A 237,334-nucleotide genomic window follows, 5' to 3' on the forward strand; every position below is an offset into this window, starting at 1 on the left:
ACGTAGGAGACGAACGATCACCTCAGCAGAATTGCTCATGTTGATGAGTACAAGCCTTAAAGTAGTAGGTGAGTAAAGACCGATTTCTATAAGCCTTCAATTTTATTTTTTCTTTTTCTTATACCACTGCCTATCATTGTGATATATATAGGTATCCAAGGAATACCACCGAAGGGTCACCACGCATCATACCAAAAGGTATGATGTATGGGAAGAAACACATACAATGGGACACATTGTTTTCCAAACATTCTGTCACTTGACCCGAGTATGTGAAAGTTCATGTGGATAACTCTTAAGTCTACTTTATCAGTCCAAAATTGTTGTTATGCTAAACTCTTAAACTTTATGAGCAAACTTGATGTATAACCAACAAAAGAAAAGAAAAAAATGATCATATCTTTATTACAAAAAATGTGATCACATAAAAGTCAGTGTACTTGATTACAGGGTTTCAAACAAGCCCATCCTCTTAACATGTTCGGCATATAATCTCGGGGTCAAACCTTTAGTAAGATGATCAGTTACCACTTCCTTAGTCCCTATGTTATCAATATACACCAAAAGATTATTTGTCATCTCCTTTACAACAAAATACTTTAACTTCATATGCTTACAAGATGTAGTACTTTTGTTGTTATTAAAAAATGATACAACGGCTTCATTATCACATAATACTTTTAGTGGTCTCTCAATAGAATCAACCACCTGAAGTCTTGAGATGAAGTTCCACAACCAAATGGCATGTGAAGTTGTCTCGAATAGAGCTATGAACTCAGCATCCATGTTGTGGGCAGCAGTAGTGGACTGCTTCCCACTCTTTCAAGAAATTGCACCATCGGCTAGCAGAAATACGTATTTTGTGGTAGACTTTCTACTGTCAGGACAACCTTCTAGATCTTCATATGAATAGCCGATAACCTCAAGGCAGTCCACCTTTCTATAGGTTAACATATAGTTCTTTGTCCCTTGTAGATAACGCATGACTTTTTTAGCAGCCTTCCAGTGAGCTAGACCAGGATTCGACTGAAATTTGTCAAGAACCTTGATTGCAAATAATATGTCAGGGCGAGTGCATGTATGAGCATACTGCAAGTTGTCGACCACTGATACATATGGTATCATGGTCATCTGTCATTTTTCTTCTTCAGTCTGTGGGCAATCCTTAAAGCGTGATCTATCCCCTTTTAATATGGGTGTCGTAGTAGTAGCACAATGCTCCATCCCATATCTCTTGAGAACTTTATTAATATAAGCTTTCTGAGAGAGACCTAGTACACAGTCTCTCCTAGGTCTTTCATTTCAAAATAGAAGGATAAAAAATGGTTGGTTTGTGTCAGCATATCCTTATCGTTTATTGCAAGTAAGATGTCATCCACATAAAGTACTAGAATTATGAACTTACTCCCACTTGTCTTGAGGTATACACATCGATCAACGATGTTTTCAGTGAATCCAAAGATCAAAATGACTTTGGTGAACTTCATATATCATTGACGGAAGACTTGTTTAAGTTCATATATTGACTTTTTCAACTTGCAAACCAAACGGTCTGACTTACCTTTATAGAGAAACCTAGAGGTTGATCCATGTATACCTCTTTACTTAATTTACCATTTAAGAAAGTTGTTTTTATATTCATTTGGTGTAACTCTAGATCGAAATGAGTTACTGGGGCAAAAATAATCCTCATTGACTCCTTAATTAAGGCAGAAAAAAATGTCTCATTGTAGTCAATACTCTCAATTTGAGTGAAACCTTTAGCAACCAGCTTTACCTTATATTTTTTTATATTGTCTTTAGAGTCTTCTTTGGTCTTGAAGACCCACTTGCACCCTACTGTCTTGACTCCTCTAGGCAATTCGACAATGTCTCATATTTGGTTTTTTTCCATAGAGTCTAACTCTTCTTACATGGCCTATATCCAAGATGAAAATTGTTCATACTCAACATCTTTCTTAAAACAAGATGAATCCTCAATATCTATGAAATCATTGGGCGCCTATAAATACACCACATAATCTGGATGGATAGCTAATCTTTTAATTCTTGTGGATCTCCTAACACATGAACTAACTTGATCAACTTATGGATGCTCTTCAGCATGATCCACAAATGTTTCTTCTTGAGTTGGTTCATCACTAACTGGATCAACTTCTATTTCATCATTCAAATGAATAATGAAAAGATGTTTTAAATTTTCAGATGGAGTAACTTTATCTTGAATTTTCTCAAAATAGAGGTTTTACAATGCATTTATACCAATATAACCAACTTCTAAAAATATAGCTTTATCTGTTTGTACTATTTATGGTGTATGAGATGGTCAATAAAATCTAAATCCTTTTGACCTTTCTAGATAACCAATGAAGAAACTACTGATTGTCTTGGGGTTAAAAGCCTTAATGTGGAGATTATATAATTTTGTTTATGCAAGACAACCTCATATATGCATGTAACTTAGACATGGTTTCTTACGTGTCTACAACTCATAAGGTGTTGTTGAGACAACGTTAGTAGGGACTTTGTTTAAGACATGTACGGTTGTTCGCAAAGCTTCACCCCACTGGGTGATGGAAAGGGTTGAGTAGTTCAACATTGCGCGTATCATTCTTTAAGCGTACAATTTCTTCTTCCAGCTACATCATTCTGGTATGCACTTTTCGGTATGGTGTACTAAGGGACTATTCCTTATTCCATAAGAAATCTTGCTAACGGTTCTTCTCATTGTCCCATCTTAGTGAAATGCCTATGGTACTTGCCACCTTAATTTGATCTGACTATTTTTATTATGTCTTATGTTTGTTTCTCGACTTCTTTCTTGAAGTCTTTGAAAACACTATAGACTTTAAATTTTTCAAATAACAAGTAAAGATACATATACCGGGAGTAATCATCAATGAAAGTGACGAAGTATCTTTCTTCTGTATGGCAAAGTGATAAGGGTCCACATAGATCCGTATGAACAATTTCCAACTTATGGTTGCTTCTTTTGGCATATTTCTTGTATGTGTTGGTTTGCTTGGCCTTTATGCAATCCAAACATAGATCCTTAATTGTGAAATCAATGGATTTGAGAATCTCTTTCACAAGTTGTTGGATCTTATCTTTAGAGATATAACCGAGACGATGATGCCAGAGCATATATGATTGTCCATCTAATAAGCTATATTTATTGTCAATCAACACATTTTCTGAAGAAAGAGTTTCACAGTTTTAGACATTAGTTTCCAGACGATATAATCCATCACCTACATTCTCAGAACCAACAAAAATTAAATTTTTATAGATAGTCATTTTTTAATTTTCAAATTTAAAACAATATCCAATGGAATCCAGTTTTGATACAAAGGTGAGGTTCCTGTTATATGTTGGTACATAAAATGTATCAAATAAGTCCAAAATAAACCTATTTTCCAAAACCACTCTGCAGGTTCCAACGACCTTAATATGTGAGCGCATATTGTTTCTTGAGAAGATGCTTCTTTCATGATCTGTTAGTTCCCTTTCGTTCAAAAAGACCTGCAAGGTGTTGACAATATGAACAGTGACACCCAAATCAATCCACCAGCTATTAGTTGGAATGTTGATCAAATTATATTCATGAGAAATGAATGACAAATTACATTTCTTTGCCATCCAGTTTTTATGCTTCATGCAGTTTGCCTTTAAATGTTCTTTCTTCTTGCAAAAGAAACACTTGATAGAAGATTCTTTATGGGGCTTGGTGTCTAACCCCTTGGACACAGATGTATTTCCTCTTTGCCTTTTTCTTAATGGCATTTTTCTTTGGTTCATGCTTTTTATGACCTTTATGAGAAGATACATGAGCATTATGTATCTTCTCTTCTTTTAATCTCTCTTCTTCCTCGATACACTTGGACATCAAGTCATTGAATGTTCATTTGTCATTATGTGTGTTGTAAGAGATATTGAAGGGTCCATATTCACTAGGCAGAAAAGTCATTATTAAGTGGACCAGAAAGGAATCAGATATGTTGATGTTCATGTCATTCAATTGTGTTACCATATTTCTCATTTCTACAATGTGTTATCGAATGTTTTTCCCATCGGTATATTTCATATATATTAACCTTGTCATCAAGGTGCTAGCCCTTGCTTTATGTGAATTGACAAATTGTGCCTCTATAACTTCCATTTTTTTTTTTATTGTTTTACATGTGGGTATGGTGCTCCTAATATTCTTAGCCACATGAAACTACAAAAGCAATAGGCTAAGTCTATTCGAGCACTCCTACTTATCAAAATCAATTTTCTGTTCAACTGTACTATTGTTAATTAACGACATAGGCTCAGGCTTGCGCATGGCTAAATTTAGATTCATATAACCTAATGTGAATTGTAATGTTTCCTTTCAATCACTAAAATTCGATCTATCTAGAGAAGGGATATGACTTAGACCATCATGAACAACAGAATTGGACACTATAATGACAAAAGGACATTCATAAATGTTCATGCACATTTAAGATTTGAAAAGGTAAATGCAATAATATGACATCTTTATCATTTACACTTTTCTAGGCAAGTACTAGGGGTCATTATGGTCTCACTTTGGTCAGTACCCATAACACGCAAATGCACTTCACCTCCCACTATGTGATAATACTAAAAAGACATGTCACTAGAGGCAAGTCGACATGGAACCTTTGGGTACTATATGTTTCATATGCTGGAATACATTATTTTCATTTTATCCTGCTAGACTTTGAACATGACATAACTGCCTTTGGGCAGTCCATCATTTTATTAAGCCTAGCACAATTTCAATATTGACTCATTCCATTATTGGTACATAATAACTTAATTAAACATACATTTGACCAATTTGGTGATTACAAATGCATCTTAATCAAAATTCAAATACCATACTTTATGTCAATATTGTTCATATGATGTACAAAAATACATATTTCTAAAACATAAATGAAATATCATGCATCATAACATATGTGTGAAATAAACTAAGTGTTGTACATGAAATGTGCTTAAAACTCTTAAATTGATTATAAAGCTGAATAAATCAATCACAATGATACTAAAAAATGATCCAAGAAAGCCCCAAAACCATTGAATCGACACCAAACTATTCAAATCGGTCATTTTATTTATAAAAGGTATTAAAAAACATGATGAACTAGTCGGGTCGGGTTCAATGAGAAACAATACTCGGGATCCAAAACTGTAAATGGATCATGGTACCGGGTCTAAAAACAGATATTATTCAGGCCCCATGATCCGATACTTGATGGATCTGAGTAACAGATCCAAATCCAAAAAAAATATAAGGACCTGGGATCCGAAAGCAAAATAGATCTGGGTCTTGGAATTGGATCTTGAAGCGCTCCACCGACACAGGATCTATAAACTTAATGGATTCAGGTTGTTATGTCGGGTCGATAACAATGGCAAACCCGAATTCAAAAAACTTAATGGATCTAGGTTGCGGGTCTGGTTCTTAATACCTAAAGTAGACCTGTATTAAAAAACAAAAACAGATCCAGGTTACAGGTCCAAGACCCGGACCCACCACGGGTCGGGTCAGGTTCCCTGGATTGGGTCCGCAAACTCCAAACCCAATTTAGAGTGTTAAATAAAAACTCGTCAGGGTTTTCTTTCTCCTTCTCGAAACTTCTAAGAGAGAGAGAGAAAAGGAAAATCAACTGACTGAAAGCAGTGGGCGGCGAGCAATGGGAGGACCATCGACGACCAACGTCTCTGGCAAGGGGGTGCAGAACAATGTCGAGAAAAGGTTTTTTTGGCGTCGCTCCTCGACTCTAGCCAGAAATACAGATTCTCAACGGCGGTCCCGTCTTGCCTATAACGACCCAACTTACAACCAACGTCAATGGGAAAATCGTATGAGGAACCTGCCTCTGATACCATAATGTGGGGTATCATGCAGAAGTATACACATTGACATACATGCATAACACATAACATTATACACATATAAGAAGGGATAGAGTCACATACGTGTCTCTACTATTGCATTGATGTGAGAGACGAATGAGTCGAACTGCTATTGTTGATGAGTACATGCCTTCAAGCAGTGGGTGATAAGAGACCGATCTCTGTAAGTCTTCAATTCCACTTTTTTTTTTCTTATACCACTGCCCAAACATTATGATATATATAATTTAAAAGATACCTTCGAAGAGTCACCATGCATCATACCAAAATGTATGATGCATGGGAAGAGACACATACAAAGGGACACACTGTTTTCCAACACCACCGAGTTTGAAGCTCAATTCTTGAAAGGGTTAGCATAGGAGAGTTAAAGGTGAGAGTGAAATGTGAGAAGATTGACTATAGAGCATTGTGGATTGTTAGAATCCTAATGGTTTAAAGACTTGATGGTTGCATCTCAAGTGATTTGGAATGGAATCAAATGTGATTTCAAAATCACATATCCACCATGTCATTTGGAATCACATGAGAGTCACTTCAAATGCGATTTCAAATTACAATCAGTTTTTTATTTGCATGACATTTCAAATCACATGTTTGGTTAGCTAGATTCATTTTTTGGTTTGCACAAGTTTCCAAATCACATTGGAATGCAACCAAACATGCCCTACATGGAAGCAGATGAGGGCATGCTGAACATGAGCATTTTTGTGCATGCAGACATCGTGGCCATCCGTTTTATTTTAAAAAGTCAACAAAACAGTTATATGCTACGTGACATTCATCTAAAATGCAAACATACGGCCATGATGTCGGCATGAGTAAAAATGGTCATGTTCAGCATGACCTGATCTGCTTCCGCCCTACATATCTTAATCATTTGCTGAGATACCCAACAAAGAGGCACATTGAGTTTGGGCTTGGGTAGAGTGGCTCATGCGGCAGTTTGAAGTTGAAACATGGGTCAGGCACCACTCTTTGCCCTTGCTAGCTGCCACATGAACAGATCTGGGTTGCCCGAGTGGCAGTGGTTTTGAGGGTGCCGAGTTGAAGACACAAGATTAAACCCTGATGGCGCACGGGTGTGTCCATAGCTTTTAGAGGCGGGTGGCATGAGGCAGTGTGGTCGTGGGCCCCACCGTGGTTAGGGAGGGTTCCTCGTCGTAAAAAAAGAAAAGAAAATATATTTTCTTGATTTTTATATCAAAACGTTTGATATTTGTTGAAGTAAAGATGCAAACCCGTTGGACTCGAGTTGGATCTAGGCAATACTGAGTCTGACCTATTTGGATTCGGAGTTGGATAAGATCAGCTAACACCGGATCGAAAAGGAGGGATTTTGATCGCCATCTTCCCGCCCATCTCTCTCTCTCTCTCTCTCTCTCTCTCTCTGTGACTGAATTAGGGAGAGCGCCTCCCATAGTCCAGCCATTCTTGATTCTTTACGCCTTCGTCTTTTTAAGGGAGGGGAGGAAGAAGGATGCCGGAGATCCCCCGGCGATCGGAGAATTGGGTCGCGGGAGAGGAAGCAGACCCCGATGTACTGTTTTTTTTTTTTATTTCGTTCTGTTCGATTAGTTTTTCATCCCCTCCCCCATTTTTTTTTCACCGTCTCTGTTTGATTGGCCGTGTTTGGGGTGGAGGAGGTCTTGATCTGCAGATCAGGTTGGGGTTTGGGGTGATTTCGGTGTTTTGGAGTGCGGTTGGAGACGATCTCGGGATTTTTGCCTCATTTTTGGGGTTCTGATCACTTGAAAAAAAAAACAAAAACAAAATTCCACATCCAATTATTTTTGTTTATCTTCGCCGCAAAATTGGTTTAGTGCTTGCATTTTCTAAAGAGTTTAATTCTAAATGTGCATGATTCTATTGAGTTTACACTTCGCCCTTATTTAGTTAGTGTGATGTTTATGATTTTTCCGTCTTTATGGTTTGTATGTGCATGTTTTTTTCTTCCTTATGATGCCGAAAAATCGTTTTTGCCGTTATCTTACCTCTCTTCTGCACTGAAGAATGCCATCTGAGGACATTTTGTTCCATGTGTAGGGATCTCCTGTGTTCAACTACATTTCTAATCTGTGTCCTATTGTGCCGGTTAACACTGTTCGTGTTTCGCCTCCATGCGTCTTTGCGTTACCAAGGATCGATTCCGTGAACCAGCCTAGATCTCTAAGAAGGTGATTATGATTTTAGTTTTTTTCCTATCCGAATCATTTCGTTTATAAAAGCCAGGTATTCTAATCCATCTTTTCTCTTCAGGTATCAGTCTGCTGGTTCATCTGATGTTAAGTTCTCCCCAAATGTTGAAGAAAGCCAAACAGAAACAAGGGCTCAAAATGTTGTTGAGCGTTCTTGCTCGACTGGGGCTGCTGCTGAAGTGAATTGTTATAATGTCGATTTTACAACCACGCGGGAAAGTAGTGAAGCTAGGAGTGCCATGTCATGCTCCACTGATAGTGCTCCCAGAGATGCTGGTGATTGCGTTACAAATGGTGCCGCCAACCTAGCCATCAGGCAGTCGAATCTTGTTATGGAATCATATCAAATCTTACAGCATGTTGATAATGTTTGCAAGGGTAGCACGACGCCTTCCTGTAATGTAAAGGCGGAACCTGGGAGTGAAATGCCTGGTATTCTGTCATCACCCGAGATTGAAATGCCCAGTATCTCGCCATCGCTCATGCAGTTCATAAATGTTTTCAATACTTGTGATGGTCAATTGGAAACACATTGTGTATCGGAAATGCAGATGTGTACAGCTAATGTTGGTGATAGTGTAGGTCTTCTCAATCAAGATTGTGATCAAGGGCCAGGGTGCAACTGGGCAGACATGGTTGCTGATGATCTGGATGAGTTTTTTATTTTTAGTCCATCCAGAGGAGTAGATGCACATCTGGGGAAGTCACGACAATCTGCCAATCCGAAGGCTAGTTTAGGTTCGTCTTTTGTGTCAAAACACTCTCAGATTGGCGCTAGTGACTGGCAAGGGGCACAAACTTGTGGTTCTTTGCATTCTTCACATAGCATCAGTGGAAAAGATACTGCTAATGATCACAAGGAGGCTGGTGAGCAGGGTTGCATGGATCTCACTCCTCAATTGCCCTCTACTACTACTACACATTGTACAATGACAGATGGTGACACAGTTGAGAAAACAGATGATAGGTCCATATGTCCTGATGGGCATTGGATTCCACTTGGTTCCAAGGTACCATTTAGGTTTTAAAGTTTTGCAGTTTAATGCCACTCATATGATTGAATATCTTCTTTTTTTTCTTGCAATATAATCAAAACTTCATAGTTTGTGTTTATTTTCTTGTGAAAACACATAGGAATTCTTGCCTTTCAACTTGACCATGTTACTTTGTTCATGATCCACAATTGAGAGAAGCCACTAAAGAAAGCGACAAAAAAGTGAGCAGAATTATTCTGGCTCTCTTATAACCAATTAAGGAAGATCTATCAAAACTCTTTGTGGACATCATGCTTTCTTTTTTTCTCCTTGATCCACGATACTGTAGCAAAGCTGTTACTGTTTGTACATGGTTTAAATAATTGCAAATATCTAGACATTTGTTCAGCCTAATTTATCTGCTAGGGAGGCTCTAGTGGTTTTGAGGAAACTGACATCTCAATCAGGTTGCAACTACAAAAAACATGATGTTATAAACTAGACAAGTCTGATATATCTTGTGAAATGATTACACTCAAAATACTTTTTGCTGATGCTTTGCACAAAGGATGAAATTTCTTTCAGTTTTCTGAAAGGTTATTCCGAAAGTTTAAGGGCAATATGTTAATAAAGCTATGATTGAACTATATTTATTCAATCATTATGTGACCAGACCTTTAGGGACAGCATAATTTTTTGAGCAGGGATTTTGGAAGGATATTTCCTATGTTGCACACTTCGATTGGAGCATGCCCCGCCACAAAGTTTTGTCTAGGGTTATCTTTTATAGAAGGGAGAAAGGAAAAGATAAGTCGTCATTCTATTTCTGAACATTTACAATTGATGAAATCTTTGGTATTCTTGGCACAGAAATTTAATTCCTGTGATATGGATGGGAGTCCTAACAATAAGAGAATTTGAAAATTGCTAATTGATTTCTTGAATGATTAACTCAGCACCAATTAAAGCTCTAACTGGGTCATTTTTCTAGAAGAAGATTGAATTGTTATTATTTGTGTATAGATTGAAAACCAGCAGCAGAGTGGTGTCAGAAGACGCTGTTTAGTGTTTGAGGCAATTGAAGGACATATAAGGAATATGGGAGGCAATTCTGAGCTCATTGCTTCTGTACCATCTCATTCTGACAGAAATCTCTCCCCAGAAGACAAGCAGTTGGTTTTTTGCGATGCTAAAATTGGTTCAGGGAGGATTTTGTCAGGCATTGGTTTACATTTGAATAGTCTTGCAAGTCCCTCTATAGGTGGCAGAATTATCAAACAGGAGGCTGTAATTTCTGGAAGCCAAGTAATGAGCACAACTATATCTGTTAGCCAAAAAGCTATTGATAATTCTGTGGATTTGAAGCCTACTGATCGAGATTCTGATATTTCTGGAGACAAAGTTTCTGCCCTGCATGATACTCCCAATGTACCTGCACTTGAATTTGGTGAAGAAATTGTTCAGCAAAGCCCCAAAAACAAGAGGTATGCACCTTTTGATTTATCTTGTTGAGAATACACAAACACATGCACAACATATGTGTGTCATAATTTTTTCTCAGGTTCGTAGGTTTTTGCTTTATGCAGATGTAGGGAAGCTCAAGCTGGAGAAACTGATGGTTGCAAAAGGTGCCACTGCAAGAAGTCAAAATGTTTAAAACTGTGAGTATCATCACACTCTTCTGAAAATGTTTTTGCTAAATTTGTGCCAATGAACTTATTTATGTTTTGAGGGTCCTTGTATTTTAAAAATAAGCAATTTTAAATGTCACAGGTCTGCTAGAACTTGCTTAACTTGTATTGTACAAGTTTATTTTATATTTGAGATTTTATGAGGTTATTGACCATTGTTTCATCACAAAAGGTGCATGCATGAAATGGTTGAAACTGGTAGCAATCTACTGCTCTTTAAGGTTAATGTTTTGTTGTTTTTCTTTTTATTTACTTTAAATAGGTTTACATGTCTTTTCTTCTTGTAATTTTGTTTTTGGATAACTTTGACTTTTTCACTAGATTTTGATTCAGATGTTATTTTAAGTTTCTAATCTTCAGATGGTCACTAATTAAATATCGGGCTATTGCGAATTACAAATGTTATGCTTATGCTCTCAAGTGGACCAATGGATCAATTTAGGATGATATCACAGAGAAAATGACTCTGAGAAGTTGTCAATCATCTTGGTCTTTGTTTGGTTTGAGCCAAGCAGGTTGAAGGAATGATTGCACATTATATATAAGCTTAAATTGTATGTGTGCATGCCTGATATATATATATATATATATATATATATATATATATATATATATATATATATATATATCGAGGCAAAAGTTTTCTAAAAGCTGATTGAACTACTGAAGTAATTCTTTTCCCATTGGATGGCTGTGAAACTGTCATTGTTATTCAGATTCTGCATCTGACCAATAGATTCTCAATAATCATGTTGGCTAGAATGCTTCATGGAAGTGTGAATTGGGTACTCACAGATCTTGGCAATATTTAAAAAAATATCATGATATTATTACTGTAAAATCAACAAACGATATTAAAGGTAAAATATCATGGTATTCTGAAAATATAAAAAAATTAAATATATCGTGATATTCTTGTGATAATATCATGATATTATCAGTTATTTTTACTTATTTTGTCTGCATCTTAAATATGTTTTTCTTCTTTTTTTTACATTTTTAGTTATTTATTTTATTATATGTGTATTTTATTGTCTAACTCTACACATTATTTTCTTACTTATTTTTGTTGATCTTTATATATTTTTAAAATTTTCTAAGTCCTTTGTTTTTCCTTAGATTTGTCAACCTAACCTATATTATTGCGGGAAATTGCCTTACCGAGATATAGCAGAGACTGATATTTGTGACAATAGGTACTCTTTTGTTCTCCATTGGGGGTTAGTATCATTTTCTTTGCGTGGTGGCATCAACAGAATGGTCTGGCATTGAAATTGGACTGATCAATTACCATGTAACCTATGTAACCACCAAAAGGGTTGTTGTACTAGTGTCGACAAGCGTCGACACGGGTGCGGGTATCGGGCGTAGTGTGGGTACGCCACTGGTCGGGTCCTGCACTATGCCGCGGTTTCGGGACCAGCTCAGACCTGAAATCCTAATATGATCCAAGGGGGCGCCCCACCCCGATACTTAACACCACCCTGACCTTCCTCCCTCTCTCACAAAACCCGCACTCTCTCTGTGCTCTCCCCAAAACCCCCTTATCTCTCCCTCTGTCTCTCGATTCCCCTCCTCCCCCTCAGTCTCCCTCCCTTTCTCTCGTCTACGTTCACAGACCTCCGCCTTCCCACCCTCGACAGCAGCAGCAGCAGCAGAAGAAGAAGAAGAAGAAGAAAGAGAACTCTTGAGTGTACCCGTTGATGGATTTATGCAGTGTTGCCGAAATTGGAAAGGCTAGACGCGATCAACATGAAGAAACCCTTCTACTCTTTTGGCACCATCCCGATTGGGAAACCCTAGAATCTAGATCGACGATCGAGAGAGATACCTATCTCCTCCATCTTCTTCTTCCTCCTTGTTCTCCTTCTTCATACTCCAAGAGAGAGTTAAAGAGAGAGGCAGTGAGGTGGGAGGAGACCCTTTCCTCTTATGTATTTCATCTTTTAAAATTTCTGAACACCCCCTCCCTTTATTCATTTTTTTCTTACACCTTGTTTATTCAAAATATCATTTCAGAACCTACACCCCCTCTTTTATTCAAAATATCATCCCATAACTCCCTCTTTTACTAAAACCTGTATCTCTTTTACTAAAATCTACTAAAACTGCTGCATTGGACCCACACCATATATATATATATATATACATACATACATACCGTGTTCCCATATCCTCATTTTTTGAAATTGCCCTGTTGTACCCTCCGTACCCGTACCCAAGTGACAGCATGTAACTGGATTCTGTAAGGCCTTCCTGACCAGTTAACTAAATGATTCATATTTGGTTTTGGATTTTCTCATCTGCCACACCCCTTCCCGCACTGCCTGCACCCCTCAACCCAGAAAAAAAAAAGAATTTGAATATCATCAACAATCCAGATTCATGTCATACTGCATCTGATATGGGCAAATAGCTCAGCTGGGTCTACGTTTGGTAAAGGCTTTACTAATCCATGTCAGCATCTTCCTTGAAATCTGTTTAGGCTGCATTAAATATGTAGGATTTAATAATGCCTACATTCAACCTGAATCTGACCTGTTTCACAACTTACTTTACCTATTGTATTTTACCGTCTCAGAGTTTGTTGTTTCTGGACTGTAGAGCCTATTATTATGATCCCAGAAATATATGATTGTGTTCACATAGAGTTGTTAACAATCATGCTTTTACAAGAATTTATTGCTGTGATTACCTTAAATGCAGTTTTTATATCTGTGATTACCTATCTCTATCCCTGTCTCTTTGCATGTATGTGTGTGTGCGCATGCATGCATGACAGTATAAACTGGTATGCATTTTCTGTCTAGTTACTGTGAATGCTTTGCTGCTGGAGTCTATTGCATCCAACTGTGTTCATGTCAAGGATGTCTGAACAAGCCTGAGCATGAAGATACTGTCCTTGAAACCCGTGAAAGGATAGAATCTCGTAATCCAATTGCCTTTGTTCCTAAAGTTGTGAAGCCTCCTGAGCCTGTGATAGGAAATAAGGTACATGACAATCTAAAGTTAAAGCTGGTTTGTGTACATGTACGTTTAAACCACATTTAATTATCTGGTCAAAAATAAACTTCATAGGCAGAAGGCAAGAAGATTTTAGTTTTGGCCCGGCATAAGACTGGGTGCAACTGCAAGAAGTCAAAATGCCTTAAAAAATACTGTGAATGCTTCCAGGTACTTCTCTTTTCCTGATTGATGTGCCATTTGTGCTATATTTATTTGGCTTAAGCATGTTGCTTTCTTTCAAAGGGAGGTGTTGGATGCTCCAGTGGCTGCAGATGTCAAGGATGCAGGAACCTCTTTGGGAAGAAAGAAGGTAAGTGGAATGCTAAACAAGTTCTATTCAAAAGCTTTCTTACTTACAATCTATGGATGATCTCAGCCAAGCTTTCATTTTCTGATCTCAGAGGATCTGGATGATACTGGACCCAGATAGTTGTGGTTCAGATGCTTCCAACCTGGAACTTGATCTGGCCTTTTCTGACCCATGTTACATGCAGTTAATTGTAGGATAAAAGGAAAATATATTTATTTTATTAGGTTAAACACAGGTCATACCCACGCCAGTTTGCATCTTCCTAGACTGTATTGAAGACACTGTTGTGAGCTGAAGTCTAAACTATTCTAATATCTTGCACTACATACCCCTGAATCTAATCAGTTCATGGCTTTTTCTTTTGGGTTGAAAATCCAACTACTTTTCATATGAGCCCCTTGAAAATATTAGCAAGAGTAAGTTTTGATAAATAACCTGCTTGTTGCTGGTTGGAAACTTGGAACCTTTTTTTTGCTTTTCCATCAAGGTTTCTTGGTTAAATTTGGTTGCTAAAATTAGATTCCTATGGTGAGTTAGCCATTTTAGTAAAACGAATCAAGTTCTCTTTCAGGTCATCACTAGTTTCCTTATCAATATGTCAGCTTGATTATGGCATTATTTCACAAGTATCAATTGTTTTAATTACAAAATTTTTGTGCATGTAACCTTTGGAGGTATGATTTATTTTTTCTATTTGTTATGTCTTTCATGCTGCCTGAAATTGTTTGCAGGAACTAGAGAAGCAGAAGTCAAAGATGTCGAAACTTGTACCGTGGCTGAGCCAAATGAAAATCCGAAATTCCAGGAAGTCCGGAAGGGTGACAAACAATCTTCTCAAGATTCTCCTTTGACAGCATACGAGATTTGCAGGTTCAAAGATAAACTTGATATTTGAGGTTTTGCATTATTTTTTAGTTATGCTTTGTAGATTTATCTTATTGCAAATTGCTTTTAGGTCGGCCACATTACCATCCTTTTTGCCCTCTGGCAAGGCTCCTCAATATCATATAGGTGGCTGCAGTACTGCAACAAATAGTAGTTTTTTAGTACGTCGGCCCGAAACAGAGAAACATCTACTGAGAACAATTATGGAAGATGATGACACCCCTGAGTTTCTTTTGGCAAACCAGTCTCCAAATCATAGACTGATGGTCACCTCCCCAAACCGAAAGCGGGTCTCACCTCCACATATTGAGGCTGGTGCCCATTCTGGTTTGAGGACTAGCCTGAAGTTGGTGCTACATCCAATATTTTCATTGCAGGCAGTTGCAGTTGCTCACTGCAGCAATGATCTCCCATCAAAATTTTGTTAAGTGATTCTCCTTCCTTGACTGCCAAGGGGAGGTAAGACGTTCTGAGTGTAATAGTAGATCACTAATTATTTTTTTTGCTTGTATATTTAAAATTGTCCTACTGCCACACCACGATGCCCACAGAGCATTGTAATAAATAATGTGGAAGCATCAAGTCTTCAAGTTTTCACTGATCTTGTTTCTTCCCTTTCTGTATTATTAGCATTTGTTGTACTATTCAACTGTGTTTCTCTGCATTCTTATGAAGTTCTAAGCTTCCAGTATTGTTTGGATCCATTATTCTGTGAACTGAAATGATGGTTTGCCACCACATGAATATATGTTAATATCTGACGTACCTCGGGTAACTTGAAAATCATTCAATATTGTGAAGATTTGACTTCATTGGCAAATCAGAATAAACATAAACTAAATGTTCAGCTTGTTGCATTAGTTATGAAAAGGACATGCTTACTGTTCACATCAAAGCATAGTGACAAAAGTTAAAAACTGCAAAATATCGGCAGTCAAAAACTCATGAGAATTTGATTTTTTTTTAAATCTGCCTTATTTTTTGGCAATTTTTTTGCAATAAAAAATAAATTTTAAATATGAAAATAATTTTTATGAGAAAATATAAATACAAAAATATTTAAAAATAAAAAACACACGGTTTTTCATGATAAATAACCGTTAAATAATGTAAATATTGCATTTTAAATGCAATATTTAAGTTTTGATGAAAAAATTTCAACATTTTGAAAATATCATGAGAAATTGATGTTTTTAACTTTCAGGTAATTTCTTGTGATATTATTGCAAAAATTTTAAAAATCTTGAGATGTTCGTCACTATGCATCAAAGTACTTTTTGAATAACAACTTGGCCTGCTGGCATCTTAGTTGTTCTTTATACATGCCATGACTGAGGGCTATTTGTTGATTTTTGAAAAATAGCCAAGCTGGGGTATTGATCCTAGGATGCAATCTGAGACTCCATGGTTATGGTTGTGATTCTGCTTATCCTGCTATCTCATTCCAACCTGAGGGCCACTAGCTGTTTGGCTTTGCAGGAATTGAGGCTTTTCATGGTTTAATGTAAGGAGAACAATCAGTTGGGTTTGTTGAGTAGAATCTCACCCCTACGTATGGCATGGAGGGTTTGTTATATCTTTTGAGTCATAAGTGAAGCCGTCAAATGGTATCCATGACATGAAAGAAAGCATATAGATGATCTTTTTATTATTATTATTAATATTAATAATAATAACAGGTGATCTTCATGTGCCGAATCTGTGAAGGCACTATGCATTGAAGAAAGATCGGGTGCAATGTGATTGCTCATTTCTGGTGTGCTGTTGCACCTGATCATCCTCCATCAGCTGTTGGGCCTCACAACTGACATACTCTATCCCAAACAAGAAGCACACTAAAAGTGTGCAATCACATTGCATCTGATCTTTCCTTCTATGCATTAGCTTGGTAACTTACATTTTTGCTGGTGTTCAATCACAGTCCTGTCGGGCATTATCAATAGTTGATACCATATGCAAGTTTACTTCAGTGGACCATATATGTACTGTTCAGTAGCTCTTATTATCAGTTTGAACATGAAATCAGATATCAAGTGCCAACAGGGGACTCCGCTCGTCTGGTAGGAGCAGTTTGTGCACGTCAGTATGTGATGGGACATTGCAAGTTCAAAACCCACTGGTATATAGTTGGTTGAATAATTGTTGTAAAATGTAGGTCATTGCAAGTCTAAAACCCACTAGTATAGAGGTGGTTCAACTCCTCTAGCTCTGTTATGGAAACAGGAGAAAAACATATATCAAGTGAATTAACATTACTGATGGTTGGAGTCGTGGACTTGGCATATCTTCAAGATGATTAGTGGTTATCCAAGAGGGTCAAATGCCAATGGAGAGACAATATTGCTTGCGAGAGTAGTCTCACATGTAAACCAACAGACTCCTAATAGCTGCACCCGAGGTGATGCCCACAGGAGGATTTTAACCATAATTGTGATTTAAAATACTTTTTAAGGCACTAGTGAATTTCAGCTACTTATGTTGGCGACCTCCACATCGAGAAGAAATTTCTTGTTGTTCGAAAGTATCAGTATCCTTGATTTGCTGTCTTTCTTGTCCCAAAAACTCTCAAATTGAGTAATGTCATTTTTTTCTACTGGGAGAAATCGCCCCAGGCGCATAGACCTAGCCACACTGTCTCAGCCTGCCGTACGGTCTCTGTCCATGTCAACATAAAACTCTGAGGGCTTACCCAGGGAGTCAATGCTTCGGCTTACGCAAGGGGTGATGCCCATGGGATATGAACCTAGACTGCCCGTCAAACGGTTTAGGCCCCATCCCACCACGCCAAACCCTTGGGTCTGAGTAATGTCATTTTTTGTAAGTCAAGGGCTTCTTATGTTTCATATGGTACAGGAATCTGGATTTGGCCTACTTAATTTGATGGCATGGAGTTTGAAATTGGATCCATACTTGGGTATGCTTGGATAGTGAAGCCATAAAAACTAATTAAGTACTGAAAACTGATCCCAAGCTAGTGGTGGTGTTTTTCTGGCTTGACCGGCCGAGTTGGTCGCATGGGCTATTGCTTAACTTAGAGAGTTTTCGAATCCCCAGCCTACTCCCAACTTGTATTGTTTTGTTGAACTCGTGTCCTGTTTGAAATTAAGAATCTGCTGACACTGATGAGTTATTCATGTTAAAAGGAATTGGTACATAATGTCATGGCTAGTGGTGTTTTTGGACTCCTGGTAGTGTGAGCCTCTCCTACTGGAATGAACAATGGTCCTTCATGCTTCATATTCAGGTAAGGAGTAAGAACACTCTCCTAGTAAGAACAGCTGGGAAAGTTCATGACTGACTCAATTCCATGCATTCTTAGTTTTCTCTGTCCCTGTTTTTTTGATAACGGGGAGAAGCCATCACTTTGGTTTGGATGTTCCCATACGGGCCAAGATTTTTTGAGATATGGATCCTTTAAGTAAGATCCAACGTACATTCGGATTACATTTGGATATGTTCAAGCAGATTACTTTAGGATTTGGGCCTGATTTGGATTAGTATTTGAAGTCCAATCTTATCCTATTCAATATCCAAACGGTTTACATTTTTTTACATGTAAATAGCTTGTTTTTGTTCTATTTTTCTGGATCCAGTATTACTGCAAGTATTTTGGGTTCGGATTCAACCTTACCTCCTCGAATTTGTTTCAGATATGGACTTGGATTTGAATCTATTGTTTACATTTAAGAATCGGATTCGAATCTGCAAAGATTCGGCTCGAGTCCGTCCGGTTTGCACCCCTACCAAGAGGTGCCACCTTGACCATGGTCCTGTTTTATAATCCAGTGTAAAACTCAAGCACTTCTCTCTGCCTATCAGTTTCAGCCCTACTAAAAGGGATGTGCACTCTGGGTATCCAACCCTCGATGTCTTTCAACTTTACCATGGCTATGTCCCTTTTGATACGGTCAAGGTCTTTTGGAATGTTTGTTGAATTTGATATAGTTGTCTTGAATTTTGGATCTATTCCTTCCATGACCCGATTTGAAAATTTTTTGGTGATTGTACAATGAAAATTTTCAATGAGGCATGTGTTGGTAGTGGAGGGATTGGGTCGTTAGGCCTGGTAGGGGAGCCTACCACAAACCTCTCCAAGGGTGTGGAAGCCGTGCCCTTGCGGTATGAACCTATCTAGTTTTGTAAATTTGGTGATTTTTTTTTATATTTACATGGAAAAACCACCCTCAAGTTCAGAGACCTAGCCATGCTGGCTTTGCCTGCCTTACTTACGATCGCTGTCCCATCCCACTAGGCCAAACCCCTTTGAGGCAACAATTTGGCTTTGCAAATTGGACATCAGTAATGGTCGTAAGATGCATCTTTAAAAAGGAAACAATGCTTCAAGAAGATCCCCTTCAAAGCTGGAAGCACACAGAACCATAGTGACAAATATAGCAAGATTTATGAAAATCTTGCGATAATATTAGGAGAAATTGCCTAAAAGTTTAGAACGGCAATTTCTCGTGAGATTTTCAAAATATCGCGAGATTTATGAAAAAAACATAAATACCATGATTTAAACACAATATTTACTTTTTAAACCGCTATTTATCATGAAAAAAACTGTGTATTTTTATTTTTAAATAATTTTTATTAATATTTTCTTATAAAAAATAAATTATATATTTTTTAATTACATTTTTTATTGCTGATATTTTGCCAAAAAATGCGAGATTTATGAAAAAATTTCAAATTCTTGCAAGTTTTTGAAAAAGGAGATTTTGTTTGTCACTATGCAGACAACAAAAAGAAAAAAAGATAACATTGGAGTCCAAAAGAACCATAATAGATAAGTATCAAACACTAAGAATTCATATGAAATAGGGTTTGCCAAGTGCTAAATGAGCAAGATACCCATGGTGCGTTTGAATCTCCTCTGATCTACTATCCAAGGCATTGGACTAGGAGTGGAGCCCAGGCCAAATCGAAGCGATCCAAACATTGAAACCCTGATCTCTATTTTTTGAGGATGTAAGATTTTTTTTTCTTTTCAAGTGTCCATTTAGGGAGGGCAGAGGTGATCTGTCTGATTTGACATCTTCACCGTCCATTGCTTCACCCCACAAGGACCTCATGGTCCTTATGTACATTGTGGACGGTGAGGATGCAAAATCACTTGATCTGCTCTCCTATTCAGGCATTCACGAATGTCAAAACCCAAGGCATTTAAACATACTCCAATGTTTTGAGGTAATGGGCCGAGTCCGAGCCTAAACCGAATCAAGCTGAATCGGCCAAATTTTAACCAGCAGACGAAATGTGTCAAGAAAAATATTAAAATTATTAAATATTTTTAAAACTATTTTTATAATTTATTTAAAAAAGTCGAATCGGCACAGTTTGTGTCGATTTTTGGCCGATACAGTAAGAATTGGCCGATTCTCAATGAAATTGACAACACTAACGCACCCTTAGAAGCTCCCTTATCATCAGTAATCTCATGCAATCAGTTCACCAAACTTCAGGTAACCTTGATGGCTTCCATAAATGAAAGAGCCATTATTTGTGTTCAGGCGTCCAAGAGCATAACGTTTGGGTTTTCAGAAAATTTGTAAAATGTGGTGATATTTTAGATAGGTTTTCAGGGCTACTATGGGCATTAAGTTGCCTACAGCATCAAAGAAGCCCGGTTACTGTAGATGTGACAATACCATTGTGGGGCTTCTTTTGTTTCCATCATCATCAACCTAACCATGTTCCCTTCAATAATTTACATAGTTTGTTTTGCCGAGGAAGAGAAGTTCTTTTTGTTTTTGTGCTGGGGACTTATTGATTGGTATAACCCTTCCCTGCACCCACCGAGAAAGTACACTTAGGTAGGTTTGGTTGTGCCTTTGAAAATTAAAAATACTTTCAAAATCTCACGAGATCTCACTCAGGAGAAAAACCTTTTAAATCATATTTTTGAGCTATGTGCCTATGAGATTTTTTTTTTAGTTGTGTTAAATTTTTTTTATGTTTAAGTGTTTTAGAGGCATTGTTTAAATGAGATTTACTTTCTAAATCTCATATGATTCCAAATCACGTGAGATGCAACCAAACATAGCCTTACTTTCAACTTCGTGAGAAGGGACACCCCTCATGGGTTTCAAGCCATGATAGTCTCATATAGGGATGGCAGTGGACCGGGGGAAAGCGGGGCCCCGCCCCACCTCGCCCCGTTTGGACCGGGGATGGAGGCGGGGATGAAGGTTAAAATCCATCCCCGTTCAGGGATGGAGGCGGGGATGGACATACACTTTTCCCCGCCACTATCCCCACCTCATCCTTGTTCCCCGCCACTTTTCCCCGCCCTGCCTCATCCCCATCTGAATCGGGTGATAGAGGACATGAAACGGGGATGAAGGCAGGGGTGGAGGTTAAAATCCATCCTCGCTGGGGATGGAGGCGGGGATGGAGGTTCTAATCTTGAGGCGGGGGTGGAGACCTTGTCCCCCGCCCCGCTGCCATCCCTAGTCTCATATCAGTGTCTGACCATGAACACCCTTAGTTAGGAAAGGTGAAGCCCTTGTGATAGAGCGTAACAGTTACATGGCATATGAGTCATATAATTTTCTATATAGAATAAGCTTAAGGGCACGTTTGGAAGCAAAAAAGATGTAGAAAAAGTGATGCAAAATAGAAAAATTCTTACAATTTTTTTGACCCTTCTAAACGAGAGAGACTTTTTTGCTGAGATTTTCTAAAAAGCATACTTTTTTATATGAGATTTTCTAAAAAGCATACTTTTTTATATGAAACATTCTTCCATGAAAAGTGAAGGAATGTTTTCTACCAAAGAGATTTTTTTTTTACACTCTCCACCGCCCATCTCGCCACATCTCACCACCACCCACCATCTCACCATCACCACCACCCTCCTCCTCTCTTATTTTTTCACATTTTTCCACTTCATTTTTATCATGCTACATAAACAAGCGAAAAACTTTCTTTTGAAAAACTTCTCATATAAAAAAATCTCATAGGCAAAACTTTCATTTCCTGAGAGTTTCCCTCTTCCAAACGTGTCTTAAGGGCTCATTTGCATGTCACGAAAAAGGGGTGTTTTCCACAGAATGGTGAGAAACCCCCACACCTTTTCCATGAGAACCACAAGCTCATACAAACAAGGCACCCGCTTTACACGGGAAAAGCCGGGGCCAAAATCTATGCAACCTCCCCCTAAAGGCGAACAAGATTATTCAGAGAAAGTATATGGTGCCTCAGTGGAGTGTTTAAAGCATTTGCTTTGGGGATTTACACCCTTGGGGTAATGAAAAAAGCAATGTAGGAATATAGGGCATAGATGGATGGACAATTCCCAGGCCCATGATAGTGCATGATAGTGCTATATGCCAAAATACTTATAGAGGAGATCTTATGGTGGGACCATGATATCCTGCCCCATATGCATTTGCCTCTGCCACTTTTCCTTCCTTCAAGATAGAAATGAAGCTTCTGGTAGTACTTATCTCCATCTAGTTCTTCTTTTCCGGGGCATTCCAAGACATGTTACTGTCTTTTTGCTTTTTCCAAATTGTGAGTAGTGCTTTTACAGTGCATTTGTAAGACTGGGATTTCAGATCCCTGGATCTCAAATCTGACCACACCCACCCCACTTCCCCCTTGTCAAAAATGAAAAAAGGCTATAGATTTTCATGGTTTCAAGAATCTCACATTTGCATTGCCGTGTGAAAGATTTTCTCTTTTTTTTTTCAAAGAATAATAACAATCCCATTCTAAGAATTGAGAGTACAACGGATGGGGTCAGGTGATCGAGAGATCACCCAAGCCCCAAAAGGACCCGTGAGAACAACCAAAGAAAGTACCCCAGAAAGGAGTATAGGGTCTTGTGAAAGATTTTCTCAAGATCCCGTGATCTTAATTCACAATCATAATCCCTTCTCAAAGTTTAGTGAAACATGAGAAAGTACAAGATTGTGATTTGTGATTCTCACTTGAGAGTGCTCCTTCCTTGGAACTTGAAAAAGTCAGCCACAAGACCCACTCTGTGACAATCACAGCTTGAACTTTCTCAAGTGTGATGGATCATCCCACCTGTGAAAAAAGCAAAAGTTTTAAGATTTTGAAGATCTGTGATCCTCCGTTTGAGGGCAGCTTGGATTTGACACGGGCTCCACGTGTCCATAGATCTTTGTGCGAGATCCATGGCATTCAAACACACCCACACTTGCTTGCATCTTATGTGATTCAAAATCATATGGTTCCAAATCGCAGAGTAGACAGTGAGATTTCGATCACATGTGAGATCTGAGTAAAATGGCCCCAAATGTGATTTCGAATCTGGGTGCCCCATTTTCTCATGTTTGCTTGCATGTGAGAAATGAGGCCAATTGGAATCGTTCTCTCACATTTGGGTTGAGTATAGCAATCAATATCTACTGAAAATATGAGGCAGAATATAAGCGGATAATAAGGCCTATATTATGGTGGATTTTGAGATCAATGTGATGACCCACATACCACAAACCAACATGTAGGTAGGAAACATTTTAGGAGCTGCCGTATAATGAAGTCATTCCCTATGTAACCTCTTGGATGATTCTAGAATTGTATCTTGGCAAAAGCAGGAAGGAAACTGTACAATAAGTTGTGATGGAGTAAGTTTTTGTTGTGTAGATTCACCATCATATGATTATCTCAAAAAAAGATTCACCATCATATGAATAGTGCTAGAATGATAATTGAAAATTGACACTTGGTGTTGTCCAATTCATCAACCTCGAGGGAAAGACAAAGCAAACATGTGATATAGATCATGATCTTGTTGAATTATTTCACAATCTGCTTGTTATATTTTGTCGTCTCTAGTAAGTTCCAAAAGAGTTAGCAGAATGTCAAGTCTCGTCAATCTATTGTACATGAATTATCTGTAAAATTCTTGTGAGTGGACACCGTCGATGTAACATTGCCGTTAAGGAGTCCCCTTCTAGCTGCTATAAAAAACTGAGTTTTTTTTTAAAACGTTTTTTTAGGGAAAGAAAACACCTTATTAATCATCCAAAAACAGCCACAGGTCATAGAGAAATTGACCTACACAGACTTTAACAAAGAAGGACAAGAAGTAAACATAGGCCTCTGCCATTCCCTGAAAACCAAATTTCTGACCAACCACACAATAATGCTATGTAAGATGACAGTTAGAGAAGTCTCGTTAAAAGTTGAGCAATTAGGTTCTTTCCACAGCAATCACCACGCAGTAAATAGCCAACACTGCACTGCCATACATGACGCCACTACTGTTTAATAGGAAAGAGAGTTTTGGCAGCCAATAATAATTCACAAACCTTCACACACCCAAGATGCCTCAGAGATGATTGATATGAGGGAGCGACCATACAGATGCATAGATGAAATGAAGCGGGGATACACCAAGAGCAGTAAGAGGGCAGTAACAAGATGCTACAAAGAAAATCCCACCCTTGGTGCAAGTCCAAGAGACGCCATTGACAGAGGATGGTTGAGGCAAGATGTGATCCAAGAAAAGAGGCATAATTTACATTAACATACTGGGTCATTGAGAAACATCATCACTCACCACAATCTCTGTCAAAAAATAAGAATAGGTTGTAATGCATGAATTTTAATTCTCAACTGAGATGGAGTTTAGACCTGATTTCTTTTGTAAATTATGTTAGATATATTCATTATAGTAAAATTTATAGAATTTAATTCATTCTGTAAATTCGTTGGCTGATGCTTCTTCTATAAAGCCAAATCGGGCGAGTCTGGTTTGTGAACAAAAAAATAGTTTTAGTAAAATATTTACTTTTTTCTAATCCAAAATGATATTAGACCAAGATTTTTGGTTGTAGATAACTAACACACTTGTGTATCTACTGTAAATTTTTTAGATTTTTATTCATTGTATCCTAAGCATGGAATAATTTACATTGATTGATAAATTATGTTTATGTAGTTTTGAATTGAAAGTCTTGTTTGTATTTATGTCATAGTTCATAAAATGAACCAGTTTGACAAGTATGGGTCCTAGGGCTGAACCAAATTGACACATATATCATTAGTGTATTGTATGTAGGCCTAGAAAGGCTATACGATTGTGTTTAGACTTGAAATCATGTATTGACTCATATGCTTTAAATTTTTGTATAAGGTTAAAATGAATTGCATGCATGATATGATACTGTAACTACATGACTCATAATGAATGATTTTTGTATCATGCATTAGTAATCATGTGATATGTTCATGCATGACATTGGAATATGATTATGCATGATATTGTGCTATGTTTGTGCATGATAGCTTGACATGTAAATTCATAATGTATGGATTCATGCATGTTTATGCCCAATTGAGGGCAGATAACCTTGTGATTGGTTAATTGAATTGATACATGCGTGTGCTTAAATTAGAAGCAAATAACCTTGTAAATGGTTAATTAAAATTGATACATGCTTGTGCCCAAATTAAAGGCTATTAACATTGAAAATGATTAATTGTGTTTATGCATGTTTGAAAAGAGAATTAATCAAATAAATAGTGACATGCACATTAATTTTCTTTGGCTTACAATGAGAGGGTAAGTGGTACTTTTGGCTCTGAGAGAAGTTTATCTCAAGTACGAAAGATTGTTTCTCCTCAATCACAAAGGTAAGAGCATTGACTATCACTGCAACCGCAGGGTGATATGTATATACTTCAACTAAAGAAAGTTTGATATTAAGGTTAGAGGTGTTGGGAGCTCTCTCTCGATAAAGTCCATCTCTCACCCAACACTGATGATGGGTGCAAGGTCAGGTTAATAAGCCACAAAGTGATTGAACATACTTCTGAACCATTGCCCCTGATCCAGGATTGGTCTATGTTAGTACCCACATATATTGAATATCAAAACAATTTTGTATTATGCATATAATTTAAGCATTGCATGCATCATTTAAGTAAAAAAATCTAAATAAAACAATTAAAGCCACCCATGCATGAAGGAAATGTTCTATTCACACTGATAAGTATATGCATTAATTAAATGTTCATGCATAAATATGATACATGTGTATGAGTTAAATTGTGGCATGTTACTTGTGTTTGATGGCATGTTCACAATGAGATAGTTGTTTATTTATTGCATATATATGAAGTAAATGCATGTTTCTATGTATATCTGGTTTTATATGTGTACACTGTGTTATTGTGTTTTTTCACTGAGACTCGATGAGTCTGACCTCAATTATTAAACATGTATATATTAATTGAGAAGCTGAAGTGATGGTAGAATGCTGCAAGTGGTGTCAAGAGCCAATTATTTTCATTTCATGGGATTGTATTTTGAAAAGCATATAAATTTATTTGGACTTGAACTACTATGATGATTTTGTTATTTATTGATGACTGAATTAATTTAAATGGTGAATGCTATTATTGTTTGATTTAGTCTTGTGTTAATTGAATGATCTGCAACTCGCCTAATGTTTTAACAAAAAAAATGATATTTTTGATGTTTATTAAAGAAATTGCATCATTACATATTATAATCAATAATTTTTTTTTTGAATTTTAAGTTAAAATTTTGAGGTATTACACATATACATATTTGCACCAATATATATGGGACATAGACAAATGTACCTGTATCGTATCATAGATAAAATTGTCACTCCATGATGGATTAAGTCAAAGTAAAGTGAGTCCATGTAAAACTAAAAGCAAAAGACGTTTTTCAAAAATTTAAAAATTTGAACTTGTCTTTTAAAGTGATCTAGTGACCTATGTTGCTTCCTGTTGAAAATTGAGAAAGCCATTTTATGTAAAATTGTTTATATCATAGACTTTCTGGGCTTATTTTAACTGGTAGGAGTGACTGCAAGGTGGCTTTTCTCTAGTTATCGAAAAACTAATGCTTATATAATCTATTAAAGTGAGGCCCGTGCATAGGGCTGCACACAAGTCAAGCCTAGCTAGAGATTAGGATTGACATTCTCGACTTGTCTAAACTGTTAAAAAGCCTGAGCTTAGATCGAGCTCAAGGCATGTTCTGATATTGTTCAAAGGGAAACTTCCTAACCATTAGGGTAAGGCTTATTTTATTTATTCAAACTGAATCTTTTTTATACATATGCTCGAGCTTAATCAAAGATAGTTGCTTAATAAACCTTGGAGAACTCCATTTCATCTTATCCTATTTTTCAAACACTTTGCAACAAACTCATAATTTCCGGGTCAAGTTATTAAGAAAATATTTTTGCATAACAACAAATTACACTTCCGTCTTAGACATCTTCGGCACCACATCATTGATAAGAGGGACATGCTCAAGTATTTGAAAGAGCAAAATATCCTAAAATATTAATAGAAAAATAACCACAAAAGATATTGAGAAAAGATAACCAAATTAATATCGATGACATAACAATAACAATAATAAGACTTGATCTAATCTTAAATCAACTAAACATTTCATTCCATGTTGATAAACACACACACACACACACACACTATATATATATATATATATATATATATATATATATATATATATATATATATATATATATATATATATATATATATATATATATATATGGGTTGGTCCTAAACTGCCCGCTAAATAGGCTTTTTCATTTTATTTTTAACTGACCGTACAAATGTGATCTATGTATTTAATTTTATAGGGATCAACTCTTGAAGTGTCTGATTCCAAACCATGGGTGGGTGTTTATAAAGTTCAAAAAATCAATGAACCAAAATCTTTGTAAAATTTTGAGGCTCCAAACATCATTTTTTTCATCAAAAACACATGATCTTAGTAAATCGACCATGCCCAACACATTTATAGGTCCGGAACCATATAAAAAGTACTTGAGAAGCTGAAAACCCCATTTAGCATGTGGTTTAGCCCCAAATGGGTTTAGAACCGACCCATTACTCTATATATACGAAAAGTGGTAGCTGCCTGACCAAAATGGACGCATGCAGCAAATAAAAACCTGCTGAAACACCTTTAGCAATAATAAATTACGTCGCCGATAAAGGTACCAAACTTTTAGCAATGACTTTTGTTGCCACTAAAAGTCTCAGCTAAACTTTTTAGCAATGATAAAAAAAAATTGCCGAAAGGTGCCCGACCTTTAGAGGCGGTTTTTTTGACGCTAAAGTTGCTTCAACGAGATTTTTTCGCTGAGGGATGAATGCTCAACGCTCGTCAGTTTTGGTATATATATATATATTCAAAGCATATTGAATGTCCTAGTTTCTTCATTGCTTTCTTTTGCCTTATCATGAAATATTCTGTCACCGTGTATAGGTCGAGATCAGATCCAGTATTCAGTACAAGTACTCGGCCCAATGGACCGATACCGCTTTTGCCCCGTCTCCTCCCTCACCAATGAATGGGATGCATGCGTATCAGTCTAATCAATGGGTCTCCTCTCCGATAGTAATTCACAGCTGAAGCAGTTGCCAAGTCATCGCAGCTTTTATTTAATGCCACCCGTTGGAGTCTTTCTCGCAATGTTTATCGCGAATTCACACGTACCTTTCATTTTTTCACAACTGGCATCATTATGATAGAATTGAGTGCTGGGTTTGTATTATGGATCACTCCATCATTAGTCGTTCATGGTGTTCTGCAATCACATGGAGCTGTCTAATCAAGCTCAGATACTTAGAATCCAATGGACTATATCTTGCTAACTAATATATATATATATATATATATATATATATATATATAGAGAGAGAGAGAGAGAGAGAGAGAGAGATGTGTAGCAGCACAGTAAAACTCATTCGGCCACACAAAAAAGCAAAAAAAGAGAGCAAAATTACATATTTTCTGCTTATTTTACAATTAGCACGGTCAGAAGTCTGTCATTAAAGGCCCTAGCAAAAACTGAGGCCTTTAATAACAGATTTTTGACCGTTACTAAAGGTTTCAGTTTTCGCTGAGACCTTTAGTGAAAAACTGTTGCTAAAAGAAAAAAATACACAAAAACAATATTTTTGCACGTTTTTTGCCCATTTTTTGGCAGGTCGTTCATCAAAACCACCATGGATGGCCCTGTTGTTTGAGCTGGTAGCTGCGCACCACGACTATATATATAGATAGTAGGGTGTATCATCAAACAGGTAAGTCGTTCTACACAAATAGAATGCTTTGCATTTAACAGTTTTTAGCAGCAGTTTTGACCGCTGCTAAAAATGCATTTTTTGAATTTTTTTTAATGCTCGGCAGCGCGTCCAAGCTCTTTCGACAGAGGCATTTGACGAGGCAAGTATTAGTATATATATATATGCCATAAATCATGACTTTGCTTTCTAATGTCTAGTAAATTTATGATATATACATATCATGGACACATGAGAGAGAGAGAAGACTGGGATTCTGAGAAGATTGTCACCAACACATGCACAACAATAATGAGACTCCTTTTGATGCAACTTGACTTCCTGGCCTTTAATTTCAGTCATTGTTCATTTAACGCAGGTCATCTTTTTTCACCACCTAACATGCCACACTTTTAGGTCCCCCCCTCCCCACTGTGGCCTTTCACACCGAAGCAGGTCATATGTTCTGCCCCTCGAACAGGGCATCTCATGATCGGGGTCCCAAAAAGCACCACGTATATAAGCATGTGTGTCTCGTATCCCCATGTTTGTCAGCATCACTTAGTGTTGAGTTTGATGCGATTGCAAAGACTTAAGTACCCTTTCCTCCACTAGTGCAAAAAAAAATGATGATTCTAGAAAAGAGTGGTTGTAAAGACTTAAGTACCTCGAAGATGATTATTTAAGATCCAGTCCATGCACTGCAGGATTATCCGAGAAAGGAATTCCCCTTGGAGAAGGCTATGAACATCAACCCTCTCACTCTCTCTCCCTTCTCTTTCTGCTTCTGTGCACATCCAGCAGACGATCCTATATGGCTCCATCAAACACGGACTGACCTTCACACTGACTGTAACATTGTCCAATTTGATGAGCTGTGAAGCCTGATTCAGAGTTTTTGCCCTTAGAGAAGGGGGTTTTGGGGCCTCCTCCCAGCGTGGGTAGCATAGTTTTTGCCCTTACAGGAGGGGGGTTTGGGGGCTCTTCCCAGCGTGGGTAGCATAATTTTTTCCCTTACAGGAGGAAGGTTTGGAGGCTTTTCCCAGCGTGGGTAGCATCATTCAACTTGATGAGTTGTTGAGCATGATTCAGAGTTTTTGCCCTTACAGGAGGGGGGTCTGGGGGCAGCGCCCCCCGAACCAAATTTTTTTGGAGCCTTTATATGATCTCTTTTATAAATCGCTACTCTCTGATATGATTTTCACTATAAATCACTACTCTCTGATCTGAATTCTGCTGTAAATCGCTACTCTCTGATCTGATTTCTACTGCAAATTGCTACTCTCTTATCTGATTTTCACTATAAATCGCTACTCTCTAATCTGATTTTCACTATAAATCGCTACTCTCTTATCTGATTTTCACTGTAAATCGCTACTCTCTGATCTGATTTTTACTGTAAATCGTTCTCTGGTCCAATTTCTACTGTAAATTGCTACTCTCTTATCTAATTTTCACTGTAAATTGCTACTCTCTGATCTGATTTTCACTGTAAATCGCTACTCTCTGATCTGATTTCTACTATAAATCGCTACTCTCTGGTCTAATTTTTACTGTAAATCGCTATTCATTGATCTGATTTCTATTGTAAATAGATACTCTCAAATTTTTTGGGGCCTTGTATAAATTTTTTCTTTTCTTTCTCTTTTTGTAAATATCGAAAAAAAGCAATAAAGTGTTTTGTTTAATCGTGGTGCTCATGTTTTCTTCGATTGTTTCTTGCTTGAGGTTTTCGTAATACCCTTTCCCATGATTTTTTTATTTTTTTTCGCTTTGCGATTTTCGTCATGATGAGGAAGCCGAAGGCTGTACTTCGTTGTAGGTGTACTGGAGGAAGATTCTGTTGTAGGTGTCCCTCGAAGGCGGAGGATGAGCCACCATAGTCGGTTGCCCGCTGGACGAGAGCAACATTCCGGCCATTGCTAGTAGAAAGAGGATGACGATCACCATCGGATTGCTAGCTCTTTGCCTCCCTTGATTTCTTTTCTAGAGAGAGAGAGAGAGAGAGAGAGAGAGAGAGAGGGTTTTACAGTGTTTTACGGAGAAGGAAGAAGAAGAAGATGATGATGAAAAGTTCAAACAGATATTTTTGATGGCTCAGGTTCGTTTTACCGGATCACCATCGGATCGCCGGCTCACCATCGGATCGCCGGCTCACCATCGTTTCGCTGGATCACCATCGGATCGTCGGCTAAGGTTCGTTTCGCTGTGTAGACTTTAAAGAGTCAACATCATCCTCGACTTTCTGGATGGAGGACATGGTTATCCTTTTTTTGAACCGTTTGTTTTCCTTTTTTGAATGAACATTTTTGCCATTTTCTCAAACCGTCGCTTTATGTCAAGAATAACAAGAAAGGGTACTTAAGTCTTTGCAACCGCACCAGACTCCAATGCTAAGTGATGTCAACATACACGAAAATACGAGCCCCATGTGCTTATATATGTGGTGCTCATTCAGACCCCCAAACACAGACATGGGATTCAGTGAATCATCGTGGGAGAGCATACACCACCCTCCCATGGACACACCCGTGCGCCATCAGGGTTTAATCTCGTGTCTTCATCTCAGCACCCTCATAACCACGGCCCCGCGGGCAACCCAGATTTGTTCACGTGGCAGTGAGCAAGGGCAAAGAGTGGTGCCTGACCCATGTTTCAACTTCAAACTGCCGCATGAGCCACTTTGCCCATGTTTCAACTTCAAACTGTCGTTTGAGGTTTTCGTAACACCCTTTCCCACGATTTTTTTGTTTTTTTTCGCTTTGTGATTTTTGTCATGATCAGGAAGCCAGAGGCTGTACTCCGTTGTAGGTGTACTGGAGGAAGATTCTGTTGTAGGTGTCCCTCGAAGGCGGAGGAGGAGCCACCATAGTCGGTTGCCGGCTGGACGAGAGCAGCATTTTGGCCACTGCTAGTAGAAAGAGGATGATGATCACCATCGGATTGCCGACTCTTTGCCTCCCTTGATTTCTTATCTATAGAGAGAGAGAGGGTTTTAGAGTGTTTTATGAAGAAGAAAGAAAAAGAAGATGATGATGAAAAGTTCAAACAGACATTTTTGATGGCTCAGGTTCATTTTGCCAGATCACCATCGGATCGCCGACTCACCATCGTTTCGCCGGATCACCATCGAATCGTCGACTAAGGTTCGTTTCGCTGTGTAGACTTTGAAGAGTCAACATCATCCTCGACTTTTTGAATAGAGGACATGTTTGTCCTTTTTTTGAACCGTCTGTTTTCCTTTTTTGAATGAAGGACATTTTTGTCATTTTCGCAAACCGTCGTTTTATAACAAAAATAGCAAGAATGGGTACTTAAGTCTTTGCAACCGGACCAGACTCCAATGCTAAGTGATGTCAACATACATGAGAATACGAGCCCCATGTGCTTATATACGTGGTGCACATTCAGACCCCCGAACACAGACCTGGGATTCAGTGAATCATCGAGGGAGAGCATACACCACCCTCATCCCCCAAGTCACACCCAAACTCTTTGTAGTTTTAGAAAGGAAGCAAATTGACAAGAAAAAGTATCGTATCCTTACTCAAGACAAATGACACTTCAAGACCATGAAAAAGTTTACTTCCTTTTTGGCTCGACTTCCTCGAGATGCTGATCTTGAAGTAAAACATTTAACCAACTAACATGCCCTCCAGACTCTTATCCATGTGGACCATTTATTTAAGGAACAGGTGGCCATAGGTCACATGGATACGGATATGGACGCGGATTCGATGTGATACGAAACATGAACACACAAATTTCTCAAAAAAAAAATTGCATGAGGACAAAGATTTTTTTATTTTTCACTTGACAACAAAATGTACTTTTGATGTTTTAATATGCATAAATATGCTTACGATTGAAAATATTATTAAAATTATTAAAAGTTTTAAAGTAATATTTCAATATTTTCCTTAATGTCACACAGTGTGTCCATGTATCATATCGTGTCTCCTAGACACGGGCCCTATGCATGGTACGTGTCCTTGTGATACTGCTCACATCTTCTTTTGCTTTGTTTGGGACCTAAAATTTCACAAATGATCCAACCATGTGCAGGTTCAACATGCCAATTAACATGAGAAGACCCTATCATGGTAGCACCTCCACCTTCTTGGTTCTTGACAGGGGCGTAGCTAGGATTCATGTGAGGGGGGGGCAAACAGGGGTGTAGCAAAAAAAAAATTATTTGTGTGATAGTCGGGGGTTCGGGGGCAGCGCCCCCGAAAAATTTTTTTTTGAGATAAAATAAAAAATGGCTACAATTATTAATAAAAATCCATTTCATATGGACAAATCAAACTATTTGCTGCAGTCTGGGCTGGGCTGGGCTAAAAAATGGATAAAAATCTATTTCATATGGAATCAGGGCAGGGCTAGGACTGGGTTTTTAAAAAAAAAATTAACTGTTTGGGGAGGCAGGACTGGGCTACAGCCCAGTCCTGCCCCCCCCTAGCTACGCCCCTGGTTCTTGAAGTGATTGGGTATTGGCCACAAGAACTTAGACACAGAGCAATTATTGGCCAAAAAGAAACTATGCCAGCCTTAATTTGTATTTATAGAAGGCTACATAATTCTCATTTATTTGGATCTTGGACTTTTTTGTACATGCTCATGTAAGAAGATTTTTGTCTAGTTCTTAACTTTAATGAAAAAATAATTGCAGATAAATGGGTAGTAGGAATAAAATAAAAATTTCTATTAAAGTTGGTATGGGTTAGAGACATGGAAAAAAAAAAGCAATAGATATTCTAAACCTATGCAGCCATGTAAATATGTAATGGTTCAATCTCCTCAACCTTTTAACGGCATGCTCAGAATTGACTGTTCTGTTAGCCTCTACCATGGTATCAGCAGCATTGATCTCAATTGGTTCAATTATGTAAAGGAGGTTGAATTTGTGGTGGATGTGGGCATTATTGTATCTTACACAAATTGGCTAGATCTCTACTTGCTCTAATTATATAGAAGGGAAATTTACATGTAGCGAATTATGATATGAAGATTTTACATTTAAAATGAATAACTGCCTAACTTATACAGATGCCTGAGTTTGCTTATTTTGATTTAATCTTTGATTAACAGTTGACTGTTATTACATAACTAAAGAAAATGATAGTTTCATCCCTTCTAATAGGAAATTAAAAACTATACCCTCTCTCTCTCATGATTAATTGACATAAATAAACCCAAGCATCTATTTGAATAATTTTTAAGTTGGGCTTTTATTTCTAGTTTTGAGAGTATCAGGAGTTAAAGGTAAAAAGATCATCACAACTTAGGAGAGTATATATAGAATCTACCTGTAGTTATCATAGTAATTAAATGTGGATGTGCATACCCCAAGATAAATCTTTTCAAGGTTGGTTACTAAATTCAGGTTCACAGGCGACTTTGTAGCTCACAGGCATTAAAAGTATTTCTTGACATCTCTCCACCTTAGAAAAAAAAAAGGAAAGGGACACCCAGTGGAAGGAAAACATGCAGGAGAACAAGGATTTTTTTTTATATTAACTTGATAACAAAATGTACTTTTGATGTTTTAATATGCAGAAATATACTTGCGTATCAAAATATTATTAAAATTACTAAAAGTTCTAAAGTAATATTTCAATATTTTCATTAATGTAGAACAACGTGTCCATGTGTCATCTCATGTCTCCTAAACACGGGCCCTACACAGGGTACGTGTCCTTGTGACACTGCTCACATCTGCCTTTGCTTTGTTTGGGACTTAAAATTTCACAAATCATTGAACCATGTGCAGGTTCAACATGCCAACATGAGAAAACGCTTTCATGGTAGCACCACCACCTGTTTTTTTTTTTTTATTTACACGGAGAAACCGCCCCCATGATCGGAGACCTAGCCGCGCTGCCTCTGCCTGCCGTACTTACGATCACCGTCCTGGCTGCGTAAAATTCTGTGGGCTTACTTACCCCTTCCCAAGGGAGCAGCCACGCTTAGGCTTGCACAAGGGGTGACGCCCATGCTTGGTTCTTGAAGTGATTGGGTTGGCCACAACAACTATAGACCCCAGACCAATTATTGGCCAAATAGAAACTATGTCCGGCTTTGTATTTATAGAAGGCTACGTACATAATTCGAACTTATTTGGATCTTGGACTTTTTGTACGTGCTCATGTAAGAAGAATCTTGTACCAAGTTCTTAACTTATTGGAAAAATAATTGCAGATAAATGGGTAGTAGGAATAAAATAATTTTTTTTTATTAAAGTTGGTATGGGTTAGAGACATGAAAAAAAGCAATAGATATTCTAAACCTATGCAGCTATGTAATGGTTCAATCTCCTCCACGCATGCTCATAGTTAACTTTTTAAGATTGTTGCATCACCAGGCAACCCAATTGGCTCAATGATGTAAAGGGGGTTGAATTTGTGTGGTGGATGTGGTCATTACTGTATTTTTGCACAGATTGGCTAGTTCTCTACTTGCTCTAATTACGTAGAAGAGAAATTTACATGTAGCGACTTAAGGTATGAAAATTTTACATTTAACAGTTTGTACTATAAAAAATTATGAATAACTGCCTAAGTTATCTAGAAATTGCTCAAATGGATGCCTGAGTCATAGTGGCAAACATTAAAAACAGCAAAATCTCGTTTTTGAAAAACTCGTGAGAAATTGATTTTTTTTCATAAATCTCACATTTTTTGGCAAAATCTCGGCAATAAAAAAATTAATTAAAAAATATAAATTTGTTTTTATCAGAAAATATTAAGAAAAATTATTTAAAAATAAAAATACATTGTTTTTTCATGATAAATAACCGTTTAAAACATACATATCACGTTTAAATCTCGGTATTTAATTATGTTTTTTCATAAATCTCATGATATTAATCTCACTATAAATTGCCATTTTAAACTTTCTGGCAATTTCTCACAATATTATAGCGAGATTTTCGCGATATTTGTCACTATGGCCTGAATTTTCTTATATTGATTTAGTCTTTGAATAACAGATGACTATTCCTATATAACTAAAGAAAATGACAGTTTCAACCCTTCTCCTAATAGGAAAAAACTATACCCTCTCTATCTCTCATGATTAATTGACATAAATAAACTCAAGCATCTATTTGAATAATTTTTAAGTTAGGCTTTTATTTCTAGTTTTGAAAGTATCAAGAGTTAAAGGTAAAAGAATCATCATACCTTAGGAGAGTAAATATAAATATAGAATTTACCTGTAGTTATCCCCTTTTTTTTTTAAAGGCAAGCTGGGGTTAGGCAGACCCCTACCAGATATCTCTTAAGCCCCCATGTGGGAGAGGGATTAGAATCTGGGCCTTCAGCTTGGCACAGGCCCCCGTTTACCACATGGGATACCACCTCTGTGTTATTTACCTGTAGTTATCATAGTAATTAAATGTGGACATGTATACCTCAAGATAAAATCTCTTCAAGGTTGGTTACTAAATTCAGCTAAAGCATGTAGTCTAGGTTCAAATCCCATGAGCATCACCCCTTGTGCAAGCCGAAGCGTGGTGACTCCCTAGGGGCAAGAGGTAAGCCCATGATGTTTTACGCTGTCAGAACAGCAGAGCCAAGGTGACTAGGTCTTTGATCATGGGGATGGGTTCTCTTTGTAAATATAAAAAAAAGGTGACATTGACCTCTCGCCATCTTAGGAAAAAAATGGAAAAGGATACCCAGTGGTAGGAAAACATGCCAACACTGTATAAATGATTTCTTTTCAAAATACATTGAGTTACATTATTGGTCACTTTGTGCTTATGTGGTAAATAGTAAAAAGCTTTAAGGATTTACCCTTGTTTTATATGCCATTATGGGACTTGAATGTGATAGGTGGATTGATAAAAGTTGCACTATCTGAGCTGACAAGCACCTGATTTGAACCCAACAGGAAGCTATATCTTTGTCTATCTCCCATCTTATGCACCACAGGAGAGGAAGAGGTTAATCACCAATTCATTAAAACAGGTCTACAAATTTACTCTATCACAGGAGAAGACAACAGGTTTAGTTTTAGACAGTGCGATCTATCTAGAATTAGATGATTGGTTGAATCAATGGCAGATCCATATCAAACTGGTGGTGGGTTTAATGCTATAAATATTTTGACCTGTGGTAAAATTTGCTTTTGTTTGATTTTTTATTTGAAGCCTACATCATTACACTAAGAAAGCACCCTCATCACAAGAGAAACATGCAAGTGTGGACTAATTTATCTGCTAACCATTCTACTTTCAATTAACAATGGCACTTTTTAAAACCATAATATTAGTTTTAGCCCAAATTTAACATAAAAAAACTATGACAGACAGCGTGTCCATAGGGATATCTATGTCTACCTTAGCTGAGCTCATAGATCAAGATCCAACGGTCTTAATTTATCCACCTTTGTGGGTGATGTTTCCTGATGTAATATGGGTAACCACTACACCTCAAAATAATAAGGCTCAAACCTGATGGTGTAGATGATGAGCTCATCAAAGCTACCAGAACATGATGCCTGTGCCATCATGCATTAGTAATCTAGTGCATGCGCGCTAATCACCTTTTAAAAAAAAAAGTTACAGGGACATGCTATTTTGGATCTAATGTCTTCCGCACACAGCATGACAAGTGGACACATCATATGACATGATAAAATACACACACACACACACACACACACATATATATATATATATATATATATATATATATATATATATATATATATATATATAGAGAGAGAGAGAGAGAGAGAGAGAGAGAGAGAGAGAGAGAGACTAGAATATGAGAATTCATGTGTGAACTACGATTTTTATGGTTTTTTTTCTCTCTTGAATATAACCATACGGATGTGATCTATATGCTTGGTTTTATAAGAACCCGCTCTTGAATAATTTGATTTTGATGCCTAAATGAGATTTTTTAAGGTTTTATAAGAACCCGCTCTTAAATAATCTGATTTTGATGCCTAAATGAGATTTTTTAAGGTTTTAAAATCAATGACTCATAATCTTCATAAATATTCAAGCATTCAAAAATCATATTTTTTAATAAAAAATAAATGATTGGATTTGCAAAAAAAGTACTGAAAATTCACCATGCCAAGCACATCCACTTGGTTAGATTTGCAAAAAAAGTGCTGAAAATGTTTCTAGTTCTCATATTATAGTTACTCTCTCTCTCTCTCTCTCTCTATATATATATATATATATATATATATATATATATATATATATATATATATATATATATATATATATATATATATATATATATATATATATATAATCACTAGAATATGAGAACTGAAAATATGAGGGCTAATGTATGAACCACAATTTTCATGATTTTTTTGTTCTTTTCTCTTGAATCGAACCGTACAGATTTTGATGCATAAATGAAATTTTTTTAAGGCTTTAAAATTAATGACTCATAATCTTCATAAATATTCAAGCATTCAAAAATTATATTTTTTCATCGAAAATACATAATCCAATGGTTGATTCCTAGCAAATTCACCATGCCAAGCACATCTACATGGTTGGATTTGCAAAAAAGGTGTTGGAAATGCTCATATATTTCCTTCTCATATTCTAGGGACTATATATTTATAGGTAACTTGAGAAAAACCGTCTTGCTCGCTGAGTTCAATGCTGTAAAACCTTGGCCCCTTCGCTACTAAGGAGTACAGCCAACTTTGACCTCAATGCAAAGGATGTGCACTTGTGAGTTTCAATATTATTTACATTTTAAATAATTTTAATTATGTTTCCAATAATAAAAATATTTATTAATCAATTAAAAATTAAAAACTGCGCATGCCCTCATGTCCTATGTTTTTTCAAAAAAATGTGAATTTTCATCACGTACTAGTAACTAGCATGTCCATGCTTTTGTGACGGAGACAGAAAACGGATATGGATGCCGAATTTTTGGGTTCTTTCCAAATTCCAAGACAATTATACGGTCCCATACTCCCATTTGATGATCGGACTCGAGCAGATGGAACCCTGCTCTTCTGACTCCGGGTTGGGTCCAATTTCTTAAAGCAATAATGCGGCCCTGTTTGTTTCATCTGAAGGTTAAGTACAAATGGTGAGTGCCTTGTTCCTACAAAAAGCAGAAAAATAATATGGGAAAGCACAAAAGGCATTTTGGACCGTTGGATTTGAATGCTAGCATTTTGTGTACCAATAATTGTTGCATGCAATAGATATTGAGCATGCATTGATTATGACCACTACTCCACGCATTCATTGTAGGCTTATAGCCGTTGATCTTTGAAATTGCATTGATTGTAGCCATGGATTGATGGGGTTGCACTAAATTGCTGCGATTCAGACCAACCATTCTTACTACATAACTACTGCATTGGATTAACTAGTCTACTAGATTGTCTTTCTTGAGATGTTGGGTCTTTCTCTGTTTTTTATTGGGCGACCTCAGAAAATTGATAAAATTAAAAAATGCAAATAAAAATTTGCAATAAAATAAAATAAATTGGCTTTTTGAGATTTTTCTTAATATTGCGATAAAACTGTGGTACATACATTTAAATGATAATGTCGTGATATTTACCAACCGGGGCTCCGTTTTTCAGGCAGGTGCGGTTAGTGCACATCACCTTGTGTTGAGTGGTTGCAAGTTCGAACCCCAAATGGTATGGTTTTATAACTGGTAGGGGTCTACCTAACTCCAGCTTTCCCTGTAAAAAAAAAAGATAATGTTGTGATATTTTCAAAATATATATCTCTATATATTAGACAATTTAAAAAAGGTGGCCAAATATCACATTTTATCAAAATATTAAAAAATATCTAGATATTTGTCACTATAGTTTGGCTTAGCGAGTTCAAACTTCAAACACTGGCCTTTGGTTATCTGGTCTGAGTTGGACCAGGCTGTTTGATAAAAGCTTATGAGGAGCATTCTTAACCTACACCTGGCTAGACCGGTGTGATTCTTAAATTCATCTTCCCAACAACTCTTTGAATGGTAGCTGTGAAAAAAGTGACCAAGTTCCTGATCTCCACTGTCTATCAATTAATGAAGAGAATCCTGATCATAACTTTTCAGTGAAAATTGACTTATTAAAGTCAAAGATTTTTTTTTCTTTTTTCTTTTTAGTATAGTTCCATTTAGGGGCTATATTTCGCCCCTAATTTAAAAAACCGGCCTCATATTTCTTAATTTCTTGATATGGGCCTCTGGTTTTCCAAAAAATTTTGTGGCCAATCTTAAGAATTTCAACAAAGTGAAACCCTTTTTTTGCAGTTAAAGACAAAAGATTGGCCCCTACGTGAAATTATTTCCTTTTGTTCGACTCTAGCGAAAGGCAGGATGTTAAATCCTCATGCGAGTGACCGCTCCTTTTATTTTGGAAAATAAAGGATATATATGTACTTTTGAAAAAGAAAATGGTACTAGAGTAATTTCATTTTCCATCTCCACCGTCCAAGCATTGCCCAAGAATCTATCTTTGCCGAAAGCAGTTGCCAAAAGAGTTGATGGATCGTGTGAGGGTTATTTTAGTCATTAAATAATTCAGGCACATTTTTGGAAAAACGAATTTCCATAAGCAGTAGGATTCCAATTCGCTTGCAGTTCACGTGCTTGGCCGCTTGCTTAATTTTGCGCACATGTTTTACAGTTTACTTTTAGGTGTTGGTCAAAGAGAAAAAATAGGAAAAAAAAAATTTAGTCAATTGAAAGACCAAAATATGTTTTTACTTTTGTTAATTATCCGAGGCCCCTATTGATCAAAACCGAAGAAAACTCAAATTCATTAAGGGCGCGTTTGAAAGATAGAAAAACTTTCATAAGAAAAGAAAGTTTAGTTTTTTATATTAGAAGTTATCCAAACGAAATTTTTTGGCTTGTTTGTGCAACACCAGAAAAACAGAGTGGAAAAAATGAGAGAGAGGAGGAGGAGGGTGGTGGTGAGATGGGTGGTAGGGAGTGTAAAAATAAATTTTTTTTTTATTGAAAACATTCCTCTACTCCTCCAAGAAATGTTTTCTACAAAAATGTGTACTTTTTAAAAAAAAACTCTCTTAACAAAAAAGTCTCTCCTTCGAAGGGGTTAAAAAATCCCTACTGATTTTTCATTTTGCATCACTTTTCCTACATCTTTATCGCTTCCAAGCGTGCCTTAAAGCTCTGTTTGGGAGAGGGAAACAGGAGGAGATGATATTTAATGAAGTTGGTTACAAAAACTGTTATAGAAACACCCGAGTTCATGAACTTGGTCAGTTTTCAATTCCAAACACAATCCATGCAACGGTAGCATTATTGGGTTTAAGGAAAGATCCATACCCAATTGAAAAATTGGATCAAAACCCACTTGATTCTAGGTGGGATAAGGATCAAACATTGGTGAGTAGGATCTGATTTCAATTTGTTCCCATCTCCTAAATTAAAGAGATTTCATTTGTTTCCATCTACTGTGCAAATGGATCCGGTTCGGCTTGGCCTCCTATCTGAATCCTACACCTCATTAGCGGCTATGGATCTTAGATCTAATCATGTCCAGCTTACTTGCACTGTTTACATGTAAAAAAACTTATATAGGACCCTTTGTATCCCCAATTACCATACAAAGTTGAGATTTGAAATAAATTTTACTTCCTTGGGTCTCTGTTTTGGATCCAGGTCCAGATTCAGACATATTGTTCTAACTTCATATTTTGACCCATATCCGATCCCTTTGGACACCAAGGGGTACGTTTGCTTGCATCACATGTGATTAATTATTCCATCTCATGAATCGCAGGGTGAACAATGCATTTTGAAATCACATGAAAAGTGAGCAACATGACCCTGTCCCTTTTTCTCACGTTTGCTTGATTAATGCTTGCACATGAAAAAAGAGGCAAATAAGAATCATTCTCTCACAAGTGTGAGGGGTGGGATTCTCATTTGCAGCTGAGAAAATGTGCTACATGAAATTTGGTTTCCCCAAGTTAGAAGGGGAAATAATCTGGACCCAGCTTATTAGACCCAATGGCACCTGGGTAGTGTGTAGGGGCATGCTATATCCACATCAACCAACCTGGCTGGGTCCACCAGGCCAACACAATGACCGCACTGTACAAGACAGGGTTCAGATCTCACAAACTTGGCTCAGACCCAGCCTCGTGCACAAGGCCCCAAGCATCATTGCAGCGTCAGGTTGACTCTGGATCCACTTGGCCCAGTGGGCTCAGCCCGATCCAATTCACGAGAACCACCATCCAAAAGTTTGGGGTACGGGGACATCTTTATCATTAATTAAAAATCACGAGTGCATTCTAGTGATTTAAGTTTAAAAGAAATGAATAGAGCATTCTTTGTAGCCTTCTTCCGAAACCTGACGTCGGCGGCACCGCCCAACTTTGAATAAGCGAAAATTGACCACTAGCTTCAATTACATAGTTCAATTACTAAAATACTCCTGTCTAATAAAAGAATACCGGTACTGTACCTAAGGGGTTATTTTCATCTATATTTCTCTAAGAGTAAATTACCTTACTACCCTTAAGTTTGCATTACTTCCTTATCTTTCTTGAAAGTCGAAAATGTCCTCTCCAATCTCAATTGCCTTAATACCCTAAATAGTTTTTATACATAATTCAAATTGTAAATAGATACAAAAATATCTTCCCTTTCCTAGTAGTTAGAAACGTCCTCAACAGGCGTCAACTTTTTTCATCCTTGGGCCTTTCTTGTGATGTGTGAAAAGATCATGATTGCACAAATATTTGTGCATTAAGCACTTGTTCACCCTTCATCTTAGGGACAGGGCCTGTCAGTCGTGGGGCTCAAGGTTTGATGGAGGGCAATCAGGTGCTTAATGTACAAATCTTGTGCCATGGGATTGCACCCGATCCGGGTTCTGTGGATGCTTTGTTTGATTTTTTGAAGTTGCATTCTGATGCAAATCTGTTTCGGGATTTGTAAAAAAATCTATGATCTACTGACTACTACACTATTTTATGAAAAAACTGAAGATCTAATAAAAAATATGCAGAAATTTAAAAAATACTCAAACTCATTCGTCTCTGAATACAAAACCTTCTTAATAACATATTTATACTAGAAAGAGAAACTGTAATCTGATATGGATCCAAACCTTAGCTATCATCCAAAAATAAAAAAGTATCTGAAAAACCAAAATAAACCCACAAATGAATCCTGGACCCGAGTACATCCTGCTCTAGTCCTACATCACATTCTCATGCTTCGAAATCTCGTTGAAAAGGTTAAAAAACGAGAGAAAACGGATTGTTCATCTGAAATCAATAAGAAATTCATTTCAAGAAATATGAGGTTTAAGTCATAAAACTAAAGAGATCTACTCGCTGATAAGAACATAGAAAAACGTGAATGGTTGGATTGATGATCAAATAGTGTTCTGGTTCACAAACAGTGATTTGATTGTTCACGAAAAAAGGGAGCTTTAGATGGATTTTCCACCTTAACAACTTGTAGCTTTTACTTATTTTTAATTTTTACACAAATTTTTTTTTTTGATATTTTTCATTAGAACATCTTAGGTTTCTCTAAAAAAAAAAAACAATGACATCTTAGGTTATAACTAGTGCACAGTTCCATTTTGCCAATTTGAAAAGGGTCATTCTTGTCAATTCAAAAGATTCACAATTCATGTGTATTCCTCAAGACGAATGGCAACGTTGTGTAATTCGTGAAGAAAGAGTGGGAAGAAAGCAAGGGTAGTGGGAGGGGGACATTTTGAAAATGTGAACCCCTTGAAGAATCTTTGTGGCCTTTGCCCTTCACTTAAGGCATACTAGGTGTCCGCTCTCTCTCTCTCATGGTGACTCTAGTGAGACAAAAGACCGCAAATAAACTGAAAACTTATTGAAAGCAATTGCATCCCCAAGACAAAACTAGAGCGTTAGTTAGCCTTTGCATGAGTCACAAATTTGCAGCACCCCAGTTTAATTATTTATTTATGTATTAAATTACCTTTAAAAATGTTTTATTGCTTCACCTCTCTCTCTCAGTCTGACTCTGCTCATAGTGTTGAAACAGGAACAACTCATTCCAGGTAACCTTTTTTTGCCTCTCTTCTTTCTGAAGATTCGACCTTTGTGGCTTTCTTGTGTTTGTTGGCGTTTCATTTTTTTGGGTTTTTTATCGGCTTTACTTTTGGAAATTTTTGTGGGTATCTTTTTGTTGGAATGAGAGTGAAAGAGTGGTTCTTTTCTTGATTCACTTGCTGGGTGTTTCCATTTTTTTTTGTTTTTTTTTCTTTCCAGCTTCCTAAAAAGATTCTGAATTGATATCGTTGAGTTGGGATTTTATTGTATCAAAGATTGGGTTTGTCTGGAGATCTATAGCAGTACTTCCAATATTGTTGGTGGGGGTGAGAGCAGCCATGTTGCATGCTGATCCAAGCCGTTCGTATTCATGGTGGTGGGATAGCCATATCAGCCCTAAGAATTCTAGATGGCTTCAGGAAAATCTCACAGGTAAAGAATCTTAAAATAAAAAAAATGTCAATTGTTATAGTCTAAGGCCATGTCTTTTGATAGAATTTGTATGCAAAACTCTTGAATTGGTCATACTAGATTGAGGATGATGGTCTTGTTATAGTTAATTAATCATGATTTTTTTGGTAGTTTAGGCATCTTTTTTTGGTATGAAGGGATGGGTGTCTCCTAATTTTATTTTTTGGTGTGTGATGAAACAACTTAAGCGTTTATAGGGAGTATTGTAGGAAGTAGAAGCTGATACAAGTGAAAAATTTTATGTGTCTTGAGTGCTGCTTATTGTTGTTTTCTTTTGATTTCTAAAACGGTTCCGTGGGATCTCTTCGCTTTAGTCCCAGGTTAAGTTGCTTACTGGTTTCCCAACTGCAGATAAATTTCCTTCTTGTATAAAGATGTTCTGGTGTGAAGTACTGAATTGGTGCTTCATTTTGTGTGTAATTTGGGTTTCTTAGAGCACTGTTGTCTGTTATCTGAGTTCTGTATCAGCAGATTCAGCACCATACATAGAACCGACCTTTTTCTTGAGAATTGGCCCAATCTGCAGAGTTTTTTTTTTTAGGGAACATGGACATTTGTATCACTTGTATGGAAGGCTTTGATATTTTGTCTGCAGGCTATAGTTGTACACTTGTACTTCTACAACTAGTTTGGTCTATGATACCCCAGTTGATTTTGTTGGGTTTTGTCAGACCAGCTTATTTTAGTCGACAATAAGACAGACTTCTAATTAAGCATGCATAAGTCACCGACACAAAACCTGAAAATGGATATGACCCCCTATAAGCAAGCAAGCAAGCAAGACGGACTTCTAATTAAACATCTAACTCAGCCTTATATAAGCAAGCAAGTTAAAGACTTCATCCATTTGGTTATCTCAAATATAAAAATGGATATACCCCGCTATAAGGTTCCTCCTTAGAATGCAATTCAATAGGGTCCATAGAGACTGTGTTTGCGTCCATAGGATTCCAATTGCTTGGATCAATCAAAAGTTCAATTTCTATCTGGAATACTGATTTTCAAGTGGAATCCACTACAGAGTGGGAGGAGGTGGTGGAAACTATTTCTACAATATTTCACATTAACGCTTGTCCACAATCCAACATGCACTGCCAACTAGTTGTGACTAATCACTCAACTCTACATTATATGCTTTATCCCATCAACATGACACTGCTTATGGTATACATTAGGAACTTAGAAGAAAAGTGTTATACATTAGGAACTTGTAAGAACAGTGGCAAAACCCACTTTTCATTGGAAGAAGTAAAGCCAAGTTTGCCAGTAATATGTGATGCCTCTGGTTGACAGTCTTCTATTTTGTACACGAATAAAATAAAACAAAGTAACTTGCATTTGAACAGATGGTCCTTCTGTCTTCATATTCTCCCACATTTTTCAAACTTTTGCTTATAAGAATTGACATCTGATCCATTAAGAATGCTGCAAATAGTTGTCATCATCTAGCATCACGGCAGGACTAACAAGTCCATAGGCTTCTTGTATCTTTGATCATATTCTTATATGAAGTATGTAGTTTCCATTGAGTCTGTAGTATTTACAGTTAAAATGCATTACATATGAATTCTGTACCTTCTCTTGGTTCTCCAAATTTTGTTCATGCTTGCATTATATTCTTTTCTTTTACATACAAATTATTTGCTACACCCTTCTTTTAATCATGTAACTGAGTGAACGTGTCACTAACAGATATGGATGCAAAAGTCAAACAAATGATAAAGCTTATAGAAGAAGATGCAGATTCCTTTGCAAGAAGAGCAGAGATGTATTACAAAAAAAGGCCAGAGCTTATGAAACTGGTTGAGGAGTTCTACAGAGCATACCGTGCATTGGCAGAGAGATATGACCACGCTACTGGTGCGCTTCGGCAGGCTCATCGGACAATGGCGGAGGCATTTCCAAATCAAATCCCAACTTTGTCTGAAGATTCTCCTACAGGGTCCTCTGTTATAGATGTTGAACCTAATACACCTGAAGTAACACATCCAAGAAGACCTTTATTTGATCCAGATGATTCACGAAAAGATTCTTCAGGAGCATCATCTCTCTTTCCAGTTGTCAAAAGGAATGGAATTTTTTCAGAAGAAAATGATGCTGTAACAAGCAAAAAAGGGTTGAAACAGCTCAATGAGATGTTTCTATCCAATTTAACTTCAGATAGAAAGACCCCAGAATCTGGAGGAAGTATAGGAAATGCAAGATTTGCAGACGGGAAGTTGAGAAGGGGTCCGACTTTTCAAGAAGGTGAAGAAAAGGGTTCTGAACTGAAAGTGCAGAATGGGACGAATTCTCACCAAAAGAATAAGGTAGAGGTACAAGATAGAGGGATTCAGTATGAAACTTCACATCTGGAGACAGAAGTTGAGAATAACTTAAATAAAAGGGAAGCAGTTCTTGATCTGCAAATGGCACTTGCTAAATTGCAAGAGGAAAAGCAAGCTGCCATGGTTCTGAGTCAACAGTCTCTGGAACAGTATCAGAACTCCTTGCAGAGAATATCTGATTTGGAGACTCAAGTTTCTCTTGTACATGAAGAAATCCGAAGGCTTAATGAGGAGATATTTAAGGGGATTGTGAAATTTAAGAATGCTGAAGAGCGTGCTATTTTGTTAGAGAGAACAAATCAAACTCTGCAGTCAGAGATGGATAATCTTGTACCAAAGTTTATACTGAAACAAGAAGAGCTTAAAAGAGAGCATAATGAGCTGGAGCAAATGAGGATCTGCATACAAGAAGAGCACTTGCAATCAATGAGCCGTGAAACAGATCTTCAATCTCTGAGACAACTACACTCTCAATTGCAGGAACAGCATGGATTTCTAATGTTGGAAATGCAGCATAGAATGCATCTCTTTAGGGATATGGAGCACAGGAATCAAGTTTTGGAGGATGAAATTGTTAGGCTGAAAGAAGAAAACAACACCCTGAATACTCAAAACATGTCCTCTGCAATGTCAATAAAGAATCTACAAGATGAGCTCTGCAGCTTGAAGGAGATCAAGAGGAAACTACAAGAAGAAGTTGAACTTCGTATTGACCAGAGGAATGCTCTACAGCAAGAACTTTACTGCCTGAAAGAGGAGAGAAATGACTTGGACAGGGGATATATGGCTATAATACGGCAAATAGAATCAGTGGGGTGGGATTCAGAATGTCTTCAGTCATCTATTAAAGACTTGCAAGATGAAAACATTCTTCTGAAGGAGAGTTGCAACAAGAAAGATGAAGAAAAAGCGGTTACGTGTCAGAGTCTGAAAAATATGGAGAAAGTCTTAGAAATGAACATTTTATTGGAAAAATCACTGTCAGACAAAAACAATGATCTGGAAGATCTGAGAGAAAAATTGAAGAATTTGGAAGAGTCCTATCATTCTCTCATGGAAGATAAATTAGTCCTTGCAAAAGAGAAGCACAATCTGGCTGCCAAGGTTGATACTATGTTGCAAACTGAGCAAATATTGGAGGCACATAATGCAGTGGCTGAAAGAAAATGTTTGGGCCTGGTAAAGGACAAAGAATTGATATGTAATCAGTTTGAGGAGCTCCAAACATGCTTGAACTTAGAAAGAGAAGAACGTGAGAGTATCATTCAGTCTAGCAGTACCCAACTGAATAATTTGGAAAACAGGATAAATTTTCTGCTAGAGGAAAGTGAATGCAGAAAGGCCAAACTACAAGAAGAAGAAGATCATATCATTGGAGCTCAAATTGAAACCAGTGTGGCATATTGTGTTGTTCTTGATATGTGCAGAATGAATAGAAATCTGTCCATCGAATGCCAGACATATCATGAGATCTCATCAAATGCTAACAGACTAGTCTCTGAATTGAAACAGAGGAGTCTGGAACAGCAGATGCAATTAGAATCCATTCTGGACAGGAATTCTTTGACTGTAGAACAAAATCTAAAGCTTAGATCAGGTGTAGAGAAGTTGGTAGGGTTACTTAATATAGATCTTGATCATGGCTACCCTGAAAAAGTTGGTACCGAAGTAATTTTTCACAACATTCGGACCAGAGTTGAGGCCATGACTGCACTACTAATGACTTCCCAAAATGAAAATGAACAGATGCTTCTTGAGAGCGTAGTACTTGCTACTTTACTAGAGCAGCTGGGACTGGAACTGTCTGGTTTATTTTTGAAAAAGAAGGCACTTGAAATGGAGATTATGGCACAAGCAGAGGAATTAATGGCTTTGCGAAGTGAAAAGCATGAGATTGAAGAACTTAATGAGCTATTGAGACAGAAGGTGCTTTCATTGGAACACAGGGAAAAAGTACTTGAGACAGAAATGGGCACTGCTCATAGACAATTGTCCGATTCTCAAGGGTTGAATAGGTCATTGGAAAATGAAAATCGGAAGTTGTATGAAGAGAACAGGTCTTTTGCAAAAGATCTCATTAATTTGAAAGGACAGAAGCATTCATTAGAAGAGGAAAACAACACTATTCTGAGTGAGGCCTTGTCACTGGGTAATCTTGCTTTGATCTTTGAGAGATTTAGCACTGAAAAGACCATGGAGATAAGAAGGCTTAGTGGAGCTTTAAATTACATCAGTGGGATTAATTACACAGTCGAGGAGGAGGCGAGAGTGATGATTGAAAAGCTTAAAACATTAGAGATGGAAAATTCACATTTCAAATCATCATTGGAAGAGTACAAAAGCTGTTCAATGTCTTTGAAGAATGAGGTTGATACATTCAGGAATGGATGTCGGCAGTTGAATCAGCAGATTGAACTTGGACAGGAGTTGCTGAAAAAGAAAGAATTCAAGCTGTTTGAAGCAGAGCAGAAACTAGGGAAAATGCAAAGTGAGCAAGAAGTGATTACAAGAGAACTTGATCATGTCAAGAAGGAATCTTGTGTGGTTGTGGCAATGAAAGAGGCATTGGAGAAAGATATGATGGAATTAACCATTGACAGTGCCAATAAATCCAAGAAAATTGACCGCATGCATGAAGAGGAGGAGATGTTAAAGTTGGAGTTGGATAGATTATATAAGAAAATTGATGATCTCAAATTTCAAGAGGGTCATCTGAAGATTGAGCTGAAAGAAAACATGGATGAGATTGAGCTCTTGCATAGTGGCTGTGCAGCATTATATTATGACCTTCAAGCCTCTGTCGTCCATGTTGTGGTACTCGAGCAAAAAGTTTATGAATTGATTGGTGCATGCAAAAGTCTCAAAGAACACATACAATCGCAGGAAAAGAAGTTTCTAGATGAAAATGCTTCCAAGAATGCAGAGATTTATGAATTGAAGAGGAAAAATGCCTTGCTGGAAAAAGAAAATGAAAACATGAAACTCGAATCTATTGGATATTTGTCCCTCATATCATCTCTAAAGGAAAGCATAATGGCTCTTGAAGATCGCTGCTTAGTTCTGATGAAGATTCAGCCAAGCACTCCAGAGGTATTCTTCATTCTGTGCATCCATTAAGATTCTTCATCTGAGCCTGGCTAGGTCCTCAATCAGTTGTCTTCACCCAATTGGTGTTTAGCTATAACTTGGTTGATATGTGCTCATTCAAGACCAAAAAAGTATAAATTTGTGCATTGACCTGGGTTTGTTGAACTTGAATTGCCTTTGACCATATTTTTCAAATTTTTTTATTTCCTTAGCTTAAATCTTGCAGGCTCACTAAGCTGACTGGATCTTGAGATTTCTCGGTCTAATTTTTGCTTAACTTTCTTTTTGGATAGTTAAGAACTGTAATCTTGAACCTGACAATAGCTAGCTGATTTGTTCGTAGGATTGCTAACAGTTGGTAGGTGCAAGGCAATGCATTGATAGTGGACCTATGGACCTAAATTATACAAGCAAAGTCACTATAATTATACAAGTCACTATAATTATACAAGTGATATGTCACTATAATTATACCTATGAACATTTGATTTTTTTTAAAATCCTTTTCAGGATGCTGGATCAAGTCACTATAATTATACAAGCAAAGTTCGTGAACCAAGTGAGGACAAAGGTGGTGATGAGACAGATGGGCTACGAGAGCTGCACAAATTGCAGGCTAAAATTCAAGTGATTGATATGTCTGTTAGAGTATTTGAAGACATAAAAGAGGAATATCATGGAATTAAGCTGATAAAAGAGGCATTGGAGAAGGAACTGAGTATTTTCGTGGAGGAGGTAGTCAACAAAGGCAAGGAGATGAATAGTATTAATCAAGAGAAGGAGAATTTAGAACTGGAATCTGATGAACTGCTGAAAGAGATTAGTGAATGCCAATTCCGAGAAGAGTATCTGAAGTCTGAACTAAGATCAAGCATAGAGGAGATTGAGCTGTGTCAGACAAGCTTGGAAACATTGTATCATGAACTTCAGAGTTGTGCCATCCATGAAACAGTAATTGAGATAAAGTGGCATGAGCTGGTTGGAGCATGTGAGAGTCTTGAAATAAAGTCTCAACATCAAACCAAAAAGTTTCTTGATGACATTACTTCCCAAAATGTAGAACTTGATGAATTGAAGAGGAAAATCACAAAGCTAGAAGGATTAAATGAAGAAATGAGTGCCCGATCCAATGAAAATTTATCCATTGTATCATCTATGAAAGAAAAAATGTGTTCTCTTGAAGATCAATGTTTAGCGGCATTGGGGACTCACGCAACTGGAGTTCATAAACCAAGTGTATGTTTTTCTCCTTTAATATTATATCAACAAAGAATTGAAATTATGCCAATTTTTTTAGTATTTCTTAATGAATTTGCTAATTATTAAGGTCCATGGTCATACTCATTGGTGAGTAAACCATATGGATATCCAGAACAATTTTATGATATATTGGGAGAAGGAGAAAAGAAAGAGTTGTAGCATTACCATCTCTAAACCCAATCATGTAACTCTTTAATATTCTGATTTTAGTTGGAACCAAGGCAAAAAGAATTGAAAATGAATATTAAAGTTAGACACTAAAATGGTAACTATGATTTGATGCTTTTGACAAAAATTATGCATGACTTTTCAGGATGCTGGCTCATCTGATCAGTCAAGTATCGAAAACATGGATCCTGAATCTGCTTTGGAGCATGCTGGAACAGAGAAAGAGGTTCTAGAGCTGCAAGAACTGCTGATTAAATTTAAGACAGTTGAAAAATTGGTGATAGAACTAAGTCAGTTTGGGCAGCTAATTAAAGAAAAGAATGAACTCAGCAACCGTTTGGAGCAACAGAAAAATGGAGTGGGGATCCATAAAGCCAAGAATGTTCTAATAACCAAAGACATTCAACTGGACCATGTTTCTGATTCATCTTCATTCTATGGAAGTGTTGCTGGTTCATTTGGAAAGGAAAGCAGAGAAAACACTGAACCAGTTGAGCAGATGCTGGAATTGTGGGAAGCTGCTGAAAGGCACTGCAGTCGTGAACCCGAGATCCTTGCACCAATGAAATCTCAATCGCCAGATGCTGATGCCAGCCACAAATTTCCTGCAAAGAAAGTGAATAAGAACAATGATAATGGGTTTTCTGAATTGCAGGTTGAGAGAGAGGTTGCAGTTGACAAGATAGAGGTGTCTTCTGGAATTGAGAAGAAAAAGAGGGTCAGAGAAGTGCTCACATCCGAATCTGATCGCTTAATGGATCTGCAAAACAATGTACAAGGGTTAAATAAAAGGTTTGACACACTGAGGAAGAATGGCCATCCAAATGTACTTGAAATTAACAATGAGAAAGAGCGGTTGGGAAAAGCAGAGTCAGTGATCCTGCAGTTGGTTGAAGCCAATCATGAAATGCTGAAAAATAGTAGGGACAGTCATATTGAATCCTCTGGAAGAGAAATAGGGGAATCAGAAGGATTCACTGGGAGAAGCTTCGAAGATGTGCCCGATGTTCATAGACCATATATGCAGGAGGCAGCTAGAAGGTTGGGAAAGATTGAGCAGTTAGAGTTGGAGTTACAAAAAATTGAGTTCATGTTGAGGAAGTTTGAGGATGTAGAAATTAGAAAAACCCGTGCAGCGGTTGAAAAACGGGCAAGAGTTCTTCTGAGGGACTATCTTTACGGTGGAATAGGAAACCAACGGCAAAAGAAGACTCCATTTTGTGGTTGTGTGAGAGCTTCAACAAAGGCTGACTGAGATTCAACCTTTTTTGCCAAAGATCCTGCTGTTGGTTGTTGTTGGGACAGGTAATAGATTATCAAGATAAAGAAAGTCCCGATTCTCATGAATGCAATATTTTGACATTTTTATAGTATTATTGCATTTACGAAGAGCGTTTTCTTTGCCCCTTGGTTGATGAGGATAATTCCAGGGTCTCTTAGTTCAGTTTAGCACGATTTCATTTCTTTAGATTAAATCTGTATAGGTCATGCTGGAACCAAGCTATATGAAGCTGCTTGCATCAGCATGCTTATTTTATATATTTGGTGAATTGATAAGGATGAGCAAGCAATGTGTTGCATGTGATTTTACAGTTAAATAAGTTACTAGGCTTCTGAACTTTAGGTTTTTAATCCAACTTACATGTATTGTCAAAATCTTGGTCATGGGGAATAATGTTTCTTGGACTCCTAAGTTTTGAAGGAGTGCTGTAATGGTAGCCCTTGTCTGCCTCTTCTGTTCATCTGAGACTGCCTCTTCTCTCTCTCTCTCTCTCTCTCTCTCTCTCTCAACCATGTGTTGACATGTGCGTCCGACTTGTTTTCTTGAAAGTGTCGGTTTTATTCCCTTCTTTAAGATTCACGTTTCTGTTTGGTCATGTAGCCAAGGTACTCACCCTATACGCGTTGTTTGGTTTAGGCTCTTTATCAGGTTACCTTCAAACAAGCACCTAAAACATCACTTTTGATGGTTTTCCTGAATTCTTTCATTGCATTTGTTGCCGAGAGCTTCGAAAGACAACAGCCAACGATGGAAAGTCGATACAGTTTTTTCCAGTAGTTTTGTGGCCATCACCATACTATTCTAAGTGTGAAAATGTGAAGTTTTCATCTCTCTCTCTCTCTCTCTCTACATGTGTGTATATATATAGGGCGGACACACACAGTGGCTTGGGATTTTTCCACTGACCTGCTAACTAGGGTCTCGACTTAGTTGACTTGTGTTTATTCTTTCTTTTTTAGCTATAATCTCTGCAAGCGTGGTGACCAAATCAACATCTCTTAAGTGTATAAACTCAAGGCGTTAGTAGATAATTGTTGTTTTGATTTGTTACTTTTCATATTTTTGTGCATCAGAAGACATCCACACGTATGATGTCCTTGTAATCTTGTTTGTAGGACTAGTTCGAGTTAGATGAGACATCCAAAAAGTGTGATAGTGAATGCAGATGACTACTGGAACACATGGTATTAGTTATTACTTGGTGATAGACTATAGTTAAACCTTTTATGGCCTTTAAAAGAGCACAAATTGGATGATATTCTGAATTTTATTTTTCAGTATTTTATTTGCATTTACATGCTTGTGTGATAAATGTTGAGCACATCAAACGCGCCCTAAGGATGTCTAAAAGGAGAAATTTGCATTGAGGTTGAAATTCAATTATAATATTTTACAGATATACTACTCTGTCCATTAGGGTGCGTTTGAATTGTGGGTTTGAATTGTGGACGCACGTGAAGAGGTCATGCCAGAACGTCCATGCATGTCCATGAACAGGACAGAACAGAACACAGTCTTTCCCTGTCCAAGCGCCCCCAAAAAATGATTTTTTTTGTTTTTTTTTATCCGAGAGTGTCCGTTTTCCGCTGTTCCAACATCAAATAACCATCCACAGAACGCACCTATATTGTTGTGTTTGTGCATCCCGCACTTGGTGTGTCCAGCGGACTGACGCAGATGGCGTTCAAACGTGCCTTTCCGCCTCTTGAATTGTTAGATAACATTTTTTAAATAACGAGAAGCCACTGGTTCGGACATCGCTTTATGGTTAAAGAGGTGCTATGTTCTGTGGCTTGTTTAGGGGTCCGTGGCTTGAAATCCCACTACTACTCTCCCCTTGCCCATGTAGATAGTTTTTCATTGTCTTTGATACCACTCGGATATTGACTCGCGATGCCCTTAAACTTGAACACCTTAAGCCAACCCACCTAACCAGGCCTGTGGGGCCCTCATGCAAGAAATGTTAGAACTTGAATTATGAGTCGGTAATAGCTAAACATAAAAATAACATTAATGAAGCTTGCTAATTTTACCTTTCAATGAAGACACTTTAGCTTTTGGAATAAGTCAAACAAAAACAATTTAGGGCCTTGATGGCCATTGATGTTCTGGAAGGACAACAGAGGTGATGTTAAACGGGTCAGTTAAGAGATGCAGCCCAATTTATTCATATAATTGGATGTTAATATTGCAATGTTAACCATGCAATCTTATATGAGCAGATTGGATGGGACCAGATTTTCAAGCGCACATTGTGGGGCGACCTTAATCTACAGTTGGTCATTTTGGAATCAAAGGCCAGATATCACAAACCAGTGCCGTGTTTCTGGACGCTTGTGGTCACTAAGATGGTGATATGCTTAGCTGATTTTGATTAGAGAAAATTTAGGATCCAGGTTGGTGCATTCCAAAGCCAAACTTACCATAAGATTATTTTCATTTCCATCAAACAGGTGATCAATTGGCCAGTGATTCGCATGACTCCAAAAATTATGCCTCATGTCAATTTTCAGTCATATAGCTAAAACAAGAAATACTTAATGCGTTCAGTATTTTGTTTAAAACTACTGACCTACAAACGACTGTAAAGGTTAAGCTTTTTTTTTTGTGGAAAACCGATTTACTAAGATTTAGACATTTACTTGGGTGAAAAACTTCCAGTATAGCAGCAACACATCTTTAGGTCATTTCTTTCTTGATGTCGAAGAATCAGACGACCCTACAAGACACTTCTTTATAATCAAAATAGCTTCACCAATTAAAGCCAGTGGGCTAATTAGATTGGGAGAGAACCGAGGGTTTAGTAAGATCCAACACCTGGTTTGAGCGTTTCAAAGACAAATAAACCATTTGGTTTGAAAACAAACGCCTTTCAAAAGAAAAAGATGCCTGTGCCGGCCAGGTCAACCCTGTATCCCAACCGTCGAGATGGAAACATCCCTAAACCAAGCTAAGATAGATGAGATTCTCTCTCAAGATGAGAATTCCGCAAACAGCATCCACCTAAGTAATAATCCGGTCTCAGACCACACACTAGATCCAAATAAACTTAGCTCCTTGATGCTTTGAATCTACAGACTACCCAAATTAGCCATTTATCTAATCAAATCTTAAAAGGGACTTTCCACCAAAGAGGTCAATAGCCATTTATCTATTCAAATCACCAAAGAGGTCCATAGGATATCAAACACAAATTAAAATTCCTTGCGGAAGCAATGAAAAATGCAAAAGGTATTTTAGGCTCTGTTTGGAAACTGGCATATGGGATGGGAGTTTATGTATTTGGTAGATACATGGTCAAATGGGTGATTCAATGGTGGTACCCTGCCACCATAACTTATGGTGGTACACACGTGATTCACATAGATCTACGCTCCAAATGCAAAATTTAACCTCTGAATCATGTTTTACATGTTCTATTTACTATTTTCATGTGACAAAGTTAGACTGAAATATGATGTTTTATACCATTTCTAGACAACTCTAATTTTCATGAATTGTGAGCCATTGATTTTCAGTCTAAAAAACTAGGATGTTTACATGATAAAACCTTCTAACATAGTAAATAAACTGTGCTACACACATCTGTACAGTTAGATCTACCATTCGGTGGCTAGATCCATATGGTATCATGATACAGAACCACCTTATATTTTCCCTGATCAAATTACCTTGGTAGTTAGTGTTTGTAAAATGGTAGATGGAATGGGAATTTATGCATTTGGGAGAGAAAGTGACTGTCTCCCCTTTATATTTGCATTAAAGAATACACTTGATAGCTTACTAAATCCAAAGATTTGACAGATGCCAAACAGAGCCTTAGTGATCATTAATCCTATTACATGGACAAGATATTATTAACAGATCAATCACAAAGTTATATCCCAAGAAATCAGTCTAGTTTCATGTAATTAACTGTCATCAACATGAACATTATTAATAATTTTATAAACAATAGATAACACGTCCATTAACTGCAAATGACATGAGCTAGACTTTTAAAGTGCACAGTCTTCCAGCCAAGTTTTCCTCATAAAATTATTAAAACGCCCATAATGGTGACAATTAATGGATGAAACCATATCATTTTTTAATTAGCCTGAGGTATAATATTGTCAACCAACCAGTGGCACTCACGTTCTATGATGGGAACAAAAAAAAAGGTTGAACCGTTTGCCCTTGGCAACCCTACAACCCGAACACTTAAACAGATACCTGTGAAAATGTCTATAGAAAAATGTGCAAAAAAGCACAATATTCTTGATATGAGAAGTGTGCTCAAAGGCACAAGAACACTCACCAAGTGCACAAAGGCACGGATACACATGCACAAAAGCATAAAAATATACTTCTTTATTGAATCACCAAAGAAAGCTTTACACAAAGCTTATTTTCTCTAAAGGGGGATGACCGCTATTTATACAGTGAAGGAGTCATGAGGGGAGCTCCAACGTATATGTTGTGGGTCTCCTCATGACCAATATGAAAAAAATAAAAAAAGACAAATTACAAACATATTCTCAAAAAAGAATGTGTAAAAAGACTGTTATACTCGAGTGTGTATATATATATATATATATATATAGAGAGAGAGAGAGAGAGAAAAGGGGCAATTGGTTTGCCAAGAAGAAAGTTGAATCTAGGACAACGGAGCACCTTGGTGAAGAAGTCAGTTGATATTATGATGTTACATAAGGAAGATCTATAACTTTTCTTAGATATTCTTCACGAACATAGTGACAATCCATCTCAATATGCTTCATGAACTCATGAAATGTGTGGTTTTTGACAATGTAGATTGCACTTTTATTATCACAACATAGTTTTGTGGGTCCTTGAACACGTATATGCATATATTCCAGCAATCTTTGAATCCAAACAATTTTCATGGTAGTGGTTGTCATGGCTCTATATTCAGCTTCGATGGATGAAAGATATACTTTCTGTTGTTTCTTGCATCTCCAAAAAACTAAGAATTTTCATAAAAATGCAAAAACCAGTGGTGGAGTGACAGTTATTTGGGTCATCTCCCCAATCAGAGTCAGTATAAGCAATTAAATTTAATTCAGAACAAGAAGATAAAAATACCCCTTGTTTATAGTTCCCTTTATGTATCTAACAATTCAAAGAATGATGCTCATATGTACTGTAGTTGGGGAATGTTGAAACTGACTAGCAACATGCACTGCATGAGAGATATCAGGTCTAGTAATGCTGAGATATGTTAGTGATCCAACCAGTTGCCTCTAAAGAGTGGTATCTTTCAGATGAATCCCATCATCAATCTTCATTTTTTATCCTACTATTTCAAGAGTTTCATAGACCTTGTCATCTGTAATTCCTGATCTGTCAATAATCTCACAAGCAAGTTTAGTTTAAGATAAAAAATAACCTCTGTATGAATAGGCAACCTCAATACCCAAAAAAATATGTCAGAAAAACTGACATTTCAAATTTTGTGGTTAATGTAGATTTAATGTTCTTAATTCCTTTGACATCATCACCTATTATTAACATATCATCACCTATTATTAACATGTCATTAACATATAATAATAATAATAATAATATTACAATTCCTGCATTAGATTTCTTAACAAACAAAGCAATGTCAGTATAACATGATAAAAATCAATTTCCTAACATTACATTGTCAAATATGTCGTACCAAGCCTTGGGAGTTTGCTTTAGACCATAAAGAGCTTTTCGTAACCTAAAAACTTTTTCTTTAAAAAATTTCATACCTGGTGGAGCAACCATATAGACTTCTTCGTTAAGATCTCCATTTAAAAAGGCATTTTTGACATCTATTTGAAAAACATTACATTTCTTAATTGAGGCGATGGTGATGAAACATCTAACAATAACCATGCATGCTACCGGAGCAAATGTTTCATTATAATCAATTCCATATTCTTGACTATACCCTTTTGCTACTAAGCGAACTTTATATTTTTTAAGAAATCCATCACTCTTGGTTTTGACTTTAATCACCCATCTGCATCTTATGGTTTTCTTTCCGTTAGGGAGATTTTAAAATTCCCATGTGCTGGCTTTCCTAAGAGCTCTAAGTTCGTTTTTCATATCTCTTTTCCATTCGACATATTTTTTGGTTTCCTCAAAGTTTTTAGGTTCGAAATATGAGTGAACGACACTAAGACAAGCTCTATATTTAGGTGAGAATGAATCGAAGGTTACGAATCTAGAGGGAACTTTCCTAAACCACCTGTGTATAACTGTTTAGTTATACACTGCCGGTCCCAAGCCCAGATAAAGGAGGAGGGTTGCGGTAGGCCAGTGACAGCCAACATAAAAACTTAGTCATACCCTATGAATATAAACCAATATGAGAATTTCGTTGGGGTGTTCCCTACTGAGCAACGCGTTGTACTCTATAGGCCCGGACGCAGTGATAAATAAGCAAGGGTTGCTAGGCTGTCGCCCAGAAGCGACGCGTCACACCGGCGCCCGAGTGTGGTGTCAAATAGGCAAGGGTTCCCTTACTTTGTAGGACGGGTGGGGGTAAAGAAGATAGTTCAAGACCATAAAATTAGGTTAGCCACTTGGAACATATGGTCTTTAACTGGTAAGTTGGTAGAGTTAGTAGATGTTATGTGTAGGAGAAAGATTGATATTTTATGTCTAGAAGAGACCAAATGGATAGGTGAGAAAACAAAAGTAATAGAACCTTGAAGATATAAGATTTGGTATACAGGAATACATAGGAATAGAAATGGAATAGGGATTGTTATTAGTCGTGAGTTTATAGATAATGTAGTTGAGGTCCGTAGGAAGGGTGATAGGATTTTACTTATAAAATTAATTTTAGGTACAAATATTATTAATATTATTAGTGTTTATGCACCTCAAGTAGGTTTAGATGATGCCATTAAGCGTCAATTTTGGAAAGATTTAGATGGCGTAGTATAAGGGATATCTTATAAAGAAAAGCTTTTCATCGGCGGTGACCTTAATAGACATATAGGCATTAGTAGGGATGGATATGAGTGTATGAATGGAGGCTATGGTATATGAGAAAGAAACGAAAGTGGAGAAAGGATTTTAGATTTTGGTTTGTCCTATGATATGATCTTAGCAAACACTTAGCTTAGGAAGAGAGAGTCTCACCTAGTAACATTTAAAAGTGGGGTTAATACGAGTCAGATAGATTTTTTCCTACTCAGAAAGAGAGATACGGGTTGTTGCATCGATTGCAAGGTTATACCGGGAGAAAGTGTAGCTACACAACATAGAGTCTTAATTTTAGATCTTAGAATTAAAAAATACCGCAATAGGGGAGATAGGAAAGATCATAGAATTAAGTGGTGGGCACTGAAAGGAGCTAAACAATGAATGTTTGTAGAGCAAGTAGTTAAGAAAGATGATTGGTGTCTCGAGGAGGATTCAGAATAAGATAGCGGGTGGCATGAGAAAGGTGGCTAAGGAGGTATTGAGTGAGTCTAAAGGCAGTGCACCGCTAGGTAAGGATAGATCATGGTGAAACGAGGATGTCAAATTAGCTATTAAGGTTAAAAGAGAGTTATAAAAATCTAAATAAGAGTCATGATAATGAGAATTTGGAGAAGTATACGATAACAAAGAAGGAAGCTAAAAAAGTTCGAAACGCGAGTGATAAGGTATATAAGGAGGTTTATGACAAGCTGGATACCAAAGAGGGCAAGAAGGATATTTATAGGCTTTCAAAGATGAGAGATAGAAAATCGAGGGATCTAGGTATGGTTAGATGTAACAAAGATGAAACGCAAAGAGTTTTAGTCAAAGATGAGAAGATTAAAGAGATGTAAAGATTATTTTGATAAGCTATTTAATGAAAGTCATGCTCAAGATCTTGGAGACCTCTTCAATCCTTTTCATGAGATGAATCCTGACTTCATGCGCAAGATTCAAAAGAAAGAAATTGCATAGGCTTTAAAGAAAATGAAATCAAGAAGGGCAGTTGGCCCGAATGTTATACCTATCGAGGTTTGGAAATGCTTGGGAGAGAAAGGTTTAGAATGGTTGACAAATCTTTTTAACAAGATTTGGCGGACAAATAAGATGCCTAATGAGTGAAGAAAAAGTACTTTGGTGCATCTATATAAGAATAAGGGTGATATACAAGATTGCACAAACTATTGTAGTATAAAACTCATGAGTCATACTATGAAATTTTGGAAAAGGGTGATTGAGTATAGGTTGAGGAAGGTTGTCATGATATCAAAGAATCAATTTGGTTTTATGCCTGGAAGATCAACTATGGAGGCTAATACATCTTCTTAGACAACTTATTGAGAGATACAAAGAGAGGAACAGATATTTGCATATGGTTTTTATTGATTTGGAGAAGGCATACGATAGAGTACCTAGGGATGTTCTCTGGTGGACAATGACGAAGAAAGGTGTTTCTCTCAAGTACATTAGTATAATTAAAGATATGTACGAAGGAGTAGTAACCAATGTTTGCACTTGTGGAGGGGCGACAACCAATTTTCCTATAACGGTTGGGTTACATCAAGGATCTGCTTTAATCCCTTTCCTATTTGCTATAGTGATGGATGAGCTTACGCGATCAATTCAAGAAAATGTGTCGTGGTGTATGTTGTTTGCTGATGATATTGTTTTGATTGATGAGTCTAGAGCTAGGGTTAATGCTAAGTTAGAATTATGGAGACAGACATTGGAAGCACGAGGTTTTAAGTTGAGTAAGAGTAAGACAAAATATATGGAATGTCGGTTTAGTAAGCAACGAAGTAGTGATGAGAGTGTAGTGAAGCTTGGTGAACAAGAAATACCGGTGGATGATTGTTTCAAATATTTGGGATCTATCATTCAAAAGTAGGGAGAAATTGATGGAGATGTAAATCATAGGATAAAGGTTGGGCGGATGAAATGGAAAAGTGCAACTGAAGTGTTGTGAGATCATAGAATGCCATTGCGGTTGAAGGAAAAGTTTTATAGAACGACTATCAGGCCCGCTTTACTATATGGTACGGAATGTTGGGCTGCCAAGAGACATCATATTAAAAAAATGAGTGTAGTTGAGATGCGTATGCTTAGATGGATGTGTGGAAATACAATAAAAGATAAGATTCGAAACAAGGAGATACGTAAGAAGGTAGGCGTTTGCATCCATTAAAAATAAGATGAGAGAGAATCGTTTACGGTGGTTTGGACATTCGACGAAGGCTTAATGATGCTCCAGTTAGAAGGATGGAGAAATGGAAAAATCTATTAGTTAAAAGAGGTCAGGGTAGGCCTAGGAAGACTTGGATGGAGATGATAGGAAAGGATATGAATGCTTTGAACCTCACCGATGACATGGCATTGGATAGAAATGATTGGAAGAGAAGGATTCATGTGGAAGACCTAGAATGATTTTCTTTTTTGGTTCATATCGTCGACCCCAATTGTTTTGGGATGAAGGCGTAGTTGTTGTTTGTTGTTAGGATTTGTATCAAAAGACAAGGTAGATTCCCCACGTTCACTATATTGCTCAATTGCATTTCTAAAAGTGTCTTTATCTCTATGTGTACAAGTGATAGGATTATTAAATGCCCCTCTTTCTTGATGATGGTTGATAGATGGATTGGAATCATTGTTGTTTTCATCCATTTCATGATCACTAGTATCATTACATGATAATTCATCATCACAAATATCATCATTTCTAGATAATAGGTCAAATAAAAAAAGAATAGTCGACATTATTTTCATGTGATTCACATTTTTCAAAACCACTATTATTTTACAAAAAGGTCACATTCACTGAGACATATAGTTTGTCATTTGAAACATCATAACATCAAAACCCTTTTTGTGTTTCAGAATATCCAAGAAATGCACCCAGAATGGCTTTTGGTGAGAGTTTATCATTTTTGCCCGTAAGTACGAAACATTTGCATCCAAAAATTCTTAACCTATTATAGTCAGGTTTTTTTTATATAATATTTCAAAAGGAGAAATTTTGTTTAGATTTTTGAATGGAAGACGATTAATAAGATAAACGGATGTAAGAGCCGCCTCAGCCCAAAATCTTTTTGGAATATTTTGAGATATGAGTAAGGTTCTAGTGGTGTCAATGATATGCCTAGGTTTTTTTTCTGCCAACCCATTTTGTTTAGAGGTTTTAAGACATGATTTTTGGTGAAAAATATCGTAGTTTTCAAGGAAACTCTTAAATTCATTGGAGAGATATTCACCTCCAGAGGCGGTCCTAAATATTTTTAGGTTCCCACTAAATTGATTCTTAATCATCATATGATATGATTTAGAACACAAAAATACTTCATATTTGTGTTTAAGGAAGTATATCCAATAATATCTAGAGTAATCATCCACAAAGATTACATAATATGTAAAACCTCCACTTGATATAACGAGTGTTGGTCCCCAAACATCCGAATGAATAATTTCAAAAGGTTTAGTGGTAAACATAGATCTTTATTCAAAAGGCATGCTTCTCATTTTTTTAAGAATACACTCGTTACAAGAGAACATACTTTTACAAAGATTTTTGACAAAATGTAAATAGAATAACTTGGTGATGTTTGGGTGACCAAGTCTTTTGTGACAAACATTTATATCTTTATGTTGAGCAACATTACAAAATATAGTTTTTGGTATTCGAAGAGAGTCCACATAGTATAAATCTCTCTACATAGAGCTTTCCCCAATCAACCTCCTGGACTGACGATCCTGTATTAAGCATGTATCAGATGGGAATTTTATATCACATCCATAGTCCGAAAGTTGTGAGACAGAAAGTAAATTTAAATTCAATTTTGGTATTGTTGAAGACAGGTGGTTTTAAGTGACGTTATTTTATATTTAATGCTATTTGTAATTTTACCTTCATTATGGACTTGGCTGTAATTTTTTCTTTAAGCCTCTCTCTATTTAACATAAAGAGAGACCCTAATAAGATTATAGAGTCCTCTCTTCTTGTGCAGCTCTCTCTCTCTCTCTCTTCTCTCTCACTATCTAGGGTTCGGTGCTTTTCTCTACATGGTATCAAAGCGTAGCCGATCGTGGGAGCATGATCGAGTGTGATCAAAGCACAGTCGATCGTGGAAGTTTTCTTGATCGTGATCAAACTTCTATCTAATGAAAATATTTCTCCAATCAGGTCAGCGATTAAAATTTTTTTCTGGGTGTGCTGCTGGTCGTGGATGCTTGTTGTGGGTTTGGTTGGTAGCTTCTACATTTTTTTCGTGACTACCTGTTGCCGTGGTTCTTTGTTGTCGAGTTTCTTCTTCGCTGTAGCGATTAAAAAATTTTTTTGGGTGTGCTGCTGGTCGTGGATGCTTGCTATGGGTTTGGTAGCTTCTTCTACATTTTTTTTTTGTGACTACCTGTTGCCGTGGTTCTTTGTTGCCAAGTTTCTTCTTCGCTGTGAGTGTCTGCCGTGGTTCTTTGTTGCCGAGTCTTATTTCATTCCAGGTTGACTCTGCTGTTGGTAAGAATTGACGAATGTTGGTTAGTGGTGATTCTGCTGTTGGTTATTTCATTCCCTGGTGAGTCTGCGGTTGCTGTTGGTGATTCTATGTTTGGGCCATGGGTACAGGTTGCACTGAACCACGTTAGCTCCTGTGTGTTAATCTATTTGCTATCCTGATATCTATCCTGATATTTCAGTCGTGGATGTGTTAATCTATCAGTTTGTTTTCAGCCATGATACCCTGATATTTGGGCCCTGAGTTTTTTTTTATCGTGAGTTCATGTTGCGACTTCCTGTTTTTTTAAGAAACAACAATCAAACAAGTAGTGGTGTTGCTTGTGATTGAAAAATGACTGATTGACGAGCTGTATATGTCCGACGAGCAGCCCCTGTTATGAACCAGATTCTGCGTATGCAGAGTTATGTTGGTCGTGATTCACTGATGTGCTGAAAAGAATTTTTTTTTATGGTTGTGGGCTGCTGTCCCTTACTGTAGTGAGTTTTTTTGTGAACAGTTGCTGATTGTCATATCGTTTGGTGTGTGGGTGGTACACACGTGTTTCCTTGAGTTGATTGGAGTTTGTCTAGCTTTTTCTGTTTACTAAACCAGAAGTATGGCTGAAACTTCGAAATGTGATTCAAAATTGGAAAATATTGGAGAATATAAGGCTTTTGCCAATCCATTTTCGTACGGCTCGTCTGTAAGGTTGAATGAAACTAACTATGCTAGGTGGTCCACAACATTCATGATGTCGGTATCTAGACATCGTAGAAAACATGTCTTGTTGGAAGACGAACCCACTGAAAAGGTGGGAAAATATGTTACCTGAAATGAAGATAATGACATAGTTATGTCATGGATTATGAATAGTGTCGAACCTCATATTGCAGATGATTTAATTTACTATAATACAGCCAGACAGATGTGGGACAATCTTCGAGATACGTACTCACAAGAGACTAATGTGAGTCGTATCCTGCAAGTTGAACAGGAAATATATAATTTACAGCAGGGAGATCAAACCTTGGCCCAGTACTATGTCTCCGTAAAAGCTGCTTTTGAAAGACTTAATGCTCACAGACCTCTTTGTTGTTCGAAACAAAAGGATCATCAAGAACAAACTATGGTTGCTCGGTTTCTTACAGGTTTATCTTCAGAATTCTCTGTTGCAAAAGTCCATAATGAAGGTAAAATTACAAATAGCTTTAAATATAAAATAACGTCACTTAAAACCACCTGTATTCTCCAATCTTTAATTCTTGAAATAAAAACTCAGTTTGAATCTACTGTCAAGATTGTTCGCACTGATAATGCTCTCGAGTTTAAATCAAAAGGTCTGTTACAATTTTACCAAGATAATGGCATCCAACCCCAAACTTCCTGTGCCTATTCATCTCAACAAAATGAGGTGGCTGAGCGAAAACATCGTCACCTGCTTGATGTTGCCAGGACCATTATGATTCAATCCAATGTTCCTGCATTATACTGGGGTGATGCGATTACAACTGCTTGCTATCTAATCAACCACATGCCTTCATCTTCTGTGGATGATCAAATTCCAATTCATATCCTAAAACCCAATACCCCCCTCTTCTCCCTCTCGCCCAAAGTATTTGGATGTGTTTGTTTTGTACACAAACTTGGCCCTGACCGTGATAAATTAGCTGCTCAAGCTACAAAATGCATATTTATAGGTTATCCCAAAAATCAAAAGGGATATTGATGTTATGATCCTACTTCTCGCCGAGAGTATGTCAGTGCGGATGTCTCTTTCTTGGAATCCACTCCATATTACTCTAGTACCGGTTCCCCGCTGCAGGTTGATCCAGTTGAGTCTTGTCCATTACCTATACCTCGTTTTCCTTTGGAATCCGTACCCTCCTTCCCGAACCAACCTTCATCCTCTTCCAGATTTCATAATCCTCCATTGGTATATGTGCGTAGAGATCCACCTCTGCAAGAGCCTTCATCTTCTTCTTCCCCTGAGGTAAGTTCTCCTGACAATCGTGATCTTCATGATGATGATAACAGGCCTATTTCTCTACGAAAGGAGACACTACAATGTACCTTATATCCCATATCTCATTTTGTCTCTAATGCCAGAATTGAAAATCAGATGAAATCTTTTATTTCAGCCTTATCTGCTGAAACTATACCTCTGCACTATCAGCAGGCAGCGCTTGATACTCGCTGGAAGCTGGCTATGCAAGAAGAAATGGATGCTTTAATATCTCAGCATACATGGGATCTAGTTGATTCCCCAGTAGATGCCGACATTGTTGGATGTAAATGGGTATATACCATAAAGTACAAATCGGATGGTTCTATTGAAAGGTACAAGGCCAGATTAGTTGCAAAAGGGTATACTCAGACATATGGTATTGATTTCTTTGAAACTTTTTCTCCTGTTGCACGGATGGGTACCATTCGTCTTGTTCTCTCAGTAGCTGTTCAGCATGGTTGGAACTTATACAAATTAGATGTGAAAAATGCATTTCTCTATGGGGATTTATCTGAGACCGTTTACATGCAACAACCTCCAGGATTCGCGGTTGAGGGGGAGTGTCAAAAGGTGTGTAGATTGAAAAAGGCGATTTATGGCTTGAAACAAAGTCCTCGTGCATGATTTCAAAAGTTGTTTGAAGTGATGTCACGCTTTGGCTTTAATAGGTCAGCAACAGATCATACACTATTTATAAAGAAAACTAGCTCTGGCATAGTTGTTATGGTGGTATATGTGGATGACATATGTGAAAGCTATTGAAGCCACAAAGGCTCATCTTCAAAAACACTTTGTTACAAAAGACCTTGGTTTACTCAGGTATTTTCTGGGTATAGAAGTTGCCAGGAGTCGTGAAGGGATGGTTTCGTCTCAACGGAAGTATGCTCTTGACTTATTAAAGGAAACGGGAATGTTGGGAGCTAAACCAGCAAATATTCCCATGGACCATAAAGCTCAGTTGTTTGAAGAAGGGTCAAAACTGGTTGATAGCAAAAGCTATCGCTTCCTAGTAGGGAAGCTACTGTATGTAACTGTGACCAGGCCGGATATTGCTTTAGCAGTAAGCAAAGTTAACCAGTTTATGGACAAGCCAACTAAGGTACACTGGAATGCAGCTATTATGATTCTCAGATATCTAAAATCTTCACATGGAAAGGGGTTATTGTTCAGGAAAGGTGGAACTCTGAAGATAGTGGCCTATTCTGATGCTGACTATGCAGGATCTGTAGTGGATAGAAAATCTACCACAGGATTCTATGTGTTTCTGGGAGACAACTTGATCTCTTGGAGGAGTAAGAAACAAAATGTCGTTTCTAGGTCGAGTGCAGAATCATAATATCGGGCTATGGCCCAAACAACTGCTGAATTGATGTGGGTTCGTATTGTTCTTCATGATCTTCAGGTGAAGGTTTCTTCTCCCATGACCATGATGTGCGATAACAAAGCTGCAACATATATAGCGAACAATCCTATATTTCATGAGAAAACAAAGCACATTGAGGTTGATTGCCACTATGTAAGGGATATGGTTCAAGCTGGTCATATCACTACCAGATATCTAAAGTCGGAAGACCAAGTTGAAGATATGTTTACAAAACCTCTTGCTAGACCAAATTTCTCAAAATGTTGTGACAAGCTGAGCATGATTGATATCTATGCTCCAGCTTGAGGGGGAGTGTTGAAGACAGGCGGTTTTAAGTGACGTTATTTTATATTTAATGCTATTTGTAATTTTACCTTCATTATGGACTTGGCTGTAATTTTTTCTTTAAGCCTCTCTCTATTTAACATAGAGAGAGACCCTAATAAGATTATCGAGTCCTCTCTTCCTGTGCAGCCGTCTCTCTCTCTCTCTCTCTCTCTCTCTCTCTCTCTCTCTTCTCTCTCTCTATCTAGGGTTAGATGCTTTTCTCTACAGGTATAAATCTAATTTTGGGGATAAAAAAATTGTCTTTCAAAGTTTTTAATGCCTTTAATTTCAAGAGAAGTGCCATCCGCGGTTGAAACAAAAGATGGTGATGTATTTTTTGAATATTCGAAAAGAGATAAAACATTTTGGAAACATGTGAAATGATGCACCCGAGTCTAAGAGCCAAGAGGTTTTACCTGAAGGAGAAAATATAGACACGACGGCTCCGAAAATGGCTCCCTGTAAAAGAGGTTAAAGTGCCTCCATAATTTGATTTAGAGAGAGCTCCATTTGTGGAAGTAGATGAACTTTCTTCTTTTTGTGGTTGGGATGTGGTGGCCATGGTCAACAATTTCTTCCATTTGGGACATATCAATTTGATGTGCCCCGATTCTTTGCAAAAAATGACATAGAATTTTGCTATAATCTCTTCTTCCGCCTTGTCCATTATTAACTACTTGATTTTGATTTTTAAAATGAGGAGGTTTGTAGGTTCTCAAATTATTTCCCGACCTAGAAATGACATTTACTTCATTTTCTTCTTGATTTAAAGGTGTTGCAAGAACACTAGGATTGTGCTTGCTTATGCCCATACGAGTTTCTTCCTCACTCAATTTTGTAATAACATCTTCAAGAGAGGAAGAAGTGAAGGAAGACAGAAAAGAAGACCTAATTTGCTCAAATTCAGGCCTTAGCCCATTAAAAAATTAAAGAACTGATCTTCCTCTAATTGCTTATAACAAAGTTCTATGGCTTCTTCGCTCCATTTTGGTTCTAACATGGCAAACTTATCCCAAATAGAGGAGAGTTCGACAAAATAGTCTTTAATGGTCCATTTCGCCTTGAAGAAGAGTCAAAGCCCTTTTTTTGAAGGTAATATTTATATGACAAGTCCCTTAAGGTATACATTTTCTCCAGGTATTCTCATGCTTGAGATGTTTTCTTGAACTTTATAATGTTCACGTTCATTCTAGTTTCAACGGATGAAAAAAATCCATGAAAGGATCTTAAAAAATTTCATTTTCCACTCCTCATGTCTCTTGCTATATTCTTCAAGAGCTTTAGTTCTCTGTTCTCCTTCAAGAATCTTAATCTCTCCTCTTTTTGCCAAGGTGATTTTTGGATCCAGTTTCGGAATTGAGCCTTGAACATAACCCCAAAGCCCTTTTCCTTTGATATGGGATACCATATTGCCGGCCCAAACGTGATAGTTTGAGCCATTAAGTTTAAAGCCAAGAGAAAATGAAATCTTTTCACCCATTTGAGAAGAGAGAAGAGAAACAAAGATACGTACCACAATAAGTTTTTAGAGCTTACTTGTAGTATACTTCTCACGAATTGGATTGCAAAGAGGTCTTTACGTCAATCAACAAAAAAATGAGTTAAAGGCACATCTTTCGAGGCACCCGATAATGTGAAGAACCACACAATCCTCTTTTTTAAAGCACCTTGCTCTGATACCATGTGAAAATGTCTATAAAAAAATGTGCAAAAAAGCATAATATTCTTGATATGAGAAGTGTGCTCAAAGGCACAAGGAGAACACTCACTAGTGCATAAAGGCACGGATACACATGCACAAAGGCATAAAAATATACTTCTTTATTGAATCACCAAAGAAATCTTTACAAAAAGCTTATTTTCTCTAAAGGGGGATGACCACTATTTATACAATGAAGGAGTCATCCAACGGTTATAAATCTAACCGTCCCTCCAACGTATATGTTGTGGGCCCCCTCTAGGCCAATATGAAAAAAATAAAAAATAAAATAAAAAACAAAAAATAATAATAAAAAAGACAAATTACAAACATATTCTAAAAAAAGAATGTGTAAAATGACTGTTATACCCTTATTGAGTGTATATATATATGTGTGTGTGTGTGTGTGTCACAGGGACTCGCCCAACTAGGTGCCGCACCCACGTCGACATGACGCAATGCGAGTGCACGTGCGGGTGCGACACCCAGTGCGGTCAACCTAACCCTAGGTGCATTGACCACACCTAGGGTTATTTATATCCAACTTTTGGAGTTTATATATGTCACAGGGACTCTTCGACTGGGTGCCGCACCCCCATTGCACCTGCACCCGATGTGGTCAACCTGACAAAATCCCTAATAAGGCAAAAATCCCATTTTGTCAAGATCTGAACCAAAAAACCATCAAAAAATAAGGAAAACACATAAAAACTCAAGACATTAAGCTAAAAATCGAAGAAAACCACCATAAACCGATCAATGAGCAACCGATCCAACCGATAAACGATCAGGAAAACTATAGAAGAAAAAAAGGATGAAAAATATGGAGAGAAAGAAGCAATACCTCCAAGAGGTCTCCCCAAGAAGCCTCCTCTCTTATGCGCCCCTCACTTTGCTACGTTTCTTGAGAAGGAAAGAGAGAAAGAGGCAGAGAAACGAGCATACGTAGAATTTATGGGGTGAGGAAACCCTGGGGGAATCAATCTTCCTTCTTCCCTTGCCTTTATCAATATTTCTCGAACTTCACGCCTCGGGTTAACTGGATCGCATTCCTTTCCTACACATCTGTCTTTTTCAATATTTCAGTAACTTATTTAGTTTCCTCTCTCTCTCTCTTATTAGATGGGAATGTAATGTGTTTTTTCTTTACGCATTAATTGTGGTGCTTGCATGTTTTCAATTTAAAATATATTATAAATTATTTTTAAAGACATATTCCTAACTTCCTTTCATAATATAAAATCTTAATATAAAGCCCCATTACCTAAAGTCATGTACTAAACTGTAATATCTTTATGGAATGAAAATTAATTTTTAAGAACAAAATGAGCAAGGAAAAATTAAGGAGTGAAATAGATCACTTCCAAGTAGTGAAAATTTTCAATAGTGGAGTGGAATGGACCATCATCATCTTTGGATGGATTATCAAAGTAGTTTTGGTTAACAAAATCAGTGGATCAAATGCAAGCCAATATACTAACCGGTCCAATGGGTTAAAGGTAGTACCAATTTTTTGGAAGCAGGAAATTTATTATAATGGCCTTGCTAACTAGATTAATAATTTGGTTAAGGCATACATGATGACTCTATAATCCCCCAACTTACAAACTATTTGATATTCATCCAAAGAATTTGTCGGGATTTTTGCCTTATTAGGGATTTTGTCGGGACTTCATATATATATAATTTTTATAGTTTTGTCGCACCCTGCACCCGGGTTTTTTTAAAGTGCCGCACCCCCGCACCCATGTGACATAGATATATATATATAGATACATATGCATGTATGCATATATATATATATATATATATATATATATATATATATATATATATATATATATATATACAAAAGGGGCAATTACATGTTACAATTTAACAATACCAACTTGGATCTATAGCAGATAACATCACAAGCTAACTCTTATATACAGAACAGGCGAGAACACAAATCCAATTTCCACCTATTGAAGGGAAAACTTGAATACCCATTGCTCATGAAACTATAGTTCATCCTATGTATTTCATTATGCTCTTGGCAATTATGTTTGATAATAGATGCAGATAAAGGAAATGCAAGCAAATAAAAATTGTATCCAAAACATAAAAAACCAAATACTATCTTAAGCCATCTCTACCAACAAAATTGTTCCCAAAAATCCACTCTAACAATTGCTTGGAAAATAAAAACCAAAAAATAAAAGAACCTCCTTCCCTCAAGCTCCAACAAGCTCTGCTTCTCCTTCCACCATTGTCTCATCAGCAGCCTTATCAACCTTCACACCAACATCTTCAGAGTAGTCACCATGAACCTGAAAAAGAACCGTACACAGGTTATAGACTTTTAGCATACATAAATGTAATAGGGAAAATCAAAGATGTAGAAAACTAGGTTTTGGACATGCCTCCATTAGCTTGCCAAGATCAAATTTGGGGGCCTTCAAGATCTTCACTTTCCGAATGAACACATTTTGCAAAGGATAGATATTTGATGTTGCCTTCTCTATCTCCTTGCCGATCATTTCAGGGATAAACTTCTGCACCAATTCTTTCAGGTCACACGAGGTTGCCTGGTTTACCATAATCTCCCTCATCTTCCGGCGGATCTGAGAAGTATATAACAGAAAAGAAAGTTTTACTAAAGATAATTCAAGTGAGCAAAGCTTGTATTTGCTGGCATTTGAAGCCAACTGCTCAAGATGAGTTGCATTTAACGTTGAATCAGATAGCAATATCATTGCAACAACCAGTAAAACAACCTTCAAGCTCCTGAGCATATTGTTTTAATGGTTCCAGACACTCCTTTCTACATTTTTACACAAGTATGTAAATGATTGAAATCCTTTCTACTTTTCAGAAGTAAAAAATTGATAGAAAATTAGCTTGCACATGGACTCTGTAAACGGTTTCAGTAATTTAAAAACCTCCCAGCTATAAAATCGGATCCTAATTCCATTTCTATACGTACAACCTGATCCACTTCAGGGTGTGCAAACCCGACCAATTTAAGGGTTTTCAGAAGGCCATTTTTGGGTGGGAAGCACATTTCCAACATAAAAGTTTCAGCACATGCATAAGATTAGAACAGCCGCAAAACATAAAAAACATATATATGGCAGTCTCTAACCTGTCGGATCTGGCTTGATTGTGCATAACATGTACGCTTGACCTGATTAGGGCGCCTCTTGGTGAATCCAATGCAGAACATTCTCAACATATAGTTGTCTGTGGTCTTCACATCTACATGGGCCTCGATCAACGTTTGCCACTTGCGAACCAAGGACCTCAACTTGTCGGTGGTGAAATTCATTCCCTAAAAGACAAAATGTTTATAAGCCATTTGCTCTTTTGCATCACAACAGCTTCAAGGGCATAAGTTTCACAAAGCTTCTTTACCCAGAAGTTAGTAAGAACATTCCTTCCTTGAACATCTTCAGCCCGCAAGCGGATCTTTCTGTAAGACTGATCTTCATCAGCTTGAAGGTCAGCCAAGTTGACCTCAAAAACTCTATGTTTAAGACCTTCAGAAGCAATCTGAAATAAGGGAAAATTAAAAACATTCAAGTAAAAAAGATAAAGTAGGTCAATTGACAGAAAAAGAAAAAAGCAAAAAAGAGCCAACTGCCAAGCATGACCACAAAAGAATCCAACAAGAACACTAGCTTGCGATAGGCACCAAAGGAACTCACAAATAGACAATTCTCAAAGTAAACAATCTCAAACCTAGAGCAGCATATGCTTACCAAAAAACCAGCACAAAGCAACACATTTTTGTTGTTGTTGTATTAATCCTATTGTGTTGAACAGACACATATATAATAGGTAACACACAAATTCAAACAAGTCAAGAACACTAATACAGTAATCATGAGCTTTTCCCTCCCAAGAACCTTAGTGTAACATGCACAAACAATTACCGAAAAACTAGTACATGAAAGCACAAACACACAAACACATGAATGCATGCATGCATATACTCACACACTAACGCTCACACCTATGTCAAATGGGTGCAGGTGCGGGTGCGGGTGTGGGGATTCAGCAATTCCAAAAAACCCGGGTGCGGGGGTGCGGCAGGGGCAAAAATGTAAATATATATATAAGGGGGGTCCGGGGGCGCGGGTCCACAGCCCATTTCATAGGGCAATTTTTTTTAAAAAAAAAACAAAAAAATGGACCATCCGCAGTCCATTTCATAGGGCAATTTAAAAAAAAACAAAAAAATGGACCAAAATGACCCTGGATGCGGTCAATGCACCCAAGGTCGGGTTGATCGCACCCGGTTCCGCACCCGCACCCGCGTCGAGTCGTGTCAACGCGGGTGCGGCACCCTGCTAGCCGAGTCCCTGTGACATAGGCTCACACCCTTCTTTAGTTGTAAAAAATGCTAGGCTGCACCTAGGCATCTTTAGGCTATATGTGCAACCAATACTGCATTTACTCACCAACTTTCCATTAGGATTATAGACTTTATAGTCAAGGTCAAGTCAAAACTAACAATTACTTAAAAAATTAATTATCTTTAAAAATTGCAAATATTATAACTATAATAAGAAATGTTTTTGTAAAATTTGACAGATTTAGCATTGTTTTTTCTTTCATTTTTCTCATTGGGTGTTACAATCTGAACTCGGGAAGGAATAACAGGAAAACCAAAATGTTATAGTCAATGTCAAGTGAAAACTAATCATTCATTAAAAATTTCATTATCTTTAAAATTTGCGAATATTATGACAAATAATAAATTTCTTGTAAAATTAGACAGATTTATCATTGTTTTTCCTTTCATTTTTTAAAATGAAAGCCAAAGTCACTTTCAAATTTTAATAAAAATGCAGGGCAGACCTCCTTGCAGCAAAATGATTAACAAATAAATTGTGTGTCCTCACAAATAACAACATTTATGCATCATCTCACATATCAATAAACATAACCAATGGTTACTTCAATGGATACGGTAAACCAGAATTTTTATTATAATAACCAATGGGTTTGGCAAGCTAAGCTCAATATCTATGTAGATAAGCGTATACCTAGTGGTGGACTGACAAAGTGCCTAGTCTTCGCCACCTAGTTGGCAGACTAGGTTCCTGGTGACTAGTTGGAGCCTGTGCTGACAAAATTGTCCCTTTTGCTTTACCATCCTAAAGTGCGTGCACACACAAACTGTTTTTTCAGATATATATGTATATAGAATCTATTGAATCCATACAATTATATATCATTGTTAAGTTACATGTTTTTCTTCATGTTCTTTTTTGGACCCCATTAGGCCAACTAGTTCCTCCTGGGCCCTGACTAGGGTCTTTAGAGGTCTTCCACCTAAGCGATGGCTAGCTCTTTTGACTACACAGCTCAATACAACAACTGTGTATAACCTGACCTTAGTTACCATGCCATATCCTACTAATATGAAAACCGTATAAAAAAGGAAAGGGGAGAATTACGTCTGTCTTAGCTGTTCTTAAGCTAGCTAGACAACCACGTAATGACAGGTTTAAATCCCACCAGGGACTATCGCCCAGTATAATATCAACAGAAAATAAGACCATTTAAATGTAAAAAATAAGTCAATTTAAATCTAAGGGCTTAATGAACAACATTTGCACTTCTCGTAATCAGACCCTATACCAGTAAAAATTTTCAGCAAAACAACCCAATTTAATGAACATAGTCTACTTGAATCCAGATCCCAGCCACCAAATATCTAAGAATCTAAGATGAGATCAGCTGTAAGTTTAAGGTCTTTTGGAACCGAAACAACATCCCATTGATACGATTATTAAGCAAAAACAAAGTAATTCCATTTCCACTAAGAGAAAAGGGTCCATTTAAATCTACAGCTTCATAAAACAAGGATTCAACGTATAGGGAAATCCTGAGCCGAGATTGCATCGTACTGTCACAGTTGAAACGAAAATGCAAGTCAACCAGTGAAGAACAAAGACCGGAGATCTAAGAAAGAGAGAATCAATCGTACCTTGGTGCCCTGGGTCCTGGTGACTAGGGTTTTTCCGACGGTGCGGACGTTGAAGATCGACGGCGCCTTCACATCGTACCAATCCTTCTTGGAGAAGGGATCGACCCTGCGGAAGAAACAACAAGAGATGAAGAACTGAGATTCAAGAGATGAAAAAACCACAAGACGGGGCGATTTCTGGGGTTTTAGTTTCACTTACGCCTTCTTCTTCCCTCCCTTCTTCCCCTTCGAGATCCTCTTGTTCTTCCTGCAAATGCAGAGAGGACATCGTTAGCGACGCAGAGAGAGAGAGAGAGAGAGAGAGAGAGAGAGAGAGAGAGAGAGAGACCCGACGGCCATTGCTGAAACTCCGCGCGAAGGGAAGAAACGCAAAAGAGGCCAACACCAAAAAAAATGTGAGAGAGGGTTAGAGAGAGAAACCCTAAGCACAATTTATATAGAACACCCCGGGAGGATTAGAATTCCTATAATGCCCCTTGATTCTGACAGACAATTACGGAAGTACCCTCAGCCGTTGGACGATAACGGGTCGGGGTGATGACCAGTATCCGAACAAGATCCAACTCTGATTCTCCATTCCAGTCTTCCAGATAGGGTAAGAGAACGGATCCCGTCATCTGACATATGATGGGATCCATCCTATATTTCGATCCTAACCATGCCAACAATGGCTAGTGAACTAATGGTAGCCGTCCAGATGCATTTATGATCAAGATGGATTTTTTGACATCATATGTCAGGATAGGATCCTTTTGGATGGGGTATCCTAATCCCTGTCTCGCTTAAAACAAATATGGTTGGAGGCTTGGATCTGGAACAGAAATTAGATAAACAAATGTGTTCAGATTTGAGGTCAAAAGGGGTGTGATCTGACCCGTTTAAACTTTTCCACTTGAAATCACAGGCTGCCGTTTGGAAGTGGCAAAATTGTTCTCGGAAATTTTGAATATTCACATCATATGAAATGCATGGGAAGTACAGGTATGAAAATTAGCACCACCATTGAACAACAGCTTTTTGAGATGAAAATTTTAACACATAAAAAACCAAAAAAATTCATATGAAAAGTTTTCTCTCGTATAGAATAGTATGAGGAGTGATGCAAACATGCTAAATGGGGTTTTGGGGCTTTTTTGTTTTATTTTTAAATTCTAGTTATAGAAATGTGATCTACATACTTGATTTTATAGTGATCAATTCTTGGAGCGTTCAATTCCAACAGATGGGTGGGTTTTTAAAAGGTTCAAAAAAAACTCTGTAAAATTTTGAGGCTCCAAAAATCATTTTTTCATAAAAAAAAATGCATGATCTGGGTGTCGATTCCTAGTAAATCTATCATTCCAAACACGTCTGTGAGGTCGGAATAGCAAAAAAACACCAAAAAACTCATTTAGCATGTTTCATGTCAGATCTTTAATTTAGCATGTTTGCATCGCTCACATGAGTATCTTTTTTTACCTGTGAATAGTATGAGAAGATTTATTTCCACATCTCTTTTAGAATTTTTCCAAATTTCCCCACTTCCAAACATGGCTGAAAGGTTTTACTTGTTTTATTGGATCCAGTGCCACAGGGCCTCGCAGCGTATCCAGATTCAAAACTCCCATTGTTCTCAGCTTGAGCATTGCATAGGCTTTGCAAGGGCTAGCACGTTCTTTCGTACGATTCATTGTGTGTAAGGCTGGAAAAAGAGGCGATCCACTCATGGTTCAGGTCGTGCTCGGCTCGTAAAAAGCTAGTTTGAACTCGTATGATGAACAGGTGTTCAGCTCAACTCGGCTCTTACAGATAATCATGCAATTGAAGATAATTTGAGGTGGGAGAATCTTTGGTTCTTGATTCACAAACTTTTGAAATTCAGTTCAAGTCAATTCCCTTGACTACAGTCAAATAACCCTTCAGGTTTGAGCTTAGTTGTCGAGTCTATATGGCTCAGTCGATCAGATTCCATTCTTGACATGGTTCTCTTCTTTATACCAATAATATCACCAACATATTTTGTTGTGATCACCCTAAGCTTAAACCATAGGCAAACGAACAAAAGAACAATTAAATGGAAAATTGAAAATTTTCACATTTGTTGCATCTTTATTGTCAAAATATCAGCAAAATAAATATTAAAAAAATAAAAGAGGTGTAAAGTGACAGAAGATAAAAAACAATATGCACATATAAATATCATTTTTATGATTTTAACCCAAGTTACTGCAGATAAAAATATGAACGTCATGATAAATTCACAAAATTAAAATTGGTGACAAAATGTTGTGCTATTCTTTCAATAATTGACACAGTGTGCTCTTAGCAATGCATGGCACAATCAATGATCCAATTAACATGCAGTAAAGCATATTTATTATGTAGCTAGGCTTATATTAAACATTTTGCAATAATTTAGCCCCAAGGGTTTGGCGCAATGGAAGGGCCTTGGCCACTAGACAGGTGCTCAGGGTACCATTCACATGACCATGCTCAACTGAAGCTTGGTGACTCCCTGGGGGCAAGGGGTGCACCAAGGGTTTACACCGCTGGGACAGCGACAGTAAGTACGGCAGGCTTAGCCAGCGTGACTAGGTCTCTATCCTCTGAGGGTAGTTTCCCCCATCCTTCATGGAAAAAAAATGCTGCAATAATTTGAAATACCAAATTGACGTTCCATTAAATAGATTAAAACACAACCTTTTCTCTCTTGATTATCACAAAATTAAGGAAATACATGATGAATCAAGTGTACGCATCATCCCTTGGGGAAAAAATATTCTAGTCCCAATGGAAACTACAATTATTTTTTAGATCCACCAGCTGATTCATACTTCAATTATCCTAATAACTACCTAAGAAACCACCATCTTAATTTCTCATAAAATCATTAAAATTGAAAGCTGAAGGCTCAAAAGAGAAAAAAGGCAGAAGAAAAATGGAATCAGGATAAGAGTTTCATATTTTTGAGCATAGATGAAACAAGAGGTAACTTTGTGGGTGCCCTCTGCTTGTGGTCCTTCACCAAGGCCTGTGCAGCAAGAGATTGCAACTCCAAACCCTCTTTTTCTTCCCTGCTCCTTCCCTTTGCCAGCTGACTGATGGCATGACTACACTGTAAAACATGAACAAGAATTGGTCAATAGAGCATACAAACGAGTCACAAATCATCGAACACCGTGATCGGAAGGAGCCAAATACAAATGATCAGTATTGTGCATAGCAAAGTTCTGAAACTATGACCTGGAACGGAACACAAAAGGCCAGCTAATTTTGATCATAGAGTTTATGTAAGGCCAGAAAACCTATACATAGGACACCAAACTAGACTGCAACAGTTCCGCACAACTCATTCTTGTGAAATATGTGGGTGGTGCTTACAGATATGGCAAGATTTGGACAGACTTAAAAAAGTAGATCTAATGTGCGGTAGCCCAAGTCTCAAAGAATTAATCAGACAACAGGGATATGAATTAGTCTGAGAAACCACAAACCATGTGAACATGGAGCTGGTCAACCCTGTATAGGATATAATCTGCCAGCCTGGATTTGGGCGATAACTGAACTAGCGATCAAGGACCTAATTCAAGAGGTAAGTCCTTAGGGGGTGAGCTCAGATCTTCAACCTGAGGATCGATCTGAGATCTGGCATTTGTTAAGCCTCAGACCTTGGTGTGGAGCCCACACCACATCAGTGTGCTCCACACCACCTCAGGCTCACAAACGCCTCCTAAATGTTCTGAAAACAGAACAAAGTGAAACATATTGACTAGGACTAACACCCAAACTTTAGCAAGTTCATTTGTGTATCAATTCCATAAATTGCAAGCCTGACTGAAAACCCTTTTGTATACTTGAATCCACAGCAAGTTAGATCCAGCTGAGCCACAAACTTCTAAGTTCAAGACTGAAGTACACAATAGGAAGAAATGATAGAAGTAGAACAACTTTTATCTATCCTTTCCTATTGTAACAAAGAGATAAAAAAAGGTTCGAAATGATTAAAGGAAGAATCTCATTGATGAAATTATCAAAAACTGCATTCCTGATGAAGACGATAATATAAGTCTATGCCCATCTCCTTATATGTCAATTAAATGTTAAAAAAAGTGACTTTGAAGTGAGGGTTTGTTCACATATTATAGTCATAGCATGTGAGAATTGATTTTGAAGTGAGGGTTTGTTCACATGATGCTATCCATAGCATGTGACAATTAAGGCATTCTAAAAGAAGACATAAAAAAGACAGGAGAAATAATAGGAAAGTAAGATTAACAGAATGAAATGCAATCTTACCAAGCAAATTCCAAAAAGAGCTCTGGTATTCTTTCCTCCACTCAAGTCTATGGTTGAGGCATAATACTTCTTAGCAGTGATCAGATTTTCCAGACCACCAAGTGTATAAAGTACCTACAAAAGAAGAAATGAGATTCTGGAAATGAAGACTAAAAATATTAGTAGAGCTAAATAGAAGAATGACATATAACCGTTAACTTATGAACTATGCCTGTTATCATTGGTTCATTATTAATATTTTGGTGAACTTTTTGTTTGTTTCTATGCATCATCTGCCACAAGCAGGGAAAATAGAGAAATAGCAACATAGCCTGCAACCCATCTTAACTGAAACAATCCAAGTCAACAAATACAGCATTAATACTACTATGATAGGGGATCTTCCATCATCCACTCCTAGTCACAGTCATGATTATCTAAGTTAGTCCCGTCGGAATTTTAATTTAATGCACGTGTACTGTTTCAGGCTGCTAAGGATTATAATTTGTGAATAATATGCTTTGCAGATAGAGATGCAAGTAGTATCTGCAATCAGCCGTATGACAGGAAATTATGCTAAGCATTATACTTGGCAGACTTAGATTGTTAACGAAGATTCTGTGAGAATAGATACAAAAAAAAGTGGGGTGCGTGGGATTGAATAATGCAGTTCTCATCAATATTAGTTACAAGAACAAAAAAGAAAGATGGAACCTTTGAGTCCCCAAGCATTATTTTTCCTTTTGAACAGATCAGATTCTGAGCTTTGTCAGCCATAGATGGGCATTTTCAGAAAGGTATAGGTTGGCTCCCCAAGACATTGTGACTGAAAATGTACCTCTTGCAAGGCAATAATATCCTCAACAACCATTGTGGTGAGAATAACAAAGATTCAGTGTTTTAGTTTTCACACAAAATTCTGTACGAGAGATTTAAACTTTTCAACACAAAGTGAACTTTACCACAAAAAAGCACCAAACATAGTGGCAGGTGAAAGAATACATACAGCCTACTTCACACAATCCATATCAGCACATACGTCACTATGTACATATAAAAATCAAACTATCAAAATCTTGGGTGTCTACGAATCAACAAAAACAAGGCTTTTGGGAAAAATTATTTCATATGGAAGAAAACATGCATGCTCTTATGACTTTGCAATATCACACGTCTACCCTCTCCCACTTCCAAGGCACATCAATGACATAAATAGCTTAACCCTATTTGGATATCAATAGCAGAGAGCTCAAACCATAGTTGGATATCAACATCAACAAATATTAGCAAGGGCTTCTTGGGAGGATTTAAATATAATGGCCTTTTAAAGGATATATATTAGGAACATTACAAGGAGTGAAAAAGAAAAAGAAGATATCTACTCCTATTTTTATTATAAATGTTTAAGGAACATATCTCTTGGAATGGTTTCATAAGAAATCCAACTTTGCAGTATTTTGAATTTCTAATAAAAATAGCATGATAAGAAAAGGATTTCTTTTAATTCTCATGAAAAGATCACAACATAAAAAAGAAATAATTTTGTGATTTGAGAGTCCTGGATCAGCTATTGATAAATTAATTAACATGAAGCACTAGACAAGCTCATGATTCTATGTAGATATTGAGCAAGGGAAACTTAATAACAGGAATTGGAGCTGCATTGTTGTTTGTCTCAACTTCTTTTATTTTCAAATATAACTTCCAAGAAACTACAATGCCGACAAAAAGCCAACTACTAGCCTCTATTTGGATCCCTTTATAAATAGCTCCATGCCTTTTATACTTATTTTAAATAGCAAGTTTTGGTGTTTGGATCTTCTAATTTTATTTTTTCTAATGAGCTCTTATAAATTTGGTAAGAAATCACATGATGTTTTCAAAAATAGGGAGGGACCTACTTTTTTTTTACTACTTATTTTCCTACTTCCCACCACCATCACTAACATCACCACTAGGGCTACACAACAAGCCGAGCTAGCTAGAGCATGACTCGTTTAAACCCACTCGGACTCGTTCGAGTAAGTAAACAAGTCGAGATTCATCAGGCATTCGAGTTCAATTAAGCTCGTTTAGCCCGATTAAGCTCGGCTAATAGAGTCATATAGTGGACAATTCAAGGATATGTAGAGATTTTGTTCAACAATAAGCACAAAAAAGGCGTTCCACTCAAGTGGGGAGGGTGTCATTCATTTGCATAGAAGGTCTGTGTTTCAAATCTTGCAATATTTACATGCTTTACACTTATTCCTGTTATATTTTTTTAATAAATAATTCGGCTAGAGTCGAGCTGAGCCAGGCTCGAGCTGAGTTTTTGTAGACAAAGAATCAGGCTCGAGCTCGAACGAGCCGAGCTTTTTGAGCTGATGCATCCCTAATCACCACCACCACAAACACCACCTCATCACCACTACCACTATCATCACCATCACCACCATTAGCACCACCAGCACCTCCTCCATCATCACCATCGCCACCACAGTAACAAATACTGTGATATTTTTGTGTATTATTAAGTTGCAATATTACCAATAATATTGTGAGATTTTCAAAATCTTGCCTGATTTTAAAAATCCTCAATATTATCTTATATCGCGAGTTTACATGATATAAATATTCATTTTAAGAGGGCAGATTCGTAAACTCGCCCACTTCAATAAATATTAAAACAACCTCTTTATATTTTTTCAAAGAAAAAGAGGAGGCATTTAATGTCTACCTTTTTGGAAAAGAGACATTTAATGCCCGCCCCATGTGCTAAGAGCCAGGCCTCTTGAAATGAGATGAGAGGAGAACGTCCCTTTTATAGAATGGGTAGGGTCCTTCACTCTCCAATCCCTTGGATATGGGACAATTCCCACACAAGTAAAAATGCAAAACATGGTTTTGTTAATATATATATATATATATATATGTTTACTTTTGTAATTTGTCATAACCCACAAGGGTATTTTTGTTTTTTTGTCATATGTAATTAGAATAGTCCACTAGGGACTATTTTGTATTTTTCTTTTTTCTTTTTCCTTTTTCTTCTTTTATTCTATTGACCAAGGGCTTTTTGCTCTCTACACAAAGTCATTGGGACTCTCCCCAATAGTCATAAATATGTTAGGGAGCACCCAACAGCTCTATGGGAGATCCCGCTTAGTTTCCTTTGGTGTATAAATAAAGGGTGTTAGCCCCTCTCTTCTTTAATGTGTTTTAGCATCTCATCAATAAATTGATTATTTACTTTTATGTTCTTGTTTGTGAACATTGTATCTTGCCTATTAGTGGCTTCTTGTGTGGTTGTGCACTCTCTATAACCTTTTATGGCATCTCTCTTGTGCACTCTGATTTCATTACATGGTATCAGAGCCCCTTGGGTTCTTGTGATCTTGAAGGCCTTGTTCATGGAAACAATTGATCGTGTGCTCATGATTAAAGTGTTTGGCTTTCTCATTGGCTCTCACTCTTCTTTTTTGCTTACTTCTTATTGTTCATCATGGAGCATGAATCAAAAGTTGAGCTTTCTTATAAACTCAACGAATCCAACTACATGATATGGACATCGACAATGAAAAATCATCTCAAAGGAAAGAAACTTTGAGGGTTGTCCCCGAAGATGTTGAGCTTAAAATAGAGCAAGTTGAGAAAGAACATTTTTTTTAATTCCTTCGTGGCCTAAGACTAGAATTTGAATAAGTGAGGTCATCTCTCCTTCATAGGACTTCGACTTTGCCTCTTAAAGATGCTCTTGCCAAGGTATGCCAAGAAGAGACTTGTCTTGGCATAACTACTAAGGGCGAAGATGTTTTGGCCGTTACCACACAGGGAAACAATGTAAGGGCTTATAGGCCCCCGCATTTTGCAAGGAAAAATAACTATAATAGTGGATATATGAATGGTGTTATTTGTAATTTTTGTAATGAATCGAGATACATCAAACGGATTTGTCCAAAACTTAAAAGAAAAATTGCTTTCATTGGAGAAATCACACCCAAGAATGAAGAATCAAGCAAAAATGAAGATATTAAAGACACACTTAGTCAAATATCAGAGGCACTGCAACAACTTCTTAAATCATCCTCTACTTTGAGTGCTGCTATTGCATCTTCTTCATGTCCTCCAGGTATGTCGATTCTTGACTCGGGTGCTTCCTTTCATATGACCTCTCATGAAAATGGTCTTTCTAAAGTTTGCACTAAATCTACTTCATCTTATATTTCAACGACCGATGAAACCTCTTTAAAAATAAATAATATTGAAACTCTTGATTAAAAATTTTTTGTTCCAAAATTAACTTTAAATCTTTTTTCAGTCTCTCAAATTTTAGTCCATGGGTGCAAAATTTTTCTCTCATCTAAAGATTGCACCCGTGCAGGATCTCTATTCAAGGAATCTGATTGGGCAAGGTCATAGGAGAGGCAATTTTTACTCTATGAACTTTTTGACTCTTCTACCTAAGTCATTTTGTAATTATGTACAAGACAAAAGTATTGATACTTGGCATAAGAGACTTGGGCATCCTAGTTTTTCGAATGTATCTCTTTCATGTTTTAAAAAATATTTGTAATTAAAAGGACATATCTTGTAAAGATTGCATTTTTGAAAAAATGAAAGCAATTCATTTTCTCAAAAGATCTTTCGCTTCTACTCGTTCTTTTGAATTTGTGCATTCAAATTCATATGTATGGGGCCCTTCACCGGTCATATCGAAAGGAGGTTATTCTTATTATGTTATTTTTGTTGATGATTTCACTAAATACACATGGGTTTACTTTTTTATTCTTAAATCCGACATGTTCTTTTTTAAGGAATTTTATATGATGATTAAAAAAAATCAATTTATCAGTAATCTATATATATATATATGTCCGATTCAGGAGGAGAATATATATCAAATGATTTTCAAAATTACTTAAAACAAAATGGTATTTGTCATCAAAGGTCTTATCCTAGAACACCTCAACAAAATGGGTTAGCGAAAAAAAAACATAGACATATAGTAGAAATCGTTAGGACTCTTCTCACTTTTAGGGACATTCCAAAAAAAAATTGGGCCAAAGTTGTTTTAACTTCAATTTATTTAATAAATAGAATAACATTCATCCTCTTTACAAAATATATCTCCACTTGAGAAACTTTTTAAAATGACTCGCTTTTTTAAAAGACTGACTCATAAAAATGATAAAACCATCTCAAAAAGCTATTGTGTGTGTTCCCTTAGGATATGGGGAAAATAAAAAAGGTATAGATGTTTTGATTCAAAAAACAACAAACTTTATGTTTCTAAAGACGTCACTTTCCTAGAAAATGAAAATGGATTTGAAAAAAGAACTAAAGAAGTTGACTACACCTTTTTATTTAATCTCTTACCAATACATGTTGAGTTTAATTCTATTGATGCTTTTGATTCTTGTTTAAATGATGATTCTAGTAATGAACATAAGGTTATTGATGAAGTATGTCATCTACATGAAAGTTTAATTGATGATGCATCCAATAATATGCATGTTTATGTTCGACGTGGACAAGTTGATCATCCATCCAAGTTGACAAGTTCTCGCAAAACATACACTTAGAGGAATCCCAACTTAGGAGATCTAATCGAATCTCTAATGCTCCTAGTAGATTTGTATTCACTCTGGTTCTGTTTCTCCCAATTTTAGAGCATGTTTAATAACTATTCACTCTTATTATGAACCATCTCATTATAAAGATGTCAAACAATATCCTCATTGGAATGCGGCAATGAAAATGAAGCTCAATGCCCTTAGGAAAGCAACACCTGGGAAATAGTTGATCTTCCTTTAGGCAAGAAATTTATAGGATGTAGATGGGCGTTTAAAGTCAAAATCAAAAGTGACGGTTATTAGAAAGGTACAAAGCAAGATTAGTTGCAAAAGGTTATGCTCAAGAATATGAAATAGATTATAAGAAAAATTTTGCTCTTGTAGCTAGGATGACTAGTGTTCAAACCTTAATTGTCATTGCCTCTATTCAACAATGGCCAACTTGTTATAATGTGTTTTTTGTTAAGAAAAGTGGTACTAAGATTGTGATAATCCTTTTATACGTTGATGACATGATAATCACAAGAAATGACAAAGAAGGGGTTATTGAAATTAAATTTATTTTAAAGAAAAAAATTGATATATCTGACTTGAGGTTTTTGAGATATTTTTTATGAATTGAGGTTGCCTACTCACCCTGAGGATATGTTATCTCTCAGATGAAATTGGTTGTTGACATATGTGCTAGGTCAGAAGTTTATGATGAAAAGAAGGTGGAGACCTCAGAAGTCATAAATGACAAATTAAGACTTGAAAATGGTGTATTACTCGAAGATCTTACTCCATATCGCTAATTGATTGGATCTCTCACCTACCTCTCTATCACCCGACCTGATATTGCATATGTGGTCCATGCAGCAAGTCAATTTTAGCACTCCTACCACAGTGCACATGAATGCAGTTATGAGGATTGTTCGATATACTAAGTCACACGGATTCAGCAAAGCAGGTGTTGCACCCGCGTCAACGCGACGCGATGCGGGTGTGACACTCGGTGCGGTCAACACGACCCTGGGTGCATTGACCGCACCCAGGGTTATTTTCATCCAATTTTTGAACGTATAAAAAAAATTTGTTTTTGCCTGATCAAAAGGGCTGCAAAAGAGGATTAGGGCAAACCTTAATCCTCTTTCGCAACTCTCCTCTCCCGCACAGTTGTGCTCTCTCGCTCACCTCCTCTCCTCCCGACGTCTCTCAAGAGAGCCCGACGCCACCTCCTCCTCTCCCTCGTCGCAAACCCGACGACGCCCAGAGCCACCTCCTCCTCTCCTCTCAGGTAACCTCTCCCTCGTCCCCTTCCTTCTATCTTTTCCCAACCCTTCCCCCACTCACTCTTTATCGCCCTCTTGTTGGGTCGGCTCGGCAGAGGAGGGGCCGAGCCCCCCTCCCTGCTTCCTCTGATTTCAAGGGAGGGGACGAGCCCCTCCCTACTTCCCTGTTTTCGGCAAAGGAGGGGCTGAGCCCCCGTACTCCCTCTGATTTCAGGGGAGGGGCCAAGCCCCTCCCTGCTTCCATATTTTCGCAGAGGAGGGGGATGAGCTCCTCCCTGCTCCCCGTTTTTCTGACAACCAGGGGTGGGGCGAGGCCCCAACTCTTCCCCCCCCCCCCTCCTCCTCGTTTTCCCTTGATAGGCTGGGAGTTGGGCTCGGCCTGACAGACCGAGCCTACCCCTCAACCCTCCCTTGTGAGCCGGGAGCTGGACTCGATATTATAAATCTTGATTGTCTGCATAATTGATTTTAATATAATTTTTTTGTATTTTCGGGACAAAAATGATGGATAAAGGGAAAGGACTTGCATTATCTTAATCCCCACATGTGAGTTATGCTGCTAGTTTTGTTGATAGTTGTAGTGGGAGTGATGATGTAGGGCCACTATGGGTACACGTAGATAAGCTTGCAAAAACAGGAAAAGGAGGTGGTGGAAACAAAAGATTTCGATGCAAGCTCTGTGAAAGAGATTTTGTTGGGTCTTACACAAGAGTGAAGGCTCATTTGTTGAATATACCAGGACATGGCATTTCAGGATGTAGAAAAGTTGATGAGGCAATGCGAAAACAATACAAGAAAATACAAGAAGAATATGAGAAAAGAAATACAATGAGTGATTCTTGTGTAATTAGTGTGTCATTTGGAAGCCACCAAGAAGATGCTGAAAAAAAAAGTCAATGTAGGAGGTAGATGAACGATACAAACAATATTCAATACATATAAAAGAGAGAATATGAATAGAAAAGTAAGGAGGTATTTTTATTCAAGTTCACTCCCATTTAATGTGGCTAGAAATCCTTATTGAAAGAATTCAGTAACATCTTTGGCAAATTGTAATTTGAGTGGCTATGTGCCTCCAAGCTCTGAAAAACTACGAACCACACTTCTTGCAGAAGAAAGGGCAAATATGGAGAAGTTGCTGGAGATTAAAAAATATTCATGGGAGCAGAATGAAGTTTTTATTGTTTCTGATGAATGAACAGATATTCAAAAGCGTTCACTGATCAATTTCATTTTTTGTTCGCTTAGTGATCCAATATTCTTGAAAGTAATTGATGCATCTGGGGAATATAAAAATGCAGAGTATTTGAAGGGGATGTTTATAGAAATCATAAAAGAAGTGGGTAATCAGAAAGTAGTACAAATCATTACAGACAGCGCTCCAGTTTGTACAAGTGCAGTGTTGAGTTTGGAGGGTGAGTACCCTCATAATTTTTTTGACTCTCTGTGTAGCACACAACTTAAATCTGACCCTAAAGAGCATCTGCAACCCCAAAGAAGAAGAAAATTCATAAGCACATGCTTTATGTTCATGGATTGAAGATTTAGAAAGAAATGTCAAAAGCATTAAGAATTTTGTTGTTAACCACCATCGTGCTAATGTTATATTGAATAGGCATTCTGACCTAAAATTGTTGAAGGTCGTTGAAACACGTTTTGTGTCCATCATTGTGATGGTGAAGATGATTAAAAGAGTGAAGAATGTTTTGGTTAGCATGGTGACTGATGAAAATTGGGCATTCTATCGTACTCATGATGATATCAAGGCTCAAGAAATTCATTGTTGATGATGAGTTTTGGGACAGAGTGGTATACTTCCTTCAATTTATGCAACCTATTTGGGAAATGTTAAGAGGAGTTGATAAGGATGAGATCATGCTTCACAAAGTTTATGAAATATGGGATAATATGATTGAAAAAATACAATTTGTAGTTTTCAAGCATGAAGAAAAAAATTCTGCATTGGATGATTCAGAATTTTTTAACCATATTCATTCAATTTTAATCAGAAGATGAGATAAGAGCAACACTCCTTTGCATTGCATGACACATTCTCTTAATCTAAAATATTATGCAAATAAGTAGCGGGCAAGTGGTATTGGTCGTGTCCCTCCAAATTTAGACTCAAAGCTATCAAGACATAGAAATATGTGTATGATAAGACTTTTTTCAGAAGTATATCTTCTAAATCAAGTCACACAAGAGTTTGGAAAATTTTCATCTTCGAGATTATATGGACCGAGATGAGGATAATATATAGATCCTATCCCATGGTGGTCAACATTTGGATCAGAAACACCTCTTCTCCAATGTCTTGCATTAAGATTGTTATCGCAGCCTACTAATTCATCTTGATGTGAAAGAAATTGGAGTGCATATTCTCAAATCCACAACATGAAGAGAAACAAACTCACCAGCAAGCGTGTAGAGGATTTAGTATATGTTCATTCAAATCTTCGACTACTTTCGCAAACCAATGATGAATACATGTACTAATTTGCTCTCTTAGTTATTTGATTATTTATTATATTTTCATTTAAATATACTTGTATTGTATTTAACATTTTCAAATTGGGTTTGTAATGCAGACAACGAACATCCAAATTTTGGGATGTAAACCCAGAAGAGTATGACTTCGAGGGAGAGCATGATTTCAACATGACAAACATGGATTTATCTAAGCCCAATATTCCTTCTAATGATGCATTTGATGATAAAGAAGAAAATTATTAAGATTCATTACTTCATGATCATATACATTGTAGGATATACTTTTGGTATGTAATTTAGTTCTTTTTTGCTTTACTTATTTGATTGATATTTAGGTTGATAAATTGCATGCATGATGAATGATATTATAACAATGTTAACTGTTAAAACTTCAAAATTATATATATCTATATATATATATATAATTTTTTACATTTTTGCCATGCCGCACCCAAGGTTTTTTAAAGTTCTGCACCCCCACACCAATGTGACATAGTCGATATATTAAAAACACAATATCAAAAGGGTTTTTCTTATCATCTTCCCCATCCCTAGATTTAACTGCTTACATTAATGCAAAAGATTAAGCATTGACTACAACTACAATAGAACCGGTACGGCTAAGGAATATCCTCCAAGACATAGGAGTTTCATGGGAGTTTCTATCTCCAAACCTTTGAAGATGTGTTATAACCACAAAAGTGCAATTTAATTGTAAGTAACCACACCTTACATGAAAGAACAAAACACATTGAGATGGACTGCCACTATATATGTGATGAGTATTTAAAAAGAACTATTGAGTTGTCGTACATCACATCGAAGTAACAGCTTGCAAATTTTTTCACCAATGCTCTCCCTATACTTTGGTTTATTTTTCTCCTTTGTTAACTTTTGGTGATCTTCCTGTAAGTTTGAAAGAGGGTGTTAAAATGTATGTATATATATATACACTTTTGTAATTTGTCATAACCCACAAGGATATTTTTGTCTTTTTGTCATATGTAATTAGAATAGTCCACTAAGGATTATTTTGTATTTCTTTCTTTTATTCTATTGAACAAGGGACTTTTTGCTCCACATAGAGTCGTTGGGACTCTCCCCAACGACTCTATGGGAGCAGCCCCCCCCCCGGTCTCCTTTGGTGTATAAATAGAAGGTGTTAGCCCCTCTCTTCTTTAATGCTTTTTAGCAACTCATCAATTATGTTCTTGTTTGTGAACATTGTATCTTGCTCATTAGTAGCTTCTTGTGTGGTTGTGCACTCTCTATAGCTTTTTGTGGCATCTCTATATGACCGTTGGGGAGCTTCCAACAGCTCTATGGGAGCAACCCCCCCCCCCCCCCCCTCTCTCCTCGGTCTCCTTTCGTATATAAATAGAGGGTGTTAGCCCCTCTCTTCTTTAATGCTTTTTAGCATCTCATCAATACATTGCTTATTTATTTTTATGTTCTTGTTTATGAACACTGTATCTTGCTCATTAGTGGCTTCTTGTGTGCACTCTCTGTAGCCTTTTGGGACATCTCTCTTATGCACTTTGATTTCATTACAGGTTTGAGCCTTTGAGACGCTTAAATAGTGAAAACCAATTGTGTAAACACCCCTCCCCATCTCTCTCTCTCTCTCATTTCAAAATAATTTCTCTCCATCTCAAAGTAAAACTTTATATTTTTAATTTTTAATTTACTGAGATTTCCCCGAGAAAACTCAAGTTTTGAAAATCTTCTGAGATATTCCATTGTCGAGAATATCTCGAGAACGAGATTGTGGCAATTAATCACCACCACCACATCACCATCACCATCATTACCACCATCATCATCACCACCACCATCACCATCACTTGCCTCTTTTTCTTTTCATTTTAGTTTAACTAATTTGGTAATCCAAACATTCACCAGATTAGAAATGAAGGCAACATTCTTCTTTATAAAATTTGGTTTAATTTATGAATGTCCACAATTAATAAAAACAGACCCAAACAGGGCCCTAGTCTGAAGAATCTGCATTCCTTCGATTAAGCTTGGTTATCAGTTCAAGAGTACAAGTAAAGAAAGTTCTAACTTGCCTCTGCATAAGCCAGGTGATATAAAGGAACATTGGGCTGGCACAATATCAGCTCTTCATAACAGAATGCTGCTTGCTTGTACCTGCATCAAAGTTATAAGACATATGAAGATAATGGAATAAAGCATTCCGAGGGCTTTTCTTTTATAATCCATTTAATGTGAGAATGGAAAAGGTATAGTTCAACATAATATCACATTTGTAATGACACGTATATTTCCGCAAGCTCCCTCCAAGCATCATGATCTGCCATAAATCTGAAAAGTAGACACCTAAAAATTAATTAAAATTTCCCATAAACCATGAAGAGGTGCTGCCTGAACTATTAATTACATTTCTATGCTGATAGTCAGAACAGCATACACACATTTCAAGGTACTTGTTGAGACACTCAACAGCTCCGGGAATGTTTCCTTGGGCCTTTGCCATTGCAACCTTTCTTTTGTGGATTACCTGAAAGAAGATAACAATTAACAACAATCATAACGGACATAAACTGAGAAAGCAGCATCAGATGATGAAGAGAAAAAGGAGCACTTAGCACTCATTTAAAGAGGACTTCTGAACCTCACTTGGTCAAGTGGATTATCCTCCAGAAGGCGTGAGTAAGCTTTTTCTGCATCCGTCCAAGAACCTTTTGCTTCAAACAACAAAGCCTCTAACCTCCCTGAACATTCAAAACAGTAGGCACAGAGAACATGTGCATATGTACACGTACACATGCAAGACACTTAAATGATATACAACAGGCATAAAAAAGCTGATCTGAATCAGTGGCAATCTGGAAATTTCCAGCAAATGAACTTACCAACTCTGTTACTGCCGGGAAATTTCTTTGAGAGGGCCTTGATGCAATCCTGCAGAACAAAACCAATTAAGCATAAAGAGTCTATTTTTAGAGGTCATATTTAAGTAGTCCTGGAACTTTTGTCCAACAAGAGTTTAAAGAACAAGGAAAGAGATAATTGAACATTGATAACAAGGTATATGTAAAGCCATTTGATCTTTAGAGAGAGAAATTAAGGCACAAAGAATATCTTGGACAAAACTCTGACTCAAATCAGTGTGTGAAAATTAATTATAGCAGGTATGTGCTGCCAGTGATCTACCCATGTACATTTGTTCTGTACATTGTATTTTTACTTAATAAATTAAAGAGTGTTGCTATGCACCACCGACAATAATAACAATGAGCTGGAACACACTCTTACCAAAAAGACTCAATGATGCATTATAGACAAACGATGTGTGCAAAATACAAAAATTAAAACCTGCAATGCGAGATATATCATTAGAAGCAAAATACTTGCAGTAAAACCAATAGAGCAGGATATCATAGCATACCTCGCACTTTATTAGACTGACTGTCCAATACAAAGGAATAAAAAACTTAAAATACAACGGTTTCTCATTGATACATAGATAAGCTGCAGCAAAAACTTCCATACTCAATGCTTCAAGAGGTGAATCTGAGATGTAACAGATTACACACTCGAAAACAAAAAAAGGACTTTGACAGGTAAAACGATCTTCAGCAAGTCTAGCTCATTTAAAATATCTAGTCAGCATTCACGTTTTACTAGACATGGTTGCTTAGCTTAGATTATAAAAGAGGTGCACCGTTAACCCACCTGTGTTAAAACACCCAACTCTTGGAGAGATATTTTTTCCATTTACATCAATCAACATAGGATTTAACTGAAGATCCCTCAGTTAAGATGCTGGAACTCTAACCATTTAGTGTCAAATCAAACCCTGGCATGGAGAATAAATTCAATGCCATGAAATCATGGGTAGTTAAGACTAAGAAAGGATTTCTTTTCACCACATGCGAAAAGAACAATGAAGACAGTCTACAATAGAAAGACTACAATTAGATAACCATAAATAGTAAAACGTTAATTTTTTGGTGAAACAACTTCTTAACACCATGTTAAGGAACAATACTAGTTTGCTGGGAGAAGCACAGTGTGCTCCCAATCTTGAAAACTCCATTCATATGGTCCATTTACTTTGGAGAGTGCAGTAATTTGAAAAGTATAAACCCCTAAACTGTTATCTTAGTGATGCAAGAATAGATTGCGAATATACAATGTTTCTTAGAAGGCATTTGATTGACATTCAGGCTGGGTCCAGCTGTTAAATATTCATTTAAGTGCCTAAGGAAAAAAGGATTGATTGGCAATGAAAAGAAGACAAGAGGTGCTTTTGGAGCTATGTGAAAGGGAACCTACACTTCCAAGAGTATGCTGAGTCAGTGGACCACTAGTTGCTCCAATAAAGTACCTGATCGACCTCTATTTATACTAGTGCCGAAATAAAGGAATCTTTTACTCCAGCTGCAAAATCATAATCTTATAACTAGAGGTGCTAGATGACATGCCATATTTGGTTTAGCAGGTCCTGAAGCTTCATAGAGAATGCCAGGGCAAGTGTACTGCATCAGTTGGCACCAATACATAAAAAAGGCATCCTAAACCATCATATATATGACCAGTTTACATGTTGACTATTTATTCTGCCTCAACCAACCATTCCGTAATAAATGAGAATATATCTTTTAAAAATGGGCACCGCACCAGCGTCGCACCCGCACCCATATAGGTGTGACACTTGGACACGGCTTCCTTTGTGTCTGGTGAAGTCAACCACACTTAGGTCTATTTCTGGCCAAAAGTAGATTCAGTTAACCCTAACCAAGTTCAGTTTAGGCAACTCTATATAGATGCCTAGTTCATCCTTAATGAGTCTTAAATTGCCAGGCTAAGTTCTTATGTACTTCAAGATTATTCAGATGGAACAATAGATGAAACTTCACAAGGTCAAGACAACAATACCCCATGTGCATGTCTTTCACAATCATATCAAGCTCCATATTACAGCTTTAAGAACAAATAGGGTCATATCAACCCTGAGTGCATACACAAACATGAAAAACATCTCCTCCCTCTTTCTGATTTGAACATCTTGAGAATAGGCTTTTCTGGATTTAAACCCAAAAATTCATATATTGTTCGAAAATGTAACTGCACAAGAAACACAAAAAGCATTTTCTTTTATCTCTGTTGCAGAATATAGTCCATTGTTAACACTGAATAGTGGTCAAGGGAGCTAGATCTATGAACTTAAACAACAATGCAAGTGGCTACCATGATATTTATGATTTTTCTTTGGGTTAATGGATCAGAACATATACTCCCCAAAAAGGCTTTCGCAAGGCCTCCTTGCTAAAACTTCAGAAGGAATAAAATTGAGCTGGAATTTGTTGTGGCATGTGTATAGCCATTAGCCATAATTAAAAGTCCATCAGATTCTACCTCCATCAATCAAGATTCAAGACCAGTAAAACAGTATTCCCATTGAACATTCTTTGCTATACCATAATCCACACTTCATTTTTTTATTTCTTCCTGCAAGAGGCATATGTTATTGAATGTCCACTTGTCCAGGCTTGTTTTACAACAGCTGAATCAGTCAAACCCATAAAAGGTCAAGCGATTCAGTAGTACCCTACAGTACTCACAGTAAGAGAAGCTGTTTAATTCTGGTACTACCTGACTGACTCATTACTTTACTTGAAAAAGGTACATACTAACATGATTAACAAAAAAATGGATTGAGATGCTAATTGGAGAGCGCAATTTCTCAAAGACATCATATAAAAATAAATTCTCTATGTATTTCCTTAATTGGAAAAAGCAACTCAGGCATTCAAATAAGTAGATAAACTACAATCTACAGCAACAAACTGGAGTAATTCACAACGTTCACATAACAGCATAAAACTAAGGAAACAAGTTAACAGTTTTCAGAATGAAAGATGATAGACAAAAACCTTTGCAATGTCAAGGCTCTGGCAATCCATAGCTGCAATGGCCAACTGTTCATAAAGAGCCCATTCTGCAATAAAAAGGAGACACAGAGTAAAGACAGTGTCATCCCAGTGAATATTGAAAATATGGTAAAAGAAAGCACTAAGCTTTTTTAACTTTAAGTAGAACCAAAAAGAGAAACCAAAAGAGAGAGTTTTCTCCTATGAAAATAATAAACAAGTACCAGAAAGAAATACTCATTAAAATCACCAATATTGACAATGCTGATAACTGTATGTTGGCATATTAAGTAAGCAACAAGAGGGCCGAAAATTGATCTTAAGCCTCATTTGCAGGAATTCCTTCAAAATTGGGAATCCATGGGTTTTTAAGATTTTCCATAACCATGTTTCCCAAATCAACACGTTGTTCCACTCCTTTCATTTACACTCCAAACATGATTCCTATAATATATACCCCCTTGACCACTTCAAGACAGATTGATCTTAAGAAGAACATTGCACTCTCCAGTAGCCCATATGAATCTGGTGATTATTGGTGTGTCGAGTCAGGCAGCGGCTGTTAGGCCACGATGATTGACAAACATTTAGACAATAAATTATCCTAGTATGCTAGAATACGGACAACCATGTGAACAAACGAGAGGGAATCAACAGCAGTTGAAGTGCTCAATGAGAGCCTAAATAGATATGAATGGTGACAAGTGATGAGGAGAGATGCAAGATACAGGGGAATACACAACCAATGGTGCAGTAACAATAAAGTAGCTAAATGGTAGCAGTAACAACATGGTTCCCTCCTTCCTTATCGCCTTACATCAGGCTGTTTGCGATCCTTCTCAGGGAAACACAACTACGCAACACATACCAACCCAAGTACTGCTTCAGGTGCGCTAGAGTCAGATTTCAATTGTCATTTAACATCCCGCAAGATTCACTTGTAATATTGATCCACTTCTGGGAAGTGGACGAAGATGATGTTTTTTAGTACCTCTTTGTAGAAGGCAATTGTCCAACTAAGCCTCCTGATTTTCAGCCCAAACAGTAAAGAAACCCGTTGAAGAGGACAGTTTCCTTATTCCCTCTTATGATTTTGACAGAACTAGGAAGATGGCAATCATCGTATCATTCTGGCAACTGGGTTTCCCTTTGCAAATGCGAACGAGGAGGCTGAGGGCAAGAACTTTGAAAGGATTCGCGTGCTCAAGGACTTGAATCAGCAACCGCAACTTAAAAGATGCACTTTACTGAGAATAAATGACTAAAACTAATAGGATAGGCACTAAAGATTGTTCTCTCTTCCCACCAATCAACAAATGAAAGAGCAACCTGTCTACTAAAAAGGCTTCTACTTCAGTCACCATGAAGGAAATTAATTTTTTGTTTTTTTTTTGGTAATTCACCTCGAACCCAATAAGAGATCTGAAAACCAGATTAATCAAAAGGAAACGACAACACACAAGCAAGAAACACACCAAAATCCGAGTTTAACCACTCAGATCATAACAACGCCTCGTCTCAAAAAGAAAACCTAACACCCAAGTTCAAAGAATCCATAAAAATTTCAATTCAAATAACACACGAGAATCTCATCAAACCTCTGCAAAATCAGGAATTTCCCAAAGTGATGCACAAATCCATCTCCCAATACCCCAAATCCGGACCCCCATCAAACAAAACCATGGGAAAACCCATCAAAGGCAGAAGATCAGGAAAGAGGGAAATCGGACAAACCGTCGGCGCCGAGTTTGGATCGGCCCTTAGGGTCGTTCAAGATGGGTAGGCCGTGCTTGAGGACCTTCTCCGAACGCCTGACCTTGAGCTTCCTCACCAGAGTCAGGTACTCCCACGCGCCCCCTCCCCCATTGTCCACCTGGTTCTCGAGTCTGTTGAGCTCTGCTTCCTCCGCTACACCCACCATCACCCCCAATAGAGGGAGAGAGAGAGAGAGAGAGAGAGAGAGTCAAGAAGAAGAAGAAAAAAGGAAGACCCTCTCTTCTCCCTTTGATGCAAGGCCGGTTGGGGATGAATCAGAGGAGGGTTCGGTTGGGAGCTATGTAAAAAATATCGCCGATATTTTATAAAATATCGTTATTTTGTTATCATATTTTTAAAAATAAATACCAAAATCCTGATAGTTTCAAAATATTGTTTATTTTAAAAAAAATCACGTTTTGTCACGATATTAACGTAACGCAAATAACAATTTATCACGTTTCGGGGCACGTAAGGCTGCGTGGTCGAGCCCTCAACCCGTAGTGACCCGGTTCTCGGTGAGGGTTTTCTTTCGTCCAAAAAAAAAAAGGAGCAAATAGCTATTTATGTTTGCCTACAATATTTATGGCTTTTATATCGTTTCATAAGTTGATATTTTCTAATATTTTTTGAAAAAAAACTAATTTTCAAGATATCAAGAGATTTTCCCTCGCGACGATTTTTTCCACTGTAGTAGAGAGTTTGAGAGCAAGAAGACTTTAGGGCAAAGTTGTTTTTTTTCCCATAAATAATCTCATTCACTTTCCCAGTGCCAAAATCACCAACCACACATGTTGTTGCTTCAACCTGACCAAAATACCCTCCTGACTATTTCACTGAAGCAACGGTCTAAAAGTAAATGGGTCGGATCCAAGTCATACTTTTAGGCTTTTAGCTAAGGGTGTAAAAGAATCGGATATGGTCCTATATCCAATCTGAGTCTGACATGCTATGTCATAGGACACGCTATTTTGGTGGCGTTAGTCCCCTGACACATAGGGTGTCAACGGGTCTGGTTTACCCAGATCTGACTCGTACCAAACCCTATAGGGTCCTGACAAATAAAAGGACCCGATTAAGATCCAGGTCTGGAGCCGAAAGTGTGCTTAATACATGGATCCGGGTATAATTTGTGTAATTTTATACCAGACTCAGGCCCAACCCAAGTTCCGAATAAGGCCTGCAAATTTTCAATGTAAAAATGCAAAAAAAAAATAGTATTTTACCTGCTTCATGTAGTTCTTATCGAATCCGGGTATGGTTCTCTTATTTTACCTGATTAGGATTAGACCCGGTTCAGACCAGATACCATACTCGAAAATCTGGTCCAAGTCTGGTTTCACCTGGGTCCGAACCAAACTCGATCCAGTGATACCCCTACCCTGACATGAGCAGACACGCTCAGACACGTAGGCATGGACACCCACACGTATGGCTAATATTTTAATGTTTTAAATTATTTTTAAGTATTATTTCAATGAAATGCATTTTTGAATATTAAAGTATCGAAAATAGTTTTTTATTGATTAAAAAAATTTAAAAATCTATATCATCATAAAGGATTTTTTTCAAAAGATTTTCAAACTTGCACATCGAATCCGCGTCCACGTGTCTTTGTGACATAACTGTCATGCTATTTCCAGCTTGTGATACTTTGATCTGGATCTGATTCAAGCAGTTTGGTACGAACGAAGAAATTTCGAACAAAAGCATCGGAACTTGCTGATAAGTAAGGTGAGAAAAACAAATGGGGTTGTTTTTGTATTTGGATCAGATTCAGATAAATGTTGCAAATTGTAACTAATTCAAATTCAGATCAAAATCCAATCTGTTTGCATTTTTAACATGTCAGTAGCTTATTTTTTTACCTTTTTTTTACTGGATTCAATATTACCACATATAATTAGGATCAGGATTCAACCTTGGCTCATCGGATCTGATCCAGATCTAATGTTCCTATATTGGCTTCAGGTCTGGCATGAACTTGCCCAGTCTGATCCATTTGCACCTCTACTTTTAGTGGACTCTAAATGGACCTGGAACCAGATGCACTGTACTCCTATAGCGCTCCCACAACAGGGTGTAGGGATGTAAACGGGTCAGACTTGTGTTGGATCTATGCATTATGAGTCAGACCTAATCGGACATGTCATATCGGAACCTGGATCTGACTTGCTTAAAATCCAACAGTTACATGCATTCAGAGTTGGATTTTAGTTGGACTCATGCAAAACTTGATACCGAATCCAGATCCGACTTTGCTACTGAATCCGACTAAACAGATATGGATTTTGATTCGGTTGGATATCCATCTTGAATCCCAACTGTTTACAGCCTTACCAGGTAGGGGAGTTACAAGTATCATATAAATTGGTCTGGATCCAAGTCAAATATCCTACCGGTGCAAGTTACTTCGGTGATGGACCTGATGGTAGACCAGTACAGAGGTCCGATAAGATGATTGGCAAGATCTTGTTAAGGGCTTTCAAATAGCGGTGTAAATAGATCTGGTCTAGTTGGACTCTGCTCTGGATCCAACATATTATCTTTAAAATATCAGAATCATCAGACAAGAGTTATGTAGTCAAACTTTTTCAGATCCAATCTGAGTTTTGGATCAAAATTTTCTCTTGGATCTATAACCCCTTCAAAATCAAATGTGATGTGTTTATAGTTTTTGCATGTAAAATGCTTGTTTCTACCCATTTTTTACCATATCTAGTACGCCAATAAGATTTGGACCTAGATTCAACATTTTTCTAATAAGATATTCGAATGTGGATCCTGATTCAGACATATTGCTTCAGATACAGGTTCGGATTCAGGTCATCCATGATCCAGTACATATCCAAGCCATTTGGACCCTTACTTTCAGACCACCAAACCGCAAAATATCAGAATCTACACAGATCCTTTTGGTCTCGCATTGGAGTTTGCAAACCTGATCACAAGTCTGCACCTGGGTCCACACCAGATCTGATCATGTTGGAGAGTCTCCAAACTGAACCAATCCATTTACATCCTTATCTGGATCCCCACCCTGCTTGTGGGATCCAAAATTCCCGACATGTATCTAATCCAGACATGTCCAGTCCAATCAGGTAAATCCTGGTTCTCTACTCATATTAGCAGCTAAACATGTCTAAACCCAATCAGACTCAACCCAAAAGGTTAACCAGATCCAAGAGGTTCATCCAGTGCCATTTGACAAGACTGTTCACTGCCCTCAAATATTATCCACTCTCTAATTCTTTACTTTCAATGCCTGGCCAATGAATCAAATGTTACCTAGTCAAACCTAGCTGCAGAGAGAATAGGACTTGTTCACGACAATAGCCAGTCACTGAAATGGGTTTAAACCAATCACATTTAGGCTTTGTTTGGGAGTTGCAGATAGGCAGGGATGATGGGAGTGGAGAACAAAATGGGAGATGAGGTTGGTGTTGACAACTACTTCATTTTGAAAAGAGGCCTTCTCCACTCCCATCTTAACTCTCATTGTTACTTCCATCTCCAAATCCAAACATCCAAACAACTGAAGTGCCTGGTGGGGTAGGTAAGATTCATTAAATCCCCATCTCCAGCTCCCAAACAGAGGCTAAGCTTTAGCCTCTGTTTAGGAGCATGCGTCCGAGGAATCAAAGGAGATTTGTGAAGTCCTTGACGCGCTTGGAATGAGGAATTGCTAGAGCATTGAATTCAAATCGAAGATTCATCAAATCCAATCCATTGGCAGTTGACAGCCCCATCACTACCAAAAACCTCGTGATCTTTAGGAGCCAGTAGTTGGCATTGGAGTTGTCAAGTCTAGCCGGAATCTTAAAGAGGTTTTCAAACTGATGGAAATGTCGTATTCCTGAAACCTAAATCTTATATTTGATAAATCCCTCATTTGGCATTTCCTTGGCTAATACAGACCCCAAAAAAAGCCTTAACGAGTTATGGCCACCTCGCAGAGTCGACGAAATTCTTGGACTTAGCAAGCCAAGGCTGCAAATATTTGGACTCGGAATCAAGGATGAGCACCACACTTCATCAACATCATCTCTCATCTGATTAGTTGTCAACAATTGAATGCACTCCCTTGTTCATATCAGGAGATCGTGGTTAAGTTGGCTCTTATTTAATAACAATCACACCATGTGCTCTCTAAAGTAAAAAGTCCTGGCTCCCACCATGAAGCAAATAGATTGGATAGTTGACAATATAGACTGCATCTAATTACCCAGAAATCAAACAGGGTGAAATCATTTCTTAAGCATAAAGGGTACGTGGAACAAGTAAACCTCATCCCATGAGATGAATCAATACAAATAGGACATCCATGCATTCTCTTGATTTAAAGGAATGCTCTCAACTTCCCAAGCTTAGAGTCACAAGACACAACCAAGCCAGCCAATAAATGTAACATCTGAACTCTTAAAGAACCAATGCATAAGATGAGCAAACTCATAGATGCTATATCAATGTTTCGAGCAGGTGTCTCTGCCAAAGATACAAAACTGGTTACATTAAGAAATTGCTGCATTCCAAATCCAGTTTGAGATTTACTCTTGCAACACAAGGTACGATTGTCATAAGGCTCAGTATTCATGGGTCTTGTGTGACGTCAACCTGAAAACAATAGAGATCAGTCTAAATCACTGCTAAGACAGTAGGATCCAAGTTTTTTATGCTATCATGGCCCACGACTATCAATGGAGCGATAACACAAAATAATCTGCAGAAAAGAGGATTTGCCTAGGCTAATAAATGCTTTTTATGTCAAATGCAGAAGAAACAGTAGTTTCATCAATTTCAGAGGTTCTCCTTTAAAAGTATCCTTTCTTTATCACAGAAAGAGCAGAAGGGCATGTTAGATAGTATAGAGTTGATAAAACAAGTTGAGCTGGCTCCATGGATGATGATGAGGAGAAAAAACGGTACATGGTTCGGAAAAATTAGAGAACCATAACCTGATGGCTTATGGTATATTTGGCAGGAAAGAACAATCAGCAATCCAACTATGATCCATTCCAACACTTAGTATACTTTCAAGCTGCCCTGTGAATAAACCAAAATCTAGTGCAGCTTTTAAATCCCAAGTTGTGAAAAAGTGATTTCCATGAGGGTTTTTTTTCCAAAAATTTCATTTTCTCCAACAAAATGAAAATAAAATTCCTGTTATCTAGATCTATTTCCTTAAAATTTTGTTTAAAAAAGGAATAGTACAGGGTTTATTTTCAATAAAAATTCTCATGAGAGTGGGAATCATTATGCCATCTCATTCCGTCATTTGGACCAGCATCACTAGGAACAATGGTCCTGCTCCTTTCTCATTTTTTAGGATAATAATGGCCATTTACTGCAGAAATTTGCTTAAATGATGGAAGAGGTAGAAAATTGATTTTAGAGTGGAAAACATCCACAAATCACTTTCATGTGGAATGAGGTTCCCTTACAAAATTGATCCTTTAATACTCAGTCAAACACAAACAAATGCATCCACAGTATTTTAGAAGAAAGACCACTCCAAGAAATTCACCAAAATCTCTGCAATAAGTAACAAGAGAAACTTCTAAACTTTGTTGAGGGACACGATTTTTTCAAGAAAATGAAGCTTACCTGGTGGGAAAAGCGAAAATCATAATCAGAAGGCACATATCTGATGTTATTCATTCAACATTTTATGGAAAGCAACCTGAAATCATATAAAAGTAATCATGTGGCACATACCTGTATTTGCATAAAAGATGATACAAACCAAACAGGTATGTTCCAAGTATCGGGTACATACCGAAGTGGATGTTTTCAGCAACTCCCTTATGGCCATTGTTGCATAGCAAGAAGCAGGTAAAGTAAAACATAACTTGAGAGCTGTCTGTGATTGCTCAGCCTTAGACTCAACTGGTTCTCTGTCTATTATGATCCCTTGATCAGCATCATGAGTATCAGCCACACTTGTTTCCTCACATCCCTCATTCTCTTTCACTTTGAATGGTGAAGTTTGAGTCCCAGTTATACTTGAAAAACCGACATCACTAACTCCATTTGTGGTTCTTGATTTAGCAATGATGTCTAGATCAGTCTCAGACAATGATATGTTGGGATCAATATACTTAAGTATTTCCCTGCAGTCAAGGTTAAGAGAGTAAAATAAGCTGCCAAATTTTCCTGGGGGAAGATCAATGACAAAATTAATGTTTAAAATTGGTAACCCGAGTGATGCAAGAATAAGATTCTGCCCAAATAAATTACCTGAAATGATCAAGAATGTGAATCCCTGTAAACTGAGACAAATAGGCCAGATCATCCCGGTTCCAACCCCTTAGAGATGGCCTTGGGTCAAACCTAGCTGAGTGATCGAGTCCCATGCCAGGTGACTCAATGTTCAAAATCTACTATAAAAGATGGTATATGGTATCATGAACTTACCATTCATAATCAACAGGCCTCTGGAAAATTCTTCTGTAAGCTCCTGTCAAGCTGGCTATTGAAAACTCCCTGGCAGAAGGGGGAAAAGAAAAATAAAGTGCAACTGCAACCAATAACTTTCACATTCAAGGAAAAATGGAAAAAACCCACAGATAACTCACTTAACATTGTGCGAGCTCTCAGTTAAGTTAATACCATCCTGAATTAAAAAGTTAGACAGACAGATAAGAAAGAACATCCACAAGTTACCAAAAGGTGAAAAAAAAATCTTTTTGGGGCCTACAAATGCAAAGTGCACTCAGTGACAAGTTTGGTACAGACTAAACTTTTCTTTGGTGAACTGCTGTTTTGGTTCAGCTTATAGGAACCACATGTTCACTTCCATGGAATCCTATAAGCAAGTTTCAGATAAAAAAACAGAGTCGCTTCCAATTTCTTTACAGGTCTAAGCCAGTAAAAACTAAAAAGTGACCAAGCATATGGCGGCCTGGCAATCCAAGCAAGCTACAGCAATAAATTTGATAAAACTGGAAGCTTAAGAATGTTAAAACAAGTTGTATATATGTGTGTTTTTCTCTCTTTTGTAATAGGCAATAGCCGCAATACCCTCTAGGGGTATTTTTGTAATTATGCATATGTAATAGGCCTTGCCCATTAAGGCAGAATTGTTATTTTTCATCTTTTTATTTTATTTTTGCTTTTGTCTTTTAATAGTTTAGTAAGGGCATTATGGACCTTTGGACGACATTGGAGATCCCCAACGGCTATATTGGCCCTCTATTGTGTATAAAAAGGCACCCCTTGGCCCTATTTTCACTAATACTTTTCTAAGCATTTTTTATTAATAAAGATCTATTATTTTTTATGTGTTTGTGTTCTTTTGTGTATGCCCATTGGTGGCTTTTGTATTTTCCATTGATTGGTTTGTGTATTGTCCCCTTTGTGGACTTGTGCTTGTGCACTCCCTTTTGATCATTGTATGCCTTTGGTGTCTCTTTTGTATTCCTCTTGCTTTCATTACATGGTATCACAGCCAAGATATAACCATCTTGGTATTTGGCATTTAGTGATGGATTTGAGATCCCTTGATCATGTTATGGCTTGGAGATAAGGGAATCTTAATCCAATAAGTATTTTAAAATCTTTGTTTGTTTATTTTTTGTTTTAGTTGCCTATCTCATGCGGTTTGTATGAGAAAGCATTTGTTTATGGATTTTTTAAAGAAATTTATGAAAATCTGTTTGTTTGGTGTTCCTTTGGAATATTTTTGAAATATTCTTCGATTTTTGGTTGATTATAAGCACATGATTGAGCTCTTTGGAATTTCTTTGTATATGTTTTCTTGTTTTTTAAAATTTATTGTGGTTTTGTCCTTATCTTGGACTTTGTTGAACTCATATTGGTGGTGTGTTTTTTAATCATGTTAAATATTTTAATATGATAGATCTTGCTTAACTTGTGTTTGAACTTTTTTTGACATGCTCTTATGTGGAATCTAGATACTTTAATTGTGTATTTGAGAAGTATTAAGATTATATGTGGTTGTTTCTTAGTGATCATGAGTATCTTGTTATTTTTGGAAATTTGAGTTTGTATACATGATTTTGCCTCATTGATATATGATCTTTGTGCACTTGTGATTGTCTTATATTTTACATACACATTAATAAATGAATTTGTTTATATGTGCACGAGGTTTTAAGAATGATTTTTTCATGCATGACGTTTTTTTATGAGAATTATGCACTCATCCTTGTGGTTTTTATGTTGAACTCTTCTATGAGATTTATGAATGCATTTTAATGTGCATTTTAAATATTATTAAAAATATTTATGTTATTGTGTGCTCTCTTGTTGGCCCTTTAGTGGCCCTTGCGATTAAGCCCATTTGTGGCTTTTGTTTGTGCCTCTTGTGAGGTGTTTATGACCTTAGTAGTTTTGTGGGTGTACTTATTGCACTTGAATGATTTGTGCCCTACATGCTTAGTGTATCATGTTCATTAATAAAATATTTATTTTTGAAAAAGGGTTTTGTGAGGCCTCTCTTTGGAGACCCTATTGGCCTTTGTGCCTTGTGATTGTGTTGGTTTTTAGACTCGTGGCTCTTTAGTGATCATTAACTTACATGTTTTTACATCGAGTTACCTCACACAAGGATTTAAGCATTATGCTTGTAACTTGTCATATGATTGCATCTCTATTTATTGCATGGATTCTCTAAACCTATTTGAGGATTCAAACTCTTGTTATTTGATTTGATTTGAAACTTTTATTTTCAAACCAGTTTTTGTCTCCATCCTTGGAAAGAGATTTCCAAGATTTTCATATTGCCTCTAGGTTTTGGCTTAGTCTATCTCCTTTTATTTGATGCATCCATTATTTTTGTTTGGTCTTTTCGAGGTGAGTTGTGTGCACCTCAGTGTTGTGGAGCCACAGATGTTTGTTAGGGTGAGTCGTGTGCACCACGGTTTTTTGTCAGATTGTTGATTTATGTGCAGTATTGGCGCTTGTTTTGGCTTTGACTAATGGTTGTTTGATCTCTGGTTCAATGAGGGAATTGTATCACTTTGTTGCTTTTATGGCCCTTATTGTTTATTGGATGTTTGTATTGTCCTTTGTCTGTGATAGCTAATTTCTTATGGCCATTATGGTTTCGATGTATTAATATTGCAAAAAAATTTATTTGTGCCTTGATTTGAATATTATTTTCAAATCATTCAAGGACAAAGTATTATTACCAACCGGGGCTCTGACTTGTTTGGTAGGAGTTGTTAGTGCACGACACCTTGTGTTGGGATGTTGCAAGTTCAAAACCCAATGGTACGTCTACCCCTAGCTTGCCGATAGAAAAAAAAGACAAAGTATTATTCCAAATTCACACTCAGTTTGGCTCACCTGAGTGGTAGGGGCTTGGGGAGAGGTGTTCACCCCTTCGTTTCATATTCGACTCTCATCAGGCATGTATGTGCCTTTCACTAATGGGCATTGTAAGGGTTTGGGTGTTGGTGACTCCACCCCAAGATTACCCGCTTCGGTAGAGAACTTCATCATTTAAAACAAAAAGAACTAAATTGACTTACGTAGACAGGATGATGATGATGATAACTACCAAATCAATAGAACCCATTTACCAATTGATTTTACATTTATTTGGCCACGTTTGGTTTGCTGGCCACGTGCTTGGAGTCGTATGAACCAAAATCACGAGGGAACCCTTGCTATTCTGATTCTGGCTCAAACGGGGAAATGACTCTCGTTTACTCAATGCTCCATTTTCTCATGTTTGTTTATGCAAGGAATATGTATCTACATGATTATCCTATATGCCTGAACCATATTAATATCTTTCAAATTAAATGTCATGCTAGCAAACATTTCACAGAATTAAGTGATTATCCCGATTCAATAACTCGAGGCACCACTAGCCCGATCAAAACTATATGCGTTCAAACTTTGAAGGAATGTTTATTTAAACATTTTATTTTCATATTTTACCTATGTGCCTGCACCAAGTGTCTGTAATTCCTTCGTTAAGGAATCACTCCACTAGTAAATCATAGTGCAATTGTTAACACACATGTACATGGTTGGAATGTCCAACTCTGTCAACCGAGTCTGTCCCCCTAATTAGTCGTAGTTGAGGTCACTGGTATGGTTATTGTTGACATTTGTTTTGATTTCTTGTCCTATGTACTGATACACTCGAATTTTGAGGATGTTGAGTTAGAGGTCAATAAGTTGATTATTTATTGTGAGCAAACTATTGTTGAGATTTACAAATATCATTTCTCCAATTATGATTTGTTGTATGTGGGATTATTTTAAATCTCTCTATGTATTTTCTAATCTTTTCCGTTGTGGCGCCACCCGTATGCCTTTGTATGGAAAATGGTTATTCATTAAAATATTTTCTTGCATTATTATGTGCATTAAATATCCTTTAATTGCATGTTGGATATATATGTTGAAAGTATTTAGATTTGTTCCATGTTAGTTATCTTACACTTTTGTATGAATTTAATTAGTTCTTTTGTTTTGAGGTCCTTTGAGCTCTTACATTTAATATGCTTGTTGTTGTGTTTTGCTTAGTATAATTAATGATGTGTTCCTTTATTTGAAATGTTTTACTAAGCCTTTGGGACTTTATTGATGCAAAATTGTTTATATCTTCTTGATCTTTTATGTCTAATATGTGCTTATCTTTTGGACTTTATTAGTCAAATTCTAATATAATCAGTATTTATGTTTTCTTGAAAAATATGTTGATTTTATGGTTATGATTGTCTAAACTAGATTTCTTAAAAATTGTTTTTAAAGTATATTCTTTGTGTCTATCTTAATGGCTATTGTACCTTTCTTGAATTGTTGCTAATTTTTCTAAAAAAATTTAAAAGTCATTTTGATACTCGCTTTTAAAATTGTTTAGTTTATTTTTTATATGGTACCTTTATGTTTTATCGGCATGTTTAACCATCCTCTCTCCATATATATATACTTTAATTTGGGTTGTTCTTGTTCAAAATATATTTGTGTTAAAACTTTTTCCTTTTAAAACTATTTAGTTAGGATATTTTCCTTTGTGTAGTTGGAACATTTGCTTTGTTCGCTCTGTAGGTTCTTAAAGACGAGAAGGGTTGAGAAAGTAATTTTTCTGATGCATCATAAAGATGGAGATTACCAATGAAGGCATTTGAAGACTTGAATCCTCTGTGTTGTTTTTCTTGTATTTATAAACTTTCGGTTACTCACAGTAAGTTTGAGGGGGAGTGTTAAAATATGTTGTATATATATATGTGTTTTTCTCGCTTTTGTAATAGGTAATACTCTCTAGGGTATTTTTGTAATTCTGCATATGTAATAGGCCCTGCCCATTAGGGGCAGAAATAGAGTTGTTATTTTTTTATTTCTTTTATTTTTATTTCGTGTTTTTGTCTTTTATTAGTTTGGTAAGGGCATTATGGTCCTTTGGACCATATAGACGTAGAGGATCCCCAACAGCTATATTGGCCTTCTCGTGTATAAAAAGGCACCTCTTGGCCCTATGTCCACTAATGCTCTTCTAAGCATTTTCTCTCAATAAAGATCTATTATTTTTTATGTGTTTGTGTTCTTTTGTGTAAGCCCATTTGTGGCTTTTGTGATCTTTTGTATTTTCTATTGATTGGTTTGTGTATTGTCCTTTTGTGGACTTGTGTTTATGCACCCTCTTTTGATCATTGTATGCCCTTGCTCTTTTGTATTCCTCTTGCTTTCATTACAAAGAACTCTTGTTCAAGGCATAAAACTAGAGACAAACTAAAGACACACCTTTTTTGCCAAATCGTGAAAAACACCAGCAATATCATTCAAGGGATAAATTATCCTGGAACTGCAAACAAATAAACAAAAATAAATAAATAATAACCCAATAGGCTTCAAAGTTAAAAGGACGATTGCCCAATTCAACCTCATTCAATCACGTGTGTGCAATCTTACCCAGGCAAAGGAAGTACGACATCCTCAAATGAATAATCACCTGATTCCAAGTCTTTATCGCTTAAAACCTGCCAAATACAGCAAGATTTCGATGACTATCTTTTTTGTTGCATGCATAAAAATGCTGCTATGAGTATTATCATGGTGTTCACAGAAAAATGACTAGCTACAGATTTTTTCATTCAGAAGTATATTTCACGTTGCTAGCCAAGGCGTGTGAAGACAAATTTCAGATAAGAGACAATCACATAACTTATATGCTATGTAACAGGGATTCGGCTAGCAGGGTGCCGCACCCGTGCCGGGGGGAATCCCCGGACCCCCCTTCTATATATATTTATATATATTTTTTACATTTTTGCCCCAGCCGCACCCCCGCACCCGCACCCCATGTGACATAGCTTATATGAAGCATCCACATTTTCATAAGAAATGCAAAAATCAACTTCCTGGACATGGAAATAAATTGGAACAGTTGGACCTTAATGGTAAGGTAAGATTGAGCAGATATGTATAAGGTTCACATTCTTTTAAAAAAGAAAAAATATCATGTGTTTACCTTCACAAATTCAATTTTTTCCTCGAGAAGTTCAGCCGAGGAAGCATCATCGAGACTGTTGAATGCCAATTCATCATTGGAACATTCATCTTCACATTCACTCTTGCTCATGTCTGTAAATTTTTCTGAGCATCCTTCTCTACAGTAAACCAAATCTCCAACCACAGGCTTAGAAATCCCTGCCATAATGATTCTTCCTTTTAAAGGGCACAAGATAAAGAGGAACATACATCGATAATAAAGTTGTCAAATAAAACAAATATATCGATAACATAATGATGTCAAATAAAATAAATATCTACAAGTACTTAATCAGAGCCTTCATTTCTCCATGTTTTTGCAACAGACAAAAAGAATGGATAGGAAGATACAAAATGGTGGCAAAACAACCAGGATGATACTAAACTATCGTAACCACTAACACATGGAGGATTAGAACAAAATAAACTCAAACATAATTGAAATACAAATTGCATCCATAGCCAATAAAAGAAAGGCTAAAATGGCCTCAACATATACAAACACATGAGCAACTCCATACCATGTCCACTGATCTAGGGAATAAGGAAACATGTTTGCTTTGTCTTTTAGAATACAGCATCCATGAGCTATGCAGAAGAAGGATAATGGGACCAAGTACAAAACGTGGAAACTCCTAGGAGCAATTCAGTACATAGTACACATGTATCTCTTGAAATGATACTTAAGTGCACAAGAGAAATGTCACAAAGGGGCTACAAAGAGTGCACACACACACACATACACACACAAGCAAGAAGTTACAAAGGGCTATACACAACTCACAATTAAAGTGGAGTAAGAACACAAGAAAAATAAAGAAAATGTATATTGAATGCTTAGAAAAAGCTTAAGGAACAAGGGGGGCTGCTTGCCCCTATTTATACAAGGTGAGGAGCAAGGGGGGCCTCCATAGAGCCATTGGGAGCCCCCAACGGCCATATTTATGACCGTTGAGGAGGCAAGGCTCCCAAGGGATCTATGGTACAGAACCAAAGAGCCCTTGGTCAAGTAATGAAAAGAAAAAGAAAATTACAAAAAAAACAAAACTGTCAGCCCTAATTACAAGGTAGTAAAATGACTAAAATGCCCCTAATGGGCAATATAAAAAACTATATATATATATATATATTAACACTCTCCCTCAAACTTATGGCGAGATCACCAAAAGTTTGCCCTAAAGAAAAAAGAATTGAAGAGATGGCAGAGCTTTGGTGAAGAAGTCTACAAGTTGATATTCTGAAGTAACATACAGAAGTTCAATGGTGTTCTTTAGAAACTCATCATGAACATAGTGGAACTCCATCTCAATGTGTTTGGTCCATTCATGGAACGTGTGATTATCAGCAATGTATATCACACTTTTGTTGTCACAGCACAAATTCGAAGGAATCGAGATGAGGACGTTCATATCTTTCAGCAGACTTCACAACCAAACAATTTTGGTTGTAGTGGTGGTCATCACCCTATATTCAGCATCAGTGAAAGACAATGAAACCTTTTGTTATTTCTTATATCTCCACGAGATCACCGACTCTCCAAGAAAAATACAATATCATGTACAAGAGATTTGATCATTGAGGTTATCATCCCAATCAAAGTCAGTACACACAATTAAATTAAGAGATTAAGAAGAGGATAAGAAAAGCCATTTTGTTAATGTCTACTTCAGATAATGGATAATTCACATAACTACAACCATGTAAACAGTAGTAGGTGCAGTTTAAAAGTGACTTGCACTGTGAACACCATAAGAAATATATGGTCTGGTGAAAGACAAATATGTCAGTGACTCAATCAATTGACGATAAAGAGTGGGATCTGCTAAAGGAGTTTCATCATTGGCTCTCATCTTAGCATTGATCACTTCTGGAGTTTATACCTTCTTTTCATCAGTTAGCCCAGACTTTGCAATAATATCAAATGTGAGTTTCATTTGGGAAAGTCAATACCCTCTAAGGGAGTATGCAACTTCAATACCTAAAAAATACCTTAGAAACCCAAGGTCAAACATATCAAAATTATTTTTAAGAATATTTTTAATAAATTCAATGCCTTTTTTATCATTTCCAGTGATGATCATATCATCGATATATAGTAGCAAAATAGGTATATCATTCCCTGCATTCTAAACAAAAAGAGCAGTGTCAATATAGCAAGAAAAAAAAACCCACTATCAATAACAACTTTATTAAATCGGTCATGCCAAGCTTTTGCGGTTTATTTAAAACCATAAAGAGCCTTTTTAAGTTTATTTTTTTTTATCAATCATAAGACCTGGCGGGGGATCCATATAAGCATCTTCGCAAAGATCTCCATTGAGAAAAGTATTCTTGATATCTAATTGGTAAATAAGTCATTGTTTTATGGATGCTAAAGTTATTAAAGTCCTTACACTAATCATCCTATCAATATGAGCAAAAGTCTCATCATAATCAATTCCATATTTTTTGGAGTATCTCTTACCTACTAATCTTGCTTTATATGATTATATCTTTCTAATGATCCATCACTTGTTTTTACCTTATATACCCATATACATCCTATAGTCTTTTTATATTTCGGAAGAGTAACTATTTGCCAAGTGTTGGCCTTGTTAAGGCTTCTAATTTTAATTTCATAGCTTCCAACCAATGAGAATGTTGCTTAGCTTTATAATAATTGGAGGGTTCATGATGGGTATAGATCATCATTAGACATGCTCTATATTTTGGAGAAAAAGAATCATAAGAAACAAATCGTTGAGGAGGTCTAGAGACCCTAATGGGTCTTCTAGGTAGGGATTCCTCCAAATGTTCTTCCAATGGGAGATTTTGTGAATACATATCAAGAGCATTTTGATTCTCTCCACCCTCACGCCGGGTATACACACGCATCATATTCGTGTTCTCATTAGAGTTATCCCTAAGAGAATTATCATCATTAATATTAAAAGAATTAATCTCATTATTGCATTCAAAATCATTAGTAGAGATGAGAGACATTTCTAGGCAATAAGTCAAAAAGAAATGAGTAATCCACTGTAAATATGTCTTCAAAGAGACAATACGCATACAAGCACTAATTCCTCATAAGAGAAGTGCGCAAAAGCACTCAAAAAACACTTAAACAAATATGCATAAAAGCATAAAGCAATACAAACATGCACAAAGGCATGAAATGCCACAATATATTAGAAAAGAGGAAGAGCTTGATCTCTCAAGCTTGAAGAAATACAAGGGGGAACACCCCTATTTATATACATCAAAAGAAGCCACAAGAGGGGCTCCCAAAGGAGTCATTGGGGGCCCCAATGGCTCTATTTAGGGGGGGGGGGGGGGCTTGGGTAGCACAAACCAAGAAAAATAAAATAAAAAAGAAAAAGAATAAAAATAAAAAGTACAAACATATTCCAAATGGAATATGCGTAAAATGAGAAATTACATAAATACCCTTTTTGGGTATTTGAAAATTTTATATATATATATATATACATATATATATACAACGAGATTTAAGGATTACATTTTAACCCCCCCCCCTCAAACTTACGGTGTTATGACTGCAAGTTTGCCAAGAATGAAGTGAAATCTAGGCAAACAAAGTGCCTTAGTGAAGAAATCGGCCAGTTGGAACTCAAACGTCACATATGGGAGATCAATAATCTTCTTCAAGTATTCTTCCCTGACATAGTGGCAGTCCATCTCGATATGCTTTGTGCGCTCATAAAAAGTGTGATTCTTGGCAATATATATTGCACTTTTATTGTCGCATCATAACTTTGTTGGCTCTTTAATACAAACTCTCATATTCTCTAGAAGACGCTGAATCCATACATTTTCTATGGTTGTCGATGTCATGGCTCTATATTGAGCTTCAGTGGAGGACAAAGAAACTTTTTGTTGCTTCTTACACTTCCAAGAGACCAATGATTCTCCTAAAAAGATACAGAAACCAGTGATGGAGTGACGATTATTAGGGTCACCTCTCCAATCAAAGTCAGTATAGGCAATTAAATTTAATTCTGAAGATGAGGATAGAAATATTCTCTTATTTGCAGTTCCCTTTAAGTATCTGATGATGCGAAGAACAACACTCATGTGAACCGATGTAGGAGCATATTGGAACTGACTGGCAATGTGGGTCGCATGTGATATATCGGGCCTGGTGATGCTAAGATACATTAGTGAGCCTACCAATTGCCTGTAAGGAGTGGGATCAGTCAGAGGAATCCCGTCATCAATCTTTATTTTTTAGCCCACTATTTTAGGAGTATCACAAATTTTGTCATCTGAGATTTCTGACCTGTCAATAATCTCACAAGCAAGCTTAGTTTGAGATAAGAAATAACCACGTTGAGACTAAGCAACCTCAATCCCAAGAAATATGTCAGAAAACCTAAGTCTGACATTTCAAATTTTAAAGTCAAGACGGATTTAATGTTCTTAACTCCTTTGACATCATCACCTCTTATTAACATATCATCAACATATAATAATAATATAACAATTCCTACATCGAATTTTCTGGTAAATAATGCAATATCTGTATAATATGAAGAAAAACCACTTTCTAACATTACATTGTTAAATCTGTCATGTCAGGCTTTGGGAGCCTGTTTTAACCCATACAGAGCTTTCCGAAGACGAAAAAAAAAATCTTTAGGAATTTTCATACCTGGTGGAGCATCCATATAAACTTGTTCATTAAGGTCACCATTTAAAAAAGTATTTTTAACATCCATTTGAAAAATATTTCATTTTTTAATATACACAATAGTAATAAGACATTTGACTGTAACCATCCGTGCTACAGGTGCAAATGTCTCTTCATAGTCAATTCCATATTCTTGACCATACCATTTCGCGACTAAGCGAACTTTATACCTCTCAAGAGATCCATCGCTCTTAGTCTTAACTTTAAACACCCAACGACAACCTATGGTTTTCTTTCCAAATGGTAGAGTTTGAAATTCCCATGTGTTAGCTTTCCTAAGAGCTTTGAGTTCATTTTCCATAGCTTCTTATCATTCTATGCATTTTTTGGCTTCCTCAAAATTCATTGGTTCAAAGTAAGAACGAATGACACTAAGACAAGCCCTATACTTAGGTGAAAAAGAGTCAAAAGAGACAAACCTTGTTGGAGGCTTTCTATTTCTTTTAGATCGTCTGGGATCATGTGAGGCAATAGAATCACTATATTGCTTAATTGCACTCTCAAAAGTACTTCTATCTCTATGTGAATATGTTATAGGATCATTTGATGCTCTATCTTCTTGAACACTAGGTGAGTTGGAGTTATTAATGTCTACTTCCTTATCACTATCATGGTTTGATAATATCTCATCATCACTAGACATATCATCATTACTAGATAATAGGTCAAATAAAAAGGAGTAGTCAACACTTTCGTGGTAAGAATCATTTTTTTTAAAGCCACTCTAATTTTTCAAAAATGTCACATTTCTTGAAACATATAACTTATCATTTTTAAGATCGTAACAATGAAATCCTTTTTTAGTCTCGGAATATCCAAGAAAGATACAAAGAATAGCTTTAGGTGAAAGTTTATCATTCTTATATGTAAGAACAAAGCATTTGCAATCTGTTATAATCAGGTTCCCTTTTATATAGTGTTTCAAAAGGAGAGATTTTACCCAAATTTCTAGATGGTAAACGATTGATAAGGTAAACAGATGCAAGAGCTGCTTCGGCCCAAAAAAAATTGAAATATTTTGAGCTATGAGAAGAGTTCAAGTGGTTTCAATGATATGCCTATGTTTTCTTTCAGCCAACCCATTTTGTTGAGGAGTCTTAGGGCATAACCTTTGATGAACAATACCACTATCTTCAAGATACTTTTTGAATTCATTTGAGAGATACTCTCCTCCGGAATCAGTTCTAAATATCTTTAATTCACTATTAAATTGTTTTTTAAACATCACATGATATTATTTAAAGCATGAAAAAACTTTATGCTTATGTCTAAGAATATATATCCAAGAATACCTAGAAAAATCATCCACAAAAATCACATAATAGAAAAACCCTCCTTTTTAAATAACTGGTGTCGGTTCCCAAACATCCGAATAAACAATTTCGAAAGGTTTAGAAATAAACATAGATCTTTGTTCAAAAGGCATACTTCTCATTTTTCCAAGAACACAGTCATTACAAGAGAAGGTATCTTTACAAAGATTTTTAGCAAAATGCAAATAAGATAACTTGGTGATATTAGGATGACCAAGTCTTCTGTGCCAAACATTTATATTCTTATGCTGGATAGCATTACAAAAAGAATTTTTAGGAACTTGAAGAGAGTCCATATAATATAAGTCCCCCTTCCTAGAGTCTTCCCCAATCAATTTCCCGGACCGGCGATCATGTATTAAACATTTATCAGAGAAAAAATTAAGATCACATCCATGGTCCGAGAGTTAAAAAACGAAAAGAAGGTTCAAGTTTAATTTTGGTATAAATCTAATTTTGAGAATGAAAAAGTTTTGAGTTTCAAAATTCCTAGCACCTTTGATTTCAAGAGAAGTCCCATCCGCAGTAGAAACAAAAGATGGGAAAATATTTTTTGAATGTTTGGAGAGGGAATACATGTTTGGGGACATATGAAAAGACGCACCCGAATCCAAAAGCCAAGAAGTTTTACCTGAAGGAGAGAAAAAAGATACGATGGCTCCTAATTAGCTCCCTTGAGAAGGGGTTGAAGTGCCTCAATAATTTGGTTTAGTGAAAGAGATCCATTTGAAGAAGTCTCCTCCTTTTGCGGCTGAGAGGTGGTGGGCATGGCCAACAACTTTTTCCACTTGGGATAAACAGGTTTGATATGCCTCGGTTCTTTACAAAAATGGCAAACAATTTTGCTATAATCCTTTTTTCCACCTTATCCACCTCCTTGATTTTGATTCTTAAAATGAGGGGGACGATAGGTTCTTAGATTGTTTCCGAGCCTAGACACCACATTGACCCCATCATTTTCTTCGGAAATGGATGGAACAGCAAGTACATTTGACCCTTGCTTACTTATACCCATACGGGTTTCTTCCCCACTTAATTTGGTGAGAACACCCTCAAGAGAGGGGAGTGAAAGAAGACAAAAGAGTACCTAATTTGCTCAAATTCGGGCCTTAGCCCATTCAAAAAATTGAAGAATCGATCTTCTTCCAATTGTTTGGGATGAAGTTCAATCGCCTCTCCATTCCATTTTGGTTCGAGCATAGCAAGCTCGTCCCAAATGGAAAAAAGTTCAGCGAAATATTCCCTAATAATCATTTCGCCTTGAAGAAGAGTTAGAGCCTTCTTTTGAAGGTAATATTTATGAGACAAGTCCCTTGAGGTATACATTTTCTCAAAATACTCTCATGCTTGAGAAACCTTTTTTAATTTGATAATATTTGCATTGATTTTTGTCTCAACGGAAGAAAAAATCCAAGACAATATTTTGAAATTCTTCATTTCTCATTCATCATGCTTCTTTAAATAGTCTTCAAGGGCTTTGGTTCTTTCCTCCTCTTCAAGGATCTTAATTTCACCTTTCTCCATCAAGGTGATTTTGGGTTCCGGTTCCGGAATTGTGTCTTGCGTATGACCCCAAAGACCTTCCAGTTTATGTGAGCCTCCATGTTTCCGGCCCAAACGTGATAGTTGGAGCCATTGAGTTTAAATCCAAGAGAGAAATGAGACTCTTTTTCACCCATTAGAGAGGAAAGATGGAAGAAGAGATACGTACCACAATAAGACTTATAAGTCTTGTTGAAAAGCCCATCTAAAATATTGAATGAAGAGAAGCCCTCACTCCAACCTCCAAGAAGCCAAAGGCACGCTTTTCGAGGTACCCAAAAAACGAAGAACACGATCTCCAATCTTTAACCAAGCTTTGATACCATGTAAAAATGTCTTCAAAGAGACAATACGCATACAAGCTCTAATTCCTCACAAGAGAAGTGTGCAAAAGCAATCAAAAAACACTTAACAAATATGCATAAAAGCATAAAGCAATACAAACATGCACAAAGGAAAAGAGGAAGAGCTTGAGCTCTCAAGCTTGAAGAAATACAAGGGGGAACACCCCTATTTATATACATCAAAAGAAGCCACAAGGGGAGCTCCCAAAGGAGTCGTTGGGAGCTCTCCAGCAATCAAAAAAACACTTAACAAATGGAATATGCGTAAAATGGGAAATTACAGTAATACCCTTTTGGGTATTTGGAAATTATATATATATATATATATAGAGAGAGAGAGAGAGAGAGAAAGAGAGACGTAAACATGTATACATAGTACATATGTATATGTATCTATATATATATATATATATATATATATACACACACACACATACAATGAGATTTAAGGATTACGTTTTAACATCCACATCTTCCTTGGGTTTTTTGTTCAAATTCCTTTTGATCTTCCAAAAAAGTCACATTTCTTGAAATATAAAGTTTTTTATTTTTAATATCATAACATCTATACCCCTTTTTATTCTTATCATACCCAATAAAAGTACATTCAAGAGCCTTTGGTGAGAGAGCATATGCAACAAAAAACTCTTAACCTTTTTAGATCCGGTGATATTTTAAATAATTTTTCAAAGGGAGATATGTTTTTTAGAAAGGAGGGCATTCTATTTATAAGATATATTGTGGTAAGCATGGCGTTGGCTCAAAAACTCTTCTTGTATGCCAAACTATAAGAAGAGTCCTAGTAATTTCAATAATATGCCTATGTTTTCTCTCGACAAGTCTGTTTTGTTGAGAAGTTTTTTGACAAAATCTTTGATGAATAATGTCATTTTGCTTAAGACAATTTTAAAACTCATTTGACATATATTCATCATCTGAATATGATCTAAAAGTAGATATGTTAGTTTGAAATTGATTTTTTTAAGAGAATGAAATTCTTTAAAGATAGAGAAAACATTGGATTTGAACCTAAGAAAATAAACCCACCAACTCAAAAGGTCTTTTAGAAACAAAGTTACTATTTGGAAAAGGTAGAGAGTGCATTTTTTCAATAATAAAATCATTACAAGTAAATTTTTTTCTATTACCAAAATTTTCCAAGAATGGAAAAAGATACAATTTAGAGCCACTAGGGTGATCAAGTCTTTTGTACCAAGTAGTAACATCCTTGGATTGGACGAGATTACAAAAAGATTTAGAAGATAAAGTAAAAAAAACATATAATATATGTCCTCTCTCATATGGCCTTCCCCAATCAGCTTCCCAAATTGAAGATTCTGCACAGAGCAATCTGTAGATGAAAAAGAGACCTTACAACCATAATCTGATATTTGAGAAACCGAAAAAAGATTTAAGTTGAGTTTAGGAATGATTCTAATTTTTTGAACAAAAAAATTCTTTGCTTTTGGATAAAACTTTTTCAAGGTTTCCTATACCCTTAACACCTAAGGATGTCCCATCAACAGTAGAAACAAAAGTTTTGAAAGAGTTGGTATTTTGTTTGGATAAAAGAGATGCATTTAGAGTCATATAGAAGGACGCACCCGAATCAAGGATCCAAGAAGACATACCAGGAGGTTATGATATCACGACTCTGAATGCGGATGGAATAGAGGAGTTCTTCATAAATTGTTGAAGAGTTTTCGTAAGTCGGGCAATGGATGCTTTAATGTTTCCATCCCTCTTTGATTCTTCATTCAATTTGGAAGTTTTTTTTCCAAATGGAAGCCACTTTCCACTTAAGCGTGAGACAATCATATTTGATATGTCCTGGCTCATTGCAATAGTGGCATACATTTTCTTTCCTCTATTATAGTTATTGTTCACAAATGAGGAGGTTTATGTCCTCATATTATTTTCGAGTCTAGAAACTGCATGCACTTCATCACTATCTTTGCTTATAGCAAAGTGAGTTTCTTCTTGACAAACCTTGGCAAGAGCTTCTTTAAGAGGAGGAAAAATCCTGTGAAGTAATGATCATCTTAGTCGTTCAAATTTAGAATGGAAGCCATGCAGAAATTGAAAGAATCTTTCTATTTCCATTTGGCGTCGCCACATTTCAATGTCACTTCCTTCCCATTGAGGTTCAAGAAGGGCAAGTTCATCCCACAAAGGAGACAAGGTGTCATAATAGTCACTAATACTCACGTCACTTTGCTTAGTATTTCTCACTTTTTTTGGTAGAAAGTAATGTCTACCAAGGTCTCTCTGAGCATACATACCTTTCATGAAGAACCATGCTTTATTTGTATTAATAAATTTGGCTAGATTAGTACAAATTTTTAGCTTCACATTGCTCATGAACCATGCCAGTATCTTAGCATGTTCACTCTTTCAATCTTCCATCTTGGATTGATAGTCTTGAATAGCTTTTTCTTTTTCATCATCATTCAAGGCTTTTTTTTATCTCCTTCCTTCTTGGTGAGCTTCAATTCTGGTTCGAAAACCGTACCACATACATAAATTTTCTTTTCTTTGAGATTGTTTTCTATAGCGGCTGCCCACATTCTATTGTTGGATCGATTCAATTTGAATGAAAGATCTATCTTTGCATTGTTGTCGGCCATGGTGGAAGAAGAGAAAGGGAGAGAGGAAAAGAATGTGCTATACAAGCACACACACAACGATAAGTCAAGGCCCAAGAGTGCCAAACACGTAGAGGATCTGATACCATGAAATAAAACTTAAGTGCACAAGAGAAATACCACAAGAGGACTACAAAGAGTGCACACACACACACAAGCAAGAAGACACTAATAGACAAGATACAAAAAGCCACTAATGGGCAAGATACAAGAGCAAGGGCTATGCACAACTCACACTTAAAGTGGAGTAAGCGCACAAGAAAAATAAAGAAAATGTATATTGAATGCTTAGAAAAAGCTTAAGGAACAAGAGGGGCTGCTTGCCCCTATTTATACAAAGTGAGGATCAAGGGGGGCTCCATAGAGCCTTTGGGAGCCCCCCAATGGTCATATTTATGACCGTTGGGGAGGGCTCTATGGTAAAGGACCAAAGAAACCTTGGTCAAATAATGAAAAGAAAAAGAAAAAGAAAAATGCAAAAAAACTAAAAAAAAGGAGTAAAATGACTAAAATGCCCCTAGTAGGCAATACAAAAAATAATAACAGAAAATCAAATATATATATGTATACACACACATATATGTATAGGAGATATATATAATATATACATAGTATATATATTTTAACAACTCTAAACAACATGCTTCATCCAATATGGCTTTATGAGAAGGTTTAATAAATTCCATCTCACCTGATCAACTCCACTATAGATCAGTTTGAGCACAAGCTATCAATGGGTTTTATGTTTCTATTAATTAGGCAAAATCCGCACATTATTTAGATCAATTTATATATTGTGATGTAAACTTCATATGGTAATCTGAAATTACCTTGCAATGGACTGCTGGTGGTTATCTCAAAGTACATTGTAGCAGACCAATTGGCAGGAGGAAAAAAAGGATTCAACCAATTGCAACGGCTATCAGATCGCAAGAACCTAGTGTTTACCTGTGTCACATGGTATGGGTACAGGTAGGTGGCACAACTCAGATATGAATGGAAACACACGTGCTTTTCAAAAGAAGAGTGAAGGATATATATATAGGGGAAAGGGGGACTGTCCAACCAAAGGAAGATACAAACCGTCCCAACCACCTTCGAAAATCGATTTTAAAAGTGTTTTTTGGCAAATATGACTGTATGGATGTGATCTCGATGGTCAAAAACCTAAAAAATGGTGCTTGTAGAAAAAAAAATTGATGCATACGTAGGACTTTTATAATGTTTAAAAAATCAATGGTCTGAAATTTTTGAAGTTCTCTATATAATAAAATACAATCTATGCATCAAAAAAGTTGGTAATAAGAATTATGAAGATCACATCCGTGTGGTCGGATTTGCTAAAAAATACTTTTAAATATGATTTTTAAAAGTGGTTTGGATGATACAGTTTCTACCTTCCTTTGGTTGAAATGTCCCCCATACCTATATATATGTGTGTGAGTGTGTGTGTGCAAAGAGAGAGCTAAAAATGAAGAACAATATAGAAAATCATTAAACACATACAAAAATATATTACATGATATAATATGTGAGCAGTACATGTATATGTGAAAACACCCAGCACCCGCACCCTGAACTACCAACTTTGACATATTCTAAGCATTTTGAAGTTCCCATGTTACATGGCCATCTACATCTTTAGTAAAACAAATGGATCAAATGTTTATTTTTCAGTTCAATTCAGAATTATATAATGGTTAATTAATGGAACTTACAAAGCTATCTTTGATCAGATACTACAACATTAAATGCCCAATATCATCATCTAATAAAATGGTTCAAAGGTCAGGTATGATCTACAGCATATGTATTGAATTGAAAAGCTGTTACATGCAATGACTCACTTTAATTTACAAAATTCACGTAATAATAAATAAAAAATATAGTCACAATAATACCAAATGAAACAGGGGAACATTACCATGCCTTTGTACCCTTATGCTTGCTGCATGGTTCCACAAGTAACTTTGGTAACTATGAACATACCTACAAGTTTTGCTGAAAATGTTAGATTCAAACCATATAATCAAGTAAAGAAATGAATTCGTAAACATGATTACTTAAATTATGTCTCAGTTTCTGTAAACTCTCTAATGGGAACATTTTAGGTGACAAGCTCCTTAATAACATAAAAAACACATATCTTTCCCACCTCCTTTCTTTGAAAAAGTTAAAAGAAAATAAAATTACCCATCAAAGATCTTGTCCAAAAACTCCATAACAAAATGGTTTGGCCGAAAGAAAACATCGTCATATCATTGAAACCACAAGAACCTTAATTAGTTCTAAAAGTATTCCAAAGAACTTTTGGGTTGAAAGTGCACTTACCATGATATACCTCATAAATAGAATACCTTCACCTTTTCTACAAAACATTTCTCCAATTGAAAAACTCCATCAAATCACTCCTGATTTAAGTAGACTAAGAGTTTTTTTATGTAAATGATTCGTTCTTATTTAAGAAAAAGATAAGTTTTCTCCTAAGGCCATAGAATGTGTGTTTCTTGCATAAACCAAAAAAATATATAGAGGTTATGATTTAAAAAATGACATTATATGTTCCGAGGAATGTAAATTTTCTTGAAAATGAAAATGGTTTTTGTATAGATAAGCCTAAGGATGACACCGAGGATTCCTTATTAATTGATTTATTGACAAAAAATGATAAACTTAATGATGATTGTGACTTAGAGATTGAGCAAGATAGTGATGAAATTATGCATATTGATAACTCTAGTGATTCTTTGAATGTTGATGTGCCGACTCATAATAATCAACATTATTCTCGAGAAGAACGGTTGAAAATCCTCCATGTGTACTTGAGAAATAGAATAAAAAGCATACCTCCGAAGAACCTAGCATTAGGAAATCCGGCCGTATTTATAAGTCTCCCAATAGATTTGTATTTTATGAGTTCTTTGCGCCTAAGTATAGAGCTTGTCTTATGTCCAATTTCTTTCATGAACCATTTTCCTACAATGAGAACAAAGCCTTTCCCGAATGGGTAGATGCCATGAACCTAAAATTAGGGACCTTAGAAAAAGTTAAATCTTGGGAGATTCAATCACTACCTATCAGCAAGAAGACTATACGATGTACATGGGTCTATAAAGTTAAGACTAAAGGAGATGGATCTTTAGAAAAATACAAGGCTAGATTACTAGCTAAGGGTTACTCTCAAGGGTATGGTATTAACTATGAGAAAAAAAATTCAACTGAAGCACATATCACTAGTGTAGGGATTTTTATTGCCTTAGCATCCATTAGGAAATAGTTTGTTTACCAAATAGATGTTAAGAATGTCTTTTTAAACGGTGACATAAATGAGAAAGTGTACATAGATCCACTTCCCATTCTAGAGATCGAGAAGGAAAAAGTTCTTCGAATGAGAAAAGCTTTATGTAAGCTTAATAAAGCTCTTAAAGCTTGGTATGATAAATTCAACCAGGCAATATTGAGCTTAGGTTATAGATCTTGTATTGTCATTGCTCTTTTTGTCAAAGATATAGGTTCTAACATCGTCATTCTTCTATTATATGTTGACGATATGATTATTACTAGAAGTGAGAAAAAAAATGAGTAAAAGAAATAAAAATTATTCTTAAAAAACATTTCAATATGTCTAATCTTGGCTATTTGAGATATTTTTTAGGTATAGAAGTGGCTTATTCTCCTAGAGGATATATTCTATCTCAAATGAAACTCACTACAGAAATTATAGCTAAATTAGGGATTTATAATGATAAGAAAGTGAATAGGTAGGAAGTTGTCAATGCAAAATTGAGGTTGGAAGATGGAACTCTTTTTAAAGATCCAACACCATATCGACAGTTGATCGGGTCTTTAACTTGTCCATCACAAGAAAGGATATAGCTCATGTCGTTTATTCAACAAGATAGTTTCAACATGTACCAACAATAGTGTATATGAGCGTAGTCTTAAGGATTATCAAATATATCAAAAACACTATCACTAAAGGGTTTTTTTATCCTCCTCTTTTTCTTTAGAATTAAATGCTTATACTGATGCAGATTGGGGAAGAAATCTCAATGATAGTCTCAACTACTAGTTTTTGTGTGTTTCAAGGGTACTCTCTAATTTCTTAGAAGTGCAAGAAGCTAAGTCACAAAGACTCACCTATAAGGTCGACGCACCCGCGTCGACACGCCCTAACACGGGTGCGGACACGGGTGCAGGTTCAGACACGGTCAACCAACTGTCGGACTCGGTCAACGCACTAGGACCGAGTCCGTCTACATTTTGAACTCTTTTTGTCCATTTTTAGGGCAAAAGATGTATAAAAACTAAAAAAATGATCTTTTTATATATATTTTTTAATACATATATATATAGTTGTGTCCCCTAATGGGCACAACTTTGACCGAGTCTTATTATTGTTATATATATATATATATAGTTGTGTCCCCGTATTCAAAAATTTTGAAATTGCTCTGCACCCGTGTCGCGCCCGTGTGACATAGGCAAGAAGCAACATAAGGTCATGTTGTCTTCAATGAAAGTTGAATATCTTGTCATGACAACTATAAAGATCACTTGGTTGAGACACCTTCTCAAAGATATGGCTGTCGTCATCCTCAATCCTTCAAAAATGTGTTGTAATAACAAGAGTGGCATCGCATTGCCAGCAATCACACCTTCCATGAACGAACAAAGCATATAAAGATAGACTATCACTATGTCAGAGAAGAATATTTGAGAGGGACAATTGAGTTGCCTTTTATGCCTTCCGAGTCTCAACCGCAAGATTTTTTCACTAAAGTCTTACCTTCACATCGTTTCATTTTCCTTCTTAGTTAACTTTCGGCGTACGCAGTGTAAGTTTAAGGAGTGTTAATTTGTATGGTGCCTATTGTGAAAGTATCCTCAACAAGATACTACGATCAAGACTTCAATATTCTTGATAAAGAATGGCACACATGCACAATAAGAACACTTAGAACACTTAGAACACTTGTGCATAAAAGCACAAATTCATAAATTCTCACAAATGCACAAATAGCATAAAAATAAATAATCAAACTTTATTAGGAACTTGGGCTTTTACCCAAAGCCATAAAAATACACAAGGGGAGAGCCCCTTTAAATAGAGGAAGTGGAGGCATTGGAGGGGCCCCTCCAAGGTACATACTACCTTTTACAAAATGAAATAATAAAATGAAATGAAAAAGAAAAAGAAAAAAATTATAAAACATATTCCAAAAAGAATGTGTAAAAAGACTAAACTACCCTTACGGCTAAACAATAGGAAAATATATATTTTATATATATAATAAGTAGATACATATATATATTAATATATATATATGTATTACCTTATATATATAATATATATTAGATTACATGGTTGATTACATAATTTAACACCCCCCTCAAACTTAGGGCAGTATGACCGAGAGTTTGCTGAGGAGGAAGTTGAAGTGTGGAGCACACAAAGCTTTAGTGAAGAAATCAATCAACTGATATTCTGACGTGACATATAGAAGGTCAATGACTCCTTTGAGATACGTCTCACGAACATAGTGACAATCCATCTCGATGTGTTTAGTCCGCTCATGAAAAATGTGATTTTTCGCAATATAAATTGCCCTTTTGTTGTCACAATACAGCTTCGTGGGCCCTTCTATTGTGATCCCCATGTCTTCTAGCAACTGATGAATCCATACAATTTCTATGGTAGTAGTCGTCATGGCACGATATTCAGCTTCAGTCGAAGATAGAGAAACTTTTTGTTGCTTCTTACATCTCTACGAAATCAGTGAGTCTCCTAAGAACACACAAAAACCAGTGGTGGAGTGACGGTTATTTGAATCACCTCCCCAATCAGAGTCAGTATAAGCAATTAATTTTAAATTAGAAGAAGAGGACAGAAAAACTCTCTTATTTTAGAGTACCTTTAAGAATCTTACGACTCGCAAGATGATACTCATGTGGACTGAAGTTGGTGCATGCTGAAACTGGCTTACAGTATGGACTGCATGAGAGATATCTAGTCTAGTGATACTCAGATAGATCAATGATCCAACAAGATGTCTATAGGGAGTAGGGTCCGAAAGGGAAACACCATCATCAATCTTCATTTTAGCTCCTACTATAGCAGAAGTTTCACAAACCTTTTCATCTGTAATACCTGACCTGTCAATGATCTCAGAAGCAAGCTTAGTTTGAGATAAGAAATACCCTCTATGAGAGTATGCTACTTCAATACCGAAAAAATAAGTCAAAAAACCCAGATCAGACATTTCAAACTTATCTTTCAAAATTGATTTTATGCTCTTAACCCCTTTAGAATCACTACCAGTTATGAGCATGTCATCCACATATAACAGTAAGATGACAATTCCTGCATTGGATTTTCTAACAAACAAAGCAGTATTAGTAAAATAGGATGAAAAACCATTTTCTATCATTACAGAATTAAACTTATCATACCAAGCTTTGGGGGCTTGTTTCAAACCATAAAGTGTTTTTCGAAGGCGAAACACCTTTCCTTTAGGAGTCTCCATTCCAAGAGGAGCATTCATATATACTTCTTCAGTTAGATCTTTGTTTAGAAAGGCATTCTTAACATCCATTTGATAGATGTTCCACTTGTTGATTGAGACAATGGTTATAAGACATCGAACAGTGACCATTCGAGCCACCGGGGCAAAGGTCTCCTCATAATCAATCTCATATTCTTGACGATACCCCTTTGCAATCAGTCGGGCCTTATATCTCTCGAGGGATCCATCACTCTTAGTCTTAACCATAAATACTCATCTATACCCTATTGTTTTCTTACCTTTAAGAAGGTCTTGAAATTCCCATGTCTTGGCTCTTCTTAGAGCTCCGAGTTCATTATCCATGGCGGCTATCCATTCAGGACATTTTCATGCTTCCTCGAAGTTTCTAGGTTCTATATAAGAATGAATGACGCTTAGACATGCTCTATATTTAGGTGAAAAGGATTCATATGAGATGAACCTAGAAGGAGTTTTTTTATATCTTTCGATCCTACGAAAGTTCTCCTCACTTTGAGAAGCAATCCTACTAGCATCATCATATCTTTCAAGGGCACTTCTGAAGGTGTTTTTATCTCTATGAGTATAGGTGCTGGGATCTCTAGGAGGTTCCTCATCGACATGTTGATGAAATGGAGGACACAGGACTGGTTTCCCTGGTTCCATTAGCACTTGAGTCATTCTGATTTGACTCATCATCACTAGTATCATCACTTTCAGTTAATAGATCAAATAGAAAACAATAATCTACGTTCTTGTCATTAGATTCAAGGTTTTCGAAACCACTAAGATTTTTCAAAAAACTTACATTTCTAGAAACATACAATGTCATTTTTAGCATCATAACATCGAAAACCTTTTTGGGTTTCGGAATAACCAAGATAGGCGCAAGGAATGGCCTTTGGGGAAAGTTTGTCGTTTTTATCAGTAAGGACAAAATATTTACATCCAAAAACCGTTAACCTGCTATAATCAGGTTCGTTCTCATACAATTTTTCTAATGGGGAAATCGTGTTCAAATTTTTTGATGGAAGTCTATTTATGAGATAGACTGATGTAAGAGCTACCTCAGCCCAGAGTTTCTTTGGAATATGTTGCGAAATGAGCAAGGTTCTAGTTGTTTCAATGATATGCCTATGCTTTCGTTCAGCTAACTCATTTTGTTGTAGGGTTTTTGGACAAGATTTTTTATGGAGAATACCATAACTTTCAAGATAACTCTTGAATTCGTTTGAAAGGTATTCGCCACCAGAGTCGGATCTAAGAATTTTTAAACTTCCATTGAATTGATTTAAAACCATCATATGAAAAGTTTTAAATGTTGAAAAAACTTCATGTTTATGTTTAAAAAAATATATCGAACAAAATCTAGTGTAATCGTACACAAAAATTACATAGTATGAGAATCTTCCTTTAGATATCACAGGAGTCGGACCCCATACATCGGAATGAACAATTTCAAAGAGTTTTGTCGTAAACATGGATCTTTGAGTAAAGGGTAGACTTTTCATCTTCCCAAGAATACATTCATTACATAAAAAATCATTTTACAAAGATGTTTAATAAAAAGCAAATAAGAGATTTTAACAATGTTGGGATGTCCCAGTATCTTATGTCATATATGAATATCTTTGTTTTGAGCAACATTACAAAATTGGTTCTTGGAAACTTGAAGAAAATCAAGATAGTAGATATCTCTTCTCCTAGAGCCTTCCCCAATCAACCTCCCGGACCGGCGATCCTGTATCCAATATTTGTTAGAAGAGAATATTATATCGCAACCATGGTTTGAGAATTGAGAGACCGAAAGTAAATTTAAATTTAGTTTTGGTATAAAATGAATTTTTGGAACAAAGAAATCTTGTTTTTCAAAATTGCCTATTCCTTTAATTTTAAGAGGTTGTAAAGATGGAAGAGAAATTTTAGAAAAATCAGAAAAAGAACAAGCACTTGAAGTCATGTGAAAAGATGCACCGGAATCTAGAAGCCAAGATGTCTTAGGTGAGGATGTAGACATAGCGACTCCGGAAATGCCTCCCTTGAGAAGAGGTTGTAAAGCTTCTACGATTTGTTGAAGAGAAAGAGACTTATTTGATGATGATGGTCGTTCCTCCGGTTGAGATGTGATAACCATTGCAAGTAATTTCTTCCATTTTGGGAAAATAGGTTTAATGTGCCCCGGCTCTTTACAAAAGTGGCATGTAAGCTTGCTATAGTCCCCCTTTGCTCTTTGACCACTTGAGTTTTGATTCTTGAAGTGAGGCTTGTAGGTCCTTAAATTGCTCCTCAGTCTTGAGACGACATTAACACCTTCATTTTCTTCATTGTTGGAAGGTATAGCTAGAACACTTGGGATGTTCTTGCTTATACCCATCCGAGTCTCTTCCCTGCTAAATTTAGTAATTACATCTTCAAGAGAGGGGAAAGTGGAGGCGGATAAAAGGGAAGACCGGATTTGTTCAAATTCGGGTCTAAGCCCATTCAAAAAATTGAAAAATCTATCTTCTTCCAATTGTTTATGGTGAAGCGCTATGGCTTCTCCACTCCACTTAGGTTCGAGCATAGCAAGCTCGTCCCAAATAGAAGAGAGATCGGCAAATTACTCTCTTATAGTCATCTTCCCTTGTTGAAGTGTTAACGCCCTTTTTTGGAGATAGTACTTATAGGACAAGTCCCTAGAGGTGTACATTTTCTCAAGATATTCTCATGCTTGAGAAGCCTTCTTGAACTTGATAATATTTGCATTAATTCTCGTTTCTATGGATGAAAAATTCTAAGAGAGGATTTTAAAATTCCTCATTTTCCATTCTTCATGCTTTTTCGTATATTCTTCAAGAGCCTTGGTTCTTTCATCACCTTCAAGAATTTTTATCTCTTTTTTCTAGCAAGGTTATCTTGGGTTCCGGTTCGGGAATCGAGCCTTGGACTTAGCCCCAAAGCCCTTTTCCTTTGATGTGAACTTCCATGTTTTCGGCCCAAACATGATAGTTGGACCCATTGAGTTTGAAGCCAAGAGAAAAATGGGAGTCTTTTTCACCCATTTGAGAGGAGAGATGATGAAAAATAACGCGTACCTCAAGGGCTTTTCAAGTCTTTCTTGATAAAGGAGGCTTCTAAAATATTGCCCGAAGAAGATGATCCACTCCAAAATTCAAAAACTTGAAGGCACATTTTTCGAGGTACTAAAAATGAAGAAAAGCATGATCCTCCTCCTTCAAACGAGGCTTTGATACCATGTGAAAGTATCTTCAACAAGATACTACAATCAAGACTTCAATATTCTTGATAAAGAATGGCACACATGCACAATAAGAACACTTAGAACGCTTGTGCATAAAAACACAAATTCACAAACTCTCACAAATGCACAAATAGCATAAAATAAATAATCAAACTTTATTAGGAACTTGGGCTTTTACCCAAAGCCATAAAAATACACAAGGGGAGAGCCCCTTTAAATAGAGGAAGTGGAGGCCTTGGAGGGGCTCCACTTCTAGTCGTTGGAGCCCCTCCAACATTCACAAATGTGACCTTTAGAAGGGGCCCAACGACTAGATGGTGGGCCCCTCCAAGGTATATACTACTTTTTGCAAAATGAAATAATAAAACGAAATGAAAAAGAAAAAGGAAAAAAATAATTACAAAACATATTCCAAAAAGAATATGTATAAAAAGACTAAACTAGCCCTACGGCTAAACAATAGCAAAATATATATTTTATATATATATATATAATAAGTAGATACATATACATATATATTATTACCTTATATATATAATATATATATTAGATTACATGGTTGATTACATAATTTAACACCTATATGTATGTATGTATGTATATCAGTGTCATTGATATCGTCGATATTAAAGGTAAAATATTGTGATATTATAGTGATATTTTTTAAAAATATATACTTTATATATTTTAAGCTTAGTTTGATATTTTTTGGTTTTTTTGTATTTTAAAAGCTTTTCAAAGTTATATTCCTTATTTGTTTTCAAGAATAACTATTGTTTTCTTATATTTCTTATTATTTTTCATATTTTTTAAAACTCCCAAGATTTTCAACTTTTGAAAATCTCTCTGAGAAATACCCTTGTCAAGATATTACCTTGAACGGTATAGGTGACTGATTATATATATATATATATATATATATATATAGGTTGTAACAAGTTTTTTCTTATTTTGTAATAGATCATGCCATTAGGGGCATTTTTGTATTTTCTTCTTTTGCAATAGGTCATGCCTATTAGGGGCATTTTTATATTTTTATTTTCTTTTTTCTAGTTGTTGGGTCGGTCCAATGGCTAGTTGTTCTAGCCATCTTCCTCATTGCTTCTATATATATGGGATCTCTCCCAAATATTTGTATGCTTCTCTTGAGCATTTTAAAGTGAATAAAATATTTTTTTATATTGGTTTTGTTCTTTTTGTGCTATTGTGAGCTACTGTGAGCTACTGTGAGTGTGGCCTTGTATTTTCCCATTAGTGGCCTGTGTTTTGGGCGTTTGCCTTAGTGGCCTTGTGCATATGCACTTTCTTGTATGCTCTTAGTAGCATTCTGATTGTATCTTTGTATGACATTTTATTACAGTGATGGTCATGAAAAAGTGATTCTGGTGGTAGTGGTTGTGAAGAAGCAGTGGTAGTGGTGGTGGTAGTGGTGGTGGTGGTGGTGGTGGTGAAGAAGTAGTGGTGGTGGTGGTGGTGGTGGTGAAGAAGTAGTGGTGGTGGTGGAGTGTGATTGTGGTGGTGGTGAAATAGAAGAAAATAAGTAGCAGTAGAACGAAAAAGTAGGTCCCCCATGTTTTAAAAAAAAAGGTTAAACTGATCTGTTAATTTAATCAGCCAAAAAAAAGACTAAAACCTGCATTTGTCCATGATATACTCGTTTTTCCATATCACAATGTCATATGAGTGAAATATGCAGTACATGAAGACAAACTAAAGTTATAGTTTATTATTCATTTGTTTATTTATTTTTTTATTCTAGCATATGCATGTCTCACGTTTGTAGCCATGGTAAAAAGTCATCCTCAACCGCTCTACAAAATGCAGCTTTTATTGAACATACTCCATTGAGTAACTATTGTTTCATCAGTGAAAATTGTCCACCTTATGGCCTTTAAAGAAAAAATTTCTTAGCCACAAATTAAGCATCTTAATGGAAGTGGAGTTAGCAAACTGTCCTCATTTACCAGCAAATTCATAATAGATTGTAACAAAAATGACCAGTTCCATGATAGTTGAATAAGTTCCTAATAGCCAAACATGTGTCAATCAACTAAAAAGTGAATTTCATTCCAATCTTTAAAGACTAGAAGCTAGGGCACATTTCGAAGTGAGAAACGTCTAGGAAAAGTGATGCTGGGTCAGAAAACCGTACAGTTTTTCTAACCCTTCAAAATGAGAGAAAATGTTTCTCTCCGAAACATTTTCTAAAAAGTATTGTTTTTTTATAGAAAAGATTGAGGAATCTTTCTTATCAAAAACTTTATGGGCTTAGGGAAAAGCCCCGCTCTTGCCCATCCTCTTTCGTTTGTTGTATACCAAGGAGAGACACCCCCTCCACTATGCAACCCACCGACTTTTTTACTCCTCGCTTGCTCACTCAACGCTCATTCGCTTGAAGCTCAAGATAACCCAACAAACTTCTCTCTCTTTGGTATTTCATTCCATCATCGACACCTCCATCGCCGCTCTTCCTCCCGGGCTAACTAGGTTGGCACTAGAAAATAATCAAAACAAAAGAGGAGCCAATGTACCCTTCCCATCCCTTTTTCATCCTAGTGTCGACCTGCACTGTCGGAGCTTTGCACCGTTTGGCAAAGCCCTACCTTGCCTCTCTCTGCAAGTGCCTGACTTTGTTTTTATATGTGTGTGTGGAAGGGTATGCACGCTACTTGCTCGACTAATTGCATCAACAAGGCAGCAAACAATGAAAATTGTGACATGTTTGTGCTTTACAATTTTTTCTCTTTTTTGTTGGGTTGTGCAATGCAAACAAAATTCAATGTCGATCAAACCCTAAGCAACCTCAAACAAAACTCGATGTTTTAATTCAAAAAAATGGCTTTCATTCTTGTTACATGTGAATTGTTGATTCTTCTGCTTTCTTTTTGGGACTTTATTCATGAAGATGGATTTTGATCAATTTGCTTGGATTTTAATTTTCATCTACTTGTAGCATGTTTCAATTTGTTTTCTTTTAATCTTAACATGTTACAAAAAAGAGGGGGTCGGCATCACATGCAAATAATTTTGGGAATTCTTATTGGACTGATAAATCTGGTTCGCATTCAATCATATGTAGGTCTAAAACAGATTTAAAGTCTTCGTCCTATATGGCATATTGATTGGTTATTATATAGTCATCATATGTTTGTATATGTTTTTGTTATGATAAAAATTTATCATATTTATTTATATATTTGTATATAAATGTGAAATTAGAGATAACTGGAGATGCATTTAACAACCTTGATAAGAGCGTACCTGAGACACAAGAGGAGTTTCAACACTCTAAAAAAAAAGAAAATACTCTAATAAATTGATCTTGGTTTGTATTATGTCTTAATTTATAGTTTGGTTAACTAATAGATTTTTGCACTTACATGTAGGCATATCCCAAGCATAAGTTTGCTCAATATACAACAACAACAACTACGCCTTCATCCCAAAACAATTGGGGTCAGCGATATGAACCAAAAAAGAAATTCATTTTGGGTCTTCCACATGAATCCTTTTCCTCCAATCATTTCTATCCAACGCCATGTCCTCGGTGAGGTTCAAAGCATTCATATCCTTTCCTATCATCTCCATCCAAGTCTTCCTAGGCCTACCCCGACCTCTTTTAACTAATATATTTTCCCATTTCTCCAACCTTCTAACTGGAGCATCATTAGGCCTTCGCCGAATATGTCCAAACCACCGTAAACGATTCTCTCGCATCTTATTTTCAATGGGTGCAACACCTACCTTCTTACGTATCTCTTCGTTCCGAATCTTATCTTTTATTGTATTTCCACACATCCATCTAAGCATCCGCATCTCAGCTACACTCATTTTTGAATATGATGTCTCTTGGCAGCCCAACATTCCGTACCATATAGTAAAGCGGGTCTAATAGTCGTCCTATAAAACTTTCCCTTCAACCGCAATGGCATTCTACGATCGCACAGCACTCCAGTAGCACTTTTCCATTTCATCCATCCAACCTTTATCCTATGATTTACATCTCCATCAATTTCTTCATACTTTTGAATGATGGATCCCAAATATTTGAAATAATCATTCACCGGTATATCTTGCTCACCAAGCTTCACTACACTCCCATCACTACTTCGTTGCTTACTAAACCGACATTCCATATATTCAGTCTTACTCTTACTCAACTTAAAACCTCTAGCTTCCAATGTCTGTCTCCATAATTCTAACTTAGCATTAACCCCAGCTCTAGACTCATCAATCAAAACAATATCATCAGCAAACAACATACACCACGGTACATTTTCTTGAATTGATCTCGTAAGCTCATCCATCACTATCGCAAATAGGAAAGGGCTTAAACCAGATCCTTGATGTAACCCAACCGTTATCGGAAAATTGGTTGTCACCCCTCCACAAGTGCGGACATTGGTTACTACTCCTTCATACATATCTTTAATTATACTAATGTACTTGAGAGAAACACCTTTCTTCATCATTGTCCACCAGAGAACGTCCCTAGGTACTCTATCGTATGCCTTCTCTAAATCAATAAAAACCATATGCAAATCTTTGTTCCTCTCTCTATATCTTTCAATAAGTTGTCTAAGAAGATGTATAGCTTCCATAGTTGATCTTCCAGGCATAAAACCATAAGTTTGCTCAATATAATGTGTTTTTTTTCAAGAGCATTGAGACTCCTCTTGTGTCTCAGGTACGCACCCATCAAGGTTAAATGCATCTCCAATTATCCCTAATTTCACATTTATAATATACAAATATATGAATAAATATGAGAAGTTTTTATCATAAAAAAACATATACAAACATATGATGACTGCATAATAACCAATTAATATGTCATATAGGACAAACACTTTAAATTTGTTTTAGACATACATATGATTGAATGAGAACCAAGTTTACTCTCATAATAATTCCCAAAATTGTTCGCATGTGATGTTGGCCCCTCTTTTTATAACATGTTAAGATTAAAAGAAAACAAGTTGAAACATGCTACAAGTAGATAAAAATTAAAATCCAAGCAAATTGATCAAACTCATCTTCATGAATAAAGTCCAAACAAGAAAGCAAAAGAATCAACAATTCAAACAGATAACAAGAATGAAACCCATCTTTCGGAATCGAGGTTGCTTAGGGTTTGATAGACATCGAGTTTTGTTTGCACTATAATGCCCAACAGAAAAGAGAGAAAAATTATAAAGCACAAACATGTCAAAATTTTCATCTGCCTTGTTGAGGCATTTAGTCGAGCAAGTAGTGTGCATACCCTTCCACACACACATAGAGACACAATCAAGCACCAGTAGAGAGAGCCAAGGTAGGGCTTTACCAAATGAGGCAAAGCTCCAACAGTGCACGTCGACACTGGGAAGGGCACGTTGGCGTTATAGATGGAAGGAACGGTATGGCCAAACCATTTGGAGGATATGGTCAAACGATGCAAAGCTCTTGCGTTAGAGATGGAAGCATCGGTTCACTCCTCTTTCGTTTTAATTATTTTCCAGTGCCGACCTGGTTAGCCCTAGAGGAAGAAAACGTACAGTGTGAAACATTGATTGGCCATACTTCATTGGTTAGCCCTAGAGGAAGGCACTATTTCGGCAACGAAGGTATTGACAATGGAATGAAATACCAGAGAGAGAGAGAGAGAAGGTTGATGGGTTACCTTCAGCTTCAAGCGAACGAGCGTCAAGTGAGCGAGGAGAAGGAAGGTCGTTGAAAGGTCGAAAAAATCGTATGTTTTCCGACCTTGCTTCACTTTTCCTAGATGTTTCTCACTTCCAAGCGTGACTTTAAGGTGAGAATTTTGCTCGAGCTAAGCCATTCGGCTCGCCTTTAATTATTTACCCTATCATCTTGTTCATCTTATGTCTAGTTTAATAGCACCAGTTGTGCCACCAATAGTCATTATCTACTTTTGGTAGCAAATTGCAAGTCATGACCTGGCATACCAAGAAAGCAGGAACGCTTTTAGTTTAAATGATCCTAATCAAGCATACCAAGGTTTTTAGGCCTTCGAGACCCTCAACCCACACCCAGCCAACCCAGTCACTATGGTGTCACTCACTGCCATCAGAAAGGTTTGGGTTCCTTGGGCCATGTCCCACCATTTGGTTACTTTCTAACTAGTTAGTTATCAAACATTCTGATGCAGAGCAGGACTGGGTCCAGCTTACACCAAATGACCCAGGCAAGGGACCGGGTCTGCACATGGGGACTGACTATTTGATCCAGGTGGTGGATCTGATCCAGATGGTGGTACCAAGGCGCCAGAATGGAGCACTCCTGACAAGCACGAGGAACGCATGCCCAAACGACCCAGATCCAGCAGCAAACGGATATTGTCTCGGGTCCAGGACCGGACCCGAGACCCGGATCCAGTAGGGGCCTTTAAAAAAACCCTCTAGGGTTGCATGCGCAGGGCAGAAAACATTGAAAAATCGCAGCATCCTTTTATTTTATTTTTTTGAGCAGTTTCCTTCTTTGTGTTTCCTTTGTTAGTATTTTTTTTATTTGATTTAGATTCTTGTACTATCGTTATTCATTTTCAATCCCCCTTCGTTAAGGTTCAGTTCTTTGTTCAACTGAAAGTTCTTGGAATAAAAACTATACAACAGCGTTTTTGTGGTCGTCGTTTGCTATTTCTGTGCCTTGCACGACGTGGGAGCCGAGTTCTTCCATTCAGCACCCCAGGTGCCGCAATAGTCGACGTCCCCCTGCATCACATTCACAGCCTGGATGACATTACATGGTGATTTAGCTTTCCAATTGGAGAGGTAAAGCCCAAATATAGTGCTAAATTTAGAGCATAGTCATAGATATCAACGATATTTTGAAAATATCGTGATATTATAGCAATATGATTGAAAAACAATATTAAAGGTAAAAAAATTGTGATATTTTCAAAATATAAAAAATTTATATATATCATGATATTATCGTGCTATTATCACAATATTATCGCGATATTATCAATTAGTTTTACTTTTTATTGATTTTAGATTTTAAATATGTTTTTCTCCTTTCTTTTACATATTTTACTTATTTCTTTTATTATTTATGTAAACATGAAAGTTTCTTACTTTTTTTTAAGTCCCGAGATTTTTCCGAGATTTATCATCAAACCAATAATATCGCGAGAAATAGCTCGCCGAGATATAGCCGATACCGATATTTCTGACTATGATTTAGAGTAAAAGAGTTGCTTCTTTTGGTGTTCAGATTGTAAACCAGATCTAGTAAGACCAAAAGCAGAAAAAAAGGACAGGTTAGAAATTCCTATGGAACTCACTTTCTGACTCGAGGCTCCGAACTCCATTTTACTGATGGAAGAGTTAGACGAGTGCAGCATGAAGAAACTTCCTCTATAGTCTTTCATGGGAAATCAAAGGGCTAATGCTAGATTCATGCAAAAATTTTGTCAAGAACAGCATCTAAGTTTAAAAGGTTAAGACACCTGAAAAATAACCCAAGTCTCTGAGACTAAGGTTCAACTCACCAAAAGATGTGCATAAGCTGCTGATAAATAGTAAACTTTCAACGGAAGGAAAACTGAGACTGACTTATTGAATTACAACATTGAAGGATCATGATTATTTGATGAAAACACCTTGTAGAAACATCAGAATCCATGAAATTAAGTTAAATTGAGAGAAAGAACACAAGGATCAATTTCAACTCTGCGGCTTGATTCATTATATTTTAATCACACAACCAATTATTTACATGTATTCATACACAGGATTTTTGTTTAATGAGCATGATGGAATTGAATGAGCTGAGAGCTCTAACAATGTCTGTTCCGATAGACAAGGATTCAGCAAGGATGATAGCTTACATCATTCTCAAAGTCCTGGGAATGGCCTTTAGCGCCTGCAGGTAGTTACCGGAGCATTTGTTTAGAGCTTGGAGCTGTATCACAAACAGATTAAGAAAAAGGATGCATTACAACTTATAACAAACACATAGATAAGGAAAAATAAAACCTGAGATTAGTTTCATTCTTCTCAACTCCCACAAACTAAAAACGTTTATCAGCCATTGGAAGCAAAAGAAAAGAGCAAGATGTTGTGAATCATATACACATACATACATATATATATGTACATAAATACCTACACACATGCACATATACATATGTGCATATGTATGTATGTATGTATGCATGCATGCATGTATGTATGTATAGTTATTAGTTATACCTTATTACAGCCATGCCCTGTGTCCCAGTTCTACAAGCTCCTGTGTCATACCAAATGTGTCCGGGTTGTGTCCCATAACCCTTTAAGTGCATTCTATTTATGTGACATATAATTACTACCTCACCATAAACATCCATAGAAATAGGGCTGCACAATGAGCCGAGCTAGCTCGAGCTCGACTCGTTTAAACCTGACTCGGACTTGTCTGAGTAATTAAACAAGCCGAGCTTGAAAAGACGTTCGAGCTTGAATGCTTGATTAAGCTCGGCTAATAGAGACATATTTGGAACTTTTAGGATATGTAGTATTTTGGTTGGTTAATAATCATAAAACTCGCTTTTAGCTAAGTGGGTGGCGTGTTTGTTGTGTATGTGTGAGGTCTTGGGTTCAAATCCCGCCCTCTCCACAATTAATTTCTTTTTTCAATATAAGTTAGTGTGGCTCGAGCCGAGCTGAGCCAGGCTCGAGCTCAAGCCAAATTTGTATACAGCCTTTCAAGCTCAGCTAGATTCGAGCCGAGCTTTTTGAGCCTAAGCTCAGCTCGAGCACTACTAGTGTGCACCCCTACATAGAAATATGTGGTAAAAACCATAAAATACTTGGTCTTGAAGCCTTATCAATGTTATCATGTGCTATAATGAGGGACCATGCCAAGGCCTCCACAGTGGCCTGTGAATCAAACAGGACTAAATATCAGGCACATGCCAGCTCCCCAGGTCCAAATGTTGGACACAAGTGCAGCCTTAACCTGGACAGGGATGAGCCTTCAGCTTAACAACCTAAACTTAGCCATCTCATACAGAAAATGGGCCAGAAAAAACTTTCTTAAAATAGGTGGGGCCAACAGGGAACACCATAATGCCAGAGCCCATCTTCTTTTCCTTTGCTCAGAACTCAAGAAGTTTATCTAAATGTGTGAATGCCACTTACCACATGAATTCTCATTACATTGAGGTTGCATTATGTGCTATGCTGAACTTAATCCAAAAACAGGCTTTGTGGCCTAAGGGTGTAACTGGTATGGCTATGGTTGTATAAACCTAAATTTCTGGGTTACAATCATTTCAGCCAAGGACATGTGGCAGTAAGACCATAGAGTGATATATGGCAAGAAGAGAGACCTTAGGTAAAAACCCTACATAAATAATTAAAGGAGTAACTTCATTAAGATATACTAGTGATTCAACATACAAGAAAAACACAAACCCAGAAATTCCCAATCCTACTAATATCATACAAGGCACAGTATTATAATATAATATGCTAAGAATTATTTTAAGTAAAACAGAAAGCTATGGGCTTCCAATTAACAACATCAAAATCATCTCTAAAGCAGATGTATCATTTCAACCAGGAAAAAAAAAGGACTAAAGAAAGGTATACACATTGATAACAAGAAATAAGAGAGTTACAATTGCTCTTTCAGCAGCCATATGACGTGGCAAACGCCTTAATGTGCCCACCACATCGCCACTTTCCCTGTAATATTCACGAGCCTCCTTGACTGCAACACGCTGTTTACTGATAATTAAGTCTCAACTATAAGCAATTCACTGGTTCCACAACGAACTAGGACTGCAGTATTACTTGGGAACTTCAAATCACAAAATCATGATAACTTGCAAAGAAATCAAAAACAACTCAAAGGATATCCCCATCCCTTGGATCAAGAATCAAATCTACAGCAGCTTTCCACTCTCCACGAAGCAATGAGGCACCAATGAGATGAGTTGGCACTGAACCACTGCCAAAACGCTGAAATTTGTTTCATGACTGATTAAAATCAATCCCCTTGTGACAACATATCAGATCATAAAAGTTGGATCTCTGCAAGCTTAACAACTGGAACATGTCTAAAGCAGAGAGAAAAGATTAGGATACCTGCAAGCCAAAATAGTTGATAAACCCATTCCTACCAAGGTCATCCGCAGCTGCTTTTATAACTTCCAGTGAGTCTGATTCAACTCCTCTAAGAACATATTTTAATCAATCAGTGATTGCAACACAAACAACAATTATTAAAATGAATGGGAACTTTTTGAAACAAACAACAACAACAACAACAACTACGCCTTCATCCCAAAACAATTGGGGTCGGCGATATGAACCAACAAAGAAAATCATTCTGGGTCTTCCACATGAATCCTTCTCCTCCATTCATTTCTATCCAATGCCATGTCCTCGGTGAGGTTCAAAGCATTCATATCCTTTCCTATCACCACCATCCATGTCTTCCTAGGCCTACCCCGACCTCTTTTAACTAATATATTTTCCCATTTCTCCATCCTTCTAACTGGAGCATCATTAGGCCTTCGTCGAATATGTCCAAACCACCGTAAACGATTCTCTCTCATCTTATTTTCAATGGGTGCAACGCCTACCTTCTTACGTATCTCCTCGTTCCGAATCTTATCTTTTATTGTATTTCCACACATCCATCTCAGCATACGCATCTCAGCTACACTCATTTTTTGAATATGATGTCTCTTGGCAGCCCAACATTCCGTACCATATAGTAAAGTGGGCCTAATAGTCGTCCTATAAAACTTTCCCTTCAACCGCAATGGCATTCTACGATCGCACAACACTCCAGTTGCACTCTTCCATTTCATCCACCCAACCTTTATCCTATGATTTACATCTCCATCAATTTCTCCATACTTTTTGAAACAAAGTCCATAGTAATTAGCAAAGAAGAAGAAGAAAACATATATTACCTCAATGTGATACTGAAGTGGTTACCTGAAAGCTGTCCAAGAACTAGTTCTTCTTCCACATATCTAAAAGAAAAAAGGAATTACAGTATTATTGATAAACAGAATAACTTTAGGAAAAATAAAATCAAATGAACATGATGGGTACATTATACAAAGAAATTCCTATCTCACCGAAAGTCTCCTACTTTTATACCAATTAACCGGTCATTGAGAGAAGCCAATCTCTTTGCATGTTGCTTGAAAACAGTCACCTATAAACCGATAGCACCACACATCAAGACTAAAAAGCAACCACATAGAGATCACACATCAAAGTTACTCCTTTAGCTTATCAATAGTGTGATTTTATTTTATTTTTATTTTTTCTGAGTGACTTCACAAATACAAGAAAGACACATGAAAATGGAAAACCTAACTCAATAGCGGTTGGCATGATGGCAATGAGATAACAGATCAGTAAACTGCAAAGAATACCACACCTTTTGAGTTGTGATAGCCCGTTTGTCTTTTGTTCCAGCAAAACCAAATGACCTTTGCTGCAAAGAAATAAAAGAGGATGAACATGTCCTCTAAATGGCATGATTGGTAATATGTGCCAATTCCATTTGCTTTAAACTGTATATTTCTTGATGTGAAATAATGTTCTTTGAAAAATGATAAAGAAAACAATTTAGCCCAAAAAAACTGAATCTCTAGCAACTTCCCATAAAAACAAGAACCATTACATATTATGGTCACATATATAATAGAAATGACAAGAAAATTAAGAATCTCTAGCCGGTAATGTCAGCCATGACTAAATATCATCATTGACTTAATGAGGCCTTCTTGTCAAAGTTCTTGCAAGCCTTAGAATGAAGAAAAGTAGACAACACCCTCACTTCAAGTTCCTCTATGAGATCTAAGATACAAAGTCATGCTTGAATGGCAAAAACTGCATGACCAACCTCCACATCATCCTAGTTAAGAGCATTCAAAGTTACATAAAACCCATTCATCATGACATTATCATACAGGTTCAGCAATCCCTTCCCTGAGATATCAGTATTATTGCAAAGTACCAAAAAGCACCTATGATACAGGAAATGACCAAGGAAAAGGATTTTCTGAATTCCCAAATGTCTTAATGCACAGCACTTTTAGTGCATACTATCAGTAGGAACATTTTGCTACATGTAATACACAAGGAACTTCCATCTCTTGACACTTGGTGATGCATGTCTGTCTTTTAATTGCATTTAGACTTTAGAGGCTCAGATGGTAAATGTACACTTTTCATCGGGCACCTGTAAAAATTAGATTTTCTAAAGATCCTGAGAATGAAAATCACAATCACAGCACTTTCTCAGGCTTTTACAAGCATGAGAAAGTGCAAGTTGTGATTGTGATTCTCACTTGAGAATGCTCCTCCATTGAAACTTGAGAAAGTTGGTCATAAGACCGACCCCATGGCCAAATTTCTCAAGTGTGATGACTCATCCCACCTGTGACCAAAGGAAACGTGCCCTTAGTATCAAAGCCATGAATCAAAGTTTGTTTTTTATTGATCAAGAAAAGGGTTCACATCATCCAGTTCTTTTTTTCCTCAAAAAGAATCAGTGATCAGGTGACTGACTATCAATCAATGGTGCTGCAGACATGCCTGGGCCATGTCAGCTATGGCAAATTTTCTCTATTCACATTCATAGTTCCAGCACTAATAGATCAGAAAAATGTAACATGAGTTAACTTTTGCAATGAAATATGTGCATGACGCAGCTGATTTTGTTTTTCTCAGGTAAGCAATCTTTCATTATGTAGAACTGAAAACAATCAATTATCATTCCAGGCTATGTTTGCATTGTTATTACAAGGTAAATTGTAACAACGTGGTATGTCAACACCAATAAAGACTATACCTGGATGCCTAGCATCTTTCCTATCACTGATAGTGCCTCTTGAGTGCTCTTGTTCTCCTTGTATAGATGAAAGCTAAAGGACAAAGAATGGAACAAGTACAGAAGAATCTAAAATTGAGTAAATTTTAAAAAATAAACAGAAATAAATTTGTTAATTTGCAGCAAGCAAGCATACTCTATATATGCTATGTTTTTAAATAAAAAAAATTCACCATGAATGCCTCAGTCGAAACAGATACCATTTGAACAACATATCTGCACATTTTTATGGTTCCACAGCTAGTGTTTATGCGTTGCTAAATCTAACTCTAAAAATTGTTCCTTCAACTAACTTTTTAATATTAGTAAGATCAGGTGGCCAAAGTACAAAGAACATCCATGAGGCAAAGAAAATTGTTAACCTAATCCCCGTTTATATACAAACAAAGATGCACTAAAATGGAAAAGAACAATTTCTAGGATTAAGATGCAATATTTTACCTATGTCAGGATCTGTTCATCAACAGAGGCAACAAAAGTTTTTTAGGATTGCACACGCAAATAATGCTGACATGTGGCTAAGTTGAACAATAAAATCCATGATCTAATTTTGGCTATAAGTGTTGCATATCTATTTGCAGAAATAAGTAGAAAAGTTCTCTAAGAGAAACAAAGTTATGATTTCAATATTATTGGGTGTTACATCCAGATTACATAAAATTTCATACAAGTTGCAATAACTTCTAAACCCAACACCAAAAAGCTAACCCCACTATTTTTTCAATGTATCTCAACCTTTTAAAAAGACCTAAAATAACTTGCAAAACAACACTTAAAGAAAATGTGGAAAAAATATGTAATGTGACATGAGAATTATCCTCAAGAAATTAAAGAATTCATAGAACAGGAAGAGGAAATTCAGCATGATGGAGTGAGCAGATCCCAGAAAATACTAAACATTTCTAAAGTTGAAGAAAGGTGCAGAACGAGATTACATAAATAGTTTATATCCTTTCCGGCCAAACAATAGAAGCCATTGTTTCATAAAATGCTAAGAAAAGCTCAAGCTGGGACAAATTTTTAAGTGCTATGGTTACAAGGAACCTCCACTAAATTGACCAAAATACTGAAAATTCTGGCTACCATGTTTACAAGTTCAAAGTTCACACTCTTGTGAGACTTCGCGTTAAAGAATAACAGAACATTTTACCTCAGGAACTTCCCAATATCTTCAGGCCAGTTCTTTGCACCCCTGCTATCAAAAGGCTGCAATGTTTCCCCTTCAAGGCAGTTGCCAATGGAAATTTTTTGCTTTTTAGCCTTTCTCCCGCTTTCATGCTGTTTAGGCACAGGAAATCTCACACGAACACATTTTGAAAGAGCATCTGGGCCTTCAACAGTATCCGTGATAAGAGATTTGAAATTTTTCTTAAAGAAATTATGAACTTCCTGAAATCATACTCACCAAGACAGATTAAAGCTTCAGTTAGATTTAAAAGAAAAATAACTACCAAGAATGCCACAAAATTCTTTAGATGGTTAGGTGCACGGTAAACAATTTTTCAATAGATACATATCAATAAGAAACCAAATCGCACTTACAGTTCTATGAATCTTGTCAGAATCTGGGGACAGTAGTATTGGAGATAAATTTTCTGTTGGACCTGAATTGATTTGATCGAGAAAGTTTTTCAAAGTTTCAGCATCAGTAACACCACAAAGGGATTTAAATGATTCTACTTCAGCAGCATAGGACACATCAGTTTTATCACATAGCTTGTTTTCCTCATTCGCCAAGCTGGGTGTGCAATTGTTTACATCTATATTCTGGTAAAGCACATGGAGGATTTCATCAGCATGCAGTTCTTTTGAAGGCATACCACAAAGAGAACTCCATGAAAGAAAATAATTTCTTACTTCAAAGGGGGCATCACAGCACGTCAGACGAACCACAACACCATTTCGGTCTACTTCATTCACAATGAAGTCCGAATATCTGCAAATAAAAAAAAAGTCTCCTTTGGATCTATGGACGCAAATGAATTGATAGATTACAAACTTTCAGTGGTCTGAATACACAAACCCGTGGTGAACAGATGCTATAAACATTCCGAATTAGGTTACACTGGTGGACGAAAACACATTTGTTACTTCTTTCTAAGAAATTCTTCTATGCTTATAAGAAAGCATTACCATTCTGGAAGGAATACACAAAGGACCCCATCCGATTCCAGTAGCAGCTTGCAGTGCTCTAGCACCTCAAATTTGTCATCACTGAGTAGTCATGTTGGAGAAAAAGGTCCCATCATTTTTGCTGGCATGCGCATTTTGCAACAAGTAATGCTAACCCAAATTTATATTTCTCATGAGATTTTATCACGTTAATTGCTCTAATAGTTGACCCTCCACACATAAGCACACACAAATGCTAATGTTTTGGACGTGAAATGCGAATATCCATACCCACTTGAACATGGTGGAAGCAACATACTGCTATCTTTTGGTATCAAAATTCTAAAACTAAAACTAAATCGCCAAAAAAAGCATGACTCTCGCTGAATAATACAACACAAGCAGCGAAAATTACACGTCCAAACCGCAAGACAATCAAAACAGCGAAACCGATGCAGACGATAGAAAACAATGTTTGAATATTCGACACGAAGCAACATATCGTTTCCATTAATCCAATAGCGATCTGTTTCGCAGCATTCACCGCACAAAATAACGATATCTATCAACCGAGTTCCAATAAACCACGCGTGATTACTGTTTCCAAAATGGGGTTTTGGGAAACAAAGGAAGATTGGTTAGGGTTCCGCCCAGATCGAGGAATTCAAATGCAAGGGGAAGAGAGGGGAAAAAAGAGGAGGGAAAATTGAACCGAGGAAAAACCTTTGCTTGAGGACGCCGCGGAATCCGGGCAGCGAAGAGGCGAAGCAGAAGATCCCGACGTCGGATTCCTCCGTTTGGCTCATGGAATCCGATTGTTGCGGCCGGAAAAGGCGCCGGAGTATGGACGGAGCGGCGAGGGGGGAGCGAGGGTCGGGAGGGCGCGGGAAGGAGCGAGGGAGGCTCAGGAGTCTGCCTCCGTACATGTTTAAAGAGACCTCTCTCTCCCTCTGACCTTCTCACCCTAAATATCGCGATATTACAAAAATAACGCATTATCTTTAAAAATATCGTAGTTTTTATCGATATATTAATGTGATGTTATGACTTGATTCCGACCCAGATCGGATCCAATAGGATCCAGGTTCATGCCTTAACGGAACAGGTTTGAATCTAGGTCACAGGGACGCGTCAACGTGCCCTTGTGTCGTGTCTTCTTGTATACTATTCTTCATACACAGTTGCACAGAAAAGGCATGTCTCGTGTCCATGTGGCATGGGGTCTGATTAGTTAATCAGGTTGGACTGAAAGATCCAAATAGCATGTGGAGCTATGTCTGGTTTATACTTGTGGCCCCAAACACTGGTGTGACCAGAATCCGATTAAGATCCATAAACCATTGTGTAAAAATATAAAACAAGCTTTGACCGGACCTGTGCCCAGAGCAGTTTTCACATGGTAGTTTTCATATTCCAGTGACTTCAAACAAGATTTTACAAGGTCTGATGCTTAGATCTGTGCCCAGAGCAGGATCTTGTTCTGCCTAAACCCTGTCTGCTGGACCCATGTGGTTCAGACTCGTTGACAGCCATGAGTCATGGATCCAGATTTAGATTTGACCGGACCTGGCTCAAACAGTACCAGAATCCATTTGGAACTAGATATTAAGAACCGGACTTGCTAAAACTTTCAATATTTGATATTTTACTTCCGATTACTGGATCTTAAATCAGCTCCTGGTTTGGATTCCTGTATGGTTTATAAACTTTCAAATGGTTCTCAGGTTCATCTACTATTCAGACATTATGGGTCTGATCTGATTGGGCCTACTAGATCCAGACCCTGATACTATTGCAACAGCATTGTGTCTGGAATGGTAAGACCCAACCCGTTGACACTCCTAGAGTTCTGAATGGTCTGTATTGTTGTTTAAGCTCGATTAAGTTGAATAAGGTTGTCTATGGGGCCTTCATTTTCTGGGCCCATTTTGGGTTGGCTCGAGCTTATTATATCCGGTGATCTAGATTGTAACACGGGCTCAACTGGCATTAATTTAGTGGGTTTTGGGCAGGGTTAATCTTAGCATGCTAAGTAGTCTAAGTTCTTTGAATCAAGTCCGGTTGGGTCTGGTTGGTTCGCAAGCTGGTTGAGATTTTAGAACGTCTTGGCATCGATGACGCTCCGGTAAATGCAGATTCGGAACATGTATGGGAAATATCCATTTTGTTTCTGAGTCCGGGTGGGTTTTGGATCTTAATTAACCAACATTGCTAAACTTCTATTAGGCTGCTAAATGACTTGGCTTGGTATGCAGGTGGGTTTTGTGGGCTCGATATTATATGTGCTTGATCAGGTAAGTAGAGACGCCTTAATCAAGGACTCAAGATATTATTAGGGGTGTCAATTAGTTGGACATCCGCCAGAAAGGGATGGATCTGCATCTGGATCCATTAAAGAGGTGCTGCTACTGTATATAAGGTCTGACTGGATCTGTCATAGGATAAAACATGTCTAGGTCCAATAAGGATTACCTGAACCAGACCTGGACCATGCCCTTTTTTTTTGTCTTTTACACTGACAACTTGCAGATCTTAATTAAAACATGTGTTGAATCTGGGTTTGGTGTGAATTTTCATAAACCATATGCTAACCGGACCCACATTTCTGACCCAAATAGTTAATTGGATCCGCTCCTTTGTTATCAAACTCTCACCCTACTGGATCTGGTATGGGTTGGGACTGGGTCATATTTGACCGGTTGACACCTCTTATTAGCCCAAGAAAAGGGGACTCACAGTGTAACTCAACCGATGCAGCTCCTCATGGTCCAGTTATATTGAGAATATTATTAGACCTGAGGGGGCTGGAGTAGTGGGGTTGAGTTGAGACTGTCATACGAATAAGGGCGGTTGAGGGCGCCATAGCCTCTTGTGCAAGCCGATGATCAGTTTTTAGGCCCTCTGGGCGAGGGTCCTAGCCACAGAGTTTTTCCTTTTGGAGAGTCGATCTATGATCTCCCTGCCACCAGACTTTGGGTTTCTTCCTGTAACTAAGTGAGAGAGAATAATGCAAGGAATTAAGTTTATTTTTGTATATCATTAACTGTATAAACCTTAAATAGTTTTTTGCCTAACTCTTCAATTATCAACCTTATACTGCCAGGCTTACTGTGGGTAAAACCCTTTATTTTCTCCGTCTATTGAGAGTACACCCAGCTTCAACCTTGTGGCAAGGATGCCTCTGTGGGCTTTGAATTTGTAATGTCTTGTCAATTTAGTGATATGTTCACTATCACCCCTAATTCTAAACAGTTGGAATTGTGTTAGTAACATGAAGGGAACCCTAGCCCCAAAGGGGTGTGACGTAGTGGGATGGGACCTAAGCTGCTAGGCAGGTGGTCTAATTTCAAACCCCATGGGTGTCACCCTTGTGCAAGCCAAAGAGTGGCGACTCTATGAGGTCAAGGGGTAAGCTCATGGAGTTTTTGTTGGGTTTCCCTTCTTTTGTGGGACCCACCTTTTGCTATATTGAGCTTTGTTAATTAATGCTCATTGGTAGAGCATATTGCCTTTATTTGGTAGAGTTTCAAGAGCGTTCTTTTTTGTTTATCTCAAGGTAGCTTTTGTTGTAAAGCAAATTTTGAAGGTGATGTTTCAGATGGGTATCGCATGTCTCTTTGGCTACCCTTATTTATTACACCTATTCATTTTTTTATTTGAAGTCATGAGTGTTTTTTGGAGTAGCAGTGTTGTGAGAACGTTCGGTTAGGAACACCAGAGACATTCGACCAGCAGTAGGGTTCTCTCCATTTTGTACTGTGTACTGCTTTAGTGTGACTGGTTCTTCAGAACATTCGGGTGAGGTCATTCCTCTTGTTTGTTTTACTCTACATCTTAGTGTGTTTGCAAGGCTTATGCCTTTTGGTATTTGTAATCTCTGATTGATAATAGTGGAAGGAACTGACCTTACGGTCATCATGGACGTACCTCAGTTTGAGAGAACCACGTAAATCTTGTGCGCCTCTTTATTTCCTGTTGTTATATTTATATTGTTTCTATTGATTTACACTTGGGAGAAAACTCCTTTTTTCTCAACATCTGGTATCAAAGTCAGGCTAATCTAGTTTCGATTCGTTGTATTTTGTGTGTGAAATTATGAAAAGCAACATTGGTCGTATGATTAGTTTGAATGACACAAATTGGATAACTTCGAAAACAAAAATGGAAGATCTTTTGGTTTGTAAAGATTTGGATGGACCCATAGAGGGTGATAACGGCAAACCAAAAGAAATGAAAGAGGACGAGTGAAAAAAGCTAGACCGAAAAGTTGTCAATTTCATTCGACAATGGATTGATAATAGTATTTTTCATCATGTCTCTACTGAAAAATCAGCACATGGTCTTTGGACCAAATTGGAGTCTTTATGATAGAAAGACGACAGTAAACAAAGCTTTCCTATTTCGAAAGTTTGTGAATCTTAAATATAAAGAAGGCACTTCTATTGCAGAACATTTGAATGAGATCAAGAGTATTGCGAATCAATTGGTCACCATGAAAATTACCTTTGATGATGAGTTGCAAGCTTTGTTACTTCTTAGTTTACTTCCTGAAAACTGGGAAACCTTGGTGGTCACTATTAGTAACTCCACCTAATGGAATGATAACTATGAGCCAAGTTACCAGCAGTCTGTTAAATGAAGAGACAAGAAGAAAATTATCAGGTTCTTCTCACTCTGAGGCTCTTGTGATGGAAAATTGAGAGAGAGGTAGGAGTAAGAGTAGGGATCCGCACAATTGTGACAAATCTAGAGGCCGTTCAAGCTCCAGTTCAAAGAAAGATATCGAGTATTATTATTGTTACAAGAAAGGGCACATGAAACGGAAGTGCAGAAAAGTCAAGTTCAAAGAGCAGAACAAAGAGGAAAATTTAGAGAAAAAGCAAAATGATACACCTGCAGTCACAGATGGTGAACTCATGATTATCTGTGATGATACTAGCATTAATTTGATTGGATAAGAGACAGATTGGGTAGTTAAGTTTGGAGCTTCATTTCATGTTACCTCGTGGACTGATTTCTTTACTTCTTACTCATAAGGTGATTTCGGGAATGTTCGAATGGGAAATAAAGATGTGCCAAAAATTATCGATATATGTGACATTTACTTGGAAACAAATATTGGCTGCAAATTATTGTTTAAAGATGTTAGGCATGTACCGGATATTCGACTAAATTTAATCTTTGTTGGAAACTTGGATAATGAAGGTTACAAAAACAATTTCAGTGATGAAAGGTGGAAGCTATCCAAAGGTTCTCTGGTGTTAGCAAAAGGAAAGAAGACTTGTTCTCTTTACACTATGCAAGCAAAGATTTGCAAGTGTATTGTGAATGTTGTGGAGAATGACTCATCCATCAATTTATGACATAGAAGGCTTAGGCATATGAGTGAAAAATGATTGCAAGTTTTGTTCAAGAAAGAGCTTCTAGCGGGGATAAAATGTACATCTTTGAAAACATGTGTTCATTATTTTCATGATAAATAAAATAGAGTATCATTCCGTAGAAATATTGCATTTAAAAAATCTCATGTTCTAGATTTGATACATTCTAATGTATGTGGTCCGTTAAAGGTTAAGACACTTGGTGGTGCACCATATTTTGTTACTTTTATTGATGATCATTTTAGAAAAGTTTGGGCTTATACCCTGAAAACTAAAGATTAAGTTCTAGATATATTTAAGCAATTTCAAGTCATGGTTGAAAGAAAAACTGGTAGACAGTTGAAATGTGTTCGCTCGGATAATGGTGGTGAATACATTAGGTTATTTGATCAATATTGCATCAATCATGGCATCATGCATGAAAAGACTGTAAAAAAGACACATCAACAGAATGAGGTTGCAGAGAGAATGAATCACATCATTCTTGAGGGAGTTAGACGTTTGCTGTCACATTCTAAATTGCCAAGATCCTTTTGGGGTGAGGCAATGATGACATCAGTTGATCTTATTAATTTATCTCCTTCTATTCCATCGAATGATGATGTTTCAGAGAAAGTTTGGACAAGGAAAGAAGTCTCCTATGATCACTTGAGAATATTCGGCTGTAGAGCCTTTGTTCATATTCCAAAGGATGAGAGATCCAAGCTTGATCTAAAAGCAAAGCAATGCATATTTCTTGGCTATGGGCATGAAGAATTTGGCTACAGATTGTATGATCCAATTGATAAAAAGTTTGTTAGAAGCCGAAATATTGTTTTTTTGGAAGATCAAACAATCGAAGACATTGACAAGCTTGAGACAACTGAGTCTAGCACTGGAGATCTTGTTGACTTAGATCCTCTTGATTCACCTGTTGTTCATGATATCATTGAGGAGATGCAAGCATCTCATGATAATGTAGAAGAAGGAAATGTTGAACCAGCGAATGAGGGGGAGCAGTCACCCTAAGAGCCCCCTCTACAGTCACCATTGAGGAGATCTACAAGAGAGAAACAACCATCTAGAAAATACTCTTCAAATGAGTAAGTGATGATAACAGATAAAAGTGAGCATATTCTTGATGGGTTCAGAGATTCTGATATGGCTGGTGATGTCGATAGTAGAAAATCTACTTCTAGATATTTAATTACCTTTGCAGGGGGAGCAGTTGCATGCCAATCAAGATTATAAAAATGTGTAGCTCTTTCCACTACAGAAGTTGAGTTCATCGCCATCATAGAAGCAAGCAAGGAATTACTATTGCTGAAGAAATTCTTATAAGAGTTGGACTTAAAACAAGAAAGGTATGTTCTTCATTGTGATAGTCAAAGTGCAATTCACTTGAGCAAGAATACATCATTTCATTCAAGATCGAAACATATTGATGTTAGATATCATTTGATTCGTGATGTCTTGAATGATAAATTGTTACAACTTGAGAAAGTTCACACTAATGATAATACTTCAAATATGATGACTAAGACATTGCCTAAGGACAAGCATGAGAAGTGTCGACTCTTGGCAGGAATGGTTGAAGCCTCCACATAAGTCGGGAGGGGGAGAATTATTGGGTTTTCCTCAATTTATGGGACCTACATTTTGCTATATTGAGCTTTTTTAATTAATGCTCATTGGTACAACATATTGCCTTTATGTGGTGGAGTTTCAAGAGCATTCTTTTTTGTTTATCTCAAGGTAGCTTTTGCTGTAAAGCAGATTTTGAAGGTGATATTTCAGCTGGGTATCACATGTCTGTTTGGCTACCCTCATTTATTACACCTCATCATTTTTTATTTGAAGTCATGAGTGTTTTTTGGAGTAGCAGTGTTGTGAGAACGTCCAGTTAGGAACATCAGAGACATTTGGCCAGCAGCACGGTTCTCTTCATTTCGTACTATGTACTGCTTCAGTGTGACTGGTTCTTCAAAACATTCAGGTGAGGTCTTTCCTCTTGTTTGTTTTAATCTACACCTTAGTGTGTTTGTAAGGCTTATGCCTTTTGGTATTTGTAATCTCTGGTCGATAATAGTGGAAGGCACTGATCTTATGATCACCGTGGACGTACCTCTGTTTGAGAGAACCATGTAAATCTTGTGTGCCTCTTTATTTCCTGTTGCTATAATTATATTGCTTCTATTGATTTACATTTGTGAGAAAGCACCTTTTTTCTTAATAGTTTTATGTTGTAAGTATAGCAAGCAGAGTTAGCACGACCAGGTCTCTGATCCTAGGAGTGGTTTCTTCATGTAAATATAAAAAAAAAACATGAAGGACCTTGCTACTGGCCAATGCTAGCGGAGATTTCCACCCTTGATCCTAGTTTGGACCCTTCTATGAACAAAACCAAAATATGGAACCCATTTTATGGATAAACAACCAATACAAGTGCATAAAAGTCAAGATGTGCAGCAGATTCTGCATTTGGTACAAAGCATTGCTCACAACAATTTGTAAAGTATTTCGACAATAGGCTCATTTTATCATTTATTATAGTAAGGTAACTTTAAAAGCTTTATTTAAAAATATGGTATAGGACAGATATTTGTAAAATCATTCTTCCCTCTTGCAATTTTGCAAATCAATCCCTCCTTTTTGCTTAACCTTTGCAAAGCTATCTTTACTTTCTAAAGACAACAATTGAATACTCATAGGATGATACGAATGACCATTTTGCCATCATTAAAAGACCTTTATGCCAAACATTAATAAGTTATGTTGATGTTAGTTCATGGGTTAGATTAGACATTTTATATGGCCCTCAAACCATGATTATTGTGTAATCAAAGTTAATTTAACACTTTTTTAACAAAAAAGTCCTCTTTGCACCAAGGTCATATAAAGCAAGAATATTTTGCATGATGGCAAAATGTATGGATTCTTTTGCAAAAAATCCTAAAAAAGAAGAAGTATTCATAGCTTGCCTTCAAAACAATCTTTTTAGTAAACGTTTTTAAGGATTAACCAACTAGCCAAAAAAAAGCATGCAAAGTTGACAAAATAACTAAGTGGTTGCACTAAAAAAGGTCATTAAGCCCATATGTGACCTTCAAATCTCATCATACAAAAAGTAGAAATTTAGGGCTCGTATGTATGATGCTCAAAACCTGGTTACAAACCAAGTTTTAGTCCTCAACAAGGTTTTTACCTCCAAAACTTAGTTTTTGAATGATCGGAAGCATAGTGACAAATATCGCTAGATTTATGAAAATCTCGTGATAATATCATGAGAAATTGCCTGAAAGTTTAAAACGGCAATTTCTCACATGATTTTCAAAATATCATGATATTTATGAAAAAACATAAATATCGTGATTTAAATGTGATATATATGTTTTAAACAGCTATTTATCGTGATTTAAATGCGATATTAATACATTTTATTAATATTTTCTTATAAAAACTCATTTTTAGATTTTTTAATTTAATTTTTATTGCTGAGATTTTGCCGAAAAAAATGCGAGATTTATGGATTTTTTTTCAATTTCTTGCGAGTTTTTGAAAAATGAGAAATTGTTGATAAAAACGTTTGTCACTATGATTGGAAGACATTCGCAAACCCAGGTTTTTGAGAAAAAACATGGTGGGGTCTTTTTTCATACCCAAACCTGGTTTATCATGGCCCTTCTTCCTCCATCCCTAATGCCACCCCTCACTACTCCTCTTTCCACCACTACAATCCCACAACACAAACTGGTCATTTTCCTACCGAAGCACGAATCTGGCCATTTTCCAGCTGGTGGCTGGCTCAAAAAATGATGGATGTATTTTTCTTTGTAGTGGCCATTTTCCACTACAATATCACTACTCTATAAACTTCTCGAGTCATTATTAAAATAAGATAAAAATTCCTAGGTTCATTTGCCATATATCTAAATCTCCGATGTGGTCCATTCAACCTTGACCCAAATGGCTAGCCTGGCTCCAACAAACTTTTTTCCACACCATTCAAAACATTATGGCTATTTTCTATTCATGTAGGACTTGTTTCTCATGATAAAACAAATTTTTTCACAAATTTTCGTCCTCGTTTTTTACTATATGATGACATTCAAACATACAAGAATATTCGATTTCCTCATGAATTTGGAAACCGGATGACTTATCTATTGCACCAACTTTGGTTTCTAGAAACCACATTCATATAAAATTGCATTTTTAATTAAAATAGATGAAGACAAATAAGTTTTTTTTACATTCTTGTACGTGGATAGTGAAACCTATTTCACCTCTACAAGCATAGGGTGTACGTTTCGTTTTTACATGGATGGAGCCCTTTGCATAATTTATATAAATTACTTGATTTATTTGCTCTTTTTTGTCTTTGCATGGATGGAGAACCCTTTGCACAATTTAATATAAATTACTCAATCTCTTTGCTCTTTGGTGCCATTCCTTGTATATTTTTGTTCTGATCAAAGTCTGTTCTTTTAAGCTCAACAAAAAGTTCCAGGTTGCTTCCATACCTTTGTGCCCAAATGCTATTCAGGCACACTTTCTTCCTTTCTTGCTTCTTTATGTGTCTTTGGCTCATTTTAGTTGTGCCTTATTATCCCAGGCTTCAGAAGGTCCATGGTGCACTCCAAGCATGGAAATCTGCCATATACTCTGACCCGAAAAACATCAATCACGGCAACCTGGGTCGGCGACAATGTGTGTAACTACATCGGGGTCTTTTGTGCACCGTCCCCCAAAGAAAATAGCACCACAGTTGTCGCCGGGATAGACCTCAATGGATTTGATCTCGGCGGGACATTGCCGAAAACAGTAGGCCTGTTGACGGACCTAGCACTCTTCCACATCAACTCGAACCGGTTCAATGGATTCATATTTGGTTCCTTTGAGAACCTCACCTTACTATTTGAGCTTGATGTGAGCAACAACCTTTTTTCTAGCAGTTTTCCATCAGTGGTCATGCTTTTGCCATCACTCAAGTTCCTTGATATTCAGTTCAACTCGTTTGATGGGACACTTTCGGAGCAGCTTTTCAACATGAAATTAGATGCATTGTTTGGAAACAATAATAATTTCATGTCGACGATACCGGAGAACCTTGGGAACTCGCCGGTCTCCGTAGTGGTATTTACTAACAACAACATAAGAGGTTCCTGCTTTAGTCCATAGGCAATATGGGCTCAACTTTGAATGAGATCTTGCTGCTCCACAACTCCACGGTTTGCATTCTCCAAGAGGTAGGGAATCTCACGGAGTTAACAGTTCTGGATATCGGATCCAACCAGTTTGTCGGACCCTTACCTAATAGCATGGGAAGAATGAGGAGCCTGGAGCAGCTGAATGTGGCCCATAACAAACTTTCTGGCGAGATTCCAGCGAGCATCTGCAAGTTGCCGATGCTAAAAAATTTCACTTACTCGTACAATTACTTCTATAGCGAGCCATCTGTTTGCCTGAATCTGTGGGGCTTCTCCGATGAGAAAAATTGCATCCCATACCGAACGACACAACGTTCAGCAGTGGAGTGCGTTGAGCACTCAGTCCCGGTATACTGCAGCACCATCAGCTGCAATCCGGCACCCTCACTACCACCTCAATAATGATGCTTTGAAGCGCTGGGTCCGTATGCCCGATCCGACTGTTCCAGGTCCAAAATGTCTCTGAGGTCGCTCTTTATAAAAAAAGGATCAGAATACTCTATGCTTGTTTCCTTGGTTGATCATGTAGTAGCACCCGCATTTTGACCGAATATTATAAAAATAAATATTTTCATTTTTTTACATTTTATATTAAAAATCGTTAGCTAGTACATTGTGATGGCTCAAGAGTTTGGCTTGGTCCACGAGGTGGGACCTTCAAGAGTATGGCTTGGTCCATGTGTTGGGACCTACACTTCATTGACAACCTGTGAGTTTTGCACTGGACAAAAAAAATGAGTATTGTTCAACAGTCCAACTTTATCATTCGTGAAGTTGGCTAGCTTTTAATATCCAGATTTAGGTATTATATTTACACCAGTTATCGAGATAAAGGGATAAAGTCCGATAATATGCTCTCTACCAGCCTAAATATCCTAGATCCATTTACCTAAGCAATGCATTCAAGTTGCATTTGTTTAGTGTGGTTGTCTCACAAATGGGATGATCCAGGATAAAGCTAGATACATGCTCTATCTTGGTTTATTCTGTTTATAACATGAGCATAAGCCAATCTTCTCTCTAGAAATATGTTTGCCATACTAGGGTATGCACTATTGGTCTGCTTCCGAGTCCTCTTTGTCTGCTCCTTCCAATTCAAGGTAATTAACAGGGAAATTTTACCAGAGTTTGGTAGATGATACTCCAAAACTAAGCTTTGACTATTTTGTCCTTCTTCACAATGGGACAGATATCTGGCCTGATATGGCCTGGCCTAAGTGGGAAAAGAAAGTCTAGCCGCCACTATGATGAAGGCCTATATATTCCAATCTTCACCCTAACTTCTTCATATCAAATGATTAAATCCACCGAAAAATAATGTTATAGGAATTTGGTAAGTCTTAAAGGTTGAAGTTAAATTTATATTGCACAAAAAAGAAGGTTCAACATATATTTTGTATGTGGACGACTATTGGGAGGTCATCCCAACCGTCACTTTTTTCTCCTAAAATGATTGTAACTGTTTATGCATGTAAACAGTTAGTAATAAACATAATTAAAATAAAATAATTAGATAATTAACTTACATTAAGATATAATTACATGTATGAATATCAAGAATTGTCTCTCTCAGAAGGAATTTCTCCAATGAATGTATTTTAAAATAAACTCCTTACAAGTTTACAAAAGAGCTCTATGAAAAAATCATATGAAAAACAAGATAGTACAAATACATTAAGTTCTTTGGGTTTACATAGAATTGTTGCACAGTGTAAGAGGATTGATAAAGACCGATTGTCCCTGGCCATTTAGCACATAATTGCACATGCTTCAGTCCACTGAATCTGCACTCCCCATAAGCAAGTCACTATATTGGTATCAGAGCACAACGAATCCATTCCTACCGGTGATCATGTGCATGTAGCAAGAGACTCGACCACTATCAGAAAATGAAAACAAAAAACAAAAAAAGGGAAATTAGTGAAGAAGGCCAGTGTTTTTTATTTTTATTTTTGTTTTGGACAAACAATAAACCAGGGATTCTCGATTGCAAAAACCTTATTTATTTGGGTACAAAAAAAATGTAATAAATAATAAATAAATAAATTTGATTTATGCACTTATTGATAAAAATTTGAAATTGAAAAAGATTGACCTAACCGGATTACGCAAAATCTTTTTTGTAATGTGGAGACACTGTTTGCAAGCTTTGACCATCCTTTGCTTAAAAGAAAGGTAAAGTCAAAATAGGTTTTTCGATCTTCGTAGTCAAAATAGGTTTTTCGATATTCGTAGCTCAAATTGCACCATCGTAGATTGAGGTATGCAAATACATATAAAAAAGTATGTAAGCACCTAATCAAAAGATTATAAATTTTTTGAAATAAGTAGATTAGAGATCTAAAAATGCCTTTTCAGACTCAATGGTTTGTTTAGCTTTTAAGCTCCTTTTTGTTTGTTAGTACCTCCGTGTAAGTACGAGTATTCTTCAATGGTATCGAGACAAAGTGCTCAAAAGACTTTGATAGGCTTGTTCTGCAAGACTAACACTTCAATATCTAATTTTTAGATGATCATACTATAGAGGTGAGCCATTATTTATAGAGCTTCAAACAAGACATGAATAATTGAATTTTTTGTATTCAAATTTGATTCCAAATTGATCTGAATCTATTTCAGATGGGAGATAAGACTCATCTAATAAAGTTCTCAAATGAAGGCTCATCCAAAAAGAGACATCTCACCCTGGAAAATGCACAGGATAGTTGAGAACATATAGGGATAAGCTAAATGGTTTGTCAATACATTCGGTGCAGTGAACGACTAAGCAACTATGTCGTCTCATAGCAGACAACACTCTGTTTGGCTGTCCTCAATACCGAATGGCGATCTATTTTGTCATCTCATAACAGATGGATGGCAAAATCTCCTTTATCATTCGAGTTTAAGGAGTAACTGATTCTCACTTAGCACCTGCAAATACTTATCTTAAATAATGTTAGGAATTGGGGACCATAAAATTTTGATGTCTATAGTACTCAGGTCCTTTTCGATGACTAAAGCCTTCGCAGGTCCAACATCAAAAAGTTGTAGCTGTGATTGGCAAGTTTGCCATTTCTAAATTCCTAAAAAAAGGATGAAGATAAATCAATAGAGAGGCGAGCTTAAAGGAAACAATCCTTGAATCGCCAGAAATCGACGATGGAGGAGTCGTTCCTCAAAGACGCTGGAGATTAACCTTGGAATAGGGTTCAGATAACCATAATAGCAAGAGGGGACATAGACACCATCGATTTTTGGTGTGTAATACATGCATCCTCATAGAATATCAAAGAAGAAACATATAAAGAGAAAGTTACTAAGTCGCTATCAATGAGGGCATTGTCACCTTCGATGGGTCAAGTGTGATCAAATCCCTCTACTACACCAGCCAATCGACAAAAAACATCAAAGATCTTTATAACCCTGGTGAAACCCTCATAGTAGAAAGAAAAAGGGAAGTAAACCCCCATTTCTTTATAGGGTTTTATTGAGTGGAGGAGACTTTGAAAACCATAGCAGACGAAAAAACTGTCTTCACTTACCATATATCACTCCCCACACTTTAAAACCCAAACCAAGCCAGTTTGAGCCATAGGAGGATTCATTTTTGCCCAAAAATGCTCATCCAACACTATGATCAAATGCACCATTGTCAGCCAAGTGGGCTCCTCCACTCTGATGGGTCATTGCTGGAAAAATCCATATCAACGGAGTGGGAGGTGGTCGAGAGTAAAAAAAAGATATTCTTTTGTTTCAGTTTCTTGTGGAAGAAGAAGGGTTGAGACACTTTCTTCGTTTCTTTTTAAAAGTTATATTTATTAAATTATTATAATCTATTGCATTTCCTTTAAGTTCGTATTTTTTTTAGAATTTCCATTAAAGATCACCTATATAAATCAAAACAAGGGTTTTGTTTTTAAAAAATCCAAAAATAGACTTGTTTGCTAGAAAATTATGAGACATGGTTTTTGCCTGTCATTTTTTTATAACCAAACTTCTTGATTTTTTTGAAATTACAGAAAGGTGTTTGAATAGTTCTGTTTAAGGGTTTTGATTTATTTTTTGCTCAAAACAGTCATCTAACTTTTATGAAATTACAGAAAAATAGTTATGTCTTGTAGAAAGCCCCATATTAATGTTTTATGCCTATATTGCTTAGAAATTGCATATTCTAAAACTATTTTTACAAGTTTTATGATAGAATTGCATGCTACACTAGTTTAGAAGGATTAAAACTAATTACACTCACAAATATTAGTTGCAAAAGGTTTTATTAATCCCTAGTATTCTCTATTTTAGGCAAATATAACAAACAAGATATTCATGGCTAAATTATCCAAAATTGAGAAATTAAATCAAACAAACTTTGGAATATAGAGGAGAAAATAGAATACTTGTTGGCATATGACAAACTATGCATGTGTTAACAAAAGTAAAAGCTTCGTTAACTGATAAATCTAGTTAAGGAGAAAAGAAAGCATTTAATAAGTTTGTAGAAGATGATCAACTTACATATGTTACTCTCCTTATATTCACGCAAGACAACCTCATATGAGTATTCAAAGGCTATGACACCACCAAGAAAATGATGAAGGCAATTAAGTAGAAGTATGATATGACTTCAGAGACTAATATCCAATTTCTTTTCGTGCAATAAAATTCATGTAGGATAAAGAAGTAGAACAATGTAGTTGACCATGTAAATTGCATGTTGTTGATGGCCAAAGATCAGACTATAGCTTAAACTGAGTATATTGCTTGTAATATATGACAGTCACCTCTGGTGTGTGGATAAATCTCTTATTAAACGATTTGAAATTGAATATTTCAAGAGATCCATTTCAACTTTTTTGTGATAATAAAACTGTTATAAGATTAATTAAAAAAAAAACAAATAGTTCTAAGAGTAAGCATATAGCAGTTAAATATCAATATATCAATGATATACTTATGAAAAATGAAATATCAATTAATTATGTTCCTTCAGATAACATGAGAGCGAATCCTTTAACCAATACAGTCACTAAAAATGTTTTTATTAGACATGTGAGTCAGATGAGACTCAGGTATGACTAAGTAAAGAGTGAATAAGTTCACATAGACTGTGTGAATAAAATATTACTCAAAATTGTATATGCAAGGTTCCTCTTGCAAAAAAGCATGTAAATACAACATGTGTATTCAAGGTTCTTGTTGTGAACAAGCATGAAAACACATGATTTCTCTTATGGCCAGGTATGGATGGCAGTGGATCGGGGGAAAGTGGGGCCTCGCCCCGTTTGAACCAGGAATGAAGGGCATGAAGCAGGGATGGAGGCGAAGATGAAGGTTAAAATCCATCCTCATGCATGGATGGAGGCGGGGATGGACTTACGCTTTCCTCTGCCCCGCCCCATCCCCGTTGCGAACCCCGCCTTGCATGACCTCGCCCCATTCCCAATCCTTCTAAAGGATGGCAATAGATCAAGTAAAAATTGGGCCCCGCCCTGCCTCATCCTTGTTTGCACCAGGGATGGAGGATATGAAACGGGGATGGAGGCGGGAGTGGAGGTTAAAATCCATCCCCGCCCGGAGATGGAGGTTTAAAATTTGAGACAGGGCAGGGGTGGAGACCCTATCCCCCACCCTGCTCCCGCCCCGGTCCATTGCCATCCCTATTGCCAAGTGAGAGATGTAAGGTAATGGCCATAAGATGACAGTTGAAAGGCCACCTGACGATCACTCTCTCTGAGAATGGTTGTAATTGTTTATACATATAAACAATTAATAATAAACACAAGTAAACTAAACTATTCAGATAATTAACTTACACTAAGATAAAGTTACATGTATGAATATTAAGAGATGTGTCTATTGAGTCGAAGAGATTTCTCTCATAGATGTGTCTTAAAAATCAACAACTTACAGGTTTATAAAAGTGCTCTCTAAAGCCAAGATTATATAAAAAAAATCATATGACAAACAAGATAATGCAAAGACATTAAGTTATTCTTGTTTACATAGAATTATTGCACAATGTAAGAGGATTGAGAAAGATTGATTGTCCCTAATGATATCGAGCGTAACTACACACGTTTCAGCCCACCGAATTCACACTTCTGCATAAGCAAGTCCCTACAGTAACATGGTATTTATAGCAAAGCGAACATTTTTTTTATTAAAAATTTAGGCACTTTCTTTTTTCAATAAAAATTAGACAGACTTATTCATCATATAATATGTTGGCCAAACCTTGCATACAAAGAGCATCAATGTGACTGGAAACACACAAGCGTGTGTATATGCGGGCATACAATGAGGCATCAAACTGAAACCTAGCAACCTAGTATAAGATACATTTAGTGACAATAGTTTAAAAATACAATTCCAGACAAAGAAATTCTCCAAAATTTTCTAGTTTATATTTTTTCTTGGGTTTTATTGGAAATTCTTACAACAAATATGTGAATTAGAAAAGTAAACAATATAAGAAACTAAATAAAAGTATATGAAAATCATTAAATAGAAGTCCTATATATTTTTTTTTCAATGAAATAAAAGTTTTGTTAAAATATATTGTTTTAGTGACTGCACTATCAAAGGCGAGAAATTCTTTTCTTATTGAATTACATTTAAAACAAAATCCAAAATATTACATTTTTGATTGATGCTTTAATGAGAATTTTTTTGTCATTAAGGATGTATCATGCAAGGGCTTAACTTATCAGGTGGAGGTGATTCATGAACACTATAAGAAATTTAATTTTTACTAGTTCAACTTTTGCGCCAATAAAAGCCTGGCCAATAAAGGTTTTACTGGCACAATTTACATTCGCCAATGAAAAACCTATTCATTCACTGGCGCAAACACAACAATAGTTTAGTTATTTTTTACTAGTGCAAATTTAGGGCTAGTGAAAATGTTTCAATGGAGTTGTGTTTGTGCTAGTGAAAAATGGTCAATGGTGCAAACTCAATGTCAGTTAAACATTTTCACTGGCATTGTGTTTGCCCCAGTGAAAATGTTTCATTGGTGCAAATTCAGTGCCAATGAAAATTTGCTTGAATATGAAAGCATTTTCATAGGCACTAAATTTGTGCCAGTGAACTAGTTTTACTGGCATATACAAAAATTAGCATATACAAACCTCCCACAAGTTCCAAAAGTTTTAAAAAGAGGCCAATCCAAGTTATAGAAAATAGCATCAAGTTAAAATGCAATATCAACTGGTAATAGGCACCTCACCTTGAATTGTTATTCCTACTAAATGCTTCTAGAACATGATTTGACTACAAACAATAATTTAAAAACCAAGAGAAACTTGGTGTGAGAAAATGTTCTAAAGTAAGCAACCACCAACTGAAGCAATAATTCTTCTTTAAAGATGTGAATCCTAGTAAAATCCTAGTTGTTACAAAATAAAATGGTGAGATTTCTCACCTTCGGTACTTATTTATGTATATCGGACTCTAGTGATAAAAAAAATGTTTCTACGAAAAAGGACTCCATAGTGGGGTCAGCTTAGTCGAAAATACAAAAAAAAATGAAGTTTGATAGGTTGTTTGTATATAGAAGCAAACATTATATATATATATATATATATATATATATATATATATATATATATATATATATATATATATATATATATATATATATATATAGCGAGAGAGAGAGAGAGGATATAACTATACCCTTTACATTCCTTACATCAGTCTTATACCCTTTGTGGTTTGATACCACTCCCACTACTTCTTCCTAGCCATCTCCTTTGTTCTTTCCTACCTGTTCTAACCAAAAGTGATTGTTTTCAGCTTCAGGTTGAAGATTGCCCCCATGACCATTGTGGTATAATGATGCCAAGGTTCACTTTCCTCTTATTTTGTTTCTTCATCTGTCTTTGGCCCATTTCATGGGCATGGTTCTTGAACCCCAGACTGCAAAATGCGTACATAGCCCTCCAGTCATGAAAATCAGCCATATACTCCGACCCTAATAACATCACCGGCACCTGGATCAGCTATGATGTATGCGGCTACACTGGAGTCTACTGCACCAAGGCCCTCGATGACAATCACACAATGGTGGTGGCTGGTATAGACCTTAACCACTTTGACCTTGGCGGGTACTTGCCGGATGCACTAGGCCTATTGACTGACCTAGCCTTGTTCCGTATCAACTTTAATTGGTTTAGTGGCTTCATACCCGAATCCTTTAGATACCTTTGCTTACTCTATGAGCTTGACTTGAACAATAACCAGTTCCACGGCTACTTTCCCCCAGCACTATTGTGCCTACCATCACTAAATTTTTTGGATATCCGGTTTAACGCGTTCAAAGGCAGGCTCCCGGCGAAGCTTTTTGACATGAAGCTGGACACATTGTTCATAAACGATAACAATTTCCAATCTATGATCCCGAAAAACTTTGGGAACTTGTCGGCCTCAGTACTGGTACTTCCTAACAGCCACGTAAGGGGGTGCCTGCCTAAGCCCATAGGCAGGCTGGGGCTCAACGATCAACGAGATCTTGCCACTCAACAACTCATTGACTTCTTGTATTCTCGAGGAAATCGGGAATCTCACAGAGCTGACAGTTTTGGATATCGGGTACAATGAGTTTGTGGGACCTTTACCCGAGAGCATAGGAGGCATGAGGAGCCTGGAGCAGCTGAACGTGGCCCATAACAAACTTTCAGCCAAGATCCCGGTGAGCATCTGTAAGTTGCCGAGACTCGAGAATTTCACGTACTCATATAATTTCTTTGACGGAGAGCCCTCTGAATGCCTGGATCTGCCGGAGCGGCATTGCATCCCGGATGCCCTGGAGTCACGACCTATAGCAGAGTGTGCCCTTTACTCGCACCTGGTATTGTGCCACTGCCAGCTGCTTTCCACCACCATTGCCACCTATATATTATTGCCCGTTTTCGGGTGGATATGTGCAACCCAAACCACCCCAGAGTCCAAACTGGCCCTGAGAACACGCACTTCCTAGAATGACCATAATGCCCTTTTCTTTTCTTTTTTCTTCTTGGATAATGATATTGGTATGTGACTCGTGTGGGATCCGTTTTCTTTCGCGAGATAAGGTCGTGTCTATGTAACTTTGGTTGAACAAATAATGCATAATATTTTCTTTTTTTATTGTTACAGAAATATTAGTTTGATGTGTAAAACTTCTTTTTCTCTTTATTTTATGAGAAATTATGGTGATGGCAGTGGGAAGAGAACGATGAGTCATGTATCCTTTAATTAACGGATGAACTTGGTCATACTTCATGCATTCATAGACACTTTTATGATGTGTTTAGGTGCAGCTATTTATCATACCGAGTCCTGGTGTTGGATTTTGATTCAGCTATAACCCAACTTAAGACTTTAAAAAAAAAGAAATAAAACCAGGGCCGAAGCTGTGCCCACCCTGACCCTAAAAATCCCCTGGTATGTGGCAACCTGGATTAGTGACAAACGTTAACAACGGCAAAATCTCGTTTTTCAAAAACTTGCAAGAATTTGAAATTTTTTCATAAATCTCGCATTTTGGCAAAATCTCAGCAATAAAAAAATAAATTAATAAATTAAAAATTATTTTTATACGAAAATATTAATAAAAATTATTTAAAATATAAATACATGGGTTTTCATGATAAATTGTGGTATTTATGTTTTTCATAAATCTCACGATATTTTGAAAATCTCACAAGAAATTGGCGTTGTAAAATTTCAGCTATTTATCATAATGTGCTGGTTTTTCATAGGTTAAGCTCGAACATGTGAACCGACTTGTTTCTGAAAGAGTAATACAGTAGGGTCTGCTGTAAACTTTGTGAGATGATCTGAGAGTCAGCTTGAAATGAAGGGTCGACAAGCATCCTTTTGGCTTTCAATAACTTAGCATAGACCTTTTTTTTCCATTTTTTGCACAATGGACTGAAAAAATGCTATTTTTATTTATATTTGGATGAGGTGTTCTCCATTTGGATTAGACTTGTAGAACATAGCTTTTCAACATCCTTGTTGCTTCTATTGGGAAAGCACAAGAGATTGGTCTTTCAAATTTATAGAATGCCCCGTCCGAATATTCGGTTTCTTCATCGATATAGCCAAAGAAGAATGAGCCATTGCATTCACAAGAAAAAATCCTCAAATTGAACAAAAAGAAATCCATATTTCAAATGATTATACTCTTTAAAAGAATCTTTTGAATATAAAATATATGCTTATTTTTTTAATGAATAAAATTAAAAACCTTGACTAGTCATCGAGCCAATCATGCTGACCCAAGACCGAATCCCGAAAATGCAAACAATGAGCTTAAATTATTACTTCACTACTACCCATCTCGCCTACAATCAGAGGATTTGGTTAACATGGTTGGTATGTGCAAAAACATCTCCTGGCCTATTTTATAGAGATCAATTAATGTAAAAGGAGCTAGGTTTATATATTTGTTGTAAGTTGTAAAATATTCATAATCATTACTGTAAAATAGCAAGAAGCAATCTCATTTTATTTTTATTTGAAAACCCTAGTTAAGCTGCTGATTTTTTAGTGCTGGTTTTTACCCAAAATTCCTAGTGATAATTTTTTGTGTAAGAATAAGACGGATGAATTTGAGATTAGCCTATTAGGAAGGGATGCTTTTGAAAAGAAACCCTAAAGATACAGGTTGAATACCAAAGGAAGGACATTGGTTTTTCCCACCTTGCTTTTTCATAAGTGCTTTCTAAAAATGTTTAAAAAGCAAGGGGAGCTAGCCAGCTAGGGAGGCAAAAAGTGGTTTCTAAAAATCTCAAGAACTTTGATCATCCTTCAAAAGAACATCATCTCTCTCTCTCTCTCTCTCTCTCTCTCTCTCTCTCTCTCTCTCTCTCTCTCTCCTTGTTTGGGTGACAACATAGTGACAAATCTGCAAGATTTATGAAAATCTCGCAAAGATATCGTGATAAATTACCTAAAAGTTTAAATTTGCAATTTCTCACTATTTTTATTAGAAATATAAATATCACTTTTTAAACACAATATTTATATTTTATCGGATATTTACATAAAAAAACATATGTATTCATTTTTACATGCTTTTTTTTGTAAAAATTATTTTTATATTATTTATTTATTTTTATTGTTGAGATTTTGCCCAAAAGAAGCAAAATTTACAAAAGAAAGTATTTTTTGTGAGTTTTTGGCTGCCAAGATTGTCGTTTTTAACTTTTGCCATTATAGACAAAAGTTGGAGGAACAAAATGTGTCCAATTCTCGAATTGGCCAATCACCTCATCTTTAATTAGCGGCTATTTAAAGTGTCATGGGCTAAAATTTCCTAAGAGCACGTATGAGTGCATTCCAACAAGTTTGGTCAGGGACATTAAGATTGTTTTCATTTAAAAAGAGAAAAAGAAAGAAAAATAATATGTTATATATAACATGTTGTCACCAACGGAGGGCTTCGCGTGGTTGGTAGGAGTTGTCAATGCAATTCTCCTTATCAAGGTTGTTAAATGCGATGAGGCGAAGCGAGGTGTTGAGCCTGCGTTTCGCCTCTGAGGCGTACGCCTCTCACAACTGGTATGGAAGTGAAGCGGTGGGAGGGGAGGCAGGGAGCGGCGGAGGAGCAGTTGGCCGGCACGTGGCGGTGGATCCACCGGCACTTGGGGTTAGCACAACCGACGAATCGGGCGGAGGAGGAAGACTTGGGGATGAAGGAGGGGATTCTGGAGGTTGATGAGGGGCAATTTGTGCATCACAGCACGCCTCAGTACCTTGAGCGTGCACCTTGCCTTTGAGGCGTACACTTCAGGTACTGAGGCGTACGCCTCTCACAACACTGCTCCTTATGGTGGGATGTTGCAGGTTCAAACCCCACTCATGCGTTGTAGGTTCAAACCTCACTGATGCATTGAATAATAATTGGTCAGGTGTAAACACCCCAAATTTTCAACCTTCACTCATAAACCCTTTCAACCTGCTACTGAGACACACTCTCTGCAGTCTTCAGGAAACCAGCTGGTCGATATCTGAGCCAGGGCTATTCATAACCCAAATTTTATAATAAATTTTAATACTTCATCTTACAATCAAGATTCAATTCTCGTTTTAGCTCAATCTCAATTATCAGTTCTCATCCTCAGATGAAAATTTCCAATCCTTTGTGTCTGCCAGGGGTTCAGGATTCCAAGTTCCTTATCCAGGGTTTACGTTTCATGTGTCATTGCATATCACTGCATGCATTTGGCATGTCATCTCATACCATTCCATATCATTTTAAAGCATTGCATGTCATTGCATCTCATTTTCGAGATCCAACACTCCTGTTTTCAAAATCTTTCAATCCAGATTCGATTTTAAAACTCATATTTCAAAATCAAATTCAAATACATGGGTTTTAAATCGTTATTTTTCATTTGTCAACCCCCAGGATCTTATTTTCTTTAGAAAGTAGACTGGATTTGTTTTAAACTCAATTTTTAACTGATCTCAATTCTCAAATGAAACCCATCTAGGTGGTGTCGCCTCTGTATTCCTTCATTTAACATACTCCTCAAAATTTCAGAGTCGTAGTTGGATCAGGACTCTATCTTTTTTTTACTTTTTAAACCCTTTTTCAAAATTCCATTTTGGTTTTAAATCAGAGATAGTCTTATCCCCCATCCATTCCCCATCATTTTGGTCAAAATCTCAGAGTCCCAGTTGGATTATGACTCTTTTTTAGAGTTTCAGTTGAATCAGGACTTTACTTTTTAGTTCTGTTTTTATCTATTTTTGAGAAAATTTTTCAAAATCTTTCATTTTGGCTAAAATTCTAGAGTTTCAGTTGGACTAGGACTATGTCCCATAGTTTTAGTCTGATTAGAACTCTATCCCGATTTTATCTTTTACTCTTGTTTTTCAATTATTTTCGAAAACCTTCTCATCTAACTTTCAAAAGAGACAAAAACTTAGAGTTTCAGTCGAACTAGGACTCCACTTCAGAGTTTCAATCGGATTAGGACTCTACCTTTCGTTGTTGTTTTCACATATTTTTGAGGAAACCTTCTAAAATCTTTCGAAAGAAGTAAAAAACCCAGAGTTTTAGTTAAACCAGGACTCTATTCAAGAGTCCCAGTTGGATCAAGACTCTGACCCTGACTTCAATTTTGAGAAAATCTTTGAAAAATATCTTCATTTATCTTTTCAAAAACCAAATTTCAAAATTGTTACAACTTTATCACAGAGTTTCAAAATCCTGGGACTATATCATAGAGTCTCAGTTAATCAGGACTTTGACCCCGGTTTCGTCTTTTGTTCATCTTCATCAGTTCAAGAACAGACCTTTCAAAATCCTTTTGTTTTCTTTCAAAAACCCCAAAAAATAAAGAGTTTCAAAATTTCAAGACTCTATCCTAGAGTCCTAATCGAATCAAGATTCTATCTTGATTTCATGTTTTTACTTCATTTCTACGTGTTTTCAAAAGTTCTTTTAAAATCTCAGCATTTGCTTCTCAGAAAACCAAAAATTCTCAAAGTTCTAGTCGAATTAGGACTCTTCTTCAGAGTCCTAGTCAGATCAGGACTCTGAACCTGACTTCAATTTCTATCTTATTTTCACATGATTTCTAAAACTCTCTCATTTATTTTCTCAGAAAACCCAAAACTTTAAGAGTTTTAGTTGAATTAGGACTCTGTCCTAGAGTCCCAGTTGGATCAGAACTCTAATTATGATTTTAGTTTTCATCTAGTTCTCATCTATTTTGCGAAAAGCTTTTAAAACCTTCTTGTTTGTTCAAAATTTTGAGAGTTTTGGTCAAATTAGGACTCTATCCCTAGAGTCCCAGTTGGATCAGAACTCTGTTCTGATCTCATTGCTTGTTGTCATTTTCACTGGTTTTCCAAAATTCTTTCATCTTCTTTTCAGAAAAACCAAAAGAAAATCTAGAGTTTTAGTCTGATCAGGACTCTATCTCATAATCCTAATCCAGTTTGGACTTTATCCTGAATATTGTTTCTACCTCCATTTTTATTTAATTAACTTGATTTTAAAAAAGTAGTCAATTTCGCAGAGTTTCAGTTGATTCAAGACTCTATTTCAGAGTTTCGATTAAATTAGGACTTTAACCCTGACTATATTTTCTGACTTATTTTTATTAGTTTTGAGAAAATCTTTCAAAAACTTCTTTGTTTAGCTTTCAAAAACCTAAATGTCAGAGTTTTAGTTGATTTAAGACTCTAGTCTAGAGTTTCAGTTCGTTTAGGACTCTATTTTTAAAAACCTTCGATTGTCATCTGATGATTTCAACTTCGTTTCAAAACCCTTTTTAGTCTTAATTTTAACTTTTTCAAAACCCTGGTGTGGGGCCCACATAATTGGCACGACATCTGGAAGAGTTTCAATCCACTTAGGACTCTGATTGGTTTAGAACCTCGATTTCATTTTCAAACTTTCCTTCAAAAACTTTCCTTTTTAAAATCCTTCATTTCAAAAACCTGATTTTCAAATCAGTTTTCAACCTTCTTCAAGCGGGACCCACCTTGCAGGGATGCAAAACCCTAATTTTCAATCTCATATCATTCATATCTCAAAAATACAAAAAAAATACTTAGCTTAGAAGTTCGTTTGAAGTTTCTGAGGGAAAAAACGTTTTTAACCCTTTATTTTAAAAAATTTCAAAATCTTTTTCTGAAAAAACATCTCCTAGCCTATTTTATAGAGATCAATTAGTGTAAAAGGAGCTAGGTTTATATATTTGTTATAATTTGTAAAATATTCATAATCATTACTGTAAAATAGCAAGAAGCAATCTCAATTTTCTTTTTGAAAACCCTATCGAAGCTGGCGATTTCTTAGTGTTGGTTTTTACCCAAAATTCCTAGTGATAATTTTATGTGTAAGAATAAGATGGATGAATTTGAGATTAGCCTATTAGGAAGGGATGCTTTTGAAAAGAAACCCTAAGGATACAGGTTGAATACCAAAGGAAGGACATTGGTTTGTCCACCTTGCTTTTTCACAAGTGCTTTCTAAAAATGTTTAAAAAGCAAGGGGAGCTAGCCAGCTAGGGAGGCAAAAAGTGGTTTCTAAACATCCCAAGAACTTTGCTCATTCTTCAAAAGAACATCAGTTAGCGTTCGTCTCTCTCTCTCTCTTGCTTGGGTGACAGCATAGTGACAAATCTGCAAGATTTATGAAAATCTCGCAAAGATATCGTGAGAAATTACCTAAAAGTTTAAAACTGCAATTTCTCACTATTTTTATTAGAAATATAAATATCACTTTTTAAACACAGTATTTATATTTGATTGGATATTTACATAAAAAAACATATGTTTTCATTTTTACATGTTTTTTTTTGTAAAAAATATTTTTTATATTTTATATTTATTTTTATTGTTGAGATTTTGCCCAAAAGAAACAAAATTTACAAAAAAAAAAGTATTTTTTGTGAGTTTTTGGCTGCCAAGATTGTCGTTTTTAACTTTTGCCATCATAGACAAAAGTTGGAGGAACAAAATGTGTCCAATTCTCGAATTGGCCAATCACCTCATCATTAATTAGCGGCTATTTAAAGTGTCAAGGGCTGAAATTTCCTGAGAGCACGTGTGACTGCATTCCAACAAGCTTGATCAGGGACGTTAAGATTGCTTTCATTTAAAAAGAGAAAAAGAAAGAAAAATAATATGTTATATATGACATGCTGTCACCAACGGGGGGCTTCGCGTGGTTGGTAGGAGCTGTCAGTGCAATTCTCCTTGTGGTGGGATGTTGCAGGTTCAAACCCCACTCGTGCGTTGCAGGTTCAAACCCCACTGGTGCGTTGAATAATAACTGGCTGAGGTCTGCCTAACCTTAACTGTAAAACAGGAGGAAAGGGAGTTAAAACCAAACCGAAGGTGAATTCTATTCCTAATTCTCACCTGGCCTCCTGCTCTAATGTGGTCTTTTTCTCTTTTTTGCATTTGTTTTCTGATTTTCTTTTATGCCGGCAAACTATAAATCTCTCCCCTTACACTATAAACCTCTCCATTTACCAATTGTGAGTCTTCATTCTGAATAGAGCTTGGTTACAAACTTTGAAGTCCTGTTCAATGCTAAAAATGGCGAGAGAGAGAATTTCATATTTCAAATGAATATACTCTTTAAAAATGTTTTCATTTAAAAATAATGTTTACTTAAAAGAGAATTGAACATGTTAGGCCTCATTTCTTGTTCTGCCCTATAGGTTTAAGTGTTTTATGATAGATCTGAACCGTTAGATGTGTTTAGCATGCTCGATTTAGTGGAAATAGACTTTTGGATCATGTTTTTTCATAGAAAAAACTGATACTTTCATAGTCATTGATTTTAGATCACCGAAAAATTAACTTGAATATATACATGTAAGATTTGGTCGATCTAAAAGCCGGTTTCCACTGAACAAAACCTATGGATCACATCTACGGTGTTAGATGTGAGAAAAAAAAACTGCCCCACACGTTTGATGTGTTTAAAATGAGTTACAATGGGGACACTGGAACTGCTATTTCTCTCTCTCTCTCTCTCTCTCTCTCTATATATATATATATATATATATATATAGAGAGAGAGAGAGAGAGAGAGAGAAGAAAAAAAAGTTTGTCCGACCAAAGAAAGGTCCAAAATCTATAATTAATCATCTGATAACTCCACTTCTCAGTTAGAGTGTTTCATTTATCAGACCTTGTATGTTTGTTCTTTATAATTTAGTGGGTAAGAAATATGTTTTATATGAAATTTTTGCAACATTTAAACGTGGTTTTTCAAAATTTGAAACTAATTGCTCGGAATGAAATTAAAATTTACAATATGAAGTATTGTGGGTCGTTGATTTTTAGCTCCCAATAATGCATCTAAATATCTGAAATTCATAATCTAAAATATGTCACTAGATAAATGAATGATAAAAATTTAATATATAAAGTATGTTTGATGAAAAACTCAATCATTTTCAGCACCAGTCCTGCCGTCATGCTGTTTCAACTATATTTGAGTGTCGCTACTTGAGAATATAAAACAATGACTGAGAACCACAATTATTGTACACAACCTTACATAATCTAATAGTATGATATAAAATATCAATCTTACAGGCATGGAATTAATCCAAATCCAAATCAGATTCTATAGCATTTTTTACATGTTTAAAGAGCGTGTTTTGCTTCTCTTTTTGCTGGATATACTATTATCAGCAATGTTCTTAAAATCGATCTGAATAGGTCTGAGTAAGGAGCATATTATAAAAAATAAAATAAAAAGCCCTAGCCTCGAGGCCGTTGACGTCTAGCCTTGTGTTATTTTTGCATTTATTTAAAAAAATCTATTTTTCTTTTTTTTTCTGATTTTTAACAAAAAGCAAAATTTAAAATGTACCGATTCAAAGTGAATCAATTAGATTCAGTTTTTTTTTAAGAAACCGATTAACCTACTCAACCGATTTTAACAACATTGGTTTTGATATTTCTCCTGAAAACGAGTGACATTGGTCCAAACCCGATCTGAGCCGACCCGACCCGACCCGACCCGACCCGACCCGATCCACTTAAGAACCGGTGGTTCAGTTCCAGGATACACCCACCGGCGCCAAAGTTTAAAACCCTCATCGAACCCAACTAAAACCCTAAACCCTCCTCCATCTCTTTCTCTCTCTGGGGCATTTGGTTTTCGTTGCGGGTGAAGCGAGATTACGTTACATCTCTGGACGGAATTCGATTTTCAGTTACGTTGAGGGCTGAATCTTCCCCGGGAAGTATTTGTGGTTGAAGTTTTTTTATGCCAGTTTTCGGGAATTCTTGTGTGTTCTCTCTTTGTTTCAGAGATTCTTGTTTGGTGGAATTTTCTTTTTGTCTCGTTTTCTCTCCTTTTTTTTCTCTGATTCTGGTTTTTTTTGTCTTGGTTATGTTTCGTAGGGAGGGTATTAATTGGTGGTGATTCATTGGGATATTTGTGTTCTTCTGTCCTTTCTTGATTATTATTTTTTGGGTTTGTTCCGTTGAGTTCTTGTCTTTTTTGGAAATTCAGTGTTTTTTGGTGCCTTATGGTGCTGTGGATGACGATGGTTTTAATGGAGGTGGTGTGATGAAAATATTGACATCATGTTTTTTGTTCTCAGATTTTTTTTCTTTTATCCTTTCATCTTGAAATCTGATTTTGGTGTCTTATAATTTCTAAGGTTATCCTGGGGTTTGGCGTTGACGTGAATATGGATTCGCTTTGAAATTCTGTAAATTATTGGCTAGCTAGTGGAATCTTGATCTCTTTGATGAAAATTGTTTTTGTTTGGTGATGTAAAATGGGTTTCTTGATGCTCAATGGTAATTGAAAAATATCATTAAAATATTGATTGAGATTCCTCTCTCATTTTATTGATGTATTTTTTGTGGGTCGTTTTTGATACTTGATGGTATGACATTTTTTAGAGCTAGATTATGGATTAGGCGCAGATGAGTGTACAGATAGAGAGTAACATAACATCATGCCCCCATTTACTAAGTGCTCAAAATGATGGCAACAAACTAAGGGAAATTATAGACTGCTTCCTTAACAAGAATACAACTTTGGATACCAAAAACCAAGAACTCGTACGTATGTGATCTCCTGCTTACTTTTGGTAGTGGGCTTTTGAAAACAAGAAAATGAATCCATTGTTAGACATGAGAAAAAGCAATATTCTAGCAACCCACTGAGAAAGTTGAGAGTACCAACTTGTTTCATGGATCTGAATCTGACATTATTTTCAGATATGGATTATTAACGTAAGATCCAAAAGGTTGTTCAAATTGAATTCAGATTTTCCCATTAGGATTGCTTTCAAAATAGGTTCAGATTCAGATAAATGTTTTAAGTTGGATCTATGTTCGGATTCCGCCTCCCTCCTCTATGTCGCCATGTGCTACTCTCTCTATCTCTATAACTGCTCTGCAATGACCAACCACCACACCTACGACGAGCAACACACTTCCTTTCCGTGGTCGGACTATCATCGTCGAGCCGCCTCCTGGATCCCCTCTTGCTCTCTCGGATTGACGAGCACACTGCCCCTTGATTGTTTTTTATTTATGGCACAACCCATGAATCGCACAAAAGCCCTAATGCTCCTTTTTGATTTATGGCACCCATGTTCATATGCATTTTATTTTTGTTTGTTTGTTTGTTCAAGTTCGGTTTCTCCGCTCTTTGATTTTCTGCTCTTTAGTGATTTGCATACCAAGTGTTTGATGTAATGGCAACTATGATCATTACATGACAGCGACAGTATTACTATGTGAAAGTCGCAAGCATTTTAGTGTCACTAAGGTTTTATTCATGCTCAGTATTCCTGTTTGACCTCCTGGTTCTTGATCTCGTCTTCTGAAGTTCATGTTAAGTTAACATCGTGTATATTGACCATATCTGTTTGAGAATAGTTGCATTTTTGTTCATCCTGCATGTATTTGTCTCAACATATGCATAAGAATATGCACTTTGTTGTTTGATATGATAAAACCATTGGAGTACCTTTTATAGACCAAGATTTATAATGAAGTGTCAACTTCATTTTCTCACATTACTTAGCAATATATTCATTATCTAACTTTACTTGAATATCCAGTCCTGGCTGTTGTTTAATTTTTGAACTCAAACTCAGCTTTGATATTTTCCTTGTGAAGGAATACAATATTTACTCTTTTCTCTTTTGGAGCAGTTGCACATGTTTTCTTACTTGAAAAGAAAACTAAGCTTGTCTTTTCATCTTTTTAAAATAATGGATCATGATTCATGACAAGAGTGGCCATACAGTGGATAACAAAGAGGTAATGAACATGTTTTGGTGTAATATATTTCCAAGTTCATTTTTGAGTCCCATGTCCAAGAAATACATGTGCATCTAACACACAACCTCCAAAAAGAAGTATATGTCTGTAATGCAAAATCAAGGCACAAATGTTTCTGCCATTCAGTGTCATTGCTTCATTAATGCATGTTTTCATCAACATGAAAAATATGTCTCTTTGAAGGCACTATAAAAAAGGTCTAAAATTTACAAAGATTTTGAACTGTTTTTTTTTCTAACGTTATAAAAATTCACCGGAGTAGAACACTTCAAGATCGCTTATCCTTATAAAATCATGTACATAAGCATCTGTACGGTCAGAATTTTAAAAATAAAACTAAAAACCCTGAAAAACTTATTTGGCAAGTTTCAAAAATGATATTTGGAGAGTTCAAAATTTACAAAGATTTTTAACTGTTTTTTTTCGAACTTCAAGAGCTGATTCCTATAAAATCAAGTACGTAAATAGCATTTGTATGGTGAAAATTTAAAAATAGAATGGCACGTTTCATTTAACATATTTCATTTAGCACGGACCCATACTCGTCATTTGATTAGTCAAGGTAAATCACAAAGACGCACATGAATTAGATAGAAAAGTTTGGAGGTATTTGAAAATTTCTCAATAAAAAAACATCTCAGGTGCCTTGAGACAATAAAATTAAAAGTTATCACTTTCCTAAAAGAGGGCAATTTTATCAAAATTTTATATGCTTGTTTTTATAGGAATCAGTTCTCGGAGGATTTGATTCCAATACATGGATGGGTTTTTATGGGGATTAAAAAATTAATGGCCTATAATTTTCATAAATTTTTGAGACTTCAAATACCATTTTTTTTAACCAATGGTATCAATTTCTAATAAATCAATCATGTTGAACACATCTTTACAAAAATTTGAAAAAACACTGAAAATCTGATAAAATATTTCATTTACCACCATGCCATATTTAGCACTGATCATTTCTCACACACACAAACATCTCTCTCTCTCTCTCTCTCTATATATATATATATATATATATATATATATATATATATATATATATATATATATAAAACCTGTATCATCAAACAACAAATCCGCTGCCAAATAGAATGATTTTGTGCAGCTGATGCGCCATCAGTTGTGCAAATTATTTTGCGCTTGATACAGTTTTTAGGGGCGGTCTTGACCACAGCTAAAATCTCTTTTTTCCCTATATATATTCTACTATATATTTTGCTTAAATCCGGATTCAGCCTATCTCATTGGACATCATTCAGATCCATGCTCATATTTGAATCTACAAAGCAAAATAAGAACAATCCGGGCATTATTGAATCCATTTGCATCGTAACTGCCACTAAAAGACAAAAATCTGTTTCGATATGGTCAACCCAAGGCTGCACTACTTTTTCAAATATGTCCATGAGTCCTGATCCAATTGAAAACTTTGTTTCAAAGTTTCAGACCTGGTTAGGGTTTGTATTCTAATACTGGATAGCTAACAATAGGTACGAAAATGAAAGTACTGTCCTTGCAAATTAGTGCGCTTTTTGAAATAGCTAGCAATTTGGCAAAATCCTCTGTATATTCAAAATTTTGATTTTCTATTTTTTTATAACATTTTTACCCCTCCACAAATATAGTTCAACCTTTTCGCTAATGTCTCCAAAATATACGAACCTTTGTTTACTAAAAATTAATATATATTATATATATTTAAATGATATATGTAAGTGGACATTATCAAATATATCTCGACCTTCACAACTCATACTTGCTAATGTCACTAAAAAAATTTGGCACGGGTAAGAGAACATTGTCAAATACAGTTTTCTGTTTTTTATTGCATATTGTTGTGCCTTTCTGCTGCATTTTCCGCAGAAGTTACCTATTTTCTTCAGCAACTGTGGTCGTGGGAATGGACTGCTTTCTCTCTCCCTTACGTTACTATGTAATGGACTATATCTTCATCTTTTTTTGGTTCTCTGTTTCATCACTTGTTGCAGCTCTGCAATGGAGTTATAACATAAGTATTACGGTATCGTTGTTATTTCCAACAAAAGAGTGTCACTTCTAAAAAATGAATGGTGTTGATGGTGTCATTGTTGCCTCCAAAAAAAGTGTCTTATAAAGGAGTGTCGCTACATATGTTGCAACGACAGCGGTAAGGCAGTGTTGTGGGTTTGCATAAAATAGTTACAAATGAGCAGGTGTGAGTATTTGAGGAATATTGCAATATCTTGTGGACACTATGAAATACCATTATTTTTAAGGATAGTGTGGTCATTTACAAAAAACATGGATCTCAAGCAGGCGGCACAAAGGATTCAGATTATTCAAGCCTGTATATTTGACAAGAGTAGGATTCATTGAAGCTTAAAGACGACAAAACAAAGTGCTGTCATTTAATACAACGTTTGGCACCCCAGTGGAATTAATATTTTCAAAAAAGTGGGCATCACATGCATGTGTATCCAATATTCAAATGCATAATGGGATCCCATTTGAGACAGTGGGTTAGAATCGTGCCACTAATATTATAATTGTATTCTGATATTTAGAAAGGCTGATATTTACAAATACTAAAAAGTGCGATCTTTTTTTTTAAAATAGCACTTGCTTTTAAAAAGATCACATTTTTTGTTGTGACATTATCATGATTAAACAGTTTATGTATTTTTTTATGTTATTTATATATGTATGTATACTTTTATATATCCTCATATATGCTAATATTTTCCAACGGAAACCAAAAAATTCAAAAGGTTTTCCATGGTCAAGATTTTCCCAAGAATAGACAATGTGCAGCCATTCAAAATGATAATGGTATCCAACAAGCAAATAACTTGAGTTATTTTTTGAGAAAGAGGAAAACAACTCATTAAGAACAGCACCAAAAAACCATACAGCAAAGTATTTCGACAACCGATCGACTTGGAGAGGATAGCAATTCAGGAACGATGGTGGGTTTGAACCCCACCTCAGTCGCACCATAACAAGTTTGAAAAATGCCCAAGGATCATGATATCCCCCCTTGTGAAGGCAGGAGTTCCTTTCCTTCCAAATGGCCCACCACAGTGGGACGATTTAAAACATAAGAAATGTCAAACTAAGAGTCGTAAAAGAATAATGGGAGATATGAAGCCGGCCTGGGTTGCCCTCCTATACACTGAATACAACCCTTTCATAGCAATGCTGAAAAGCAGTCTGCATTATTGGAATTTCGATATCTTCAACAGTGGGGTCAAGATTGGGTGACGGTGGTTGGGAAAACAGACAAATCGCATTATTGGAATTTTGATATCATCAATAGCGGGGTCAAGATTGGGTGACGATGGTTGAGGAAATCGAACAAGTGGCATTATTTGGAATTTTGGTCACATCCCCATCTGTTGAATCAAGTTGGTTTAAACTATTGCCCAAGTTGAGGGGTTCAATTATTTGTCATCCCTTGCCTGCACCCTATTCCTTGGTTTCATTACCTTTATCAAATCCTTACCAGTCTGCCTGCACCATCTTGCCTCTTTCCACTCCCTTGTGTGCCTGTGCCTCTGTGTGTGCGAAAGAATGACAGACATCATTTCCCCTTTGTTGAACAAACTGAATGACCTGGAAATCGAGAAAGCAAAAGCCCTCGCTTCAGTGACAGAAGGTCTGTCAAAACTGGAGAGTGAATTGAAGGCCATTCAGCCCTTCCTTAGAGATGCACATGACAAGCAATTCACCTCGAAGGCTATCAAGGATTGGGTATCGAGGATGAACGCGGTCGTTTATGATGCTGAAGACGCAATCGACCTCCATAGGGTCAAAACCAAGACCCATGAGGTTTGTGATACACAAACCCGACCTCCGAAGGTACGCAAGTCAGTTCATGGTTTTCGTAATGTCCCTTCGCTTAACGAAACAGCTAACGAGATAGACGAAATAAAAGTGAGACTCGGTGAGATTTTGAGAATAAACGGGAGACTCGGTGTGATTTTGGGAGAGACGGTTGATTATGGCCTAGTTCCCGTTACGGGGGAGTCAAGAACCTCGCAAGAGATACATCGGGTCCGTGAAACGATTTCACTCATCCTCGACCATTTAGTAGACTATGCGAATGATAACGATGTTTCTAAAATTGCATGGAGCTATATTGATCTACCCTTTCACTTGAAGCAATGCTTTACGTATTGTTGTATATTTCCAAAGGATTTTGAGATGGAAAAGGATAAGTTGGTTAGGTTATGGGTGGCGGAAGGCTTTGTTTCTGATGACGAAGGTTCGGATGCGGAGGCTTTGGCAGAGGAATACTTTGAAGCATTGGTTGATTGCTCTTTGATTGAAAGATTTGAAGGGGAAAGATCTGGAAACAACAAAACATTCTACAAATTGCGCGACATAGTTCATGATTTTGCCCTCTTCGTAAGAGGCCAAGAGTGTTCAGATGCAAGTGTATCCTACCCAGCACGCTTCTTGTTTTCATCGGACAAAGATAAATATCCAATTGAAGATCTTCGTAGAGAGACAAAACTTCGCACATTGTTGTTAAGTAGAACAATAAGATTTTCCCTCAAAGACATTTTACTTTTTAGGTGCCTAAGGGTGTTAGATCTGAATTACCAGAGACACATTAGAAGAGGTGGTGATTTTTTTGGCCCATGGGAATTGCCAGAGTCATTGGGCGAGTTAGCACTTTTGAAGTACTTGAGTGTTAATGGTTTGCCAATAGCAGCGTTGCCCGAATCGATTGCCCAACTAAGCCAACTCCAAATCTTGGACATTGGTGATACTGACATCAAAATGTTGTCCGAAGGTATTTCACAACTGAGTTCTCTAAGGCATCTTCATTTGGAAGGCACGGGTTTCTTAACACATTTGCCAAAGGAAATCGGGCGGCTGACTTCATTACAGACCTTGGAAAGGTTTATTGTGGGAAGCGATGGGAGTGGAAGCGGTATAGCTCAGTTGCGTGACCTAAACAGTCTAAGAGGATCATTGCACATAGAACACATTGAAAGAGCAGGGAGTAGGAAAGAGGCGAAAGAAGCGGAGTTGGAGAGAAAAGTAAACCTGCAAAAGTTGATGTTTTATTGCGATTACAAACGCTTAAATAAATTTGACAAGGACTTTGCAAGGGAAGTAGAGGGTATATGTGAAGAGCTTCGACCTCCCACGGGCCTCAAGAAATTGTCAATAATCAACTATGCAGGCATGAGTCTTCCCGCTTGGTTGAGCACAGAAGGATACACGTGTTTGGAGGACGTCACCTTGGTTAATTGCGCGTTCTTGAAACAACTCCCCTCATTGGGATGTTTACCCAACCTTGTGAGTCTGTGTATTGAAGGTGCCTCCAAAGTGAAGATTATCGATGATGGGTTTCACGGAGGTGGGAGACAAGCTGGTTTTCCCAAGTTAGAGAGGCTGACCATTGGTGACATGAAAAGCTTGAAGGAGTGGACATTCAATGCACAAGGAGGAACTCTGATGCCTCGGCTGCAATACTTAGAGATTTATGGTTGCAGGTTCTTGGAACAACTCCCCTCGTTGGGATGTTTACCCAACCTTGTGAGTCTGTGTATTAAAAGGGCCTCCAAAGTGAAGATTATCGATGATGGGTTTCACGGAGGTGGGAGACAAGCTGGTTTTCCCAAGTTAGAGAGGCTGACCATTGGTGACATGAAAAGCTTGGAGGAGTGGACATTCAATGCACAAGGAGGAACTCTGATGCCTCGGCTGCAATTCTTGGAAATTTATGGTTGCCCAAAGTTGAGGGCACTGCCTGATTCTCAACGACACATGACCGCACTCCGAAGCCTGGAAATCAGTTTGAACTGGAAAGTCTCTTCCCTACCGGAATGGGTCCGACACTTCCACCAACTTGAAGAGCTTTTCATTATAGAGGGCTCCAATCTGACCGACTTGCCTGGGTGGCTGTGTGAGTTCTCCGAGCTTCGGCGTCTAAAACTGCGGTATCTACCGAAGCTGAGGAGTCTGTCGGATGCGATGCAAGATCTCACCCGACTTGAATTGCTCTGGATCCGTGATTGTCCCCGATTAGAGAAGCGTTGCAGAGGTGTTGACAACCACAAGATCTCTCACATACCTAAAGTCGAGCTCGGGTGGTTTGAGCTGTGATTTTTGTTGGATATCCCAACCCACTAGACCCTACCCAAGTAGTATTATATGCATTCATATCTAATAAAGAAATGGATAATATAAATACTCTTTACATCATGTACACAGGCTGCGTTTGGACCATTGTTTTTTTTTTCAACCTGGCACAACCTGATCTGAGACCTGAACCAGACAATATGTTATTTGGCTGGATCTGGGTACACACAAAAGGTTTGGATACCTGATGCAGGAGTGGAGCAAAAGACCAGGGTTCATTTGGATCCATTTGTATTTTGGATTTTTGTTTGTTATTTTGGATTTACTTGTATTTGGATCATTATATCTGATCCACAATTTCAAGATATATTTTATCTTTTTAGATGGTTATCCTAATAAGTATGTTGCTTTTATCAGAATTCGAAAATCTTCTTCTTTATGAAAATGAGAAATCCAGAGGAAGATCAGAGTTGGAATATAAGAATTTTTTCTAGTTTTTATCAAATTTTCTGTTATTTCTAGTTATTTCTTTAGATAGATTGCAGTTTTGATAGAATTTTCCAGTAGATCCGGGATCAGGAGATCAGATTTACATCAATACCCGATACATTGACACTAGTTAATTAGAATAAATTGTACTCGGTAAGCTTCTTGTTGTTATTGTTTTCTTTTTTCGAATTTTCAGCATATGAGGGTGAAACTCCAGCTTCGATCTCATGGCAACAAGGTCTTGCAGACTTACCGGGTTCTCTCATGGCACCAAGGTCCAGCAGACGTACCGGGTCCTCTCATGGCACCAGAGACCACTGAAGTTTTGCCATCGCCATCTACTTTGAACTATTGATTTTGTTATCATATTTTTAAAAATAAATACCAAAATCGTGATAGTTTCAAAATATTGTTTATTCTTTTTTAAAAAATCACGTTTTGTCACGATATTAACAAAACGCAAATAACAATTTATCACGTTTCGGGGCACGTAAGGCTGGGTGGTCGAGTCCTCAACCCGTAGTGACCCGGTTCTCGGTGAGGGTTTTCCTTCGTCATAAAAAAAATAGCAAATAGCTGTTTATGTTTGCCTACAATATTTGTAGTTTTTATATCGTTTCATAAGTTAATATTTTCTAAGATTTTATGAGAAAAACCTAATTTTCAATATATCAAGAGATTTTTCCTTGCGACCATTTTTTCCACTGTAGTTGAGAGTTTGAGAGCAAGAAGACTTTAGGGCAAAGTTGTTTTTTTCCCCCATAAATAATCTCATTCACTTTCCCAGTGCCAAATCGCCAACCACAAATGTTGTTGCTTCAACCTGACCAAAATGCCCTCCTGACTATTTCACTGAAGCAACGGTCTAAAAGTAAATGGGTCGGATCCAAGTCATACTTTTAGGCTTTTAGCTAAGGGTGTAAAAGAATCGGATATGGTCCTATATCCAATCTGAGTCTGACATGCTATGTCACAGGACACGCCATTTTGGTGGCGTTAGTCCCCTGACATATAGGGTGTCAACGGGTCTGGTTTACCCAGATCCAACTGGTACCAAACCCTATAGGGTCCTGACAAATAAAAAGACCTGATTAAGATCGAGGTCTAGACCCGAAAGTCCGCTTAATACATAGATCCGGGTATAATTTATGTAGTTTTATGCCAGACCCAGGCCCAACCCGAGTTCCGAATAAGACCTGCATAATTTCAATGTAAAAATGATAAAAAAATTATTATTTTACCAGGTCTGGTTTATGTAGTTCTTATGGGATCCGGGTATAGTTTCTCTTATATTAGACCCGATTAGACCCGATATCATACCCGAAATCTGGTCCAAGTCTGGTTCCACCTGGGTCCGACCCAGTAACACCCCTACCCTGACATGAGCAGACACGTAGGCATGGTCACCCACACATTATTTCAATGAAATGTTTTAAGTATTATTTCAATGAAATGCATTTTTGAATATTAAAGTATCAAAAATAGTTTTTTATTGATTAAATTTTTTTAAAAATCTGTATCATCATAAAGGATTTTTTTCAAAAGATTTTCAAACTTACACATCGAATCCGCATCCTCGCGTCCACGTGTCTTTGTGACATAACTGTCATGCTATTTCCAGCTTGTGATACTTTAATCTGAATGTACAACACTAGGATCTGATTCAAGCAGTTTGGTACGAAGAAAGAAATTTCGAGCAAAAGGATCGGAACTTGCTGATAGGTAAGGTGAGAAAAACAAATGGGGTTGTTTTTGTGTTTGGATCAGATTCAGATCAATGTTGCAAATTGTAACTAATTCAAATTCAGATCAAAATCCAATCTGTTTACATTTTTAACATGTCAGTAGCTTATTTTTTTACTGGATTCCGTATTACCACATATAATTAGGATCAATTCAACCTTGGCTCATTGGATCTGATCCAGATCTAATGTTCCTATATTGGCTTCAGGTCTGGCATGAACTGGCCCAGTCTGATCCATTTGCACCTCTACTTTTAGTGGACTCTTCATGGACCTGGAACCAGATGCACTACACTCCTGTAGCTCCCCCACAACAGGGTGTAGGGATGTAAACGGGCCAGACTTGTGTTGGATCTATGCATTATGAGTCAGACCTAATCGGACATGTCATATTGGATCCAGAGATGGATGGGGATCAACCAAAATCAAACCTGGATCTGACTTGCTTAAAATCCAACAGTTACATGCATTCAGAGTTGGATTTTAGTTGGACTCATGCAAAACTTGATACTGAATCCAGATCCGACTTCACTACTGAATCTGACTAAACAGAATTAGATTTTGATTCGGTTGGATATCCATCTTGAATCCCAACTGTTTACAGCCTTACCAGGTAGGGGAGTTACAAGTATCATATAAATTGGTCTGGATCCAAGTCAAATATCCTACCTGTGCAAGTTACTTCGGTGATGGACCTGATGGTTGACCAGTACAGAGGTCCGATAAGATGATTGGCAAGATCTTGTAAAGGGCATTCAAATAGCTGTGTAAATAAATCTGGTTTAGTTGGACTCTGCTCTGGATCCAACATATTATCTTTAAAAGATCAGAATGTTGGATCAGAATCATCAGACAAGAGTTATGTAGTCAAACTTTTTCAGATCCAATCTGAGTTTTGGATCAAAAATTTCTCTTGGATCTATAACCCCGTCAAAATCAAATGTGATGTGTTTATAGTTTTTGCATGTAAAATGCTTGTTTCTACCCATTTTTTACCATATATATCCAGTATGCCAATAAGATTTGGACCTAGATTCAACATTTTTCTAATAAGATATTCGAATGTGGATCCTGATTCAGACATATTGCTTAAGATAGAGGGTCGGATTCAGGTCATCCATGATCCAGTACATATCCAAGCCATTTGGACCCTTACTTTCAGACCACCAAACCGCAAAATATCAGAATTTACACAGATCCTTTTGGGCTAGCATTGGAGTTTTCAAACCTGATCACAAGTCTGCACCTGGGTCCAAACCAGATCTGATCATGTTGGAGAGTCTCCAAACTTAACCAATCCATTTACATCCTTATCTGGATCCCCACCCTGCCTGCAGGATCCGAAATTCCCGACATGTATCTAATCTAGCCATGCCCAGTCCATTCCAATCAGGTAAATCCTGGTTCTCTACTCAGATTAGCACCTAAACATGTCTAAACCCAGTCAGACTCAACCCAAAGGGTTAACCAGATCCAAGAGGTTCATCATCCCATTTGACAAGACTGTTCACTGCCCTAAAATATTATCTACTCTCTAATTCTTTACTTTCAATGCTTGGCCAATGAATCAAATGTTACCTAGTGAAAGCTAGCTGCAGAGAGAATATGACTTGTTCACGACAATAGTCAGTCACATTTAGTCTTTGTTTGGGAGTTGGAGATGGAGAGGAATGATGGGAGTGGAGAAGAAAATGGGAGATGAGGCTGGTGTTGACAACTTCTTCCTTTTGAAAAGAGGCCTTCTCCACTCCCAATGTTACTTCCATCTCCAAATCTAAACATCCAAACAACTGAAGCTGCAGGTGGGGCAGGTAAGATTCATTAAATCCCCATCTCCAGTTCTCAAACAGAGCCTTAGCCTCGGTTTAGGAGCTTGCGTCCGAGGAATCAAAGGGGATTTGCGAAGTCCTTGACACGCTCATTTGGAATGAGGAATTGTTAGAGCATTGAATTCAAATCAAAGATTTATCAAATCCAATCCATTGGCAGTTGACACCCCTATCACTACCAAAAACCTCATGATCTTTAGGAGCCAGTAGTTGGCATTGGAGTTGTCAAGTCTAGACGGAATCTTAAAGAGGTTTTCAAACAAAACAGATGGAAATGTCGTATTACTGAAACCTAAATCTTAGATTTGATAAATCCATCATTTGGCATTTCCTTGGCTAATACAGACCCCCCCAAAAAAGCCTTAACGTCGATGAAATACTTGGACATAGCAAGCAAAGGCTGCAAATATTTGGACTCGGAATCAAGGATGAGCACCACACTTCATCAACATCATCTCTCATCTGATTAGTTGTCAAGAATTGAATGAACTCCCTTGTTCATACCAGGAGATCGTAACAACACACCATGTGATCTCTCAAGTAAAAAGTCCTGGCTCCCACCATGAAGCAAATATATTGGATAGTTGACAACATAGACTGCATCTAATTACCCAGAAATCAAAGAGGGTGAAGTCATTTCTTAAGCATGAAGGGTACAAATTTCCTCGTGGAACAAGTAAACCTTATCCAATGAGATGAATCAATACAAATAGGACATCCATGCATTCTCTTGATTTAAAGGAATGCTCTCAACTTCCCAAGCTTAGTCACAAGACACAACCAAGCCAGCCAATAAATGTAACATCTGAACTCTTAAAGAACCAATGCATAAGATGAGCAAACTCATAGATGCTATATCAATGTTTCGAGCAGGTGTCTCTGCCAAAGATACAAAACTGGTTACATTAAGAAATGCTGTATTCCAAATCCAGTTTGAGATTTACGCTTGCAACACAAGGTACGATTGTCAAAAGGCTCAGTATTCATGGGTCTTGTGACGTCAACCTGAAAACAATAGAGATCAGTCTAAATCACTGCTGAGACAGTAGGATCCAAGTTTTTTATGCTATCATGGCCCACAACTGTCAATGGAGCGATAACACAAAATAATCTGCAGAAAAGAGGATTTGCCTAGGCTAACAAATGCTTTTTATGTCAAATGCAGAAGAAACAGTAGTTTCATCGATTTCAGAGGTTCTCCTTTAAAAGTATCCTTTCTTTATCACAGAAAGAGCAGAAGGGCATGTTAGACAGTATAGAGTTGATAAAACAAGTTGAGCTGGCTCCATGGATGATGATGATGAGGAGGAGAAAACGGTACATGGTTTGGAAAAATTAGAGAACCATAACCTGATGGCTTATGGTATATTTGGCAGGAAAGAACAATCCGCAATCTAACGATGACCCATTCCAACACTTAGTATACTTTCAAGCTGCCCTGTGAATAAACCAAAATCTAGTGCAGCTTTTAAATCCCAAGTTGTGAAAAAGTGATTTCCATGAGTTTTTTTTTCCAAAAATTTCATTTTCTCTAACAAAATGAAAATAAAATTCCTGTTATCTAGATCTATTTCCTTAAAATTTTGTTTAAAAAAGGAAAAGTACAGGGTTTATTTTCAATAAAAATACTCATGAGAGTGGGAATCATCATGCCATCTCATTCCGTCATTTGCACCAGCATCACTAGGAACAATGGTCCAGCTCCTTTCTCAATTTTTAGGATAATAATGACCATTTACTGCAGAAATTTGCTTAAATGATGGAAGAGGTAGAAAATTGATTTTAGAGTGGAAAACATCCACAAATCACTTTCATGTGGAATGAGGATCACTTACAAAATTGATCCTTTAATACTCAGTCAAACACAAAACAAATGCATCCACAGTATTTTAGAAGAAAGACCACTCCAAGAAATTCACGAAAATCTCTGCAATAAGTAACAAGAGAAACTTCTAAACTTTGTTGAGGGACACCATTTTTTCAAGAAAATGAAGCTTACCTGTTTCAGCTCAAAGCATTCGTGTTTTGACATTAACCCTTCTCATTTCAATGAAATGGGAGAAGGCCATTGCATGTTCCCATTTGAATGGGAACAATCTCTTATTGAAGGGAACATGAAGGCCCTCACATGAACCTATAAAAGGACTGAGGGTGCCTCCCTTCACTTCAAGTTGCCTGCCCTACCTCACATGGGCTGGCAGGCAACATTTATTGCTTGCGTTTTTAAGAGAGAGAGAGAGAGAGAGAGAGAGAGAGAGAGAGACTAAAATATAAATAATCCAGTCTGATTTTTCCTGATTTGGTGTGAATTCATTTACTCCTAGCTTCATTTGTGTGCATGTGTGAACATGATCTTTGACCCATTTGAGTGCTGGATTTTTTGGACATTCCTGCATTAACTCTCTTTTAGTTTGTAAAGGCCATGTTTGCTACATCATGTGTCTGTTCTGTGCGTATGAATGTCGTTGGAGCCTGTGCGGGATATCATGCATGTCTATGTATTTGAGATGTGAGAGGAAGAGGGTGCTTGTTCCTCCACTTGAATCTCTGTTATCTTTAGATCTTAAACTTATCAAATTTAGTGTTGATTGATAGATGATAAGTTCGCCTTTGGCATGTCAATCAATATTACAGGTCTTAAAGAGAAATGTAGCCTATGCTCGGAGTACGGAGAGTTTTCTTACAGACCTAATTTTACAGGGTGAGAGCGGCCAAAGGAGGTGGGAGGTAAGATGAGCGAGTTACAATACATGCTGATCTATGTACATAGTCCTAACAATGTTTGCTTTGCAGTCGCTATTCAGGACTCCCTTGAAGAATTATGATGCTGTAATCTTGCTACATGAAGATAGGCTTCCCCATCCAGTACGGCTTCTTTTCTCGTCTGACCTCAACTTAGGTAGGTTGAACCGAGTATACAAGGGTCATATGGATTTCTGCTCTAGAGAAATACTAAATGCTTGTATTTTGTAGGGGTGGGGCCGCTTGCTCATGGGAACATCAGCAAAGACTTTGCTCCATACATCCCGTTGAATGAGTTGATTGGGGGTTTCCCAGAAGCAAAGAAGAAGCTGATGGTAAATTTTGATCCTGCAAGGTGTCTTATAGAGGACATAAAGGTAAATCCGTACTGTTTACTGACTGAAGAACAATTTTCTTTGTTGAGTGCTCAGACCTACTATGATTATTTGCAGCATGAGTTTCGTGATACATTTGGATTGTGGTATGATTCTCTTGGTGGTGATGCCATTGGTCTGACTTGGGAAAAGCCATTGAAGGTAATGATGCCACTTAAGCATGGGGCTTCCAAAGTGCTGCTGTATGACACTAACAGATAATTATGTTTCTCAGAGGAGGAAAATTGAAAGCAATGGTGCTGCAATGGCGCTCGAACCTGTGGAACTTCTGAAATGTGCAGGTGATGTTGGTAAAGGATTGATACAGAGCATTTACCTTCTAAAGTCTACAAAAATCAGGGAAGACTAAATTATCCACACAATCACGAGGATGCCTGGTTGCTGCGTGTGCGTTCACACACACACACACACACACAGAGAGAGAGAGAGAGAGAGAGAGTTTTCTTCTGTAACATCACAATTTTGGATGCCAACATAATAGCTAAACAGTGTCTGCAGTTTTTTGAAAAATTCTTTGTTTTCTTTTTTGCTTCATAAATTTAGACTAGAAATATTCCTATATTTTTTCTAATGAATTAAACACGGAAACCATGAGATCTTTATATATTTTCTTAGTATATTTGAAATGGAGCGTTGTGACCAAAATCAAACACGGAAACCATGAGATTGGTTTTCCTTTCTTGGTGAAACGGTCCCCCCCCCCCCCCCCCCCGCCTTGATCCTTCTAAACTGCCATACCAAACTTTTATTTATTTACTTAATTGTAATCAAATTTTGATTTAATTATCATATTTAATGTTATGCGTTGTGTCAGTTTTTCATGTATGTGCATGAGAGGTGGGCCGACCTCGCATGCACGCAAATAGGATTCTAGGCTGTTGAGATGGCCCCCTCTCAAGTCCTGGATCCCCTCATTAAGGAAGATGTACTCCTTAATTCAAGTTCATTTCCTTTATGGCCACAGATCCTTGCATGGCTGCCCCCTGCCCACTTAAGTGTACACCCATGGGTTTTGAACTTGTGATGTCCCGTCAACCTGTTAAGTCACTCCTACCAGATGAGCGGAGCCCTTGTGGGCAATTAATAACAAACTTGTCAATGGGTCTTCCACAATTTTTTTTGCATCATAGGCATGGTCGTTTTAAAGTTTTGTGAGTATGATAATGAGCATTATGGTTCGAGATATGGGCCTTTCCCTCCACAATGAGATTCTCAATCTCAAACAAATGTATTATTGACACATTCTCAAACAGGTCATATATTTCAGCTTCTTTTTAATTCGCTAAACTGGTTATTATATGGTTTTGTTTCATTAACCTCGTTTATCTCTCATTGTCTCATTCCAGTCCATTTGTTGAATGCCTATACAGAAGCAGCAGGGTTGCTTGGATACATGAAATGCACCTTAATTCTATATTTTGATACGTACCCACTTATCAAGCTGAAATGGGCCAAGTTGGGATATAGCTGCACCGAAATTCAATACAAAGGCCCAATATGATAAAATAGATGCACCTAAACACAACATAAGAGTGTCTATGAAATATAACCAAGTTCATGAACAATGAAATTGAATGCATAAACTTGCATTTGGGATGTTGTCGATCCAAAATTCTGTTGCATATATTGTTGACAGTTTTTGGAATCGTTAAAACCAAGTGCTTCTGTGATGCTTCTGAAACTTTATGAGAAGCTGATTTCTCAAACATGTTAAGTTGTTTTTCTAAATATGAATTTTATTGAACATTTTTTCATAATGTTGGAAAAATTATATTTTTTGAATTGATTTTTTTCTTATAAAACCGAGATAGAAGATGAATATTTTGGGGACTTGGGTAAAAGTTTAGAAGATGCGTTTGAACAAAAGTGAAGAATTTAATTAGTTTTTTGTTATTATTTTGTGCTTGCTTCAATTGTGGCTTTTTACGGACTTTCCCTTCTTAAATATTACATGCTTCACATTCCATGCATTTGACAAACTCTCGCTCCTCATTTCAAGCTTTGTGCATTGCTTCTCACACCCACTTCTTATATAACGTGAAATATAACCTTGCCAAGCCATTAAATGTGACATGACTCATCGCCCCCTTCCCACTGCCATCACCATAATTTCTCATAAAAAAAAGATCGGACACGATAGGTTGCATAGGCACTGACACTGACACGTACAACCATTATGTTAATGATTTACGTATTTTTAATGATATAAGTATTATTTTAATAAAAATTCTTTTTTGATATTAAAATATCAAAAGTTTAGTTTTTTTATTGATTAAAAAAAATTCCCATGTCCTCGTGTCCTATTTTTTCAAAAAAAGTTTCAAAGTTGCGAGTTGAATCTGCGCCACTCATCCTCGTGTGGACGTGTCTTTGTGACATAGGATCAGAGCCATATAGAAAGAAAAAATAACCAGCTCATTTTTACCATATTGTTCCATATAATATGGCGAGCCAAGCAAGACCCGAAATGCTCCAGAGGAGTTAAAAGAGCCAATGCCGCTGGGCTGGGTTGTGCTTAGGCCAGATATATTTACTGGGTTAGGTCAAGGTGGCTCGGTTTATTGGTTTTTCTTTTCTGATGAACTGATTTGTCTGGGATGCAATTGTTTGGAGAGCCAGCACTTTCTGAGAGCCGTACATGGGACTGACTAACTTGGCTCGGTTTACTGAGCCCATGTGGCCAAAGGACCAAGTCAATCTAGAAACAGAGTTTTATTTAGAAAGAGTACTAAATCTCAGGAACCATCAATATTTTTTTATCCATCTGATATGTTGTTTAATCTTTGGCCAAAGGACCTCTATAGGGTCAAAACCAAACTGCAGAAGGCACGGCACGCAAGTTCTTTCTTTGTTTTCGTCAGTGTCTTAATCTCCCTTAGCTTAACAAAACAGTTAACGAGATAGAGAAAATAAACGAGACTCCGTATGATTGGGAGAGAGAAGGATCTTTATGGGGGAGTCAAGATCCTCCCAAACTGCAGGAGAAATACATCGGGGCCGTCAAACGATTTCGTGCATCACCGAGCCACATATTTTTGGAAGAGAAAAAGACGAAGAACTGGTAGTGGAGTGGTTGAAAAAAGAGCTGGGAAATCGTGTAGTAGCGATCGTTGGCATGGGGGGATGTGGAAAGACGACCCTTGCACAGAAGGTTTATCACAATCCCAACATAAATGCAGAACATTTTGAAAAACGAATGTGGGTTTGTGTATCGGAAAAGCTACAAGAGTCGGAACTGTTCAAAAAGATATTAGAGGAAGCTGTTGGTGGGGAAGCTTCTCGAGTAATTGGGTTGAATGCTTTGTGCTCTGAGATTGAACAACACCTAAAGGAGAAGAGGTTTCTCCTTGTTTTAGATGATCTGTAGGATCTTGACTGGTGAAAAAATTTAAATGCCGTCTTGCAAGTTGGTGCCGTGGGGAGCAAGGTGCTGATTACAACTAGGATTAAGAATGTTGAGCTAGAAATGGATGCAGCTTACTTGCATCAGCTGGAGTGCTTATCGGATGACGAGAGCTGGTCTTTGTTTAAAGCTGAAGTATTAAGAAGGGATGAGAACGAGGAAGTGTTTGATGGACTAAACGACATAGGGACTGCCTCTTGCACTTAATGTTGTTGGAAGCAATGCTTTACGTATTGCGGTATATTTCCAAAGTATTTTGAGATGAAAAAGGATAATTTGGTTAGGTTATGGGTGGCGGAAGGCTTCGTTTCTAAAGATGCGGAGGCTTTGGCAGAGGGATACCTTGAGATGAAGCATTGGTTGATTACTCTTTGATTGAAAGATTTGAAAAGAAAAGCTTTGGAAATGAAACATGCTACAAATTGCACGACATAGTTCATGATTTTGCCCTCTTCGTTAGAGGTGAAGAGTGTTCAGATGCAAGTGCTTTAATATCAAAAAGAGCATCCGACCCAGCACGCTTCTTGTTTTCATCGTACGGAGATTATTACCCACTTGAAGATCTTGATAGAGAGACAAAAATTAGCACATTGTTGTTAACAAGAACAATAAGATTTTCCCTCGAAGACATTTTACGTTTTAGGTGGCTAAGGGCTACTCAATGTTTGTTGATGCTAATGACCCATATGTATTGCCCGAGTCATTGGGCAAGTTAGCACTTTTGAAGTACTTGAGTGTTAATGGTTTGCCAATAGCAGTGTTGCCCGAATGGATTGCCGATCTAAGCGAGAACTCCAAAGGTTGGACATCGGTAATACTCCCATCAAAATGTTGCCCGAAGGTATTTCACAACTGAATTCTCTAAGGCATCTTCATTTGGGAGACATGCCTGAGTTTAAAACATCTGCCAAAGGAAATCGGGAGGCTGACTTTATTACAGACCTTGGAAAGGTTTATTGTGGGAAGCGATGAGATGGATGGAAGTGGTATAGCTCAGTTGCGTCACCTAAACAGTCTAAGAGGATCGTTGCACATACAACACATTGAAAGAGTAGGGAGTAGGGAAGAGGCGAAAGAAGCGGAGTTGGAGAGAAAAGTAAACCTGCAACGGTTGGAGCTTTCTTGCGATAAGACATGCATTGCTGAGTTTGATGAGGAATTTGCAAGGAAAGTAGAGGGTATATATGAAGAGCTTCGACCTCCCACGGGCCTCAAGGCATTGACAATAACCAACTATGGAGGCATGAGTCTTCCCGCTTGGTTGAGCACAGCAGGATACAAGTGTTTGGAGGACGTCACCTTGATTAATTGCCAGTTCTTGGAACAACTCCCCTCGTTGGGATGCTTGCCCAACCTTGTGAGACTGTATTGAAGGTGCCTCCAATGTGAAGATTATCGATGATGGGTTTCCCAAGTTAGAGAGGCTGAGCATTCGTTATATGGAAAGCTTGGAGGACTGGACATTAAATGCACAAGGAGGAACTCTGATGCCTCGGCTGCAATTCTTGGATATTGATGGTTGCCCAAAGTCGAGGGCACTGCCTCATTGTCTATGATTCACCAGTCCCAACGAGTTGCGCATGTCATGTCTTCCTGAGCTTGACTCAACGTCCTTGCCATCACTAGAGAACATGAGAAAACTCAAGCTTTGCAGAATACCCAAGCTCAACCTTCTTCCAGAGTGTGCACTCCGAAGCCAGAATATCAGAGGTTGTAGTTATATGATTGCCCTGATCTTGTGGCTTCCATTGCAAAAGTATTGAAACCCCATCACCTCCCCAACCTTTTGGACCTAAAAATTCTCTCTGGTGCTTTGTCCATACCTAAAGCTCCAAGGACATCTTCGATCGATTTCACGCTAAATGTTGAATCGGAGGAGATGGTCACCAAAATGGGTGGCTTCCGAAACTTGCACAGCAGAGTCAGGAGACTGCATATAGTTTTGGAGGGTGAAGTTGCTTCCCTACCGGAATGGGTCCAACACTTCCACCAACTTGAAGATCTGAGAATTACAGGTAGTCGGCTCTGCAGGGATGTAATGGTAGTCAGTCCCCAGAGTCTGACCCACTTGCCTTGGTGGCTGTGTGAGTTCTCCTAGCTTCAGAGTCTACAATTGTACTGTCTACCGGAGCTGAGGAATTTGCCGGATAAGATGCAAGGTCTCACCCGACTTAAAGTGCTCTGCATCTCTGGTTGTCCCCAGTTAGAGGAGGGTTGCAGAGGTGTTGACAAACACAGGATCTCTCACATACGTGAAGTCCGTCTCGGGGGCTGACAAACATTTTCTTATTAGTCTCTCAACTTCATTCAATCCTGCTACGTTTAGTTTACCCCAGGCCGATCCCATTGAAATGAGATTTGACTAGAAGTGAGCCTGGTGAAGTTTGCTGTCTGGGCTCAGTCCACATCTTGTGATACAAGATCTAGTTAAGCCAGATTCATCACCACTTATAACGCAATGGACTGCAGTGGAGCCAGGATCAGCTGCCAACACATGGCACACTTTGAGTGTGCCTGCCCTCCATCAGCTTTTGGGCCCCACAACTGACAGACTGTTAGCCAAAGATGGAGGACATCAGGTGCAGCAGCACACTTCAAAGTGTGCGATGCGATGGCACCTGATCCTGGCTCCCTGCAGTGTAGGTTACACTGCACTGACCTGGAATTTGGACTGTCAATCGACTTAATCTGAATACCTGGGTATGGGCATAAAATAAAGACCCAAATGAAACTCGGGTTGGCCTGGCCTTGGCCCATGTATTATTTGGGTTGGTTTGAGATGTGAATTTTGTTGGATATCCCAACCCACTAGACCCTACCCAAGTAGTATTATATGCATTCATATATAATAAAGAAATGGATAATATAAATACTATTTACATCATGTACACAGGCTGCGTTTGGACTAGACCTGAACCTGAAAATATGTTATTTGGCTAGATCTGGGTACACAAAGGGTTTAGAAATTCTTAGAATGCACATTTCAACTAATCAAGTATTCAATTAGTTAAATGATATACTTATCAAAGAAGCCCGTGAAAATGAAGGCTAAGACTGACTACCACTAGATGAATGACCACTGTAACCTCCACGAACCATATTCTAACAAATAAAAAATGTTAGAATATACATTCAAATTGTTTCAAATCATTTAAATCAAGTATTTCAATACATTCAAATAATTCAAATCAAGTATTGCAATACATTCAAATCATTCAAGTTATTTACATGAAGTATTGCAATAATACATTCAAATCATTCACATCATGTATTGTAATAATACATTCAAAACATTCAAATCATTCAAATCAAGTATTGCAATAATACATTCAAAACATTCAAATCATTGCAATACATTTCTATATATTCAAATCATTCACATCAAGTATTGCAATAATACATTTAAATCATTCACATCAAGTATTGCAATAATACATTCAAAACATTCAAATCATTGCAATACATTTCTATACATTCAAATTATTCACATCAAGTATTGGAATAATACATTCAAAACATTCAAATCATTGCAATACATTTCTATACATTCAAATCATTCACATCAAGTATTGCAATAATACATTCAAAACATTCAAATCATTCACATCAAGTATTGCAATAATACATTCAATACATTAAAATCATTCACGTCAAGTATTGCAATAATACATTCAATACATTCAAATCATTCATGTCAAGTATTGCAATAATACATTCAATACATTCAAATCATTGCAATATATTTCTATACATTCAAATCATTCACATCAAGTATTGCAATACATTAAAAACATTGTAATACATTCAAATAGAGGTTTGTATTACAAGATTTTGCTCACTAGCTCGAGAATTCTTCCACATCACGTGTTTGACTTTCATATTCTTCTTCTTCTTCATCTTTTTCATCCTTTTCATGATCTTCTTCTTCTTTATCTTCTTCTTCATTGTTTGCCCATCCACTTGGTATATCATTTGGATCATATTCTTCTATGAATGTTTCATCGATCAATGACGATATAACATGCATATCATGCGCAACATCGTGACCACAAGAGAAGTCATAGATATCATCTGATTGATAGTAATCACTCTCTTCAGTTAACTTGTCTTCTTGTAACTGATCATACTCAGGGTATAGTTTGGACTTCACCTTGCAAACTGTCCATCATTCATTTCTATCTGACTTTTTTGTACTCAGATATGAAGTATAATAAACTTGTTGAGCTTGCGAGACTAATATGAATGGTTCATATGTTCCAAACCTTGATTTATGATTCACTTCTACAATGCCTGAGGCTTTTTCGACTCTTGTTGCAGTTGGATCAAACCAATGACACTTGAATAAAGTTACCTTATTATTTATGCTTAAGTAAGTCAACTCCATTATTTCCTCTATAACACTGTAGTAATCATGTTCATTTTCACCGTAGCTGCTACCCTTGACACACATGCCACTATTTATCGTTGATTTGTTTATACCGTAGTCTTTTGTATGGAATCGATAACCATTTACGATGTACCCGTTGTAACATTGCACAACTTTGGTTGGACCATTTTGTAAATCACATATTCCTTGATCTTTAACATCACCATGGCAGACCTACACACAGACATAAACAATGATTGTGATCATGACCAGTTAAGTAACTTAGTTTTGTTTACAAGTACAAAATTTATGTGAGCGTCCTTACCAACTCTTTCAACCACTCCATAAACTTAGTTTCATGTTCTTTTTGTACTTTTGCATTAGTGAGATATGAAACTTCTCTTCGCAACTCCATATCAAATCGTCTGCAAACTATAAATACTTATATTACCGAACCATGTATTCACGTATAACACATAAAAGGATTTAGAATTGTGTTGCGTCTACATATACTTACTCGATGTATGGGTCGATCGCTGAGCAATTAAAAAGAATATAGATGTGTACTGCGTTTTGCTCTCGATCTGTCAAGAGTCTTGATCGACAACTACCAAATGCATGCCCAAGTGGTTGAAATATCGACAGTTTGTTAGCTACAGTTACTTGTTCTTCATCATCGTTACGAGGCGGGCATGTGTAACGTGTTGGAATGTGAGGTTCAAAGTACATAGATGAGAAATTTGAAATCTCTTCTAAAGTGTACGCCTCACAAATAGAGCTTTCTACTCTTGCTTTATTACGAACCTTTTTTTTGAGGTCAAACATGCATATGTAAAAAATATATATTTCAAATTTGAAATATCTGTCATTGAAGAGACAAATATAAGAAAACATATATCTTTCAAATGGGTACATCCACCGATATTGCACAGGACCACCAACCCTTAGTTCATATGGCAAATGTATGATCAAATATTCCATAACATCGAAAAATACTGGCGGAAAAATCTTTTCTAGCAGACAAACAATAGTGATGACAGAGTCCTCAAGATTCTTTACATCAGATACTACGACTTCCAATGCGCACAATGTTCTAAAAAATCCACTCAACTCAGACAATACCCCCCATATAGGTTTGTCTAACATATCATGGAATGCTAGGGGTATCAATCGTTGCATAAAAAATGACAATCATGGCTCTTCAACCCATATAACTGTCCATCGTCAATCTTCACAACACGAGCAATGTTAGAGACATATCCATCTGAAAATCTCAACTGCCTCAACCATTGACATACCTGCTTTATTTGATCAGGTCCAAGCACGTACCTTGCCTTTGGTTTCAGTACTTTGCCATTATACTCTTTGAGTTTCAATTCTGGTCTTTTACATATTACTTTTAAATCCATACGGGCCTTCGGATTATCCTTTGTTTTCCCTTTAACATTCATTATTGTATTGAACACATTATCAAAACATTTTTCTCCACATGCATCACATCCAAATTATGTCGTATCAATAGGGTCGACCAATATGGTAGTTCTCAAAAAATAGATTTCTTTGTCCAATTGTGATCCTTCCTAAATCTAAGGAAGGGCGTTGGACTACAGGCATATGTTAATATATCTGGAAAGTATTGCAATCTTCTTAAAATACTACAACAAAGCAGTAGATTAGCGACGACCACATTCCGTCGCTAATCCGTATCTAACCATGTTAGCGACGGATTAGCGACAACGCGGCGACAGTATGCTTACGTCGCGAATATTTCGACGCTAACTGGCGACGGAATAATTCCGTCGCCAAGTCCGTCGCTAATTGCGACGGAATAACGAGCGCTATATTCCGTCGCCAATCCGTCGGTACTAAACGGCAACCACGGCGTGGCGACGGATTTAATTCCGTCGCTAAGCCGTCGCTAGATTAATATGAATAGCGACGGAATCATCCGTCGCTAATCCGTCGCAAAACCGAAAAAAAATAAAAAAAAAATTATTTAAAAATTAATTACCGAGAACTGTACAATTTATATTTCCTGTACAATTTATATTTCCTGTAAATAAAAAATAAACCACACAAAAAAATTCATATAACAAGTATCTATAATAATTAATCGTTCCACCTTAAAACTAAGAAGTTTAATTATTTACAATTCAACAATTACAATTAGGAAAAATAAAAAAAATAGAACTTCTTCAACACAGTCCTCTAATCATCGCCAAGATTTTGTGCATCTTCTTGTTCATTGTCTTTATCTGTCCCTTCTGCTCCACTACCCTGATTATCGCTAGCAACCTACACAAGAAAAGAACAGTCAGTATTGATAAACAAAATATAATGAAATAAATTACACACTATATGTGATTCTATCATGTGCTCATGTGTGATCTAAGGCAATAAAAAAACTCTATATGTGATTCTATCATGCTCATATGTGTGCTAAGGCAGTCAAAAAATTGAATATGTGATTATAGCATGTTCATATGTGTTCTAAGGCATATAAAAAAACTCTATATGTGATTCTACCATGCTCAGATGTGCTTTAAGGCAAGCAAAAAACTATATATGTGATTCGATCATGCTCGTATGTGTGCTAAGGCAGTCAAAAAATTGAATATGTGAATATAGCATGCTCATATGTGCTCTAAGGCAGGCAAAGCCAAAAATTTTATATGTGATTCTATCATAAATGATATATAACATGTTCATATGTGTTCTAAGGCAGTTAAAAAACTCTATATGTTATTATAACATGCTCATATGTGTGCTAAGGCAGTCAAAAAACAGAATATGTGATTATAATATGCTCATATGTGTTCTTAGGCAGTAAAAAAACTGAATATGTGATTATAGCATGCTTATGTGTTCTAATGCAATCAAAAAAACTTTATACGTGATTCTATCATGCTCATATGTGCTCTAAGACAGACAAAAAGTTAAATATATATATATATATGTGATTCTATCATGCTCATATGTGTGCTAAGGTAGTCAAAAAATTGAATATGTGATTATAGCATGTTCATATGTGTTCTAAGGCATATAAAAAAACTCTATATGTGATTCTACCATGCTCAGATGTGCTTTAAGGCAGGCAAAAAACTATATATGTGATTCGATCATGCTCGTATGTGTGCTAAGACAGTAAAAAAATTGAATATGTGAATATAGCATGCTCATATGTGCTCTAAGGCAGGCAAAACAACTTTATATGTGATTCTATCATGCTCATATGTGTGCTAAGGCAGTAAAAAAATTGAATATGTGATTATAGCATGTTCATATGTGTTCTAAGGCATCTAGAAAAACTCTATATGTGATTCTACCATGCTCAGATGTGCTTTAAGACAGTCAAAAAAACTATATATGTGATTATACCTGAGAGGGACCTGGAATCGAAGATCCCCTATCCTGAACAGCGGCCTTGATCTCATTTCGGAGAAAGGGGGCGACGGTGTATTGGAAGTAGTTATTCAGTGATTCATTAATGATCTCGCGTACATCATCACCGGAAAGAATAGTCGGCTGCTTGGAGCTTATGTCGGCGTAAGAAGTCGGTGAGCCGTAACTGGAAGAACCAATAACTGGTGAAGTGTTCATATTACTCCCAAACCCGAACACGCGACCTTTTTTGGGTTCACCTGCTGCAGTCACCCATGCTGTAGGATCAAATGATGGATGCTGAGTAGCGTCTTCGCCATATCGCTCTACCATATGTTGCTCATATGCCTCCTACAAAATAATGTTTAAAGTATTCATTAATAATTAATGATAACATTATGATGACTTGCATATATATTGCAATGATTATTAATAGAATTAATACATACCGTTGTCGTTCTCGCCTTCTCTGATACGAAGACTCCCGTGGTCTTCCGTTTATGTGTTTCTACAAACACATCCTTATATGGTACACTGCCTCCTTTTTCTGCTTTCTGCGAAGTTAAATGACAAAAGATTTAGTACACAAATTTGCAACAATACTTATAAAATTAATATTATATATTGATGAGTTACCATTTTCTTTAGGTGGCTCCCAAATGTCTTAGATCCACCTGTGTGTAGATGGGCTTCGGGCATCTTCGATCGATTTTGTGAAGCCTTCGCAGAGCGATTTTTAAATGCATCTCCCGCCCACATATCGCACATTTCATCCCAGTAATCTCTCCTGATAGTAATAGGACCATGGCCCTTCCACAGTAATGGATCATCTACTACGCCAGATGTTTTTTTTGCTGCAGTCTTCATAGTGTGCAGCATGTCTGCAAATCGATTGGCAGCCACCTTCTGCCACACCTTCCTTGCATCATTTTTTTCCACCGTAGTTGCAAAGCGATTCGAAGCCTACAAATATTTTCAGAAAGTTAGTAGACATTGCTTAAATAAATTAAATATGAAACACATTAACTATGAGGAACAACTGTATACCATGAATGAGGACCACAATCTGTCTAACACCTCCTTTGGGTACTCTTTCCATTGAGCAACTGGTCCTGGTAGATGTTGAAGAAGTGAATTCCTAATCTCCTGTACTACTTCTTGTGGCTCAAACCTCGTGCTGCACATGAATTGTTACACAGTAAATATCAATATAAAATATTTAAAAAATATGCAATAATTGAAAACAAAATACTTACGGTCGATTATCGATATACACTATTCGAATGAGTCTTCTTGTGCCAGCCTGAGAAGACCCTGTTTCCTATGTTGGCTGTTGACTTGTGCGATCAACTGATGTAGGTGGGTCGTGTACAGGCGCAACATCATCTGTAAAAAAATACATTAGAAATTCTCAGAATGTGCATTTGAACTAATCAAGCATCTAATTAGTTATATGATATACCTATCACAGGAGCCCGTGAAGATGAAGGTTGAGCCTGGCTACTACTGGATGAGCGACCACTATAACCTCCACGAACCATATTCTAACAAATAACATATGTCATACAATACATTCAAATAATTCACATCAAGTATTACAATGCATTCAAGTCATTCACATCAAGCATTGCAATGCATTCAAATAATTCAAATCATTGACATCAAGTATTGCACTAATTCAAATCATTCGTTAATTGCATAAATTATAATACATTCAGATAATTGAAATCATTCACATCAAGTATTACAATGCATTCGAATAATTCGTATCAAGTATTACAATATATTGAAATAAAATTTTTAATCATTCACACCAAGTATTGCAATACAACTCACATCAAGTATTACAATGCATTTAAATAGAGGTTTGTAGTATAAGATTTTGCTCACTAGCTTGAGAATTCTTCCTCGTCACTAGTTTGACTTTTTTCTTCTTCTTCTTCTTCTTCTTCTTCTTCTTTTTCTTCTTCATTGTTTGCCCATCCACTTGGTACATCATTTGGATCACATTCCTCTATGAATGTTTCATCAGCCAATGGAGATATGACATGCATATCATGCGCAACATCGTGACCATAAGCGAAGTCACAGACATCATCTGATTGATAGTAATCACTGTCTTCAGCTAACTCATCTTCCTGTAACTGATCATACTTGGGGTATAGTTTGGATTTCACCTTGCAAACTGCCCACCATTCATTTCTATCTGACTTTTTTATACTCGGATATGAAGTATAATAAACTTGTTGAGCTTGCGAGGCTAATATGAATGGTTCATATGTTCCAAACCTGGATTTATGATTCACCTCCACAATGCCTGAAGCTTTGTCGAGTCTTGTTGCAGTTGGATCAAACCAATGACACTTGAATACCGTAACCCTGTTATTCATGCCTAAGTAAGTCAACTCCATTATTTCCTCTATAACACCGTAGTAATCATGTTCATTTTCACCGTAGCTGCTACCCTTGACACACATGCCACTATTTATCGTTGATTTGTTTATACCGTAGTCTTTTATATGGAATCGATAACCATTTACGATATACCCGTTGTAGCATTGCACAACTTTGGTCGGACCATTTTCTAAATCACATATTCCTTGATCTTTAACATCACCATGGCGAACCTACGCACAGACATAAACAATTATTGTGATCACGATCAATTAAGTAACTTAGTGTTGTTTATAAGTACAAAATTTATGTTAGCTTCTTTACCAACTGTTTCAACCACTCCACAAACTTAGTTTCACGTTCTTTTTGTACTTCTGCATTAGTGAGATGTGAAACTTTGCTTTGCAACTCCAGATCAAATCGTCTGCAAACCACAAATACTTATATTACCGAGCCATGTATCCACATATAGAACATAAAAGGATTTATAATTGAGTTGCATATACATATACTTACTCGATGTATGGGTCGATCGCTGAACAATTAAAAAGAATATAGATGTGTGCTGCATCTTGCTCTCGATCTGTCAATAGCCTTGATCGGCAACTAGCAAATGCATGCCCAAGTCATTGAAATATCGACAGCTTGTCAGCTACAGTTACTTGTTCTCCATCATCGTTACGGGGCGGGCATGTGTAACGTGTTGAAATATGAGGTTCAAAGTACATAGATGAGAAATTTGAAATCTCTTCTAAAGTGTACGCCTCACAAATAGAGCCTTCTACTCTTGCTTTATTACGAACCTTTTTTTTTAGGTCGAACATGCATCTGACAAGAATATACATTTCAAATTTTAAATATCTGTCATTAAAGAGACAAATATAAAAAAACATATACCTTTCAAATGGGTACATCCATCGATATTGCACAGGGCCACCAACTCTTAGTTCATATGGCAAATGTATGATCAAATGTTCCATAACATCGAAAAATGCTGGCGTAAATATCTTTTCTAACAGACAAACAGTGGTGATGACAGAGTCCTCGAGATTCTTTACATCTGATACAATGACCTCCGATGCGCACAATGTTCTGAAAAATCCGCTCAACTCAGACAACACCCCTCATATAGGTTTGTCTAACATATCATGGAATGCTAGGGGTATCAATCGTTGCATAAAGATATGACAATCATGGCTCTTCAACCCATATAACTGTCCATCGTCAATCTTCACAGCCCGAGCAATGTTAGAGACATATCCATCTGGAAATCTCAGTTGTCTCAACCATTGACATACATGTTTTATTTGATCAGGTCCGAGCACGTACTTCGCCTTTGGTTTCAGTACTTTGCCATTATACTCTTTGAGTTCCAATTCTGGTCTTTTACATATTAATTTTAAATCCATACGGGCCTTCGGATTATCCTTCATTTTTCCTTTAATATTCATTACTGTATTGAACACATTATCAAACACATTTTTCTCTACATGCATCACATCCAAATTATGTCGTATTAATAGGGTCGGCCAATACGGTAGTTCCCAAAAAATAGATTTTTTCGTCCAATTGTGTTTCTTCCCAAATCCACGGAAGGGTGTAGGACTGCGGGCATCTGTTAATACATCTGGAAAGTATCGCAATCTTCTTAATATCTCTATGCCAGACAATCTTGAGGATGGACCTTCCATTTCAGTTGTGCCTGCTGTAAATGCATTCTTTTGACGTCGGAACGGATGATCGCTGGGTAGAAATCGACGATGGCAATCAAACCAGCAAAGCTTCCTTCCATGCCTCAATCTAAAAGCTTTGGAATCCTTCATGCAGTACGAACAAGCCAACCTCCCATGTGTGCTCCAACCAGATAACATACCATATGCAGGGAAGTCACTGATTGTCCATAGAACAACGGGCTTTATGTTGAAATTTTGTTTTTTGTGGGCATCATACGTTGTAACACCGTCATCCCACAGTACTTTTAATTCATCAATCAATGGCCTTAGATATACATCAAGATTTTGGCCAGGTGAGGTCGGACCAGGGATCAACAGAGACAAGAAAAGATTTGGACGTTTCATACACAAGCTTGGTGGAAGGTTGTATGAAGTTACAAATACTGGCCAGCATGAGTATGGAGTTGATCTACCCCCAAATGAATTAAATCCATCTGTACATAGACCGAGTCTAATATTTCGCACTTCCATTGCGAAGTTCTGATGAGTACGATTAAAGTGCTTCCAAGCTTCAGCGTCAACAGGATGCGTGATCTTGTTTTCATCGTGTCGAACTTTATTTGCATGCCATGTCATGTGTTTAGCTGTCTTTGAAGACATATACAATCGCTGCAATCTAGGAGTGATAGGAAAGTAGCGGAGCGACTTGTATGAAACTTCCTTTGATCTCGTGCTACCATTGCTTCTTGTCTTTGGCTTGAACCGAGGATGCCCACATGACGGGCATGATATGTCGTTTTCCTGCTCCTTGAAATACAACATGCAGTGATTTGGACAAGCATCAATCTTTTTGTAACCCATACCTAGAGCGTTGACCATAACTTTCGCACGATAGAAATTTTGTGGCAATTTCTCATCTTTAGGCAACATACTCTTCACAATCATGCACAAACGGTCAAAACATGATTGACTCAAATTATACTCGGACTTCAAATTCATTAGTTGAAGAACTGCAGACAAGATAGTGTGACTCTCACAACCGTTCCAAAGTGGCTCATCAGCATCTTTAAGTAAATCATAAAATCTACTAGCTGCATCGTTTGGTGATTCTTCATCTACGGCAGTTCTTACATCACTAGAACTCATAGCAGAACCCAGTTCTGTTTCTGCAGCATCAAATATCAAATTCGTATATGGATTATCGTGCACCACATTCACCCGTGCATCAAAATCGTTTCTAAATTCTTCTCCATGAAACGTCCAGTTCTGATAATCACTCACAAAACCCTTCCTGTATAGGTGATGTCTAACGCCATGAGGTTCTACAAATCGATTATTCTTACAAATCTTGCAGGGACACCTAATCCGACCTGTGGGATCTACCGTACTGACACTCGCCGTTGCAAATTCAATAAAACTATCGACACCATCCATATATTCATGCGATAACTCATTGTCCACTATCCTACGGTACATCCATTCACGGTTTGCAGTCATTCTGTCGTATGATGTTACGAATAGTATCCTAACGAATTAAGAAAAAAACAATCAGAATGCTACGATGAAGAAAATATCAAATTTATCATGCAATATACTATGTCAAACAATAACAAGAATTTTGATGCATGCATTGATAACTTAATATTTTCATGTGCAAACTATTAATGACATGATACAATCATTTGAAGCATGCTTTTATTATAAAATTTCACATGGAAGTCAAAATCAAATTGAAAGTAACTACATGCAAGCATGGATACAATTACATCAAACATTGTAATACATCATAATCATTCATATCAAATAAATGGCAAACATATACCTGCAACAAACACACTTCAATATCTCACTAACTACTACCATGCTTAGCATGGACTCCGTACTCCAAAAATAAGAACACTTCCATATTTCTACATTAAAATCATGCTCAGCATGATCTCCGAACTCCAACAAAGCAGTCCTAGATATCAACAACTAAGTGAGTGTGTGAACAATAAAGTGCTGCATTCAATAAATTAAATAACATGTGATACGTTTGCATCACTTACTCACCACGGGTATTTACCCGATTTGCATTGTTTTTGTCATTTACTTACCACAGGTGGCCGAGCACGAGTTGGTTCCGTTGAAAAATCTGCACAAAAATAAAACAAATTAAGTAACAAACTAACTAATCATGAAACAAGATGAAACACTAACTAAAAAAATTAAAACAAATTAAAACAACTCTAACTAATTGAAAGAAGAGAAAAGAAAAATAGTATATATGTTAAGCCAAATCTAACTAGAAGATGCTAATTTAACAAACCAGCTATAACATGTTGAACCAGTCGACTAACATAAAGTCATAGACAATTTCTAATCTGAACTACTTAGCAAAGGAATAGTAAATCAATCAATTAGTTTACTAGAAAAGATGTGAACTCCGTTTAACCACCACTATCATAAAGAATTCAAATAGCCCTAATCTAACTAACTGATTGTGAGAACATTAAATACCAATCTATCTAAGAAAAATATAATTATAAAAGACTAATAGATTGAAATACTCTAACTAACCAGATTTCAAGAAAACAAATTAAAGTAAAACTAACTACCAGTAGACATTAACAAACTAACAAATTGATAAAAATTTATGAACTACTCTAACTAGAACAAACTAACAAATTGATAAAAATTTATGAAATACTCTAACTAACCACAGTTGATTAAATCTCAACCTAGCCAGTTGATTTCGATTTGAATTTTTTTTTTATAATTAATTTTTTTTTTGAATTTTAAATCTCAACCTAGCCAGTTAAACCACCTGCCTTTCCGGCAGGGAAGGGGGTTAAACCCCCTGCCGGAAAGGCAGTTCCGGCATGGGGGGTTGACCCCCTGTCGTGCCTTTACGGCAGGGGGGTCGACCCCCTGCGTTTTCGGTAGGGGGTCGACCCCCCATGCCTTTCCGGTAGGGGGTCGACCACCCCTGCCGGAAACGCAGGGGGTCGACCCCCCATGCCTTTCCGGCAGGGGGTCGACCCCCCTGCCGGAAACGCAGGGGGTCGACCCCCCCTGCCGGAAACGCAGGGGGTCGACCCCCCTGCCGGAAAGCACGGGGAGCGGTGGCTGGCGAGGTCGCCGGTGGCCGGCGCAGTCGACAGCAGAGAGGGGGAGACCTGGAGCGAATCGCCGGCGAAGGGGAGGATCGTCGGTCGTCGGCGGCTGAGGACGCCGGTTGCGAGTCGCCAGCGAAGGGGAGACAACACCTCCCGGCAGCAGCCACCGGGAGGAACAACAGGGAGGAGGAAGAGGTCGGCGGCGGGTCGCCGGTGCTCGGGGTCCCTAGCGCAGCCGCTAGCCAAGCAGGGAAATCGGCAGCGAGGATCGTCGGCGAGGCGGCGACGGCCGGACGGTGGCGAGAGCCGACGGGCGGCGGGAGGGAGAGGGCGGCGGGCGGGAGCAATACAGCGAAACATGAAAAAGAGAAAGAGGGATGGGATTAGGGATTTACGCGATATTTAGCGACAGAATATTTCCGTCGCTAAGCCGTCGCTAAATCAAAATACAAAAACCGCGACGGAATATATTCTGTCGCTATTCCGTCGCTAATTAGCGACGGATTAGCGACGACAGAGTTTCCTCTCTAAATCCATCGCTAAAATGGTGTTCTTGTAATAAAAAGTAGCGACAAAAAATTTAGTCGCTAATCCGTCGCTAAGTAGCGACAGATTAGTGATAAAATTTGTTTCCTCGCTAATCCGTCGTGAATTAGCGACAGATTCTATCTCTAGCTAATTTGTCGCTAATTAGCGACGGAAAACATCCGTCGCTAATTTCCGTCGCTAATTAACAATTTTCTTGTAGTGAAATCTCTATGCTAGACAATCTTGTGGGTGAACCTTCCATTTCAGTTGTGCCTGCTCGAAACACATTCCTTTGTCGTCGTAACAGATGGTCGCTGGGTAGAAATCGACGATGACACTCAAACCATCAAGGCTTCCTTCCTTGTGTCAATCTAAAAGTTTTTGTATCCTCCATGCAGTACGAACATGCCAACCTCCCATGTGTGCTCCAACCAGATAACATACCATATGCAGGGAAGTCACTGATTGTTCATAGAACAACGACCTTCATATTGAAATTTTATTTTTTGTAGGCATCATACATGGTAACACCGTCATCTCACAGTACTTTTAGTTCATCAATCAATGACCTTAAATATATATCAAGATTTTGGCCAGGTGAGGTCGGACCAGGGATCAATAGAGACAAGAAAAGATTTGAACGCTTCATACACAAGCTTGGTGGAAGGTTGCATGGAGTTACAAATACTGGCTAGCATGAGTATGAAGTTGATCTACCCCCAAATGGATTAAATCCATCTGTACATAGACCGAGTCTAACATTTCTCACTTTCATTGCAAAGTTCTAATGAGTACAATCAAAGTGCTTCCAAGCTTCGGCGTCAACAGGATGCGTGATATTATCTTCGTTATGTCAAACTTTATTTGCATGTCATATCATGTGTTTAGCTGTCCTTAAAGACATATACAATCGTTGCAATCTAGGAGTGATAGGAAAGTACCAGAGCGACTTGTATGAAACTTCTTTTAATCTCATGCTACCATTGCCTCTTGTCTTTGACTTGAACCGAGGATGCCCACATGACGGACATGATATGTTGTTTTCCTGATCCTTGAAATACAACATGCAGTGATTTGGACAAGCATCTATCTTTTTATACCCCATACCTAGAGCATTGACCATAACTTTCGCAAGATAGGAATTTTGTGGCAATTTCTCATCTTTGGGCAACATACTCCTCACAATCATACACAAACGGTCAAAACATGATTGACTCAAATTATACTCGGACTTCAAATTCATTAGTTGAAGAACTGCAGACAAAATAGTGTGACTCTTGCAACCGTTCCAAAATGGCTCATCAACATCTCTAAGTAAATCATAAAATTTATTAGCTGCATCGTTTGGTGATTCTTCATCTACTGCAGTTCTTACATCACTAGGACCCATAGCAGAACCGAGTTCTGTTCCTGCGGCATCAAATATCAAATCCATATATGGATTATCGTGCACCACATTCACCCATGCATGAAAATTGTTTCTAAATTTTTCTCCATGAAACGTCCAATTCTGATAATCACTCACAAAACCCTTCTTGTATAGGTGATATCTAATGCCATGAGGTTCTACAAATCGATTATTCTTACAAATCTTGCAGGAGCACCTAATCTGACCTATGAGATCCACTGTACTGACACTTGCAATTGCAAATTCAATAAAACTTTCAACATCATCCATATATTCATGCGATAACTCATTGTCAACTATCCTACGATACATCCATTGACGGTTTGCAGTCATTTTGTCGTATGATGTTACGAAATGTATCCTAACCAGTTAAAAGAGAACCATCAGAATGCTATGATGAAGAAAATATCAAATTTATCATGCAATATATGATGTCATACAATCACAAGAATTATGATGCATGCATTGATAACTTAATATTTTCATGTGCAAACTATTCATAACACGATACATTAATTTGAAGCATACTTTCATTATACAATTTCACATGGAAGTCATAATTAAATTGAAAGTAACTACATGCAAGCATGAATACAATCACATCAAACATTGCAATACATGAAAATTATTCATATAAAAAAATGTCAAACATGTACCTGCAGCAAACACACTTCAATATCTCGCTAACTACTATCATGCCTAGCATGGAATCCATACTCCAAAAATAAGAATACTTCTATTCTCGTACATTAAAATCATGCTCAGCATGATCTCCAAACACCAATAAAGCAGTCCTAGATATCAACAACTAAGTGAGTGTGTGAACAGTAAAGTGTTGCATCCAATAAATTAAATAACATGTGATGCACTTGCATCACTTACTCACCACGGGTATTTACCCGATTTGCATTGTTTTTGTCACTTACTTAATACGGGTGGCGGGGCACAAACGGGTTCCGTTGAGAAATCTGCAAGAGACACTGTGTTAAAATGAAGTCACTCCCTACCGAAAAAAAATAAAGCAAGGTCGCCCCCTTGCTGGAAAAGCAGGGGGCGACCCCCTGCCCGAATAAAAAAATGACATGGGGCGACCCCTGCCAGAAAAAAAAATGAGGAAGGGGTCGCCCCCCTGCCGGAAAAAAAAGAGGCAGGGGACGCCCCCCTGCCCGAATAAAAAAATGAGGCACGGGGGCGGCCCCCTGCCGAAAAAAAAAAACCATGCACGGGTCGCCTCCCCTGCTGAAAAAAAAAGTGGCAACGAGGCAGGGGGGTCGACCCCCTACCTGAAAAAAAAAATGAGTGGCAGGAGGGCGACCCTCTGCTGGAAAAGCAGGGGGCGACCCCCTGTCTGAATAAAACAACGAGGCAGGGGGGTCGACCCTCTGCCGAAAAAAACAAAACGCTGCAGGGGTCGCCCCCCTGCCGGAAAAAACAAACGAGGCAGGGGGCGACCCCCTGCCCAAATAAAAAAATGAGGCACGGGGGCGACCCCCTGCCGGAAAAAAAAAAAACATGCAGGGGTCGCCCCCTCGCCGGAAAAAAAAAGTGGCAACGAGGCAGAGGGGTCGACCCCCTACCGAAAAAAAATGAGTGGCAAGAGGGCGACCCCCTGCCTGAAAAAACAAAAAGTGGCAGGGGGTCGCCCCCCCCCCCGCCAGAAAAAACAAACTAGGCAGGGGGGTCGACCCCCTGCCGGAAAAAACAAAACGCAAGGCAGGCGCCCCCCCTGCCGCAGGTAAAAAAAAATTGGGGTTTTTATGTGGCGAGCGGGGGGCAACGGACGGCGGATCAGGGGGCGACAGGCCGGGCGGCGGAACGGGGAGCGACAGGCGGCGGCCAGCGGGCCGGGGAGTGCGTCAGGCGGCAGAACGGGTGAAGACGGGCTGGGTGGAACGGGGGGCGACGAGCGCCAGACCGGGGGGCGACGAGCGCCAGACCGGGGGGCGACGGGCTGGGCGGCGGACCAGTGAGCGACGGGAGGCGGTCGACAAGCCTGGGAGTGCGCCGGGCGGCGGAGGATGGCGTCGGGCGATGGAGGGTTGCATCGGTCGGGCGGGAGAGACGAAACATGAAAGAGGAAAAGGGGCTCCGATTAGGGATTTATGCAAAAATTAACGACAGATTTGGCGACGGCTTAATTCCGTCGCAACTCCATCATAAATTTATATGACCCCTTGGCAACAAAATATTTTCATCGCTAATTTTGTCGCTAATCAGCGACGAAAAAATATCTGTCACTAAATCTGTCGCTAATCCTTGCATGTTGCGACAAAAATGGGTCGTCGCTAATTCACCACTACTTAGCGACGAATATAGCAAAAGACGTTGTTCCGTCGCTATATCCATCAATATTACAAATCTTAGCGATAAATAAGTTCCCGTCGCTACATCCATCGCAAAGTGGTGACGAAAAAAATCCGTCGCTAATATTCGTCGTTAATTGACTTTTTTCATATGGTGTTCTTTTATAAGAAAAAAGGACACATAAAGGCAAATTGCATAAAGCACAAGAAGTGGTTATAAAAGAGAGGTAATTTGTCATTTATTTCTCATGAATGTAATTTATTACATATTCTTGAAAATAGCCGGTGAATTAAAACTTACATGCTTTGGCACTGAAGGATGTGTCATATCTCTGAAAAGAGAATAAAGATACTTGTAAATGAAGGGATCTTGAAATCTCTAGATTTTATCGACAATGACCCATGTATTGATTGTATAAAGGCTAAGCATACAAACACATATAAAGAGGGTGCCAAACGCGGTAGTAAAATATTAGAGATAGTCCATACGGATGTATGTGGACCGTTTACCCCCTGTTACACAAGCGAGAAATATTTTGTCACCTTTATTGATGACTATTCACTGTATATGTATCTCTAATTGATTTTTGAAAAATCTGATATTTTTCAAATGTTTAAAAAATTTAAGAAAGAAGTAGAGAAACAAACCGATAAAGTTATTCAAATATTCAGATCTGATAGAGGTGACAAATATTATAGTAGGCTTACTGAGATGATGCAAAGGGAAGAACCATTAGCGCAATTTCTCAAAGAGGAAGGCATTGTGCCTCAATATACCATGTCTGGTAGTGCCTACCAGAATGGTGTAGCTAAAAAAAAAATCGAACGCTTAAAGAAATGGTCAAGGCCATGTTGAATTATTCAACACTTCCCATAAAGTTGTGGGTTGAAGCCTTAAGGACTACTGTGCATATTTTGAATAAGGTTCCTACGAAATTTGTGCCTAAAACTCCTTATGAGTTATGGACAAGTAGAAAACCATCACTGTCTTATATGCACATATGGGAATGTCCTGCAGAGGCTAAGTTGTATAACCCCAACATTAAAGCCTTTGATCTTAGAATAACCAGTGAATATTTCATTGGTTATCTACAAAGATCAAAAGGGTACAAGTTTTATTGCCCATCTCACTCACCACAGATTGTTGAAACAGATAAGACAAAATTCTTAGAAAATGGTTCAATAGGATTAAGTACACTTCAAAGCTTTGGTTTTGAGGAAGTACATGATCCAGTTTCGTCACCTGTTAAGAAAAACATCAAAAGATATCACATTATTATTCTTAATAATGATGTGATTGATCATTCGGTTGTAAATGTACAAATCCAAAGTGAACCTATTGTGGATAATGTGGAAGAGTACGAACAGGATGATCAGGTTCAATCTGAGCCTGAAGAACGACCTGCTTGAAGATCCACAAGAATTAAAAGATCTGCCATACATCCTGATTATGTGGTGTACCTTCAAGAGTCTGGTGATTTCATAGATATGAATAATGACCCGTTGACTTTTATGAAAGCTGTAGAAAGCAGACAATCTACACACTAGATAGAAGCTATGAAAGAAGAGTTAGACTCTATGGGTAAAAATCAAGTGTGGGATCTTATCGAATTACCTAAAGGAGTAAAGCCCGTAGAGTGTAAATGAATCTTTATGACCAAGAAGGACTCCAAAGATAACATAGAGAAACATAAAGCAAGATTGGTTGCTAAAGGATTCATCCAGATGGAAGGCATTGACTACAATGAGACATTTTCTCTTATCTCAACTAAAGAGTCAATGAAGATAATTTTGGCCCTCGTAGCTTACTATGACTTAGAGCTACATCAGATGAACGTGAAAATAATGTTCCTCAACGGGAATTTGAATAAAAAGGTATATATGGAACAACCTCTTGGTTTCTCTAAAAATGATCGACTGGTTTGCAAGCTCAACAAATCAATATATGAACTTAGACAGGCCTCCCGACAGTTGTATATTAATTTTTTCTAAGTCATTGTGACTTTCGGGTTTACAGAAAATATTATTGATCAATGTTATACCTTAAAAAAAGTGAGAGTAAGTTCATTATATTGATGTTGTATGTGGATGACATTTTACTTGCAACCAACGATTTAAAGTTACTTTCAGAGACAAAACAATTTCTTGCATCACATTTTGATATAAAAGATATGGGTAAGGCTGCTTATGTTCTTGGCATTGAGATCCGTCAAGACAGAGCAAAAAGTTTTCTATGCCTCTCCCAAAGATCCTACATAGATAAGGTGTTAAAGCGATATGAGATGGAGAATTGTTCTCCTAGTTCAACATCCATATCAAAGGGTGGCAAACTGGGTCTAAAGGATTGTCCACAGAACGATATTGACAAAGCACAGACGAGTGCTTATCCATATGCATCAGTTGTTGGTAGCTTGCAGTACGCGCAGACATGTTCTTGACCAGATATTTCTTTTGCAGTAGGGGTGCTTGGAAGATTTTAGTCTAACCCAAGTTTACTCCATTGGAAAGCTGACAAAAAAGTCTTGCGGTACTTGCAAGAGACAAAAGAATATATGTTGATGTATCATAAAGTTGATCACCTCGAGGTCATTGGCTACTTAGATGCAAACTTAGGATGATGCCTTGATAGTAGAAAGTCTACTAGTGTGTACGTCTTCTTACTTGCTGGGGGCACAATCTCTTGGAGGAGTGAGAAGCAGATGACCACTATTGCCCACACCATGGAGGCAGAATTTATAGCATTGTACGAGACTACTTTTAACGCTATATGGTTATAGAACTTCATATCACAGTTAAAGGTGGTCGATTCTATTGAGAAGCCACTGAAGGTCTACTATGATAATGAAGTTGCAGTGTCCTTTTCGAACAACAACAAAAGTACTACGTCATGTAAGCATATATAATTGAAGTATTTTGTTGTTAAAGAAAGGACAGAGAATTATTTAGTCATATTGTTAATATTGGTACCAAATAGATGATCATTGATCCTCCTACTAAAGAGCTAGCACCAAGATTATATTCCGAACATGTAATGAGGATGAGATTGTTAAACTCTTTTTGACATATGCATATAAATAAAGTGATCACTTTCAGCTCATGATTCTTATTATTTTTTGTTATTAATCTTATAAGAATTAGAGATTCAACTAAGGACCTATAGAATAAATTATAAAAGCCAATTTATTCATCAAGTTATTTCTATAAGGTTTTCTGGTTAAATGAGTTTATCGTCGAAACAAGTGGGAGAATGTTGAGATAAACCACCACGTTGTGGATAACACTTCCCCTACGAAAAAGTGCTTCTTCCGTTAAACCTACACAAAATCAAGGAGGAATGGTTACTCAAACCGTTCCCACTTTGTGCCTATAAAGGGGGTTTCATGAGCAACCCCAATACAGTGAGAAAAACAAGCATACATGATTAAGCACTGGGAATCAGTCATGCTCACCGATCGCATCCGATAGCCTGCGCTCGTGGAGGGCCACAGTCTGGCTGAGGAGAAGCCCTTCCCTTCCTTTATCAACCACCACCACCACCAGTACGGCTTCTGCTCCAGCTAGCCGATCTCCACCACCTACAACAAACCGTCAATGACTGCCTCAGGTATGCAGTCCTCCTGTGTTTTACTGTTTTCAAAAGCAGTTTCTCTATTTTTGCCCTGTCACAGGGGGAGGCGTTGCTGGACCAGTCCCAACATGTAGTTGAGATTTCTGAAAAGGAGGCCATATCCTCCCAAATATGCTCAAAAACTCCTTCCTTGGCAGGTATCCACCTTTCAATATATTGAAACTGCTGCTTTTTTTATTGCTTGTGCAAAAGTCCATGTTTTTTAGGCCGAATCTAGGAATCATCAATTAAATGGTAGAGTGAGTTAGGTTGATGGGAACCAAAAGTATCTGTCCTCTGAACAAAGGGAACCCGACCACCGAGTTCTTTCAAAACTTCCATATTCACGAACAGACTCGCCAGATATTCCGTGTTCATCTCTACTTCACGTATTACCTATGTCTGTCATTTGACCTTATGTCCTAGCTAGACAACATCTAAGAATCATGTGCCAACAACTCATGGCTGTCCAAAGCAACTGTCAGTCAGACTACATCAAATAATTATTGAGCATTTAGTTTCAGACTCATACTTGATGAGAGTATATCCACTTATACCATGTTTGCCTTAAGCCTTGCATCCAGCTCCTTGAGCTCTAGGAATAAAAATATCGACTACTAAGTAGCTAAATGAAAGTAAAATTCCTCTGGTGTCCAGCATCTCTCTGATGAAGCATCTTCCACAAAGTCATGCTTTGGCATTCCCGAGTATTGCTTTCCTGTGTATTGCTCTAGTTGTAGACAATGTCTATGGTCATACACATGAACATTGTTCTCCACAGTATCTACTATTTCATGGGTCTTCACTGCGCCTGTGTTATCCAGCTTGAGCTAGTGGTCTAACACTAATGCAAATTAAGGTGGCGGAGTAGAGATAATTGAATATGTATCCTAGTACAACACTGGCTTTAAACTGTCTGTACCCTATATAGCCTATAATACATACATGCAAGTAAGAATCTTTGAAGGTAAACAACTATCAATTCTGATGACATGCATTCAAACTAATAGAACAGGACCTTATCAAAATGACTTCAAGAACAAAAAAAAATTCTAATGACCACCACCATACATGGTTAGGGGATGTTTTGCAGAGAAGACTCTGTGCAATTCAACCATTGATTTATTCATTTTATAACTTATGCTGCTTTGATTAATCACACCAATCTGACCCATGTTGAACATATGGATCCCCAAATTTTTGAAAGGAAAATATGGCCAAGTCCGAAAAAGATTTTAGATTCGAAATCGGATCTGAATTTGAGACAAGAAAGAGATGTGGGGTCCACTCTTCAAGTAACACACCTTTCCTCCTCCAATGAGCAAGGATCAACTGCTCCACGAACTTCAAAATCTTCAATGATTGTTAAGAGTGGCTTGTACCTCGAACAAGGTCCTAAAAGAAGGTGAGATTGATGATGGCTCGAAAAAGCACAAAACAAGATAAATATGAAAATGTTAAATAAATCATACTTTTTAATAATAAATAAACAAAATAAATACTATAAAATATAAAAAAAAATTGAATCTCTTCTTGGGCTTAAGTTGCCCTTTCTTAAGAAGTTGACGAGCGCTTAGAGACTTTGGCTAGGTGAGGGCTTTGATAGATTGAGTGAGAGAAGGGATCTAGACCTATACTAAGCAGGGAGCAAGGCTGGATTCATGTGGGCAGGATGTTGGGGTAGGTTGGACTTTGGTGCAAGAGAGCTTCTTTACTTAAGATCTAGATGTTGGACTAGGGAGAGAGGGTCTCTATTTATAAATTTCTTATTGTGTATGGATCATAAATCAATGAATTTTGAGTCCAGGGGTTTGAATCCGCCTCTGGTGACATGTAAATATCCTATTGGCTGGATATTATAGGGTAGCTTTCTTATTTGCTAGAGTTACCTTGTTTAGGGGCTATGGTTTATGAGATAGGAAGATAAGCACAATACGTTGGATTCTTAAATGAGGGTTAGATTCAATGAACATATGTTTTGAGGTTTTGGGATAGGAAGGTCATCTTAAAGGACTGCCATAAATGTTAAATTGATTCCTGCAGAGAAGTCGGATAGTAGGCAGGAGCTCTCATATGCCGGAAATGAAGATCCTGGGAACTGTGGTTCAAATGAGATCTCTGCTCCTGAAATTGTTCAGGAAAAGGATGAGGGTGTGAATATATACCCATGGTTACCCAATGAAGGTGCTATCCTAGAACGTTCGGGGGCTCGCAAATAAGCCCACTAAGTGAGACCTCCAACACTATCTTTAGATACACAAACCAGATATAGTTCTAATCTATGACTCTCAGCTTGGGCCTATTAAACTGGAGGGGATTCTCAACTGTCATCAGGATTACTCTGTTGTACTAAATGGTCCTGATGAAAAAGGGGAGGTTCTTTGTTTTGGACTCTGCAACCCCAATTCCATAAAAATGTCGCAGGCTGTTAAGGAAAAATACTTCATTCAACTCAAAGTGACTCGTGAAACCAGTCAAGAAACCCTCAACATTTTTTGTGTTTACCTGCCCATCGAACCTCATTTGAGGCGTGATGCTTTTCCTCAGTTGCTGACGTAGGTGGCTATTATGCAACATCTCATAATAATCCTCGAAGACTTCAATGCCATATGGAGTCACCATGACAAAACGGGAGGGCCTCCTCTGCACAGCTCCTGTGTTCAGTTTAATGGCTTCATCTCTTGTAGAGAATTGATTGAAATTGCTGACCCCCCATCACAAATATACCTCATCCAACCATAGAAAGGATACAGACCAGATATTGTGCAAATTAGATTGGGCTTTTGTCAATCAAAAGTGGATTAAAAAAATGGGTATAAATCATTTCCTGAATGCTCTGCCTCGAACCACCTCTGATCACTCCCCCCTCTTATATTCACTTCTTCAATCCTACCCCTGTGGTAGGAAGCCTTTTAACTTTTTCAAACTGTGGTTATTGTACTCACAATGTCGTAACATAGTTGAAAAATGTTTGGAAGATCAAACTTTGAGGATGCCCAATGCAACGGGTCCTTCACAAACTATATGAAGTCCAAAAGAATATGGAAAAAACACTTGGCAGGTAATGTCGAGCAAAAACTGTCAATAATCTCAGAGCGTACTGAAATAAATGACATTGATATGGCCGATGGGAATTCAAAAGCTATTGATCGGGAGCTGCAGTTGCGCCAAGATCTCGTAGTGGCGTTAAAAGAAGAGGAATCTTATTGGAAACAAAAATCTAGAATCTCATGGCTCACTCAGGAGGATACCAATAGCTCATTTTTTCAACTCTTGTGCAAGGGGAAGAAGAAACCAAATACGGTCCACTCTATTGACTTTAAAGGCAAGACACTTCGATCTTTTGAGCACATGAAACAAGAGGGTATGAAATTCTATAGTATTCTTCTCACAAAAGACCCAACATGCGGAGGTATGTTTCCTAAGGGTATGTTTGATGCGCTGTTAACAAAAATTACGCTAAGAACAGCGATTTTCAACAAACGTTGGACGCGGCAAACGACGTTCTGCGCGTCCGCCGCGTTCTTATACGTATGTTATTTTCGTTCCACCCTCCCCCTGTTACAAAAATAACAGGAACGAAAGGAACGAAAATTTCTCGACGGGCGCGCCAAACCATCTCGCACGCCCGACACTCTCTCTCGAAGCAGTCTCTCCCTCTCCTGTGTAGCGGCCAGAGGGGCAGCGGTGGAGGGCGGCAGTGATATTTCTGGCGGATATCGATCGGCCCCGACGATGGTGTCGATCGCTGATTTGTCCTCCGCCATCACATCCTCCGCCGATTCGTCCAGCACTGCTCGCCGCTCCGCTTCTCGCAGGCCTGTGAAGAACGAGCACTGCATCATTAAGATCCTTAAGCCTGTGAAGAAGAAGAAGGTAAGGATTAGCAGACGCCGGGAGCAACGCCACAACGAAGGAGGACAGATTCGCGGATATCATCGATGGAGCCCTAGAGAAGGGTTTCGTAGAGAATGATCCGCCCAGTGGTAACCGTGGATCAGATCTCCGACACAGCTTCTGTTTTTGTAGAAATTGGGTGTTCAAGCTTAAGAAGAAATGGCTCAAATCTCGCTGCCAGAGGTAAAATTTCTAAGTAATTTCGACCACCCAACTTCGTTTTTTGGTTGATTAGTTCATTATTGAGTCTCTCTCAACCGATGACATCTAAGAAAGCTCTGTTTCTATTTAGGTTGAGAAGATGAATAAAGATGGGAAAGACATGGTTAATTCTTGCTCTTTCTGATCCCTTTTTTATTATCTCTTGTTTTTTTTTTCTGAATGATAGTTCGTGGTCTTCATGTTGGAAATTACATACTTTTATCTGATATTTTAGATGAGAATTTATGGGGGTTGTGATATTGGTTTTGATCTTGGATTTTGATTATTGAAGTTTTTGTCTCATAGATGGATGCAGCGGCATAGAAGTAGCTATCATAGTTAGGATTTGGGATTTTTTTGTTGTTGCGATTTTGCTGTTTGTCCTTTAATAGAAGATGCCCTCTTGATAATGGTTGAACCAATAATATGCTTTGATGATGGTCATGTTGTTGGTCAGTATGGAATTATGGACTGTTTCTCAGTTTCATTTATTTTTATTTAATCTTTTTTACTTTTTTTACTCTTTTCCTCACTCATGCTATCTTCTAATTGTGAATTATATGTTGTTTTACTTCTGGGTTTTGTCTGAGTGGGTCTGTTGTGTGTCGCTTCAGTTGGTGTCTTTTATAATTTTCCTTTTGGTTTGATTTTATGGTTGTTTTCATTTTTCACTTTTGATTTGAAAGTTTGTTGCTATAGAAATTATTTTAGATAAGCTTTAGCTGTGAATATAATTAATATAATCTTTGAGGTTATTTTCTATACTAGATGCCTGAACGTTGGGTTATTGTCCAGAGTCATCAACAATTGCCAATTTTTATTGTGTACAAAGAAGCTTTTGTTAAAGCTGTTGTTTGTGATTCCAACAGAAGGATTAGTAGCATCTGAATGCATATATTGCTTAAATTTTTGTGGTTGCAATTCTAAATGTCTTCTTTATGCAGAATAGATTATCATGTGAAGGATGAAAGAGTGCCGGTTGTGATATGTCCATGTGATCCTTGAATTTTAAAATTGCGTAGATTGTCTTTTATTTTAGGTTTCAAGGTTGGTATTTCCTAATGATGTCAGACTCGTATGGACCCTGATCGATTCAGTGAATTGGTCAATTAGGATTCTGAACTGAATCAGTCTGAGTAGGCCAATTTTTAACCAGCAGATAATACATGTCAGGAAAACATTAAAATTATTAATAAATTATTTTAAACAAATTTTAAAATTTATTTAAAAATAATCTGAATCAGCTCACTTTCATATCAATTTTTTGCCCATATGATACAAATCAGCCTATTTAGGCAGATTCGCAATGCCACTGGCAACATTGGTTTTTCCATCTAGCGGGATAGGAAGATTACCATTTCTATTAATTGTGTTCATGTTTATAGTTGATGTTGACCATCTGGAACTTAGCTCAAGGACATCTAGTTTTAGTGTATCTGATTCTGGTATGAGAAGGTTTTGCATCAAAGTGACTATCTCGTTTGATCTGCTAGTAGTGATGGAATACTATGCAGGTTAAGTATCTATGGGGATTTACTGCATGATTCTTTTAAATATGTTGAAGCCTGGTTTCTTGTTTCATAGATCTGATCCTGATTTTATAGTGTACATTGGCGCATCCATGTTGTAGGGCATGCATGAGCATATAGCTGAGGCACACTGCAGTAAAGAGCAATACTCTCTTCCTTGTCATGGTCTAAATGGTAACAGATGTTCTTCTATGAAGATGAATGGTTTGGTGGATCAGAAAATGACTGTGTACGTATGGGACATGGATGAGACTCTTATATTACTCATGTCTTTGTTGAATGGGACATATGGAGAGGCTTTTAATGGTTCAAAAGACATTAAAAAAGGAAGAGAACTTGGTAAATGTTGGGCAAAGCACATTCTGCAAGTCTGTGATAGTCTCTTCCTTTATCAGCAGGTAAATTGTTTTTTCCTTATTTATGTAATTATTTCTTTGAGTTTTCTATAAACAAGTTCTTATTTTATATGAATTAGTTCATGAGTTGTTTTGACAAGTGCTGAAGCATATGGAGGACTCTGATGAGCCGTATCTTGATTGTTTGAGTGAGTATGATGATGGTAAGGATTTGTCAGGTTATGATTTCAACAAGGACGACCTTGGTGGTTCTTATGATGATGCCAACAAAAGAAAGCTTGTGTACCGATTCCGTGTTATAGCTAATAGATATGCTCAGGTACCAATAGAGAACTACTCTTTTGCATGGCCATTCGTGTTCTGTAAGTCATGCTTGTCTTGCAAAATGAATTTGTTTCCTTTCTTGACACCAAGTTGTTGTGCTTGTCATAGTATGTTTTCCTCTAGTTAGTTTTGCCTACTTTTGAGGGTAAGCTTTTTTGTACCTTGCACCACACAGCTATGTATGTTTGTCAGTTTGGACGTAGTTCCAGAACTGTATCATGTATTCAGGTTGCCCTCATCATGCATATATCCATAATCTAGGAAGCAGGGCAAGCTGATACCCAACATAGGCTGTGGGGGCAATGGTCCTAGCATCAGAGTTTTACGCCAATGGGTCAACAGGCTGACCCAGTGAGACCGGGTCTTCGATCCTAGATTTAGTTTCTTCAAGTCTTAAATCAAAAAATCTATCAAGTATCATGCAAGTTAGTGTCCTTAAATTCAGATGCAAGTCCCATGCTACTTGAAAGTCACTTCAAAAGCAACCTTGGAATGATGAAAAAAATGAAATAATGTTCATTTTTTTATAATGTGAGCAAAAAAGAAAGAACATGTCCTGAGCAGTGAGCGCTGAGTGTGGAATCTTTGATGACTTCTGATGTAATAAAAGCTCTAATAAGCTTGTATTTTGGGCAAATGTTCCAGTTTCATGATTGATTTATATACTTTTTCCTTTTGTTCCCCAGTTTACAGTGCTTGTGATGTGGGGAAGGCTCAATGCTTCTCATGGATCAGAGCCCGTTTCAACAATCCAAACAACCGGTTTTGTGTGATTAGAGACGGGCGTGAAGAATGTAAAGCTGCTGAGGCCATGAACTGGCCTTTTATTGAAATTGATTTGTGGCAGACTGGCGACCTCCGGTTCCCTGGTCTATCTATGAGAACCATCAAGCTCTATATTGAAGTAGCATATGGAGTCTCTGAGGCTGAGAACAATGACTGATGGTATTGTATTTAGCCTTTCATGTAAATATAACCTCAAAATCTAGTGTATCTTCATTCCTTGAAACATGAAAATTTTGATTCCCCATCTGTTTTTTTTTAGAGTAAGAAAAGCTTTGTACGCCATCCAAAAAATGTATCATGTTCTTACACTGTATCTAGTAAGGATTCAACTTTCTGTTATCAGAATAGGACTTCCTGCTAGCCTGCTTTATCTCTGGTCATGTTTCGGCAAAAGTCACTTCCAAAAGCAACCTTGGAATGCTGAAAAAAATGAAATAATGTGAACAAAAAAAAAGTACACGACCTGAGCAGTGAGCACATAATCGTTGAATTGTACACCATCCAAAAAAGGTATAATGTTCTTACACTATCTAGTAAGGATTCAACTTCCTATTATCAGAATAGGACTTCCTGCTTGCTGGGTTTATCTCTGGCCATGTTCCGGCGAAAGTCCCTTCCAAAAGCAACCTTGGAATGATAAAAAAAATGAAATAACGTTCATTTTCTATAATGTGAGCAAAAAATAACATGTCCTGAGCAGTGAGCACAGAATCTTTGAAAACTTGATGTAATAAAATCTCTAATAATAGCCTGTTGAATAAGAAATAATATGTGCTTGTTAGCCAAAAGCACTTGGAACCGATGACGCTTCTCTTCAATGCACATTGAAGAAAATTTCAACATACAGAAAAAGGTTCTGAAGACTGCTTCCACAACATGGATTTGACCATAGAATGCCTCAATATATGAAATAATTTATAAACAGAACACTCCAGCACAGAAGCCATTCTTTTCTCATGGTTAGTTATGCAGTGCTGCCATCAATAAATTCAGGAGTTTAAATACTCAAATCAGTGTGTATGCGGGTTTGAAATTCATTTTTTATATGCAACAACTAACAAAGTTGCCCAATTTCCAATCAGACATCTATATTTGCAGCAAATATCAAATTCAAGATCCATATTCGGGGCAAAATTTCTATTCAAGATTCATATTCGAGACAAAAATCCAATTTGAGATCCATATCCAGAGCAAAAAATCATATTCAGGGTAAAAATCATTCGAGATCTATATTTGGGGCAACAATCTAATTTGAGATCCATATTAGAGGCAAAAATTCAATTTGAGATCCATATTTGGGGCATAAATCTCATTAGAGATCCATCCAATTCAAAATTCATATTCTGGGCAAAAAATAATGATTTTAGATATAATTGCATAATTGGATCCATATTCAGGCAAAAAACCATAATAAACATGTTAAAACATGTAAAATGGTGAACGGATAGGGTCATGCGATCCAAAATGAAGTAATTTGACCCATTATCCATGACTGTCCAAGTTGTTCTTACATTGTTATCAAACAACGGACATTTGAAACACAACATTTGAGTACGATCCAAACAAACGTTGGACTTGGAACAGTTGTTACAAAACGAACAGAACCAATGTTCTGTTCCGTTCTTTTTGTTCATTTTGTTGAACAAGCCATCAAACATGCCCTAAACTGGCTCCTGGTCCTAAGGTTTCCTCCTCAGAAAATATCACACTTTGTCAACCAGTGTTTACTAAAGAGATTAAAAATACTCTTTTTCAAATGAATGTAGATAAAGCTCCTGAACCAGATGGATTCCCAGCATGTTTTTATCACTCATTTTGGGATATTGTTGGTAATGATATAATTAGAGCAATCAAAGACTTCTTTGTGAATGGTCCAATATTGTGCAAGATCAATGAAACCCACATAATCTTGATTCTTAAATCGACAAATGCTGCCACTTTTAATGAGTTTAGACCCACTGCCCTATGCAACATGCTATACAAAATCATCACCAAGGTCATTGTCAACCTTATGCGGCCCATCCGTCATCTCTTAGAATCAAGGGGCTTTTCTTTTCACAAAAGCATTTTATTAGCCCATGAGATGCTTGACTCTCTTGTCCATTATTAGGTTCCATCCTTATGTTTTAAAATGGACATGACCAAAGCTTATGATAGAGTTGACTGTTTTTTTTTAGAAAAAAGCTTCCTTCACCTTGAGTTCCACCAGAACTGGATTAAAAAAATTATGACTTGTCTCCTCAGTCAATTTTGCAGTCCTGCTTAACGAGGCTCCAAGCAATAAATAACCTTTCACTTAGTGATATAGTTTACTTAGAAGATAAGGAACCCTATAGTCCACGATTCTATAGATTTCTCAGTAGATGTAGAATCAAGATCAGTTTAGCACTCATGTAGAGAAAATTATCTCAAAATGAAATGGTCAGGTGAGCAAAGATCAGCCATTGAGTGTTGGATGAAATTTAATCTCATCCCTTAGTGTTGGATGCCTCCACCACCGTACATCATTGATATTTAAATCCTTTCCCAACCATTAATTCACAACACTAAGATTGGATTTGATGTTAAAATTAAAAATACCACAGGAACTCATATTGCCATGGGGGCAACTCATAGGGACGAGGACCATATCTTTCCCGAGATCAAAATCTTAGAAGATCTATTTGCTATTCTTTCGAATACAAATCACACTATGTGAATTCACTCGAACAACAAAGGGTGGGTGAATTCGATGAATACAACTCAAGGAATCAGGATATACACCATAAGCCATAGTTGGACTAAACTTTTATCTTGTGATTTTTTATAAGGGGGCTGACCCCAATCTTTGATCTATTATGAGACATTCCAAGAGTTGGAGACTATTCTTTGGAAAGATAAACCCCATGATTGGGTTTGCTAAAATGGCATTATAACCACAGTAGGTCATGTCTACTATAGGTAAAGGTGGGGAGCATTAATCTCCCAGCTTGATAATAATAAAAAAAAAAGATGAAAGATCTCTTTGCTTTCAAATGAACAAAGTCCTCTTCATAAATGACTATATGTATCTATTAGGTAATTGAAGATCAAGTCCTTCACCCTTTCAGTGAGGATGGATCCTATATGATGTCATTTTGGATATTGTTGTAAAATAAGAAGTGGTTTCTATCAATGGGATTCATGGCCTCTAGGTTATGGAACATGTTTGCTTCTTCAATACATGTAAACAATGATTGTTTAAGCAATAAAATAATAAATTAAATATAATATTCTAACAAACATTACATCTATCATCTTCTGAAATAAAGAATTGCATTTGTTAAAAAACTTGCATCGAGAAGCCGCACACGAATAGCTTCTTGGGACATTGTGTCCCAATACTTATTTCAAGCAGTAAAAATTGAAACAAAATGATTTCTTCTGTAACCAGAGAGGTAATTAATGTTGAACACCAAGAGACTCCCTTGCTCTTCAATAACCCAAATATCTAACAAGCTAAAAGAAGCAACAAGCTTGTCTACATAATTCGTCTTGATTCAAGCATAAGAGAAGGGAAAAAGGAAATGATGGAGGAGAGGGAGAAAGAGAGAGAAAAAAATTTAATGCATTTTATTTTATACATTGATAAAGAGAAGTAATAAAATAGCTTAGTTCATCTACTTGCAAGTAGTAAAGCAATTTAAAATAAATATTCTTGAGTTGCAACATGTGGATGCAAACTAGTGCAATCTATTTATTCAAACTATATCATTTGGGTACAAGTATAAATTAAAAAGATTAATTAAAAAAAAAGATCTTAAGGACAAACAAAGGTGACAAAGCTTTAAAAACCAAAGCCTTTTTTGAGCTATAAAGGTTATTTCAAAACTTTTTTTTAAAACACCACATACATGGCTATGCATAATAGTGAAGAAAACATGGTTCAAACTTCTAAAACAATGTCTCCAACACAAATGAGTGATTTATTCTGATACGAAAACATTAAGAATGAAATTGTAATTAGGATTATTTTGAATGAAGAGTTAAGGTACTCATCCTCGACTACCTGATAATGGCATATTCAGACGTACATAATGAGAATTTAGCAACACAATTTCAGCCCGAACAATATTAAGAACCTATAAAAGTCAAATATCATATGAATTCATGACTAAAAGAAAAGTCAATTATATAATAAAAAATGTCTAATATGTAATTAAAATATTAAAGAAAAAATTTAGCAAACATATTTTATAAGATAAATTTTAAACCTTAATAAATAGGAAAACAATTTATTTTACCTATTATATATCATGGTAAACTTTATGTGTTCATAATCTTAATTTAAAGCATGCAAAGTCAAATTCAAACTAAAAAGGTAAAACACTTAACCCCTACTTAGTAGATTAGAAAATTGCATGTTAAGCCTGTGAAAAAATGTGCACTGGAGAAGGTAATTGTACAACTTGAGTTCCAAAAATTATCCTTCAATCATTGCTTGATTAATAGTTACTTTTTAGAAAAATTGATTCTTCTTGAACTCAATGGAAAACCTTTTATGATAATAAGCCTTTTGTATTAAAGAATTTATGATGTTGATCTCTCAGTTAATTATGCTTTTTTCTTTATTAGATGGATTCCAAATAATTATTTTCTTTTTTTTCTTTTCCTAATATTTGACATTTTTCTTTTTGTTATTTAGTTTTTATGATGCTTCAATTCTTGTGTTTTCTTATAATGTACTTATCCTATGAACATTTAAGTTTAGAAACTTTTAAAACCTAAAATTATGAACATTTAAGTTTAGGAACTTTTAAAACCTAAAATTTTCACTTACATTTTTTGACATAGATGCTATGCAATGGTTTAGGCTATAACATCAATTTGCACTATGTTTCTTTTCTGTATCATCTATTTATTTTCTTACTCTTTACATGATATATGTCCATAATAGTTGTTCGTTCCTTTTTATTTGTACTATTTCTCAATATCATGATATTGTTGCGTTCTTAGGAGGCATTTGAGTGGGCGAAACACATCATTCGTGGGATGCCCCTCATGTAGGGACAACTCGTGCCCACACACCCACACAATCATGGGATGCATGGTGTATCCCACAAACATTTTTTCACCATCCTACATTGTTTCGCCCCGTGGGCTCCCTCTCTCCCCTACTACTTCAAGGAGGTGATCTCTCTCGGTGAATCCTAATCCGATTTTAATGTTAGGGTTTGTTAATTTTGTAATTTTTTTATTTAGATTTTAGTGTTTTCATTTTTTAATGTTTATTTTTGCAATTTATTGTGTGAATGCATGCTAAATCTAATTTTTTGAGGTATACTTAGATTTTAGGGTGTTTTGTATTTGAATCCTTATTATAGCAATTTATCGAGGAAATGCATGTTAGTTTAATTTTTTTTGGTATAATTATATTTTAGGTGTTTTGCATTTTAATTCATATTTTTATAATTTATTAAATGAATGTGTGCTAATTAAATCCACTTTTTTTATGTTTAGATTTAAGCTCAGGTTAAGTTGTTTACAAAAAAAATACATTATTTCAAAGCTTAAAGCAACAAGATTTGAACTATAAACCTATTTCTTGCAAGCCAAGCACTTTGAACTATTTACTTTACAGTATATTATGCGATATTAAAATATATCCAAAATATGTTTATTATTGCTTAATGAGCATGTACAAGTTAAGCCAAGTCGAATACTTGTTGCTCATGTCTAGCTTGCTAATTAACTCTATTTTACAAGTGACCTAAGGGGTTTGGCATAGTGGGATGGTAACTAGACAGTTTGACAGGCAGTCTAGGTTCAAATCTCATGGGTGTCACCCCCGCGTAAGGTGAAGCTTGGTGAATCCTTAGGGTCGAGGGGTAAGCCCTCAGAGTTTTATGCATTCATGGACAAAGACCGTCAGTATGGCAGGCTGCGGTTCCTGGGGCAGTTTCTTCGAGTAAAAATAAAAGAAAAAGTATATTTTACAAGTTCGCCTAAATTTTATATTATCCGATCACAAGTCAAACCATGAGCTGCTCATCCCATTTTCCATTCAGTTTTTTTTTTATTTTCTCTAACTATAGAAATGGATTAATAAGACACTTGGTTAATTGTTTCTGCATTGTTCTTCAATTTTAAGTTGCATAAAAAGTATCTCCTTGCTTTAATTTTTTTAGTTTCAAAATTTTAATCTAAAATAGAACATCGCATTTTAAAGGTGTACCTATTTTTACATGTTGCGTGGGTTTCAAACTTGTGACGTCCTGTCAACTGGGTGAACATTCACAAGCTGCCCCTACCAGATGAGCCTAACCTTAGCCCTTTGGTATGGAATTTCATAAAACATACCAAGCTCCATATACTAATTGGATCTTTTGGTTCTGGACCTAGATTATAATCGAAGCACCTATTTTTTATCACCAAACCCTGAACCTATCGGGTTTGGTACAAGTTAGGTTGGACCCCAATTAGTCAATTGGGTTAGACACATAAGATCCAAGTAGTAGATAGACTTGGGTTTGGCTTGGAAGTTCACGAACAGACCTGAGTCCAACCTGAGATCTACGTGTAAAACAAAGCTTTGATTTATGTCTACTTCTTACCATCCGAACCCAATCCCTGGCCTGGTCCTGCCTAACTCGGATTCATCTGGACGCAGATCCAGACCCATAAAATCAGATCTGGATCCAGATCCAACTGAGTGCAGCCCAAGTCGAACATGTGGACAACCGTGAGCCCGGCACAGTTTGACGCCCCTTGTACAAGTTTGTCCCTACACCTTTATCAGGATGAAATCGACGACTGAGATCAAAATCAAACAAGCAGCAGACTGAGGCCTTCCGCACGCTCGTCTTCCTCCCATTCCCTCTTGCATTCGACGAAGTTGAAGCAGAAAGGCGTTCGAGGGGAAGGGAGAAAATGGAGGGTGGTGCTACGGGAGACTCGGGGAGCAGAGAATCTGGCACGGTGCAGGCCAGCGTATCACTCAAGGACGAAGGTAACCGGTTCTTCAAGGCCGGGAATTACCTCAAGGCCGCTGCCCTCTACACTCAGGCCATCAAGGCCGATCCTTCCAACGCCACTCTCTACAGGTATCCTCAAAAAACAAGAAAAAACATTTTTTTTTTCATTTGAAATCGATGGTGGGTGTTCGCTTTTTCTTCTTTTCCTGAGGTTTTATGTGGGGATTTCGATTGCCAACTTTCGTTTTTTTCCGAAAAATATGAGGTTGGTATTCCTTTTTCTCGGCTGTCTTGCGTATTTTGGTCTTGATTCGAGCACCCAACTTCGTTTTCTAAATGTTTACCTACATTTGGTTTGGTTATGTGATTTAGTGTGATAGCTAAATATTTTGGGTCTATGTTTTGTATGTTAAGTAACATTGCGTTGATGTAGTTCCTTTTCTTTTGAAATCTCTAGAAGCAATTATCTCATTGATGGTCACTATCGTTTTCTGTATTCATTGTTTTGGCTGTGTACTTTGTTATAACTAGGCATGGAAACGATAAGGGTCTTTGGCCATTTTGTGGTTTCTTCTTTTAATTAAAAATTGTAGGAACATAGAGAAATTAATTTCTCGATGTCTGGGTGATGCTAAAATTTGCGTCCATATTTGACAACCAAGTTCGTTAAAGCAAGTGCTTCTCAAATTTGCTTCATGGGTGTGCTGAACACTTGAATGGAATGTCCACCTTGGTACAATGATCGACAATAATGAATGAAACGTGTAGCTCCTCGTGTCTGTTAACTTGATATATTTGATTTGTGAAGCGTCTCAAGCAACCTCGGTGTTACCAAACCAAACCATTTCATGAATCTTTTTACCAAGATGTGATCAATGTTCATATTTGTCGGAAAATGAATTCCATAATCTAAACCTTTTCTATCACGTTATGATTGACAAGTGCTCTTGGATGTTCAAATTTTGGCAATGATCATCTATATGTGGTACTTCTATCCAATGTTATCGCAATGCCCTGTTCTATCTACTTGTTGGATTTTCTATTAATTCTATATAAAACTGTCATCTTTGATGATTCTTGTCATGCTTATCAATTTGTTTCTTTTTTCCGTTTTCCACAGTAACCGGGCTGCAGCCTTTCTGAACCTTGTTAAACTTAATAAGGCCCTTGCAGATGCAGAAACAACAATTAAATTAAACCCTCAGTGGGAAAAGGTTTTTGCAAATTTTATACTTCATAGTTTTGAGTCCTATAAAATTTTACAAGTAATGTTAAGAAGATCTATATCTGAAAAAAAGTCTGACAATTATCTGGTGGTTTTATGTATTCCTAGGGATATTTCAGGAAAGGATGTATCTTAGAGGCGATGGAACGCTATGATGATGTATGTTGAAACTTGTCTTTGATCATCTCTTGCATCTTGTGCTCTCAAACAGCTAATGCAAATGCTTGCGTGTTTTACATAAAGGCTGTGGCATCCTTTCGAATCGCTTTACAACACAATCCACAGAACACAGAGGTGTCAACAAAAATTAAGCGATTGACACAATTAGCAAGAGACAAAAAACGAGCTCAGGAAAGACAAGATATGAGGTCGAACATTGACATTCAGAAGTCGTTAGATCCTATGAAAGCTGAACTGGTGAGTTTATTGTACTTCCCCGTTTCTCACTGAAGGAGTTGTGCTATCACTTTCTAGCTTCTGTATGGCTGGCCTTTGAACACGGTAATGTCTCTACTTGTGAACATTTTCATGTGATAAAATAATGTTTGTCAACTTACACAGTTATGTGCTTATACAAAATAACAGACTCATCAAAAGGCAAAATTGCACATGTTAAGTTTATGGTCATTATAATTATGGATCTTTGGAAGAATATTTTAGTCTAATTTGTGTTGTGGCCTTCTTGATGAGGGTCAGAGAGTGGAGTCCCTCCCAATAGTCTCTGCATAGCTGGGGTTGGTTAAACGTGAAGTTTTTTACCACTAGATAGAATAGCTCTGATGCCTTTATGCTTGGATGAGCAAATGTCTAATTCCTGTCATTTTTGGTGCTTGAGCCTTTACTCGTCAAGCATGCACTCTACATCAGTAGGCGCTTAGGATCCTTCTTGGAAATTTTATATGTTTGGAGCAAAATAAAAGTAATGTTTGTCATACAGCCACACAGATAAGATGGAGACCAAGACAGAAGCACATCTAGAAGGAGACAAAATTTCTCATAGTTAACATAATTGAAGGCTCGTAAATATGGTCTATAACACTGAGGGCTTCCCAGCTGGACCTTTCTCTTATTAATGCCACTCTCTTGGTATTCCAGGGCTGAACTGTGAGTTTGGGAACCCTTTCTTCACCTTTGCAAGCATCCACTCAGATCAATTCAGATTAGGATATTTTACTTAATACTATAAATAGGAGTTGTCCTGATAGATATCCATATAAGAGTAGTTTCTGCTCTACCATCTTTGAGGTCCTCTGTGTCTGGGGGTTGCCTTCTCATACCATGTGCAACATATTTAGATAAATGATATCCTGATATCTTTTTTGCATGTATGATTGTAGATGTATTGACTACTGAGTTGAATCTCGCCTTTTGCTGGGAGCTCTTCTTTGTTTTATTTTGTTTTGAGTTAGTTGGTTAACTGCCTTAGCATTTTCTTGCACTCATCATTAGCTTCATGTTTTTTACTTCATCTTTCTTTTCTTGTCTCATTTTGGAAATTTTTATAATCGTTTTAGGCATTTAGAACAACATAAGAAAAGTATTTCTAACTACTTGCGAAATTGTCCTTTATTTAAGGTAATTAGTTAATAAAGACCAATACAAGTATGCTTACATCATGAAGCTTATTTACTTGATCAAATTTGGTATAATTTTGACAAGAAATTATTTTTCATGTTCTCTTCTTCAGAAAATTTGGTAACTGATTCTCTTCTTCAGAAAATACAAAGTACTATTTGGTAACTGAGAAAACCAAACATTTATACGGAAATGAAGTTGAAGTTTGAAAACTTTTCTGCACTTTTGGTTTAGTAATTTGAGCAAGCTATAGAATTTGGTTTTCTCATCTATCATATTTTTGGTTGAAATATAAGGAACTGGGTTTCTTCCGAAAGAAGATTTGACATCAAAAGGAAAGGTTCTCAAAAACATGGATCTTCGTCCTTTTTCCTCTCAGCCATTTTCATTCCAAGAATATCTTACTGCCATTGGGTTAAATGTGATTGTTGACTGATAGACTGATAGGGTTGCATTGCCTTTAACCATAGGTTTTTATCTTTTGAATCCCATAGGAGGTCAGCCCCTAGCATGGTAATCATGGAAAAGGAAAGCTCACCACTACCGCCATCACCAATGCTGAAATCACCTGTGTCACATGGATGCTCCATGCTGCCCTTTTATCCTAATCAGTTTCAATCAAACTACATTTAGGAGCCAGTTTTTATCCTGACCCCTTACCAGGAAATATGTATGAGTTGGAGCATATGCCTATTTGAAGTGGCTCGTTTTATACCAGAAAAATCCTATATATGAACATGGAGTTATGTTATTTCCATATCTATCCAATCTAGGTTGAGGGGCGTTCCCTGACAGTGAAGTCGTACACACCTTTCTATAATATAATAAAGGGTTTCCAACCAAAGATCATTGTGAAGAAAGCTTCTCTTGTATGTAGACACATTGTACATACACGTGTGTGTGTGTGTGTGTGTGTGTGTGTGTGTGTGTGTGTGTGTGTGTGTGTGTGTGTGTGTGTGTGTGTGTGTGTGTGTGTGTGTGTGTGTTGTCTGAAATTTTACTGTGGTGAAGTAAATGTCAGTAATGATAATCATCTTAGAACATTTCTGAAATATAATAAAATTGACTCATTTTTACTGTTTTCAGAGTGAAAAATTTGCAAACGAAGAACTTTGTGAAGAAGTCTTCTCTTTTATTGTTGATATCATGGCATCAGCAATAAAGGTGTGGCACGATACCACAAAAGCAGATGCGAAGGTCAATTTCTTGTTTGATAAGCAGAAGACGCTGCCTGACAATTATGCCCCAATTGTGAATGTTGATAAGGTACATATATTACTTTCTTTTTCTTGTAATTTGTTGACTTTTACTCTGTAAGGAAGTTACCTTGCTTTGAAGCTAAATGTATTTAGTTAAAAAAATGTTTGATCTTGCTTTTTCAGTTATTGACCCATGACCTTTTGAATCAGTTATTAGTTTAATTTGAAATTGTAGGTTCAAATTGAGGCTCACAGACTTAGGTTGTTTCATGTGTTCAGTCCCTGTGGACTGGTTACTGACAGTGTTTCAACTGTGTGGCTTTGCATTTATTTGGTTGATGCAAGCTGAATCATCAGGGTGAACATGGTTTGTGAGTTGACTACCTGAATCTGTATGACACGATTTGGGCCTCCTTGCAAAGTCCAACCAGTCAAAAAATAATTGGGGAAAAGGATGTGGATGTTTTTCCTTGCCCATGTGGTTGCATCTCATGTGTGCTTGAAATACTGAAGTATTCCACATTTTTCTTAACAAAGGGGCTTCATGCGAGCACAAAGTCATGGCAGCAAATCTATCCTTGTTTTTTTGGTTGCCTCCATCTTTCTATTATAAATATTGGTCTGTGCTTACAAAATTACACTACTCAACTGGAGTGTGGTAGATTATTGTTTGACGAAGAATTTGGTTAGACTAAATGTACGGTTCTTCTGTGATATGTTGGATTCTTGATCATTACCTTCTTTCATTCTTCTCAACAGGCTTTTGAATCACCAGACACTGTAACACAATGTGCTGCTTTTCTAAGGCAATATGCTGTGGAAACAAGTTCTAAAGCTGCTTGTTTGGTGGTAGCCAAGTCTACTATTTCCTTTCCTCAGGTATTTTTTTCTTTTCTGTCTTGTTATTTTTCATCTTCTACAGGGAAACTTCTCATCAGGCACAATTTCTTTCTTTCTGTAGTATCAACTTTGTCCTGAATGTAAACAATATGTTTCTTTTTGTTTGGATTATTTCCAAATTTCTTTCTACTCTTATTGAATCATCTTCAATAGCTTTTGATCCACATTGGCCTCAGACAAATTGACTATGTAGTATGTACTTAGCTGTTGAGATGACTGGCCTTTTTTATCTGAGTTTCCTATGCTGGTGGCTGGCAGCTAGGGGCTTGGTTGTGTATCTGAATTTCAGTTGGGTCAGTCATTTTAAATTCTGTTTAGTTTTTCACTTGATGATAATGGTTTTGGCATTGACAGAGTTCAGTTATGAAGTATCAGGTTTTAATGTGGTAGTGATATATGGGATTAGCTTCTTATTGCAAATGTCTCTTACCAGGTCTGGAAGGGACAAGGATCAAGAAAATGGAAACATGGGCAGAATGATGGGTTTTTTGTTCAGTTTGAATCATCTGCATTACGAAAACTATGGTTTATTTCCAGTACAACAGAAAAGGGCCTCACGTTGTGCAGGTAAAACTCTCTCTCTCTCTCTCTCTCTCTCTCTCTCTCTCTCTCTCTCTCTCCCCGGTGCACACACACAAGGTGGTCATGTCATAATGCCTTCTTTTTTGCATGGTCATAACTGGTTTTTGGAATTTTTGGCATTCTGAGAATGTTGATCCAATTTGAGCAGATGAAATTTTCACCATGATATTTGATTTTGTCCTAGATCTTGATTTTCTAGTTCTTTTCTTTTGGTATTATATTTCTTTTATTCTTTTCATTTCTAACAAAAGCCAAAACTGACAGGAAAAAGAAAGAAACTTAGGCTATTTTCTCTTGAGAAATTTCTGAGAAATCAATGAAATTAATTTGTGAATAATTTGTTGAACATGGTTGCATACAAATTAGTATATACCATAGTCACAGATATCACCAATATAAAAATATCAGCTATAAATACCTTTTTTGGTAAAATGATTAAAAAGGAAAAATATCTCAATAATTTCAAAAATAGTTTATATATTAAAGCGATATGGTAATATTTTGTTACTTTTTACTTTTTTTTATATCTTTTCTATATCTTAAATATGTATTTTCTTCTTCTTTTATACTTATTCATTTTATTATATTTTATACATGTGTATTTTATTATCTAAACATATTATTTTCTTATTTCTGCTGCTTTTATATTTTTTAGATTTCTTTAAGTGTTGGGATTTTCCCAAGATTTATCAACCAAACCTATATTATCGAGAGAAGCTGCCTCTCCGAGACCTATATATGTGATGATGGTATCTTGTAAATGTGACACCTTATGCTTGATTGCTGAATTTTTGTTTTAGCTACTGATTTTCATGTTGTTTGTCTCTTTCTATGTTAATGTAGCAACCCAGAGGCTTTGGACTTGGATGCGCATGCTGTTCTTCCACCTCTCTTCAGATAACTTGTGCCAGTGAAGGTTGGTGGCTATAGTGTCAATGTCTGCCTGCTTCTGCTGTTAGTATGTGCTGCAGTTTTTCTGCCTTCATTGAAGAAGGGAACGCGCTCTGCCAGACAGAAACCAAGCATGCCTCTTCAGATGCCTTCATGTGCAAGCATCTTAAGATCCAGCCTTTGAAGTTTGAACAGAGTTTCACCTCCCTGTTAGTGATTGTCTAGCTAGAACTTAGAAGGTATCACATGTTTGGAAGTCGGAGAGAGTTTTGAATGACACATTCTATTCTTTCTGCAAATTGTCTGTTTATGCTTGTTGTTTGATTGTTTTTGTCTGGCACGTGCATGCTACAAGAAACAATGCATTTTGTCATGCCGATCCACTACATTGCCGTCTATATTCTAGTTAGGTGATACTATTGTAGTTTGGGCTACTTGGACCAGTTTTGAAGTGAGCTATGGATTTGAATATACAATTCAGTTATATTTTGGCACATTGTGTGTCATTTTAGAGAAAGTTTCATCAATTTTCTCAGATATTAGCATGTAATTATTAGAGTAGTTAAGCAGTGCCTACAGGTTGAATCTAAAATTCGGTGCTGTTACATCTTTAAATGTGATGCAAAATGTTGGAGGCTTGATCCAACACACTACATATGTGGTCAGCGGATTACTTGGTGACCATTTTATGGTTCTGAAAGGGTTTTCCTTGGCTTGATTATTTTTGTAGTCAGGAAGGGATTTGACAGATTATCCTTGGTTTGGATACTTATTTGCTTCCTTCACTATTTAAGGACATCTTTGTTTTATCTTTTTGTTTTTTCCATGAAGTGCATTCAATGGCCAATCAGTCAAAACATAGAACAATGGTGGGATGGTTTGAAAGGAAATCTGGAGACTCACATTGTTCCTTTATTCTTCCAACTGTGGCTTTCTTGTCTTATATTTTCTGTCATTTATGTCATCGGCATCTATATTGGTCAGCGAGGGACTTGGAAACGGCCTCATTATGTATTATTAGTGAACTTGGCGAATCGTGTAGGGTATTTAAAGAAAATGAAAGATCTGGTGATGTTTTAACAATATCAAGGCTATCCTTTTAACACTATTTAGGGAAAGAAGAGTTTTTGTCCTTTACACAAAGCCTTCGGCGAGGAGGAAAATAAAAAAATCTGGAGGATCATGCTCATAAAAAAAACATGACTGATATTCCTTATTTTGATAGTCTATGTATTGATATTCTTTCATGAACTTAATTTGCACAGTTAGGGTTCTTTGGTTGCACACTGGTCCAGAAAAGTGTTTTCCAAGTTTATCTCACTTTCATGGGGTACACTGCTGCACCGAGGCAGAAGTTAGTAGTTCATGGTGAGCAATGTTTTACTAGTGTAGCACATGCAAATCTACCAGTGTGTTATAAGCCTACCTGATCAGAAGACCATGCTAGGTACAAGGCCACTCTTTGTTGACTTGTTCACATGCACACGTTCTGGTTCATTCTGTCAGAGAGAGAGAGAGAGAGAGAGAGAGAGAGAGAGATGTGATGATGAATATTCAGCCATTTGCTGAACAGTCAACATAGTTTTGTTTTGGTACGTTTTTTTTTCTGATAATCAAGATGGATGACAGTTCCCTTATGATTTGAACCCGAGACCCCTAGGTTATGTTAGTGCAACCTAACCATCCAGCTATTGCATTTGTTTTGCTTACTCGTTAATGTTTTCACTCAATTTTGGTGATGTGATCAAAATTATGGTAAAGCTGGAGTATGATTGTTGGGTCTTTCCAGGTGAAATCTTTCCCTTCAAATTGTGTTCCACCAAATCTTGATAAAAGTGATGACATTAATTTCAAGCTAGTGTATCTTGGTTTATATCAATGCTTTTGAGTTTTGATGACACGAGTCGTGAGAGGAAACTGGGGCCTTCATGTATCCTGTCGTAACCATTTTTTGTTTTGAAAGAAGTACATTGGAGATTCTAAGTGATGAGATATCACTTAGGATGAGATGGTGATTATATTAGATGATGCTTACTCATCCCATTGGTAAAGAGCTCAAGATTACAATGGTAGATTAAGTACATCTTGAGGTCCTTCTCTTTGAACACCTCAAGCATATTATTTGGAGTTTACATTTAGCCTATCAATTTCAGTCTTTTTTGGCCTGCACATCTTTTTACCTCTCTGGAGTGCTAGCTTGATTGGGGCATGAAAGAAATGCCCGCAACTAGTTTGGGCATTTTTAAAGCATCAGCGCAAAGTTTCATTGGGTTTGCTTAATTGAAGGTCTAAAGACTATGTTTGAAGGTAATGAAGCAAGATCGCACAAAGGTCTTTGCTACAAACCTTAGCTACTGTCTGACTTCTTAAGATGACAAAAGCAAGGTCGAAATAAAAATGGTTGTCAAAAAAGGTTTCTTCAATTATATAGGAAAGAAAATTTAGACCATTGATGTTTTGGTCAACTTCTTTCTTTGAATCTAACATCCATCAATCTGAACAACAGAAGGAACGTGTTTCTTAAGATGAGAAGCATCGTGAAAAACAATATTCGCAATTGGCTGTTGTGGGGGAGCAACAACCTCTTTTTCTTATTTGTTCTCCTTAAGAGTCTTGAAAGAATTATGATTTTCAGATGAGACTTTTGAAACCCATAACATTTGGCTTTGCACTTCTTTTATTGCCACTTTTTGCCATGACCAAGATGT

General features: G+C 37.1%; 11 protein-coding genes and 2 pseudogenes across 14 annotated transcripts; 9 read left to right on the forward strand and 4 right to left on the reverse strand.

Annotated features, from left to right (window-relative positions):
• The first annotated feature begins 7,414 nt into the window (after positions 1–7,414).
• On the forward strand, positions 7,415–15,426 carry LOC149827699 (uncharacterized). The gene is made up of 12 exons (XM_090018557.1): positions 7,415–7,474; positions 7,981–8,111; positions 8,194–9,142; positions 10,130–10,590; positions 10,693–10,767; positions 13,608–13,788; positions 13,876–13,971; positions 14,027–14,113; positions 14,205–14,286; positions 14,633–14,641; positions 14,845–14,983; positions 15,069–15,426. Exons 1-12 carry the CDS (start codon positions 7,415–7,417, stop codon positions 15,424–15,426), a joined length of 2,628 nt encoding a protein of 875 aa, XP_089874683.1.
• A 28,505-nt stretch (positions 15,427–43,931) lies between these two features.
• On the forward strand, positions 43,932–53,020 carry LOC149827700 (protein NETWORKED 1D-like). 2 transcript variants are annotated; one of them, XM_090019562.1, is made up of 5 exons: positions 43,932–44,101; positions 44,313–44,525; positions 46,257–49,981; positions 50,489–51,214; positions 51,552–53,020. In XM_090019562.1, the coding sequence occupies exons 2-5, from the start codon at positions 44,432–44,434 to the stop codon at positions 52,659–52,661; spliced, it is 5,655 nt and encodes a 1,884-aa protein (XP_089875688.1). In that variant the 5' UTR covers positions 43,932–44,101; positions 44,313–44,431; the 3' UTR covers positions 52,662–53,020. The 2 variants fall into 2 exon arrangements, with proteins under 2 accessions (XP_089875688.1, XP_089875689.1); XM_090019563.1 differs by having other exon boundaries at positions 44,369–44,525.
• An 18,488-nt stretch (positions 53,021–71,508) lies between these two features.
• Positions 71,509–75,899, reverse strand: LOC149827701 (small ribosomal subunit protein eS1). The gene is made up of 7 exons (XM_090018217.1): positions 75,826–75,899; positions 75,697–75,744; positions 75,498–75,603; positions 72,914–73,051; positions 72,645–72,830; positions 71,923–72,123; positions 71,509–71,829 (listed from the first exon to the last, which is right to left on the reverse strand). The coding sequence occupies exons 1-7, from the start codon at positions 75,834–75,836 to the stop codon at positions 71,734–71,736; spliced, it is 786 nt and encodes a 261-aa protein (XP_089874343.1). The 5' UTR covers positions 75,837–75,899; the 3' UTR covers positions 71,509–71,733.
• Positions 75,900–78,160: 2,261 nt separating this feature from the next.
• Positions 78,161–96,994, reverse strand: LOC149827702 (uncharacterized). The gene is made up of 9 exons (XM_090019564.1): positions 96,702–96,994; positions 94,971–95,035; positions 91,944–91,992; positions 91,708–91,802; positions 91,503–91,588; positions 91,333–91,392; positions 91,137–91,218; positions 79,773–79,886; positions 78,161–78,591 (listed from the first exon to the last, which is right to left on the reverse strand). Exons 1-9 carry the CDS (start codon positions 96,886–96,888, stop codon positions 78,421–78,423), a joined length of 909 nt encoding a protein of 302 aa, XP_089875690.1. The 5' UTR covers positions 96,889–96,994; the 3' UTR covers positions 78,161–78,420.
• Positions 96,995–100,943: 3,949 nt separating this feature from the next.
• Positions 100,944–145,382, reverse strand: LOC149827703 (Pseudouridine synthase family protein). Its single transcript, XM_090018558.1, has 21 exons — positions 145,180–145,382; positions 144,202–144,280; positions 143,887–144,111; positions 143,495–143,733; positions 142,306–142,378; positions 140,887–140,943; positions 140,579–140,658; positions 140,408–140,470; positions 139,572–139,659; positions 139,342–139,445; positions 139,103–139,205; positions 137,327–137,400; positions 121,652–121,716; positions 109,171–109,349; positions 108,612–108,679; positions 108,444–108,504; positions 103,298–103,335; positions 103,137–103,205; positions 102,499–102,832; positions 102,327–102,402; positions 100,944–101,336 (listed from the first exon to the last, which is right to left on the reverse strand). The coding sequence occupies exons 1-20, from the start codon at positions 145,380–145,382 to the stop codon at positions 102,373–102,375; spliced, it is 2,232 nt and encodes a 743-aa protein (XP_089874684.1). The 3' UTR covers positions 100,944–101,336; positions 102,327–102,372.
• A 5,544-nt stretch (positions 145,383–150,926) lies between these two features.
• LOC149827704 (leucine-rich repeat extensin-like protein 6 pseudogene) lies at positions 150,927–155,428 on the forward strand (annotated as a pseudogene).
• Positions 155,429–162,844: 7,416 nt separating this feature from the next.
• On the forward strand, positions 162,845–163,985 carry LOC149827705 (leucine-rich repeat extensin-like protein 6 pseudogene; annotated as a pseudogene).
• A 14,360-nt stretch (positions 163,986–178,345) lies between these two features.
• LOC149827706 (putative disease resistance protein RGA4) lies at positions 178,346–180,895 on the forward strand. Its single transcript, XM_090018559.1, has one exon. It carries the CDS (start codon positions 178,346–178,348, stop codon positions 180,893–180,895), a length of 2,550 nt encoding a protein of 849 aa, XP_089874685.1.
• A 5,323-nt stretch (positions 180,896–186,218) lies between these two features.
• Positions 186,219–188,460, forward strand: LOC149827707 (uncharacterized). Its single transcript, XM_090018560.1, has 6 exons — positions 186,219–186,248; positions 187,566–187,658; positions 187,725–187,830; positions 187,905–188,050; positions 188,126–188,209; positions 188,283–188,460. The coding sequence occupies exons 1-6, from the start codon at positions 186,219–186,221 to the stop codon at positions 188,415–188,417; spliced, it is 594 nt and encodes a 197-aa protein (XP_089874686.1). The 3' UTR covers positions 188,418–188,460.
• Positions 188,461–191,183: 2,723 nt separating this feature from the next.
• On the forward strand, positions 191,184–192,843 carry LOC149827708 (putative disease resistance protein RGA4). The gene is made up of 4 exons (XM_090018561.1): positions 191,184–191,407; positions 191,513–191,606; positions 192,115–192,282; positions 192,385–192,843. Exons 1-4 carry the CDS (start codon positions 191,184–191,186, stop codon positions 192,841–192,843), a joined length of 945 nt encoding a protein of 314 aa, XP_089874687.1.
• Positions 192,844–199,209: 6,366 nt separating this feature from the next.
• LOC149827709 (uncharacterized) lies at positions 199,210–201,723 on the reverse strand. The gene is made up of 3 exons (XM_090018562.1): positions 199,855–201,723; positions 199,668–199,772; positions 199,210–199,569 (listed from the first exon to the last, which is right to left on the reverse strand). Exons 1-3 carry the CDS (start codon positions 200,095–200,097, stop codon positions 199,210–199,212), a joined length of 708 nt encoding a protein of 235 aa, XP_089874688.1. The 5' UTR covers positions 200,098–201,723.
• Positions 201,724–217,770: 16,047 nt separating this feature from the next.
• Positions 217,771–221,563, forward strand: LOC149827710 (protein phosphatase EYA-like). 3 transcript variants are annotated; one of them, XR_016434556.1, is made up of 4 exons: positions 217,771–218,309; positions 219,958–220,254; positions 220,431–220,531; positions 221,223–221,563. XR_016434556.1 is itself a non-coding variant. In XM_090018218.1 (3 exons), the coding sequence occupies exons 1-3, from the start codon at positions 218,286–218,288 to the stop codon at positions 221,307–221,309; spliced, it is 408 nt and encodes a 135-aa protein (XP_089874344.1). In that variant the 5' UTR covers positions 217,771–218,285; the 3' UTR covers positions 221,310–221,563. The 3 variants fall into 3 exon arrangements, 1 of the variants encoding a protein (XP_089874344.1); XR_016434557.1 differs by lacking the exon at positions 217,771–218,309 and adding an exon at positions 218,418–218,451; XM_090018218.1 differs by lacking the exon at positions 220,431–220,531.
• Positions 221,564–228,110: 6,547 nt separating this feature from the next.
• Positions 228,111–235,137, forward strand: TPR3 (Tetratricopeptide repeat (TPR)-like superfamily protein). The gene is made up of 8 exons (XM_090019565.1): positions 228,111–228,383; positions 229,375–229,468; positions 229,588–229,638; positions 229,723–229,896; positions 232,141–232,320; positions 233,013–233,132; positions 233,587–233,720; positions 234,579–235,137. The coding sequence occupies exons 1-8, from the start codon at positions 228,211–228,213 to the stop codon at positions 234,634–234,636; spliced, it is 984 nt and encodes a 327-aa protein (XP_089875691.1). The 5' UTR covers positions 228,111–228,210; the 3' UTR covers positions 234,637–235,137.
• Positions 235,138–237,334: the final 2,197 nt, after the last annotated feature.

This window comes from Nuphar pumila, chromosome 10 (assembly GCF_984573655.1).
Source record: "Nuphar pumila chromosome 10, dmNupPumi1.hap1.1, whole genome shotgun sequence".
Classification (NCBI taxonomy): domain Eukaryota; kingdom Viridiplantae; phylum Streptophyta; class Magnoliopsida; order Nymphaeales; family Nymphaeaceae; genus Nuphar; species Nuphar pumila.

Excerpts from the sequence above, each read along its gene's own strand:
- LOC149827703 (XM_090018558.1), bottom strand. The coding sequence starts at position 145,382 with ATGTACGGAGGCAGACTCCTGAGCCTCCCTCGCTCCTTCCCGCGCCCT. Across the intron at positions 144,112-144,201 it reads GCTGTGATGCCCCCTTTGAA|AATATAGATGTAAACAATTG; the intron begins GTAAGAAATTAT and ends GTGCTTTACCAG. Across the intron at positions 140,659-140,886 it reads GGGCTATCACAACTCAAAAG|GTGACTGTTTTCAAGCAACA; the intron begins GTGTGGTATTCT and ends ATCGGTTTATAG.
- LOC149827708 (XM_090018561.1), top strand. The coding sequence starts at position 191,184 with ATGGGGGGATGTGGAAAGACGACCCTTGCACAGAAGGTTTATCACAAT. Across the intron at positions 191,607-192,114 it reads GGTCTTTGTTTAAAGCTGAA|GTGGCTAAGGGCTACTCAAT; the intron begins GTATTAAGAAGG and ends TTTACGTTTTAG. Across the intron at positions 192,283-192,384 it reads ACTCCAAAGGTTGGACATCG|GAAATCGGGAGGCTGACTTT; the intron begins GTAATACTCCCA and ends CATCTGCCAAAG.
- LOC149827701 (XM_090018217.1), bottom strand. Across the intron at positions 73,052-75,497 it reads CCAGGACCCAGGGCACCAAG|ATTGCTTCTGAAGGTCTTAA; the intron begins GTACGATTGATT and ends CCCTTATTTCAG. Across the intron at positions 71,830-71,922 it reads ATCTTGGCAAGCTAATGGAG|GTTCATGGTGACTACTCTGA; the intron begins GCATGTCCAAAA and ends GTTCTTTTTCAG.
- LOC149827699 (XM_090018557.1), top strand. The coding sequence starts at position 7,415 with ATGCCGGAGATCCCCCGGCGATCGGAGAATTGGGTCGCGGGAGAGGAA. Across the intron at positions 10,591-10,692 it reads CAAAGCCCCAAAAACAAGAG|ATGTAGGGAAGCTCAAGCTG; the intron begins GTATGCACCTTT and ends TGCTTTATGCAG. Across the intron at positions 13,789-13,875 it reads AGCCTGTGATAGGAAATAAG|GCAGAAGGCAAGAAGATTTT; the intron begins GTACATGACAAT and ends TAAACTTCATAG.
- LOC149827707 (XM_090018560.1), top strand. The coding sequence starts at position 186,219 with ATGGATGATGATGATGAGGAGGAGAAAACG. Across the intron at positions 186,249-187,565 it reads ATGATGAGGAGGAGAAAACG|GTCTTAAAGAGAAATGTAGC; the intron begins GTACATGGTTTG and ends TCAATATTACAG. Across the intron at positions 188,051-188,125 it reads GTCTTATAGAGGACATAAAG|CATGAGTTTCGTGATACATT; the intron begins GTAAATCCGTAC and ends GATTATTTGCAG.
- TPR3 (XM_090019565.1), top strand. The coding sequence starts at position 228,211 with ATGGAGGGTGGTGCTACGGGAGACTCGGGGAGCAGAGAATCTGGCACG. Across the intron at positions 229,469-229,587 it reads TAAACCCTCAGTGGGAAAAG|GGATATTTCAGGAAAGGATG; the intron begins GTTTTTGCAAAT and ends ATGTATTCCTAG. Across the intron at positions 229,897-232,140 it reads ATCCTATGAAAGCTGAACTG|AGTGAAAAATTTGCAAACGA; the intron begins GTGAGTTTATTG and ends TACTGTTTTCAG.
- LOC149827700 (XM_090019562.1), top strand. The coding sequence starts at position 44,432 with ATGTTGCATGCTGATCCAAGCCGTTCGTATTCATGGTGGTGGGATAGC. Across the intron at positions 44,526-46,256 it reads GCTTCAGGAAAATCTCACAG|ATATGGATGCAAAAGTCAAA; the intron begins GTAAAGAATCTT and ends TGTCACTAACAG. Across the intron at positions 49,982-50,488 it reads TTCAGCCAAGCACTCCAGAG|GATGCTGGATCAAGTCACTA; the intron begins GTATTCTTCATT and ends AATCCTTTTCAG.
- LOC149827710 (XM_090018218.1), top strand. The coding sequence starts at position 218,286 with ATGGCTCAAATCTCGCTGCCAGAG. Across the intron at positions 218,310-219,957 it reads CTCAAATCTCGCTGCCAGAG|GGCATGCATGAGCATATAGC; the intron begins GTAAAATTTCTA and ends TCCATGTTGTAG. Across the intron at positions 220,255-221,222 it reads GTCTCTTCCTTTATCAGCAG|TTTACAGTGCTTGTGATGTG; the intron begins GTAAATTGTTTT and ends TTTGTTCCCCAG.
- LOC149827702 (XM_090019564.1), bottom strand. The coding sequence starts at position 96,888 with ATGGTGGGTGTAGCGGAGGAAGCAGAGCTCAACAGACTCGAGAACCAG. Across the intron at positions 91,803-91,943 it reads TCCCGGCAGTAACAGAGTTG|GGAGGTTAGAGGCTTTGTTG; the intron begins GTAAGTTCATTT and ends TTGAATGTTCAG. Across the intron at positions 79,887-91,136 it reads ATCACCTGGCTTATGCAGAG|GTACTTTATACACTTGGTGG; the intron begins GCAAGTTAGAAC and ends CTTCTTTTGTAG.
- LOC149827709 (XM_090018562.1), bottom strand. The coding sequence starts at position 200,097 with ATGCTGCACACTATGAAGACTGCAGCAAAAAAAACATCTGGCGTAGTA. Across the intron at positions 199,773-199,854 it reads GGAGCCACCTAAAGAAAATG|AAAGCAGAAAAAGGAGGCAG; the intron begins GTAACTCATCAA and ends TTAACTTCGCAG. Across the intron at positions 199,570-199,667 it reads AGAAGGCGAGAACGACAACG|GAGGCATATGAGCAACATAT; the intron begins GTATGTATTAAT and ends ATTATTTTGTAG.
- LOC149827706 (XM_090018559.1), top strand. The coding sequence starts at position 178,346 with ATGACAGACATCATTTCCCCTTTGTTGAACAAACTGAATGACCTGGAA.